Source organism: Tauraco erythrolophus, chromosome 8 (genome assembly GCF_009769465.1).
Source record: "Tauraco erythrolophus isolate bTauEry1 chromosome 8, bTauEry1.pri, whole genome shotgun sequence".
Taxonomy (NCBI): domain Eukaryota; kingdom Metazoa; phylum Chordata; class Aves; order Musophagiformes; family Musophagidae; genus Tauraco; species Tauraco erythrolophus.
The window spans coordinates 31,532,058-31,805,087 of record NC_141472.1 but is presented as its reverse complement, the minus strand read 5'-3'; the positions used below and the strand labels follow the sequence as shown (position 1 = coordinate 31,805,087).

The window sequence follows — 273,030 nt, the reverse complement described above, 5'->3', positions numbered from 1 at the left end:
AATACCAAGTGAATTACAGAGCCATCTTACCAAAAAGCCATTTATTGTAATGGTAATGGTCTCTGCCACTCACTGCAGTTGGAGTGGATAATGAACTCTCCCTTTGGAATATGTGATTTGCTGGATAATGGATTTTTTAAGTGAAAAGAGAGCCTGATGGAAGGTGCAGTCTTGCTGGAGGAATTCAAGTTGCTGGGTTATTTATTCCCAGCCCGGCAGCACAAATTCCCCTGCCTCACCACTGCCCTGATAAATAAAAATGCTTCTTCTTACTTTGTGCTTGTCACAGGAGAGCTCAGTCATCTCCATTTTAGAGACCAGGGAAACTGAGGCAAGAGAACCATAAGGGAACATGGCTATGGCCATATATAACCGTGTAATGTCATTTGTTCCTGTTGCTGTCCCGGGCAGAGCAAGCCAGGAAGGAGCTACTGCAGCATGCCAGAGTGGAGCTGGGAGATGCTCTCAGATACCAGTCGCTGTGGCCAGCTTGGAGTCTGGGCTCAGCAAAAGAGATGCCTGGAGCTGCCCCTCTTTGCTCACATGTGGGAGGGATTTGGCATAGCTTGGCTCATCCTCTTTTCAGGTCCTCGTGCACCACGCGCAGGACATGTTGGTAACTTATTTCCCTGCAGCTCCTTCTGGGATAAAGTAGTCCTGCCTGAGTAATGACAACAGGCCTAGGCAGCTGAGCAGAGGCCACCTCCAGCCTGCTTACCAGGTGAACTGTCCTATCTGGGTTATACAGTCACCCAAAATAACACTGTAGGAGAGGCTGTGAGCTGAGATGGGTCCAGTCCTGCTCCCACTTGTCTTCTTGCCACAGACCACAGGTATGCCCAGAAAACTGGGAGCTGGTACTCGAGCATAAACGTGCCACACAGGGTAAAAACGTGCTGGGTAGGTAAAAGGGCAGAATTTGGTCATGTCCAGCAGGTCTGGGCTCTGCCACTTCAGACAGCAAGCAGGCCTGCCCCAGCACGCTGAAGACAGACCCTGCTGGCAGCAGAGGAAGCACGGGTGTGCCTTCCCCCACCGGTGGAGCGATGAACCTGGGCTGTGACACGAGGAGGGGCAGAGGTGAAGCCAGAGCTGCGAAGGCAGCGGCACTCAAGTCATTAAATATTGACGCAGTCTAAGCTGGCCTGCGGGGGCGGTTTAGCTGAATTGCAGGTTTCTGTTGCTGTGATAAATTGGACCAATTTGTCATGTGGTTTTGTTTCTTCCCTCCCTGAAGTAAAGCTATACAGGAGCGTTGTCGCTACAGCTTCAGCAGCAGCAAACAATCTGGAAAACAAAATCCTTCCATGTATATACATAAAAAAGAAGGGACAGCAACTGTACTCCTGCCGAAGGTGCCACCAGAGTCATAGAGCGGGAAGAAGGCAGCAAAAAGAACAAAACTAAACAAAAAAAATCACTTGGCCCTTTCAGAGCTGGAGACAAAGCAGTGTCCTCTGCTGGCTCCTGCAATTGAGGAAAATTCCTGTTTATGCAGACAGATACTTTTTTTTTTCCCCAGCCTTAGCTGTAACTGGACTCTGTAAACAACAGGATGCTCATCTTCAGCAGAGACGCAGGCACGTGCTTGAGACTACACTGCTAAGTCCAAGGGCATCTCCTGGCCTTTCAGGCTAGCTGTAACGGGAGCTCTAAGATGAGGACAGGAGATAACTGTGATGCTATGTCATCTCTCACCTCCAAGTCTTCCACTGCTGATTTCCATGGGAGCAGAATCTGGTGAAAACATCTGCTCTCCACTGCAGAGTATCACGTACATCAAGTACAAGGAGAACGCTTTCTCCAAGTGGCGGAATTGGGGCTATTTATAAATGAGCACGCATCAGGAAAGGAGGCAGTTCTTTGCAGGGGGAGCTGCAAAGATCATCACCATCCGTCTCCAGGTTCTCCTTATCATCCCTCTGCATAGGATGGTAGCACTGGGTCATCCTCCAGGCATCCTTGCGCACAGTGAAAGACTCTTTAATAAAGAGATTGTTTACTGAATGAGCAAAGTATGGGACCAGATTTACTATGAGGAGCTAAAGGACCGGTGCCTGCTGTCCCCTCTCCCCTGCCCTCCCTGAAGGCAGGGCTGAGTTTTCTCCGACTGCCTTCCTAGGACAGAAGGTCGAAGTTTGGCAGGTGAGGACCAAGGTGAGGACACTGCGGCTTTTTGCAATTTTTCCCAGCTGTGCTGGAGAACTCCTCTGTGACCTTGAGCACATTCTGTCTCTGCCTCTGTCTTTTTCTCTCTCAGATGAGGCTTACTGAGGTTTTGTATGTTGCATTTGTAATTTAAGAGCCTTCAGTGGATGATGCTCTATGAGCCCAGCGCCACTGAAATCCCATTCTGCTAGGGTGAAATGGGAGTTTGACAGGCCCCAGAAAGAAAAAAACATTTGTATCATCAGATGTTGAACACACAGAAAGAGCTCAGGGTTGCCATGCTATTTATTTCTCTCTGAATTCAGCTTTTCTCCGCAGAATTTAGTCCTTCTTTATTCAATTATGTCTTCAAACAGAAAAACAATGTCTTTACTTATGCTTGATCACTTAATAAAACCCATGAAAGTGAGCAATTCTGATCAGAGAAGCTTCCTTTAACACGCCGCACCAATCCAGAACGTGCCCGTCCAGAACAAGACGAACATACGCATGAGACGGATAATAAGACCCAGCTCAATCCGGCGTTACATGGTAGAGCCAGTGGGCTGCGACACTTAATGCTAGAAATAACCCAAGCAACCAGTACGTTTGCCAAGTCCTTGCTGTCTGAAAGGGAAGAAGCGTTCAGGCTGGCACTGCCACCCCTAAAATGAACAGCAAATTAAAATAAAATAGTTGCAAAGGCAGGATACAGCTCATTTCAGTGTTCAGGAACGGGAAAACCGAGGCATTACCATTGCCTTGGCTTTATTCTCTGAGCAGCTCCCCTGGTTCCAGCGAGACTGCCCGTCACGTGTAGAAGCCTGTGAAGGCTGACAGGAGCCTGTGAAGATACTCAGGAAAGTCACCAGAGCCATGCCTGCTTTAGGGCAACAGAACGTGCCCTCTGTGACCAGATAGTAGGGATTTCCGAAGCGGCCAATCTAAAGAAGAGCTACTGGATATGGAAAATGAAGGATCCCAAGCACGGTAAGAGGAAGACGAGAGCTAACACACGCCCAGCTCGGAAACTGCCGGGCGCGCCAGGCAAGAAGGGGAGCAGGGGGGCGGGGGGCTGCCGAGCCGCGCCGCTTCCTGCCGTCCGCCCTGGCCGCGGCGGGTCGGGGAGCCGCCGGCCGTGCCCGCGGGAGCCGCCGCGGTGCCGCCGGGCCCGGCAGCGCTGTCACCCCCTCCCCTTCCAGCGGCGCCAGCGCTCGCCGAGCCCTCACCAAAGTGCCCATCAAGCCGAGGCCAAGGGGCCGCCTGCCGCCCGCCGCCCCGCGGGGACGTCCGGCTCCGTCCCCTCGGCCGCCACCCGCCCAGGCGCGCGGCGGGCGCGGCGCCGTGCCCGTTGCAGGGCGGCCGTTACCCCACCCGCGCCGCACGCGCCGCCGCGCGCCCGCCGTTGCCGTGGCGACGCGCTAAGCCGGGGCCTGGCTCCTGCTCGGCGGGCGCAGAGGGGGCGGACGGACGGACGGACGGGCGGGCGGGCGGCGGCGGGGCCGGCGGCTCGGCGCTGCCGGGGCATGCACAACAAAGGCGGGAGGCGACGCGTCCCGGGCGCGCTACGCAGGTAGGTAGGTGCGGGTGGCGGGCGAGCAGGTCCCTCTCGGCAGCCCCTCCCGCAGGATGTCTCCTCTCAGCCGCGCTGCGGGAGCCGTTCTCCGCAGGGGAGAGCGACCCCGGCCTCAGCCCCGGCCCGGCGCCGCACCTTGCGGGCGCGGGGCTGCAACAAAGGCAAATGGCTGCGCGCCGGGGAGGGCTGCGGGGCTGGCGCTGGCCTCCCTGCCGCTGCCTGGCTTCTGCCCCTCTCTCCGGGCGGCACACGGAGCGCAGCCGGGCGCAGCATTTCGTGTTTTTATTTGTTCGTCGGGTCTTATTCCCCAGGTCCTTCCGCCTGCCCCGGCGGGGCCCTCCGGTACAACCGTTAGCTCCGCGCCCAGCCCGGGCAGCGCTGCGGGAGCGGGCGGCGCTTCCCAAAGCCTTCCGCGCCTTTCCCGGCTGGCACCTGCTCGTTGCTGGGGGACCCGCACGCCCCCCACCCCGTGCCGCCGCTGTCTCCTCGCTCGCGGCGCTCGGCGATGGCTCCCGCTGGCGCAGAAGCGCGGGCTGAAGCGCTCTGCGCCGGGCGAATTGTCCGGGCGAGCCCCCGGCTCTTCCTCCGCGGGTCCCGAAACAGCAGCCGCGGAGGCAACTTTGTAAATTGGCACGTTACTACAGCCTTTTAGGTGCCATGGGGCTTTTGTCCTGTGCAAGGTGGGCTATTGTGTGCTCGTGCGGTGTTAGCCTGAGTTCGATTGCTGTAAGGGGTGGCCGAGCAGCACCTAGCTCTTTAAATCTGCGGGGTGCGAGTGAGTCATTTCTTCATTAGTTTCCATGTGATTCGTAACGTTTGCAACTCCAAGATGCGTTTTCCCAAATTCATAATAGGTTTTGATACCTGAGCTAGCAGCAAGGGCATGTTTGAATCCATAGAGGTACAAGTTTACTGCATTATTGAAAATAGTTCCCTGGAGGGAAATGTATAAAACCAGCTCCTACCATTTTTATTTACACTGCAGCAAGCAGCGCTGGGTGCATCTACACTTTGCTTTCCCTCATTTCCTAGTCATTGTGGCACTGAAGAGCATTATAAACAACTCTGCATTGTTTGTTGGTATTATAGTAAGGCCTGAGGGCTTGGTAATGGTTTCTTTCATTCATGGCTCTCAAAATGCTTCACAGACATCAATTAAGACTGGCAGCCCTGCTGCAAGTCGGGGAGGTTTTATTGATCCCATTTTACAGATGGAGGAGCAGATCAGAGACCTAGAAAGATTTCAGTCAAATCCAGAACCTAAGCCATCATCTCACAGATCCCAAATCCTTTGTTTAGGGTCCTCTTCCCTACCTCCTCTATACAAAATTCTCTCTTAATTTCACTGGCTGCTCCAGGAGCTGTTTTGGGCACTGTCAGGCCATGTATGCTTTGGTATTTTGAGACGCTGCTGTTGCATAGTGCCAAAAATGATGTGCCTTTAGTGCCATGCTGTTGAGAAGGATGGTTTCTGGTTAACACAAGTCTCCGATTGTTGTTTGGTTTGTACTGGGCTAGAACCCGAGAGCTCCATCATGGATGAGGGTGCATTGGGCAAGGCACGGTACAGCCAGACAGCAAAGCATGCACAGAGCTGATGAGCCAGGTACAGAAAGCCTAGATGTCTGCTATGACTTCTTTGACAGCCTGCCTCACAAAAGAGAGAGAGTCTCTCCTCACTAAGGCTCTCTTTGAAGGGCATATTTCCAAAAGCAAAATAAGTGGTTCCTATTGTGACTGTAACCCAGAAGACTCCTGATCCTCTCCTGTTTTTGAGAGTCTGTTCACTTGGTTTTGTCGCCCAGATAGGAGATGGGCTGTGTTTGAGATCTGCTTCCCATCCTTAGGCATTGCTTATGTTGATCTCCTTTAAGGCCTTTAACCAGAGAACCCCAGCTGCAGTCTCAGATTTAAGTCTCGCTGCCGTGTCTGTAGAGCACTGCACAAGACAACGGTAGCCCCAAAGCATTTACAAAGTTTTAAGCTTCTTAAGCTTCATCTGTGTAAGAAAAGCCTGCTGCAGACTAGATGATGTCGTAGAGCTCCCAGTAGTCACAGAGGGATGGGAAAAGAGCAGTTTGAATGCTTTTATGGCTTTTCTGGGTTTAATATCCATTGGATGCTTGCTGAGTCTGATCTAGTCTTATGAGGTGTTCTGGAAATCCCGATTTCTTAATATTTAAGTTTGTAGGAGATCAAGTTCCACTTTAAATACATTCCCTCTCAAAACAAACAATCCCTCCCCTCCCCTTCCCCACCCCTCCAACACCTCCGTGCTGCAGTTGCAAGAAGCATCATTCATTGCTGGCGGGCAAGATGTGGTATCACAGTTTGTCTCCTTTCCAGTGTTTCAGAGGACAACTCTTGTAGAGAAGAGAGAGCAAGTGGAGCTCCAGGGCCTCGATGGCTGGGCATCAGCCAATTACTGTCATATCAGATTAGCTCTATGGCACATTAGCCCTTGTTTATGTTAATACAAATGCAGCATGACTGTTCCATAGTATTGATGGAATTATTGTGTTTACAGCCCTATAATATCACTAATTGAAAGGGAGGTTCTGGTTACAAAACCAGGGACTTCCAAGGTGATTCCTTCTGCTACTTTTGTATGGGCCGGTTTTCAACTGTGAAGAAGAAATTAACTCACAGAAGACATAATCCAGTTTTTATTTACCATGGATGCAGTTACGCTTTTGGCAAACTCTAGGGAAAAAAACCCTGTATCACTAAAGAAATAGGAAGAACTTACAGGTTTTTTCCACCTTGCCATGATCCTGACTCAGTAATCTGTGCTACTGTAGCTACTTCTTGGCCTCTGAGAAGAGCTCTTACCTGCTTATGCTCTGCAGGAGTCTGGTCCTTGAGACCAGCTGCCACTGCAGCACACGAGCACGTTGTTGTCCAGAGCGCCTTGGCAGCAGCAGTCGTGGGTGTTCGCGAGATGAGGAGGCACCACATGCAGCACGCTGTAGCCAGGATCGTAAAGCTGTCCGCAGCTTGCTGACTTTCCTGCTCACATGTCACTTGCTGACATTCAAAGGATGTGCCCATTTGTCTCTGGAAATAAACTAGGTACCTCTGGCCAGAATCTCCACAAGTTTCACAGTGCCTGCTTCATAATTAGCTCAGCCTCAGCTTCCAGCTGCTTTGCAGTTGGCAGGAGCCCTCACAGCTGGTTCCTGGCAGCCATTATCACCTTCCAGCACAGGAACAGCTTTAGCTCTGAGTCTTGGGAGGATGGATGGGGCTGGTAGCATCAGTGATATTAGGAAAAATAATGAAGGTGCAGAAAACAGATGCATGGGCACCTTCTGGTAGACTGAGAATATACGTGACAAGGAGGGGAACATGAAGCGACAGGTGGGAGGCACTGCAAACCCCTTGACTTCGTGGGAGTCGCAGATGAGGTAGGATGCGGAAGGAGGCAGAGAGCTCTGCAGCTTTTAGGAACGTGATGAGGGATCTCCTCTGCTGCCAGAGAGACTGCATTACTGCTGCCTGCCAGGCTGCTGCCCAGGCTTCAGAGCTGTTCAGCCAGCCCTGTGCCACTGCAGAGCACCATGCAGCATTTGGTACTTTCGAAATACCCTGCTTAAGTTACAGCGACAAAGACTGAGCAGCTCCGGGAGCTGCACAGCAGAGCTGGGGTCAGGGGCCTTGTCCACAGTGCCATCCCTGCTCACGGAGGGCCTTGGGAAAACCTCTGTTGCTGCCACAGCAGGCACCAGCATTGGTTATATGAGAAGCAGCGATTTGCTGCTCAAGGACAGTGGAAAGTCCGTGATTTCAGGAATTAGTTATGGAAAGCTGGGACCCTCAGGCTGAGGTAATAAGAATAGCTGGAGCATTAGGCAATTCCCATATTCATGAGATGACAGACTGCAGTCCCTTTGCCAAGGCTGTATTAAATACACTGAGGAGCAGAGGAGTTTTCTGGCTTTGCTAATAGTTGCCTCAAGGTGAAGCATAAGGGGAAAAAGGAAAAAAAACCATCTCTGCTGTCTGGTAGTCGTTTTGCCATGTAGGGCCCTCTGCAGACTTTTTGGAACCTGGGTTTGGACAATCCCGTTGCCTTCTAGAAATAATCTGATGAGGAATTAAACAGAACCTGTCCTAAAGACTTCTTTCCAGGAAGGAACTGAAGCTTTTGAAATCCTCCATCTCCTGTCCTAGACAGGAAGTCAAGGAGCAGCAGTAAATTTTTTCGTACAAAGGAAAGACACAGCTTTGTGTTTTTTAGCTAGAGAGAGTGTCTACGCCCTTGCCTTCTCTGCTGCTGAAATGCTTAAAGATACGTGTAAGCAAAAATCTATTTTTCCTTTGGGATATGAAGCTTCAGCAGATGCTGGTGGGAGTTTACAGGCTTGGTTCTTTGTCAGTGCTTGCAGAAGCAGCCAGACACACAGCCATGCACTAGCTGTGGATGCAGTGCTAGAGCCGCTTGAGTCAGACACTGTGCAGCTCATCTTGTGGCTTCTCCGCCGTCTGGGAGCAGTGCTGGCAGTGTCCTGTCAAAACTCATTTGTTTGCCACACGGCAGTCTGACTGTTTCTGCAGGCATGTTTAGGAAGCCATTTAGCGACTGAAAGATGACAGTGGCTTTGACCACAAGTGAGTGATTAACAAGACTTGGAGTACACACAGCTGAACTTTTCATGAAGGTTCTTCCCCCAGGAAGACTCTTGGACACTGAGGAGAGACAGCTTCATTCAGACCAAGCACAGAAGTGATACACGTTGGTTCCTAGTGTCACAGCCAGTCAGAACTGCTGTGACAGTTTTATCTGCTGGCTTCATAGCTTGTCTCAAGGACAACTTGCCTACCACTCCCCATTCTCTCTAATCGAGTTCTTGCTCATCCTAAAGATCTTTGCATCTCAGGCACCTTGCTTAACAAACCCACTGTGCAGAGAAGTCTAGAGGCAAAGCAGTGGTTCAAAGTTTGACTGGCGCAGAATTAGCACCAGCCATGGCTGGTACTGGATTGAATCCGAGTCGTCTGGACTAACAGGATATCAGTGCCTGGGGATATCGATTGGCTCTGTGCTGAAGCACTCCTGTCATTCATGGTGGTGTGGCTGATCCTTCTAACCTGCTTCTAGGAGTAAACAGAAGCAACCCCTTTTAAGAGAAGATCCCTTTTGAAAGAGCCCTTTCAAGAAGATGCCTTTCAAGAGCCAGGGAGGTAACTGTTTCTCATAAAGGATCAATACAGTTTTACTGCTAATCTGTGCTGTGGTAGTTTAACGTGGAAAAACCTCAGGCCTGAACTGTATTGAGACTTCTCAATTACAAGAAGATGAGAGCACTCCCCTAGGAGTCCTGGTTTGCGGTGCTTAACCGTTTTGCGCTGATGTGCCTCATTTTTTACCACAGCTGTTGCAACAGCTCTGTTGTCTGTGGGCAATCAGGTCTCAGGTTTCCACAATACAAGATAACCTGTCTGTGAGCCCCAGTGCAGCAGTCCTTTTCCTAGTTTAAGGGCTAAACATGGTTTTGGAAATCAGTGCTTTATGCTTGCAGGAGCCATACCTGCACTGGGGAGACCTCACAAGTCATTAGTTCGGCTTCTCTGAAAGCTCAGTATCATTGAGAATAAACATCAGCCACAGTCACGGGAGAAAAAAGAAAGGAAAAGAAAATCTGTTTTTGGAAGAGGAAGGAGTAGGCCATGGAAATCTTCCTTACTGATAAGCAGCCCCTGAGCTGATCAGCTTTTTAAGATTAATGTGCGTTGTTTGATCTGCCACTTGAGTCTCAGGACACCTTCCAGCGGGTATGGGAAGAGCTGATAATCCCATTCCTGGCTCTGAGAACCAGGTCTGCTAATACAAAAGTGCCTCCACAGCCAGTTGTGTCTTTTAGGGTGAATCATCTGCCCTTTATTTCAGGTTCTGTCGTATCTGGTTGCCATATAGCCACATCCCCAAGGGACGCAGTCATTGCTCGTTGACACAGCACTGCGTTATTTCTGGTCACGTGCAAACAGCAGAGCAATAACTCTGCAACACTTTTTATTCTGGCTATCAGCACACTTCTCAGGCTCTTCTTCGTTACAGCAGTAGCATGAAGTAAATCCATAACACAGAGCTAGCCCAGCCCAGAAGCAACTGCAGGTGCTAGCGTAGCTGATGGTCACGTCAGCCATCCCCTCCACGCTTACGACAGTGCAGTATGTGTTAGTACATAGCTTGGATTTTTTTTGTATAGGATAGCTTTTGACATCTATGAGAAGGTGCTCCCTACTCCCACTGGCCTGTCCAGAGGGATAAGAATCAGTAACTTTACTTCCTCATTGCATTAGGATCCATGCTTTTACCTGTATCTCACCTCATATAAAGACTATGTCAAAACAGTCATTTTTGAGTAGAGTTTTATTCGGGACAGAACCCGGGTTATGCCTCACGCTAACACTACCATGAAGAGTAATCCCTTTGAGAGTGTCTAAATATTGCACAGATCAACTCAAAGTTGTTGTAATAGGAAAGGCAGATGATATATATATGCACTAAGTAGTACATCGTTAAAAATAATGTTCCTAGCCCACTGTAAAGAGAAAAATTTAGACATGCCTTCCCTTCTTAGTATCTGTGGAAGAAACGCTTCCCCTTACCTGGTCGTGCCTTCTGCTTTCCTCCCAGAACAAGACCCAGCCTCTCTCTCCCACAGTAGCCAAAGTGAATGCACCGGCTTGCATGACACAGCAGAAGCTCATGCTGCTCATTTTGAGCGGGCTAGCTAAAAAGGTGTCCTAGCAGAGAAGTCCTGGCCTTCTGGACCAGGAGGGGTGGTCTGCTATTTTCAGGTGGAAATTAGAGAAATGAAGGAGGTTGGCCCCTAGATAGGCACTTAGTTAAGGGGCAGATTTCCTGAGGGTCTCTGCAGTCCCTGCTGAATTGCTTTGAAAGATGTGAGCACTTGTTTTTGCTGAAATCACGTAGCACATTCTGTCATACTATGCCTATGAATATAGATGCTGAACGCTTTTAAGAACGAGGCTTTTGTGCTGTTCATTGGTGGATCTGAATGCGGTTACAGAGGTGGGTATGTGTTAGCAGAGTGACTGGACGTTTGAAAGGCACACTGAGGCAAAGCTAGGTCAAGTGAGACGTCCGCCTTTCCAGACAGTGAACAAGATCATGGTATGCCTGGAAATACAACTCTCAGTCCTTGGTTCCACCTGCAGGACCACACTACCTCAATTTGTAAAAGAGCGTTAACAATCCGCTTTGGATTATCTCTGTAGATTACCATAATTGTGGCATAGTAAATGTGTCCATGTGTAAAAGTCCTCAGCACTAACGTGTGCAGACTGGAGTTTGGCACACATGGTATTTAGCAGCTGCATGATCCCGCTGATGTCAGCAGAGATTCCATAGGTGGAAGCCATGCACAGGGTGTAGTATGAGGAGATACGAGGCTCATAAACTTGAAGGCTGCACAAAAATGCTGAGATGTAATCTTTTGCTAGACATGGGCAATAGGACTTCTCTAAACTGATTTCTTCTGTCCAGTGTCTCTCTCCTTTAATGGCTGTTTCCAACCTCTGAGCACTGTGAACCAAACTTTGGCATTCACATCCCCAGTCCTGCTGGCATCACCGTCAGCTCCCTCTCTGGGTGCCTGTGTGGTGACTGTGCTCTCACCTCACGCTGCAGTGCTGAGTAGTTGGACACAGTGCTGTGTGCGGTGATGAGGGATGTGCTTTCTGTCGATCACACATTCTTCTTCCACTCAAAGGGAATCAGCTGCTGGGCTGAGCACGTGGACAGAGCCACGTGGAGCAGTGAGTCCTCACAGAGGGGCAAGGTACCAAGGTGTGGGCAGCAGATGCTGCTTCAAGTTGAATTCCTGCTTCATAGCACAGCTCCAACTCAAAATTCATGCAAGGCTGGACTCAAGCTGTAATGGGAGTGCAAGTGGCTATGGCTTTGGGGCAGGTGATAGTCCTCCTTCAGCTTCTTCTTCAGGGGCGTGGGAGAGCCAAAGGATGAGGAGTTTATAGGAAATCACAGAAAGATGGGTTGAGAGCCTCATCAAGCAACAGGATGGCCAAGTGAGCTCTGTGGTAGGAAGGAATTTCTGTAGCAAGGAAGAGAGGGTGCAGCAGGGGTGGCTGTGCTGAGGAGTGGGGAGGAGAGTTGCTCAGAGAGAGCAGGATAAGGCAGTAGAGCAGGGAAGAGGCAGGACAGGAGTGTTAGCCAGGGCTGATGAATGGCAGTTGTGTATTGGCTTGGGAACACCTTGTAATCGGAATAAGAGCCCTACATACAACTGCCTGGACCTTTTGAGATTCAGCCCCATCAAGCACCAAAGCAGCAGGTGGGCAGTGTGACTCCAGGTGAGGAACAGCAAGAAGCAGAATGCCTGGCTTCTAAATGGGTTCCCCTCTTGCCCTGTCCTGTCCTCTCTGCCCATTTTGCCATTCCTACTGCTGTTTGAAACACAGCATCTGGAAAAAGTGGTGCCCTTGTACAGTGCCTTCAGCTTCAGGAGAGTTCTTCCAGTGTTAAATTTGGCCCATGGATTTTAATTACTCTCCACTGTGATAGTAATGAGAGCCAGTGGAATTGCACTGATTTTATTTCCTTTTAATTTGTTATGATGCTCTGGATGCAGATTAACTTTCCCAGCTCGATACGTATTATTGATTCATTCTGCCTCGTGATGTGGTAAATGGCTTGAAGAGGTGGCTGATTTCACAGTAGCTTCCTTTGGTGGCTCTGTGCCCCATGCAGTGTTCTCACTCTGGCAGTAGCCAAAATTGCATACCTTTGCTTGCTTGTGATTGGGTTGTTTACATCCATGTAGGCGAGGTTAAACTTGAGCCTATGGTACTGCTTCTTTATATGCAACAGTCCAGGTCTCGCAGCTTCCTTTCTGTTGATGTACTGAGTGTGAGGACAGGTTTGTGGTCATTTGATGGAGGTCAAGCTGCTTCTAGGCCCAGCACACAGGGGTAGTCCTTACTGAGAGGAATTGTCCTGCAAGGAGGGAGGACAGCTGGAGTCAGAGGTGTCTTCCAGCAGCGCTCCTCCAAGCACATGCTTGTCCAGCAAGCCTTTCACAAGGCAGTGACCAACCTCTTGACCCTGTCCTGATGTGCTGAGCTTGGCTGATGGGCACATGGTAGACTGCACCACTGCCCAGTTGTCCATGGGGTCGTGGAGCAGCAGGAAGACTCTTAGCCAGTGAGAGGACCTGGCAGGAAAGCTTGTGGTGTGAGACTACACCCTACTGAGGGATCCTCCCACACTTTCTTTAGAGAAAGACTCTGCATTCTTTGATGCAGAGTATTTCATGTCTTTTTTCCTCTGCTTTAAAAAGGAAAATTGAAGCTGTAGTGGCAACAGCAGACCGTCCCTGAGTTCTCTCAATACAACGCCCCACCAGAGGCTGAGATAAGGAGGCTGAGACAATGTCTTTCTGGTTGTAACAGAGGTGGCTACAAGATAACCTACAGCCACATTAGCAGGAATTTGCTCTACAAGCTCGGGACACCCGGGTGGAGCCAGGCTGGGTGTGTTGGTGGAAGTGCATGGCCAGCCCTCGCCTGGAACCATGTACTGGCTCTGCACCACACAGCCTGCTGCTCCTGGCTGCAAACCTCGTGCTCCACCTAGTCAAATTAGCTCACGGGGCAGCGCAGTGCTCAGAAGCAGTGGAGGTGTTTTCTGTCCCCCATGGTGTTCCTGTCCTACGTCATCTTGGATAGCAAAAAGCCAAAGAAGAAAGGGAAGAGAAAGGCTGCAGTTGGACTCAGCGTCCCTGCATCCCTCCGCATGCCAGCCCCTTGGCGTGGGGTGTAGTAGGAAGCCCAGTGTGCCAGGACCCATCTTAGAAAGCTACCTCTTCCTCAGCCATGCTTATAACCTCCCAGCTCAAAACACTGCTTTGTGGTAACTGATCCTCTAGCTCCATGTGTCATTACAGCGTGAGACCAGTGTGTCCCTCAGCAAGTCCAAAGTGACACTGGCTGCATTGCATGAGTGATGCAAGTGTCACATCGTCAGAGGCCATCGGGTACCCAAGTGCACTCCTTGTGCTGCCGATGAGCAGCCCTGCAGCTCGGTGATTATTATCTGTTTGCTGATGATGGTTATTGGTGCCTTGGAGGCATTCCTGGAGCAGAACCAGAACTCAGGCCAGAGTGGCTTTGCCTCAGCTCAGAGTCCAATCAGTAACTTTAGATGTAAAATGTTACTTGTTCGTCTTGCAAAAAAAAATCCATCAGCTCTGTGCACAATTCTAATGCTTGGGGACATGTATACCGACCATGCAGCAATGGGCAAGCCAAGATAAAGAAGATAAGAGGTAAATATCAGTTTGTCTTGTCACACATCTGACTTTAGAACTTAGAAGCCTATATCCATTTAGAGCAGCCTGACAATTAACATCAAAACAGTTGAGCCTGGTCTTCATGTAGTGTGTGTTAACATGGCTGCCGTAGCTGCCAGGAAGCCTCAGATTTAGCTAAGTGGGTCTGGCCCTGCCCCCTTATCTCCATCTCCCAGATGTTTTGTTTCCAAACCTTGCCCTGTGTGAGTTGTCCATAGCATCATGGTGGTAGCTGTCTTCTGTCCCTCTGTCTTCCTTCATCTGCAGAGCTATCTTGTGCACCTACCTGCCAACATCCCACTTGTGCTGGCCCCTGAACAGTGAGGAACTGCTGTCACCAGCTTCCAGAAAGATACTGGGCAACAGATTGGGAAAATGCTTTTTGGAAGATAGAAAACAGCGCTAGGCAGAAAAACTGAGGTAAATTGGGGCACAGTGAAAAGTCAGATACTGGGGATTAGATCCCAAATATCCTCATCCTAGGGAGCTTGCGGCAGAGTCCTGCAGACCCTCAGCCACGGACACCCATTGTACTTTAGCTCAGTGGTGTCACAGTGTCCTTGTACCTGGCAGCATTGCCCCAGGGTACCTGGCATTCGTTTAGGAGGAGCAAAAGCTTTGGGGACCAAGTGATTGACCAGAGAAGGTGCCTGTGCTGCCTCAGGCGAAGCACTACAAATACACACTTTTGGCCTAGTTCAGCCATATCCTTAGAGAAAATAAAAAAAAATTTAACATTTTTTTATTTCCTCCTGCTTAAACTAAGCGAAGTTTAACACTTAGCTGGGCTCACTCGTTAGCGGCACTGCACGTGCCTTCAGCACACCACCACGGAGCACACAACTTGGAGAACTGGGAGAAGGGCCCTTCTGTTCCCTCACCGTCATACCCCGGGGAAACAAATGTGTCTCTTCAAGCAACCTACAGACTGTTGTGTGATCCCAGCCCAGCCACACCAGCGTCCCCAAAGTCCTGGCCAGCTCAATTACATCCATTTTATATCTTTTAGGTTAAAAACCCCCAAAACCACACAAATTTAACAGAAGCATTAAATTGTGCTACTCTTGATTTACACCAAGTTTGCTTTCCTTTCTGCCTGCAATAAGAACTAGGCTGCTTTGTGCCCTTCTTTAACCTTTTTTTCACTGTTTACGCTGAGAAAGTGGGAACTAGGTGAATGTTTGAACAGGCTCCAGCCTCCACTCTTCCCCAAAATGGTTTGCATTGAAATGGACTTTTAATATCTTTATGAAAAAAATGGGATTGTATTGGAACTGGTGAAACTCGTGCTTCCCTACTTCCCTTACAGTCTGTACCTCACAGAATCATTTGGAAGGAAACAGCGTCTCCTCCAAGATTTCTCTGGGGTTTTGTGTTTTTTTTTTGTGGTGTGTTTTGTTGTTTGTTTTTTTTTTAATGATGAAATCCTTTACTCTCACCTTCCAGCCGCAATTCCCTGAAGCACTCACGAGAGCATATCTTGGGGATGATGCCTTGCTTAGAGAAAATGAGGAAGGAACAAAGCAAAGGGAGCCACATAGCAGCTGCTGTTGTCTGGCAAGTCAGAGGGGCACCATGTCTCCTAAACCAGCTCCCAGAGCCAGTGTACATCATCACTAGTCAGGAACCCTTTCCAGAAGATAACACATGGCTGGTTAAAAAAAAAAAAAAAAACAAAACCAAAGAGGGAGAAAGAGAAAGAAGGAAAAGGAGAAGAAAACAATGGTGAAAGGTCAAAAGCAGCTGCAAAGACGCAACCACACACAGAGTTACCCTCGAAGTGTGTAAAGAGAGGCATGTATGCTTCACCAACTGGTCCTTTCACAGTCTTGTCCTTGCCCACATGCCTGCATTTCCTTACAGCTTGAGAGGGGAAGGCACCCATGTCCGTTGACATAGCTAGAGCCTTGCCAGGGTGTGCTCAGACAGTGGCTTGGAGCTGTTGCACTTGGACACTGGTCTGAGAGTTCAGTTAGTTCCAAATAATTACACTTCAGTTTTAGGAAAGCTCCCAACTTTTCCTTGGTGCTCAAAGACTGGAAGTAGAGGGAAGATCTGGTTCTCACAGATGCTGGAAGGTAGTTTTATTATCTCCTCCTACAGATATAAGAGCTGAAACACAGGAATTGGAGTGTCTTGTCTGAGAGGACCCCAGGAGATCAGGGACCAGACTTTGGTCTCACACGTTACCAGGTTACAACCTGTTTACAGCATCTCCCACTCTGTGCAGCTGTGAGAGTTACAGTATTTGCTTCATTCACACACTTCAGAGTGAGAAGTCACGACGTCAGTTTGTGGTTTCTCCAAATGACCTTAACCTATGTCCACAAAAAGCTGAGGAGCGTAAAATCAATGTCCTGTGACCTCCCGCAGAGAGGCTATTAACAGAAAACAAGAGGAGAAAGTTCTGCCTCTGTTTCAAGGCAAGGGCAGTTGGCTTTAGTTTTTTAAAACACTCGGAAGTGATTGATGAAGCAGTATTTTTGGAGAGGAGAGGAAACTGGCAGTCTCCTTGGGCTAAGTCAAATGTTTCATAATGCCAATTGCCTACATCAGAGTACTCCTACCAAAATACTAAAGACACTGAGGCCTGGCCAAAATCATCTGCTCTGGCTGAAGCAAGCATGGCACCTGGAAATAAAATCTGGCTTGAGGCAATCAACAGGGCATCAGGATGTCTTCCTATTCACCAGGATCTTCAGTCAAAGGCTGTCTTTTCCAACTGTCTTAACGCGATGCAGAGCTGCTGTACCATCAGGGTATCACAAATTCCTAGGTGCTGGGTGGGGGACAGAGGAAGGCAATGCAAATCAGAGCTGGAGCTGAGAGCGGTACTGCCACTGGACATGGCACTGGCCTGTGGGGCCAGTTCCCATCATCACCAGTTGGAAGTAGAAAAAGTGATGGACTTCAGGGAGGGTCTTTAGGTGTGGCTAGTGGAGAGTTCTGTGATGGCATTAGGAGACCTCGTACCAGCAGCTGGGAGACAGGAGGGTGTTCATTGCATTTATCTAGTTTTCCTCTTTCTTTATTAACTACAATTCCTCTGACCTCTGCAGGAGGACATACAGGCAGAGGAGTATCAGCCATTTAATTACAGTGCCTGATTTTGCTGCTGCTTTTACACATTTACTAGAGGTTTTACCATTGACTTCAGCAGAGTTGAAAAAGAGCCCTTGTTTCATCACGTGGCACCAGATTAAGTTAGTGGGATTCTGTTCCAGGGTTTCTGACATGCTTCCAAAATCCAGTCCTGACACTTTCCAGGCTGTGGCTAATTTGATTCTGCTGGTGCTGACGAAAGCTCTGAGCAGCAGCAGCAGAGGATTGCACCTTAAGATTTGCATACTCAGAATGTAGTGCCTACTACTTTGCATGTCCAGCTGATTTATTTTCATACATAATGATGAGAAAAGCAAGCCAACACCCTCAGACATCCCTAGCTTGTGATAAATATCAAAAATCTAAACTTGATTTCAGTAAGAATCATGAAAAATGGAGCCATCATATTCTGCAGAAGTTGGTGGCTGAGGCAGAACGCTTCATGCCCTGGCAAAAATCAGTGATGTTAGCGGCTGGCTTCCATTTGAGAGATCTCGTCGATCTTCGCAGATGGCAGCTGAAGATGACCTCAGCGACAGGAATCAGGGCTGCCCACTTCACATGGAGAAAGCCCTTCAATCTTTAACTAGCCAATCTTTATTTAAAGATTTTAGGCGCTGTGCAGGGCTAAAGAGGATCTTGCTGAGCTCCTATTTCCTCAGCAGCAGCTGATATGTAATGAATTATTCAAGACTAGCCAGTTCCTTCATTGATTTTAATAAATCAAGTTTTCTACCATGCTCTCGGCAGCGCTGCCAGCTGGGATATGATGAGGTAAGCCCATTATTTCCTGGGGCCTTTTTAATTTGGTCCAGGTTTACATACCTGAGGGCTTTGATAGTTAACAAGAGATTAGTAGCAGACAGTGCTAATTTGGGGTAGATCTACAGTGGGTAGAAGAGGCAACAGAACTCCCCCATCTCTCAGGAGGTGGCAAAGCCCTGTCCTTTCACAGGGAAGATGGCTTTGCCTGTGCAGAAATGGACTCAGCTGCTACGCGCTAACCTCCAGGGTGAAGTGTGACCCTTCAGACAGATGGCCAGGACGCCACAGCAGCTGAGAGAGGCACTTCCCATCTTTCGCACAGACTCACTTTCATGAAATTGTTCCTAGGTCTCTAATGTTTCTCCAGAGCAGGCAGACTGTGGTGTTTATGAACCAGTCCCATTTAGTAAGCACCTACGTGGATCAATCCTACATGTAACGCGTGCGTGCCGTGCTGTGCACAACTGTTAATACGTGTGCGAGCAGCATCGCTTGTATACTGCATGCATCCTGTCCAGGCTGCTGATAAACTTCTTCACAGTGCAATAGCTGCCACAGCAAACGCAGAGTGATCTGATGACTCTTGTAACCTATCTTTTCCTGAGCTTCTGCTCAGACTGAAGAACAGAAAATACTTTCTGACGCTGAAGCACTACTAGCTGTTTTGGTACATCTCCTCAGTAGGCGGGAACACACTTGTCTCTCTTCATTTGCTATCAACCTCACGATTGCTCCGTCTGTTCTTTGCTTCTGCTCTCCTGGCCAAATAAGAAGAAATCTCATAGTGGAGTCAAAGGCAAAAAGAATGCTGTGTGACCGCCATAGAATTTATTTTTACCATATTGTGCTGTGTTGCATGAAGAAGTCAGATTGACCTATTTCCTCCTTTCTCTCCTTCTCTGTAACCTGCAAGTTACTCAGGTCAGGGGATTTCTCCAGCCCAGGTCTTGTAGAGGGTTTAGTGCTTATGGCCCTTATCCTTGCTGTACACAGGACATGCAGTTTTTACTGGAGGGAAGCAGAGCGTTCAGCCCAAACCCATTTCTATTGTGGCTGCATCCAGCCCTGACTATTCCTATCTTCAGAGAGTTTAAATTGCCATGAGGATAGGATCAGATATGGCATAGCTGCACTTCACAGCACATGCAAGAAAGGCAGAAATCTCTGTAGCTGCTTTTGTTATCATGTGTTTTAGGAGAGGGATGATGAACTACTAAGGAGAAGGGAGGCTGGACACCAGCAATGCTGAGCATGAATTGTTTACAGCCTTGGTGATAAATTCAGTCCATGGGTTAGCCTGTGAGTATCTAACCTGCCAGCATCTACGTGGTGCATACTCATGAATATGCTGCTAGTAAGGCATCCAAGTGCAGCAGCTTATCCACAGATCTGGCACCAAGGCTCAGTTTGATTGATAAATGAGAGACAGACCTTGCTGAAGGAAGGTCACAGTTATGGGAGATTTAATGATTTGATCTTTGGGGATGGAACATGAAAGAATAGCACCTAATTGTGAGAAATAAGCATGTGGCTCATCACAGTGTATTAAATAGCAATATCCATATATCTCTCTTTCAAGAAGTGAGAGGGACGTTCGCAAATCCCTGTAACCATTTCACCTGCTGGCTCTTCCAGCCTGCTTCACACAGACATAGGGCTGTTTCCCATGCCCAAGCCAGTCCCACTAATTATCACAGCCCCTTGAAAATTGTTCTAGAGGTTAAATATCTTCATTATGAAATCATGCATCTTTCTGTAGTCTGCTTTAATTTAGCTTCTTTTCCCAACCAACAGGAATGTGCTGCTCTTATGAAACATATTTTCCAAACTGACCTAAATCTAAGGCCACTCTTATCTCATGTTTTGACATTTGAACAACACAAAAATTTAATGAATCGCTTCGGATTAATGTTGCAAAGCTCCCAAGACAGTTATTGCTGAGCAGCTGACAGAGGTATAGCTTTCTATTCACTCTACATTTATGGCACTGCTACCGACTGTAGTTCAAGTTCACTTCTGGAATGACACTATACTGTTTTTAGGACCCAGTGTATTTCAACTCCTTCACACCATCATTAATCTTGAAGCTCTTTAATTCTCCCTGTGTCTTTTTTCCCTTATCAGTTTTGCGCAATTCTTAGCTTGTCATTTTTATTTACTACTTTCTGTTTTCCCAGTGTTTATACACATAGCACACTTGCTTTCACTTTCCCAATAAACAAGAATCTTATTTTTTTCCAAATCAATATATTTACTTTCCTCAGTCACAGGATTGTGGCTGTTTGAACATTTAGCAAAAAAAGTAGGCTCCCAATTATCACTTGTCTTTTTCTACTCAAATTTCCTTTATTATCTGGCTCACAGTTATTTTCAGCTCTCTGAAATTGACATGTTTAGAGTCGTAATGATGGATAATTGGTTTGCACTGGGCTCTGTTTGCACACAGCAAATATAACTGTGTAGTGATCATTGGTAACTAAGCAACCAGTTATGTTTTTAATTCTGTGATCAATTCCTTGCTATCTGTCAAGATTAAGTCTAACACAGCACGTGCGCACAAGAGATACAAGAATTTTTGGAGTTAAGAACCCATCATCTGTAAGATTGGGACTAATAGCAGCATGAGGCCCCTGATTTACCACTGACGGCAGTCTCTTGCAGGTAGGTAGCCTTTTTCTCTTTCAGTGGATATGCAAGTTTAATGGTCTTGTAGTCTTGATGGTTAAGGTAAGCATTATCCAGAAGTAGTTAATTGGGTGCCACATTTTTTTCTGATTTAGGCCGTGACAGCAAACACATTTCTACCCTTTTCCTGTTAAAGCAAATCGTTAACATTCAAAGGCTCTCATCTGGGTGGTTTGCCATTCAAAAGTCAGAAGGCCACTTGTGACAGACTTGAGTTGCTTTGCTCCTACATCCTGGACGGTTTCCTGGAAGTGGTTGCTGCATGGGACATTTGAAAACTCTGGATTTTCTACTCTCTTGTCCATGTGAACATTTCTTTCTTCTGTTTAACTTGAAGTAACACTTGCCAAACTCAAGGGCTTGGAAAACTCCTTGTCAAGGAGCAAGTAAGGGTGGATGTTTCTGGAAAGTAAGGTGAGATGGAAGCCAGGCAGGTTTGGACAGCCAGCAACCTTGGACAAGGGGTACAGTCCCACTGCACTCAAATAGGAAGAGCAGAACAGGCCCTATGACTATGTCTTGGTCCAGCCAACAAGCTCCAGAGAAAGCTGTAGTCCCAATACGCCTCTGATAGCACCCAAGAAGTGAAGTTGACCAGGCCAGAATCGGTAGACATGCAGCCTAGCTCAGGCAAGGACCAGGGCAAGGACTTAAATGCAGCTCCCAGGCCAATGAGTGGCAGCAGCAACAGTGGAGGTCCCAGATGAGGCTGGTCAGAGTAGTTACAGGTGCTTGTACTAGGGACTCTGGCACTCCTCAGCCTAGGCCTGGATCTGCTCTGCTACCCAACTTTGTTCCGGAGTGGTCACTAGTAGACACTTCATATAAAAGAAATCAATTTTAGCTTCATGCAAAAAGAAAACATGGCCTATTTGGAGCAGGTTGTAACAACTCTTCCATCACTGTCCATCTGCAATGAGTATTAACATGGCACTTGGAAAGAAATCTTTACAAGCTCCATCTCCAGACTGTCTTGCAACTCACCCTTCTTGCTACTACTGCTTGCTGAAAAGAGCCATATGGATTTTGTACTGAACGTTGCATAAATGCGCATATGCAAGTATACTTAGAGGTGGCATATGGGCAATAGGAAATGGAAACAAGTGCTTTTTTGGTTCGGATTACACAGGTAAATTCAGTGAAGCCAGATGCTGCAGTGAGTTAGTCAACAAGCTTCATTCACCTGGAGTCCCAGGTTCAGATCTCCATTGGGTTTATTTCTGGGCTTGGCTGTGCTGGCTGACTTTGTCAACAGTACTGATGTTTGCCAGCAGATGTAGAAAATCCTGAAGACATCAGCTGTTGTGAAAAAACCCCATAACATACTATCTGATCTGGGTGATACCGTGGACCAGTCAGAGAGAGAGAGCTCTGTTCTTTGGGGTGCTGTGGGCACAAAGGTACATGTTAGAGTTATTTGTGTCAGTTTAGAAAAGTCATGTTGTACTCTAGTAGCTGACAGAACAGTCTGCTTTAGCTTGTAGATGAAGGAAATTATTTTACTTTTGAGTCCTTGCCGAGCACCAGAAAGCCCTGGGATATGTGGCAGTCTGCAGGCTTCAGTGCCCTCTCTATCGGGGAGGGTAACGTGATGCATTCTGGTGCAGCACGTCACAGCTCCTGTTGTGCCGACCTGGTCAGGGAGCAGGAGTGTTCTCTGTGCTCAGGCAACGGGTATTTGAACTGGATCTGAAACTCTGGACTGAGTCCCATCTGGCATCAGGCGAGTTGATGTCTGCACAGTAACTGGTCATGTTAAGAAATCTCCTGCAAAATGGACTTTACTCTTTTCTATTTTTCAGTGTTTGGGGAATTTACTCATAGACCCCTAAGTGAAAAAAAAAAATAATCCAAGTTGAGCAGAGATGGAAATTTTTCATGAAACTGCAGATAGAACATCCCCTTTGACGATAATACCATAATTTTATCTGCTCTGATTAAAAGGTTAATTGGATTTAAAGCATTTGTACACAAAGGAAAAATGATAGTGTCCTGACAGATTTTTACCACTTCTCAGGGGCTGGCTTACAGCACCCACTGTGGTCACTACGTTCCTCGCTTCTGTCACAGCCTGGTGCCTCTTGTTTACAGCCTCGCCTGCAACATTAAATAGCAGCCATAAACCATTTAGCCACTGGTCCTGCCAGCTGATGAGTCCATTTTAACGCCTGCTCATTGCATTGCATGCAGTTCTCTCTGCATAGAGAAGTAGTTAGTTTTGAATGTCACCCAGTCGTGCGGAGGCAAGTGGGAAGATGGATTGTGCTGGCAGCGATCCATCCATCTGTTCATCTGCCAACACTAATGTTTAGCTTTTGAGGCTCCCAGTTGTCTTAAATAATGTTGACCTACAGGATCTGGGCTGGGAAAGGTCACGTAGCTCGTTTTGTCTTCCATTTCTTAAGTGGTAATTAAACTTTCCGAGGTGTTACAGCTACATGCAGGAATTGTTGATGGGCAGTATTTATGAAGTTGAGGTTAAATCCTTTTCTGAGATGCTGTGTTACATGAGAGTCTTACCCTCACATTGGCTGCAGCATCCCCACTGTATCTTCTCAGAGTATTCCTTAAAAAGGCTGTTGACAAAGGATTCGTATCTGTTTCCCATGAGTGACTGGGTGTCTGCATAGACAATATTTCCTCTCTTTCGATGGATGTTACCAAGTTGTATCTATAGAGTGGTTTTGTCTCTCCTTGCTGTTGAGTGTTTAGCTTTGGGTAGGTGTGGGTACTTTGAGACAACCACAAACGCTGCAAACTTTCAGTGCTGCGCAGGAGACAAGTTATTAGAAGAAAGCTGGTTGTTTGCCTGCAGCTCAGCCATGATGCTCTTGCTTCATCTCTTAGCACTGCCTTGGAAATAAAAATGTGCATGCAAGGTTTCTCGTCAGTTACTGTGATCTGTGTCTTATTTTTCTCAGTTACAAAAAAAAAAGGTTAACAAGAATGTAGCAACTTTCATGAGACACTTGGAATATTTTGCAAAATGGCATGAAAGTAATGATACCTAACTCTGACTGCAAGTGGAATACAGAGCCCAGAGCTGGTTGGGAGCAGCCAGCTTCACACCCTGCAGCAAGTTAGTGGCCTAGGAAGGGACATGGCCTATCTTGTAACTCTAGATCCAGGGTGGGTCTTCATGCTTGATGTCATGGGGGCTACGTGATGTAGCTAATCTCTGAGGTCCAGAGCACAGGGAGAGAGATCTGGTTTATTTTCCTTCTCTTCTCCCTCCCTCGCTTGGAAAGAGCTGCAGAACTGCTGCATTTATTCCTTTCTTCACAATCTTACATGTGCAATGGCTAACCTACACTGCAAGAAGATGCAGCTTACCTGCACAAAGTATCCAGTGCCTTTGAGCAGACAAAACCATTAGCTAGCTCTAAACAAAGGGCCATACCCTGCCTCATCCTCCATCACCTTTCACTACAGAGTAGGAACTGGTAGAGCACCAAAAAGAGAGTCCCTTGACAATACCGATAAGGTAAAATATATAGATGTGGTTAGGAGCATCCCAAGAGCACATCTTGGTATTAGTCAATCTTAGGATTTGTTTCTTAATGACAAGTTTAAAAACATTGCCAGTAAACCACACATGACATGACACATGTAGGGGCAGGTGAGGCCAGGTTGTGTGTGGTGAGAAATCCCATGGATCTGTATTGCCCCAGTCTGATCTCTCCAAATCTCATTCCTGTGAGGTCACCTGGGAGTTAATGCTCAGCTGGGGTCAAAGACATCCCAGAGCAATTCTCCTATCTTGAATGCTTCTGATATTGTTTAAATGTCTTGATATACAGGATCTACTCTGAGAAACCTTTGGTGACCAGCTGTTTAGGGCTGACCACACTTGGAAAGTTGCCCTCTGGAATATGTGCTCATCCCAGTGTGCTGGGATTTGTGCCGAAAGGCATTTACCCTGGTCTCTTCAAGTGGAGGAACCCAGAGCTCCAGCCCAGTCCAAACTGGCCACTTCTGCTCAGCACTGAGCTGCTCTGACTAGTTCACCTCCTGCCATGTCTCTGCAGTCACAGAGTCGTTAGCAGAAAAATAATAGTTGTGTAGACAGTCGGACAACAGCTCCCCACAGGCAGAGATCCTATTTCAAGAAGCTATTATATTTCTATAGCCTTCTCTGTCTCCCAGTGCAATAAACCAGTTCCTGCCTCTGTCTGGCCCCACCTGCTTGTGGTGATACCTCCTTTCTTCCACCCGTAGCACTCACAGCCCTGGCATCCCCTCGCTCCTAGCTGGGGGAAAGGCAGGACACTGCAGCTGGTTCTGTGCTCTCCACCCTGGCCAGCAGCAGGTCAAGCAGAGCAATTAGGCGTGCTAATTGCAAGCCATGACATTTCCTATGAGGAAGGCACCAACTGAAGTCTTCTCCAGCTGACGGTGTTCCTAAAGCTTTTAATACAGGCAGGCAGGCAAAAGGAGCTTGGAAAAAAACCCCACAAAACCAACACTAAACAATTCCCATAGCTAATTGAAATGGAGGGGAAGGGAAGACGTGCAAATCCAACTTTAAAGAGCAGCCTTTGTTTCTGATAGCCAACTGGGAAAAATAACTTACTGGAGCATTCTAGCACATGGAACACAAGCAAATAAATGATGCTGACAGTCTAATCAAAGGGTCTCTATATAAAAGAAAGCCTGTGTCAGTGCCGGTCCAGCCTCCGTGTGCTTGGGAACGTTGCCCAATAAATTTGATGAACAGCTACATGTAATGTAGGAGAAGCTCACTGAATTTTGCTCTTGGGATTTGTTCCTGATATAAAGTGCTTTCAGAGTCCATAGTCCAATAAAACTACATTTATCAAAAAAACGCAAATGAGAAGGGCAGGATGATTTTATCTCCAGTTCCTTAGTTCATGTGGAGGCAAAGGATATGAAAACACAAGTAGATGGAAAAGCTGGCACATTGACTGGATCTGATCTACACTGGGGCATTTCATAGAATCATAGAATGGTTTGGGTTGGAATGGACCTTAAAGATCATCTAATTCCAACCCCCCTGCCATGGGCAGGGACACCTTCCACTAGACCAGGTTACTCAAAGCCCCATCTGACCTGGCCTTGAACACTTCCAGGGATGGGGCATCCACAACTTCTCTGGGCAAAACTGGGAAAACTGTCTGTGTAATGATACTGCTATAGATACTGCTCCCCTGTGGATATACTTATTCTGTAATAACAGATCCAAACCAATAACAACTTTCTGGAGCAAGAGCGGTACCACTGTTTGGAGTAAAAAGTTCTCTGCTAAATTTGTATGTGTGTTGGGCAACTCCTAGGCATAAAACACAGCAGAAAAGTTAAGCGTCTTTGCTGGGACAAAATGCATACTCTGAAATTTACTAATTGTACTAAAATTCTCCCTAAAACAAAGCATCTTGCAGTTTGTACATGCCTTGGTGGGCTTATATAAATAGCATGTGCAGAGGAAGAGGGAGTTCCACTAGGACTTTATCACTTCTTCATTAATACGTCACCAACCTGAATTAGGAATGTTTTTCCCAGAAAAAAAGCAAGGCCTAAGAGAGAACTGGTATTCTTAGGAAGGTGTTTCCTGTTTCCAGAAATCCCTCAAACACTTGTGCAAGGGGAGAGGACCTAATTGGGACTGCAGTGCAGCCTGTCCTTGCCAGTGGTCATTACTCAGCTGGGATGAAGGGTAAAAATTTACTCTAAACTCCATATTGCAGAGTAGGAAGCTGTGAGAGAGCCCACAACACCGTCTTTGGAGAGCGCACAACGCTGAGCCTTAGGAAAATAGAGCAAAAAACTGTACAGCAGTGGCTTTTCCACGCTTGAAACAGCTCTGGAGAGACAGGGGACTCCCAGTGGCTATCGTGGCAGCTGAATGAAATTGTCACTTGTGATAAGGCATCCTGAGACCTGGGGAAGATCTTGGCTCTGAGCCCACTGGCACGGCTCCAAGCGATTTCACTGGAGCCAAGATTTTTACTCTGTATGTGAAATGGATTGCCAGGGTGAAGCTGCAAAAATAACGCCTGGTAATGAAATCCACTTGCAGCAGTCAGCCATGCGCCAGAGCCCTGCTGCGAGCCCGAGTGTTTGCACTGGCTCCTAAGAACACCATGTTGTTCTTGTAAGAGGGAGGATGAGTCAGGAAGTGTGAAGTGCTGCTGAATTCGTTGAGGATGTCACACAACTGCCCGTTTGTAGGCAAAACTCACATTTTCCTGGGGGATTTTTTTGACCCACTTTTTTTTTTTTTTTGCTAGCTTTCCCTGAATTCCCACCAACCCCAGGGACTATCCATCAATATCACCATAGCAACAAGAAGTCATTAATTGTATCCTGCCTATTGACAGTCAGAGTCTACACAGCGCTGAGCTGGGTAGCGAGCCGTAGCCATCAGCTTCAAGGAGAAAGGCAAGAGCTCAGAGTCTCTTTGGGATATGTCCGCTCGTTCTCCCTTCCCTACGTCTCCCTAGAGAGGTCCTGCTTTGCACAGTGGCAATAAGGGACGTATTTCTTCCCTTAGCAAGTCATGTGCAGTGTGTGTTGTAGGGAGCTGCTACCAGGAAAAGACAGGGCTTGATTTGCTGCACGAGTAAGGGTAAGTGTGCCTCTCTAGGGTTTGTTTGCACGGGGCTGTGGCACTGGGAGACACTTTACATTGCAAATAAGCAACTTATCCTGGAAAACTATGGGGAGTTCAGAGCAAGGCAGGAGGCTCTGGGGGCCGGGAAAGGGGAACAGCAGGCTAAGCTGTGAGGAGGGAGAAAAGACATGTCATAGAATTCTGCGAAATGGTGAAAGAAGGGAAATTCTTAGTGGGTGTAAATTAGCATTGACAAGTTATACTGATTTACACCCAGCTCATGATCTGGCCCACAGTCTAATCAGCTGAAAAGCATCAACATCTGAAAGGAAGGGGGCAAAAACAAAGAAAAGAAATTATCCTAGTTAGGTAGGGAAAATCTTGTGCTGTTCTCTGGGGCCAATGCAGAGAACATTGCCAGTTGCACCTGGCCAGTTGCACCAGTTCCCTGTCGAGGCTCCCACTGCCTGGTAGCACTGGACCTTCTGAAGACAAATCCCTTCACTGAGACAGCTGATGGGTACAGTCCTCCCAGATTTTCTGTAGAAGCACTGCTAAGTACCTCCACACTCAGAGGAGTGGGAAGAGTGACTGTCTGTGGCTATCCACACCCCATCAGGACTGCTGACATCATTGCCATCCAGATATCCTCATGCCGAACCTGCTTCTGCCAGCGATATGCCAAAGTGCCCGACAGCTTTAGGATGTGACTGAACGAGGCGCAGAATGAGATCATCCATCTCCCTCACCCTCCTGAACACCTCCTTCCTCCCGCAGGCCTCTCTGTGAGCTCACCGATGAGGCGTGTGTTGGTGGCTTGGAAAGACTCTGCGCATCCACCTTCCGTCGGCTTTGAAGGCTGCTGGACTAGGTCCCAGTGCAAAGCTATTGAACTGAAATCCAGAGTTCAGTTGGGAAATGTTTTCCCCACTAAGATGGGAGTCAGGGTTCATATCGCCTCGTGGAAAGACCAATGCAGTAAGGCACTAGTGTGCTCGAAGTTTGAGGTTTATGGCTGTACTGCAAAATACATCTTCCTGGTAAAAGGAATGGAGCCTAGACTTTTGACGTACACCTTATTGTTAGAATTAATGTCTGATTTCTTTCCTCTACCCTATGCATTTTAAGGATTGGGCTGGGACTCTTGGGGCAATGTTAGAAAAAGGAATTGGGAATCCCTTCAGCAACTCTGATGGATCCAACTGTATAGGACTGGTTTTCTGTTGTCGTCTTGGGACAGGTGGAGACAATGTAACAGGACATGGGAAAAGCTGTTGGTTTCCTGTTGGTCATGTATTGCTAGTCCAGCCAGGAGTCTTTCCACCTTGAAAAAATCTGGTACCATGACTCAGACCCTGCACATCATGAGATTAGGTGGTGCGTTAAATGATGATGTTAAAAAAAAGCCTGATTTTTTTTTTTTTTTCAGTTAGCGTGACTTGGCTTTTTACCTCTTTCTTGCAAGAGAGCAAGTGAAAACTGTGAGTTGAAAAGCCAGACTTCGGTGCTCAATGGAAGGAAACATTCACCTGAGTGTTTAGGTGCAGGCTCTGTTGATCTATCACATGCTGCAAGGGGAAGGGGGCGGCCCCCTTTTTCCTGCTGCTGCCTTGATTTACTTCTCTCTCTCAGTCCTCATGTTCACTAACCCAGCATGCTGCATGACTCATTGGCACTGTCCTCTCTGCCTTCATAAAACACATGGAGAGGATCAAGATAGTTTCAGATGATCTGAGATGTAGTTCCTCACCTCATTGGCTATCTGCTGCAGACATGCTCTGTCTGGGTCTGCTCTTTCCAAATTTTTCTGCCACTGGTCACAGCTGGAGACAGGCCTTTAGGCTAGCAGTCCTGAGCTGGCTCACAAAGGCATGTCTAGCAATTGACTGAGCATTGATGGGGTTGTGCTGGGGATGTGCCTCTGTCAGCTGGAAGCCAGAGGAGAAGCCAGTGGGATGGAGGAAGAGTTGAGGAAGCAGAAAAAAAACAAACCAAACCAAAACAACCAAAAAGAATGAGGAGAAGAGATGTGGACGGAGGGTAATGGTTAGACAGTATCATGTGACAAGGCCAGCAGCTCGTTTCACAGCTGACACTTAATGCCATTGCCTGTGCTCTCAGCAACCCCTTAGAGCCTGGGCTGCACTGGATCTTCAGAGGTTCAAGAGAGACTTTGATCCCCCTTGCCAAGCTCTCTCTGAGACTACATGGTCCGTGCTTATGATTAAGCTGAGAACACAAGGGCTATAAATACAGTGAGCAGACTAGAGGGGTTATGGTTTTCTCTATATTACTTAGTTTTGAAACCAAGGTGGCAGTTGTTCCTCTTGTTAGCGATCCTGATTTGTGCCATGGAGCAGACAATGAAAGCAGTGATAGTACTGTAAACTCAAGGAAAATTATGCTCAACTGTTTACCCTAGGAAGGAAAAGAAACTCAGGAAATTGTACTGGTTTAGATACTTCTGTGACTGTACCTCTCCTGCTGTGAATAGAAGACACCATATAAGCCCTGTTCCTGTTTCAGCTGCTAGAACAGACAAAAAAAACGCAAGAAATACAACTGCGGTCACCTAATCGTCCTTCTGCGTCAACTAGTTCCTGCAGCACAGCTCTGGTTAAGTGAACAGCTAAGAAAGCAAATACAGCCAAGGCACCTTCTTGTTAACCTTTAACTTGAAAAAATGAATGTATCTGGCATTCTTTCCCTTGAGATTGCTGGTGTTCTGCTAAGCAGCTGAAGCGATGACACGGTAGTAGACAAATCATGCTGTGTCCATGAGGTTTGCTATATCAGATAGCAAAAAACTCACAGCAGTATCATAGCTAGCTAAAATCCTTTGTACAGCTCTTTGAAATGTGCCTTTCGCATCCCTCTAGCTGGTTAGATTTCTGAAATAAAAGGGAGACTGTACTCCAGAATAAACCAGCCTCTGTTCAGCGATGCAATTTGCAAAACCCAGTGCAGAGAAATTAGAATAAAACCTGAAGGTTAGTTTAATCTCTTATTTCAAGATGGAGTAAGCTGACTCCAGTTACTCTCCTCCCCTGGAAACAGGAGTTTGGTGTCATGGCTGTGACTCAGAAGTTAATTTGCTTGTGACTGAGATGTTGTAAATGTGGAGAGTGGAGAATGTACCAGACTCACTTGATCTCTCTGATCAAGGCAGGAGAGGCCAGACAGTAGCAAACTGCTCTCCACCGTCTCAAGGAACAACCTTCCCTGTTTGACAAGTCCATCGAGCAAATCTTGCTATAGTGATCTCTGTGAAGCAGCACTGGCAAACCTACTCAACCCTGCCAGATTTGGTGGGCTCTTCTCCTGAGGCCTTGTGAGGCTCTGTGGTCCCCTGTCCTGATGTCCCTGGCGTCCTCGGACGTGACTGGTCCTCTCCACAGTGCTTTTCACCAGCACTGAACAACTTATCCTGTGCCTGTTTGCTTCATCCTCCTGGCACTTTGATGCTTTGCAGGGAAGGTCAGCCAGGCAGAACGGTTCTTATGTGTATGGGAAGGAATAATTTATCCTTCAAGCTTTAATCCTTAAGAAGTAAGTTCTTTGGGGGGATTTTGCAGGAAAATGAAGGTTAGTGGCAAGTCTCCAAGCAAGCACTTATCAGAGTAGTAGAGAAGTTGATTAAACAGAATCACATGGTAGAAAATAAGCTGAGCACACGATACCTTTAGTCTTAAGCTCACTTAAGGCGTGGGGCTCATAACCACCAGGAACTTTTCAGTCCCTGAGCCAGGGAGCAGGCAAGTGTTGCACAGACAACATTATCAAAGAGCAGTGATGTGCCATTCCCACAGCGTCAGCCAGCACTAAGCTCCTTCTTGCTATTCAGCGTGGAATAAGTCAGCATTGGCCTGGAGGATTGCTGGACTAGAGTAAAGCCCTAGCTTTGGGGAAGTCTGGACAGGACTGCCTGGAAGTACCCGGGTGGGTAAACGAAGGAGTGCGGTATCAACCCACAGTGCTCATGTATGCTGGGGAGCAACAAAGAAATGGCAAGTCGCTGCTTGGTTTAAGGGGAAGAGAAAACAGGTTGCGTTAGGAGTGCTGTGTACCTTTGGGAGAGGATGAGTTAGGACCCAGAGTTGGGTCACCATGTGAGATTCTTTCCATTGCATCACAACTTCTTTGGCATTTGCTAGTTTCTACACCTGGGATCACCTGCTGTAGATAGCGGCTGTAGTTGTAGGTCTGTGGTGGTGAGAGCACTAACGCTTTCATGTTGCTGTAGTTCCCAGTGTTTCTTCCACAGTGACCACGTAATACTGCAGCTAAATATCCTGTATGTACAGTGAACCCGTGAGGATGTGCTGAAAGATCATCTTCAGCATATCAGCTGTAACTCATACGTTTTTTTTCTGTCTCCATCTCATGCTCTCCTCCAGCAGAGTGCCTAGAACATGCTTGTGGTCATGTTGCTTCAGAGCTGAGTGTGTAGACACATGCTTTATATTATAGCAGTGTCACAGACCTGACAAACACAGGCATCTGAGCTGAAACTGTGATGCTGAGGAACAGAGCACAAGAACAGGGAAGGAGGAAGAAGGGCTCAGTGTTTCCTGGTTACAGGCCAGATCAGAATTATCTGACGTTTTAGTGAGACCTCTGCTTTCTTCCTGCTCCAGGCATCCCTGGGCAGTGGGGAAAGCAGGCTGTGCCTCAGCACAGCTGGTCCCCCTTCACAGGTCATGACTGGGGCAGCAGTTGGCCTGGGTGGTCAGTGAAATTAAGCTTACCTACCTGACATGCTCTGCACAGCCCTCAGGGTAGTGATGTGAGGGGATCGGGCAAGATTAGAGGACTTCAGTAGGAAAGAGGTGGTTGTTTCAAGGATAGAGTGACAGGGAAAGAAGGGTGCTCCTGTCCCAGCTGGCTGTTACGAGATCTCCACAGCTGCCTTGCAGGTGTGAGGTGAAACAGAGATCATGGATTTCTGAGGCTCCCCCTCACTCCAGCCAGGACATGGAACCCCCTTGCACATCCACCGGTGAGCCACATCCACGTGCACCTTTGCTCTGAGCTCTCTTGAAAGCATCAAAGGGACTTCCCATGTCTGAAGTGTTTACTTAGAGTAAAAAGTCACTTGTTAGAGAAAGAAAACTCAGTTCTGATGGATGCCAAAGATTAAAACAAATTATCTGGAAACAAAATTCCTCTCTTCCTGCACTTAATCCGGTAATTTTTGGTGCCTACCTACATGTCAGCAAACTCTACACAGCCTCCTCTGGAAAGTGTCCGTCTCCTGCTGTCTCTCAGCTGGCTCTGGCTGTTCTCTGTCTTCTCTGGGTCCTCCGCTCTGCAAACCTGCCTCTGCCGCCCCTTTGTCCCTCACTCTCTGCCTGCCCTACTCTGCCCGCAGGAGCTTCCTCCCAGCTGCTCCTTCCCTGAAATGAACTTTTGCTGCCCCATGCACATCTCCTTCTGGAAAATCCCACCCTGGCAAAGCAGCAGCAGGTCCCTGCTGCCTGGCAGCACTCATGAGCACTGGCACCTCCACACTTGCTGGGAAATGGGCCTCTGCTCTCCTGTGGGGCAAAGGGGTACCCTCTTCTGCCAGCAGGTTTGAGGCGTTCCTCCGCGTGATGGAGGGACACAAACCCCACTGCATGGTCTGTGCCACACACCCGAGCAGGCAGGGGTGGAGTGGCCCGTGGCCACCCACGCCTGGTGGCACCGCAGCTGTCCTGCAGCCCAAAGAGGGGTCAGCACTACAGGTCTCAGCAGTGGACTTCCACCTGAAGAGAGACCGTGAGGACACAAGTCTTATTTTATTTTCAGTGCTGCCTCGTCTGTTGGTGAACGGAGCAGCCACAGGCGGATCCCACTCCATCATTTTATGTGCCTCTGCTTCCTTGCTCTTCTTGTGACTGCTTCTCCCTGTGCCTGTGTGCTTTCTTCTCCATCTCCCTCGCTCTCACACACACACACAGAGCTTGCCAAGTGAGCGTGTAGCCCAGGAACCTGTCTCACGTGGGCCTTGGTTTCTCTTCAGGCCTTACTGTATGTAGCGCCTTGCCTTGGGCAAGGACTGCTTTATTCTCGGCTCTCACTATGGCAAGGGTTGTTTTCTCTTTCTACCTGGTCTGAAAGCAGAGTGCAGAAAGTACATGCTGCCTTTTAGTCCCGTGGCTGTGACCTGATCACAGACCAACCTGACAGGCCATGGCATCTCTCATTAACAGCACTTTCTCACAGGAGCCCTTCGGCATTACCAGGAGCCGTATTCCCTACTCAGCGACTGGCTCTCACATCATCTCATTCTCTCTTTCTTGACAGATCATGTTATAACCTATGATCACAGAAAGTCCTGATCCTCACGTTTCTCTGCTGTCACCTGTGGGCTCCTCCAGAGCCATGAAGAAGGGGGAACTCCAGCCCCACCACGAGAAGACTGGGTGAGAAGTGCCTGTGACATCTTGGGGAGCAGCTACACCTTGAGAACTAGTTTTAATTTTTATGTTTAGCAATTACAAAGGACGGAAATAATGTTCTCCGTTCAGTGGTGATCCATGGGAGCAGCTCTGCCTTCCCTCTCCGGGATTAGATTAGAGATAGTTTCATTAATGCGGGGAAAGTATACTAATTTGAACCACTCCAAGCAAGGGGTGAATCAGGCTACCAGCAAGCTACCAAGATTGGCTTCCAGGCATTACACTGCCTCAGACTTCTCCTCAGATGGAAGATGTCTGTTGATGCCTCAGATGGTTAGATCCCTGAGGTGTCTTATCCTTCAGGGAATAACAAGCCTCTTCATTCCCCTCCTGGTCAAGGTGACTGTGCTGCCTGAATGGTTGGCAGCGTGCAGAGAATCCAGCTGTACTACAAAGCAAACAGTCTGGGCTGTAACTTACATGGTCCTGTCTTGCTTTACCAAGAATGCTTCCTGAATGTTCAACCTGCTTGGTTCTTGCCTGGCTTATTATTAAAGACCAGTGCCTCACCATCCAGTTCTGTGTTGCCCTTAGAAATCTCAGGCTAACTCCATATCCCCTGCCCAGTCTTGTTCTCCTTTACATATGGCACTCACTCATTCCCTTTGCCTCTGGTTGCCAAGGGAGGGGGTGGACAGAGCTGTAGCCGGCGCTCATGTCTTGTGTGACTGTTGGCAAGTCCCTGAGGCCTGAATCCTTAAGAGAAATTTGGAGTCTCTCCATTCAATGTAAGGAGGCTCCTTCCACTTCCAAGGACGACTTAGACACTTAGCCTACATCCTGCTGGCCCAAACTGAAGTTTTGGGATTTAATTCTCCACATTGCTCTGAACATGTGATTTAATCACTTAGGTTCCCTGGGCCTTACAATGCTGAGCAAAGATCACAGGAGCAGCCTTGGAAACCACACCTTCTCTTTCTGGGCCTCTGCTGAGCTGTCATGGGGGCTGATCATTTGGGGCCTGTTGCTAAGGGGACATGAGGGTGCATTTGTGAAAGTCTGTGAGGTGCCTCTGTCTCTGCACTGGAAACGCTTGGCTAGCAGTCACTAAAGCATATACATCTTCCCTGTGAAGGGTACATCAGGGCACTAAGGGGCTGTGGTGTGATTTTCAGGGACAAAACCACCACCAGTCAGCCTCCGTCTTCCTCCTTGCTACTTAAGCCTTCCAGGAGACCACACTGTCATGTCATCCTTTCCCACTCCCAGCCTCCTCCTTAACCCATACACTCTTGTCTGCACCCGATTTGAGGGAAAGAACCTCACTATCTCTTGTAAACCTCCCATCTCTTTACTGGTGCTGTGTGAGTAAGCGGGCCGGCAGCAAGCACTTCTGAGTATTTGTCACTAGAGTTGAGCAGGGTTATTGTGAGGGAATTGCTGAAGGTAGGTAGGATAAACTTCTCCAAAATTCAGATGGGTAGTGGAAGGCCACTGTTGGCTTGGCTAGAAATGGAACAAATTCCCTGCCTCAAGCCCTGTGCCTTGTCTCCTAGTTATGCTGCTCTGTTTCTACCCAAGCTGTTGGTGTTTGGCTTCTGCATTCCCTGAAAGCAGACCTGCTATTGCATCCTGCAAGTCATCACCAGGCTGCTTCAGTAACTCATCTTTCCTTCCGTTCACAGGTCTTCTACGCATGGCGACTCAACCCATGTGAGAGCTCTCTTATGTGAGTACCCAGCAGCACACTTTGCTGTCTGTGGTCTGTGGACATTGACTGGCATCTAAGCAACACCCCAGCTCCCTCCTCTCCCCCTAGACGCCACTGTGTTAGAGCCTCCATGTGCATTTGCTATGACATACATCAGTGTTGATGAGAGACAGGAACACTGCCGGGTGATCTTGAGCTGCCAAAATAATCAGCTCTATGCACAACATGGCTTAAAGGATTTTTCGGTTAGCAGCATGCATCCACTAAAGAACCTAGATACTCATATTTTCTCTGGCGACTTCCACACACTAGACTCCTGCCACACAGGCAAGGCGCCTTTGGCCAGCCCTGTGGAAAACCGGATGTATCGGAGTGTGGAGAACCTTCACTGGGCAACAGTTGCTGACTCTGGGCTGCATTCTCACTGCCGGAGCCTGGATAATGAGATCATCTTTCGCTATAGAAGCACCAGTCAGTGGACAGAAGGCTGTGGGGACGTGGCCCCAGTACAGAGCACATCGGACTCTCTGAGAAATCTTTCTCTCCGTGCTAAACAGACATCTCAATCAGCACAGAATGTGCTCCTCCCTCCCTTTGCCAAAGTGCCTCAGTGGCTTTTCCCTTCTGCAGAGGAAAGAGCCCTACACAAGGATGCCAAAAAAGAGTTGAAAGAGAAGCTGAGGCTGCACAGCAGTAAGGTGGCAGAGCCCTGCAAGCCAGTGCGTCCACAGGCAGCCCTGCCTGACTTGATGGCCCGGGAGTTTTTTGAATGCCAGATGTGCCGGCAGTACAAGAACGGTTGTGCTGTCAACTGCTGCACGGTTTTGGTGGAACATACTGCTCTCAGGCAGAGCCTTGCAGGGAGGCAGAGACTGTGTTTTGCACACAGGGTCATCAGTCCAGAAGACATCAAGCAGGAGGCTCAGAGGAGGCTTCAGCTCCGAAGGCAGAATAGCTCCCCCAGTTTGCCCCTTCAGCACACTGGGCAAAGTCATGAGATGGCCAAATCCAGAACAGCAGAAACCCTGGAACAATATAGTGGGGAAACAGATGTCAAAGCCACATTGGGACAGAGTAAGAAAGGCCACCGCAAAGGGAGGCTCTACATACCCACCTTTGAGGAATTCAAGCAAATGAGAAGCAAGGAGGCAAATTCATCTGCCAGCAGCGGTGGGCCAACAGAGTGCTTGAATAAGGGTCTGCCTGCAAACCAGACCTTGGAGGAGGAGAACATTAAGAATGTCTGTCCAGAAGCTCTAGGAACCAAAGCTGTGAATGAAGCCATTGTCACAGCAGAGGATGACGACGAGGTGTTCCGTGAAAACCATGCCTCTGCTGGCTTTTTCCAATATACAGCCACATGGGATGGTTTCAGGATGAGCAGCCCTGAGGTGATGGACAGAACCTTCCAGATCTCCAGCCCGGATAAAACCCTCATCCCCATTTGCTCTAGCCCTATTCCACGATCACCCTTGCAGGCAGTAGCCATACACAGAGCTGGGCAGGAGGTCTTCAGTGATGAGCAGCAGAAAGGAGAGACAAGACAATTAAATGATGTCCTCCACCTTGCAGGGCAGTCGCTGGCTTCTGAAGCCCAGTCCTCTTGCTGTTCATCGCTGCTGTTAGAAGCCACAGACTTATCGAGTTATGGAGCTAAGCTGCAAAAAATGAAGGATGAATTCATAGGTTCAGCCCTGGAACTTATTAAGAAAAGGTAACATGTTCTGTGGGGTCACCTGAAAGCACTTCCCTTGTTAATGATCTAGTCTCTCACCTGATATGTATATTTAACTCCCGTAGCATAAATATGCTGTTGGCAGAGCCTTTCATCTTAGGCTCTCTGATAACCACATGGACCTGTCTTTAAGCTGTTGGGCTTAAACTCCCATCTTTGCGTGGGATTAAACATCAAGAAGCATTTTCATCTAGACTTTGCCTTTTTGTGTACCTTAATCCTATCCTGACAGCAGCCATCAGTAGTCCTGACACCCAATTTCCCACCCATTTTACTTCTGTAATAAATTCTTGAAAGGTCTTTTTTTTTTTTTTCCTTAACACCTGCTAAAAGTAGAGGACAGCAGAGAGATTCAAAGTGCTAATATGATTCGTTTGAAAAAAGATACAGGGTCTGTCCCATCACTGCAGGACATGAATTTAGGCAGTGTGACATACAGCAACAAGTGCTTTCACTTGCTGCCTGTATGCAGTGAACGGGCAAACAAATGAGAGCAAGGTGGCTGCTGCCAGTTGTTATCCTTATCCACCCTCTGGAGACCAGCATAGGCAGTGAAAGAACTTGCCAAATACTGTCCTCCTGCCAACTCAGACAGCATAAGCAGTGACACAAAATACTTGCATAAAGCCTTCCTCCCTCTTCTCCAGCCAGGGTTTTCCCCTTCTGTGGTAAGATTTTCACAAGGACTGCTTTCGCTATCCTGGTTTTGGACATTGCAGTCCTGTTACTTCCCCTCCTGCCAAAGAAATGGGGATCCCTTTCTGTGCAAGCAGGTGGGCCAACAGGAATCATCGAAGTTCTAGAAGCTAGGAATTTGAGGCAGCTACCACTAGATAAGGCTGATGGGAAAAGGAAGAGTAAGTGTTGCTGAAGTGGTTTGTTGGTGTTCAGGACTGGCTTTGCCAAGAATTACCTTTAACTTGGTTCCTGGCGTCTAATGTCGTCTGACGTCCACAGATGAGCTGTGTGAAATGCCAGGGCATCAGCCTTGTACACTGACTTGGTATTTCTGGAATGCTAGAGCTCTGAGACTGGACTCAGGTTTTAGAGGAGATGATAGTGACTTCTTCACAGGAATGACAGTCGTCTGAAAGAACTTCTGTGGAGCTGAAGCTCCCCATGTAGGCAGAGCTAGAGTGACAAGCAGAAATACTTCTGCAACTTTATAATCCACAGGGAAGTAGGTCATGTCAGAGCCCTAACTGCTTCCTTCAGCTGTCCAGCCCAGCCTTTATGCTTTTGTTCTAGAGTATGAAAACCCAGTGATGAAACAGATGAGAAAGTTATGGTATGCAGCCATCTTCATTGAGTAGGCTGTTTTATCATTGATGTGAAATGAAACACATAGAATGGCACGAGCTGTGAGTAAGAGCATGAGAACAGCTGTCTTTGGGCGGATGAAAGGTTCCACTAGTATCTGGAGCCGGAGGTGCATGCGTAGCAAAGCATGCAGGGACTAGGTAGTGCAGATGATCTTTCTTCCCACTACTCTCCCAGCCTCCACATACTTTCTGCCCAGGGCCTTTATGGTTTCGATGTGGTTTCTGTGCTTTTAATATCCGCAGTGGTTTTTGTTTCTGTGAATATGTTCAGTTTCTCCAGCGGGATTTGTTATTAACACCAAAATGATAATTGATCTGAAAATTAGAATGACAGTGGTTCCAGTATTAGGTTGTTTCATGTGAAGGAACCACCCTGGCCTGTTTATTTTCCATAGTCATAACAATTAATGGTAAAGATCGTAATTTCTTCAGGATAGCAGGAGGCAAAAAAATCTATTGGCAGTGCCAAAGTACTGGCTAGTGGGAAACTCCAGTTTCCTTTGTCTGGAAATGTCTCAATTTTCCATTATTCTCACCTGAGACTGTAATGTGCCCGGTTAGCCATTTATAACTCAAGCTGATTCTCACTGCAGAGGTGAGAGACTTTTTGTCTGGATGTTTTGGGTCCTAAATTATGATCACTGACATCCAGGCCACATTTTTTCTAAGTTTCAAATGAAATGAGCTGAAAGCTGAAGATTTGGTCCTATTTCCACAGATACTGAGCTCAGCAAGCCTTTGATAAAGATGTTGTGATGAAGCGTCACAGAATAAGATAGCTGAAATTGTCTTCTCTTTCTAGTGGTTCTGCGTAAGTGTTACAGTTTTACAGAGCAGTTTTGTCTGCTAAGTTAATTGCCTCCCTAGTAATTCATAGCTAATTACTTAAGACTCATTCAAATGACTCAATATTTCATCAGTGAAGATGAAATAGCTCACGTGATACCTTTAACTTAGGTTGTAGTCCTGGTGGGGAAGGGGTATTGAGATCTAGGTGGAAATCCTGGATGCATTTCAGTATCTAGTCCACTTTCTGAACTTGTTTAAGCAGTGAATTGTTCAGGATAAGGACATGCAAGGACCTGGGGTTCCTGTCTGTGAAACGGGGGACGAGGTGACAACAAAAACCTGCACAAGGAAGCAAAGGACATGACTAAGAAGGAAGGCTTCCTGAAAAGAACAAAGGGGTGTGTTTGGGATGACACCAGGATGGCGGGTACAATAACAGCATAGAGAGGGCACCAAGTCTGGAAGGCAGGTGCCAGCAGGGAAGGAGTGGACAAAAATATTTCTATTAGTCAGAAAGAGTCAGGAGCATGTGGAAAAGGGCTGAGAAGTGCTGGCCTGGACAATGATACAACCATGAAGAATCCCATACAGACCATGAAGGAAAGCAGTTGCACACCACACACCCGGTGTCTCTGCTTCCAAGAGATTCAGAGATGATGGCCCAGAGATTTAAAAGGACATTCATAAAGAAACTATCCTCCCTGTGGTGGCCCAAGCGTATCATCTGTCTTGGAATCATCATCTTGTATCATCAGGGAAAACTGATGTCAATCTCAGGCAGAAATCTCCTATCTTAATAAGTGATTTGATCCCACAGAAGGAAACATGCCGGAGTCCTCCCTTCTGCAGCTCTGCATGAGAGCAGAGGGGACTGCTTGACTAGGCATTGGTGTAGACCTCTTGGCAGCCCAGATCTCTGCCAGGGCAAGTGGAATGGAGGAAGGGGCAGTATCTCTTATTGGCAATGTCCCCTCCTCCTGCTAAGCCAGGGGTAAAAGTTAAAGGAGCAGCACAAAGTTTTGGTTCTACAAATCTGCTTGTATCCTCCCTGTTTTGCCTACATCCCTCTCATCACACTTGTGGTGCAGTGCACAGCGACTGCTCTGTGGAGCAGCACTTACCCTCACACATCATGGCCAGTACATCATGCAGGACGGATCTAATCACAGCTAGAAGTAGAGCTGTCAAACCAGGGATGAAGAAATCTTTCACATGATGTGGGCTCTACATCATTGCCTTACCTCTAGCTGAGCAGCCATGAAGTGGGTTGAATTTCTCAGTCTCCAGTCATGCTTCCTTAGCTCAGCTCTCCGGGTAGTATTGGCTCTTGCTCCCATTGTAGATGGGAGATTTTTTTTTTTTTTAAATGGAGATTTAAAAAAAAATATCCATTTTGAGTTATGGAAACCACAGTAAGTAATGGCATCTGGTCTGCAGACCCTATCAGCAGAGAGCTGCTGTCAGCTTCCCTTGGAGGAGCAGTAATATTCTGAAGTACTTTCCATGCTTAAATGTGGGATCTTGAAGCACTGTAAAAATGACAAATGAAAGCTCAGTTTCTCTCTGGGAATACGGTCTGTATGGTGGGAGGTGGTGTGATCAGGACGAGAAGATACTATTCCAGTTCTGAGCTCTGCTACTGACCTTGACACATCCCGTTGCCTCTCTGTGCCTCAGCATGGACTCTTCTTTCCTCATGTTTCAACCAGAAGCTGTTTGAGCAGGAGCAGCTTTTGGAAATGGTGGTTTTCCAGCAGTGGCAGGTTCTCTTTCTTGCTCCTTAACCTCTGCCTTCCCTCCTACATCTGTGCCCGGCTGAACTGTTCATACTTTACCCAACTCAATAAAACATTGATGAAATGATCTGGCTCAGAATACATGAGGGAAGATGTTTTTTTAAACCCAGATCATTTCAAGACTGATTTTAGATCATGACCACACAGACAGTTACACTGGACCAGCTGAAGGAGTGGTCCCCCAAACGTGGCTGGGGATGGGAGGGAGGACGGAGTCAGGAACCTCTGTCAGAGGCCAGGCCAGTACCATGGGGGGACCACTGCCTTGCTGTGTGCCTGTGCTGCTCTTACTGCAAGCCTAAGGGGCATAATATTTTTCTTTTTTCTTCCAAATCTGACAGATCTAGCTGCTATGGTAGTGAGGCTTTGAGCAACGTGGTGTGGTGGAGGGTGTCTGTGCCCATGGCAGGGGGGTTGGAACTAGATGATCTTTGAAGTCCCCTCCAACCCAAACCGTTCTGTGATTCTATGATTCTATAACGCAGTCTGTACTACAGACTGCTCCATGACAGCACTGATATTGCTGTCCCCTTTCTACAGGCTGGGGGGAAGAGGTCTGGAGAAGTGAAGTGATGCTTCCAAATCCACATGGCAGGGAGTTAGCACAGCAAAAAGCAAAAGTAAAAGCCAGGAGCCTGCTGTTAGCACCATGCCGTTGCTGCGCAGCCACGGCTACGCTCTTTTTAAGTTGGTGAATCCTCTGGTAGTGGCAGCTGGGACCTGGAAGCGCAAATGAAGGAAGATGAAAAGACATCAACTGGAAAGTTACAAACCAACTTTTCTGGCCTGACAACAGAGCCAGTTTGTATTCTGGGAGATTTATTCCCTCTTCAGTGATTTCAGTGTTGGCTGATGGTTTGTTATCAGAGCCAACTGTCATTCATTGTAAGGAAAATGCCCATCTGTCTCATGTGTTTGCTTGTAGCTCACAGTGTTGGAATTGCACATTAGCACTATGACCTACCAGCATAAGTTCACAAATGAAGCCTTTAAGAAGAAGCAGATTTTTGTCATGAGAGACTTTTGTTAAGCATAAAATATATACATAACCTGAAATATGTTCCAGACACCGGCTTCCTCTATGTATAATGATCCATATCCAGTCCTGACAACCTTTCTTTTTAAAGGAATCCAAGCCCATAAAAATGAAGTAAAAATTCAATAAGAAAATATTAATATTCTTCCAAGTAGGCTTCATTATGCATGAAGTGTCTTAGAGAGTCTGTTAAAAAAAAGTATCGCAAGTAGTATCACAAACTAGAGTGTATTAACTGCTCTGTGAAGTCAGTGGTTTTGCATCAGGCTGTGTCTGTCTGGAGAGGTGGTGTTGTCTACAGAGAGGGGGACATGGGGTTGGAACAGGGTGCCTGTATCAGCCAGGCCCTTGTTAGCACCAGACAGCCGTGAATAAGAGCATCCCAGAATTGCCAAGTGACAACAACAGACTCTGCCAATCTTTTCAAGACTCTTAAGTGCACCAAAAGGCCTCATCCTGAGTTAACTGAAAGCAGAGGGAATCTTTCCAGTGGTTTCAGCAGGCTTGGGATCATATGAGATGAAAACCTGAGGGAAAAGCTCCTTTAATCCTCTAATCTCTTGAAAGTATTACAATTTTTAGCAGGTGATTTTTTTTCCAGATGAGCAATATGGTTTCTGCGTTGACATCTCTTTAAATAGGAGCAAATATGGATATGGCCTACTTAGAAAGAGGTTTCCCTGGTCCCTGTGGGAGAACCTCATGTTTTATGGACACAAAAATGCCCTGTGAGCAGCTGAGACGTGATATCCCAGACTGATGCTGGCATGAGTGCAATTACCTGATTTGCACTGCTACAATTGAGCTGTGTTCAGAGCCCCTGAAACACCCACACAGCCATCCATGCCAGCCGGTCTAGATGCCTGCGTGCACTTTCCCTGAACTGTTGTGGCTGATTGTTCGAACCTGGGCTTGCTGCTTAGTCTCATCTGTGTCAGGAACAGCAGGTGAACCGCGTACGTGATGTTCATCAGAGTCTGCTTCTTCCCCTGCAGCTGCAATGCTGAGACTGCTGCCAAATCCCCGTCCAAGGGACAGTGTGATCTGAGGGAAGCTGATCTCCCACCTCCAGAGGACAGCCAGCAGCCCAAAGCGATGTCCATGGCAACAGACACCTGGGAGGACAAGCCAAGCAATGAGACATCCAGTGACACTCCACCTGCAGGGAATGTAAGGGAGAGGAGTTCCCCTCTCATCTTGGGCATGTGTTTGGATTTTTTTCTTGTCAGAAGCTCTGAAGGATCCCTTTGTTGTAGGAACTGGGCAGACTGGGAGCCTGGGATCTGAAATCACACTGACTCCCATGGGTGATTAAACTCTGTTAGAAGCATTTCCAGTGCGTTTTTTATTACAGTTAATGAAACAGGAGTAAGTTTTGTGCCCCTGCCTATCTGCTGCATCTCATGCAGGGAGTTCGGCAGTAACCCCTTCATACCACCTGCCCCTCATTGCTGTGCTGCCCGGGAGATCGGACAGACTCCCTCCTAGTCCCTACTTTGTCAAACTACTAATGTAGGTAAGGTATAGAGGCTGGAGCTCCTGACCCCGCAGCTCTGGAACATTCACAGAACAGAAGGAAGCTAGTTCAGATCCCTGGAGGACAGGCTTAGCCCCAGCTGTAGGCTCTTAGCCAGGGCTATGCTGTTGACTTCGTGGTTGACTTTGTTGACAACCATGATCCAGCCACCACAGAGCCACTGTACTCAAAGCTACACAACAGCAGAGAGAGAGGAGTCCTTGCTGTTAGGACTAAGCAGTCCTATGCTGTTAGGACCACCACTGGTGAGTTTCCTTTTCTCTCCTTTGCAACTAAAGTCCAGTGGCTGCAGACCAGGTGCTGCTTTGACCACCGCCTTGCTCCAAACCCACTTGCTTTCCTTGCAGATGCCCAGTCCTGTCTGCCGCCGATCCAGCTCTGACATCGTCCATGAGAACACGGATGGTGCTAAGGCGCAGCGGGAGTGCCGGCTGCGGCCACACTTCAGTGACCCTATGCCGACAGACTCGGTTAAGAGGAAGCAGCTGGAGCTGAAGATTGCAGCTGCACAACGGCAGCATGCACAGAAGCGCCGGCAGGAGCGAGACTACGGTACTCACATTCTGTACGCTCTAAGGGGACTGAAGGGCCAGATGCTGAGCCCTGCTATGCTGGTGTAAATATGGAGTATCTCTGCTGACCTGGGAGAGGGAAGCATTCTGGGTTTAACCCAGGTGTACAAGAAGTCAGGATCTGCTCTGCTCTGCTCTGTCTCTGTCCCTGCCTGGCAGATGGCAGGGGAAGAGAGAGCCCAAATGAGTTCCCAGGTGTGGGCACTACAGGGATGACAGGTTCCTCAGGCTTCACCTGGGAGCCGTTTACTTCTGACTCTTACCAGTCTCAGCAGCAAAACGGGAGAGGAGACAGCTAACAGCCCTGCTTTCACCAGATCTAGCCTGCCCCCTCAGGGTTCCTGCCCCTCATGGCTGTGCCAGCTTGAGCTCCTCAGGTGAGCTCTCTGCAGTGCTTGTAATGATTTGTGTCTGTTCTCAGGTCCAGTGGTAGCAAAAGCCAACCTTGGCCATGGTGGCAGCTTTGATGAGGCCCGCCGTGCCCCACGTGGCTCCCTTCGCTCCAGACATCATTGGAGCAACGTCAGCAGCCTGAGCACAGACAGCGGGATTGTTGGTGTGAATGATGTCCGGGATGACCTGGATCCTAGTGAGGCCACCCGGACCAAGTCAGCAGATATGGAGAGGGCAGATAGTGGCATTGGCCAGATGCCAGCCAGAAAGTGGAGGAACAGGGCAGCTGAAACACTGAGCTCCCTGCAGGCCTGGGAAGCCCACCGTCCTTGCACCGACTGTGGAGAAAGGGACCTTCCGGTGGAGACGGATGTGCAGAACCGCAATCAGAGGCGGGCTGACCTCTGCGAGAAGTGCCGCAAGCGCAGGACGGAGCGCAAGGAGTCTGTGCTGGAGTTTGTCAACACAGAGGCCAGCTATGGAGAGGACCTGCGCATCATCAAAGAGGAGTTCTACCTTCCTATGCAGGCAGCTGGGCTGCTGAGCCAGGAGCAGCTCCTGGGCATCTTCAGCAACATCCAGGAGCTCATCGACCTCAATGAGAACTTCCTGGAGATACTCCAGGAAGAGATCGATCAGGCCTTTGACCAGGTATGATACTGTGTGCTCTAAAGGGACCAGACGGGGCAGACAGGAATGGGTTTTGTATTAGTGAGGCAGTATAGGTGGAGCAGAGGATCAGGAGGTAGGACTCCTACATTCTGATCATCTACCTAGTCCCTTGCTCCCTCAGCTTTTGTAAACCAGTGATTTCAGTAGGCCTGTGCCAGGTCACAGTTGCTGGCCTCACTCTCTGCTGTGGCAATGTCACCGACATAGCAGGCCATCAGCAGTCAAGCTCGTTTATCCCATTAACAGGACCTAACTGTCCCATTACCAAAGTTAGCTTTAAGCCAGTTTGCTTGGACACTGGTAAGAGTGTGACCACAGGGACAAAGAGCTCGGCTCGGTCTGGCTCACAGTCCACACGCTTGTAACCCTGAGCTGGCTTGCTTCAGGCTGGCTTGGGTGTATTTGCCTTGGGTTGCAGTTTATGGCAGCTCGCCTCTAGGCTGGCTGTGGGGCCAGGCAGCACAGGCTGCTCCCTGCCCTGCTGACAGCTGGCACTTGGAGCTCTGTGTACCAGTTGCTTCTACCGATGCACCCTGCCTGGCACAAGAGACTTTCCTACCCTGTCAGAGGGCAGAGAAATAGAAATAAGACTCTAGAGCAGCAGGCAATCACTGCAAAGGACAGATAAACAGCTCCACACCCTCCTTTCTTTGAGAAACCAAAACCTGCTTCGTGCTGTATCAGCTTCAGCAGGATGTTTTGTTCTCTAGGAAACACATCCTCTCCCTCTCTGAAACCCTGCATGTCAGACTGAGTGACACGTTTCAAAAACTGGCAACTTTGACAACCGCTCTTGTGCGCCTGGCACGGTGAAGACAGATGTGCGCTGCAGGTGTCAAGTCCCTGTGAATAATTTATGGAGGCAATGGCTTCTACAAACAGCCGTGGGTTTCCCTATGTCTGCCTCCATGTTGCCCTTTGCAGTCAGAGCTCAGTACTGCAACAAAAAGCCGCCAGCAGCCAGAGAGCTGCTCCCTCTCTCCCTGCTTAAATGAGCAGCGATCATAGAGCATGTCAGCATACACCTCAGCACAGCTAAGAACATTATGTGGCACCAGATTCTTACTATTCCCTTGTTTTATTACACATCCAGAAATCACTTGGGCATCGAAGTAGCCAGTAAGAGCACAAGTGAAGGAGACTGCTTCCCAGCCAGGCCTGTTGCTGAGATCAGCTGCAGCAGTTGTTAAGTGCCATGTCTGTTGTCTGAGTTACACACTTTCCCTGCCCATTTGCACCTAAACACTCGCTGTTAAATTTGTGCACTGCTGCATTGTATGTCTGACCTGCTGGCAAGAAGGGCCCCAGTACACTCTCCTGACTAGCAGGCTCACTCTAGCCTCTGACCTTTGAGCTCCTGCTCTGGTGAGCTGGCTGAGCCTGCAGAAGCAGAGAAGACATCTCTGTTTGTGTAAAAGAGCAAGCGGTGAGTCCAGCTTTCCTTTCCCTTCCCATGCACTGCTTCCATCTGCACCTGCAGCAACTGCCTTTCCATGAGGAATGGTGAGCCCAGTTCCACCTTTGGTCTGGTGTTCACCAGATCCTGCCATAGGTTCTTGCTGATAGGACTCAGTGCAGGCTCTGTGCCTCTCCTGAGCTAACCCAGCAGGTGCTGTGTTGCATGCTTGCAGGGCGACGGCGACCTGATGACTGTGTGCATCGGCGAAATATTTCTAGAGTTCGTCAACATGTTGCCAGCCTTTCAGACTTACTGTCTCCAGCAGTCCTCCTCCGTGAATATGCTCAACGCTCTGGAGAAGGAGAAAGAGTTGCTCAGGTGAGAAAGGGATGAGCGTATTCTTCCAGGCTTTTGGGACAGGAAAGCGCTCAGCTGAGGGCAAAGCCTTTGTCAGCTCAGTTAGATCAAAGTTTTGATGCTAATGTTCTTCAGTGATGAGCTGCTTTCTCTTGGGGTGAGGAGAGTAATTTACTCTCCAAAATATATTAACCCCTTGATGTCTCCCCTGAGGCAGTCCCCTAGCTGTATACTCTATTTGTGGTACCAGTGTTTGCCCACTGGGCTGAACTGTCACCAAATAACACCCAGCTGAGAACAGCTCTCAGTCCCTGTGCCAAAGCATGGTTTGGACTTCCACTGGGGGAAGCCACTGTGAAGTATGCTTGACAAATTTGTTTCCCGTTCCTAGCCCTGGCCTATCGGGCAGCGTCAGGCGAGTCACTTCTCTTTCCACTGCAACAGCTTAAAGCGATGACGGTACCAAATTCTTGTTTAGAGTGCTTTGTAATCTAATGATGAAAGGAGCTACAAATTAAAGCAATCTGATATAATCTGATTATCTACCTCAGGCCTATGTCAGTGTGTACCAGAGAAAGATCACACCCTTGTCATTTTACAGTGATTTAATATAAGACTGCTGGAATGTTACGTGCTAGTGTCCCAGGCACTTCATCGCTGTTCTGCAGCTGAGCACAGCTGCAGAAGTTGTTAGTTTTTGAGAAGTCAGAATTCACAAGGCTGTTAAAAACCAAAGAGGGGGCTGCAGTGCCTAGCAGCTGTCAGCACCACGCTGTTCATTTGCGTTTAGGACTGCAGCATCTGCTGGCAGAACAGCCACCATTTAATTCCCTCTTCTTAAATCCCTGCAGAATATTCCTCAATGTCTCCCAGAACGACAACACAGCTCTACGGCGGATGAACTTGAGGTCCTTCCTGATGGCCCCTTTGCAAAGAGTCACCAAGTACCCATTGCTGCTCAGCAGAATCATCAAGGCCACCAACGAGTACCACCCAGATCATGGCAGCCTGCGGGAAGCCAAGAGCCGCATCGAGTCCCACCTGGAGCACATCAACATGAAAACCAAGCAGGAGGGGAACACATGGACCCTTCGCTCCTTTCGCCAAGACAGCAAGAAGAAGAGGGAAGTCATCAACATTGAGATGAGAGAAACTGCCCTCAAAACTGTAGGTTGGCTGCGGGAGGAAACGCGATTTGTGATGGAGGGTTCTCTGCAGCTGGCCCAGCCCCCTGACGGCCAGTGGGTGAAGAAAGGCAGCAAGACCTTGAAGTTCCAGAACATGCAGGTCCTCCTCCTGGTGAACATGAAGCGTGTGTCCGAGTCCAGCCTGGAGTCAGCCGAGCCAGGGCCTGTGAAGGACGCTGTGCTGGTACTCATCAGGGACAAAAATAACGGGAAGTTCCATTTGCTCAGGGAGCCCTTGAGGCTGAGTAATTGCATTGTCTCCACTGATCCTGACTGTGATGACACTTTTGAACTCATTGAGATCAGGCGGGAGGCGTTTGTGTTCCGGGACAGCGACCGAGCACGGACTCACCACTGGTTCAGGCAGATCAGGCGATACTCGAGGGAGCTGGGCTCCTGGAAGAAGCGGCGGAATGCACTGCCCAACATCATGATCAGCACCCCTCACACCAGGCCCTGAGTCCTGCATGGGCAGTGCTACATGCGAGGACCATCCAGAGCCTCGATGGCTCAACTTGGCTCTGCTCCATGGACAACACAGGGAGGAGTCTGACCCACAAAGACTCTTAGCAGCACTGGAACCAAGTGTTACAGTCTAATTCTGGTCTCCAGCCTCAGGACTCGCAACCTGTTTGCAGCTGATGTGCACACAGAGATGGGCTTCCCTCGAGGAGCAGATCTCTGGAGAAAAATACTGAGTTTAACTTGTTAATATTGCACTGCGGGAGAATGATGTATGATGCTTGCCATTGCATGGATTGTGTTGAAAACCAGTCTTGACAACAAGAGAGAGGTTTCCACCATTGACTGTATTTCATCAGCATTAGGTAAAGTCAGGGTCAAAATTAGGTGCAGTATAATGCTACAGGGGAGGAAAGTTGAAGAAAATTATGTTTTCCACTACTACCCGTAAGGACTATATTTCATTATTCACCTCTATACATTCAGTCGAAATACTTGTATAAAAAGAAAGGTCTTTCATCTTTAATCCAAATCAAGTAGGTATTAATTTGCTGAGATACAGCTGCATGCACACAAAAAAAAAAAGGCAAGCTAGAATAAGAGAAGTTCTTGCTTTCTGACACAAACACCTCAGATATGTGTAGAACCTGTGGAAGAGCAGTGTACCCCCACTGAAAGTCCATTATTTAACTGACGTAGGGACTGGAACATAGCGCTGCATCTGCAATATCTCAGAAGTGTATGTAAATACAGCTCCGCTACCACCAACAGTGAACTTAAAAGTTTGCGATTATTTAAATGATGTAATCTAGTGTATTTCAAAATTTAATTGAAAGGAACAATTTACGTTGTACTGTAGAGTAACATGAAAGGTTTTAATAATTATGTTTCAATGACTTTAGGTGGGTACTTTCTTTAATATTTGTTTTCTGGCGTAGATGCTTCATTTAGTATGGGTGGCATTCAGGTGAACAACATGCCTACGTCTGTTCTTTGGATCCCCTGAACAGAATTTAGGGGCTGCTCCTAATGAGACTGGGAGAAGGGCACAATGTGCTGCCCTAATTCTTACTAGACAACAGTAGACTGGCACAAAACATTATGCTCTGGCTGCAGCCCTGCCTGGGCAGGTCAGGCCCAGACGTGAGAGCCGAAACCGAGGCCACAGAGCGCTCCTCCATGAGGTCCAACCTCTCAGCTCCGCAGCAGGGAAATGACTCGAAGCTGAACCGTGGTAAAAAGGCAAACAGGGTTTAACCTTTTCAGCCTGACATTATCACCGACCACGGCCTTGAGATTACAAGACCAGCAGAATGTCACGCTGTGACTTGAACAGCAAAGGCCAGATTACAGCCCTGGAGACTAAATAAAAGGAGCCTGAAGTTTGGTCAGTGGATCTTGGCAGGTGACCTGTAAATGTTCTTTCAGACCCCAGGGTAGAGACAAAGCCAATCAGTATTATTCACTCTCAACAAAATATTTCTGTTACAGGAATTTATTTTACAGGAGGATTCACACGAGGAAGCATATTTGTATTTCTCCAGAGATCAGCCAGCATCAGTGAGCACACAAAAGGCAGCGGACAGAGGCTACCTTCATGTAGGTAACCCTAGTCTTGTAAGTCACCACTGACCCAAGGCCTGAGCAGACCTCCAAACCATGCCCAGTGCTTTGTCCTCCTGCCGCAGCTCCTGGGGTTTGTTACACTGTTCCGGGCACTAAGGCAGACACCGGCAGCAGGATGCATGCATACTACCTGTATTTTATCTCCATCTGCACCATCCAGCGTTTTAGTGCTTCATGTTGTCCTTGAGGAAATGGCAGTTGTTGCATCATCTGGAGGCTTTACAAACACATACCCAAGGCGTGAGGGCGGCAGCGCACAGCTGAGCGCCGCAGCGAGCGATAGCTGGCAAAATGCTTGTTGGGGCAGCAGCCTGACTCCCTCAAGTGAGTTGGAATTCCCTCCAGCTATTTCTAGTCATTAGACAATAAATTGTTTGTTCCCCTAAAAGACATACTGAACAGCCAGTGATGAGGATGAGGCATTGCTTTTGTAAGTTTGTTGCATGTTTTTCAAATAGACGGGTGCCTAAGCAGAGCAGCTGCTGGAGGAAGATTTCTCTGATGCTGTCATGACGGATCTGCATCCAGCAGCCTTCAAGCCCCATTCACCTAACGTGCAAAAGCAACAGCTTGTAGCACTTCGGTTTTCTCTCCCAAGATCAAAACGGTGCCACTGTCTTCTCTTCCTTACCTCCAGTGGCAGTTCTGATAACGGAAGGCATAAGTACAGTAAGCCTAGTAGCTTAATTTTTGCAAACAGTGAGTGGCTTTCACAGCCACAGAAAGCTGCTGCTTTCTGGAAAGTTTTCAATTCCTTGCCAGTACAGTGATTTTCTTCACACCAGTTCATGCTCAAAACCAGCCATGGACTGTTTGTACAGTCATATCTTTAAATCAAGATGCCCTCACTCGCCCTAGCTGTTCAAAAAGGTTAGAGAACAATCAGTGTATGTAAAAGGTCTGATATTTAGCATCAATCTTGTATTTGGGTGATTGTTCAATTTGTCAGATTCAGGGGTTTTCTAAGTATCAGAGGAAACACCTGCCTGCCAGGCTCCGAGTAATCGTGGCCCATTTCCTCTGAGCCAGGCAAACTCTCCCCAAAAGAAGGTCCGTACGTAACGGCTGGGTGTTGAGTTACGAGCAGGACGTGTACTTGGTGCTGCAGCCCTCTTCTGAAAAACCTGCGGCCAGGGACCAGTCCAGGCTCTTTGATCTGGGACAGCCTGGGATGGGGAGCGACAGCCCGACTGGTGAACCTGTCAGACTAGACGGGCTGTGCTTCCGATGTTATTATCTTTTATGTGTCCGGTGCGTGCTCAGCTGCTCGCCTGCCTTAGAATCACAAGTGCTGAAAGGGAACATGAGCACGGAACAGTCTCCGTGGCCCTGCGAGGGCTCGTGCTGTGGGGTCAACCTGCACAGGAAGGGCGAGGAGTGTCAGCACACTGACAAGACAGCAGGTTTCCATAGTCCTCGGGCACCTTTCTGAACTGGATGATCCCTCTCCTGGGAAGTTCCAGGTCTTTCAGTATCACATGTACACATCTTAATTGGCAGCCCTGGAGATTAGTTGTGCTGTACTTTTCCATTTCTGATTAACAACCTGACAAAATGCTATTATAACCCAGGGTACTTGGGAACAGGGTTGTCTGTAAGCCAAGAAAGCAATTATTTGTTCCAAACTGGCCGTCCTAGGGCTCTGTAATGTTTTTATGCCTCTCAGAAGTCACGACTGACAATACTAAGATTACTTTTCAAGACTCCTGCCCACTGAATTTACCACACTAGTACAAGCAGGCCTCTCTGGAAATACCCTGTTAGGGGAAAAGAAAGTCAGATTACTCTCTTGATTTATCAGAACTCATAAATGACTTTTAACAAGAATTTAGGATGAGTAATACTGGCCATTTACCAGGAAAACACCACCACCACCAGGCAGTCTTCACCATAGAGTCCATGTAGTTTTGAGCTCAGAAGGCAGACACACAAGAAGAAACAATACTGGATTAAGAGGCCTCTCTGACATCAGGTCCCAAGGAAAGAAGGAATAGCTACTTTAAGAGTCACCAGGCTGAGTGGGAAAGCCTGAAAAACCATAGGGAGATGAAGAGCAAATACTTTCAAGGGCAGAGACTTCTGCTTTAGTGAACAGAGGTCTTCTCTTTTATGGTGTTCTTGTACATTCCTGGTTGTCCTTAATAGAAGTGAGAGTCCGCAAGGGGCGTTCAGTGTGGGTCTCTGCTATGTGATCAAGAATACATCTGAAAGGGAGCACCAGCATTGGTCTGGCAGCAAGAAGCTATCGTAGCTGTCAGTGGAGACTGAGAGATTGACCTCAGCACATCCCAAATCCTGAAAAAAAGCTCTGAGATCATTCCAGATCTCCTGCCTTGGGGACCTTCAGTCATTCAATGCACATGAATCTATGGTGGAGCCAAAGTCCCAGGAAGGCAGATCTCCAGCAGGAGACTCTGGTGAATCTTGCACTCCCTTGCTTGTTTCTGACATCCTCAAAGGGAAGATCATTCAACTCTTCTAGCACCATGTCAAAGATATCCCTTTATGGCTCATGGATGAAGCAGCTGTAGTGACTTTCTTGTCATGACATCAGCCATGTCTCCTCTTAAATGTATGCTGGGGAGCCAGGTGACATTAAGCTGGAATTAGGCTGACATTCTCTGACTTGAAATTGGAAAAAAATGGAACTAAAAGCAATGGAGGAAGCTGTCCTCCTGACAGAGGTCAGATGAATGTTCAAAGATCTCACTGTCCCTGTTGAGTGACCTTCTGCCACTACAGTGGAGTATGACAAGAGCAGAAATTCTTACCGTTCAGGCAGACAAAGGAACTGCCTTATTTCTCACAGAGGCTGCTGCAGAATATCAATATGACTAGGGACAGGTACAAGCAATTAAAAAAAAATAAAGAATCAAAAGTTTTGACAATAACACTGCACAGTCCAAAAACTCCAGGCAAGCCCCAAGGGCACTCATTAGAAAAAAAGACATATCCCTCAGGAAGCTGCAGGTGGTCCCTTAAGGGAAGCCTTTCTACAATATGGATGGAAAAGTTGAGCAATAGGAAGACTGAAGGTCATCTTCAACAGAGAATGAGGAACCACAAGAAGGCATCAGAAGACAGCCAGTGTCCTTCAGCACTGGCCTCTGCTCAGGCTTGACTGGGAGCAGTAACACAGCCGGAAAAAGTTGAAAAGCTGGCAGTAGGCTCTAGGTCCATTCACAGGAATGAATGTAATGATAATTTGCAACCCTCCAGCTCAAATCCTGCCCTAGCAAGATCTCCACTAGCACAGGCTTTTCAGTTCTGAGAAATGATCTCAGCTTCAGGTGAGAAGACCCAGACTGCAAACAGCCCTCCAGGAAAGGTGCCCTGTCTAGGAGTAGGCAAAGGAACCCTTTGTTTCAGCCCCACGTGCTTTTGAACTCATCCCTCCTAGTGCAGGAACCTCCCTTGCAATGCCAGTCTTTCTCCTTGGGAGGACCCTCCTCGAACGTCTCTGAGTGTTGTGGGGAGGGCTGGCAGATGGGAGTGGGAAGCCTGGTCACAAGAAAGTCACAGAGCAGATCTCATGACTGATGCCCGGGGTAACTGAAACATGCAAAGAGCACAAGGCCTTTATAGCCCTGGACTGTTTCACAGGGGCTGAAATCTCAGGCTTTTTCTTCCCTTTAGGCTTTCTGCAGTCCCTGTTGGAGTCTCCAACAGGCTGTGGTGGTCGTCAGGGCTTCACAGAAGCCTGCAAGAGCTGCACGGGGCTGCAGTGCAGACCCAGAGGCAGGCGGACAGCTCTCCCTGCCAGGATGGGAGCCAGCAGGCCTCCTGGGGAGCAGGCAGCACCATTGCAGGGCTCAGGCACTTATCCCAACAGAAGCAGGTTAGATGTTTGTACACCCATACTGGGATCATGCGGATGAATGAGCATTCAGACAAGGAGCGTATTCCCCATTCTTTCGAGAAAGGACTGGTTTTAGGACAGCCATTTTCCCCTTGGGCACGGCAGTCCTCCAGTGACGGCTAACCAGCGCCAAGCCAGAAGTGCTGCAGTTTGAAGTGACAATGAACAGAGAGGCAGAGAAACCTGCAAGGAGATACCCAAGTAATTCATGCCTGACCCACAACACGTGTATGGGAGATACACACTATAAAGGACTATTCCTTTCAAAATCCAGCACTTGCTTAATGACACTCCATGAATTCAGTGGGCAGGCGTCTCTCTGAACAGCCCCTACACGCACTTGAGTACACTGCAGTATCCAGCAGCAGACTGCTTTAAAGAGGGAAGATGGACTGCTGACGAGTAACGCGTCAATATCCACACACAGACCCCAGGAGTCATCCATGGTCACTTTCCACTCTCCTTAATTGCCTTGGTGTGTAATGACCTTACCAGCTGCAAAACGTGAGTGAGGCTCTGTAGCACAGGAGTCATCACTTTGCAGTAAAATTAAGGCAAATTATCTACACAAACAGAAAATCCTTGGCAATCCTAGCAGAACTGGAAGCAGTTAAATTACTGCAAGAAAATCAGACCATTTACCACCTAGTGCTACAGCTCAGTGAACACTTAAAGCTGGCACTGCGGGGAGAGGAAGAAGCCTCCCTCTGCACGCTGGCACAGTGTGTGCAGGGCTGTGCGGTGAACCAGACTGGGAGCAAACACTGCTGAAAAATACAGCTTGTTTCAGCTACATCAGTTCCTGGATCCAGTTCACTGCACAAAGGCGTGTGCTGGCACCAGAAAAGGGCAGTCTGGAGCTGATAACGTGTCCTTTAACCAGTGCCAGTTTAAAGAAGTTGCTGGTCTCGGGCTGCAGTTAATCAATTCCAGCAGACAGAGCTCAGTTCAGCAGCCAGCCCCAAGGTCTGCTCCGCATCCTGTGCCGCAGAGCTCTGTTCACCCGTTTCCCAAACGGCTTCAGGTCAGCACTTTCAGTGATCTGCAGGGGTTGAACAGGCAGTGCTATAAATAAAGAGCAGTTTATCAACTAAGTGCCCTTTTTACTGAAATAAAGAAAACCCACAGAAATGACGTCAAGATGGGGAAAAAAACACAACAAACCAGTGAGTGAATACAAAGACAATCCCCGAGAACGCTCCCGAACACACTCCAGACTGAAGTGGCTCAGAGAAGAGCTGTGCCGGCTGTTGAGTCAGACCCTCCAGTGCTCTCGCGCTGACTCACTCCCCTCCCAGCTGCCAGCGCGCGCCGCACGGTCCATTCAGTACCAACAGGAGTTACTTGTTCCGAGTTCAAGAGCGTCTGATTCATCGTGGGCCATCAAGCTTCTGCAGTCCTCAGAGCTCTGACTCCCACTGCCGTTCCTCGCTGGCTAACCTGCTGCCACTAACCCTAGGAAAGGGAAGAGTGAGAGAAGAGAGACCCACCTACTCAAGTCCTTCTGGGTCTTCTCTTCTTCCCTCTGCTCCCAGCTCTGGGATGGAAACACAGCTCATCATTTAGGACCAGAGTAAGATGCAGATTCACAATCAAGGCCACCAGGTCCTACAGGCTACCTCTGCACAGAGGAAGCTACAAAAAGCCCGGCCCCGGCGTTCCCTGCTGCAGCCTAGGCAGAAAGTTTGCGGTTTCCTTTTCCCTTCCGCAGACCCAGCTTGGGAATGCACTATGCAGCCTGGCTATTGCAAATGACGCTTCTCCAGAGGAAGATGCTAGGCTCTTCAAAAACTAGGAGCAGGAAAGAACAAGGTGTTTGCTAAACATCCTCCAGGAACGCAACACTGGAGTGCCTTTCTCAGGCACTTGCTCTTCATAGGGCCTTAGACAGAAGGATCCCACACCTTGCAGACTTTGTAAGCCCTAAGTAAGAGACTTGCTCTTCCATTTAACCTTCCCACAGTATCTGCATCTCTGCACCTGTGGCACAGGGCTGTTGTATCTCCACCAGCTCTCAGAAACCAGGTAAGATGCAAGAGCTGGCAGATGGAGGATCTACTGAGAAGCTGCATTAGGCACATGGGATCCATGTCAGGAAGCAGACCTGTTGCATGACCAAATGCAATCAGAGCACCTGGGACACAAACCAGCACAAAGCCTTAACACCTGCCCTGCAAACAGAAACCTGCCACACCACATGGCCTCACACCCCAGTCTCGTGTGCCAGGAGTCCTCCAAGCCAAGAGACATCAGAATGATGCTCAGGAAACCTTCCTCCAATTCCTTTGCTCCCACGCATTTCCTGTGAGACCTTGGTCCGCATGGCTGTGTCTCGGAGCCATAGGGTGTTGTTTCATGAGTCTCTGGTTTTGGCAGTAGAACTGGCTTACGCTCCTTCCTTCCTCCCACCTCCACAGGGATCAAGTGAGAAAGAAGCAAACAGTGGCACAGGGCAAGAACAAAGAACTACTTTGAAAGCTGGTCTCATTGCCATGGGGCTCAGGAAGTTACACCCTCATTTTCTTCAGCTGTGAAAGAGGGATATCACCATCTCCTTGTGCTATGTGACATCAGATACAAAGGATGAGGACAAACATGAGATGTTCTGAAGATGAATCTTGCCACATCTTGCATTTGATAATGATGAACTCCTTTGTACCTCTCCTGTTTTACTTGGTGAAATCAGTCAAAATTAAAAAAAAACACATAACAAAACAGAAAGAAGCCTATGAAATCTGTTTGAATCTGTTTGCAGCTTGACTTAGGCTCCATTCACCAGCGGGTAAGAGTGTGCCACTGAACAGCATACAGCCAAAGTGAGGAATTCCGTTACTGTTCAAGTACAGCTGAAGGCTGAACTTCAAATATGGTGTTTCAGAGTAGGGTCCCAGGAAGGGAAGCAAATAACAACACATAATCAGGCAACAGGCAGTGTTACCAAATGGCCAAAATCAAAGAACAGCTTTTATTGGTCAAAATAACCAAGAAAACATTTTCTTCCAATAAACAAAACCAAGCCCTAACTGAAACGGTGGTAAATCTTTGCTAACAAACCCCACATAAACTCGACTGTTCTTGTTCATGCTGTGGAAACATTTCTCCTCCTAAAGAAGTCAGTTTTCCCCTTAACCCTCCTGCATCACCAGAAGCAGGAAAATGGCAAAACTCAAAGCCGTTTAGGACAAGAGAACAAACACCCTGGGAGGTACGAGGAGTCTGTCTGCTTACACAAATGAAAGAGGCAGTTGGTGTCCGCAAACATCTTACATGCAAAGTATCTGAAATTACTACTGTCCCCTTTTCTGAAGATACAAACATTTTACTACATGAACTATACTTGTGTGGGGTTTTTTTTTTAAATCCCAGGACAGAGGTACAGCTGTGGCCTCTATAGGTTGCTAAAACTCAGATGCTACCTGCAGTTTATCAGTTAACAGTTCTCTATTCAGAAACCTTGGTGGTTAAAAAAGAAAAGTTGATTATACCAAGTTCTCAAGGCAAACTATCATATTAAAACTCAGCATTTACTCATGTCAGCGAAAGAAACACCAGTCAGTGAAAGCTGATGTTTGAGAAAACTTTGCCCTCCCTGGTAACAGAAATCTTGGAGGAAAGGAAAAAACAAGAGAGAGAGAGAGAGGGAGAGGGAGAGGGAGAGGGAGAGGGAGAGGGAGAGGGAGAGGGAGAGGGAGAGGGAGAGGGAGAGGGAGAGGGAGAGGGAGAGGGAGAGGGAGAGGGAGAGGGAGAGGGAGAGGGAGAGGGAGAGGGAGAGGGAGAGGGAGAGGGAGAGGGAGAGGGAGAGGGAGAGGGAGAGGGAGAGGGAGAGGGAGAGGGAGAGGGAGAGGGAGAGGGAGAGGGAGAGGGAGAGGGAGAGGGAGAGAGGGAGGGAGAGAGGGAGGGAGGGAGAGAGATGCGTCTGGGTGCAATACACCAGTCCCAATGGAGAAATTCTCAGGAATATTGTCACTAATTTCTTAATTAAGGGGGATACATTAACAGAAGCCATTTGAAAACATCTGGTTAACAAACAGTTATGCGAATCTGTTCCACTTACTGACACAGGTGAAAATTTAAGAAACAAAAAGGCAAAAAAAAAATAATCAGTGTCTTAAAAAAACGTATTGATATTTACACGCTGTGTTTTCCAAAACATCCCATGTCTCTGCACTGAGCTGCGTGCTGCACGCACGTCTCTGAGGCGTGTAGGCAGGGACAGCTGCAGCACATCCCTGCCCAAGCAGTGAAGCAACACTACGGAACTAAGGAGAACTTCAGCTCATGGGAGTTACTGCTGCTGCTGTGCACAGAACAGCACCGTGTGTGACAGGAATTCCACAGGAAACAGAGAGCCTCCTGCCCTAATCTAGACACGATTTTACAAAACATTTTGTGATCTAACACCCGTACTACACCTTTTGTAAGAAAATAGAGAGCAGCTTTCAGCTGCAGTTCTGCTAAACTACGGTAGGAAGGCTTCGCTAGCATGCCTCCGAAATTGGCAACCATCTGAGGTAATCGATGATGCTGTTAAACGCGCAGCCTTCATTTCTCGCCACCCGCACCAACTGTTGTCTCCTTGTTGAGTCCTCTGATCGACAAGTCGTAAACCACTTCCTCAATTTTCTTGACATCGTATTTAAGGCCATCGTAACGTTTCCTCAGAGAGTCATTCTTCAGGTTGAGGAGACGGAAGCCAGAATCCAGCTCGTTGATAAAAGTGGAGATGCGGAGAGGGCGGGAATAGTCACCAGCTGTGACGCTGTTCACTGCCAGTCTGGCCTATGAGAGGAAGACACACAGGAGCACATCAGCAGAGGAACCCACCCAAATCACATGACTATTCCCATCAGTTACTTTACCAAATGAAGCAGTTTTTTTTCCAGACAGACAGATTATTTAAACTTAGCTCCACCTTTTTGTTGATCACAATCCTGCATTTTCAATCAAGTGATTAGTTTAAATCTTAAAACAGCAGTGAGGAACAACTCTAGCATCCAGAAAGGCAGTTTGCTATATTTTTGGCACAAAATAGCACTTTGCAATATTTTTGGCTTATCAAAATGACACCAGCTTGAAGTCATCTCCTTGGTACTCCAGACTTTCACCCCCAAGCACAAGTACTTGTACTTGCAACCCAGAAGGCCAACCATAACCTGGGCTGCATCAAAAGAAGCGTGGCCAGCAGGTCGAGGGAAGTGATTCTGCCCCTCTACTCTGCTCTCGTGAGACCCCACCTGGAATACTGTGTTCAGCTCTGGGGTCCCCAACAGAAAAAGGACATGGAGCTGTAGGAGCAGGTCCAGAGGAGGGCCACGAAGATGATCCGAGGCCTGGAGCACCTCTGCTATGAAGACAGGCTAAGAGAGTTGGGGCGGTTCAGCCTGGAGAAGAGAAGGCTCTGGGGAGACCTTCCAGCAGCCTTCCAGTACTTGAAGGGGACCTACAGGAAAGCTGGAGAGGGACTTTTTACAAGGGCATATAGTGACAGGACAAGGGGCAATGGCTTTAAACTGAAAGAGGGCAGATTTATATTAGATATAACGAAGAAATTCTTCACTGTAAGGATGGTGAGGCACTGGAACAGGTTGCCCAGAGAAGCTGTGGATGCCCCATCCCTGGAGGTGTTCAAGGCCAGGTTGGATCAGGCTTTGAGCAACGTGGTCTAGGGGAAGGTGTCCCTGCCCATGTCGGGGGGGTTGGAACTAGATGATCTTTAAGGTCCCTTCCAACTCAAGCCATTCTATGATTCTAAGTTCAGATCAAGGTGTTGTGTATCGTAACTTCCAGGAACAACTTGGGAAAGTTAGAAAACACATTACTTCCTCCCCTCCAAGTCAGTTTCAATCCAAATATATGCATGAGTATCTCCCTTACCAGCTCACTGGCGAGAGTTAATACACCAGAAAGATAGTCTTCAATGTCCAGGTGAAAGCCTCGCTCTCGATCGGCTTCAACTAAGATGGAAAACAAAGTGGTAATCTGGTGGCACAGAACATGAGCAAAACCAGCGAGCTGAAATTGCATTTGTTTACTGGAGCTAATCTGAAATATCAAATTTATGAGATATTATTATGAAATAAAAGTCAGCCTTTTCCTGTACGTGATGCGATTACTGCCTCTTCTCAGGGTTTCGATTTAGCATCTCGTACATCCTCAGCTGGGCGTGCAATAGGTTATAACTGATCCAACAGAATAACTGAATTTACATTAATACATGGGAGAGGGGTCTGTACTCCTTTTTAGAAAAGTATTTTCCTAATTTTTTTTTTCCCCAAAATACTTTGCTCTGGGAGGACAGAGTTCTCTTCTAGCATAAAAATTTAATGTTTTCCACACTTTTTAAACATCAGAAACAAAAAGTGAGAAAAATAAGCTCTCATCTTTGTATTACTTTTTTGGTAGATTTAGGCAATTTGAATGAATAATCTTCATTGATGAAGAACTTATTAATGAACAAATGCTTTTGTTCACATTAGGTTTTCTGATTTCCACCCTCTAAAAGAATTTGGGTTTTTTATATAATGAAATCAAACACCAGACATGTTTGGAAATCTGCTTCTTGGGAAGAAATGACTTCTGCTGTTTCCCTGTACCTCTGAAAGCTGCAACATCTAAAAACACCACAAGCTTTTTCTCTTCAGCTACAACATTAACTTACTCCCAAGTATTTCTGCCACAGCTTCTCGGGTCACTAACGTTTCTGACTCCAAGTAGACTACAAATGCTGCCAGAAACACCAACCGCTGAAGCACAAACCTCCAATGCTCATGAAATCTGTTGAAGAAAACACCAAGTCAAGGTATAAATAAGTAACATCTATTACTGGAGAGTCAGGCAACAAGCGAATGTTATGTTTTCCACCTTTACATGTAGCACTTTGCAATATTTTTGGCTTATCAAAATGACACCAGCTTGAAGTCATCTCCTTGGTACTCCAGACTTTCACCCCCAGGATGCCACACTGGACGCTGGCATTTGCTCACACCTCTCACACACCTACTCGGTTCATGGAGTTTTTCAGGCTGTCGTGCCCACGAGACAACCAAGGCTTTCCCTCCCATCTTCCCTCAGCAGATCTGAGCTGACAAGATTCTTGTTCTTTGAAATGTTCTTGCTAGACGCTGTCACCTTCTGGCAGCGACAAAGCACAAAGGTGACAACTTCATTTAGTATCTGCAGCATCAGACAGCCATTTCGTGACAGATTTAGAGCTCTGTTTCCAGAATGCCCCAAACCTAACAAGTTAACTGAAATTAATGGAGCAGCAAATGCTCTGCTCCCAGAAACAAGGGCAGCTCCAAAAGAACACCAATTTCTTAAACTTCCCTTTTTCTTTTTAAAAAAGGCTTTCTAGAAAAAGAATTAAATACTAGATATTTTTAGTGAACAGTTATAGAGTGTGTGAGCAAAAACATTTTTTACCTATGCTGAAAAACCTCACACTTCTCTATCATGATTTACTTTTCAAACAGAAAGAAACATTTGGCCCGTAAACCTTTAAATCATTCTTCCACAGTAACGATGCCAGAGGTGCCCAGACAATTCCCATATCCATGTCTGGTTGTGTGTGATCCTGCACACCTGTAATACTGATCAGCAGGAAACTTGGTCTTCAGAGATTCCAGCTGTGTTCTCACTGTACCAAAATGTTCACGAGCCTTCTGACATTTCTTTGGTACTGAAAAAGAAACAGCGCAACATTCAGTACTTGACAGAGAGCAGGGTTTTGGGAAGAGAGAGCTTTCTAACGCAGTCTGCTGTTTGTGCTGCTTTGCTGCCCAACAGAGGGTCCGACATTTGGAATCGATCTAAGAAACACTCATTGTCGCGCCATGACTCACACAGGTCGATGAGAAATACGCCTCAGTTCTGGGCTGTCTAATCTGCCCCAGCCCTTAGTTCCAACCTTGAGGCAAGATGCCCCAGTGTTATTTGAGAATCACTGCTAATCGTGACTAATGACTGCTGCTACAAAACTTCTGTCGTGGATGAAGAACCCGTTCTGTAATGGGCTCTGACAGAAGAATACACTGGAAAGGTCACATGGCCTGCAGACCAAGAGGCCACGGCGGATACAAATGGATGGAGGCAGGAACAGAGGAACACAGGGTCGATGTGGTGTCTCACTGCAGGACAGATGACAAGCAGCAATGGAGAAAGGCTGAAAAAGGCATCTAGCTAAGACCTCATCTAAGGTAGCAAAGCGGCAACTTCATTCGAGGTCTGTAAGTGCAGAAGAGCTAAGGCTATTGTAAGAGATACTGGGGGGCCAGGGAGGGAGCCAGCAAAAGCAGCGACATGGCTAAAGCCCCCTGCCATGAGCCCACCCGCGCAGCAGCACCCTGGAGTGGCGGGGCTGCAGCTGGCACTGCCCAAGGAAGGACGTGGCGGAGATCAGGCATGAGCTGGTAAAAGGACTTCTTGAGTTTTAGCTGTGTGGATGGAGTAAGAGAAAGGGGCGGCCAGCTGGGATGGACAGGTGTTACACAAAGAAACAAAATGTTCTGGAGAGTGCCCTCACACAGCAGTTGAGAAGAAAGAGCAACAGCCAGATGACAAGCAACAGAAGAGCACTGCGCACAGCAGCCGGCCCCCAGGAAAGCACACGCGCCAAGCAGCACTGCCCAGCACCTTGTACGGCCACAGGAAAAGCAGCTTTTCTTCCTCTCTTTAAATATTATGTTTTTTTTTTTTCTTATTGTTCAGAGTTAGGTTAGACGAGGCGCAGCACCCCTTCAGCAAACTGCATTTCCTGCTTTAAACAATGTATTTGAAGGAACCGGGGTTTAGCCTGCCCAGTGCATGTGTCACCTCTGCAGAGCAGAGAAATCGTCTCTTGTTTACGTACCACCTCCTGCCACCTCCTGGTTTTGACAGGAGTTACAGCCACGCTGCACCTGCAGTACCAGGGCCCGACGGAACGCATCAAAGCAGCTTCTCTTAACTGCAGCCTTCTCAGAAATCCTGGTCACGACCCAAGGAAGGCAGAAGATCCACCTGACAGGCTCTTCTGCATCTTGATATATCGATCTAGAATTTTTTTAAACAAGATCCATAGAAGCTAAATCTGAAAGCTGTGATGAATGATTTTTATCAAAAAAGCCCTACTAAGAGTCACTTCGGTGTGTTTAAAAAATTTATTTCAATTAATAAAACATAATTTGTTAAAAAAAAAGGGCACTTCAGAAGGTGAAAGTGCTCCATGTGGCAGCCAGAACAAAAGAAATGTGTGAAGCTCACTGACAGTTTGCCCTTTGAACACCATCCTCAAACTACGGTGCCTGCCTCAGCCCTGTAAGCTGCCACATGGCAGCTGGGGACAGAGTAAGGAATAAATTTGCATTTTGGCTTCTGTCAAAGGAACCTGTGACAAAAATAAACCATCTTTACTGTAAAGCTTCAGACAACGGTGCCCAACGATACACACATAACCTCCCAACTTCAGACTACCCTGTGCATCCTTGCCTATCACCACCGCTGTTTTGTAAACTTCACAGGACGTGTTTCCAGAGCAAAGATACATCAAGTTGGCTTTGGGCCTCTGAAGACCCTACCTGTCCCTCAGACTCACGTCACCGGACAGCAGGCTGCAGCACACACGCCCCGAACAGCGTTCTGAGCAGTTCCCACACTCCGTGTCAGACAGGGAGCTGAGGGAGTGGAAGGAGAGATCCTCTGACCCTGTTGTGGAGGCTGCTGGCCTGAGGCTCTGCTGGTTTTCCTTCCCCTCCCTACAGCTGAACACAGGCTGTGACCGAGAGCGCTTGTCCCACTGCTAAACACAGCTTCACTCTCAGCGCGGGGAGCAACCCCAGAGAAGCTGCTCTGTGAAAGAGCTGCTGCCTGTGCGTAGGTGGCTGCCCACAGTGGAAGAGGTTAGATGAAAAACTGAATGGAAACAGGTTTAGCCAAGAGGTATTTTAAGTCCCAGGAGAACAGAGGAAAGGAACTGTGCAAGATAACGTTTTAAACACCACTGACTGGTACAGGAAATTGCCCTCCGTTGAACTCCCAGCTGTCCTGTAGTTCTGTTAACAGAGCTCACGTAACCCCGTACCCTTCTCTTTGGTAGGATGGGTGGCTCAGCCTGGTGCAAATCCTTTCCCTGTTTTCACTGGCTCTCTGTTGTCTCCTTGAGTTTCCATCAATCTACCTCAATTGATGATGCAAGAATAACTACAAAAGATCAACCAGCAGGCTGCTGGAGCAAGAAAGTCATCTCCCACTTACGCTGGCACAAGGGAAGATGCACAATAAGCAATGGAGCTTCTGTTGGCAGCAGCGCCAGCTTACACCACCCACGGCAATACAGCTGCAGTCACCAAGCACCATTAGCTACTGTCACCTGTGAACTTGGAATAATTAATAGTATTTTCACTTTTTTATTAATTAGGGTGTAGTTTATGTAGTTTATTTATAATTTCATATTTTTATAGTAGAGTTAACAGTTTTTCTTACATCTGGGAATAAATAAATATAAGGCTAAAAATCTTGTTGCTACAAAGTCTAGCCAGAACTCTGTGGCAATGAATAATCCTCTTTCATAGTTACAAGTCCTTGTTTATCCCTTTTTAATCTGCTAAGGAAGACTCATTCTAGTTTCTTAGTCAGTAAAAACGTGGTACTGACTCAAACGACGAGATGCCGTAGTATGCCAAGCAGCCATTGAAGCCCACTACACTGCAGAACTACAACCATTATCAAATAAAACTGCAGTCTAAATGTGTGACATCTGACAAGCACTATTTTTCCCCGACAATCGTTACCTTAATTGGCATAATGTTACTCTGCTGCAAACCTTCACTAATCTAAACCTTTATTGGCTTTATTATGCTTATAATTGATGACTGACAGGTCTATTATCATGAGTTAACTCCTAACCTATTAAGTATTCATTATCTTTGGTATTACAAGAACAATAAGTTCAGCTTCTTTTTTTTCCCCTTCTCTCTCTCCAGCTCCAGCACAAGTGTGCTGGAGAACGTCATTAGGCTGAAAACAGCCAGTCAGCTCTGCAGGTGAATAAAACAGCACCCAGTGAGCTTTCTTCTTCTGTTCAACTTCAAAGGGTGGCCTGCCACATTCCTCCCCTTCCCAAATTCCTCTCAAGAGTTTCCAGGAAAGTCAGAATGGTTGCTTCTTCTCAGGAAGCATTTTGACTTGAAAAAATAGCTTTTTAAGTCACATATTTAAAGGAAAATTCTGTGTATTCCAGTAGCTTCACCAGTAAGTCTAAAAACAAGGATATGGCAGCAAGAAGAGCACTTTTGGCATCCAGGTCTGTAGTATTGTTCTCATGCCCTGGAGGAGAGGGGTTAGCTCAGGAACATCACGTTAAAGATCTTCAACACATATGGACTGAAAGCAAGCAATCAGGCTAGCTACAACCCAAATCTCAAAACCGTCAGAATGATTCCAGTTGTCGCTCCCCCATACATCAAGGACAGCTCCTGCTTTACAAGCCTTTGTGTCGCAGCTGGAAGGCTTCAGGCGGCTCCAAGCAGACCAATGTTCTAACGTGAAGGCTTTAGGCTCTACTCTAAGGAAGACCCACACTCCTCCAAGGCTCAGGAGGAAATGCCTCGCCCATAGGCGTAAACACCCTGCCTTAAATAGTCAGGAGTCACATAGTTTGCTAGATGGGTCAAGGCTATTGGTCACTTGACCATCCATCTCCCAGAGTGATTGGCTGAATACTACAGCACCTGTTTCAAGGTAACTTTCCCAGTGTAACGAGCTACAGGTGTTTCTTAGTTAGCCTGCATAGGGAAAGAACTTTCACAGGATGCTGCAGCAGCCAAAAGGTTTCTCCACACCTTTGCAATTCCCTTTAGATTTTAGAACATTAAGCAGATCTTACACACGTGCCCACATAGTCAGTCTTGTACAAACCAGACTAAAGTCCTTCCTTCCCACACCACCCTGAGCACCCCCTAGAGCACCACAGCTTTTCGGGGGGTGAGTGAAGAGGTGAGGAAGAACATACAGGTACAAAGCCTCAACAGGTCATGTTGGAATTAGCAGAATATAAAAATCTCCATACATGTCACGTAGTGGGGAGCGTATGAGCGAACTCGGCAACCCCGAAACAAGCAGCTGTAAAAACAACACGCTCTTCTGCGCTCAGGCAGCGAACGCCCTACTGGGGAGGGAGAGAGGGAAAGAACGGCATTTCCTGAGGATGAACGGCGGCTTTTCTAATTACCCGCCTCGAAGCCTGGCAGCTGCGCCCCCCACGACCCAGCAGCCTCCGAGAAGCCCGCGCAGAGCACTCCCGGAGCGCCCACGGGCGACAGAAACCTGGAAAAGGCGCGCCCGTGACGAAGGGACCCGCGCACCCCGGGGGTGCTTCCCGCTCCCTCGGGGCAGGCGGAGCGCGGGACTCACTGTCCTGGAAGCCGGCTCCCTGGTGCACGCCCTGCAGCAGCGTGAGCACCTCCCGCGCCGTCTGCTCCAGCGCCTGCACCACCTTCCGGATCTCCTGCGGACACAGCGCGCTGTCAGGCAGGGTGCGGCGCCGGGCCCCGCGCCTCCCTCCCGCCCGCCCCGGCCCCGCGCCCACCTCGCGGATGTCCTGGTCGGCGGTGAGGACGCCCTGCAGCGCGATGAACATGTCGCTCACCGACATGGTGTCCGCCGCCGCCTCTGGGGCCTCCCGCGCCCGCAGGGGGCCTTCCGTGCCGCTGGCGCGGGGGCTGCCCCGCGCAGTGCCTGGCCGCGCCACGCCGGCTTGCCCCGCGCAGTGCCTGAGCGGCCGAAGGAGCCGGGGGAAGGCGGAGGGGGCCGCGCGGGCCGGTGCCCGTGGGGAGCTGCTCGCCCGGGGGGGCCGCGTGCGTTTCAGAGCCCGGCTCCCGGTGCGGCGGGGCCGGGCCCGGGGACGGCGCCCCGTTGCTACGCTACGCGGCGCGAGGAGAGAGGGGGGAGCGGTTTGCCAGCAGCGCCGGGCCCCGTTGCTAGGAGACAGCTCCCCGCGGCTCTGCGCCTGCGCGCTCCCCTGCCGCGCGACGCCGCGCGACACCGCGCGCGAGAAGAGTGACGCGCTTCCGGCGGCGGCGCGAAGGGCAGCATGGCGGTAGCGGCGGAGGCTGTGTCGGCGGCGGCTGTACCCGCGTCTGCTCTGGCGGCGGCGTCGTTTCTGGCCTTGGAGCCGCAGCGGCAGCGCGAGTTCCAGCAGAAGGTGCAGCGGGCCCGCGGTAACCGGGCGGCCAAGGTGAGCGGGGCCCGTCGCGGGCGGGGGCGGCCCGGCCCGGCCTTTTGCTTCCCTTTTCTCCTTTTCCCTTTTTCCTCCTTCCTTTCGCCCCCCCCCCCCCCCCCCCCCCCCTTCCGCCCTTTTTCCCCCCCTTTCCCCCCGTGCTGACGCGGCTGCTGTGCCCCGCAGGAGAAGCTGACGCCGGGCGTGGTGTACGTGGGGCACCTCCCGCGGGGTCTCTGCGAGCCCCAGATCCACGAGTACTTCGGGCAGTTCGGGACGGTGACGCGGCTTCGCCTCTCCAGGAGCAAGAAGGTAACGAGCCCACCGCCCGGCCCCACCTGCGCCCCTCGGCCCCCGGCGGAGCCCCGGGCGCTCCGGAACCTCCCGGTTGCCGTCCGGCTGGTGCTGCTCGAGAGGTGCCCGAGCCGCCGCGGTGCGTTTAGAGCTGTCTGCCTTTTCCTGGGCCGGGCGGGCTTTTTGAGGCGCCGAGACTTCCTCCCTGCACGAGCCGCCGACTCGTGAACGAGCAGAATTAACTCCTCTTTGCGGTGTCTTCAGCAGCTCCGCGTGTCGTGCCCGGCTGTCCGGCGTGCTGCCTGCGATGCGCACCGCTGGAAAACCGTGCTGCAGTTTCACGAGTGGACAACGGGGCCACCATACGTCACGGCTTGTCCTAAAACCAGCACCTCCACAGCGAGTGCCGGGCTGACCGCAGCACATGAGGTGCTGCCTCGGGGGTTAACTGGATGATCTTTCAAGATCCCCTCCGACCCAAACCGTTCCATGATTCCGTGACTGCCAAAAAGCAGTTTGAACAACAGTTAATGTAGCCCTTTTTTTTTCCAGAAGTAAATACCTTATATGAGGAGTGTTGCCAGAATACAGTAATTCAAGGTAGAACGTGCAGTGTCATGGGAAAGGCTCCATTTTAGCTTTCTTGTTGCTCTGTGCTCACTGACTTTAACTTCTCCATTCTGGATTTACCATCCCACCGTAATATGGCTGTGTACTCTCGGTGACAGCAGCGCAGGAGCAGCAATGCAGGGCAGCTTTTTCTTTAACAAATATGTGTTGGTGAGCAGTGTGTTTCATATGCAAATATATATACACGAATAATGTCTTAGCAATTCAGGATTAAATCTGGAGCTTTTCCTTATTTCACTGGATTCTATGAAATTACTTATGTGTAGCTAAGAATGGACTATGACTTCAAAAACCTAAAGTAGTTTTAATTTGGTTCTTCAGGTGTTGAAGCATTGTTTCAGGTTCTTTCTGTCGTTGCTTGCAGACCGGAGCTAGCAAAGGCTATGGATTTATAGAGTTTGAGTCTGACGACGTGGCCAAGATCGTTGCAGACACAATGAACAACTACCTGTTTTGTGAAAGACTGCTGAAGTGTAAGTCCTCTCACATGCAAAGCATGTTTACAGTTCCTTTTGATATTTTTTTTACTTTTGGAGAATCTTGGTGTGGTTTTTTTTTTTTTACAGTGAAGTTTTGTTCCAAAAGAGTGTTCTGTGAGGCTGAGCTTTTCTTGTTTTTTTTCCATGTGTAAGGAACACCCCCAGCACCCTTGCGTTCACTGCTAAATTTTTTTTTTCCTTTAGGCTGATAGTGCTTGTTGTGTACTCTCAGGGAGCAGTGGGGTTTGCTGTGAAGACAGTTGCTTTAGTGTGGAAATTCTTTATTGTTTGTAACTGTTGCAGCTGGTGTCTTTAGTTAGATGTAAAGGGCTTTTTTGATTAGAAGATGAAAGAAATTAGCAAGTTTCTCAGACGTGGTGGTAGCAACACTTGCTTTGTAAAGGATTATGAACTATATATATGTGTCAGCTTTTGAAAAACAAGTTTCTCTGGCTGTTTCCTGGATGAAACTGAAAAAGTGTTCTTTTCTTCCATCCATCTGTCCATTATTAGTTCTCTTACTAGCAAGTACTTAATTATTTTCTATTTTCTCTTTTGGATAGTGTGGATAATGTGGATAACGTTATAGTAAGAACTGAGTAGTGTTATGGGAGTACATTTGATAAGAAGAGTAGGTCTGCTGTAACTCGATGTCATGTGTTTATGATACAGGTCAGTTCATGCCTCCTGAAAGGGTCCGTGAAAACCTCTTCAAAAACAGCAACAAAATATTTCTGAAGCCTTCTCAGCCCGCGGTGAGGCGGTACAATAAGATCCGTTCACTCGTTCAGAAGGCAAAGATGGCGAAGCGGCTGCTACGAAAGGAGAGACTTCTACGGAAGAGGCTGGCCGAGAAGGGGCTCGATTATGACTTCCCAGGATTTGTAAGTCTGGCGTGGTTTTGATGAGTGTTTTATGCAAAACATGTTTCTAAGGTTGTGCTAAATAAAAGAAAATAATGTGGATTTTGTGGAATTGGTAAAAGAGCTGGAGCATCAGGGGGACTTACTTGCATTAAGAACTGTATAGAAACTTCTGGAAATTGGTGTAGTGCTGTTGCTGGATCATACTATGTGTATGTGTGGATTTTCTTTTAGAGAAGTAAATAAGTAACAGCAAAGTGAAGACATTCCTTTTCTTGTGTTAGTGTGGGTGGTTGGATATTCTGTGGTTTTCGTATTTGTCTGTAGGTCACAGAAGAGCGACAGGGGCTCTCCCCAAGCCCATGGAAGGCTTTGGTAGCCTTATGTACCCTTGGTGGGCATATGACGGCAGGTGCCAAGACCAGAGCTTCCCTCCCTGGACCTTCCCTGAGCTAACCAAGCTTATCGCCCATTTGTGGAGTGCTTGGGTGAATATTTGGTTTTTACGCAATGCTGTTTAATATGGTATTCTTTTAAATGCGTAGTAGCAGCTTTTCTTACGTTGCTTTGAGTGGTTTTGTTCAAACTGAATCACCTCTGTGGCACTGTAAGTAATTTTATTAATTTAAACCTAATTGCCGGAGCGAAGGTTTTGTAGTTATGAAGCAAAGAAACATATAAACTTTTGAGTGACTGCGTCTTGACAGGGACGTTTATAGTGATCTGCCTGATCTCTCTTGCTTCCTAGGCTGCACAGGAGCTTTCCATGAAGAGAAGGAAAGTTAAAACATCCAAGAAGTCAAAACTGAATGCTTCTTTGAGCAGCCAGGTAAGACCGAACAGGCCTGGTAGAGCCCAGCGCCGTGGTCCACTGTTCACACTGGGGCATATGTTTCAAGTCTGCAGCTGGTTCTTTCATATTAATTTTGACAGTTAAAAACCTTGCCATTGTTTGCTTGAGAGATTTTTATGCCAAAAATAGGTCCTCTTTAATGGGGGAGAGTGGTCGGATCCTCTCAGTTCTTTCTCCTGTGGGAGTATTTAGCAGCAAAGGCTTCTGCTCAGCACGTTGTAACCAGCAGTACTGGTCCCAAGGTGCGTCCAGGCAGCAGTGTGTCTGCTGTCAGCCACTGCTGTTCAGCACTAACTTGAGACAGGAGAAATGCAGGACACTGGGGACCGTCACCTCTAAGTCACCTACATCTGTGCTTTAAACTGGTACGAAACGATCTCCTTGCTGGCATCCTTCTGTTGGCCTGAGCTACACTGTGATATCAGCCTGTTTTGACAAAAAGGAAGTCGAACTGTTAGTACAGTCTAGTGCTGTCTGTCCCCATTACATACCATACTGTCCCTCCTCCCTCATGCTCTCCAGGCGTGGTATTCCAGTATTTTGAAAACTAATGCTGGCTAAAACTAGCAGTAGGAGGAAAGGAAAGCTCAGGTCATCAGATTTGCGGCGCTGACAGTCTGAAAAGTCTGTCAGGTATTAACATATCTATTTTGTTTCATCACTGTTGAGAGTTTGGTTTTGTTTATTTTAATGTTGCTGGATTTAATTGTGATAAGTGGGACAGGGCTGGTTGTGAGAAAGACAAGGTAATGCATGCATGCAGTCAGCTGGGTTCTGAGAACTTACGAGATAACGAAACTGGGATGTTTCAGCTCTGCTACGGGCTTGGATGTGCATTTCTGTATGCCAGTCTCAAATATACTTTTTTTTCCCCTGATTCTTTTCCTCTTCACTTTCTTAGTGCTTTGAGACAGAAATACAAAGTTTAGGAAGCAAATCTGCATAATGACATGTTAGAAAATGTGAATTAACTTAAATTTGCTTTTCACATACACTTTTTTGAAGATGACACTTTTGTCTGAGGAAATGCTGTCTACAAAAAATAGCTAGTTATAAAAAGAAAGCAATTTTCCCTAATGTGGAATTTGTGAAGGAGAGCTGGAGCGAGGTGCCTTGTGGTGCCACAGAGGCAGTGACAACTTTCTCAGGCAGATGTTTTGCAATGAATCATGTTTTTCTGATCTCTTCAGGATCCTACTCCAGTCTGTACTCCAACAGTGCTCGAGCGCCGGAAAGCTTCTCAGGCGGATGATGACACAGAGGACAATGAAATAACTCTCAGACTGCCTCCTGCCAGCGTTCAGAATGCTGTGCAGAGACTGAAGAAGCAGCCAAGAAAAAGACCAAACCTGAAGAAACAGAAATAGACTTAAAATTTGGCTGTAGCCATGTTTTTCCTCAACTCAAAAACTGGCAAGGTGGAGCTTCTAGTGGCTCTACTGCCCTGGCTTGGTTCATCTTGACTGTTTCAGTCTTTCCTAGGCAGGGAATCTATTCACAAATCCTCCCCCTGCTGTTTAGCCATCAGAGGACCTATGGTCTCCTCTGTCTCTGAAGATACTCTTGACTGTGCTTACAAGTGCCCGTGCTGTGATGTTGTGACAGGCCTACAGCCGTGCCAGAACCTTCAGTTAATTCTGTAACTTGTCTCTAGCACTCACTGTTTTGAAAGAAAATGTGAGGCTGTCCATTCAGAGCTTGCTGGTGCAGGCTGTAGGTTACATTTCTAGTTAATGACAGGTTATTAAAAAAAATAATTAACCATGTTTCTACTATGTTGGCTCTTGGTAGTGGTTCTTCTGTTTAACTGAATGCCTGCGATTCTCCCATAGTTACACAAATAGAGGGTGAGGGATTTTTTCCCCAAGGAAGACACGCCTTGAATTTCATCTCCTGTTTGTGATCGGTCAAGATCTGCCTGTACCATCCAGGGCAGAGGCAAAGGCAGAATGCCACACTGCCTGAGCAAGCCAGTGCATCTCAACCCTGCTTTCAGTACCTGGGAAACTCAGGCTTTACTGGAACATGGAGTTGCAGAGGACTTGGGAAGGACTGGGATTAGGAAGGTGTTAAGAGACAGAAAAAGATGGCTGAAGTCACTGGCATTCAGGATGCCCATTCCTTTCCCTGTGCAGGCAAAGGTTTGTGTTTTGTGAGTACACACTCCTCCTGGGGAGGCTGTGTGTTCTGTCGGCTGGTGGCTCAGCCAGAGTCACAGCTGCGCGCTCATTCTCCGCACGCTTGTGTAAAAGGTCCCAGGCGTGCACGTGCTGACCTACTGCTTTGACTCTGGGCGGACCAAACAAAGGTGACTTGACCACTCTCCGGCTTTGTGTGCCATAAACGTGCTGTTCCCTGGTTTGGAAAACATTCAAGGACCTGCAAAGTGTGGCTGCCTTTAGAGGGGCTTCTCACTGAACTGTGGAGAGGAACAAATGGTGACAAGTATCTTACATACAGCAAAACATGAATCTTTTGGCTGCACGGGGAGAGGAATGGGCATCTTGTGTACTGAGCAAAGCTCTTTGAGATGCATCAATCACTGGAGCAGTCTAGGTGGTATTAGGAGTTCCGTCATCCTTTGGGCCCTGCAGCACCTTGTCCCTGTATTTTAGTTTCACTGTCTACATAAAACAGGGGTATCTTCTGCTTCAGGGGGTCATAAACACATCGCAACATCACAGTGAGCCTCTGGGCGGGTGAACCAGGGATGGGAAAGGAGGTTTTTGTTACCAGGAGTGTGAGTTCAGGCAATGGAGTGTAGCTTTTTGTTGTGCATCAAGATTTATTCTTGTTCCAACGTAACTTGTCATAGCTGACTGCAAATACCCGGTCCTGTTTGAAAATGCAGTTTGTGCAATTAAAATTTGGATTTCATTGCAAATCTGAGACCTGCAGAAATTCCAGTTTGGGTTTTGTGGCATGTACTTAGCCTTGATGTTTCGTTGTCTGAGATAAAATGCTCTCTGCTGCTGTTGGCTGTAGGTCAGGCTTGGCAGAAGATTTCAGAGGAAAGCCCAGGTGGTAATAGCCGTCTGCTCAGGTAGGTGGCTGGTGCTAATTCCTTGGCTATTTTAAAACTTGGACTCCTGGCAGAGATCTGAGCCATTGGCTTGGCTAATTCTGTCCTATCTGGCGTGATCACTTGAATAATCATGTGACCATAACGACATTTGCTCAGTGACTTGACTTGGATCATTCTCCTTTGTCACTGAACTAGGGGGGGAAGCCCCTGGGATGAGAGTGTCTCTATATCAAATGCTTGTCATCTTAGGTGTGCCAGGGAGACTGTTCACCAGCCCCGACAGTCACCAACAATCCTTGCCTTTTAGGAGCAGTGTTGCCACGTACATCTGCAGGGTTGCTTCGCTGTGAATAGTTTGATGTGAAACAGGCAGTGTTCACACCTCAAACCCATGGAAAGTACATCCTTAGCTGAGGTTTGGGATAAACGTCATCGGAGTGGTTGGCAGAAATTGCATGTCTGTTAGTAACTAACATGCAGCTCTGAGAAAAACTCTTCGACCTCAACATCATACTGCAGACAGCAGAAGAAGAGAAGCAAAATGTATCTGTCCAGGGTGGACAGTTTTCTTCTAAAATCTGTGTTCATAACCTCATGTTGTGAAAATGAAGATGGCTGTTGGGTCAAGATGAACTAGAACTGTGGCTGCACTTCGACCTGTCTGGAGCTGAATTTCTTGGGCGCAGTCTGACACTGGGAGGCAGCACACTTCCGTTGTGCGGATGCATGCTGCCCTCTGACAGGCACAAGGTTTCCTGGCAAATGACCTCCTGGATTTGTAAGGAAGCCGGTCTAGTCCAGGCAGTTCAGAGTGACTGGCTGCATTCATGTGACTAACGCATCTCTAACATGATTTAAGAATATGGGAGAAATCTTGTGTATGGATCTCAACCAAATAGCCCCATTTCTTTGGTGCTGCCACAAATACTTCTTCCAAGGCTGTAGGAGTTAAAGCTGCTCTTCAGAAAACTTACTTTGGAGTAACTTACCCAGTGCAGTTCCACGTTCACCGAGGCCTGAGCAGCTCTGTTCCTGTGCTTCCTGTTCTAACCCCTTGGCCTGCATTTTGAACCGAGTTGCTTTCTCCCTACTCTGCTTCTGGTACCGTGCTCCTCTGTGTCTGCCGTTCCGCCCCTGCCTGGAAGCCTGTGCTGCGTGCTGCTTTCTTCCGACTTTGGCTCTGTTGGCTTCTTTCCATGCTGCTTGCTGTGCCTGGGTTTTTCATACTGCTTCCTGTGCCTGGACTGTCCTGTCAAGCTGCACAAGGTTCCAGGGACTTAGCTTCTGCAGATCTCTTGGCAAGGTTTGTGCCTTGGAGCCAGCAGCCTGGTTGCTGCTCGCTCTCCATATTCATACAGGAGTGCGAGCCTTGATGGGAAGACGTTCAAGAAAGCTGTGCTCACAGTAAAGCTTGCTTCCTGCTGTACTTCTCCTTTTCCTTCCTTTTGTTTATTTGTATTCCTTCCACTGAGATCAGCTTAGATGGCAAATCTGAAAAGCAAGGAAAGAAAATTCTGTGCTGCCTTGAGTAAAGCGCAGCGATACCCAGGCTGCAGCAAGGAACTCTCGGCAGCAGGGCAGATTTTCTTGGTGATAGTTTCTGTTTTTAGGCTGCCTGTGTTATTAATACACTCCCGTCCTGGGAGATGTACATAAGCAGAAATTCGGACACCTGATACCGGCCAAACATAGTTTCTGTAGCAAATGGACAGACGTGCTGTGTCAGAGTTATGTCTCAGTTCTCCCGCTGATTTTTATTTCTCAGCTCTCCAGTCGTTCGTTCATTCATCTTGGACAAACACAAACCTCCTGGCCACTGATTTTCGGGCAGTCTGTGAGTTGTTTTTACTGGGATGCTAGGAGTGTTGGGGCTTTGGTTTCAAGGCCTGACTTGCAAGCTCCGTGCCTTTCTGTGATGAATGACTTTGTGGAGCCCGTTTACTGAACACCTATGTATGTAGAACCATTTTCCAGCTTCAGAAACACTTACATGCTAGCAAAGCCTGCAACTTTACACTCATTTATTCCGATTTCTCTGTTTTGCAAGAAGGGGAGCTGGGTTCAGGAGTGCACAGCATTTCAGCATTTTTCTGCACATGAAGCACTGGAAGTAAAAGAAGAATGGGGTGGGGTGGAGGAGAAAAGCAGAATTGACTGCAAAATAGAGGAGAGAGAGGAATGATGAAGCCCATGCTCACCTCTAGAGAAAAAGTGGTGAATTTGGCAGTGTTAGACTGCTTGAAATTAAAGATGCAGTTGGATGTTTTTCTTACTTGTTTTGCCTGTTGGATGTGCTGTGGAATGCCCAGGCTGTACCGTGTGTCAGAAGTGTGCTGCAAGCCGTGGTCCAAGGGCTAGTGCTTGCTCATGAGCCCTCAGTGGAAGAGGAGAGCAGGCTGGCCAAGCAACACTTGCGCTTGCCAGTAACACGCCTGTTGGCTTGCACACCTGGCTTTTACCACAGCTGCGTTCCTGAGGAACAAGGCTAAAACCTGTGTGCAGATAGCTCCTGGTGCAAGGGAGGATTTGTATGTGACGTCCTCTCCCCTCCAAGTAAAGCACCAGCGAGGCAGAGGGTAACTAGCCAATTCCTCCTCTCCCAGCTTTCCCTTCAGAGTGCTGGGGTGTCAGGTTCCCACTTTGCCTGTCATGCAGCCGGCCAGGATCAGGCTGTGCTGTGTGAGGTGCTGTGCACATCGCTGTGCTGGGCTGCGTGCTGCAGGTGAAAGCTGGGCCGGCAGGTAACAGGATACAGTGGATGTGATCTCCATTAGGTGTTTTCCAGGAATGCCCACGAGTCCTCCTCTTGAGCCAGCCTCCTTCATTGTCCAAGATGCTGTTCAAACACATTCTGTTTTCCAGAGTTTACAATCTAACCCACGAAGTCTTGAAACATCCAACTCCAGGCAGCAGTAATCTGTGCCTTCTTGGCCAGGAGTGTGTGGGGGACCACCCCGGGGTGCTGCTGGAACGGAGGTGGTGGAGAGGGCTGTTCTGTGCATCATACTGCTGCCTGGCACCGCTAATCCAGGCACATCCCTCCCTGCCCAAGGCCAGCAGCTGTCAGGGCAAGCCAAGGAAACGGTTAACTGCATGAGTGAGAATTGCTGAAGTGAAACATTTTCCCCCATGCCGGGTGCAGCAAAGCCTCTCATCACTTTTCCTACCCAGTGTTAATTAAGCATATGGCAGGGACAGAGACGCTGGCTGTCCTGAGAGGCCTGGACTACTTACACACCTGAGTGTCTGTGGCCAGTAACTATGTGGATCTCCTGTGTTGGGAAAGGATAACGTGGAGTTGAAGAGAGCAGGCAGGATTGTGAGGATGAGTACCGCAGGACTTGGAGACAGCGAGGCGGGTGTCTGCAGTGAGCCGCAGGCACTGGCATCTCCTCCTTTCCATGGCCACACATTTGACCCTGCACTTGCATCATGTGGAGTCTAGGGCCTGGCCTGGATTTGAAACTTGTTGTTTTAAAGAACAGGGAGGAGAAAAACAAATAAAACTGTTTTTTAGGATAGTGATTCTGGAAAGCCCTAGTTTTTCTGTGCATTTTTCCAGTGCTGACTGAGAGGAGGGTTTAGTGAGCAGGTACAGGCTTGGAGATCAGGTTGCTTGCTCTGTGGTGTGGCATTGCTGCCAGTTTCCCACAAGTGCTTGCACAAACCCCCAGCTTGCATGTGTTTTGGTTTCTCTAAAGTGAGCAGGGAAGCAGAGTTACTTCTGTCAGCGTGGCTTCACAAGGCTGAAAGCGTTGCTCCATTTTGAGCGTGAGGGCAGTGCCTTGCCTCCCTGTCGTGCTCGCTGGGTGTATTCGGAGTCACTGTTTCTCACAGAAGGCAGCCGTGCAGTGGGGAGTGAGCAGGGGTCTGTGCCAGTCACTTTGTTGCCTGCAGGTTTTTTGTTTCTGTTGATGTGAGAGCTGAAAGGGATCTGGTCTGACTCTCAGGTGGAGGGCTGTGTTTGCAGGTCTGCCTGTTAGAAGGGCTGGGTTCATCTGCCCAGAAGCGATGGGCAGAGTTAAACGTGAGACAAATCTGTAAGGCTTTGACAAATCTCTCAGCTGTCCCACACAAAGACGTCGTGTTTGTGCCTTATTAGCTGGGCAATGCTTAAGGTGTGTCCAATTGAATTGTATCCTGAAAAACAAATTCCAGGTTTGGAGCTGCTGGAGCTGCCAGAGCTTCGTGACTGGGCTGGCAGGAGCTGTGCAAGTGCAGAGGACTAGTTCCAGAGGCAGTGTGGATTCTCCTGAGGCAAACCTGTCTATTGGTGTAACGTCAGTGCAGCCGCATCAGATGAATCACAGCCAAAGTTTTTATCCTGAGAACTACTCGCTCAGCTTTTTTTCCCCATCAGCTCATAATTTTACAAGATGAAATCCTGCCATGTTAATACGTAGTATAGATTCCACCAGTTGGTTGTTAAGAATCATTTAGAGTCGGTGATTTGGACAATTGGTTTTGCGTGGGCTGCTGGTATATGTTTGCTGCGTTGCTGTTCTGTGTCAGCCCTCCCGTTGCGTTTTGTAAGAGCTTCCATTAATTTCAGTAGAAATCTGCATTTGGGGTGAAGGCTGACCTAATCTTTAAAAAGGATCTTAATCCACTTAGCCTCTCTTGCAAAGCTCAGCATTTTTTCCTTGTCAGGAGCAGACTGCATTCCTAACCTTGATGTGTCACTTTCCAGTTGGCTTAATATTTGAGTGAGGATAAAAAGGAAATGTTTTTCAAAGATTAAAAGAATCCATGCTGCTAAGGTATGTGCTTGTGTGGTGTGCAAATATAAAAAAGGAGATATGAGCATAATTGTAAGCATTTGAGTGGTGGAAAAAGATAAAATAACACCGGCAGATGACTATAGAGAACAAGCACAGGAAGAGGTAAATCCATTGGAAAGAGCATAAATGGGGAATTATGAGGGAAGAGGAAATGGGGCTGAAATGTTGTTTAATGTGAATTTAAGTGCGAGACAAAAATAGGACTCCTGTTAGTTTGACCTGTAAATGTCTCTTCCCAGAGGCCTGAGGGCAGGCAGGAAAAATATGGTCTCTGATGCAAATATGAGACGTAGTGCAGAGGCAGCCTTGTTCAGACTAGGGATCTTCTTCTAGGGTCCTGCATTAGACCTGGCGTGGGTCAGAAAGGGTGGAAAGCTGTTGCCAGCAGCCTGTGTTCAGTTTGGGGGAGGTTCAGCTCAGACTCCAGTCACAAGACAAAGGCGGCCACAATTAACACTAATTGGCGCCTTCCTTGATGTTTTGGCCAGGGACAATGAACTGTCCCCTGCCTCCTTGGAGGCAGTCGCTCCAGGTCAGAGGAAGAGGCCTGTGGGGACATCGTGTGGGTCCCAGGACCTTCATGCCAACAGGAAGTCTTGAATCAAACCCAGCTCACACTGCACGAGGACTACCTGCTTTGTCCGTGATGTTTCTCCCTGGGTGGCCAAATTTCTGCCAGGAGTGAACACGCGCAGGTGTGCCCGTGTGCACACAATGAGCCTTGAAGCCGTTTGCTTGCTTCCCTGTGATCAAAACCTTCTGCTCTCGCGTTTTCTTTTCTGTTTGGTGACTGAAGTGAAGCTTCATGTGCCTTCACGTGGGAGCTAAGTGGGTCAGCGAGCTGCTTTGTTTGTGGCAGCTCTCATGTGGAAAAAGCCCGATGTGAAACACTGGGGCTTGGCAGGAAAGTGCCGATTAAAGATAGCAGTGCAGGAGCACTTTGTCTGAGCTGAAAGTGCTCGCATCTGGGGCTGTGACAACTGTCATGTGCCAAGGAAAGAAGGAGGAATTATTAAATTTAATGCTGATCTGAAGTAGCTAGTGCTTTCCCTGTTTCAAGTGTTTGAAAGTATGGACAAGAATTTGTTCCCTGTTTCACCGGTGAGGTAAGTGAGAGGTAAAGGTGAGTCACATGGGGAGCCCATGACGGAGCAATGTTCACAGCACTCAAAAGCTGGGTCCTTGGACGTCACCTCTTGTTGGCCCATGTGTCCTGGTTTCACTGGGATAGAATCACGGAATCAATTTTCTGTTCAGAAAAGCTACATTTTTGAAGAAGACTGCAGCGCCCAACTGAGTGAGCTCAAAGTTGATAAGGCATTTTGGTTTAGTTTGGAGCCAGCTGCGGTGTGCAGGTATCTGTAGTGATCCAGGATTTTTCAGCTTGTTTTTGCTAACGACTCAGGTGTCCAAGAACCTGGGGGGAGTGTGGCCAGGGCGAATGACACCTGAATTGGCAAATGGGTATTCCATACCATGTAATGTCGTACTCACTATAAATGGGAAAGTTTGTTGGGGACAGTCTCTCTTTCTCAATGGTCGCCATCTCTGGAGGGTCTCACCCGTCCTTCTGCTTCCGAAGCCTGATCTCTGTTTTATGGGATTATGGTTTTGGGGGTTTTGTGCTCTGGGATCACTAGCTGGGAACGGGATGGATATTGGTCAAGGGGTGGTGAACAATTGCATTGTACATCACTTGTCTGTATATATTATTATTATAATTATTATTTTTAATTTTATTTTTTTAATTTGAATTGTTAAATAGTTTTTATCTCAACCCATGGATCTTCCTTTCTTTTCTTGATTCCTCTCCTTGAGTGGGGAGGGGTCATTGGGTAATAGAACTGCTGGCTAGTGTTTAGCCCTGGATACAGGCTAAACGTAGACACCGTGTTGTTTATCTTTGTGCCGGCAGCCATCCAGCCTTCTCCTCAGCGCTGCACGAGTGTGTGCAGGGGATGCCAGTGCCAGGAGATGGCAAAGGGAGAGACGCAGGAGAAGTTGTTCTCCCCCTTAGCCATGCAAGTAGCCGGCTGGGGACAGCACATAAAGGAAAAGTGGCTTTCTAAGTCTACACAGCAGAGTGCTCAGCTCTAGGGAGGCAACCCAGGGACAGCCAGGCTTTGATGCTGCTACCTCTGCCGTCACGGGCGACTACATCATCATACTGTCATCCATAAATTAATACGTTTCTCCTTGGAGGGCTCGGCCATCAGATTCCTGAGCAGACATTGTGCAAAAGGGCCCTGAAGGAAAGGGGAAGAGCAGGACACTCAGGTATAGTCAGCGTTTCTACTGAAATAGAGCCTCTTTCCCTCCCAGTCCATCCCTCTGCTTCCCACTTTGTTCTGTTTTATTGATGTGTGTGTGTTTGAAAGAGCAGCATGGTTAAATGAAAGCTGGAGTATCCATACATTCCTTTATTTTAAAAAAGCTTCCTGGCTTTACTTTGCCCTTCCTTACAGCTTTCTGTGCCCTTGCTGCAGATATCTACAAGCTGATCTCCTGTTTCATCTTGAAAGGGGACTGTGCTTTATTTTGCACGAATCAGACCTTCCTCAACAAGCGGGGAACGGTGTACTTTGCAGGTGGACTGATTAGAGAGATACGTGCTGCTTCACTGGGAACAATATCCTCTCAGGAGACAGATGTTCCAACCTTTCTGCTGCACTAGTCTTGCCTGTGCTGGAGATCCACGTGTGAGATAGGTAAGTAAATGCAGATCTTTCAGAAATGAGAGCATAGTAAGAAGTACCTTTATTTGGGTGTGTTATTTATAAGGGTTTTGCCAAATGCCTGCTGGTAGTGAAGTCCTTGGGAAGCACTCGAGCATGATGGTAGCAGCTCCTCCAGTTTCCTTCATTTAGAGAGTCCTTTCTGCACCCCAGGATGAATCCTCAAAGACTGGTTAGGAACACCATGGTTGTTACCTAACAATAACGTTGAAGAAGCTGAGGTGTCTGTGCAGATTTGATTCCATCTGGAAACTCAGATCTAGTTGCCCTTGGAGTATCTCAACGTGCCTTTGTGGTGGGTTTCCATTGTGAATGTTGCATTCAATGGATGCACAGGTCTGTCATCGTGCTGGAACTAACACGTATTGATGTACCTGTGACAGTTGAGATGTCTGTGCAGTATAATCAAGAGCCTCCTCTGAGCAGAGTTAAAGAATATTGAGATGCTGTGAGACTCTAAAAGAAAGCTAAAAAAAATGAATGGATGGAAGGACAGTGTTCTGTTAGAGAAAGCGGGATGAAGTGTGCCATATAGTGTGTGATACAGAGCGATGCTATATGCAGTAGCGATTGATTTTTAAGAAACTTAAAGGGCAAGAGTCAGAACAGTGCCTTCACTGCCTGCTTTTAACAAGTTTGAGGAAACCCTGCAGGTTACAATGTGTTTTAGACTTCTTTTCCTAATGAACATGAGGCTTATGAGATCAGTCTGTCTGTCTGTCTCTGTTCAGCTGTCAGGCTAGCCTCCGCCTTTTTCTTTCTCAACATTTAGGGAGGTGGAAAGAATCTCATGTTTCATGGGAGCTGGAGGAAAGAAATAATCATTGCCAGCCTCAGGGAAAGGCAGGAGGGAGCTCAGGCGTGCTGTGGTTCCTTCGGCAGCAGCCTGCCAGTCGATCTGCACATGGATAGAGCCCTGGACTAGACGCCCCTCATGCTGCCTGTGTCTCTTTGGAGGGGAGCGTCATAGGACACACAAAGGAAGGTAGAGCTGCTGAGATAGCAGTGCGGATTAGAGGGACAAAGAACACAGATCTGTAGGAAACCTGGCGTCATTAGTGCTGCTGCTCATGGAGCAATTTCGTTGTCTTAAAATAGGCATAAACAGCTCTACAAGTCTCTGCAGGGGGCCAAGGAAATGCCCATGTAATCACAGAAAAAATCAAAACATTAGAGCTGATTAAATGACAGATAAATTTGTTTCTGTGCAGACACTCTACCTGTTTTATAATAAAATGTGAAGAAAACACATAGAGAAAGACTGTGTCTGCAATCTGTTAATTTCACAGTGAGGAAGCTTCAAAGTTTCATGCAGTTGTCACCCGAAGTGTTGCAACAAAAGAGAAAAGAAAAACTGTATTTTCTGTGCAAGTTTTATCTAGGAGGAGGAAAAAAAGTACGTAAAACCCAAGTGAACTGCATCTCTCAGCATTTCTTGATGAAGCTTTAGACTGCCAAACCGGGACCCTAAATTGCCAGAAATAAGAATCGATGAAAAAAAGGGCAAACACCCGATTATATCAGAAGACAGTATTGGGAAATTTCCAAGGTAAGTGTATCTCTATTGTAACACTGAAGAGAATGAATTCACAGCAAACGTGTGATACACAAATATTGATTTCTTACTATAGCTAAATGAAATATTGCTTATATTGATTCAGCTAACTTAGAGCTATTTGGTCAATTTTTATCTCATTTTATTGCTCAAAATGGAATGCGTTGGTATTTTAGGTAGCAGAGAGGGAACTATCCAGAGTCTCCAAGAAAACTGCCTATAGTTCTAACAGATTCAGCTGAAATGGAATGATCGGTGCTTTATTAGTGTACTGATGATCCTACCCTGCCATCAGCTGCTGTAAGGAGACTGCGAAACAAGGGCAAATGACTGGAGTCCTGGATGCAGAACTGCCCAACTAGGGAGGGAGAGCACTCAGCACAGGGGCTCTCCCTCCTCTGAGCGCACATGGATCGTAATGTGGGGGCTGGAAAGCCACAGTAGGTGAAGCTTTCACAGAAGGTGAAGTACTACCGTGGGTAGTACTTAGCCAGTTAGGGCTCTCAGAAGATTAGCTCCTGCCTGGGGGGTGAGAACCACGCTAATTTCTAAAGCTGGTTTGTAATCATCTGCTTTCAGTTTACACAGAGCTGGCATCCTTTTAAGCACTAATATCCCCAGCTTTCTCTTGACATCTGTGCAGCCCGTTCCATTTTTTACTTATCCTGATTCCTTCACGCAAATCAGCAGTTACATATTGCTCTGAAACCTGATGGTGGAAAAGAACAAATTAGTAAACTTAGTATTATTTGGAGGGTCTTGCTAAAAGCCGTTCCTGTGCCAAAACCGTGAGCCACAAAAAAGGGTGTTATTGTTTCAAGAAGTTATGACTGAAAAGGAATTATTTCTTCCACGTACAGTTCTTCCATATGAACTGTTTTGGTGGATCAGAAACCGCAGCGTTATACCACCTTATGGGGGTCAGCTGCTTTCTGCCGCACAAAGGATGAGGAGGTGTTTGAGGAGAGATGAAGGTTCCCTACAACCAACATGAGACGAACAGTAATAAGCCCAGAGAAGGCAGCGGTCAAACACGTCTTGGTGTAGAGCCTATGCATAGGGAGCTTGTTTCCTATTTTCACCGCAGTCATATAGTAGGAGCTCTGCAACTTACTCTGTTTAGGAGAAAGAATGAGTTGCTTTTAAATGCAGCTTTTGAACTAAGACTGCACAAAACACAGTTTCCCTCAAAAAGGAATCGTTAAAAGGAGGGGCTCTGCACTGACCCGTAGCTTGAGGCTTTTTTCCACACAGCAGCGCGTGGCCCTTGCCCAGTATCGGGGATTCCTCTCAAAACGTTTAAGCTTCTCCTGACTTTGGCCCACCAGCTGGGAGCAACGCACTCCCTGACGCCTTCGGCTGAGGCACATCAGTCGGGACTAGGTTTTGAGCCTGCTCCTCCGGGAACACGTTTGTCCGCCTCCTCACAGCAAACGGCCCGGCGGCCCCGTCAGCCCGAACGGCTCCCGCCGCGCGCGCGGTGTCGCCATGGCGACCGAGCCCGCCCGTAACGGCCGCGCCGGGGAGGCCCCGCCCTCGCGCATGCGCGCCGCGCGCAGTGACCTCACCGCCGGCGTGCTGGGGGCTTCCCCCCACCTGCCATAGAGAATGGCGGGAGCTGCGTTATCTCCAGCCTCCGCTCCGCACTCTATGGTACCTGTCGTGGGGAGCAGGAGCGGGGGGGAGGGGGCGTGTGGCTGAACAACCGTGCGCGCATGCGCACTGCTGCTCCGGGAGCCTTCTGGAGGCGCGGGGCGGTGCCGCGCCGTCGCGGAGAGGGAGCGGGCGGCGCATGCGCGCTGGCTCCCATTCTTCCCGTGGCAGCGGGGCGGGCGCAGCCATGCAGCGCAGCGGGCGCCGCCGCCGGCACTGAGCGCCGTCCGGCCCCCGCCCCGCCACCACCGCCGCCGCCTCCTCCTTCCGCGCCCGACAGGTAACGCCTGCGCCGGCACCGCGCCGGGCGAGGAGGGCCCCTGCAGCGGGGCGGGGGAGAAGCGCGGCCGGGGGCTTTGTGTGGTGCCGCCGCTGGGTGACGGCGGGGAGCGCGGCGGGGAGGGTAGGGGAGAGGGGCGGGGCAGGGTGAGCGAGCACCGCCGGGGCCGTCCCGCCCGCGGCACCGGGCAGGAGCGCAGCCTTGGGTCGCGCAGCGGTGCGGTTTGTTGGGAGGGAGGGGGAGCGCGGTCCGGCGGCGTAACGGCTGCGGCGGGAGCCGGGGGGCGCGGGGGCTGCCGGGGCCTAACGGCTGGCGCGGAGGCGCCTCTCGGCCTTCCCGCCCCGGGGGCTGCGGGGGTCAGCGGGCCGCGGGCGCGGCCGGCCTCGCTTCCCTCGGGCGCAGCAGCGGTGCGGGCCCGGCTGGGGGCTGTGCCGCCCGGCGGGAGCGGGGTGGCGAGCACCGGCCGTGCGGGAGCGGCAGCGCGGGGCCAGCCCTGCCGGGGTCTCCGCGGGTACCGGCGCTTGGCGAGTGAGGGCAGGCGAAGTGCGGCCGTGTCGCGTTCCCTCGACGGTGCGGGGTTACGGTAATGTCTCGAGGCGGCCCCTTTTCAAAACCTTCTTGTACCTCGGGTGGATTCAGCTCTTGTATTTGGTCTTTTTGTGCACGTGCCGTGCTTTGCTTGCTTTATTTCTGTCAAAATTTTTAATGCAAGTTGGGTGAGGACTGGAAGTTTGTGCTTGCACAGAGAAGTGGATTGATCATTAGACGAATCCTGCAAAAACGCTTCAGAGAGATGCTGGGTCTGAGGAAATAAAACGTAGTTATTTGTCAGTGTGTTTACATAGGCCTGTGTGAGCTGTGCTTAAGGTATTTTCAACGTAGGTGTCTGTAAGGAAGGGACAAGCTGCCCCCTTCCCCATCCCTCTGTGCAGCTTATTGAGAGATGTGGAAAACTGAGGCAGGGTGACAAGCTCAAGGTTATATATGGGAAGCCTGTGGTGGAGCAGACCAGAGACTTCCCAGGTGTGAGCAGTGTTCTGGCCAGTAGATCTCTCTGTCCCTTGCAGACTTATTTCATAAGTCAGCGTTTAGGAAAGGAGACGAGTTAAGCAAAGAAGCGTGTGCTGAGCTGTTGTTGGGAGGGCAAAGATGTGGTCTCCACCCCAGTGCTTGTGCCAGCATCTCAGGCAATACCTTGGAGTCCATTTTGCTGCTGAGTAGTGCATTTCCCTGCATCTTTTGAGAAGTTGCATCTCTGTCGCATGCTCCTCTTGATGCTACCTGGGTGCTGTTGAAGACAAACCAAAGTGTTGTCATTTGACACTTTATTACACAAATCCACTATTTAGATCAGTAGTTCTCAAACTAGATCTTGCAAAGGCAGTGGAAGTGCAAGTGTTTGATTCTGTGTGGGATTCTGAGCTGAACTTAAAAAATGTTTGCAGCTGGATGTGTTTGAGAACTTCCAACAGTGGTGAGCTTTTACTAGAGCGAAGGACTACACCAAGTGCAGGGTGAGACTCAGCACCGTCATGTTCAGGGTCTTCCTTATCATGGCAGTGTAGCTCACTGTGTGGAACAAGCCTTTGTGCTGCGGTCCTGGGCTTGGCAAAGTCTAGCTTTTGCTTGTTTTCTCTGTTGAACTCAGTGGGACCAAAGCCTGGGAGGGATGAGAGGGACAGAGTAATGACTAACTGTGTCACCATGCGTGGTCCTTTCTGTATTTTGTAGTCATGCTTGTTTCATTTTTTTTAAAAAAATTGCAGTCAACATAAATGAATTTTTTTTTTCACACTGATGTCTGCAACATTCCTGTAAAGTCCTTGAAATTGATCAAACAGCTTCAAAAGTTTCTGTTTCAAGAAGAAAAATGCTGTGAAGTTAAACACTTTGGCCGTACTTCACTTGGCTGATAACATAGAGCGCTAAAAGTGAGACAGCAGCATGCTTGTGAGATGGAAATGTTTCTCTAGTTCATGTGACATTCCCTAGAGGGACAGTTGCTGAGAGTGCCTACAGTCAAGTGAGCTAGTCCTCCAGTCATCTTTGAAGTTCTGTAGGAATCTTAAATCTGAGCTACAACTTAAGTGTTACAGAAACCAGATATTTAAGCAGCATAACTCAAACTGAAATGATTTATCTGTTTCTCCCATGTGTTAGTCCTTCCCTATCCATCAGGCAGTTTGGTCAAGGCTGTTGGTTGGTAGAGGATGAGGGCTGACAGCAAGTCTAGCCACTTCTATAATGATGTACAACATGAGGAGCTAGATCTTGCCCTCAACAACCTTTGTGGGAGGTCATGCTACATTTTAAGAAGTGTGAAAGAAATGGATATGAAATGTTCAGATGGATAAAGTAATGAGTTCCCTTGCAGGTACCTCCCCGTTTCAACATATATGTAGATTTTTGCGAGAGTAATGTGGCTTTGAAGCTTGTGGACTGCCATTACAGGTACCCTTCTGGCCTCAGATGACTTCAGATCAGACTGTGTCTCCCTGAGTCTCTCATTATCTCGGGCCTTGCCTAGACTGGGGCTGGAAGTCTCATTGGCATGCCCCTGGGTCGGGCTTGCTGCTGTTAATGCTGCCTCAGCTGGCAGTTGTAATCCAAGCGTCCTCCTGGATTCTGACAGCGCGCCTTTGAACGGCACTTAACAATGCATTAAAAAAAATGCTGGCAAGTGTATAAAGATCTCTTAGCTGAGTGAATAAAATAGACTGTTTCTGTCTATTAATTTCTTCTGTGACTTTAGTACATTGTAAGCAGTTTGACAGTGAGGAGAGGGATTCACTTCCTTCCTGGATGAGGGGCTGATGTTTGTGGCAGCCTTGTGCAGAACAGCTTTAGCTTCACCTTACTGTTTAATGGCCTGCGCTTCGTGTTGCTCCTTGCTCAGTTTCTTCATTCTCATCTACCTATACAGTGTGGAAGTTTGTTTTGCCTGTTTCTTTAGAGCTCACTCAGTGTTTTGGATATTGTCTATTGGACCAACTTGTTATCAGTCCCAAAGCCATCTGAAAGTCTGATGTGAGCTAGTTAAGAGCTTTGTGCAGCAGGATACTGAGAGCTAAACACACGCAAGTTCCTTGGCATTCTGTGCTGCAGTGGTGTCTGGCTCTGCCATAAACATGAGAGATCACTTTCTCCTCTCTTTGGCAGCACTAGGGCTCTTGTACAAAAAAAATCCAGCCAAAACCCAAACGAACTGGATGGAGTTGTAACTGTTCAAGTTATATGAGAGCAACAAATGGGTTTTGTGGTCTGAGAGGCTACAGGTGCTCTCCAAGAGATTTGATCTCAATTCATGGTTAGTGTTTGAGTTCATCTGGTTTCCTGTTCTGTCACTTAATCAAATCTCTGTGTGCTTGGCTCTGCAAGGAGGGAGATGTCCATTCTGCTTCTAGAGACAGCATGCCAAGTAGGAGCAGCAAAATTAATTGTTAGAAAAGCGTCATCATCATTAGTTTATTGGAAGTGAGTGGGTGGATTTAAAAATCTCTAATTTGTTTCCCCTGCCAGCAAAATAATAGACTATACAGCCCAAGCAGGCCAGTCCCTGGTGCAGCATTTCTGTGTTTCAGGTTTAAGCTGCGACCTTCTCTTTACACTTTGCTTGTAGATGCTTTAGATTCCAAGATATTTCAGAAGGCTAAATTGAACGAACAATGATTTACTGAGGCAAAGATCTGATCAAAATGGAGTCAGATTCTGACCTGTGTTTCAGAGTGATGCTGAGCAAAAGGGAGGAATCTCAGGTATGTCTCTGCCTGTTGCAGGTTGTTTCTTAGCCCAGCAGTCTCTTAACTGCCGCTAGAGTTCAGCCCAATTCATGGAATTGTCAAACAAAACCCCCTTCTGCTCCTCATTGTCCCGTGCTCCATCCACTCGCTGGTTTATAAATTTTTAAGTGTGCTGGTGGCTTTCTGCAATCGTTTGCTGCCTGTGTTGGGGTATTTCTTTGGCCATCCGCTTATGCGTGGTTGCAAGTGCCAGGCTGAACAGAATCTGCTTGTGCCTGAGCGTAGAGGGTAACCCTCCTTTCCCTGCCTGGAGCTGAACTGGTCATAGGTGCTGGTTTCTGCTGGCTCCTGTCACCAGCTGAAATCCAGCTGCTGCTGAGAGTTCTCCTGTCCTTGGCCAACATGAGGGCTCTTCTCTGGAGAACAGGGGCAGGACAAAAGAGCCCTATTTTGTCATGCAGACAAGTTTGTGTTTAGAGTCACAGAGGAAGAGATGGACGTTAGCTGGGAAGCCTGAAGACAGACCAAGAGAACAAACTTTTTCTCACGAACTGCTGCTATTGCATCCCACAGCCGGTCTGTTATAGGCTCCTGCCTGGGTTCCTGTCTGCTTGGTTTCGTATCAGCAGCACTTTGGCATGACTTGTCACAAGTATGTAAGTCATTGTCTTAGAGCTGGAAGTGCTTTTGTCTATGGCTGTAGTAGTATCTCCTTACCTGCCTGAGGTTCTCTGTGAGTGAACTTGAAGTGTAGATTGCATGGAGTGGGGTGGGTTTTTTTGTTTTCCTCCCTTCTTTACTCCCACATGACACACGTTTTAAGATTGTCTAAGATACACATGTATGTTTTGAGAAGACGATGTGGGGTGCAGAGGGAAGAAATCATAGTGAAAGGTGCTTAGTTGGATGCTCTTTCCCTTGAGGGCTTGTAGCCAAGATATGATCTTGGTATTACTTTTCCATTCCAATCTGTCATTTTACTAGTAGCACTTGTCTCTCAAGTACTTCCTTCCAGGGTAGTACTGGCTTGGGCTTGTACACAAAAACTTACCTACTTGTTGTATGTCACTAACCAGTTATACATCAGTAGGGATAACAAGGTCCTGGAGGATTTGTTGAATATGGAATTTATATCAAATCCACTGATCTCTTTAATACTAGATTATCGTGATCTTGTACCAGCATGTTGTGGTAAGAGTTTTTTCTTTCCCCAAGGTGTTATCTTGCCCTCAGTTCCTGCTGTCACTGGAGACTTCCTTTGCAGTGGCTCTAGGAAAAGCACTGAATTTCTACCTTGCTTCTGCCTGTAAAATAGGAGGTTCTCCCACCTTTTTCTTCAACTAATGTGCATTAAGAGATGCTTTCTATCTTAAGGACTGGCTAAATTAGTAATCTTAGCCTAAGGGACTTCGTCTATTGCAATACAAATAGAGATTACAGGATTCAGAGGTGTGCTGTGAAGCCACTTGTCCTGCTAGCAATCTAGCAAGTGATGGGCCACCCTGCTCATATTCTCAGTAGTGTTCTACTTCCAAACATTGCTAAGCATTTTACCCACGCAAGGGTACAGGTGAAAGCGTCTTGTTCTCCTTTTTTTTTTTGTGTGTTTTTCTAGGTAATACAATATTGTAGCTGAACTGTGGAGGAGAGGGTTAGGATGTGACTGAAAAGTTTTCTCCTGCACTCATAGTTGCAGTAGGAAGGGGGCTGGGTGCCACTTCCATTCTTCTGGGATGCATCACCACAGCCCCTCGGGGGACCTTGTGCACCCTTGTCTCTGACACCTTGCAGAGCAGAGCTGGAAGCCATAGGGAGCCAGTACTACATGGTTTGTTGGCCAGGGTTCCACAGGTGTCAGAGCTGGAGTCTGCAGGCTCTAAGATAAGGTTAGATCTCTAGAATGAGGGAGAGAAAGGGTATTTTCGTACAAGCAAACAAAAAAATTGGATACTACTCACAATGTCTTGAGGATAGTTTTTTTGGTTTTTTTTTCCCCCCTGTGGTCCAGTAGGCCGGAATAAATTGCTTGTAGTGTGATACCTTGGAACGATAAACTGAGATGCCTACAAGAGGGAATCACACAGAGCAGCTCCTAACATTATAGGATTTTGATTTCCATCTCAGCGCTTGAACTGTTAAAAGGCAAGGAGACCTTGAAAGCTCATTCTGGGCTTGTCCTTGGTCTCAGACAAAGTTAAAACCAAACTAATTTCAGAGAGAGGTTGTATCAGGAGAACAAAAGATGTTAAAGCTCATCTAATTTTCTACTCTACTGTTGAAGGGTTACTCGTGTTCTGCAAAGTGGCTCCATTAGTGTAGGGTGTTGGGTCACATTGAGGTGACCTGCTAGTCGTCTTGATTTGCTGCTTCATTACTGTGGAGAGTTTTTGAAGATTGATGCCTTGCTGAAGTCGGTAGCTCTGTATGAGATGTTCGATTACTGAGGCAGCAATGCAAACCTTTAGCAGAGGCGTAAGAATTCCTGTTATCTGAAGCTTATCTCTCATCTTACCCAGGGTAGGGCAGTGCAACTTTGACAGTTAGCATCTGTCCTAGAAGGATTGTGTGGGGGCTAGGAGGCCTTACTTAGCTTAAGTCCTGGAAATCTCTCAGCCGTCATCATTCTGGAAATCTGCATCAGTTTTCCTCATGGCAGTGAAGTTGTGCCCCGTTGTAGATTGGTTACTGTCTGTACCTCAGATATGGACCACTCAATAGACTCCAGGCAAGTTTGAAGAACAGTTAGTGTTTAGCCGAGTCCTAGCAAGCCTTCAGCCAGATGTGGTTCTTCTGAGGGTGAAATGCCCACAACAGTAGGAAGTTTTACAAATGATTCCTTGGTGTGGCCAGTGCTGTGGGAGGAGGAAGAAACCCTCCATTGAACACTTAATAACACTTCCAGCAAGGAAGCTGCGTCTACATGGGCAGTGTTTTGCTTATAAGCAAGGCTGTACTGGTGAGTACTAGAGGTGTGGTGGCTACTTTGCCTGAAGACAGTTAGTTACTGCATAGGGGCTGTGGAAAAAGTCTCTGCATGAAACGCAGTCAGAGACACTTAGTAGGTTGAGATAAGCGTTGAGGTAAGCAGGGGGCTGTCCCGTCAGCTAATGAGAAAAGCATGCATTCAGGCTGGAAATCTAAGATACTATCTTTGTATTAGGAGGAGGCTCAGCTACAAGGCAACATTAATTATTGATTTAAAACAATCACAGTAATGGTGCAGTATTTCCAGGCACTAAAGAAACCTTATTGCCTAGTTATGAAGATAGGTGAGCAAAAAGGAGAGCCCATCTGTGAGTTGCTGGGTGGGTGTCTCCTGCAAACTGCCTTTGCCTCCAGAAAAAGATTGCTTTCTTCTTCAAGTAGGACACTTGATGTTTTACTTGCCACCTCATTCTCTCAGAGGGTTTGAACAACTAAGAATACTTAGAGCTGCTTTGTCCACTGCTGCTTGCACATGGTGGGAAGAGAAGGTTGATGGAGTGCTTAGTGTCATACTTTGTAAAGGCCTGATACCGAATCCCCTCTGGGCAGGGGATAGCTGTAGTAGTTGGGAAAAAAAAATAGAGGAGAACAAGTGGACAGAGGGCTGAGACCTTCCACCCTTGTGCAGAGCTGCAGTTTGGCACTGCCTAGCTGATGAGGTCTCCATCTAGTCTTTGCAATACGGATTTCTAGGTGCTGTTCTAATTGCTCTGAACTTCTTGCCCAAGGGGGCTTGGCTGACAAACCCGATAGTTAAGTACTTACACTGCCCGCCCTCCGGTAGTGGTGAACTGCTGCAGGTTTGATGCCTAGTAGCTCTTATACTTGAAAAATTACTGCATTTGGCTAGGGTGGAGATCTTCTGAAGGAGGAGAGTTCTCTGTTGTGCAAAGTCAAGGTTCAAGGAAATGCCTGTCTAGTGTACCTTGAACACATTTTAAGTTGAGGATTGCATGCAGTTAGGTCCTGAGGCCTGTGAAGAAAGACTTGTTGGTACAACTGTGTTGCTGTGTTATTTCTACAACTGCTGGGCTACAGCTAGCCATGTAAAAAAAAAAAAAGAAGACACCATGGAAGTGTTGTCATGTTTGCAGGTCGTTTACAAGTTAAGCTTACTGCCTGGAAGCAGATACAGAGCTGCCTTCAGGACGGTGACTAGAAAAGCCTGGTATTGAGTGGCACTGGCTCTTACCTGTAGTGAAGTGAGTGGCAGCAGTATTTTGTCTCTCTGCAAGCTTGTGTCTTGAGTTAGCTGTATTAGAGCAGCTGCCTAGGGAGATTGTGGGCTGCACTGGTTTGTTGGCAAATGAAGATGACAGTGAAACATGACAAAGATGATAACGTGATGACTAGAGCAGAAGAGGGTGGGGCATAGTTTTTAAAGTCAAATGGCTGTTTTGGAAGAGCTCCCAAGAACAGACAAGCCCCCAGGAGAGCAGTATTGCATTCTTTACACACTTCAGGTTTCATTTAAACTTTCTTGTAAAGTTATCCTAAGATAAAGTTGTACTTGAGAATTGCAAATGATGGAGTTTCACTTTGTCTGAAGTCAGTGGGGTTCTCATAAGCACTGAAAAAAGTTCATTGACTTATGTACCCGGTTCAATGTTGCCACAGCTTCTTAGGTGACAAGTATTTCCTTATTACTATATGGGTTGACATGCTGAGCCTGTTACTTTGCTGTGAATTATACCAGCTTTTATTGTGTTATGGTGGTAGTATCTAGGCTGAGTAACATTAGACTGTTCCATCTTTTTCATCTTTCTCCTTTAAATTCATGGTTTTTAGCTCCAAGCTAGCTTAAACTTAAACATGTCTGGTGACTTTCTATCAGATAGCTCTTGATGGAAAATTTAGGTGTTACTGGCAGAGGCTTTGACTAAGCAAGTAGTTTTTGTGGCTTATTAGTGAAAGAGGGAGCTTTATTTTTGCAGTGACAGAGTTGGAGTGGTGGGGAGAATATTTTTTTTCTCTTGGATTATCTTGTCTATGTGTTGACATTATGTCAGATGTAGCCTAGCCTGTTTCCTTGAGCGCAAATCGCAAGCCTAAGTAGGAGGATTGGAGAAGACCCTTACTTTGGAGCCTATATTCGCAGCCCTTCTCAAAACTTAGAGGAGCTCCAAACACAGGACCTGTGCCACTGAGTCGTTAGTTTTGACTTTTTTGTGACTGCGCTTCTGTGGGAAGAAGTTGTACTCAAAATCCTAGTTCTACAATTGTATCTTGTAACATTGGCTACCTGAAAACCTTGGCATTTAAATTCTGCAGGAACAGAAGTGGACCACTAGGGCTGAGACTGTGTTTTCCGAAACTTGTTATGTGGGGAACATCTGCCCAGTTGATTTCAAACTTCATGGGATATAGCAGCCATATGCTTCATTGCCCGAGATGTTAGTTTTTGTCAGCTTGGGTCTTGGTTTTCTCAGGTGGTAGTTTTTCCACTTCCTCCTGTGAGGAAGAGGGGGAGTCAACAGACTTCCTAACATGTGTGGAAAAGCTTTTTTTCTAGTTAAAAAAAGTGCAACTTCAACACCTGTTGGCTAGTAGATTCAAGGCCGTTTGAGCCTTTCCTCTTTGCTTACTACTGTTTTTTCCAGGATTTGAAGGTATTTCTGGCTTCTCTCCTCTGTATGCGTTTGGTGGTGATGCCATAAAGTATAATGGATCTTCTTTAGACTACAATCCTCAAGATTAGGACACAAATCTGTTCTTCTATAGTGCACTGTAATTTTTTTCCTATTCCTTCCTTCATGTGTTTTGAAAATGAGAAACTCTGAGAGAAATTTGTTTATGTTAGTTTGCTTAAAAGGTTGTTACTGTGCTTGTAGGCAGACTTACAAACTGTTTAATGAAAACCACATAGAAGAAAGACTTGAAACTTTAAATGTTCGCTTCTTATGGCAGTATGGTCAGCTAATGGTTTCTTGGATGTGTTGGGACATGTCTATGTGTGAAGTTAATAAAAAGTCGCTATTCTGTGGTAACTAATAGTCATTCACACCCTCTTCTAATCTGAATTTTCAAGTTTAAGCAAGTCCCACATTTCCATTTTAAAAGCAATTAGGGGACTTTCTTCACCGTGTTCTATCCAGTTTAACAGAAGAGTCTCCTTTTGAACATGTTATGTGTGCTGCTTCTGGAGTCCAGAAGCAAACCACACAGCCAACTTGAAAGGTTTCAGCTAGAACACGGTAGCTGCTAAGTATCACTTACCTGCCCCTTCTCCAGTAGAAGTGGAGTGCTGTCCTACTGTGTGAAAACTCTTCTATTAGATGCTTGCAGACTCCTGTGTGTAACACTTGCATAACTGGAGTGCCTGCAGCAAGGAGCAAGACCAGCCTGTGCCAGAGGGCAGGGCAGGGGCCAATATTCAAAGGTGCAGACAGGGAGACTCGGAGGAAAAATTCTGCTGCACTTCTGCGATTGCTTGAAGCAGCCCTGCTTTTTTGCCTGTGCTGCCATGGGTAGTCATGAACCATGCCCTCAACCATTTTGATTGAGGATGGGAAAGCTCAGAGCTCTGCTTTCAGAGTTGGTGCTAAACTGAGACAAGTGAGAAACTAGCTTCAGCAAGAAGAAAAGGTGTGGCTTTTCTCGTGTTTGGAACCAATGTCTCTCTGTTGGAAAGAAAAAAGTAATTGCTCAAAGAATTGATTTGGGAAGAGTGTTGACAATTTTAGAATTGCTCAATCACTCCTGAAGTGACTTGAAGCAATATGGTGAGAGTTTGGTATGTTCTTTCGACAGTTCAGGTTGGGGTAGCGGTCACGAGCAGTAAGCTGTCACGGTGCTCACTTACAGCCCTGGGTGCTGTGTGCAGTTGCACCTAACGCTTCCTTGCTGCTCTGGGGGTGAGGTTTTGCTGGTAAGGAGTGAGTTTAGTTTACAGGTGCAAACAATCTGTTCTGGCTGATGGTAGGATTTGCCAGGCGGTTGGCTGAGGTGAGTCCCTGGCTGTACAGAACCAGTTTTGTTCGCTAGCAGTCAGCTGGGGTTGGAACTGGCTGCCTGGAACGAAGGAACCTGCTCTCTGGTGACTCCTGCCTGATGAAGCAGCACATCCAGCGTGGGCAGCTGGGACATGTCTGGCAGCACTTGAGGGGTTAGGGCAGCTCAAGACCACAAGCCTCTGCTGCCTCTGGATGCTGTGTTTGGTGTTGGTGAGATGTGGCAGTTTGTAAGTCTGGCCAAGGAGGATGGAGGTGAGATAATGAGCTGAAATAGTCTGCTGTGCGAGGTGTGCTTTCGTTTGCAGGATAGGGTTCTCGTGCGCATCCCGTCTGCTGTCAGATTAACTTCGTTTTATTAAGACTTTTGTGAAGGTCTTATTTGCTCAAACAAAAGGCATTTAGATTTGCCATCCCAGTGCTTCTAATTAGTGAACTTGTGCCTCCAGCTTCCTTCCAGTTGTTTGTTGAACCAGGTGTCTGCTCCATGGCCTCTTCCCTTGCTCTGAGCTTGACCTGCTTTCCTCATGCTGACGGAAAAAGTAGGGCAGATTTCTAGCTTTAGTTATTATTAGACAGGAAACAAAAAGACACTCTGGATTTTCATCACCCCCTCCTAAAAGAGCTAACCTGTGTCGATGGAGTGCTTCGAGAAGCAGTATGGTGATGCTGGGAGCCTTGGTCTGTGGGAGGGTGGAGGACAGACAGGCTGGGGGTCTGTTCTTTGGCTGCCTGGAGGGATTTGTTTGGCTGCAGATGGAGGGACAAAAAAGCTGCAGCTGAGTCCCTAATGAAGTCCTTGAACAGGAGAGTTTCTCGAGTTGAGGACCATAACCAAACCCCAGACATATAGCCACTTTTTGTTTTCCTCTCCACACGTAAGCCAAGCTTACCTCACAGATGATGCTGTGTCTCTGGCAGCAAAATTTACCCTGGCCTGCTTTGTGTGCAGCCTGGGTTCTCAGGACACCACAGGCACTGTTGTTTGAACTGTGTTTATACTATTGCACTAGGCCAGTGCTGTTTCCTGGGCATGTGTAGTTGGGATATAGCAGGATTCAGCCTGGAAACAGCTTAAGCACCTAGTTTTTGAAAACTGCTCATTTTACTTTCCTGGAGCCCAGTGTTAGTGCTGTATCTTGCTGGCCAGCTGATGGCATTGATTGCTGAAGGCCAACAGTCAAAACAGGATCCAGACCTCTTCCTGCTTTCACTTCTTGAAGCAGATGCATTTTTCTGGTGACCTGCTTAAGGATTTTGTCTCTACCTTTGTGGGTGGGTAGTGATGGTGATAGTTGCAGTAATATTGATTACTAGTCAGCTCTTACTTAAGCCCCAGATTTACTGTCTGTCACTAAAACTTCCAGGGAACTAATGGGTAACTGCTGTTGTAAAGAATAACCAAAGGTTTTTGTGCTGACCTACCTTGTCTGATTCCTTAAAATAGAACAATGCTGCTCGTATCCAGCTTATCGCAGCTTTGCAGCTGTATATGAATAACCTATTTTGTGACATGCTTTCAATCTTTTTTTTCCTCCAGTCTTAATTTAACCTATAATACTGTTTTTTTATTTCTTTCAGAATGGACTGCTGAATTGGGATTTATTGCAGACTCAACAGTACAGCACAGCTCATTGCTTCGTCTATTACTAGTTATTTAAATTGGACTTTTAATATCCTGCCAGCTGCCGTTCACACACACATGGTGCATTGTTGCCATTCTCAGAATTGCATCTTTGAAACCCAGACCCTCAGTAACCTTCCTCAAACAAAGAGGCGACCTCCTGTGTATGTTTATAGAGGGATTTTTCGGACCTGCTGCCCTCTAGCTTTCTTACTGGTGCTGTATTTCTAAGACACTATGGAGCCCAGTATGGAGTACTGCTTAGCGCAGGTGCTGCAGAAGGATGTTGGAAAGAGACTTCAGATTGGCCAGGAATTGATAGATTACTTCTCAGATAAACAGAAGTCAGCTGATCTTGAACATGATCAGACTATGCTGGATAAAATGGTTGACGGACTGGCCACTTCCTGGGTGAATTCCAGCAATTATAAGGTAAGACTTGTCGGATGGAATGTGATTACAATCAGAAGTTTCAATGTCAAGTGCTACTTGATGTAAGTGAAAGTTGTACAGTAGACTTTCTAATGTACTGTTCTGTAAGCTGATAATTATGCTGAATCAACCATTCTTGTCCTGTTTCTTGGTAGCTGATAGCCGATACAATGTTGAGGACTCAAGGCAGTAAGAATTCAGTAAATGCGATTTTAATAAATTGATTTGCATTTGGTGTTCATACTTTGTGATACCCTGGTTTCTTTGTGTACCTTGTTAGATGGTGGCATGCTTTGATCATCCCAATAGTTAGCGGTGTTGATGATTTCCTGCCATATTAAAAAAGTTTATAAAACTGCAAAAGCATATATAAACAACAGTATTTTTCACTGTCATTAAATCTTACTGGACTGTTTCTTCCTGTTTTATCTAAGCAATTTAAGTACAATTGATCTATTGCACTTAGCTTAGGAAAGGTAGTGTGTGTATATGTTCTGTTGAATTCAAGTGTCGCATCCACAGGAATGAGTGGTAGCACATGGAACTCCACTGCCTTGTTATCCCTGTCATGCCACTGCTTTGTCTCCCAACAGGTTTTGGTGAGAAAGTCCTACCACTCCCATGTGCTGTGGGAGTGGGGAGAGGTTCTCGGCTGTAGCTTGGAAAACTCCTGTCCTTGTCCCTTCACAAGGCAATGTAATGAATCTGATAGGGTACTTAAGCTATTCTATGGGCTGTAATAGGAGACTTTGTTCCTTTCTGATAAGTCCAGAAAAATCTGAGGGCTGAAGTTCCTACAGAGCTGAGCCTGAAGATAATTAACTGAGAGTTGTACTGGAGTTCTTTCCTGTAGAAGTGAAGGAGAGACTAGCTATATAGGTTGCAAGTGCTCTGAAGCTCAACATCTCAACTATTTTAAACGAAATTTTGATTGAGAGATTGAGGTGTATTGGTCAACGTATTCTTCACAGCTGCATTTTTGTCTCTTCATTTTTGTCAACAAGTAGCTGTGGTAGAAGCTGTTTGGCATGTAAGAACAAAAAAAAACCCTACCAACAAACCACCAAAGCCAATAGAGTCTCAGTAGAGGATCCATTCTGGCAGAACACATGAAGAAGTCTTAGTTTGCTGTCATCAAGAAGCCGCGTACATGCAATTTTCTGAGAGCATTGCATGTTGTTATTCCCCCTTTTCTTACTAACTGGCTTTCTCTTACAGACTTCCGTGATTCTCAGTGGAAAGGTAACCCAAGCACAGTAAACTTAAAATTGTTATGAAATGTGCTGTTTGCATGGATTTTATGAAGCGATGTGGATTGCAGAACTATGCAGTACTTTGCAGTTCTAGCATCGCACTTAGTTTGCAGAATTTCTTTTAGGATAACTTATTCTGTCTCTCTTTCACCCCCTTCCCAGTCTTTTGTCTGTTAAACTACGTACACACTTACAATGTTCACTGTGGTATTCATTCTCCAGTAACAAACTCATGGCAGTTCTGTACTGCAGTGACTCTGTTCCACAGCCGTGCTGCTGAGCTGGCTGTTCATTAACGTGAGTGTTCTATAGATAGCATTTGCTGTGTTTAATAAGTTTTAGTAAACACGAGACACATCTCAGATGTCTGGAGGGTGCTTTCAGTGAATGAGTATAGTAGAGGATGTGAAAGCTTTGAGTGGGGCAAGCTGGTTACCTGGATGTTGACGATGTACGACGGTCTGCTTCAGTATCCAGCTGAGGCTTAGTGCATCATTGTATGCCAATCTCTTCCTTTTGTTTTAGTGCCTGTATCTGCGTTACTGTTGCCTTTCTTCTTGGCTGCTGGTGGAGTGGGGGTTTGGAAGCTCAGCTCTGTCTGGTGTGAGGGAGAACAGAGTAGCTGGTGTCATCTGATCCACTTCGTGGATTAGTGCAACAACCCCGAGAGTGAAAGGCCAAGCATCGCTGCCCTAGAATAGCCATCTGGAGAGCTAAACTGCAGTTGTTTGGTCATGGTTGAAAAAGTCTGTTTCTCTGCTCACCTCACTCCCTCCACTTGTAAAAGTATCATCTTAAAACAAAGATTGAGATCATCTGCATGATCTGAAATTTCCTAACACTTCAGTGAAAAAGTCTGTGCTCTCAGAATTAGACTGGATTTGGATAACAGACCAATTATCTTGGAAAAGTGTCCAGTTGATTCATGGCTCCTGCCTGTCTAGACTCTTCTAACTAAATACTTGTACTTACATGTTATCACTGAGGAAACATCAGCAAACCAAAGAGAAGTGGCATTTCTGAGGCAATCCAGTTCAGTTTGGAATAAAAGGAACTTCAACTGATGACGCAATTACTATGTCTTTCCAGGGAGGGCTCAAACTGGAGCCAACTCCTTCATTGGCATGCAAGTTTGAACTATGTAAGTCATGACCATCACTGCTATTTTTAGTCTTTAGTGTTTTTTTGTACACTATTTTAACCTGGCACTGTTCTATGAAGTCCTTGACCTCAGCACCAGGACTGGAGTCAATGCAATCTTCTCTTTCAAGTGATGCAGCAAAAAACCAATGATGGAGGGGGAAGAGATGCTTCACTTTCCTTGGTGCTGTCCAAGTCTGTAAAAGCATCATGTGTGAAACAGTGAGACCTAACACACTTCTGATAGCACTCTGCACTCTGAAACTCTTCTAACAAATGGCTTGTGACCTGGTCACTGATCCCTGTTTTGTAACAGGCAGTTGCTGTAGGTGCAGAAGGCACCCAGATAGTTCAGGATGCTTTTCAAGTTAAGGAAACATGAGGGTTGTTACATGAAGCAAGGCACTGAGGTCCAGTGCAAGGCCATTTGCATATCTATGCTTGCCAGGAGCGTGCTTGGACTGTGCTCAGCAGGCATTGCCTGCCCTGCATTTTCCCAGCACTACTTACGGATAGGCAGAAGACAGAAGAACGATGCAGAGTGAAAAGATGGTTTCTCTGTGAGAGCTCTTGCTCTTCTCTGGAGTTCAGTTACTTAGAGCAGACAGCCTATGTTTGCATGGGCACTAGGAGTGAGGTTGGGCTGGAGAAAGTATCCTAAGCTGCTGCAGACCAAAGAGGAACCTTGCCTCCGCTGCGTTTCTTCACGTGCTTCGTTTGCTTGGTCTTTGCTGTTTCAGGATGGTGGTTCTGCTGGACTCCGTTTCCTCCTCTGCTACACAAAAAAAGAGAGAGTTATTTTGCAGAGCTTTGAATCCCTGAAAAATAAGTACGTCCTGCACTGAGCTGTCTGTCTTGAAACATTCAGCAAAACAACCCATCAGTGTTAAGGGCTTCAGCAGGTCCTCTCAGCTTCACAATCTTACAGCAATGGGAGAGCACTGAAATAATCAGTAATTCCTCAGTGAGCAACCTAAGTTTGAGATGCTTGTGGCAGTATTTGGTAATGCTGTTGTTAAGTAGACAGAATCTCCTGACTCATCTGTGGCTGATGTGCCTTTCACAGTACTCAGGCTATAATGTGCCATCGATGTTTCATTTTGAGGTGTAGCATAAAGGAATATATCCAGGATCTTAGAGTAGTTTTTTCTACCAGCTGATATTCCTAGAGGTGAACTGAGGGTGTTTGGCAGTGACCTTCTCTTGCCTGCTTCCTCGCAACAGCAGAGTATTGTACTGTTGCCTCCATCTAGCAATGGGAATGAGTTCTCTTGCACCATTCTCTTCCCTGTGATGTGTGGTCTGTGTTGTTGGAGTTGAGGTTTGGAAATGCCCTTGGTATTGCTGTAGCGACACTCAAGGGTGAACTCAGCTTTGAGATTTGGTGGTGACAGAGCCTTCAAGTAGGTCAGGATCCATCAGATTGAAGAGAGGTCCTACTCAGTGTTTTCTCATGTTGTAGAGTGGTGGGAGAGGCTGGTTTGAAATAAAACTGGATAGAGATTTGCAATAAGGAATCGGATTAAACTTTTTTTTTCCTGTACTTCGGCAGATAATGATTTGTTGGTGCCGCTCTACTCTTGCTGTACAGGCTATGCTTGCCAAGGAGAGTATCTCACCCTTACATGGGGTGGTCCCTTCGCCCCAGTGCAGCTTGATCTGTGTGAGGCTCTGTGCCCAGCAGCTCGCAGGACTGGGCTTTGCCTATAAAAGAGGAGTTAGGAACCGACATAGTTAACAGACCCTGGTGGCTGAGGACACTTCCACTTTCAAAGGCCTCCTGGCTCAACTATGGACCTCATCTGTCAGGGTGGGCACTGTGCAGGGCTGAGTCCTGAGCTTTGGTTGTGTTCATGTGTGCAGGACTCAGATTTGATTCGTTTAGCTCCTAGTTGATTTTGTTACTTAGAGACATTACACTCACCATACATTTTATTTTAAAGAGAAAATTTTTTTTGGTGAAATATTTCAGGGAAATTTTATTTCCCCTGACAAAACTCCTAATTGTGTTAGAGAAAGCAGCCTTCCATTCTGATCTGTGTCTGAGTATCAAGCATTGCAAGAGCGTGCTTCACTGAGCTGAAGAGAAGTAAAACTTGCATACATATATTAGCTGCCTTTCTTAAACTGTGTATTGAATAATTTTTTTTGCTTCTCTAATTGAGGGGTAGAACAGATGGTGCAGGCTTAGTTTAAAGTGGCATCCATTAGAGTTACTTAAGCTGATGAATGGTTGTTCACTATAAGCATACATTTCTTCTCTATACTGTGTTTATTTTGGTTGAAATTCAGTGGAAGAAATCCTGATTTAAGAAAAAATTATCATACATGGTTATGGGTTGATATGATAATTTGGTATGTGCGTTTTGTTGAGCAGTTAATGCACAGGGGAAAAAAAAGACTTCACCATCTGGGGAAGAAAAAAAAGAAAAAGAATTGTAAAGGGTTTCCAAGCAGCTGCTGTTAGCTTGTGAGTTTTGGGGTGCTGAGGGGTACATGAAGATCAGTAATATGTATGTTCATTTAGTAGTTTCATCACTGAAAACCTCTACCATGAAGCTGTAATTCCTAATAAAATGAATTTAATTAAATTTGATGCCCAAAAGATGAGAGAAATGGACTGTGGAGGAACAGTGATCTCGTGAGTGGAGCCTATTCCTTGAGTATGCCTGTGTTGCAAAAGGTATCTTGGCAAAAGTGGCCTCTGACAATGCCTCTTGTGAGGAGAAAAGCTACCTTGGGAAGGGCTAAAGACTCATTGGGCTTGAACTGCATTTGCAGTGTGCCCAGCTCCTTGATTTTTAGGCTCCTGTGTGGGCATCTTCCTAATATGTGCGTTTTCCTACCTTATAAACTTACAAAAGAGCAGAGTTTTGGCTCCAGGATATCCAGTTTCCTGTAGACATTGATGGTAATGCCCAGTCCAGCAGATCATTTCTTTTTCTGTGGCATTGGTAGCTGGTCCTGCCTTTCCAACACTTACCATTCTATATGGGAATTTGATCAGGTTATGATGGAGCTCTTATCTATTTGATATCAGCAGTATGGGGAGTGCAGTTCAAAATAAGAGAGATCTGTAGCAGCTGGGCTAGATCAAATTTAATACTGTCTTCAGTCCTCCTTATTCAGGACAGGAAAAAATGAACTGCTGTAGCAAGTTAGCGTTTAGAGTTTTCCTGTGGCTTATTCTTAACAGTTAAAAGGTAATAATGACTGGTTGTAGCAGGAAGATTGTCCTCTTCCAGCTAGGGTGGGTAGAACTGTAGAGGAGTTTGTTTTACATACAATGTGGATGTGCTACTGGTGACATAAAACAAACAAAAAGTTTGTGTGCCTGAGTATACCAGGTAACAGCATCTTTCAGCTGTTTACCAAGGTATTATGAAATCAAATATAAATAGTGAGAACCTGCAGGATCCCAAGGGAGTGTGAAGAGCAAAGACCCAGTATTGAAGTAAATAGGATGGAAGTTTGTTTCCACAGTGGCACCTGCAAGGTCTGTCTAACTTGGTGTCCTGTCTCTCGGGGGCTGGTAGTGGATGGTGAGAGATGAATAGAAAAATAGGATACAGTAAGTGTCTCCCTTGTGTATCCTGGTTTGTAGAGATTTGAGCCCCTGGTTTCTCTTCCTGACCAAATTTATTTTACATTCCCATAGGATTTCAGTGCTGGAAACTGGCTGAGGACAAGAGTATTGTTTATGGCTTACTTTAGAGCTGTTTTCTCTTGGGTTCTTGGTAGCGTGGCCACCTTAGCATAGGCATGGCCGAACAGGCTCTGTCTGGGACAGTCTGGTCAACACTCAGCAGATGGAACCATTGTGGTTTCTAAATTGAGAGGTTAAAGCTATTCCTTTAATGCTGGTGTAGAGTTTCAGTTGCAGTGCTTCCGTGCTTGTCACTAGGGTTTATTCATGGGTCTAACACAGTTCACCAGCTCTCAAGAAACCTCGGGTGTATTAATTGATTTCAGACCGAGGGTCACAGCTGATGCATCGCTGGAAAAGGCAGATTATTGGGGATTTATTTCCGTGGGGATATGGGTGTACTAATGCTATTGTGCATTGCCTTCTTGGGCCCTTCTGTGACGTGTGTTATACAGTTCTAGTTGCCTGTCTGCAAGGAAGGAATTCAAGCTGGAACAGGTGCAGGGAAGGGCTAGTGTGGTCTTTAGGGGATTGGAGAGCCTGCCTAACCAGAGGAGACTAAAAGTTTGGCTTGCTTAGTTTACATTATGAAGGCTGAGAGGGAATACGTCTGCTGTCTATAAATACATCAGAGGGGTGAGCATCAGGGAGGGGAGAGAACTGTTACATCTAAAGGGCAAGGTTAGCACAAGAACGAACTGGTATAAACTGGCTGCGAGTAAATTTAGGCTGGATGTGAGATGAAAGTTGCTTGCAGCAAGAACAGTGGAAAACTCTTGGAGAGGAATAGATAAGGACAAGACATTTATTAAGGATAGATCTTATGATGATTTTGAATAGTTTATGTACAACATAGAATAACAGGATTATGCACAGTGATAGGGAAAGTTCGTTTTGGTCCTTTGTGTGGTAGAACAGGTACAATACTGTGTCTGAAACTGCTGTAACTCTTGGAATAAACACAAATGTTTTTAAAAGTGTACTGGTTTTGGTCTTCAGAAGTCCTAAAGTGAGCTACAGAGACTGTTCATGCTGTGCCTGAGGATCATGTGCTTGTTACCTCTGGATTGGAATTAGCAGTTGATCATATGCATGTGTGATCCAGCTGCTTGTGTGTTTATTAGGTAGCAGGATGAGTAGGGGAGAATCCTCATTTTCCCTGACATGGTGACTCCTGCCTGGGGATCGTGTCCCCAGCTGGAGGTTAGTTGCAGTTGTGGATTTACAGGCATCTTGTGGTGTGGTGGTTGTTTGGGATTTTTGTTGTGTTGTGTTGTCTTGTGTGGGGTTTTTTTTGGCTAGTCTCTAGATGGCTCAGGGGAGTTCTGATCTCCTCTTGATGCTGAAAGAAAATAGCCATCAGCCCCCAGGGTTCTCCAACAACACCAGCCTATTAGCTTCTCAGGTAGGAGTATGCATGCTCTTCCAGGCCATCTTTGTGGAATATTCCTTGAAGTCATTTGGAAAGCTGTTCTTGTCTCATCCTTTGAACGTCAACATGAAAAATCACCTACTGACAATCCCACTGGCAGTGGGATCTGGTTAACTCTGACTTTGTCTGCTTTTAAGTAATTTTCTAAGCAGAGAAGTTTTATGAAGCCTCATTTCCTTTGTCTTTTTCTGTATAGTTTTGATGGTGTCTAATGCTGTCTTTTAATGGATCTTCTTTTGGTTGGTTACTGTATTTGTAAGAGCATAATATCTTTGGGATCTTTATTTTCTCTACCATGTTAGGTTGAAGTTTGCCAAAATTGGTTCAAGAATGGAGAAGTTATGGGGAGAGGGAGGAATATGTGAATGACAGAGAAACAATTTAACCATCTCTTCATTAAAAGTAAGACTGAAAAAAATGGTATATAGTAACTCTTGAAATGCTTGTAGTAAAAATACTTTTTTTATATAACCTTCCAATGTGGTCTTAGCATTAAGTGCACCTGTGTTATTTTTTTGAAGAACGAGCCCACTAGACTAGGCAGTCTGGTGCAGGAATACTTGTTTCAGATATGTAATTCTGGTCTGGCAGCCCTCCTTTTGCAGCAGTTGCATTTTGAGATTGAAAGGTAAGATTTCCTATATGGTAGTAGGATAGCTCATAGGATCACAGGGTGATTCAGGTTGCAAGGGCCCTTGGGCTCATCTAGTTCCATCCGCCGTATCATTGTTTACAGTCAAGGCCTTAAAACTTGTTTCCTGAGTGCCAATAAATTTTGTTAGAAAACAAGTGAGTGGTAAGTGTCCCAGTGTCAGAAGTGCCCACGTGAATCAACTCTCATATAAAAGCTTTTGAGATGCCAGTGATGACAGTGTAGCAATTTGGGTTTGTCTTAAAGATAAGTATATGAGCTGACTCTGAGATGAGCCACCCAAAGTAACAGTCGCCATCCAGCTGAGGCTTAGCGCAGTTGGATTTGTCCTGCTGCTTGGCTTGCTCAGAGCTCCAGGTTTCTGATGGCCAGACCGTGCTATGTGTGAGTTTGTATAAAGCTACCTCAGGTATTTGTATCCCATGTGTCATCTGCTCTGTGGCCATACCATTAAATGCAGGAGGGAAAGTGTGGAACATAGTGGAGACACATAATCTCTTAATTTTTCTCCAAGTGAACATTACTTTCCACAAATTGTTCACTACTTTCTTCCTAGATCAAATCTCTTTTATTTTTTTTTAGCTGAACAAAACCTGCTGTGTTCCTCATTTGGTATTGCTTTTGTGCCAAATATGAAACTTTAAAACAAAGCAACAGTTGAGTATTCAAGAATCGGAGCAAAGAGTCCCAGTTATCGGAGTGTGGAAAGCAAGATAATTTTTTTTATAGCGTGGCTGAGAGTTTAGCCAGAGGAAAGAATGTGTAGGATTGGGCCCTGCATTAAGTATTAGAAAATATTCATGCCTAGTAATGTTTTTTCATCTCCAAAAGTAGCTTTCTGGAGAGAAGCTTGTGGAAACAATGAAAAATTAGGTTGTAGAGCCCCATGCTGCCATACCTTTCTTGTGGCTGACTCTGCTCTTACAGACAGGACGTGCGCACAAGTGCGAAGGCTGGCAGGATCTCTTGGGATGTGGAAGCATTGTGAGGTTAACTGTGGTGTTCCACTTTGCCAGGGTAAGAGTGTTAATGCCAGTCGGCTGGTGGTTGAGAACCTGATAATAGCAAATGGAAAACCTAAAGTTGCTTCTACTCAGTGTATTTTGAAATGATACTGTTTAAGTAATATGTGCGTTTACTGTGAATTGTATGTTAGAAATCAGCTCTTTCTGCTGATTGTCTTAGTTCTTTATGTGTCTGTTAGAACTGTATTCCGTTAAAAGACAGCATTTTTGCCTTGTATTGTCGTGACTCTCCGTTTGACTAATATGAAGTGACATAGTCATGTTGGGTCTAATTGGAAATCTTACTGCAAATGGAGGCATCACTGCTTATGGAGTAATGTAGAACAAATGTCTGCTTTTAACAGTTTAGGAGGGCTTCATGTCTCGCTATTGGGAGCTTAAATAAAGGGGATGTCACTTCAGTGCTGTTTAAAGCGGAATGTTACAGGCTTTTACTGATGTATGCCCATCACTAAAGTCTGATGGAGCCAGACCTGTTAAGAATGATTTCTGCAACAACTGTATAAACAACTCTAGCTTTCACATTGGAATAAAGTGTACCTGAATTTTGGAGAGAATCCCGTTTGCTCATAGGTGATGAAGTTGGTCCTATTGCACCAACTCACTTAAACCAGTACTCCTCAATAGACAATGTATCTGTGTGTGTTATCTGTTTAATTAGAGTGTTGTGGCCAACCATATCCTGAGCTGCATCAAAAGAGGCATAACCAGCAGGTTAAGGGAGGTGATTCTCCCCCTCTATTCTGCTCTTGTGAGAGCCCACCTACAGTACTGCATTCAGCTCTGGGGCCCCTGACATAAGACAGACATGGACTTGTTGGAGTGGGCCCAGAGGAGGGCCATGAAGAGTATCTGAGGGCTGGAGCACCTCTACTATGAAGACAGGCTGAGAGAGTTGGGGTTGTTCAGCCTGGAGATGAGAAGGCTCTGGGCAGACCTTAGAGCAGCCTCGCAGTAGTTAAAGGGGGCCTACAGGAAAGCTGGAGAGGGACTTTTTATAAGGGCATGTGCTGATAGGACAAGGGGCAATGGCTTTAAGCTGAAAGAGGGGAGATTCTGGTTAGGTCTAAGGAAGAAATTTTTCACTCGGAGGGTGGTGAGGCACTGGAAGAGGTTGCCCAGAGTACTTGTGATGCCCCATCCCTGGAAGTGTTCAAGGCCAGGTTGGATGAGTCTTTGAGCAACCTGGTGTAGTGGAGGATATCCCTGCCCATGGCAGGGGAGTTGGAACTAGCTAATCTTTAAGGTCTCTTTCAACTCAAACCATTCTATGATCCTATAATGATCCTTGGGCAGAGGCAGGGATACACTCCTAGCTTTTTAAAAGAAGATCCTGGAGAAGATACCTTGTTTAACTGTGAGACATTCAGAGGAGCACTGCAGTGTTGTATTTTGAGGAATGAAGGGTGCCATTGGTGCGCTGCTGTTAACGTGCGTGGCTGAACTGCTTGACCTCCAAAAGGGATTTCTCTTGCAATGATTGGATGTTGTATGGAAAGCTGAAACTGCACACAGGTTTTAGAAGCTACCTGCTCTTACAGATGGGAATATTTGTTTTTCTTTTGTCTATCTGGCTAAAGCTTTTCTTCCAGACCTGCATAGGTGACTTTCCTGGTAGTCTACTGTCCACCTCTTCTACCTTTTGTCCTTTTAGGTCTTTGGAAAGTTATTACCTGTATAATGTTGCCTTACTGTGAATTAAGTTATGTGAATAAGTCTGCTTGTGAAGGTTGCTGCCAGCTCCAGTCCTTGTCAAGATCTGAGCTTTCTCATTGCTTTTAAAGAGCTCTGCTTTTTCCTTCATGTTACTTGAGTCCCATTCTCTCCATGCAATTTCATCTGTTTCCTTGTGGAATTTCCTGTTCTAGCAAACTAGCTTACAATTAATGAGAAACTTTTCCCAGCCAGGAGGGCACATGCTGAGAAAAGTGCAGTGGTTCTTGTTTGCAAACTTGTACCTAGAGGTGGTGTGATGGAAACTGGCACTACAGATGAATGGGAGCTGACATCTCAGGCAAAATGACAGTGCTTTTAAGGTGGAGAGATGAAAGCTTCCATGTACAGAACTGCCAGAGAGGGATGGGAGTGTGAAAAGAAGGATCATGCCAGCCAAGGTACCAGGGTAAGACAATTCCCTCTTCAGCAGTAGTGTTATAAATGGGGCAAAACTGAAATATTGGAAAGCTGGAAGGGAAAGGATATGTATAAAAGCAGAAGGGTGAAACACATGAGAACTTCTAGCTGTTTAGGACAAATGGAAAAGGCTGGATTTTAGGTCTGCATGAAATACTGGAAGGTTAGAGACTTAAGAAACGTGAAAAGTGTCCTTCAAGTTCCTAGGCAGAGAGAGGTCTTAATTGAGTATTAGGTACTAACATGGTCTTTCCTCTGCTGTTTACCCTTCGTTGTGCTATCACTGAGGTATCCATGGCTGATGGTAATAGATGGCTACCTCAAGGGCAACTTTCAAAGACTTTTCTGGTGGCCGTTTTCAGGAGGAATTAGTGGATGAGAATTGAAGCAGAAGAGTGTGCTGTAGCTGGACAAAGACTTAGGAACAAGAGTTGGTTACTCTTCTAGGTGGTAGCTCTGTTACAAAACTAAGTCGTGTGGGAGGTGGTGTGAGGCTGGCTTGCTGACTTTTGGTCTATGGAAAGCAGGTTTCTCATGATGTGGCAGTGAAGTCATCTAGGTGATGTGAGTCTCATGTTTTTCCCAATCCTTTCAGCTAATATAAAGCAGGGAAATGAGATGAAGAGAAAGTTGATTTAGAGAGGAGAGCCAGGATGAACTGCTTGAATATATACTAGATACTCTGTGCGGATACTCCAAACTTCCATGGGTTATGCGTTTTCTGTTTTTAACTATATTCCAAATTTATCACAGTGGTTTTGCAGGAGTGTGTCTTATGATGATCCCAAGATTGTTGGTCCAACGTCAATATAATTCTGTTGGACTAGGCACAAATTGGTGGCTGAGGTGGTCCTGCTGTATTCATGCTCCCAGCCCAAGGAACTCATTTGGTGCAGCTGCAGCCCTCAGACCCTGCTGAGCAAAGGCTGTGCTTTGGATGTATGAGACACTTAGAGAGAAAGGGTGGGGAGTTGTGTAAGTGGCCATGTCTCAAAGAACTAGTGCAGATAGGGTAACGTGGGCAGTTCAAAAAGCCTGGATAAAGCCCTCCGGGGAATCTGAGTGGGTGTGCGTGAGCCAGGAGCTTGGAGAAGGGAGCTGGTGATCTGAGGAAAGATGGGACTGTGGGGAAGAATGAGAGGGTGGGATAGACTCTGCTTTCCCTGTGGGGACATGTCCAGTGGTGACTGTCATGAGGCAATCAACGGAGAGGAACAGAGCAGGAGGACAGGTTCTGGTGTGCCCCTTAATTGGGTTGAGGTAAGCACAGACAAAGAGAAGAGGCTGAGGGCAGGGCTTTGATGAGATGATGTTCATCAGGCCAGGAGATGAGCCAGGAAAAACTTCTGGGAGGTCAAGGAGATGACTTCAGCCTGTTTATCTTCCTTCTGTTTACTTCATGGCTATCAGCAGTTGTAGGTGACTGGCATCTTCAAGCTGAGAGGATGGAAATGAAACATGTTATTGGGGGTTGCTTTCCAGGGATCAGGAGGGTGAATGTATGCCAGAAAATGGCTCTGCAGCCAAACTTGGCTGAGCAGCAACTAAAAAAAAAAAATGCCTTTTTTTAATCAGGAAAGGTGTGGTAGGGTTAGGACAATGGGAAATCTGGTACTTAATTAACAGCCAAATCCTGCTGCCATTAAAGCCAGTCACACTCAAATTGACCCCACCTGCTGCAAAGTGCTGCTTAAAGCATGCCCGTGTGCAGGCTTTCTGGAGATGGGATGTAATTTTGGATGAACACTACAGCTAGTGTGGGAAAGATCTGTCTTATTTTTTAGCTTTAACTCTTGAAATGCTTGTAAAAACATACATACCTGTGTTACTTGTGTGCATACTAATAAGGATTAATTTACACTTGAACTTTGTATCTTATGGAAAATATTTTCTGGGAGACGTTCCTTTGAGGCTAACCTTTAGTTACCCCCCAATTGCCTACTATTAATCTTGTTTACTGTCTTGTTAGAGAAGTCAGTATGTGATTGAGATGTCTTTTCCCACTGCTCCTATTTGAAGCTTTTGAATCTGTATTTTCTTGTGATAGTTTTGTTAGTTTTAAAGTAAAAACACATTGGTAGTCTTTTATAGTCAATTAAATGTGAATTTGTATCAAATTTTGGCTTCCATGCCAGTTACTGTGACTTTGTGTGAATGTGACATCTTTGAAAGAATGCTGTTTTGTATAAAGATTTTACAAAATTAAAAAAAAAATCTTAGGCTATTACTGTTTGTTTTTTTTTTGTACTGCCAGAGGAATTGATATGAGAACAACCCAAGACCTCTCGGGTTGTTTGCAGCCTGGCTGGAGTTTCTCACCTGTGATCTCTGGGCTACGTAGAACTGAAATTATCATTTAGGGAGCTATAAAGGATAACTGGAAGGAGGTGAGGCTGTTGCCTATGGGCTTACATTTGCTCTCTAGAGATCCACATCTCTATTGTGCCTGTACATTTCAGAAGCTTTAAAACTATTGCATGTGAATCTTGGGGTGGAGAGGGTCCTTTTTTGGCAGATAAGAAAAATGCTTATGTGTTTCTGCATTTTACTGTGGTGTATGCAATGTTTGTATCTGCAACAAAAAATAAATTGTTGGTCAGATTTCTTAGGTCTGATCTTCTTCCTTTATTTGATTGGAACATCTTAGATCAGATTAAACCCCCATGCTGTTCCAGAAAAAAATGCTTTATTCACAGAAAATAATTAGTTTCAGTGCAGGAGGAATTGGCTGGGATTTCATGAACTGTATTACATAGGATATCAGATTAATTGACCTAATGAGTCCCTTCTGCCTCTTGAAATCTGTTATTGGTGCAAATAATGTAGGGTAAAGAGATCAGGGTCTTTGCTGACCGTGTTCTTTAATGTAGCTTGATGATAGACAGATAATGCTGTTTTCAGTCAGATTTTTTTAGTTCTCTGGTCCTTACTGTTTCCTTTGCCCTTCCCAGATCAGTGGTGTGAGAAGGATGTTCCCTCTGCTTCTAGACAGTGCTTGTTTTGACATCCTGTATTCTGCTCTTGGTAATTTTGGAGGAAATTTAGAATCTCATTTGACTTGAATAGAATTATTATGGGTATAAATGTATCTGAGGAGAGCAGCTGACTAACCAACATTGCAAGATGGATTGTGATTTGGAATTAAGGCTACAGTCATGAAGGGGTGTCCTTGTGCAGAATGTTATTTGCTTGGGTCAATGCTGAGTGATCAGTTGGGGGTTGTGTTGTTGTATTTGAAAGGGTTACAGTTCTGTAGCAAACAGAAGAGCTGAGAAGGAGGTGTTTGGAAGAGCCCATCAGCAGATACTTTGTTGTCCCAGGGCCTGCAGTAGGATCTAGTGTCTTGCAAGAACTTGAGGTGCATCCTGTTGCTTTGAATTGAGGGTTGAGGCTTGGCAGGGAGGGAGATAGGGATTGAACCCAGGTAAGGCTGAGAGGGGTCCTTTGCCACAAGATCATCTTCTCTTTCTCACTGACAGGTTCAGTGCTTGTGGATGACACACTTAAGCTGTGTATGGATATTGTTTTCATCTTTGTGCCTGTCTCTTTTGAATCGCTGCTGTTCAGTGCTCATTTTGGGAACAACTGCATACCTGTGAGATGGATCTTGTTTTTTCCTTTTATCTGACATCAATAGATTAAAAGGAAACTTGAAAAGAAGCATATGCTCTTTGTTTGACTTGCGCAGCTAATTTTCTCCTTAATGCAGTGAGCTCCAACTTTCTGCTGAAAGCAAGTTTGTGCACATGTACCAGGAGTCTGCAAGGGGAGAGTCGGGGGAGATAAATGTTCTGTTCCAGGGAAGCTGTAGATCTCCTATTTTTTGATGCTCTTTGTTAGTAATGAGCAGTAAGTGATCTGTCTGCACTGTGGATGGTTGTCTCACATGTTAATCTTTATGTAGTTTTCTAGGCCTGATGGATCTTGGACTGTGGTGATGGCTCATGCCTTGTGTAGTGTCTTCTTTCAGTAGAGGCTGTGTTTGTCTAGAATATTTGGGTCGGAGCATTTAATGAACATTGTAAATGCAGGTAATTCTATTTGATGGCCGATGTCTAAAGCCTTTGCTATAACTAATCTGTGTATAAAAATTTCTGGAAGTCCTGCTTGTTAAGAGGAACCCCCTGCTTCTCACCTGATCTTGCAAGATCTGATTTAGAAATATTTAACGCATGTTTTTCCCTACATATACTGTAAATAGTTGGTTTGGAGATTCGCTGCTCTTCTGATTGGCGTAGTTAATGATACACATCCTGAAAGTCTTTGATGCTTGATCAAAAGAAAATAAAATTATTTTGAAAGGATGAGATTAATATAAATTTTTAAATTCTGTAGCACTTATGCAAAAGGATCTGGAATTACTGTTCAGACCGACGAAATGGCTAAACCCATTATTGAAGCATGCTGCTTTTTGCTGCTTGAACAATAAATTTGGCACAAATGTGTTGCCTTCTGTCAAGGGAATTGGATTGCTTTAAATATTGATGCTATGTTCTTTAGTCACCAGGCATTAAGGCAGAGGTTGTATCTAGTTCCTAGTTCACAGATGGACTAGCAACGCAGTCCTACGGGGAAAATTTGGCAGTGGGCTAGTGAATTTTAGCACACTCTGTCCTCTGAACTCGTCACTGGGCCACCAGCGAAGTGCAGAGCAGGTCTGGAAGCACAGCTTACAGCACATTGAATGGTGCTTCTAACAGAGGGGTGGGAGAATGGCTTTCCTCCCTGCCAGCTCTTACCTCCTGGCTGAGGGTAGGACCCGCTGCACTGTACACCCTGCTGAGCCCTACTGAGCTGCGTCCTTGTTTCAGTTGTGCTGGTCCCAGTGGCTGTGTGTTCCTGAGGCAGGCAGGTGCCACAAGCCCATGGGAGCTAGATTCCTGATGGATATCCTTTCTCCCTTTACAAGCAGGAGCTTGTTCTGATTCTTGCTGGTAGCTGGACAGTCTTTTGCTCTCGGATATGATGTTCTCCAAACCTTGGTAGCAGGTCTCTGGCTAGACAGGAGGTAAGACTGCCTCTCTTCTGCCTCCTTTGACTTGAATGAATAAGTTTTCTCTTTTCCACTCAGTCTTTCTGGAGCTACAGAAATTAGGCCTTGTGGGACTTGGATTAGAAAGTGGTTCAGGGTGCTCGTAGTGTACCCTGCCTCCCTTCTGCACTCTCAATGAAGAGAAACTGCCCTGAAGATACAAGAGTGTTTGCCAAAACAGTAGTAGCAGAGGTGTTCTCTCACTGTCTTCTGCTTTATGTGGAGAAGTTCTGCCTTCTTTTTTCTTCCCGTTTGCTTCACCACCAGTTGCGTTAGGTATCTTGGCTGCCAGGGCTCACTGCTGTTGCTCTGCTTGCGGTCTCTGCCCACCACAGCTCTGGCAGCCTGAAGCTTTCGCTTACTAGGCTGGTTTGGAGCTTCCTTGGCCTGCTGAGATGTGACTGAACACAAGAGCCTGCTGTGCAGTGTTGTCTGCTCCATTTGGATGAAGAGGTACTGAACCAGTGTTAGGAAAATGCTTGCACCAGACACGGTGGGAGAGAGCCCTCCTCTGTCTGCATGACTGAAGTAGGCTGGCAGGCAAGGTGACTTGTTAGTGGAGAGGAAATCCCTGATTATTTTTCACACTCTTCTTTTTCTGCCTTATGTTTGTCTGAAGCTGTCACTCTCAAAAGAATGGAGGGTGCTCCACAAATTCCTGTCGGGAAAAAGGATTCTTCACTGTGTGGAAGAAAGACTGGTTGGGTTTCTTGCTAGCCTTGCCCCTTTAGATATAAGAAGGTGATTAAACTACTGTAGATGGGTGTTGTGTGTGTCTGAAGATTACAATTCCAAGTCAGAGACCATCTGCCTGGGTTGCTGAACAACTATGAGCAACTGAGTGGGAACTAGATTTCTGCTGGTGTAAAGACTTGCTGGGAAAGCAGGTGCCCTTGCACGGATTAGCTCCAGGGGAAAAGGTGTTTTCTCTCTTGCTTGTATATGCAGGTGCTCTAGCTAATGCCACATGCAGATGCTTCTCATTCCAGGTTAATGATACCTTGTTCCCCCTGATCTCGAGGAAGATATTTAAAGAAGGGAGAAATGTATTGGTAGGATTCAGTTGCTGAGTCTGGTCTGTTCAGTGGTTCCTCAAACCACCACAGTGAATTCACTCAGGAGCCACAGGAAGGGCTTAGCTGCTGCTGAGCTGGCGGCCTTAGCAGCAGTTAATTGCTATTACGCCTCCAGTATTTTGGGCTCTTGGGAAATGACTAGAGGGCAGAGCCTTGCCATTTCCCCCTTCCCAAATGTATTGCACAGTCTAGATTTGAAAGAAGAAAACTTCCCTTGCAGATCCTTGTTAGCCAACTAGTACTGCACCCGGTCTGGCCTGTGAAGGAGATGTGTGGATTTTATTTAATGTAAACAAGAGGAGAGTGGTAGTGAAGAGTGGTTAATACTGAAGAGCCTGCCATTGGCCTTTAGGTTGCAGCAAACCCTTCTCCCTCCTGTGATTGCTGAGGCTGTGGAAGAGAGGTGGTAATGACAAAATCCAGCTTTGCAAGCCACAGGTCTGCACCACAAGCAAGCTGTCCTGTGTTGGTGGTCAGAACAGCAGTCCAGCGTATTTGCAGCGTGGCTTATGAGCTGAAGTTTTGGGTACCCTGCAGACACCAGCAGGCTTTTTTCGGTATTTCTGTCCTGCTTGTGGTGTTTGCAGGCAAAAAGGAGACGCAGCCCCTGCCTGTAGGAGGTTGTGCTCTGCGTTAGAGGAAGCAAGAGGAGATGCCATTCCAGCAGCAGTGCCGAGTGGCCTCCTTGGAAGTTTCTTGCCCGTTTTGTTCATCTGTGTGCAGGGGCAAGCTCTGGAGAAAATCTATTGGAGCATTCAGAGACTTTTTAGGAAACTTTAACCAGGAGCTGCACTGACTTTTTTCCCTGTGGTTTTAAGATGAATAGGCATTGCAATAATGTGATACAAGTACTCCATGTTAATATGTATAAGTAGCCTGTGGTAACTAATGTGTTTTGGTGGTCTCTGCCTGTATGGTATTCAGGCTATCCACAGAAGAAAAGTATCTCCTGAGATAAGGTTTTAAAATGAAGTTTCTCTTTCCAGATAACTCGAGCTGTTTAATATCCTCACTTGTATGAGGAGCAGTGAGTCTGCTTGCAAGGCCTGAGAGCACAGGTTGTGAACCTCACAGCTTGAGTTAGGAGAGCTACAAAGCTTGTGCTTCATGCAGGAGCTGGGCTCTAACAGACGCGGGTTCAGCTGGCAGCTCTGCCACTGACTGACAGTATACGAAGTCCAAATGTGTAATGTCTTGGCCTCCTCCTGAGTCTCTTCTCTGTTCTTTTGGGAAAATATTGTGCTTATTAAATTGAGGATACTGGTTGTGTAAGAAGCCCATTGTAGTGATTTGACACTGGGGGCTGATGTCAAGACCACTGTAGTTGAGGGAGGATGTCTAACTTAAGATCAGCTTGTTTCTTGCCTCTTCCAGAGCCAGCAGCTAAGGATCGTGTGTGAGTGCTTCCTAGTGTAGATCTTGCCTTGGGGTTTCATTCAATGGTGGATCTTAACCACATAGAGGGAAGACATTTCTCATATCATAAGGTTTGGGAAATTTTGCAAATTCCTTTTTTTGGCACACTTTCATAGAATTTAAATTAAACTTGTTGGTAATGAGCTCAAGCACTACAAGCCTAAAGTGAATTTTACATTGATTTGAGTGGCCTGGGGACTTTTTTACAAGGTGTAGCTCACTTAGGGTTACGTAAATGGTTTCAATTTAATTGGAAAAGAGCTGGTCTGTGTGTTTTTTCTTGCTTTAGTAGTAGGTCTTGCAGTGGCAAAGCAGCATGACAGAGTCACACTGAGATGGAAACCAGGACAGAGCATGCTGAGTATGCTAATGTTGATTCTCTTTCATGTGGTGTCCAGTATGTGTGGTCTGTGAAGTTAGATGTATGGGTGATTAGAAAGCTGTTCTAAATAGCCAAAAGTTTATTAAGACCTATTGTTTGCTGTTGAATAATGAATGTCACAAGTATGAGGAGTTTTATTTGGTCTTGGAGCAGTTCAGCGTGATAGAATCCAAATGCCTCCTTGCAGCATGGAGGAAGGGCTTTCATATTCTCTGTGAGCAAGTGCTTCCCTAGATTGTTCTTCCAAGAAATGCATGTTTCATCCTTCTCAAAGCTGGACCCAAAAGAAGTTTTGTCAAGAAGAAAGTTCTAGTTGTGTTTGTGTTTAAGTCAGGGTCATTGGTGTAGAGTTAGTTAAGGATCCTGCAGGGGAAGAGAGGATGGATGTAGTTTGGGTTTCAAACAAGGGAGAGGAAGTCTAAGGTTCACCTTAGCCTTTATATATTTCATGGTTGTACATTAATTTTGAGTTAAGCCAGTGTTGGAAAGTTTTGTTAATCAGGATGTCAGCCTTACCCTGGGGAGTAACTTCTATTTGCCAATGTAATTTATGTCTACCGTGGATTGCTAATAAGAGTCTATTGTCACTTTGCCTTCTATTGTTCATAAAGGATGTTTACCAACTAGTAACATAACTTAGTTTGCTGATACTACATATATAATGGCAGGGAGGAAACTTTGAGGCTTTGTAGGTATCGCAATATAAGGGACTTCAGGAAATAGTAAAATCCAGTTTCTTGTTTACAGAAGACAACCAAATGTACCCAGATGCCTTCTGTCAGATGTTTATCCAACCTATGCTTAAAATACATCCTTCGAAGATTTCACAGCCTCCTGAATTAGTCTGTTCCACTGCCCCTCTGCTCTTCATGCTTAATTTCCTTTCTAGCTAATCTAAGAGGATTTCTCTTTATCCTTCTCCTGGAGGATATGGGAAAAGTTGATCACCATCCTTGTTCAAGTCCACACTAGCAAAATCTCTTCAATGCTGTTTCCACTACAACTATTTACCTGTCTGCCAAGTGAGGCTGCTAGTTTGAGCTTCGCCTGTGCTATGGCATCCTCTAAGTGCTAGATCTGGTGTGTTTGTGGGATAAGGGCACATCATCAGTCTCTTTTCATCCTAGAAAGGTGATAAGTAATTGAAGGGTGGGGAAGAACCTCACCAGCCTGCAGGTAGATCTGCTCAAAGGCAGAGGCCTTGCCTATGCCTCCCTTTCTGAGGGATCACGTGCCCTTGGAGGTGTAACATCTTCATTCTTTAATGAAGATCTCCTGAAGAATTCTTTAGCCGTTTTATGCTAGCTGCTCTGGTTTCCAGCTCCAGTTCTGTAGCAATGTCGTTAACAAAGAGGAGGCGGGGGGAGATGTGGGATGCAGCTTTAAAGGCATTGTCGTGGGCAGAGATACTTTTTGTAATCTCTAGAAGGGCACAGCATGTGGCAGGGAAAAGAGCATGCTGGCAGATGGGGTGAGTGCAGCTACAGTCATACCAAGGAGACAGCATTGTGAAGCTCTCATGCTGTGGCAGACATGTGGGTCACAATGTTGATTTGTCACCCTGGATAGGAACTTCTGCTGCGATCAAGAATGTGGTGATATGAATTAAAGGCATTTCTGGGGAGAGGACCAGTAGAAGATGGTAGGATAGATCTGTGTACACAGAGAATTTTGCCCTTGGAGACAGAGGGTTCAAGTCAGTCTCCTCTGGGTGAACAACTTGCCTGTACAGCCTGGAAAGCAACAGTAGAGAAGAGAAATGGTCTTGGAAGCTTGTTCTTTTGGCTGCAGCAGAAGTGTCCTGGACAAGTCAGCGGGGCTGTAGTTTCCCTTGGTGGTCTTTGTGCTTATAGAGTGTCTTATAGTCATCTGAGATATGTGGCAGAAATGACTGGCGGTGTTAACAGGGCTTTGGCTTTGGGTTTTGACTGTGTCCGTTTAGTGGCCATAGTCTTTCCTAACCGTTCCTTGGTGGAGCCGTGTTTTTGGTATTCCTGGTTAGCTTTGCAGCCTGAGGAAGAGCACGCCTTGCATGTGCACTGAGGCTGAACTGCAGCACGCTGCTACATTGAGAGAGGCCAAATGAATATAGTGAGGGCTTGAGAGGAGCAAATGATGGCTTTTAGGCCTGCCTCAGAAGAAGTTCCTGAACCGCAGTTATGCGAGCAGAAAACTGGTTTGATTTGTGCTCTTCTGCTTTATCTTGGTGGGATGGGAGAGCTTCAGCATGTCTGTCAGCTGCCTCCTGAGTGTGGCATGTGCTGGGCTTGCTCTTTGCTTGGTGTTCCTGTGGGGCAGCTATGTCCAGGGAGCAGGGTCTGCAGAGGTGAAATTTCAAAATCCTCCAGCCATGATCTGTCAGTTAACTACCACCAGGCTTTTCTGTGGGACCTTTATCACATAGACCTACCTTTCCTTAGACTTAATCAAAACCCAGAAAACTGAATGCACTGTTGTGATAGGACCCCGATGGCAGGTGCAAGTATTGGATCCACTTGAACTGACCTTCAGGCTTGTAGTGGGTGAGCAAAGTGGTGAAATCGTTCTCAAGGCTGTTTAGGCAAGACATAATTTGTAGCAGAAATGAGCTACTAGTTATGATGTAACAGTTTCTAGCAGTCAGTTTTCTGTGGGCTAGGTGATGGGCTCTCCACCCGAGGGCTGAATTAAAGGTCTCTTCTGATGTTGCTGCTTGCCCTGCTCCCAGGCTTAGTGCAGTTTGCCCACTGCTGTGGGCTCCAGTTGCAGGAGCAGTGGGTAGAGATGGTTCAGACCTGCATCTCCTGTGCAGGGGATGAAGCTGACCAAAGGCTTGAGGCAGACTTGGGAGCCTTGTCCTGGCTCTGCTGCAAGTCTGTTTTGTTAGTGCCCAGAGTCAGCTGGGAGTGCGCTGTTTCCTCTCTGCAAAGTCAGAACAAAATCTCTTCATATCCTTGCAGAGACAGTGTAGGCTGGAAGGGTGCAATTTGCCTGTGTGCTGCTTTACACGGGTGAAAGGAACAATAAAATCAGTGCTGGTGTAGATTAGTATTATATCCCTTCTCAAACCCTCCTAAGAAGGGATTTCAGACTAAGCTCTGAGGAGCAGGGAGCGAGATTGATTTCCATGGCTGTTTTGCCTGGAACCTTGTGTTTCTTTCTGGGGACAAGGGATAAGAGGGAGACATTGATGCTGCCATATTGTTATCCTGACTTATCTAGTGATCAAGAAGAATTTTATGAAAAATAATGCAACTGAATTCATCTGTCTTACAAAAAAAAAATTCCACTCTCTTGGATTATTTGATGAGTCACTTAAAGAAACCATGAAGACATATGTAAGGACAGCACATAATTGGTCAACTCTTTAAAGAGCATATGATCTACCTAGTAGACTGAAGTAGCTTAGTAGCTAAAAAGCTGTTACTGGAGTTGTTTTGTCCCTACCTAACGCAATTTAGGTGATCTTTAAGGTCTGAATTGAGTCATCAAAAGGTAAGAAATGTGCAGTGACTGCTGATTCCTGTGTTCTGTTTCTGGGGAGAATGATGTGAATACGGACAGCTGGCTTCAGATTCTGGATTTATGCTAGTCCAATGGGTGAGAATCTGACCCGTAGCAGCAAATCTGAACCCCTTACCTTTGATTTTAGAAAGTCAAAATACATAAGAAAAGTGCAGGACCTGCGTATCTCTTGCAGTTCTTTTCTTTAAAGAAAGAGTTAATGAAGAATCTGTGCTTTGCTTCCATGTTGCTTTGTGTTTGTGGCATCTTCTTTGATGTATGAATTCGAAGACAAGGAACAGAACGTGTATGTGTGCTCTCAAAAAATGTCAAGTCCTTTGAAGGAGGGAGGAAAAATCTCTTTAAATGGTGATGTGAGCGTACAAGTAGCTCTGCACGGGTTACTTTTTTTTCCTGCATGCATAGATCTTAGGCTGAACTTCATTTGTAGCTGGACTGCATGCTGGCACAGTCCCAACACTGCAGGCAGATGTATATGAAGTAGTCAAATAATATTTCTTTCCTACATACAGACGGTACTGCTAGACATCAGTGTGACAAGTTTACGATAGTAATAACGCTCTGTAGTTCCAGATGAGGATATGAAAGCTCTTGAAAAACACTAGTCTGTATTTCCTAACTTGCCAGGGTGCAGGAAGGTGCTATTAGCCTACAAGAGGAAAAAGATGAAAGGCAAGAAGAATTGTAACTGTAGCTGGATCCTCTTCCTTATCAGTTGGTGGTGTTCATTCTGTGGGAGATTTAGCAACTAAACTGCTTGACTTTCCTTACAACGTGTGTGCTGAAGAAAAAGCAGCCACTTGACCTCTAACTTGTGCCACAAGCGGTGTTGTCAGGAAAGCGTGTTATGTTTCTTGATGTTATCCTTGGGCATTGCCATATCTTAACTTCTCTTTCTCTAAATGATGTTTTCTAGTCTGACATGGTTACTATCTGTGAAACTCAGTCTGCTGCTGTTCTGAAATAGTCTCTGTGCGGTAGACTGCAAGAGACTTGCCAGCAGCAATCCCTCCTCCTTCCTGAACAAAGTTGCTGTTGACACAGACTGATAGAGAGAGGAATAGTAATTGGAACCTATCACTCTGTGTGACTTTGAACTTTTTACTTTTATCAGATGATGTCAAGTTAAACAAAAACTCAAAGATGAATGAACCAAAAGCCCAATGCCATTTCTTTGCTGAAAAGAATGTACCAATTCCTGCTATGCCGGCAATATTTGAACTTGGCTTGTGTGTGTGCTGGTCTTGCTGCCTGATCCATGTCTCAGGTCCTTTACACCTGCATGAAACCCTGTTGAAGTCCAAGATTGTCATGTATCAGTTCATGTAACCTTTGGAGGCTAGAAATTGTTGCCTGGTTTATACTACTGTACCTAGAGGATTAAAAAAATAAAATCAGTTTTACTGTTTCACAGTCTGCCAGCGAGGTCTTATTGTGGTGACACAGAAGCTCATTAAATCAATTCATTAATTGACAGGGCTACTTCTAGCTAAATATATAAAACTATTTCAGTTTTAATGAACATTTGAAGTAAATGACAACTGAAGGGCTATATGTTAAGAATCAAAATGCTTTGTAGAAATGTCACCAACCTGATCTAATTTTTGAGCACTGGGGTGAGGATGTTGTTGAAGGAGTTGGCCTTTAGAGGCCCCTTCTAAACCAGTTGTATTGGTGACCCCTATTTTGATGCTAAGGGTTAAAGAGCTATTGTGTATTTTGACTGAGTAAGGCATGTGCAGTAGGGATGGATGGGATGGGAGGAAACAATCTGGCATCCTTTTCACACCAGGTTAACAATTGTTCATGAGGTTAATGGCATAGTATCTTGTCCTACATTGTGTCTGCCTAGTTTCAGAGCTCACAAGACATCAGGCTTTGGTCCTGGGACTTCTTAGAATGACCGTGCTTTCCCTTCTGTGTAAAAGATGTAGCTTTATTTAAGACAAAAACTAATACTGATGGGGCACTTTAGTTAGGAATAGGTGCCTCAAAGTCAAGAAACAACTTTTGAAGTTACAGGAGTAACAGGAGACTGCTGAGTCTCTTGAGTTTTTTCCCTTGGAAAATGAGAAATATTTCTGTTTCTGTAACAAAACCTGTTGATTTTGGATAGAAGCAACAATTTGGAAAAATTTAGAAGATTGTTACTCCCTTTCTCCTCTGAGGTGAAATGTAACTTAAATTCAGCAGGTCACATTTATTCTTCAAAGTTGCTTTTCAGTGTTGCTTCAAGTTTCTGCAATGTTGGGGTGAAAAAAACTTTCCCTCTCTCCAAAGCATGACACAGCCTTTTACTGACCTATATTCAGGTTCTTAAGTTTTTGCATTTTTATAAAGATATGCTGTGCTTTTAACCATACCCTGTTCAGCAGAAAGTTAGAAGACTCTTCTTCTTAACAAGTGTCCAGTGAGAGCAGAGCTCTTTGACAAAAGTAATGAACTGCAAAATAAAGGGAACTGATAATCTAAAATCACTATCAAAATGATTATATAAACACTTGATTCAGCTTACCCTTTGTTGTGTTGAAAATAGTGATGGAAGTTGTGAAGGAGAGAAGAACGTGGTGAAAAACATTGTGAAAGGTCAGCACAGCCTGTCCAGGAGGTACCTGTGTCATCTCATTGCGCTTTTCCAGGGTGTCAGCTGTTTGTACAGCCTGCGCTGAACTGGGTGGCTTCTTGTATTACGTTTATAGCTTGTGTTCTTCTGATGTACTTCAGTTTCTTAGGAGTTCCATTTAAGATAATTAATCTAAGAGCTAATGATTTAGTTGAACATTTAATTAATTCTGCTCTTGTATTAATCCACAAGAGTTTGTGGAAGCCTCTAACATGAGGGATGCTTGTTTGTGTAGCTGCAGCACTAGAACTGATAGGAGCTATTTGGCTGACTTGTTCAAATGTGTTTCTAGAGGTGGATATAGAAGCCAAAATGTATGTGGTTTGTCCCTATAATTTTCCAGTTGTTTTTTTTCGCTTGTGCTGTCAGCTGCTCAGATAGTTTGTTCTTTTCCCTTAAGAAAATGCTGTCTCCTTCAAGCAATGCAGGATGAAGAATTCCCTTCTCTCCCTTGAGGTGTTTGCATATTGGTTTTTGGTGTTGTTTTTTCTTCTTCTTTTCCTCAGTAAAGTGTCTCACCAGTTTAACAGCCCTGGAGACTGGGCTTCTGCCACAGGTGGAACAGGCATGGCATGGGTACTGATTGAGCTGAGCCTTACTGGTGTCAGGCCACCCTTGTGTCTCAAGTTAGATCTTGAACCAGCTATTGTTTGCTTCGGTCTAAGAAGCCTGTGGCTGGGCTTCCTGGACTGCTAATTGTGTGAAGTTTTTTTTGTAGCAGTGGGTTTCTAGCAGGAGTACAATAGCCAGTATAACTCTTCCCAGGCAGATTTTGTTGAACAACTGTCCTGTGGTGATGACTGTCACCTGTTGCAGACCTAGAATATCTGGTGAGTAGGATGATACAAAGTGTTATATGTATGCAGTTGAGTTTTCCAGACTGCTTGCTAGAAAAGCCACAAGAACACAGCTGAACTGCAGTGCAAGCACATAGTGCTTGGTGCACGTGTTCTTCTCTGTAGCAGTTCTGTAGGCATCGGCAGGCTCTAAGTGCCCAGGTGAGAAATCTACCCTTGCCCACATGTGGGTGTCTCAGACCTTAGATACTTGTGGATAGGTCTCTTGCCCGAGATTGCTAAACCTTTTCGCGTTTCTGACCTCATGCCATTCACAAATGTGGCCCGAGGGTGTGCCCTAATTTAGATTCATTGTGCTTCACTAAGCTGTCATATAATTGAGTATCTGTTGGAAACAACTAAAAAGGCATCTGTTTTCAGTCTGAGGGAGGAAAACAGATGTTTTATTCTCTTGTGAGAGCTCAGTAGAGTGATGCTTCAGCTGTTGCTCCAGATCTCAGTGATGACAGCCAAAAAGGCAAAGGGACAGACACATAGGTCGAAAGGAGTTGAGGAGAGGAACACATGTAGGAAAGAGAAGAATGCTTATTTCCTGTGTGTTAAGTGGCATGTGGGGTTTAGTTCTGGAGCATGTGGAAAGCATTGCCATCAAAGTTAGCATTAGTTTTCACATTGAGAGGGTCAGAATCTTTCTTCATAATGATTGCTGATTCCTAGACTAGATAGTTCAAATTCTTGGAAGATGTCTACTTGCCAGAAGTTAAAAGATACTAAAAATGATGCCCGAATTAAGAACTGTGCTAAGAGCTGGATGTAAGAGAGCCATAGCTGCAAGAAGCTCGCATGGGTTACAGGCTGGTTGGAGCTGCAGAGCCAGAAGCTGTGTTAAGAGGTCTGCAGGGTGCTAGGCCTGGGCCAGTTGTGTCACTTCTCAGTCGAATATTCCTGGCCCCTTGCAGGGTGACACAGTGGCTCAAGCAGAGTGCACATGGTGACAGCTGCCCAGCTTGCAGATGGGCACTGGTGCATATTTGTTGATATGAGGTCTGGTTCTATCTGCACAGGCACACTCAGGTGGGCAGGCAGGCAGGTCCCAGGATTGGGACTGTCCCCTTCTGTGTTTCTGTGGCACTTCGTTTTCTGGGCTCCTGGTTTCAGCTGGAGTCACTGGTATAGCACTGATAGTAAACCTCTGGAAGCTTTCCCTTTAAGTTGTGAGACATGCATTGAAAAATAGCATTTAATTGTACCTTGAGGGGATTAAGAGAGAGAATGATAAAAGAAGAAACTGATACAGGCATCAGCTCAAACCAGTAGCTCTCAGTCTTCACTGACCTGTCTTGATAATACTGAATAGTGAGCTGTGGGAAGCGTCACATTAGCTGTGTGGGCTGTGCTAGGTCTTGTGGCTGCTGGGTTAGATCAATTTCGGGTGCACCCCTCACTAGGGTAAGAGGGACTGAGAAATATTTCACCCCCTGCCTAAGAGTCATCCTCTGAGCTTTCCTGAATGGGGCAGAAAGATGTTTGAAATGCGCTGTCTCCTCTCTGAGACTTGTTTGTGAAGGAAGGCCTTGTGACGTACTGCTGAAGACTTCCCTTGAGAGCAGTGCTTGGCAATACCACGTGGGTCACTGCAGCTTCGCCAGCCCTAAGGGAATGGGAGCAGAAGATGTAAGTCTAGCTGAGAAAGGGTGGCATGTGTTGAGAGATTCTCTATACTGAAAATGATGCTGCCTACTCCCAGAGGCTGGTTTCTTTGTGCTTCTCAGCACATTTGGCTCTTTCCTTCGTATGTCAGGGTCCATTTGGTTCTGAAATCTCTTGAAACCCTGAATTTTAGTTTTGTCTCACAAGATTTTGAAATCATCTCTTCTTGTGATGCTGGGCACTAGAAGAGCTGTCCCTGAATTATGAACAGCACTCGTTGAGCCTGTCATCTGTAAAACTTACTGGAAGATCTGCAGGACATGCTGCAAGACTATGTTGGTTTTGTTTGTTTGGAGGTTTTTTTTATGGAAAGCTCTACTTGGATTCTCTTGTTGGTGAGCTGCTGTGTGTGCTGCTGGGACAGCCAGCTCTGTCCTAGCTTCACCCTATGGGTTGTGTTTGTCTGCATTGAGAGGTGATTTTCTTCAGCTGCAAATTTTTATTGTCTTATGGCTGCAGGTGAGAAGAACATAAGGGCCTCTTTGTTTCATTTTCTGTGGTTAAGTGTAGTCTCACTTTCACCTTTTCTTCCAACCTCACTCTCCAGCATAGTGCTGCTCTTCCTAAATAGTCAAACCTTTTGGGCTCTTGGAGAGCTTTAAAATCAGATGCTTGTTTACCTGACTGTTAAAATCGGATGCTTGTTTACCTAAGCACCACAGTGCTAGCAGCACTTTCCAGCAGTTCTTAGCAATGGAAAGCGAAGAAAGGACTCTTCAGACAGAAACTGAGAGGGAATTTCAGGTAGGGATTTTGTAATTACTGAAGCTGGAATTTAGGCAGGACATAGAAGCTATTGTCCTTGTGTTAAGAGGTTGTTAAAGGCTTTCTTTGTGGCCAGTTGGTCAGAGCTTCAGCTCCTACAGTCTTCTTTGGGTGAAAAAACTTCAGTGGGCTAAAAGAGAAGCTTGGCAGGAGTAGGATTCCTGCTGAAGTAATGCCTCCTTCCACTGAGGCCCCTTTCTCTACCAGTCATCCATCCCTTCGCCTTCTTGGGCTATCGTCTGTCTTTCTGCAGCTAAAAGAGGCATCTTGAACCTTTCTTCTCCTTTTCTCAGTGGATTTTTTTGTCGTTGTACTATTAGACTGTTGTGTGTTGTGCCTGGAGACTCTTCTCAAGGATGCTGAGCGGGCAGTCTGACTGCACAGGGCTGGGAGCTGTTGTGGAAGCTTCAGGTCTTAGGGTGTTTCCAGAGTTTTGCAAAGGCTGTGGCTACTGCAAATGCTATTGCACTCCTAATTGCATGTGTTCTTTTCTTCCCACACAAGGTGTGAGAAAAGCTTTGTTAGCTGTGATCTAGCAAGAGATGTCAGCATCTGGTAGCTATCCTCTACCCTACCCAAGCCAGCTTCTGTTGACTCCTCATCACAGTGGCTGCTCGGCTCCCTGGAGAGATGTCCAGCTTTTTTTCACGTTAGTGGCAGCTAGTGGGTGCTGGCTGTGTTTGCACCTATTTGGTGTCCCCCTCATGAGGCTGTCCAAGCATCTTGTCGATGCTTCACAGGATCACTCTTCCTCATAAAAACTTTTATTGAATGGTGTAATCTGGAAGTGCAGGTGTTCAGAAGTGTGGGTACTAGAGGTCAAAGGGAGATAGCTGGATACTTGAGCATCCTCACAGTTCTCACTACTCTTCTTGAGTCCTCAGGGAGCAGAGAGGACTGTGGGTGATTATCTGCTAGGTTGTGCACTTACCTTGTTTTTTCCAGATGCTGTCTAAACCCTCAGAAGCACTTCTCTTTCAGTTTTAAAATGTGCTAAGCACTTTCTATTCTTGTAGGTGTTAAGAGATGGCGTTGGGGTCAGTGCTGCTGTGCTGGGAGCTTTGAGGTGCCCCAGCTACTATGGTTCTGCCTAAAGGTGGATTACCAGTGTGATTTCTTGCTTTCTCTGTGTACTGTAGCAGGCTTTTGCCTCTAATGGAGGGGAAAACACTTTTATTAAGTAAACCAACCTGGTATGTTAATAAGACACATAGCTATGCTAGCAATTTACTAGTTGCCATAATAAAGGCTTTGAGTTTTCCCATGGAAAAACAAAGCCGGGCATTGAAATGGCTCTTTTCCTTTCCCTGATGTATACTTCTTGCTCTTCTGTAAGTGAGATCCTACCTGGCGCTTGTTGTGTGATGCTTCATTTTGCCTTGAGATCCTGAGATGCAGCTTGTCACCAAAGCTACAAGCTCCTTCGAGGATGCGGTGGGCCTGATCCCCAGCTGACGCACACAGGCGTGATCTCATCGATGCTTACAGAGCTACATCCATTTTTCCTTACTGGAGGACCTGGCTGTAAGTGTAAGTGCTCAGCTGGGGGCAATGGAAATGTACAGAATAGTGGCTGTGTTTGTGACTAAGATATTTAACTGCTTTGTGGTGAGGAACAAAAGGCAATAGCAGTTGGTAGTGCGAGCGTTTTGTTTTGATATTGTTTTATGTGAAAACACTAAGCATTGAGTATTGCCATGCAGATATCCATACCTGTAAGGTGCTGCAAAACCAGGACTACTTTCCTGAAACAATATTCGCTCCTGCTGGATTTCAGCAGTTTTGGGGGTAATTAAGCTAGGAAAGTGTGATTTAAATTGGGACTCTGCCTTCAGCTGCAAGGTCTCCTGATGTATCACAATGAGTGCTGCTTCCGTGGAGACTGAGCACAGTCTATAAGTTGTGTCAGTAGAGATTTACCAGCTGTGCTGTCTGGAGCTTTGACCTTGCTCAGGATAGAAAAGCCACCTATGCTCGACAGCAGTGACTCTGCAAATTGTGATTCCCTCTGTGTCCTTTGGACAGAGCCCGGTGGTTGCATGCTGCTGCTTCTCGTTCTGGTTGTGTGCAACCACTCAAGGACCAATGCAGCATCTTTGCAAAAGAGAGTGAATTTGTTACTCTTGGGAACTCACCCCTTCAGTTCCACTGAGCAGAGGCATTTCAGGGAGCAGTCCGGGCTGGGGGCTGACTTGCTCCAGTGGTGTCACCTAGGATATACTTGTCAGTTCTCCTGGAAGCAGATGTCCATGTTTCATAAGGATCATGTTCTTTTAAGTATCCCCCCATTTTTCTTTGTGGAATTTCTGTAGTGATAATTTCTTGCTCTGTGGTGCATTTTCTTGAATTGCTTTGAATTTTTCATGTGTCTACCAAGTCTCTAGCACTTACATCAGGAGACAACTAGATTTTTGTTGTCTTTTTTTATTGGATCCAGAAAACAGTTCTTGGGTGGTGTGGTGGGGTTTTTTTTGGCTTTTGCATAAGAAAGGTACCCTTGTGTCCTAAGAGTAGATGTAAAAAATACGTCCCTGTAGTGACCATTTCTGACAACTTTTTTCTAATACCTCCGAACATTTAAATGACCTTAGTCCTTCTGGGGTTTATTTCACTCTAGAGCTATGCATTATTTACTGAGTTGCTCATCTGTTCCCAGTTCTGTAAAAGAAGGAGAACTTTCAGTAACCAGGTTTTTGTGCATTCTACAAGTGCTGATGGTTTCATTGGATGTTTTGGTTCGACTATTTCCATTAGTCCAGCAGTGAGCCCTGGCAAGCAGTTACTTGTCACATGGACTTTACAGTCCTTGATCACTGTCCCACAGTTCTGCATTATTGTAGGTTGGGTGAGTTGGCATCAAATAAGCTGATCCCCTGAATTTTGGGGTGAGCAGTGGTCCTTAGTTCATGGATACTTCTTCTTGATAGTTTTTTTTACAAGGAGTAGTTTAAAAGTGCTGAGATGTGCTTTGAGGTCTACATTATGTTAGAGCAGCGGGGAGATTAAGGAGACGGGCTGATTGCAGTTCTCCCTGCTCTTCCAGTCCCAGAAGACCAGTGGGAAGTTGTGTCGCTCCTTAAGCTGTACAAGTGAGGTGCTTGCCAGAGGCTCAAATGGTTGGGACTGTAGTGTGGGGACTCTGTGATAGTACTGGCTGTCATTGCAGTGAGGAAAGGAGACTCAGTTGACCTGCAGGGTGACAGGAGCACAGGGTGGTGTTGGCATGGAGGTGTAGGGAAGATAAACTTGCAGGATGATGTTGAACAGAGCCTAGGACTGAGGAAGAGACGACAAGTAGTAGAGATTCAGGAACCTGTCTGGGTGCAGACACACAGGGCAGTCAATACCTCCTGGGTTTTCCTTTGAGTTGTACTGCCAGGAGAGAAGAAAAGGCCTTCAAATGTGAGGTAGGAGAGACCAGGAAAAGGGATATAGACATGACAGCTGTTGTGTGGTTTAAATCCTGCCGGGTCTGTTAAGTGTGCTGCTAGTCTGATTTGCTGAACAGTTGTGTGCTGTGCTGTAAGGAGTGCCTCAGTGCTGATATTTTCTAGTGTATGGGATCTGGCCTCCCTGCTAGGGAAGGAAGGAGTACCAGGGATGTTCCTGACCTGCTGTGACTGTTGTCAGCCATAGTTACTGTCTTTGTTTGATCCAGTATTGCCTGGTACAATTCCTTGTTCTGGGCAGAATAATTCTGATTAGCTGTATAGGAGCGCAGAAAAACATTCTGAAAGGTTTCTGTAGCTCACTTTTCCATTCTTCTAAATCCAAACCAGATGCCTGGACTCTCATCAGTATCTTAAAAGAAAAGTCTCTGAGATTAAATTTCCAAACAGCAAATTCCCACATTAATTAGTTAATTTTAGTAAATCTCACAAATTTAGAAATCTGTTTTAAAAAATCTGTCTGTAGATGATGAGAAATAAAAGGGGCACTTTTTCTTTGGAAAGTCATTCCAAGAGATTGTGTTCCATGTTTCAATGGAGAAGCTGATATATTCAAACCAAGCCGCTGCTGTCTTGAGGCATTGCTGTATTGAATGGCAAAACAGTAGCCCGGCATCCAAAATTGTTTGTGGATTTTGAAGGTGTTGCCTGTGACAGAATGGATGGTATCTCATGGATCTAGAGAATGAACCCAGGAATAACTATTTCGAATCTTCTCCCTTGTCAGCTCTTTAACCATGTCTTGTAGTCATGCCAGTAAAACCAGTTGTGCTGCTGTTGCTGCTGCCTTGTTTGCTAGTGTTGATTTTGCAAATTGTGTTGTACAGAATAGCTCATATGACCTATGTCTATAGTAGGATCATTGGGCTGGGGAGATGCACTCAGGTTGCCAGGGCAGATGTGATCCTGCCTTGGAACATGAAATGTTAACTGCTGGAATGGCAGAAGATGGACTCCTCCAGGGTGGACATAGTTATACTCGTGTGCAGGCGGAATACAGCAGTCGGCATTTCGTGAGCTAGTTTGATGTTTCTCTGTCTGCCAGGAGTTTTCTTACTGCTGTGCTGACCCAAAATATGTACCTGACTTCAAAACTAAATTTGCAAATGTCAGTTAAATTTAACTCTTGCTTGGTCTTGGGTGCTCAGTACAGTTGTGGTGGATGTTTCTTGTCTTGCGGAATTAGAACTGCTCTCTCTGGCTGATTAGCTCTAGTCATCAGGCAGACAGCAATGTGGGGCATCGGTGCTTGTCTCAGACTTTTCAGTGTGTAATCTGAACCATTCTCCTTTTTCACAAATACATGAAGTTTACCTAAAGTATGCAAGTGCTTCTCTATGTCTTTGTTTATGAATCCAAAAGCTTATCTAAGCAGGTGTTAAAAAAAAAAACACCTGGTTGAATTCTCTTACAATTTTTTTTAACATGTTATGATTTAGAAGTCTGTCTTCCACCTCCCATCCCTCCTCCAAGAAGGACCTCATGGACAGACTCCAAAGTGAAATAGCCGAGCTGTGTCACCATGGTGTTGGAGATGAGGAAGTTGAGCACGAAGCAAGCTGGTGACACAGCTGGGATAGAAGCTGTATCTCCAGCATTTCTACTTGGGTTGCCTGCTGCCAGGTGTGGAAGGTCCAGCAGGAAGACAGCAGAGTGAAGCCAGCCTGTGGGAATGTGCTGGTCAGCCTGTCACTGGCTCCCTGCAAGAGACATGGGATAAAGGTTCATGCGGCAGCCACCACATCTCTGCCGCATTTGGCGTGGTACGGAGAGTGGAGGAAAGGGCTCATCTCTTCCCCGCTGCAGTCCGGAGCTGCTGTGTTAGCGTGGGCTGTCGGGTAGCCCGAGGCTCTGATCAGTCTGGTGGCTTTGTGCTAGATCAGCTGGTGCTGGATCATGCAGCTTGCTTTCTTGCCCTTTTATGGGAGCGCATTTAGGTGTGTCTTGTTTTAAGCTGTGTTGGGCACATTTGTTTGTCTGCCATGCTTGGTGAGCATTACTGTTCGAGCAGACATTGGAGGCTGTCTGCTCTCTGATACGTGGAGCTGCCTGCAGGCCTTTCAACACTGCCCAGGTATTAAAGGACAGATGCTTTGAGTCATTTGAAGTAAGTTTTTGATGATCTCTCTTAAAAAAAATAATACAGGAAATCTGCTGGGAAAGGTTGTGTTGCATCCCGGGAACTAACAAGAGTCTTGTTTACTGGGAATGACGGTGCCTTGAGACCTGGCAGTTGGAGGGAGGCAGGAGAAGGGTTTGCTGACAGCCCGTAGCGCCTACGGAAAGTACTCCGAGACATTACAAAGCAGCAGCAGATGCCAACTGAGGTGAATGCTGGATGGCACAAATTGCTTTATTGACTGTCTTGGCGAACTCTTGTTTGGAGACAAATCAGCAAAGCGGCAGAGCCGCACGTGTAGGCTGTGCCGCTGTGTGTTTCCGCAGCGGGTTTGAGAGACCTGAGATCACTCCTTCTGGGGCCTGTTTAAAGCAGGGACTAAAAGCAGTGGCTGCTGACCTAGTGTTTTCTTGGTCGAGGGCTGGGGGCCCCTGTGCTGCTAGAGATATACTGGTGAGTTGAGTCAGCCCTTGCTTGGAGCATGAAGCAAGACCTGTGATGATGTAAAGGTCTGGAATAGCTCTGTAGTTATCAGCACTGCAGTCTTATCTGGTATTTCGGATGGAGAGCTGCCCTTCCTGTGCCGCCTTGGCACGGAGCAGTGCCTGCTGGCGCTCTTCCCTGCAGAGAGGTGTGCTGCAAGATTATGGCAACAGGGTGGCTGCTGACAGGGCTCGTCGCTGCTCTGGCGCTGCCTGACAGTCTCGCTGTCCCTGAGGTTCTTCCTGGTCATTGGTGTGTGTTAATTCACGCAGAGCTTGGGTGACCGCTTCAGTGGTAAACTGGGGTGGGCTCGTCAGTGCAATGCAACAAGGACTGAAATTCAGTTAATTCTTTGTTTGTTTGCCAATAATGTCCTGGGTTTTCTGTTCTCTAACTGATCCATTGGATCTCAATCCACACATGATTTCAACTTCCCACCCTGGACCTTCAGCAGTTTTAGAGGCAGGTGGCACATCAGGGTTGATAATGAATTCCACACGGAAGAGAATAACACTTGGTTACCCCCAGTGGTTGTTTCCTCAATAACCATCCAAGCCACCACTGTCATCATTGTGGTAGTTAATTAGGTCTCCATTTCTATATGCACAAGAGCAAAAAGTCTTGGGAGGCTTAGCTCATCCTCCTCATCTGATCCTGGGGGCGAACCGCAGGGTAGCTGGCTATGTTTGCACTGTGTGTGTGTCTGCTTTAATGTTTGAGTGAGGAGCTCCCCTCGCTCTTCCTGGCTTGCAGGCAGTTTGAAGAAGAGATGGATCCCTTCCTTTCCTGGGATCAGATTTATCCCCAGGGCACACCTCGGTAATTGCCTGTGACGCACTTAACTCTTCTGCGCCGGATGCTGCTGTGATGTGACTCTGATCAGACGGCTGTAAGTGATGGTGGCATTCAGAGTCCCAGGGACTTCTCTTAAAAGCATCTCTCAGCTACTGAGGATCCTCAGCCCATCCTCTTGCTGGGGCTCTGCTGCCATAGCCCAGCCAGGAGGGGCAGAGAATGGGGCAGCGATAGGGTTTAAGGCAGCTGGTGCTGGAGCTGGCTGAGCATTTGTCAGTGGTAGGTTAAATCCAGTGTGAAAGATGAATGTGGAAACAAAACACAGCTTATAAAAGCATGAGGAAAATTCTCTCTTGGCATGTGAATAGATTCTAGGTCTTGTCAGCATGCTGCAAATGGTGTTGAATTAGAAAAATGGCACGGTTGAAGGGTCTTTTACTGTGGTGGAGAAAACTGCAGGAGCTGGTTGGAGAAGGTAAAGTGGTATGTTGGGAGAAGTTAGGATCCAGGTGCTTGTATTAGGAAGCTTCTTTTTAGGAGACTTGAGATGGAGAAGGCTGTTTCCTCTGCACGCCTTTCAGAGCTCCCTTGCTGCTGTAGGGCTGGATGTGGAATGAACTACGCCAAGCTGAGGGTGGAAAGCTTGGGGTATGGACCGACCGCTGTGTGCAAAGCAGGTGCAGCAGCCACGGTAGCTCCAGCAGGAGGGTTAGAAGGGGCTGGTTGAGTGATGCAAGGTGAGGGTTTTAGCACAGGCAGCGGCAAAACGGACACTGCTGGTAACGCTGCGCGTCAACGTGTGTCAGCTTGTGCCCTTCTGCCGGGCACGTGTTCGTGCCGACTATCGCTCCCACGCAGTGATGGTGGGAGGGAGGGAGGGGGATGAGCGCTGGCGCCCCCGCGCAGCGGTGACAGTCGGTAGCAGCACCGGCCGCCGGTTCCCCGCGCTGCCCCGGTCTGCGGCGGTGCCGAGCGCTGAGGGGCGGCTGGGACGGGACAGTCAGAGCAGGCGCAGGAAACGACCGTGTTTGTGAACGCGCCGGGCACGCGCCCCGGTGCGAGGTTCCAAAAATTGCGCCGCGTGCGAGACGGGCGCCGGTGTGTTGCTGCAGGCGTTAGCAGGGCTGCCCTCACCACGCGTTCATCGAGCAGCCGCGCAACCCCGAGATAAGGACGGTTGCTGGGTGCTCTGCGCGCCGCCGCTAGGGGATCGCTGACAGCGCCCGAGGTGCGGGCGAGGGGCGGCGCGCCCCCGGGCCCGCTACCCGGCTGCCCGGCTCGGGGGCGCGCTCCGCTGGGGCCCGGCGTGGCGAGCGGCGTTTCCGTCTCCTCTCCGGCTCCGGTTTAAGCCTTTTTGTCGGCAGTGGCGGCGCTACCCAGAGTGCTCTGCGCCATCCGGGAGGTTATTTGCATAGGGGGCTGGCCGGCCGCGCCGCGCCGCAGCGGTGACGGAGCGCGCCCCCTGCCGCCCGCCCACGGCGCTGCCCGGCGCGGCCGCCCCGCCAGCAGCCGCCTTCCTGCACGTGCATACCTTTGGATATATGGGTATGTGTATGTATGGAAATGTATGGAAGTTCACCGTTCGCAGGCAGCCGGGCGGCGCTGCGACAGCCCTGGTGACATCGGCTCAGCCCGGCTGTCTGTAACACTTCCAGGGGTTAACAATGTCTAAAAACTTAGAGAGCTGTCTCATAACAGAGCTGTCATGATCTATAGGGTCTTGCCAAGTATTTTGTGTATAAACTACACAGTGTATTCAGGATGTGATGCATTTTTTTGTACTGTTATTATATGGAGTTAATCAGAGTGTGTTTTCTGATCTGCAGCCTGTCCTGAAGCTTCTCTCCAACAAAGTGCCTTTTCCCAGGTTTCAGTTATGTCATGAAAGTGTTGGGTTTAATTTCTGCAAATGAATAATAAAGCACCTGTTAGTACACACCATTTCCTAATTATAAGTTTAATAATTGCAATTAATTAGAAATGTTAGTTACAGCAAATACTGAAATTGTTATGCATTTGGTATGTATGCATTGCACATAAATATGTATGACTTTACCACTGAGTAGCAATTAAGTTGTTGGTTCTGCCAAATTCTTGGCAGTGAATTTTGGTTTGTAAATGTCACAGGGAGCAATAATTTGGGAGCTTTTCTGTTTGTAAACCACTCAGCTTGTCTGTCAGAAGCCACGCAAGGCAGAGTTGCATGTATCTGTGCAACCCTGTTACGTGGTCGAGCGCGGCCCCGGAGCAGGTGGACACAGTGCCGACGGCGTGGGTGGAAGGGGGCCCTTCTCCCAAGGGAGTGCGTGCTGGCGCTCCCACCTTGTGGGTACATTGGCCTAGGCTGTAGGTAAAGGCCTGGGCATTAAAATGCCGTCTGTCCTGTGCTTGCAGGTGGTTCTCCTGGGGATTGACATCATTTCCGCGCTAGTGTCCCGCTTGCAAGATCGCTTCAAGGCCCAGATTGGCACAGGTAAGTGTGGGTGGCGGGCATATTGCCATTGCTCTGGTGGGATCCACTTTGGCTGCTGTACACAGAGCCTTTTGATCTTGTACACAAAGCCTTTTTTCTCCCCAGGAGAGCACTCGGGAGGCTTTTGGTGGTTTCAGGCTCCGCTGAAGGGCGGGAGGGCTGACCCTTCCATCAGGTGGGGGGAGAGCCGAGAGGCTGTGCCACTGTCCTAGTTTCCTTCTGAGGGATTTGGATGTTCCTGTTTTGTTTCCTCAGTGCTGCCAAGTTTACTTGATAGGCTGGGAGACTCTAAGGACTCGGTGAGGGAGCAGGATCAGACCTTGCTGCTAAAAATCATGGAACAAGCTGCTAACCCTCAGGTATGCTCGACAGCTCTTTGCAGTGTGACTGACTGACTGCTTAAAAAGGAGAACTTGTCTCTGTCAGAGGGTTTTCTCTCGTGGCTCTGTCTGAAATGGTTTCATCTCCCTACAGCTTGTTGTGAGATATTTGCTTCACTTGAGAATGCTGTTGTGTGTCAGGGTACGCATGGGAGTGTGAGTGTCAGTGGATTTCCCAGGGAGGGGATGGGATGGGTGGATGTCAGAGTAGTTGTTCTGGGTCTTTGGAAGGAGCTTGCTTTCTGTGAGTATAAGTATTGTTTTACCTAGTGGGGAGTTACTGTGAAGTCAGCACAGAACAAAGGATTAGTCAGATCTAAAAGCGTCTTCCTACTTCTTGTCCGGTTCTGCTTGGATGGATGTAAAGCTTGTATTTAAGCTCCAGAAATGTTATGGTGTATGTCTGCTGGAAGAAGGAATCTGTGCCTTCCCCTGCCTCTCTTTTTTTCCTGTCTCACTTTCTTTTCTGTCTTCCACAGTACGTGTGGGACAGGATGCTAGGAGGATTCAAACACAAGAATTTCCGGACAAGAGAAGGGATTTGCCTCTGCCTTATTGCAACACTCAATGTGTAAGTCAGAATCTCCTGCAAACCTATGCTAGGAACACAAACCTGCTCTGTGATTCACACCGGTGCTCTTTTGTTCTTTATTCCCAGATCTGGAGCTCAGAGTTTAACACTGAGTAAGATAGTGCCACATATATGTAACTTACTTGGAGATCCAAACAGCCAGGTAAGCTTTTGCTGTGAGTCATGTCTAAAGGTTGTGCTGATTGCCCTGTTGGTGAACGAGGCTCTGCATTCTGGCTGGTAAATTAGCTAATCGTGCTGCTGGTGGTGAACTCTGAACAATGCTGTTCAAGAGCCCTTAGTTGGTTTTTGAACTATGCCTAAACCAGCACATCAATTACTCCAAGAGTTCAACAGAACAACATGAATCTGCAAGTGAGACATGAGGTGAACAGAGCAGGAAACCGTTGTGGGAAGGGAGCTCCTGTGACTGATGGGAAGCTGCAGGGATCCCTCTGGGCTCAGCACAGCACCTTTCTACCTTCAGAGAAGAACCAGTCTGAGCAGGGAGGGAAAACGGAACCAGTCAGACAGCCTGGCGACATGCACTGCCAGAATTTACACAGGAAGATTCTGAACGAGGGCTGGAAGCTGTACAGGATCCTTAAATCAGTGATGCAAAACAAATTAAAGTACATGTTGAAACAGAAAATCTGTCACTTCTGCGTGCTTTTTGTCCTGCCCTGGACAGGACCTAATCTGCAATTGGATGCAAGTATGTGAGGTTAGTGAGAAGAGGGATGGGGAAGCAGGGTTCAAACTGATGTCATGTAACATGGGTATTAGCAATTTTTTAATATTCCTGTTGTCCACCTGGCATGGGTGATGCATACACATGATCCAGGTCTGGAGCGTTTATCTGGAAGGAGGTATGGGGCAGCCAACTGAAGAATGGTTTAATGCTGACTCTGAAGCTGGCCATATCCTCATGGCTGTCAGGGCCTCCCCTTGCTGAAGAGGAGGACAGTGTGAAGCAGCCTTCCCTTGCTGGTTGTGCCAACACAGGAGGATAAACCTGTCACCCCAAGAAGTTTTGAAGGAAGTTTAATGTTCAGGATCCTTTGTAGTTCTCAGCCGTGTCTGAGCAAGCTGTTACTCTTTGAGGGGGATGCTGGGTTTAGGACTGGACTTGTTGCACAAGTGTCTGCCTCATCTTGGCCCTGCCATTGGTGAGCTGTTGAATGAATCAGAATTTTGGTGAGGGGACTAAGGCCTGAGGCATGTTTTTTCCTCTGCACTCCCTCTTCCATGTGCCTGGCACTGCTTGTTATCCCAGTTCCCACATGCAACAGGAAATAAGGCTGATCTCTTGCCCCTTATCCGGGGTCTAGTGTCTCATCCCAACGGTTACGTGGCTCATGCCCGAACCGACGAGACAGCCATCTCTGTCAAAGTGGCTGTGGGTGAACACTGCCTGTCCTGGGCTCCGGGAGCCCCGATGCTTGGTCGGTGCTGCCCTCTCTTGGCGAGAGGTGATGGAGAAACACAGATCCGGGTCAAGCGCAGTGGTTTTCCCTTTTGTTGTGGACGTAGAAGCTGTTCCGTTACTGCCCTTTTCAGAACGAGTGGTGGTGGTGTTTTCAGCTAATGCAATTGCATAACCCAGTGAGCATCTGCTATGACAACAGTATTTAAACTACGACTATTTTCTCAAAAATAAAATGGAACATTAAAGCTTTGTTATTGCTGTGGTAGATTAAAGCAAGTATTGCTAGCAGGAGCTCCCTGCCTTGCCCAATATGGGGTTAACCCAGTCCTGCAACCATACCTCTGATTAACTTGACACACAGAGGTAGTCCTTCCAGATCATGCTGTGAGCATCTCCGCGGTCGGCTGCGCTGCATGCCGTGGCTGGAGAGGGCACAGGGGCAGGCTGGGGGTATGGCAGAGCTTATTGGCATGCCCTGGCTGCCATGCCCCTGCGACTGGTGTCTGGGCCCTGGGACTGGTGAACTCACTGCAGGCAGAGGTGTGGGTGCTGCGACCTCCCCTCCCTGGCTGTTGTAGGCAGAGAGTGAGGCTGGGTTAAGGTCTGCGTACCCAGAAACTGGGGACACCAAAGAGTCCCTCCTGAGCTGTGCCCACATGTCCTGCCTAGTGGTGTGTGGGGCTGACGGGCAGAGAGAGGAGAGGCAAAATCGCTGAGTAAGGGCTGGCATGAGTGAAGGCAGCAGTTTGGAAACTGGCAGCGACCTGCTAAACGGGAAGGCTGTGGAGCAGGAGAATGGGGCAAGATGAGCATGAGTCAAGCTTTAGAGGTTTTTTTTGGCCAGGAAGCAGGGCATGTGTGCTTGCCCTTTGGCTCCCACCTATAGATGAATCTAGCTTGTGCCTGCAAAACATCCTGTGTCCAGTCCTGATGTGTGTGGGTGCTTGAGTAGCTGCCAGGCCATCTTCTGAGAAGCAGAAGTGCATGGCTCCATGGGTATTTCTGTAGACTGAGGAGATAGTTTACCTTTTCTGCCTGCTGTATCTGATGGAGGAAGGGAGTTCAGTACAGAAATGTGAGACTTTGATCGAATTTGTGGCTCTTCTGTTGGGTGGAGGGAAGATGTTTCTTGCAAATCAGTTTGGAAAGCATGCAAAATTCATGGTGACTCAGGTGATTGAGCACTCCTCCCTCCATCCACATCTTGTTATCAACACAGAAACGTAAGTTTGTAAGATGGCACTAAAAATCAATTTGTTTTATAATGTACTAACAATAGAAGGTCTATTCATGTCCCTTTCCTTCCTTTTTTTGATCCAGTAAATATACCTGTTGCACACAATGGGTGGAGTTTGGCAAAGGCAGCCAAGCTCCCTGTGCGTGTCCCTATGTACAAAACCTTTCATCGCGTGTCTTGACTGCATTGTCAATTAAATTAGATCTGCTGATACTGTTAATATCTGAAATGAAGGGATGGGAGCTCCTTCATGAACTCTGTGGTAACGTGTATAGTGGCAACTGTTGTTGCTGAGGAATATGCAAATTCCTTTCTCCAAGATAGGGCAGGGATTTGTTTATTTAAATTATAAAGATGATTGATTTCTCTCATATCTCACATTCAGGTTCGAGATGCAGCAATAAACAGCCTTGTGGAAATTTACAGACATGTTGGTGAACGTGTAAGGGCTGATCTCAGTAAAAAAGGGTTACCCCAATCTCGGTAAGTTGAGAACATCCTTATGTCTTCACTATTTTTGGACTGCTTTTTATTCCCTTCCTTCCTTTAGAAAGCTTAGGGAGCTGCATGACTGAACCTTTTCCTGGGATCAGGGTTTACTTTTTTTTATCCTACAAACACTTCCTTAGATTTCACTTAATGTAGATCCTGTACCTTTGCCCACCCAAATATGCCACTGTGTCATTGCAAAATCAATAAAATTATTACAGATGTGTAATTAACTGATTTAAGGTTTAATGTTTTTCTTTTATGTTCCGCATGTGTAGAGAGAACACCTCAGAGTAGCATGTGTTTATGCAACTTAGAAGGCTGTCATAAAGAAAAAAAACCCCACAGTCAGTATCATCTGTTCAAGGCTTTATTTAAAAAAAACCCCAAAAAAACCCAAAACCCAAACCCCCACCAAAAACAAAGCCCTGTCCCTCTGCTTCTGCCGCTTCAGGTGCGGTAAGAAAGCTGCTCTGCACCTTGCTGTAACCTCCCGTGTGCAGGGTGGAGGAGCATGGTTAGACCTGAGGGTGGGGTAGATGGCAGCGTGTCAATGCACAGAGGGAGGAGGTTGCTGCAGAGGTGGAGTGCGTGCAGGGGGAGGCAGTTCTGTGGCATCTTGTTCTCCAGTGAAAACATCTGCTGCTGCGATGTGGCTTAAAGTAATAAACTCTGCGGGAAGGAATAACAAGATGTCATAGGATCTTCTGCTCTACCAGGCCTGTGACATGAATATGAGAGAAGTGACAGGGCCAAAGACAAATGTCGTGTGAAGTTATTTTTTAGAGGTGTTTTTTGTTTTATTTCTGCAAGTAGTTGAGATGGGCGAAGTGGTAGTGAATTGGAAATGCATCTATGATTGGGCACGTCACATCTTCAGTAATGTAGTGTTTACAATTGTATCTCTTACCCCTCAATGGTATCCGTTGTTTCTCAGTTTTTCTTATCAGCTGTTGCATGTTGTGATTTTTTTTTAAATTTTAAAATAACTTCCTTCCACACTGACGTTTTTGACAGTGCTCCCAATGACCTGAGTAAAGCAAAACTTGTTCTATAACATCTTACATTAGAAGATTCCTAAAAATTAAATTCAGCTGTTCATTGTGTATTTCTTTGACTTTCAAACAGGTTGAATGTTATTTTTACAAAATTCGATGAGGTCCAGAAATCTGGAAACATGATCCAGAGTTCAGGTGGTGAGTAGAAGTGCTTGTATTCTTCTTGGTGTTTTTAGCAATTTTCAGTTGGTGAGGACACAGAAGCACGCATTCTGTTAGGGAAAACAAGTGTGGGTGGTGGTTCAGAAATACACACGTAGCTTTTGCAGCAAATAAAATTGACGTTTAGTTAGTCTGCTGTGTCCTCTTAGTAATATCAGAAGGAGAATGGAGCATAAGTTTCGAGAACAGAAGGTGGTGTTAGAGCTGTCCTTTTCCTTTTGAGTTTCGTTAGGGAAATATATCTTCTATTTTCAAGTCCATGTGCATCTTTGTTTAAATTGTTCATATGGTAAATTCAATAGTGATTTAAGAGAAGAAGCCTTTTCAGTTTAATGCCCTAAAGAGCACAGAATGTGTACATATTAATGTAGTTGTGTTCCATTTAAAGCTCATTTTGTTTAGGGATTGTGTTTTGCAGTTCCTAGGTTTGCATACTTCCTATGTTTATGACTGATAGGGAAAGCCCTTATCAAAGCCTTAATTCTGTTTTTTCCTTAATTCTGTGTTTTCTTGTCTGAGACTAGTATTTTTCTTGCTTTAAAAACAAATGTCTATTACTGCTTTTATTCTAGATAAGCTTATGAGCTAGAAAGTATTTTTAATAAGTATCACTCATTTTTAGGGATAGATTCTTGAGAGAATTATTGGTGAAGGAATTCATCTTTCTGCTAACAGCCAAGCAGAGCAGAGATGAAGAACATGGGTTCAGTGCTGTGGGTTCCTATCAAGCTCACACTCTCTGCAAGGCTGAGAGCAGGAGAGATGATGTCCCCGGTCTTTCCCACTATGCTGTTAGGAGCCAAGAGAGCAGAGACCTCTCTACTCTTAAGTTGGAAAAAAAATTTTTTTCAATTCTAGGCACCATTCTTCTTGCCATATCTATTTTAAAATATGGTAAACTTCATTCCTACAGGAAGTAATAAAATGGATTTATTTGAAAATTCTGAAGTTGTATTTTGGTTTATTCTGAAATGTGATGTGATTCTCTTGTTTGTTTGGGAATGCTGAAGACCTAGTGTGGGTTCTTCTGTGATGAAATGGGTTAAGACTATACTTTTGCATAATGTGGGAAAATATTTACTGTATGAGTATATGAGGCTTACAGTGGCAAAAAAGTGCAGTTGAGAAACAAATATCCTTGTACTTCTTTAAAAGGGGGGAAGCAAATATGTAATCCCTTAGCAAACATCTTAAGGTTTACAACCTCAGGGTGTTCTGGAATCCTCGCTCAAACTGAAACAAGCTTACTGCTGATTCTGTTCTTCTGCTTTCCACTTGGCTAGGCTAAGGTATGGGTTTTTTTTGTTTGTTTGGGTGTTTTTTGTGGTTTTTTTTTTGTTTGTTTTGCTAGTAGTGGAATGAAATGGGGTTTTCAAAAAAGAAAAAGTTAGTTTGATGCATTGTTGTACTATGCAGGTTGGTACTGTCTGGAGTTTGAGGAGACATACTTGTGCTCTGTGGTGAGATGTGTTGCTACATGGACTTTTAAAACAAAAACTGTGGTGGAAAGATGGCTGTAGGTGGGATTTCTGTTGGGTTTCTTCTTTAATAGGAGGGGGGAAGATTTTGAAGCTCAATGTGCCCCTAGTTAAATTTAAGCCAAGTTTACGGAGGGTTTTTCTAATCCAAAAATGAAGATGATCTTAGTAAAGAATCAATGTATCACAACCGATCAGAAGAGTATTTAGTGTGAAATAGATCAGATGTTTGTTCTTATACGTCAATTAAGAGCAAGAAACTAGAGTTCAGTTAGCTTTGCAACGTGAATTTTAGCTATGCAATCATTTTTACATTCATACCAGACAGTACCAGAGACATTGCTTGCTCAATTGTTGGCTTTTGAGAGGTAGTTCTGATCTCTAGACTGAGCATCCCAGTGCATGCTGTGATGTGATTCAAGGCTGCTGGCACCACTGAAGATATCAAAAGGAGTAAGATGGGACAATGGGGGTGACCTCTTCTGGGCTGACAATTCTTAGAGTGCTATTTCTTTCCAAGAAAGCAAATGATCTGTTTTAAAGCTCTGAAGGAAGGATTCCATAGGAACGTTTTGACTTTTTTTCCCTTAAGTGCAAGTAAAGCATCTATGTGTATCAGATCAGCTAGTTTTAGGCTTCATTGAGAATTATTTTTTTTTCTTTTAATAACCCTTCCTCTGTCACTGTTTAGATGAATTTGAAGATTTAACTTCCTTGCACATACAGTGCCTGAGACCTTACACATCTTATGTCCTTGACTTCACTGACAGTTTTTTTTGTGCATCCAGACACAAGTACTCCTGTCTTCCTCGCTCAGCTTAACCTGATCAGCCGAAGTCTCGCTATCTGTGCTCACGCTGTGGCTGGATGCAGTCTCTAGAGCGTTTCTCCTCTGCTGGAGCTCCTGTGTGGGCATTGAGACTGAAAAGCAGCCTGGGGGAAAGGGAGTTGGGGAGAGTGGAGGAGTGTTATGGGGTCACAGATGAAGGCATAGAAAGGATAAGATCTCCCACTGCTCTACCAGGACCTTTTCATCTCCCCTAACAATAGAAAAAAAAAAAGTCTGTAGTTGCATGAGTTCATTTTTAAATAATTCTCATTTGTGAAGCGAAGAATGAAAAGTAAGTTATTAGTAACTTTTTGTGTATTTAAGGGAGGATTCAGTTTCCCACAGTGCTGTAGGCTGGTTTGCTTCTTCCTCGCCCTCCAAGCACAGCACAAATACACCGTACATGCTCGCCATATCTAATATGTCAGCAGCTCTGCGCGGCTTCCAGTTTATCTTTTTGATGTTGTATAATCTGGTGGAGGAGACTTATCTTCACTGATGGTCGCAAGTTTATTATGGCCTGAAAAGCTAAATTTGTCAGCGTTCTTGTGTCCCTGACGCCTCCTGCAACTTTGGAACAACGATGACACTTTCAGCAGCTGTCAAAGTCACCAGGAAAGATGATGATAAATATTGCACATCCAGATGATTTGCCGTTCTTGGGAAGTAGCTGTCTCCAGTCTTCTAATCCTTTGAGTCTGGCAGAGTACAGTATTGATTATAGGGGATGTCTGTCTGTTATCGTTAGTACCACTGCTTTTAGGTTGTAACTCTGCCAGGTGCTGACTGTAGTGGTGGTGAGGTGTGTGGACACAACACTAACACTTTAACCTTCAGGTTATATGGCCTGGGTCAGATGACTTCAGGCAGTATGGTGGAGTTTTGCTGTGTCTTAAAAGCTCATGTTAGTCCCTCTCTGTAGCCAGCGTGGACTTCCTCAGCCTACTAGAAAGGGTGCTTAAAATAATATGGCATTTTCTGATCCATTGAATAAATCTAATCAATCAGCTCTAATCAGAATGTGAATTTTAAGTCTATGAAAATAATTGTTTTATATTTACTTATATAAATATAAGCGTGGTTCATTAGTGCTTCTTTGAGTTTATCTTGAATCGCTTCATGATTTTTTTGCCTAGGCTTTGTTTTTATCACTTAGTAATAAAAGAATCAAATGTGTTGTGGGATGGGGGATGTTTGCATAGTAATCTGAGGTGTTTCATTAAGTCAGGGGGAGGTTTTGGCATGCTGAAGTAGGCTGCTTGTTGCTAGGCTACCAGCAGCCCTTATAGCTAGAATATGAAGTTAAAATCCATGTTGAATTTCTCGATGATTCTCGGGGCATATCTGTTTTGTTATTTGGCATATAATTAGTCAGCCTCTTGAAGCAAAAATTATAGTTTTTACCCCTTTGGGCTTTCAACAAGCTAATTATTTTTTGTGTAACTGCTTTTGCTAATTATGCAGATGCCTTATTCCCCTGGGACAAATACATTTTCAGCATGAAAGAGCCAATAATTGCCAGCTAGTCAGCTGCTGTCTTTGTGTGGCATTGTGCGATGCTCTTCAGTTGGATATGATAACAGAGAGAGGCTATTGGACATAACCAGAGACTCCTAGGAAATTCGTGCTGCATGGATTTCCTTGGTGTTATGTCTGGAAGGACTTGAACATAATCCGTGGAAAAACTATACACATTTGAATTGATTTTGGATCAGACCTGGACTCTGGAAGACTTTATAATCAAGTTTCAGGACAGATTAAGAATGAAATAAGTGATCTACTGAGAGATACAGCCTGTTAAGAAATGATGACCCAGACCAAAGCTATTAGTAACCAAAACATTTCGGTGTGTTCTTTACGCTCTTGGTCATTGTGATATCATAATACAATGTTCTCTGGTGTAAACCTTCCCTTTTTTACGTGTTACACAATTTTTGGGAGATGCTTCTACATTGGTGCTGAAGGCGTGTTGCAGGGGTGTGCTAGTACAGTTCCTGTGGGTAGGGAGAGGGTTGAGCTTTCTTGGCTACGCTGAATTTTTGCTTAGTTCAGGAGAGCAACATTTAGGGATAGTGGAGGTGGCAGTGGTCTTGGGCTGCGAAGAAATTGAAGCAGAAGATCTTAAAGCCAGGAGTCTGGAGCTGAGATCTCTCCCCCACAGGTACTTGCACAGAGTAAGATGAGGTGAGGGGGCAATTTCAGTAGTTGCCTGTGTGAGTTAGTGTTCTAAGAGTGAGCAGGTTAATTAAAATAGTGCTAAAGTAGCAGATGTGATAATTCCAGTTACTGAAAGCCTATGAAGGAGGAGCAGTGTTACTCTCGAATAGACCTACTTCTGTATTTGAGATATTGCTTAAGGTAAACATGCTACTCATTGAATTAATTCTGTTTATGATGAGGGTGACAACTTGGAGACCATTAGATAGAAACTAGAACTGTTCTAGATTCTTGTGTTTTGCTGGTAATAAAGCAGAGTCATTGAAATGCTATTTTGATATTTAATAAAGAGGAAAAATCATCCACATTTGCCAAGCATTGCCGTGCATCTGTGGGTGGGATATTGTTTGTCAACACACATCCAAGCACTGGAATTACAGACTGGAAGGAGGGGTGACTGTGATAACACAGAGAAATTTTGAACTGACAAAGGCTGCATTGCGCTTTTCTGCATTCATTTCTCCTTCTGCAATTTAATTTCCATTATGGCTTGTTCTTTATGAATGGTGTTTTCCAGTTGAAGTAGAAAATTCATTTTATTGATTCGCCATTCCTGCGGCATACAAAAAAGTGAGGAAATACCCCTTCACCTGCATGCGGGGGCTGAGAGAGCAGAGCGGGGATGTCTGAGTGATATTTACACGAGTACTACTAACTGATGGTACGTCCTTGTGGAAGGTATAAATGGGCAAGACGAGCACTGCTCCCTTTCTGTTACACAACTTTGCAAATAAGCATACTATTACTGCCTCCTGGATTGTAAACTCTCAAATTTAGGAGGGAGGGATGGGAGCAAGCAGGCATAGGAGGACACATGGTGCTCAGCTGAAGGCTGAGTAGGCTTTTATTTTGGAGGAGAGGTGGCAATCGTCTTCTCTGTGCAACGGAGCAGAGAAGTCATTTAGGAGGGTGGAGAGTTTGCTGGTGGTGAAGTTGCTGAGAGACATGTACTGCAGGGCTGCTCCCGGAGCACAGTGCTCTTCCTCGGCATCTCAGGAGCGCTGCGGATAATGACCACGGGGAAAGGTAGGCGCTAATGAATGTGCCGTAGGAATGAACGGGTTTATTTGTTGGTGTCTGACGTTTGCCTGTTAAATTTCTTTTTAACGGTGCGAAGAGACTGAAGCGATCTCGCAGTAAAAGCAGAACTTTAAAAAACAGCCTGTAAGCATCTGTAGCCTGGTAGCATCAAGCTCAGTTTAAGCTTCTATAAAATATGATAAACAATCTGTTTGGGGTACAGGGAGAGGATGTATATACAAGGGAACAGAACAGGTTGTGAGAGGTGAAGGACAGGTATTTTCAGACACCCTTCCTGGTCTGTGATGTTTTTGGGTGATCACTGAGGCTTTCGTTTCTTAACTGCTTCCTTTTGCAGCATCAGCTGGGAACATTATTTAAGTAGGTTATAAGTCCTTCTGAATCAGCATTGAATCACAATTCCAAGAATGTGCCAAATAGAGACATCACGGGCTTTTCTGCATTTTTGTGTTTTAACTGCATTTCTGTAACAGAAAGGATGTCTGTGAAAGTTGGAGGGACTGGAGGGGACTAGGTGAAATGGAAAGGCAGAGGAGCTCTGCATCTATTCGCTTGTGAAGAATTATTTTACAGGGTGGATTCACGTATTGCATTTATTTTTGGTACATCAGAAGCCTGTGCCTTTCGTCTTAGCTTTCAGAGGAAACGATTTCTGTTAGCCATCTTTGCAAAAGCTGCATCTTTTTTCTTCCCCCTCTTCTCTCCATTCAGTGTATCTGTTGTCCTGGTGAGATCTTACTACACTAAGGATGTAGTAGACTAAATTTAGGAAGTCTGAGATTTTCAATATGAGTGGTATAGACCTTGGTTCTGTATTGATATTTACTGTCTCTAGGTGTGAGTTAATTGGCAGCTCTTTTTGTGATGGATTAGAAGGTGGAAATCATCTGAGCAAATTGAATGCTGTGGAATTGATACTATATGTGACAGTATGTGCCATTTTTGCAGGCAATTCATAATTTTAGGAGCTTGGATCCTTTTGGAATATTACAGTTTCACAATGCTCTTCCCAAGCAATTATTACATGTATTTTCGGAGGAAGCAGGGGATGCAGGTGTGTGGTGTTACTTGTGAACAGTCAGTAAATGTCTCCCAGCTCCAGGAACAAACCACCAAAACCTGTCTAGGCTAGTTCTAGTTCTCCTCATCCTGAACTACATCACCTGTCACTGGACAGTGTCACCGTCTACAGCTGAGAGACCTTTTCACTCTGGCTGCTTCTGTCCAGGTCAGCAGAGGAGTTGAGAATAATATGTTGTTTTTGCAAAGTCAGAATTGCGTTGAATAATTAATGTACTTAACTGCTTATTAAAGAAAACAAGCACATATTTGTTGTTGTTAATGAAGCATGATAATTTTGTCATGCTGGGAACTTCTCAGCTTTGAAAGACCAGCTGGTTGAATGAAAAGCCTGGAGCCATAGTCCAGCTGGTCTTATCTGCTGGGAAATATCTGACCTCCAGGTCACCATTGGTTGTCTGAACGGTGGTAGTAGCAAGTGTCAGAAGAAAAATGTGTAAATTGTTAGTGCTTTTGTGTCTTCTGGATTGAATCCGAAGTACCTTGACCCTAAGATTCCCTTGCAAAGAAGCAGAAGACTAGAGTTACTTTGGTTGAGTGTGTATCATCACTTCCCTACCGCCTCGTGGTTTTATAGGAACACAGAAATGCTCTTTTGGCAAAACTTTGGTGTAACCAGACAGAGCTCTACCACTGTATTTCATGGTATTTCCAGCAGACGTGCATAACATGTAGGCTAAAGCAGTGGGCAGCTAAATGGTGACATGATGCTATTTAGTGTGAACCTCATGAGCAAAAGATTAACATGCATGGTTCCATTAACACTGAAGGAAGTTTAAATGCATGAACATCCTGCACGTTTGGAGATGAGCTTTTTATATAAAGCCTGTTCTCTTCTTCTTTGGTAAAAGTACCATGTGGATCTGAGGGACCTCAACAGTTGCCTTAGAGAACACATGAAACCTGCAGCATGTTACAAGGATGAACGTATAGTCCAGTGTCCATAACAAGAATTAAAATGAATTGGAAAAGATCCTACACCCTTCCCATGGGAACTGCAGTAACATCTGGTAAAACTGTGGAGGTGATCACATTTCAGAAAAGCTTAGTAGTCTTGCTGTTTTCTCTGTTGTGGTCTTTTCCTCCAATTTCTTTCACGTCTTTCTCTGTCAGGTTGGTTTCATCTGTAAAACAAAGCCTCAAGTCTGCAATGGTCATTGCCTTTAAAATCTCTGGACTGGTTTCCTGCTATATTCTGTGCTGCTTTGCTCAACTGTCTCTCCTTTGTAGATCTTCTGTGATAAAGAGTTTAGGGCTCAAGGCTGGAGCAATATTAACTCCAGTGACATTTTCACATGAAAGGACTAACTCTAAATATCATGTTTTTGATCTGTTAGCGTTGTCATTTATTATAGACAGTATTTTCCAGGGGCAAATTCATCAATAGGATGGTTCATACACATGCGTGCGCACGCATATGGATCATTGTGAACATAGCAGTGATTTTAAGTCAACCTTTTAATTCTCAACGCTTCTCTGAGATAGGAGTACAGATTACTCAAATATCCTAAAGGAAGGCTGTCATACTAAGAGCAACCTGTTGTAAGTAAAAAGTATCCTATGGTTGTAAATTTGTGAAGCTTATTTGGGTCAAGTTTGTTTACGTATTTCACACGCTCTGCCTTTAGCGCTTGTTGGGAAAGCACAGTAAAATACTTCAGTGAGCACAAGTGAAGGTATCACATGCTTCCTGCTGCTGTGGAAAAAACTACAAAAGTGTTTTTGGTGTAGGAGGCTGCCTGAGGCTTACAAATAGTTCAGTCTCCATAAAAAGTGGTGGAGGTGTGGGGGTCTTCCTTCCCCATTTTTATATGTTGGCTGGGTGCTGGCTTCTTGATAGTAGTCTCCTGATACTTCTAATAAGTGAATGCTCTGAGCTGTTTTTATATAGAATCGCTGTCCCAGTTAGAATTAAATTGCTGTCCTTAATCAGTAGCCTCAGCAATGGCCAAAGACTGCTTGGGGGAGAAATGGAATTTCTTGGACCTCTTGTGGACCACTTTGAGAATTTCTGTGCTGGTGCTCTCATCTATTTGATGAGATATGTTTTCAGGTTGAGCATGTAACAAGTGAACTGAATTTATCTGCTGTCATTAGCAGTCTCTGAGGACCACAGTCACCCTAAGGTAACTGGTGAACTACAGGATAGAGTTTTATGGGCAATAAGAGTACATGAGACATATGTGTTTCTCCAGCTGGTGATGAAGAGTGTCCCTGCCCTTGCAGAACAGGGTATGTATAGTATAACCACGGTAGCCACAGCTTCCATAACCATGAGATTTTATTCAAGTGTCTAGACTGGAAAGCACCTGACTGATTTCTAAAGAACCTCAGAACAAATGCTTGCAGGCTTGAAGGTCTTCTCATATCTGGTCACTTTTCATATTCAAATCATTGACCTTAGGCTGGATGAAATTAGACTACCAAGTCCACTTCTGAGAAGGACATACTAATACAGATGGTGTATCTAATTGTAACATACAGTGGTAGAACAATAACTGCAGTTACAGCCATGTGAGCTGAGGGCATGAAGAGGTCCTTTTTTCTAAACGCAGGAGTGGACAAGTGCTGATTTGTTACTCCAATGGGAAGTACAGTTAATGCATTGTCTGTACTTGGCCCTGGTCTGGCCAAGTTGCCCTCCTCTTTCATTATGTTTGACTGAAGTGTTTTGTTTGTAACTTAGATATAGTGATGTGAAATAGAGCAAAACCAAGCTATAATAAGTAAAAGCGTCCTATTTTTGTAGTATTAAGACAGCAAATACTGTATAATGACTGGGTTTCTTCTGCCTGCTGAAGGAATTAATTCTGCCCTGCTGCTCTGTCAAAGGAATCCTTTTGTTGCCTTGTACAAAGCAGTTTTGAGTCTCTTTCTTGTTTATTCCCCTGAAGCCCAAAACTGCAGACAGCCCTGAATAATCCTGACTTGGTTTACACCCTACGTGTAGCCTGCAGGGAGCTCACTGCAGCCAGATCTTCATGAGAAAAACTGCTCGTGGCTGCTACTTTGCAGTCGGCCTTCCGAGTCAAGCCAGCTGAATTTTAGCACCAACAATGCGCTACAGGGGAAGAGAGAAATGCCTTCAGTCACGGTACGGTGTCACCTGAGCTGCTTTTCTCAAGAGTGTCAAAACCTTATAGGAACTACGTTTCCAGACGTGCTCCTTTTCCAGTCGCAGACCTGGCCCACCTTCCTTCAGAGCTTGTCAGGGCACCACGAAAGTCCTTTAGATGCTTGACATGGAAGTTTCTGGTATTAGATGCAGATGCTGAAGTCCCATGAATATGAAACATAGTTGGACTTCATTGGAGACCATGACGAATAGTGGTTTGATGCATAGTTTTTGACTCTTATATGCAGAGGTAGAAAAGATAAATCTACACTATTATTTTAGTCCAAATCTACTCCCTCTGATGTTAATGGACTCTTTCTAATGATTTCAATGGGAAATGAACAAGGCTCTTTGTAAACTGCTGGTTGACTATGTTGTAAGAGCCTTGTATGGGTGTGTTAGACATGATTGCTCCTAGTCTTTCAGAGGGAAGGGGGAGTATGAAACTGTTGGCACTGCTTCTCCCACTGTTCCCTTTGTGCAGTGGGCATTGGCTCTTACAGAGTTGGTGCTGCCTCCACCCCCACGTAATGAGAATGTTCCCTTTGGGTGTGGTGTGGGTAGAGGAGAGATGTTTAAGAAATGATGCATGTCTTCCACAGACTCCTATCTAGTGGAGCTCTGGTTCATAATGAGACCTGACGTTTCTAATTAGATCTGCTTTATGAAGAACGGGTCTAACTTTGTTCTCGATTATTTATGTTTCTCCCCCTGAGCCCCTCCAGCTCTCACTTGTGAGCAGGAGGGAGCGGGGGCCATGCCGGAGCCAGTCCTGGCGAGGCAGGGCTGGGCAGGCTGCTCTGCCAGTGCGCTTCAGCTCCCATTTATGCTCCTGCTGTTTGAGCTCTGTGCCGGGCAGGAGCTGAGTCTGCAGAGACTTTTAATCACAGGGAGCTTCTATGATGTGGAGAGACAATCACGCTTCTTTTCACTGGAGACTTTAATAAGATCTGATCCCAAGCTTCCATAGGCAAAATGTTTATGCACCAGCTCACTGAAACTTATTCTCTGTCCCCTCCCCCTTAAGATGCTTCATACTCGTCTCTAGTGCTTTCCTCAGATGTCTGTCTGATTGGGGTTTTTTTTGGGGTGATATGCTGGATCTTCTCTTGCTACAGTGGGCTTTCTCCAAGGGTCTGAGTCTAGGGTGGGTGTTGCATGTGCACGTCATGCTCCTTGCTTTCTGCTTCCCGTCATGTTGCTCCCTGAAGCCTACTTATTATCATGGGCTGTAAAGCAATCTTGTCCTTATTTTCGTCCAAACTATTTTTTGTTTATAACAGTGTGCTATAAGCAGCTCTGTGCACTCTGTTGCTTGAGAGCATGGGAGACGCGGTAGTGTACTGGGGCACCGGGCAGTTTTGTGACAGAGGTGGACTGTGCAAGGTCCTGTGAAGTAGTTTGAAATAAACATGAAGCCTGTATTTTATCTAGCTAGTCAGCATTAAAAATAGGATTAAAAACTTAATATTTTATTTGAAACTGTTGGTGGGGAAGGATGATTGGCAGCCGTGAGGAACAATGCCTTTTGTATAAACCAGGCAGGCTGCTCCATCAGCTACAACAGGACATTCCCTCTGGGCCTCCAGCATGTGCATGAGGAAATGTTTTGGTCCTTTCCACTGCCTTTCTCCTAGGAAGGCTGGGTCACAGAGCTGTCGAAACCAGCACATTTTACATGTCCTAGGAAATACTGTATGTGCCAGTTTGAGGTGAGAAGATATCTGAGCAATATTTGATGGTGCTCTTCATGCTTGGTCAGTAATGACCCTACCAGCTATTTTTGAAAGCAGGTGGTCTCTGCTCCCTTATGGCATGGAGGTGACTTCTGTAAAACAACAGAGTACAGACACCAATAAAAGACTGTGATAAGCAGCTCATCTTTTGATTTTTGGGCTAGAGTCTTGACTTCTCTGTACCTATAATGTATTGACCATTAAGTCCATAAAACCTCCAAATTGGAAATAAGACCTTTTCCAGCAAGAGATTTTAATTTGGTTTTATGCAAGTTCCAGTAGTTCTTGTACTACAGGAACTGAGGGGACAGCCCTGTGCTCAATTTTTCCATGAGCTGATAGTTTTTCACTTTGAGGATGGTGAGTAAAACACTGGAACGTGTTGCCCAGAGGATCTCCATGCATGGAGACTTTTAAAGCTTGGCTGGATGAGGCTATGAGCAAGCTGATAGAACTTCGTCAGCCCTGCTTTAAAGAGGAGGTTGAATCACTTGACCTCCACAGATCCCTTCCAACCTAAATTATTCTATGATTTTATTTTTCCTTTAATAGGAGGCAGTAGTTATCTAAGATCTCCGAATTCATAAAATGTTGTGGTGTTTTTTTTTTACTCAGTACTTTTATAGCTGTGCATTTAGTAAGCTAAAGACAAAGATTGCCAGTGTCATTTGGGGTGGTGTTTGTCTGTTACTGAACACTTCAGTTTATCAAGAGTGGCAACAGTGCTAAAGGCAGAAGAAACTATGACCTCAGCTAACAGCACAACCTGATGTCAGCACGAAATGCCGGCAAGCCACAACAGAGGCACCTCTGTAAATGCAGGGTGTATCATTTAATGTACATCCTCAGTGGATTTGACGTTATACTGGAATTGATGAGAATACTTTATTCTGGTTTATTGGTCTGTAATCAGTGTGACCGTCAAGTTGCACATTGGCATATTTAATGAAGAATTAAGATGCAGATTACTCTTTGATTTTAATATTTAGAACTTAAAGCTTGATATTTAAACATGCATATATTCTAATTGTTTACCTGAGGAGCAGCTTGCTACAAATTAGTAGGTGAGACTATATTTCGTTCCATTTAACCTTCATGCCATTCTTCAAAATACTCTTTTTAGAAGTCTTCTGAACCTTTACTTGTAAGGGTAAGCTTTATTTTGCTGGCTGAGCTCTGTGTTCCAGCTCTCCATATAGAAAAACTAAATGTTTCTTTTAGCTCATGATGTTTTAATGCATTTTTTTATCTCTGTGACAAAGTAAAGGTTTTAACCCTCTTCTCTCATAATGTTTGCGAAAGGAAGCCAAGTAAGCCTGGTTTAAATGTAATCTAGGTGACTAAGAACCACTCATTCCACACTCACACTCCCCCCCAACAAACCAAATCCTGTCTAGGCAGTAATTCAGTGGTTCTTTGTGTCAGTGGGAGGGGGCTTTCAGGTCCTAGTAGGAATTAATAGGAATTTGTAGGATCCTGGTTCTAATGTTTAAACTATAAAACAAAAAGAGAATGGAAGTTCTCTGGCCCGTTTCCTCTGTTCTGCTTTTCAGTGAAGACTTCATCAGTTCAGTCTCTAGGGTGTAAAGCAGAGGGAGCAAAGCTTTGCATGGGAAAGAAGGCAAGGCAAACAAATCAAAATGAGGCTAATTGGAGTGTTGAGTTCTTATGAATGCCAGTGTGTAAAGGTGGCATTGAAACTCACGTTTCCCAGTTAAAATACCTGATCTTACTTGCTTTCAATCTCTGGAGTGAAGCTGAAAGTGAATCTAAATATAGCTGGCTGTCACGTGCTGTGCTTCACGTGTGCCAATTCCTCTGTTTTCTAATTCTTCTTTAAGTGAAGGCGAGCACAGATGGTTGCTAAAGAGAACCAGATGATTTGCCAGCATGGCGGTGTGCTTGCAGGAGTGAGACTTGGAAAGGCTTGAGGCTGCTTTGTTGTCATTGCTTTTAGTTCAAAATTTTCATTTAAAAAGTTGAAATTTCCTCACTTTTGTCCCCTTTTTTAGTTTGTGGGGGCTTTTTCCATTCTAGCAAGGTGCTTGTTGACCTTTCCGTCACTTATTATTAAGGAGCCGTTCTCATTAGGCGTGGAGTCTAAATGAGAATGGGACATGCATGGAGAAGTTCAAATATAGGACATACCTGAATTCCATGAGAGACTTGTGGATTCCTCTCTCCATAGTGCCAGCAGGCAAAGGTGGTCTCATCCCTTCACAGACCCTTTACTTCAAACAAAATAATGCCAAGAAGAGACCCTCACCAGAGGGGCAGCGTGAGTGTAACTTCATCTTTTTGGCTCAGTTGAGTCAGCTTAGCTGGACGGAAAGCTGGTTGCTATGCAGGCTGATGGTTCAAAGCTCATGGCCCTGGACTTCGGTTCTCATGCTTGCCAAAGGAACAAAGTGGTCCAGCACACTCCTTAGGCTGTCACTGGTACTTGCTTTCTCCAAAAATGCTGAAGGTTTATCTACACATTAAGCATAGAATTTGAGGTTAGAGTTTTGATAAGATGTTATTTTCCTGCAAATTTTATTCCCGTTTCTTCTGAGTTTTGGCTGCTTCTGGGGACAGGGTGCTGCTAACTGCTCGCTTGTCCCCTGTGTTCAGTTTTCAGTAACAGCTGTCGGCAGACGGCAGCGCCCTGTGAGCGCTCAGTGTTGTTTGTGGTTTAACAACAAGGTACCAGCAGCCTATATCGCACACTGGAAATTACTGAATTGGGGGGAGGGAGATTTATATGGCTTTCTTCTGCAATGCATTCTGCTGACATTTTCTGATAGGCTACTACGGATACACTTTTCTGTTTTCCTTCAGTTCGCATCTTTATAGACTGTAGTCAGTTGTTCATGCTAATTTTTTTAATGTTAGTTCTTTATACCGATTCTTCAGATAGTCTAAGCGATGCCTGGAAACAGCTGCTAATAATAAAAAAATAGCTAATTTGGTACTGATCTCTGCCTACACTTTCACACCTCCTCTGTGCTATTACCACTTCCATACCTGATAGTGTTTGAGTCATGGAGTTTGTGAGCATTTTTTAACATGCCAACAGATAGTAATCCTGCCTGTCAAAGTGAGTATTAACACATAGTTACATGTAGCATAACACTGACACGGTCACGCCTTCTGCTTCTAATTTGTGAAGGTGTAAAGCAAATGCATAAGTCTGGAGTCTGACTGTTGCTCCTAAGCAATATTATAATTTAAAAATAACTTTCTTGTCAAGCTCCTTTTACTTGGTGAATGAGTAAATGGAAACAGCGAGTCTCTGCTGTCAAACAGTTTTTACAACTGGCTGAAGTTGTGTGTGCTTTGAGACAGAAATACGTGCAGGGCTGTGGGTCACTATGAAAACCTCAGATAAATAAGCCCAGAAGTTGAAGGTTCAGAAATGAAACTCTCAGATAAAGTCTGGCTAATCATCATAATTTGAAGATTGGCTTCAGTGTCTCTTTCAGCTAGTAGAAGGGAGGTCTTGGTGTCACCTGGATTCTTGATGTTGCTACATCAAGTAGTACAAATAATAAATACAAACCACCAAATATATATATACACACACTTGTATATAATACAATTAATTATGTATTATATACATATATAAAGTGTATAGCTTTACATGTCCGAGTGAGAGGCTACTGTGAAATGAATGATATACAGAGACCACTGCTTCCCTCATTAAATTTTATTCTGTCAAACATATTTCATTTTGAACAACTTACTCTCATTTTTTTAATTCTCCCCAACTCATGTACTTTTTGATACGTGTAAAAAGTGCAATCATATTTCAAAAGGTCTTTCATGTGAACTTTTAAATATTAATGCTAGAAAGCAGACCCAAGCCATCTTAGTCTTGGTGTATCCTTGTAATGTTTGTACCTCTGACTCAAGGCATGTTCCTGTATCTGAAATGAAACATGTTTAAAATCAAATATTTTAATTCTTTGACTTGTGTAATTCTCTTTTGTTCCTGCTCTGGAATGTAAATCCTATGTGTGTTTGGATGCCTTACAGCACATGAGGCACAAAGTGCCTTTAATAACCTTGAACTTAGGCTTTTTTTGCCATATAGTACAGAGGTGTATTACAGAGCATCGTGTATTTGAGTGAGGACCTGCAGGGGCCTCACTGGATGAGCTCATCCTTCTGAAGAAAATAATGTGTTTTGCCTCTTGCAAAACAGATGATGCACTTCTGCAGCTCCTCTGCTTCGAGTCATGCCTTTTCTCCTGTGTACGAATGTGAAGTGAGAGGAAGATGACAACAAAATAATCTGAAAATAAAGACTCAGTAAAAATGAGGCTATAGGAAATGATGCAAACCTGAGGGAACATCTTCCTCCTGTCTTTGCTTTCAAAGGTGCTTGAAAGACCTTTCCTTCCCTTAGCTCTTGCCTGTCTTCTCTGTGGCCTGATGGCTGCAGATACTTACCTTGGGGTGATTAACTTCACAGTGAACTTGGAAAACAAATCTCTTTTTCCGCGTCATCATTTATGGTAAACTGGCTTCTGGGAAAGATTTCATCAGGTGGATTTCATCAGTGCTACTGCAATGAAATAAGTAGTTGAAGACCATTATCTCAACCTGGGAACCTGTTACGGAGTTTCCAAGATAGAAATGTTTCAGGCTTCAGACTTATTTATTTTAATTTGCTGAACAACTTTGAAAGTAGTCTGTTTAGGATTAAAGCAATCTATTAGTTTCTACTGTTACTCCTAATTAAGGACTTATGCTCAATTTGTAGTTGGTCACTCATCTGTTCTCTTCTGTACCTAACTGGTAGGACATTACAATATTATGAATCCACTTTATGTTAATTTCTCTGCCTGTTCTCCCACACCACCACCCCCACCAAATACAAAGATGTGTAAGTCTTGTAAATCCCAGAGAGCAGCAGGCTTAAAGTTTTGGAGACTTGTCTAGAAGGTCTTCATGCATTGAAGTACATGCCATAACATGTCTGAACAGGAGGAAAGTTTAAACTGGTCATCCTTGATTCATCCTAGATAGTTATCCTAGGATTTGAATCTGTGCCCAGCAACTTACAAAATATCAACCAAGAAGCATTCTTAGTGGGAATATTAGACATCTGAATTATCTCTCTTGGGTATGATATTGTTTAAGTCATTTTTTTACTTTTAACATCAAACTGTATGAAGTGACTTTATAATAATGGAGGATAAGGAATCATGACCTCAGTCACTAGGAAGTATTTAATTGAATTGCTGGACTCAGAGATGCCTGCCTCTTTCTTTTTGAGCATGATATGAGTTGATCTGACAAATAAGGAAGCACATATGGGCCAGTTCCCAGGATGGCTCACAAAGCACACAGCTCATGAAATCCCAATGTGTGTTTTGCAGTGACTTCTGTCTTCCCTTCTCTACTCCCTATCCCAGGTTCCCTGTGTGTTGTAAAAACTTAATCTCTCTGCCTCTCCTTGGTATGTTCCAGAGCCAGTTTTCATCTCCGAAAACTTTAACTCGGGCGATGTATATCAAGTATTATATTAAGCTTTGGGCTGGTTATCTAGTCCTGTGCATTGCTGGACCACAGTGAGACCAAAGATAACTGCTGTGTTGCCAGTAAGAATCACTTAGTTGAGTATCTTGCCTTTATCCGATAACTTTTTCCCCCTTTCTCAAAAAAATATCCCCCTGGACTCCAAATTAGCCAGCAAAATCTAGAACACGGATGGATGGTGCCTGGTGGCAGCCAAATGGAGGGAATAACCTCAGAAGCTTAATTTCCTGGTAGACTCCTTATGGTTGGCAGGAAAAGTTGCAACGGTGTGGGGTCTGCGTAGGTGATGCTAGAACAAGTTGGCACTTGAAAATAAAGATTTCATTTTATTGAGTAATCTCTGTGTTTCAGGCTAGGTAGTAAAAATCCATGTACGTTTTAAAGTTTATGAGCCAAAGCTTTAGGGTACATCCTAGAGCTGGAATAAAAGTAGGAACCATCCATTCGTCTTAACATGTATATTTATGATTTTCTTTACTGTCTGACACAGTATTTAACTAAACAGAAACACAGTGGTGTAATGGAGTTATGGTTCTCTTAGTGACTTCTGCTTATAGCACGAGCAGCCTGCTGAAAAGGGGACAGCTTGTTTCTGGGAGCTAACTCTTTATATGGACTACACTTTACAGCTTGCAATTTATGAACAAAGTGTAAACATCATGTACAAAGGGAAGTAGCAATCTACAGGGCTGACAAATCAGTGCAAGAGGGAAGAAGCTGCTATCCATTTGAATTACCAATGCAGTGATCCTTCAGGGTCACGGTTGTATAAAACGCCTGTGGCAGCCAGACATGCCTGAAGGAGAGGAGAGATCTCAAGCTGTTCAGAAAATGGTTCCTTATATTAATCAAGTGTTGTTTTCTTTTTGTTTTTGACTTACTGATTCCTTTCAATTTTTTCATGGAGGCAGCGTGCTTGTGTGAAACCAGAAATCTATATAGATGGACATCAGTAGTGTTTAGTTAACCTGTGAGACCGAGATGGATGTTTCCTTTGCATCTGCCTAGGTTTGAGATTCCTTATAGCTGTTCAGATCTAGGGTGTTTAGTTTCACAAATGCAAACATTTGCTGTTGGTGTTGCCTCACCTAATGATTTCAGTGTCTTTTCTGAATCAGGAAGGACGGTAGGACTTAAACCAGTGTTCATCACTTTGTCTGAATCTTGTACATCAGCTACTTTTAAGTTGGCAGAATCACCTGTGAAAAGGTGTCACTGTCAAAGGAAAATGAGTAATTTTTTTTTTTCCAGTAGTGGTGAAAACGGCTAAGGCAGGCTCTGCAATCAATTTGCCCAGCTTTTGCATGGGAACCTCTTTGTATTTTAATGTTTCCAATTCCGTTTAGGTCAGTATTTGTTTCATGAGGTCTATAATGGCTGTATCCAGAGTAAAATGTTTAACTGGGTTGTGATTAATGTTTGTTGTGGTTTAACCCCAGCCAGCAACTAAGCCCCAGCCAGCTGCTCACTCACTTGGCCCCCAGTGGGATGGAGCAGAGAATCGGAAAGGTAAAAGTGAGAAAACTTGTGGGGCAGTTAAATAGGTAACTTAAAACTTAAAGACAGTTAAATAGGTAAAGCAAAAGGCGTGTGTGCAAGCAAAGCAAGAAATTAATTCGCTACTTCCCATCGGCAGGCAGGTGTTCAGCCATCTTCAGGAAAGCAGGGCTCCATCATGCATAACGGTGACTTGGGAAGACAAACACAATCACTCCAAACATTTCCCCCTTCCTCCTTCTTCCCCCAGCTTTATATGCTGAGCGTGACATCATATGGTGTGGAATATTCCTTTGGTTGGGGTCAGCTGTCCCAGCTGTGTCCCCTCCGAACTCCTTGTGCGCCCTTATCCCACTTGTTGGTGGGATGAGAAGCAGAAAAGGCCTTGATGCTGTGCAAGCACTGCTCAGCAACAGTGAAAACATCTCTATATTATCAACACTGTTTCCAGCACAAATCCAACAAAAACATAGGCCCGTACTAGCTACTATGAAGAAAATTAACTCTATCCCATCCGAAACTGGCATGTTTGTATTCTTTGTGGTAGATGTGAATGATTCTACTTAGCTTCATATTCTTTCTTTAGGGCTAAGTTAAATTGCATTACCTTGTATTTGCTGGAGCTTAAGAGCAGCACAAGGGCTTTGACCGTGTCTCAGCTGGTGTCTCGTAACTTGTTAAGCAGCAATAATTTGATCATGAGTCTGAGTCTTGAGGCAAATTCATCCTTTGTTTTACTTGACAGACTTTGTCCTTGTAGCAGAGGAGATCTTTTGCTGGCTTGTAAATATATTTATTCATAGCTTCCACCACCTGCTTCCACCACCTCTTAAGTTCTGAATGTTGATTTAAGTGAAGTGACTAAGGTCAAAACTAGCCTGTCCTTAGTCCCCTTGGTCCCTTTGTTTAGCTTTTTTGTGAGTAAGGTGGTCTTGAGGTTAGGGTCAACTGGAATAGGAGACACAGCAGAGGAACTGAATTCAGATCAGATGAATTTGAGATTTTACTGGTCTGTCACAACACGTTTTTCCAGTGCTGATTTTCTAATTGATCCTAACCAGTTGTTTTTTGGGTCTTTTTTGAGGCAGTAAGTAGATTTGTGTGGGGAAACTAATTTCTTTCATCGTTCTTTCATGGATGTAACAGCTGTGGGAAAGTCTTCTGCTGTGCATATAATATATGGGAGGACAATTACCAAAGAACTCAAATGACCAGCTGTGGGATCAAAGTTAGTTATTGAATATCATTTGGGACCAACCTTCAATTGTGGCAGAAAATTTGGCATGGTTGGGGAACAGGCTTAGGTTTTGGCTAAGCAAGGTGCAGAGACCCGAGGGCCATTGCAAAAGGGTGCTTGAGCCATGGGGAGAAAGTGAAGAGCATCATTGATGGACACCAAATAAGACTGGGTTAGGCAGGATTACGTTAAACAGGCTGATTAGGATGCAAGTACTTTGATTTCTTTAACTGCCTTTTTTTTCCTTTTTAAAGAAAGGGAGAAGGATCTTCGTGCTTATTCTTCCTGTATATAAAGTCTGAATAAGAGTAATTATTTTTAACTGTACTTTGACTGCATTATTTATGTTGTAAGCTCGTTGGGAAAGATGCTTTTTTTTTTTCTATGTGGCACATTAGAGTCCTCCTGCTTGCTCAGGGTTTCACATTGCCTCTGAAATACAAATATTATTTTTAGTAGTCTAAAGTCATTAATGACAAAAGGAGCAAAAGTTTCAGCAGTGTCTTGACTCCACTTTTGTATTTTCTTTTCTCCCCTGAATAGGACTACTTTATTTACTGTACTTAATGATGTCTATTTATGGGGAGGAGTGTGGAGGGAAGGAGCTTAGATACATCTTTTGTTTTAAAGGAGTTCCAGTGGGGGGGAAACAAGCTTCAGGAAAGCCATGCTATTAATATTTTATAAGCTGTGACACATTTTTGGCTTTAAAACGTTTTTCCCCATGACTTTTTTCCTTGAGGCAATGGTTCGCTTAAAACGCAGCTTTGAAGGGGTGGGTGATGAAGGCCTGAGAAACTGATGCGTCTCAGGAATTGGAGCTTTCCACTTGTAGTTCAGGAATTCAGGCTGTGCTTATGTTTGAAGCCATATTAAATATGAATTTGAGTCTTTTAGATTCTGTTATCGTTGGAAACAGTGTACTGGACTGAAGTGTCTGTTGGATAGGCTACTACTTAGTTCACTAAAACCTTTCCATGCTTATTTGAAATCACATAGAAGGAAAGCTGAAATATTCACATCTAAAAAATAATCAGGTCAAGTTCTGCACTCCTTTGTGTTCACCTCCATTCCCAGTGCATAGAGCTGGAAGATTAGCTGGAAGCAGAATTTAGCCTAATGTGATGGTGATTAAATAAAGGAAATCCTATACTTGCATGCATCTTCTGGCATTTGCTTCCATTCTGACTTTTCTGGATGATCTGGAGTCAGCCTGTTCATGAGGGGGTTTTTTTTGCTTCCATTTCCACTATGTGTCAAAAAATGAAAATAATCCTATCCAGAGCATGCACAAAGAAAACTGCACAAAGTATTAATAGAAGTAACCATTATTGAAAATCCATAGTAACTTCTAAAAGTTACTGAACAAGCATTTTTCAGTAAAAGTAAGCATGCCGCCTTGTTCTGAGATTGGGTGCTTTTTTTTCAAACCAGTCATTAAAGTCCAAAATGTTTTTATAGTCTCTGTTATCTACTGGTTTCTACTTTTGCTTTTAAAAAAAGGAACTCTTTCAAGGTTATTGTTGAAGTTGCTGATACTCTTGTGTGGCTTCACAGCTTTTTCTACAATGCTCCTGGGAAATGCAAAATGCTGATTATTTAGTTGCTGGTTTTTTTATCTCTACTGTCTCAAAAGAGAATAAACAAAGATGACTTGAAGGCAAACCATTGCTGCTTTTCTGCCAATATCTACCAAAATGAGTGTGATGCAGGTGGGTGGGAATAGATGTTTCTCGCCAGCTCTAGCAGGGTGCTGATCTGGTTGTAGTTGAATTCAAAAAAGCTGATGTGGACTGCAGACTTCAGCACTGGCTTAATGGCTTGCTTGTATGGAGGTGAATTGAGGTAGTGGTGGGGCAAGAATCCTCCTCCTTGTGCTAGTTTTATTAGTTAAGAGTAGGCAGAAACTTCTGGTTTTTAGTGCATCAGGAGAATGGTGATGCAGCCAGTCAGTGCTACTGAATGCTCCAGAGCAAGAGTCAGCATCAAGGCAGGTTCCCCATCCTTTTCCCTTGCTGACAGCTGCAGTGGATGCTCTGGAGAACATACAGCTGACTCTTTAGCCTAGTAGCAATTGTCCCAGGAGCTCCTGAAGCCATTGTCAGGCATGTTTTCTGTCAGCAGAGGCATCTTAAACCACTGCTTGGTAACTGCTTCTAGATACAGAGCATAGCCTTGGTTGTGAAATCCAACTTTCAATTATTTTTAAATAAACAGAACTTGTCTGGACACTTTGGTGTTTGCGTAAGTGCCTTCACAGGCTGTAGTGATACGCATCTTTGTAAAGGAGCAGCATTTCCTTATGGTAGAAATTCCTGGTCATCTTGTTGATCATAACTGTTGTAGTAGTTGATAATCTTTAAGATGCACGTAGGGTGTGGAGTCACCGCCTGTTGCTCCTTAGTCTTGCTTTTAAGGTGGGTCTTTTTTCTCAACCACCTGCAGGTTTAGATGTTCTTCCCTCATGGTTATTGCCTCACTGAGCATTTTACAACATTTTAAATGGTTATCTAATTAAAGTGTATTAATTATGCATCAGGCCAGGCATTCTGGGTGAGAGTCATTGGTGCGTAATGTGCAGAACAACATAGTTTTTGCAGCTGTGGTACCTGTGTTCTTGCATTAGCCTTTAACCAGGCAGGGGAATGTCTTGGGACAGAAGCCCTGGCTCCTCTTTTCTGTGGCTGTTCAGGAGACATAGACCGACAGCCTTGTTTTTTTTTTTCCTTTATTGTTCAGGAATAACTGCACACGTGTTTCTTGACTCGGAGGGGGCTGCTTGGAAAGTTTAGGATGCCCCACCATCTTGTAGGGTGGTCATCCCCTGGCAAACGCAAAGTGTTGGACAGCATGTTGCCCATGTTACTGATTGTAAATACATCTAAACAAAGGTCTTGGGCAGGGCCGGTGCTACAACTTCCCCAGGTCCCTCCAAGCATATCTTAACTGGTGTAACTTGACTGACCCAACTATCCTTCGAGACCTATCCCAAAAGGAAACAAAGCAGCAGTTGGGGGCATTTTTATCTCCTTGTAGGTATTTCTAGAAAGCTTTCTGCTGCAGGACTTGTGTGTAGAAGCAGGCTTTGCACCAGGGAGCATGCTCTGTGATGACTGGAAGTGGGATCTCCTGTAGCACTTCTGCCTCCCAAAACGTGCTCTTGGTAACTTGAGGCAGTTAAGATGCTTTTGGGCTTTTTGTAACAGTGCTTGTCCTAAAAATGTCAGGATGCTCTTTCTTTCCTAATGCAGCTCTGCTTACTAGTTGTCAGTGCTTTACACCTCAATGTGATGCACATATAGAAAATGAGCAGCCTTTCAGGAAGCGATGATAGCAATATGAAATGCAATTTCCATTTCCTTTTGTTGACGATGATGCGTGTTAGCGCAGTCGGCATCTAGGTGAGCTACCCTGTGATAATTACCGGAGCAGGCAGAGGGATTTGCGCAGGGAATGCCAGTTGGGGAGTACAGGCTGGAGAAGATGCCTTTTCCTATGATGTCATGGCAACAGATGGTGTTAGTAGCTGGAAACCTGAACCTGGTCTGTGGGGCTGGAGGCACCTGATTGCTTTGCACATGGCGCTCCTGTCCTTTGCAGGTGAAAAGCATCTGTTCACTTAAAGGCTTCAGGTTCCTGGTGTGCCTCTTAATTCACTTTATTTATATAGGGTATAGGCAGTCCAGGTAAGACAGAACTTTTACCTATTGATGCCCCAGATATCTGCTTTTTCATGTGGGTTTTGGCAAATAAAAGCCAAGCTGTTGCCAGCGGATGTCTCCCTGGGAGCTCGGTTTAGCACCATCTTTGGTAGTTGTTTTCCTGTAGCATTGCAGGATACCAACCCTGTGAAATACAGAGAACTCCATTTCAAGTGTACCTAAGCTTCAAACAACCTGTCAAGAAGAACTAAATTAAAACATTTTTTTCTAATACCCTGTGATGTGATTTCTACTTTCTCTGAGCCACTTGCAAATGTTCCTTTTGAATATGCATAAACCAATTTTGAAGATAAATAAGCAAATATTTGGGACGCTACTCATTCTTAATGAGAGACAAAATGATTTAGGAAAAATACATGTGTAGGAATGGAGTTTAATCCAGATTCTGGCAATGCCCTAAAGTTTTCACAGGTTTCAGAGAATGTCTGTTAGCAACTTTGTTTCAATTTACTCACATGTTAAAATAGTAACAAATACTTCTCCCTGCTGTGGAATGACTGTGCCTTTTAATGCCATTTATATCACTTTTAGAACAAGTACTGTGCAAGGCTGACCACAGACCCAGGCAGAGCAAGTTGTTGCCTGGGATAACAAGTGTAGTGTGGGAGACCGATAGCTGGATGATGCCACTGCCCATTTTGCCCTCTGCCTGAATTTCAGACAGAGTAGAAGCTCCCTGCAAGCACAGGGAGACAGGCTGTTGCCTGAAGTTTTCCAGTGAGTGCCAAGAGCTGGATAAAACCTGGAGGTGAGGGCGAGGAGGGGAAAGTTTTGTTGCTTGCTCTTCAACCTAACGCATCCCTGCCATGTGCGTGTATGTAGATGGGGCCTGAGGGAGCTCCTGTGCTTCTGCAGAATTGAATTTTGCTGTCTTGTGAATGAAGGCAGAAGAATTCACTTCCTTTTATATAATTATTTGCCTAAATAATTAAATTTCACTAAGGCTGAGGGGAAACCTTAACATTGGCACTGTGCAGCACAGAGAATAGCTTTATCTGCTCTTCAGGAATGAAGGAATGCTTTCCTGCAGCTATACCAGTCCTATATTAAGGCTGCTAATTCCTGTAATTCCGGAAAAAGTTATTTTCTGACTGTAAAAGATCCCCTCTAAAAGATGTATAAATAGCCTTTGTCATCGATATGTATGTCTGGGGCTCAGACTATAGGACCCATTTTGCATGTTTATCTGTGAAGATCATGCGAAGGAGAGCGCTCTGAGGAGGGATAATGTCTGTGCTCGGGGCTGCCGCTGGCACGTTTCCACCCGGTGCAACGTAAAGAATGTTTTCAAGGGTCCAGAGCAAAAAAGGGACAGCACCTCCAAGTGCAGTCAGCAGGGAAAGCTGCGGCAGTGAAACACAGGCATGACACCCTGCTGTGGAGCGTTTAATAGGCTCTGAAGTAGGTGGTGTGTCCGTGGAAGGCTGCATTCGGAGATATCCGTACGGTACAGCCGGCCGGGCTGTGGACAGCCAGAAAACACCCTGCCAGGCCTAATAGCGAACCTCTGGGTGACAGGAGGGGTGAGCACAGGGTAGGGAAAGGCTGGTTTTGCTCTGTAAATTGCAGCTTTGTGTGAACATGTGGGGATTTGGGGTAGGTGTGTGTTTGGTGGTGGTGGTTTTTCCCAGGATGTGCATTGTGGATTTCCTGATGCTCTTGAGGTCTAGGGGAAAGCTGTGTGGCTGGCTGGAAAGGGGACTCTGGGAATATTGTATTTCCAAGGATGACTTTGAGGAGAACAGATCCTTATCTATTTCTTTTCTCACTTTTTTTTTTTTTTCCTTATGTGCATGTCGGTGCCTGTCTCTTTATTATTATTTGTTTTTTAATCAGCGTGGGGTGAAGGCTGTGTCTGTGCGGCTCCTAGCACATGGGTTTGTGATTCTCGTTCCAGTGTCTGTCTGAACTCTACTAATGTAATTAGCAAAACTAATAAATCCTGGCTATATGTATGGATTTATCTCAGCTTTTGGTGCTTTTGTGAATTCTTTTGGCAGTTTGAGCCATTGCTCCTTCACTCAGTATCATAGCTTTTTGTTGTCTCTTATTGCTACTTATTTTTACAAAGCTTGTAGGAATGTGAAACCTTTCTACCACCTTTCTTCCAAATCTACTTATAGCTAATGGAAACTTTCATATTGCTGAAAACTTTGAGTGACAGTTTCACTAATTCTTAAAAATTCCCATTTCCTGCTGTGTTAGTTTCATAAACAGAAGTTTCTGAAAAGCACTCTGGCTGTTGTTTTCGTAGGTGTATTCATGTTTGTGTACTATTATAGAGGGCATGCTGTGTCTTGTTAACATGACAATAATATTGTTGACCTTATAGTTTTAAAACTCATGTTTTGAAGCAAATAGACTCATAAATATTGAACTCTTTTTATTTGTCTTATTTTCAAGTCTTTAAGGCTACTTTTCTCAAGCTTCCCTACAGCCATCATGGATACAGCTTAAATTGAAACTGTTTCTGATTCCGGGATTGAAATTATAAAACCCCTCAGAAAAGTGATTTGAATCAATTATGAGTTGCATAATTTGAGATTAGTGTTCTGCAGGAAGATTGTCTGATTTATCAGGCCAGTCCCAGAGAGCAGATTTTGAATGTTGCCAGGGCTATCGCTTTTTCCCTTGGGTAGAAGGTAGAACTTTCCGTATGCAGGTTGTGCCTGCCTAGTCTGGTGTTGGATGTGGTCAGGTCAGGGTGTACATCAATTTCCTCAGTTAAATTTATTATACTGGAATTGGTATAACAAATGTAGGATTCCTCACTAACAGAAATGTGCTTTGTTTGTTATTGCTACTACTGCCCGATTGGTTTTGTGCTTACAGAGGGATGGCAGACATCAATACTCTGAAATTGCTGTAGCTGTGTGCTTGGGACTGAGCAGGATGTGTATCCGAACAACTGCCTGTGTAAATATGATGTATTTGGAGCAGAAAACAACTACTTCTTTCAGGAATCTTCTTTCCCTTTGTGATAGCAGTTGAAGACCTGTTAAGTTATGAGCAGCGCCATTAACTCGTAATTAGACAGAATGAGGCAGCAGCCAAGATGATGTGTCATTTTTCCTAGCTAAGGAAGGAAAACGGAAACACTTTGGATTAAAGAAAAACACGTGGGTGTTAGAAGGATTGTTAAAATAAAAAGCACTTGTCCACTTACCTGGCATGACATTCTTGGGGTGGGTCTCTCAGTACCTCCTTACCTGGGGCGACGGAAGCTGCATTGCTTATCGTGTGTATTATGGCCATAAATAGATTGTCTAGATTTACCCTGTAGAAACCTTATTCAGAAGACAAACTCCCACCCACAATTATACATGTTCCAGTTCCAGCAGGGCAATGTATGTGAGATAAGAGACAGAAGCCCAGGTAATGGTGACATGCATATCCTTGCAGACACGGTCATTACCGTGGCTGGCTTGGTCCCGGTGAGCCCTTGGAAGGATCCCCACTGAGGTTGGGTTTTTGGGAATTCACTTGAAAACCAGTCGTGAAGGGTGATGAGGTGGTTCACTGAATTGTGCTAGAAGGCAACAGTGTGGGGTGGGCTGGGACTGGACTGGGTCAACCTGGGAGAAGTGGGCCCAAGGGGAGAGGAGTGGCGGGTGGCACTGGAGGGGCTGAGCGGTGTCACTGAGCTCAAGCGGGCAGTGTTTTAAAGGCTCAGAATACTGTGCCTGATGTGGAGGGTGGGTAAGGAGGGGCCATGGCTGGGGCCAGGAGGAGAGAGCAGCTGGGAAACCGTGGGAGATGGCTGAGCAAGAAACCATAATGATGTGCTGTGCCTGCGTACTGCTGCTTGTGACTGCAACTCCTTTGTTTTTAAGTGTTTAGTCCTGCTGAGGAGCATCTATGTGTCCCTTTCTTGTTTTCCTAGAGAAATGTATGCAATACCTGTGAATGTTGGAGCTGAGCAGGCTTGCAGCTAGGTCATACGTGAGCTGGTGTGTGCTAATGGGAAGAGGCATTTAACCTCAGCTGAAGCGGTCGTGTTTGGAGGCTGGTGGTACACCCACAGAGGAGCGAGCTGTGCCTTGGGTCCTTTGGGAGGTATAGCTGGAGATTGGGGTGCCAGACACTGGCCTTGGGGAGGACATGGTCTGAGGTGCCCAGGGGGTGTCTGTCTGAAAAACAGTGGCCGATGCACTTTGGGTTGTGTCTGGCGAAAATGAGCAGGTAGAACATCTATGGCTGTGGTGCTTCAGTGTATTTTGGACATGAAACTAGAGATTTAACCACTTAAATTTAAATGTAAAATTGAAGTGGGGAATGTGGTGTTCTGGAAAAGGAAATTCTTGCCAGTTGCTTGCCCGCTTTGGCGGCACTGGTGCTTGAACATGGTGCAATGATAAATGGGCACAGCAGGGCCAGAGCAGGCTTAGTGCCTTGCAGAATCAGAGGCATCCTCCTTAGGAACGGGCATGGCGTAAGCTGCTGGTCACACTCTGTTGTCACCACAGAGCAACTCTCTTCTCTAAAGCTTGCAGATAAATAAATAAAAGATTTGAATCTGATGTCTTGTGTTTTTTTTTTAAATTTGAGACTCAATTACTTTGCTTTAAAAGGTCCCAGGCTGGTGGTTCAGTCAGGGGAAACTCTGGCCTGTATTTACTCTGATTCCTGAGCAACCAGCACAGTCTCTTCTCCCCGTTTTACACCTTGCCCAGACCTGAAGGGGTTACGTTTTAAAATGAATAATGACTAAATTTATTCGTCATGGACAAACGATGACAGCTGTTGAGATGCTCCTGTTAGCGCTTCCCAGGGGATAAAGTCAGGCTGGTTCCTAGTGCAAGCCAGCCCAGCCAGGCAGTCAGCTCCCCTTCATCCTGGATTATTTGTCCTGGGTTCCCCTCGCTAGAGGGAATTTTCCTTCCTAGAAGTGAACCAAAGTTTCCTGGGCTGAAATGGGTGTTGATGAGAATCCGGCAGAGCTGCAGTCGTAGAGAGAGGACTGAAGCTGTAGCTGTTTAAATCCACGTGCGAAGACAGCATGCTTAATGAATACGAGGGGCAATGATTGATTATGTTCTGGACTGAAAGCTGCGGCGCTCTGTGAAGCACTGTTACATCTGGGCACGCTATGGAAAATATGAAGGAATGTTGAGGAAGCTTATTTGCAGAAGGATATGTACTTGTAAGCATTTTTTTTTCTTCTTAAATAATGTAAAGGTATTGAAAAATGTAAAGCAAATTGTGCTCTCTTTCTCTAAGACAGCAGAATGGTGAGCAGACAAAGGCCTCTTTTTATAAGAGCATGTCTCTGATGGAGGGTACTATGTGGACCTTATAATCGAGCACAGAGGGGGTCTTGGGATGGGAGAACATCAATGGTTATTTAATGTTAGAACGTGGCACCGATTCCGCTTCAGTGCACCTCTGCTGGAGTCATGAGAGTTACACCCATGCTGAATTTACCACTTCATGATTTGCAGATAGGCTGCAAAAAATATGATCCTGGTTCAAATGATTGTGAACAGGAGTCAAGAAATGAGGGGGGAAAAAAGGCTTTTTAATGATAATGTGTAGTAGCTTGTTTTTCTCTTGTTTTCTGTACTCCTGTGTTCAGGTTTCTTTCTGTTCTTTGTTTCTCTTTCTGTCCTGCACACGTGCTGCTGGAAGACTTGATGTGCAGTTCTGAATGTGGCACTGTCATTCTGCACTGCTCAGATGAGAAAATGCTGCTGAGTTATTGAAGGGATATTCTGATTTGATAAATACGTAATGCTTAGTTTGTAGACTTAATGAACAGGAAGATGTGATTGTAATCCAAACAGCCCCAAAACTGTGGGCTGACTGGTTGGATTTTTGGAGTCTTGTTTTTTAGCTAATGCTCAGAAAAGCCTGTTTTGCACTGAAACAATAGTTGATGTAATTGCTGAAATGCCATAGGAGTGTGATTCTTCTAATATATGTTTTTCTGAATTTTTATTTATTATATGAAATAGCAAAACAACCCTCTTCTCCTGCATATAGATAAGACTATATCTAAGTCTGCATATAGATAGCCTGAAATGCAGCTGGTGGAGAATTTTATTACCAGATGAAAGTGATTTTTGAAGTAGTAAAGTATTTTTTGTTTTGAGTATGACTGAGTATCTCTTGGCTGGCAATATATATGACAGATAATAATTTCCTTAATATCTATACATGAGCTTTTGCAATAAATGCAATTGGGGCAAATTTTGCTCAGAAGTTTTTGTATTGAAGGTCTGTGTATCACTTAAACCCCTTCTTAGAGGCTTCAGAGATTACATGTTTTAAAGTCTATTTTGATCTGCCGTGACCTTCTGTGCAACTCTCACCGAATAATGTTTTTGATGTAATTTCTCTTTGAACTAGACTATATCTTTCAGGGAAAAAAAAAAAAAGTCAATCTTGCTTTTTAAAAACTACCTGTAGTAGAATTTGCTGGGTGATACACCTCATAACCTTGCAGGGAGTCAGTCCTGTGATTATTACAAAAAATGGAGGTGGGGGGAAGGAGGAAAGGGAAGAAAAAAAAGGCAATTCAGAATTTAGTTTGTTTTTAACCTCCAGCCAATGGCCTTGTTGTATATTTTTGTTAGGTGAGAAACAATATTAATAAATCACACTGGAAAACGGTGTTAATGAATCTTGAGTTAGTGTGTTAACAGAGAATATAATCAAGCAACTTGTTAAGAATCTGGCAAGGTAAAAGTCCCCTGTAGTGAATTTTCATTTATTTAATTAACAGCATATTTTCCAGCCTTTAATCATTCTCATGGTTCTTCTGTGAGCTCTTTTCAAATTATTTTTAAATTACATGTGTCAGAACATGATTAGTGTCAACAGGGAGGTAGCACAGTCTCTGTGGCCACCTTAGGACACTGAGTTAGAGAGCCTACATCCTAAATGTGGCTTTTGTTTTTCTCCTTAGCTGTATGACCTTAAATTTCTTGATGTTAAAGTTCATACGTTCACTGTTTTGTTTGCTTTTGCCTGAAAAACAGTCCAGTTATTATAATACCTCTTTCCTTTAGATGTTACTTTCTTCTAGCCTGTTCTGATTTTCCAAGACTTCTTGAATGTCAAAATTAAGGGGGAGAGGTGTCCTTGTCTATCTGTCTTAACTTGTTGGATAGAATCATAGAATCATGTAGGTTGGAAAAGACCTACATGATCATCGAGTCCAACTGCTGTCTACCTGTCGTTTCAGTGTTGTGCTGTGACTGGAGTATGGTATTGTGCACAGATGTGTATCAGAAATATGATTTTTAGATAATTTGTGACAGTTCTCTTGTGTCCAGCTGCTAATGATCCACTATCACTTAGGGCAGGGAAAACTCCTTCAGGCTGTCAGGCTGACCGTTGGGCATGACAATACAGCCTTACCTATCATAGAATGGTTTGGGTTGGAAGGGACCTTAAAGATCACCTAGTTTCAACTCCCCTGCCATGGGCAGGGACATCTTCCACTCAATCAGGTTGCTCAAAGCCTCATCCAACCTGGGTAACCTGTTCCAGTGCTTCACCACCCTTGTAGTGAAGAATTTTTTCCTTAGATTTAATCTAAATTTTCTGTCTTTCAGTTTAAATCCATTGCCCCTTATCCTATCACTACTTCTGTTCTTTTGCCTTCCCTACATTATGTCTGTACTGTTATCACTTTATTTTGTTACTTTTAGAAAGCTCAACCTGTATCGAATTGCACTCATTAGTGTCTAACTAGGAGTCTGTATTTGTTACTAGATATTCCCAGGTGCTTTCCTGAGTAGGGATGGATTAAAGCACCTGCTTGAGTTTTTGCCAAGTGAAATTTATCGAAGGCAATATTCCTGAAATGGTGGAGAGTGGATGCGTACCTTGGACTGTTGGAGAGGGATGGACATGAAGCAGGTCTCAAATCTTGAATGAAGTGTTAGGATGGAGAAGCTAAGTGTTGGGGACTGAGGTGGCTTTCTGGCCTCAATAAATAATATGCACCGTCTATGTCAACTGTCCAAACGCTTTGTCACCTTTCAACCTAAGGCTGGTTTTCAAAGTGGATTAGTTAATCTGTGTAAAACTGCAATATAAGCACTCCTTTGGAATTGAAGTGACCTTCACTGAGAATCAAAGTGACTGTAATTCATTCTAAGTTAATTTATGTTCATGTTTGGAGGTAGAGGCTGCAGCTCCCTTTGGATGTACACAGAAGGTTCAATAAGTTCTAATACACCTTATATTTATGGTTTTTATGAATTTGAGGTAACTTTTTCTATTTCCTTGTAAAGAATCTCTGGTGATAATTTAAAAAGTTAAAGTGGATTTGTAGCTCTGGATGGGTCTGTGATCTTTCCTGGGTTACCCTGTTTGTTCTTGGTCTGGTGCCGGCAGTTAGCAGGGTGTGACAGGGCAGCCTGTGCTGCCTGATCCCCACCACGCTTGGGTCTTGGATTTGCTCATGGTGTTGGTTTCACTACAGCCCATGGCAAAATAGCTCTCAGAGGCATAACCATCAGAGATACAAACTGTAGACACCCCGAGTATTATCTGTGGCTTGCATCTTTCTGCTGTAGATTTGAAGTTTATTCTTTTTATCTGAATAGTGTTCACTGAAAGTGTTTATAACGCAGTGTGTGCAACAGCAAAGGATTGGGTTCAGTGGCCCGGTGGTCATTGTGAATAACCAGATTTCTAGCATGAAGGCACTGCTGAGATGGGAGCTGGCAGAGCAGACCTGAACATGCAGCAGGTTTGCCTTTGCATGGGTGTGTTCCTTGGGACATCTCTTTGCTTCATTGGACTTACAACTGAGTGTGCTTTTTCTGGCAGATAAAATTTTTGATGATGAAGACTCTGTGGATGGGAACAGACCTTCCTCAGCTAGCTCCTCTACATCTTCAAAGGCCCCTTCAAACTCGCGCAGAGTTGGGATGGGGACTACCCGCAGACTTGGGTCTGCAGCTCTGGGCTCCAAGTCTTCAAGTAAGCCAATAGTATATATATGAATTGACCTTTATGTGAAGTATGTGTAGTGTTTATGCCTGGCTTATTGCAAAAACTTTCAGACTGACCCCGAGGATCTGGTAGCAAATTTTTCCCTATGAAATCATTGCATGTACCTTGCCTGTGTTCCACAACTGAACTTTGGTAGGATGAATCTCCAAGTGGTCCCCGTGTCCCTATAATGCGTTTTGTATTTGTAGAAAGTTGGACCTGTGGGGTTGCACACTGAGAGCTACGAGTAAATCGTGTCAGTGTTGCAGTGTGTAGATTTTTGCCTTTATAGCTGCAACTCTTTAGCTGAACTGAGGCAGGCTGCTTACAGCCACATGTTTAAACTTCAGCCCATGAATTCTAAAACTGATACATCGGCTTTCTTCTAAGACCTTTCTGCGTTTACTGGTAATGAAGGTGCAGAAAGAAAATTGAGCAGTAATTCTGAATGTGAGCAATAATTCTACATGTGACCTAGAGAAATGGAGAAAGTTCCCTATATCAGATAGTCTCTACTCTGATTAGTATTCCAGAGACTATTTATCTGCCTTATCATTTGTGTTTGTGCACCTGTCAGATCTGCACCTTCATCTATTATAGATACGATTAAATCCTTTAAAATAAAATCTGCCATATAACTAAAGTAAATATTCCCTTTCATCTTTCAGACTGTGTCCCCTAACTGTTGAGTGACTACTGTAATGACTTCCCTAATGTGCCCTCTGTGCCTAGCAGTTGAAGGATGCTGTGAACGTCTAGTCTGTGCCTGACATTGAATTTCCCTGTCTCTGCTTTCATAATATCTGCAGCACTCTGAGGCTGCATGGATAGTGAACTTTCTCCTGGCTAGGTGCCTTGGTAACTGGTGGTTTCTTAATTGATTCTCTTGTTGATAAGAAGATTGAAAAGGCTTTTTTATTTATATGTCAGCAGCCAAAGAGGGAGCAGGTGCTGTGGATGAAGAAGACTTCATTAAGGCATTTGAAGATGTCCCAACGGTTCAGGTAAGTAGAATTACATGTTAAAATACTCAATAATGAAAAGCAGAAGATGGATATAGGATCTAGTCCTAATCACTGGCAAGTTGTGCTTCATTGTGATGTTGGTGAATCTTCTTTAAGGGGAAGGCAAGTTGGAAGTTGGAGGGAGGAGTCAAGTTTTAAATGATGGTATCTGCCAGTAGTTTGTATGAAACCTTTGGAAGTGGAGGAAATAGAGGTGGGAGGGTTGATAAAGATATTGCAGGAGCAGAAATGGGGCTGGAACTGGACATGTGTGCTGCACAGTGCAGTCTGGTCGAACAAAAACCTCAGTCAGCAGAAGCCTCTCTACATTACATCTGTACCACCTGGGAACTGAAAGCAATAAAGGTGACTTGTGTCTCTGGGATCCTTTGTGAGTGCGACAACTGGACAGTGCATGTTTGCTGATAGATTTAGCTTGATAGCTGAAGTGTGTCATGTATCCCCTCTCCTTCACCTGAGTTTTATTTCTGGAACAGCTCACCAGCACATGTATCCACTCAATGATCTGGATGATTAGGTCTTCCCTAATATAACCACTAGTAGCTATGGTAATGCTGCTTAAAATTGTGAAAATAGAGTAAAAAAATAAAAGATGATCTTTTAATCATCTTGTCATTTACTAATTTTTGATTGCAGGAAATGGATGTAAATTCTTTGCATTATGCAAAGCCAGCTGTGTCCATGACACATGACATTTTAAGCGTTGAGTAGCAAAGGATGTGAGAATGTATTTAGGAAGTGATCTGATTTTCTGGAGTAAATCTTGCCTTATAGTGCTACCTTGTATTTCAATTTGCAGATCTATTCCAGCCGGGATCTTGAGGAATCGATAAACAAAATACGAGAGATACTGTCAGATGATAAGCATGACTGGGAACAGAGAGTTTCCGCGGTAAGTAGTGAACTTGGGTATGAACTCTATTAACACAAGATTTTCCTGCAATGAGCTTAATCCCATGAAGAGGGTACAGGGAGAACCTCAAAATAAGGCTAGAGTATAGTTTAAGTGGTGAACATCTGTTTTGTTCACTCAAGCTTGAGGACTGCTTTTCCTTATGAGACCTAATTTAAACCATATCTGTGAAGGAAAGTGCTATTCGATATACAAGAATCCATTGAGACAGCATCAGGTTGAAGTAGAAGTCATGCAGCAAATCCAGATGTAAAGCTAGAAATTTACTATCAGGTGCTGAAATCAAAATGTCAGAAGTGGTATTCTGAATATCTTAAAACTTCCTGATGAGGCAGAAAGTCACTTTGCTTACAGAGAACTTATTTATACTTTTGCAAAAGGAGGTGTAAAACAGTTCAGGAGGAATTTACACACTTAGGTTTTGAATAAATAAATGATTGTGGGAAATGTGGAAGTGGAAAATCATGTTATATGCATGCCAAGATAGAGTTTTATTTGTTGAGGTGAGCTATATTTTCATGGTATAAATAGATGCATGATCATGTCTACGCTGTAGTCTTTCATTGCTGGTGTAGTAACTTTGACATGTCTGTCAAATCCTGTATTACAGATCTGAGTGGCAAACTGCTGATTCAGCTTGCTTCAGTGTTTTTTGTTTGCTGTACTGAGTAACAGTGAGCTTAAATTGAGACACTATACGGATGCATCAGTATACACGAAGGCCTGTGAAAGTGTCCAAAAGAATGTCTGCAGGATGAAATGGTGGTCCCTGTAATATTAACAGAAAATTGCCCATTTTGATAGGGTCAGAGTTCCACTTCTAGTAGAGCCAGATAATTATTTTAATGAAGTCAATGGACATATTTTAGATATAAGTCAGTATTACTCAGATCTGAGTATAAGCCCTATGCCCTTCCAGTCTAGACATCTTTTTAATACACCAGGCAGCTGTGAGAGAACCTAAGCGTTGAAGGCTTTTTTAAGTAGATGGTTCGTAAGGAGTATAGAGGAGAACCTTCCAGATGTCTTTTGGCTTACAAAGAAATGTTTGGGTTATTAACAAACACAGGTTGAACAGCTGTATGCGCTTCTAGATTCCTGTAACAGTTAGCTAGTGTGTTTGTTATCATACTTAGTATGTTAAGCTGTGAGTTGAATATAAGATCTGAAGTAATAAAGTTGCTTGGATTTAAGTAACAAGTTCCTCAATGCATGCTGAGAAACAGTTGTCCAAGTACGCTAGAAACCAAGTACCAGCACTGAACATAACTGTCCTTGTGTTTATTGCTCATTAACAGTCACTGCTTTCTTTTGTGAAGTCACACACAGTCACAACTTTCTTTCACAGTTGAAAAAGATCCGCTCCTTACTTTTGGCTGGAGCTGCAGAATACGATAACTTCTTCCAACACTTAAGACTTTTGGATGGAGCATTTAAATTATCTGCTAAAGACCTGCGGTCTCAAGTAGTGCGAGAGGCGTGTATCACATTGGGGTAAGTTTACTTTCTAAATGCCCTTGGAACGTGATGTAGAAAAAAGGAACAGGCACTGGTAAAAACACTTTAGGATGTAAATTGTGCTGCTAGTACTACATAGTTACAGGTAGAACATGATTTTACTACAGCTGTTTAAAACCACGTCCATGTAGGCCACTAATTGTAGTTGTGCCAACTGTGTTCTTGAGTTTTAAACGATGCTGATTTGAGATATGCTGAGGGAATGAGCAAGCCATGCATTCGTGCACTGAGTAGGAAAAGGTTGAACAATAAAGCTGAAAATGAGTATGTTTTGTGCTGGTTTGCATTGAGCTAGTTTTTATTTTTGATGGTTTATCCTTTGTGAAATGCTTCAAGAAAAAGGTCACTGAAATGTTTTTAGCTGCTTTTTTGAAATTTGTTCGTATAAGGTAAAATAGATTCAGAGAAACTGTGATACAAACTAACAAGTTCAGGAAAATACATTCTTTCAGCATTGTCTCATTTGTTTGATAATAAATTTTCAGCTGTGCTAGTTTATTTACTTTATGCTAAACTTACTGTTTATCAGAGTTCAGATGAACATAAAACATAAGTTTGAAATGAAAGTAAATGAACTAGTTTTTGAAACATGATGTTCTTGATCCTTTGGTGTTGGAGAGGAGGTTACAATTGGGAAGAGTGAGATGTCAGATGTGCTTATGTAAGATGTTCTGTAGAAGTCTGACTGGCTTCATCCTCAGCACACTTACCAGCATGACTTCATTCTGTTTTTCAGACATTTGTCATCAGTTCTAGGAAACAAGTTTGACCATGGGGCAGAAGCCATCATGCCAACGATTTTTAATCTAATTCCTAATAGTGCCAAAGTCATGGCCACTTCTGGTGTCGTAGCAGTTAGGTTGATCATTCGAGTAAGTATACATCAAAAGAGAGCAAAATGTTATGGCTTCCAAATACTGTGGTGTTTCTGAAAAAATATGAATGTTACTGCAATGAAAATTAGCTTAAGTGCTTAATCTACTTTTCTGATTGTGCTGGGCTTGGCTTTCTCAGATGTCATGCAGCCTTGTGTAGACGATGATAGTTAAAGCCTTGTCAAAATAGTAGGAAAATGTTTCTTTGCAGAGTAGTGTATTTCCAAACTTCTAAGAGCTGAGCAAACTTTTTTCTTTGAATGGGTTTAAACCTGCCCTTTAGGACAGACTCATCCTCTTAATTATGCTCTAAAACTCCTCACACTGCGTATTTCCTAAAACTATTAGGTCACAGAGGTGACTTCTGCCTAGAGATTCATTGGAGAAGCTGTAATAGCCTGGTATCTCTCAAGCTGTCACCACTGCCAGTTTAGATCCTATTGCAGTGACTTCAGCTCCTTGACTTACTGGAGCCTGTCATTATTGAAGACAATAAAATATCTTTAACAAATAAAATGTAAAACATTTTAAATAATAAAAATATCTGTCCATATCTGTTAGTGTTCCTTTATTTTGCAGTTCTATATTTAAGAATTGAAAAAAAAAAAAAAATCTACATACTGGACTCAAGTGGCTGAAGGAGATAGCCTTTCATTCCATGAAACTGTGATGTAAATATTTTTTCCTGTTTTTGTTGTTTGTTTTTCTTCTAGCATACGCACATCCCTCGATTAATACCCATCATAACCAGTAATTGTACCTCCAAGTCTGTTGCAGTTAGAAGGTGAGCATTCAGTTTGAATTTATTCTCTTTTTTACCGGTAAATAGGTTCACATCTACTTTCTGGTAACATTCATGTTTGGTTTTATTCATGAAATTGGTCGATAGACACGCTAAAGAATGCATCCCTTTTTCCCTGAAGAATTGGGATCAAATTCAAAGTCAGCTACCTTGTATAAGCTGCAGCACTTCAGAGAAAAAAAAAAAAACCACTTTTCCTCAAAGAAAAAAGTTCTTTAAATCCATCTTTGTGCTTACATGTCATTATAATAACATCATATTATTTTGACTTTTTTACAGACATGTTCCTGTTCCCCCACTACTAGCCAATATAGTGACACGTTTTCTTTGAGCCAGTCAGCAGAAGTAGTGTTCTGTGGTAGTGTCATCTGGAAGTTGGTGTGGATGTGCTAATGGTCCGCTCTGTGCTTAAAATAGGGGTTGTTAGTGAATGCTAGTGTCTCAGAAAGCTTGATAACGAAAGATGGCAGTTGTTCAGAGGCAGGGATGGCAAAGTCAGTGTGTCTCTGTGGTTCAGCCCAGCCGGCAGCTGAGCTACCACCAGTCATGGCCCTGGGCAAAACAGACTTTGCTTGGGGACAGCTAGATCTTAAAAACACCTTCCCTCCCACCTCTCCCTTCTTCCCAGCTCTACTTCCTCCCACCAGTGGTGCAGGAGGATGGGGAATGGGAGTTGCATGTCAGTTCGTCACATGCTGTTTCTGCGGCTCCTTCCTTCAGGGGAGAGGGCTCCTCGCGCTCTTCCACTGCTCCAATGTGAGGTTCCTCCTCACGGGAAGCAGTCCTCCATGAACTTCAACATCAGTTCTTCCCCCAGGACGTAGTCCTAACCCATCAGGTTGGTCCAGTGTGGGCTTTTCCCACAGTCATGACTTTTTAGGGTGCTGCTGCCCGCTCCAGCATGGAGTCCCTTCCCATGGACTGCAGATGCATCTCTACTCCATTGTCAGTCTCCACCAGTGTGGGGTCCTTTCGCACTGAGACAGTCCTCTACAAACTCCTTTGAGTGTAGACATCTCTGCCCTAGCGTGGGCATTCTGCGGGCTGCGGGTGGATCTCTGCTCTGCAGAAGAGCCACTTGCCATCTCACCACAGGCTGCAGTGGAATCTCAGCTCCCGCACACCTCCTCCCACCCCATCTTCACTGACCTGGTGTCTGTGTAGGTGTTCTCTCAGGTCTCGGTCCTCTCTCTGCTGACCAACCCAGTGAACCTCAGCAGTCCCAGCAGGAGCAGCTCTGCCCGGCGGGTGCCCTGGCACCGGGGCTCTTTGGAGCCCCTGGCTGTGCTGCCATGGCCATCTCCAGCTGGGCGGTGGTGGCCCGGCTGGGGGTGCAGTACACACCGCACCGCCCCTTCGCTGCAAGTCCTGCCGTGACCTCTTCTTAAACATGTTACTCAGAGGCACTCGTTGGCTCGGCCCTGGCCAGAGGTGGGTCCGACTGGTTTTGGATCCAGGGAAAGTTCTCACAGCTCCTTACAGGAGCTGTCTCTGCAGCCCCTCCTCTGCTACGGAAACCCCGTCCCATAAACCCAGCGCAATCTGTTAACTTCAAGAACTCAGCGTTTCTCTCTCTCTTCTCTCAGGCGCTGTTTTGAATTTTTGGACTTGCTGTTGCAGGAGTGGCAAACGCACTCCCTAGAAAGGTAAGGTCTCAAAATAAGTGCAGTAATTCTCTTCTACTGATGTCTGGAGAGGTTAATTCTGGAGAAAGGATAATCTAAGAGGTGAGATTATATCAGGTAGTTCTAGTAGAGATATTTTTGCCACAAAAAAGCATGTACGTATGTGCACACACACCATTCATCCCTGGGATTCTGTCAATCAGTTTCGTGAGTCTGTCTCCTATGCCAGCCCTGGAAAAACTGTCTGATTGAATTGCTGAACTCAATAGATTTTTTTTTTTTTCCCTTTTACACCCTCAAGTGAGATGATGTGAAGGCCACTACACACCTATCAGGAGCTCTGAGGCTTCTATAGTGCTTCAGACTAATAAACAGTGAAAGTAATTGTGAGAGAAGAGACAGGGACACAATTTCCTTAGTCCTAGACTGCACGACGCTATTTAAGGGTTAAGAAAGTGTTTTTGCATCCAGGCAGTTTCAGTAGCTGGCTGAAGACTGACCTATGAAGAATGCTGCTTGCCTTTTCCTAGTCAGCAATGTGGGTGAAATAAAACTGATTTGCAAGAGTTAATAAATAAAGGGTCCAAAGGATGTTACATGGAAATGGGAAGATGCGATGAACTGTTTGTTTTTGGAGACGAAGGCAAAATCAAGTTAGTCATTTGTTTATAAGTGTAGCGCACCTTTCTGGATGGCTGGATAATGTTTTCCTTCTTATTTCAGACACATATCAGTGTTAGCTGAAACGATAAAGAAGGGAATTCACGATGCAGATTCTGAAGCCAGGATAGAGGCAAGAAAGTAAGTGGAAGCTGTTATTGATGTTTTTTTTCTCTCCCCTTCTATACCCCTGTTGTGTTGTGACTCAGTGGCACTGCATGTTGGAGACTGAAGTTCAGACAAGTTATCTTCCCCTGGCAGTTGATGCCAGCTTTCCCTTGGTTTCAATGGGAGCGTGAACTTCAGCAGATGTCATACAAGGTGGTCGCAGGCTGAGTTGTATATGTATCGATTCTTTTAATGGTGCTTACTTCACTTTGTTCTTATAATATTTTATTGTCTTTCTATCTGTCCAAGCAGGTAAAATGCTTATGCTTACCTGAGTTCAAGAGTCTAGAGTTGAGAACTAGTAACCTTGTCTGTCTTTTTGATGTTTGAGTTGCTTGCAGTTTTCTGAGGCTTCTTCTGTTCAGTACAAAACCACTATTTCTAATATGTTTTTTTCTTTGCTTTTTGGCCTATATGCAAGACTGAGTTATTTGCTACTCTTGAAACAAAAGTCCTTGTGGTTATACACTGCTAAATGGTATCCTAAATTAAGGAAATATTTTGTGACACTGAAGTAATATCTTTGTGTATGTCCATAGGAAACTTTAATATTGGCAATTAATTTTCTTCTGTTGAAGATTGCTTGCCTTTCCATTAGTGTGTTTGTACTTGCGATGGTGTGCTGATGTACTATGATCATGCTCTTCTGAACAGAACAGTACAGGAACATTTTTCTTCAGAAAGAGGATGCTGTAAAACATGAGATCAATGAACAGTAAATTTTATTAATCTGAATGCTATGTTATAAGCAGAGGTGTTTCACAGTAGGACTGTTTAAATCCTTTCGAAAGGGAACATGTCCATCACTGAAAAATACAGCAGGCACTGAGACTTCACAGCAGGTGACTAGTTAAGCTCAATAGACAGCAAGGAGAATGGCATGAGACTTCAGAGGGCATGCTTAATTCTCTCTTCCCATGTTTCTTAATAGTGTGGCTGATTGTAAGACAGAAATGTAATTCCTTCTAATGATGTGAGAATGCATGTGACTTCTGAGGGTCTGAAGACTGGCTGTCAGACTCAAACAATTCTTGATTCATTTGAGTGAACAATCTTACTCTTCAACTGCCCATTAGTTGCCCCCTGAAAAGTGCCGAGAGTCTTCATCTCCTTTGTGATGAGAATGAATGGTGTTTAGCCATCAGCCAGGAGATGTGCACCAGAGAGGAATTCTTCCCTCATCTTAAAATGCTCTTTTATTTTCAGCATGGTACTGATTGGAAATCTATCGGAGCATATTTCCTTTTTCTTGTTATTTTTTCCCAAAAAGACAGTCAACAGTCTCAAGTCAGTACAGAAGATTGATCTTTGTAGCATGGTAGAAGAGCTGTTTGTTAAACTTAAGGAAGAAAACAACTCTAGCTGGTTCTTTCCTGAATCAGGCCCATGCACGTGTATTCTGCTTTTGGCATTATTTTGAAGTAGCTTTTGAGCACCTAGTCCCAAATTAGTATCAGTCTGTGGGTCTGCCATCTCCCATGAATGGTAGACAGCCAGAGGGATGAGGGTTTCTTCTGTAATAAAGCTTTTTTGACTACTTGTGGTGCATTCCTCCCTTCTTATTTTAATTTTTTGTCTTCTGTGTAGCCGTTTGAGCAATACAATGAGTTAGAGTGATATGTCTTGAGTGTGTCACAGGGGCAGTATATAGTTGAAATGACTGGACTAATGAGCCCACTAATCCCAGTAGTGAAAAGTGCTCTGGCTATACCTGTGCTCCACTGCCCCCTAAAACATGACAAGGAAATGTTCACAGTGTTTTGGCTTGCTTCCAGATGTTACTGGGGTTTCCACAGTCACTTCAGCAGAGAGGCAGAGCATTTGTACCACACCTTGGAGTCTTCCTACCAGAAGGCCTTGCAGTCACATTTGAAGAACTCTGACAGCATCGTGTCCTTGCCCCAGTCGGATCGCTCCTCCTCCAGCTCCCAGGAGAGTCTCAAGTAAGTCCTTTGATGTCATTACCTCTCAATTTAAACAATTACAGACAGCTGCATTGGATTGGAGGAAGCCATCACGTTGCTTTGTCTCATATCATCATCACTTGGCCTCAATACTTGATTTCTTCAAAATTATTATTTTTAACTAACATTGTGTTAAAATAAAAAGTCAGCAAAACCCATTACTAGCTTTAAAAAAAAAATATCATTATCTTGACTCCATAAATAATTTTCTAAGAAGCTTTGTGCTCAGCAGATACTGTTAGTCATTTCTTCCAAATATGCTTACAACAATACTTGGATTCAAATTCTGTGTTTAGCATTAATTCTAGAGCTGTAAGACTCCCTCTTTCCATATAAGAGGAAAAAAAACCTGACTAAATTAAATTTGAGTTGTAACTGCAAAATCAATATGTAACTCTTCTGTTGAACGCATATATTTTAGATTATCTTGGAGATACAGTCAACTTAGACTTCAAATGTCTGCAATTTAAGTATTAGACCTATATGAAAGATATATGCATAACTTATTGATATAACTTCTTAAAATCTACAAACAAAAAATCTACAAAAAAGTGGCCTTAAAAATCTCTTCTTGCTCAAATAATGTGCATGCTAATTATTTTCTTAGTGCTTTTGTAAAGATTTTCATGATGGTGCTGTGTTTGTTCTTAAACAACAGGCTTTGTTAGTCTCTCCCTGTATATGAATAACTTCCTATTAACTCAATTGTGTACTGAAGAAACAGAGTAGCACTGTTACTGATGACTATGAAATACCAGTTTTCTTTTAATAAATATTTATATTAACTTCTAGCCGTCCGTTGTCTGCCAAAAGAAGTCCTACTGGAAGTACAACATCTAGAGGTGAGAACAGGAGCTGAAAAATGTGCTCAGGTGTTGCTGAGGAAGCGTGATGAATTCAAATAAGAATTTCAGACACTATAATACGCAAGGAACAACTTTGATCACTGTTTACTGCTCCTTAAAATGGCAACTTATTATGTAAAAATATTAATTAGTTTCGGGTTATACATCACATTCTGTGCATCAACTGCTGATACAATGATGCTTTTGAAAGTTAGCAAATCTGTTATTGCTTGCACCTGAAGGTAAGGCTAAAAAGCCTTGAATATTGCAGCAAATATGTTTAGCTGTGCAATAGCTGGAATAAACTACTGCTAATGCTGAGACGTACAGCTACATAGTCTAAGGGGGCTTTCAGCTTTACAATTTTCTGTCATTTATTCTCTGTGCTTTCAGCACTTACTGGAGACATCGCCTGCACACGAGTCCTACAGTGTTAAATTCCATCTCATTGCTAATCTGTTTTTAGTGTCAGATGGAATATTTAGGTGCAGCTTTCCTGTCCTAAGTAAATGCATACAATAATCTAAATAATAAATTTTAATACAGAATATAACAGACAAAACTTTGTTGATAGAAGATAAGCTGCCTTCTACACCTGACCAAGATCGGGTTCTGGCTGGTTTGTGTGTACAGTACACCCTACTGTGACCTTTACTTCAAGGAGATATTGTTGTGTAACTTACTTGATTGTGCACACAAATGCATATTTGTTTGCAGCTGAATAGACAAGCTTCATGCTTAAGAGGGTGAGCATCAACAAATGATGGGAACAGCAGTCCTCATGAGAAGATGAGGTACTGAGAAAGAAGTTAGTAGAACCTGGACTGAAGGACCTGCAGGTCTGTTTTGGCCAGCACCTCACAAGCTGGTGATGGGTATACCCTGGTTGAACTTTCCCATCTAGATTCTGTTAGGAATTTCTTTATTACTGGCCTGGCAGCCTTTTTGATCTCAGCATTTAGGTTAGTGTCTGATAAAGTTCTTAGAGGTAGCATCAGGTCAGCGTTGAAGTATCTTTGCAGGCAGTGTGGGGAAGCCCACATTGCCCTGATAAAGCATTCTTAGTTGAGGTATTTCAGTGCCATCAGGGAGCGTTAAAAATAGTACATTAAACTGCTTGCCAGGCTCTTTGAAGCACACAGCTCAAAAAATTAATCTTCTTTATTCTGGATCTCCCACTCCCATCTGCAGCATCTACAGTAAGTACAAAATCTGTGTCAACACCAGGATCTCTGCAGCGATCCCGCAGTGACGTCGATGTGAATGCAGCAGCTAGTGCCAAGTCAAAAGTGACGTCTTCTGGAGCATCCACCCCCTTCAGTTCTGCTGCAGCCTTGCCCCCAGGCTCATACGCATCACTAGGTAAATCTACATGTTCTTCTACTCTTGCAGTTAGCTTTCTTTACTAGCAGAAAGTGCCTCGTAGTTTTATTTGAATATTAAACTCTAAGTAGAAGAACATATCTCTGAGATAGTTACCTGCTCTCCAGGATCAGCGTGCAATCTCTTGCCTTTGGGATTAAGGAAAAAATTTGCAACAGAACTGACTTGAAGCAACTTCTTAGGTTTTGAATTGTTTAATAGTCTGCGTCTCGCTCTTCTTTCTGGGGAAGAGCAGCTCTTATTCTGATTCTGGGACGTTGTTGAGGAAAGTAACTTACTGCTCAATTCCTTTTGACGTATCTTCCTGTCTCTTTCCCTTCTCTTCCTTCCCTCCGTTCCTGAAACTGGTTTTCCATTAATCATTTTATGCTTTGAATAGTACATCTTAGTTGAGTTTGATCGCTTTCAGTTTTACAAAAGACAGAGAAGTCGTCTTTCCTGTTTCACCACACAGGGTATAAGTATCTGTTCCGTATGCTGACTCTTTTTGGGTTATAGCCACATGTCACGTTTTTCTCTCAAAGCGTCGTATGTCGCTTTCGGGTGCCCCCAGGCTTCTTAACAACAAAGTTTGCCTTTGTTCTTTCTCTCCTGGAGATGCCATTGAAGAAGGCATGGAGGAGGAAATGCAAGGTGGTGACTGACACCATATTTGCAGAGCTTCAACTCAGTGATGAACAGAGCTGATCATCTGAGCTAGTTTCTTGTTCTACTGGTTTCATGCTAATCTAATTCTAGACTTTTCATTGATTTACCTTTACAAGAGGAGGAAAAATCAGAAATTGGTGATCTTGATTTAAGCAGTGTAGATTGTCTTCTCCGAGTCAGTTGAAAACTTGCTTCTCCTTACTATGGGGGAATTGGTCTTTATTCTGATAAAATAGGCTTGGTGAATTATATAGGGATGGTTTCTGTAGATTCCTTTTGTAGGCAGGTTTCCTTCATATGTGAAATATTTATCTTGACTTAAATGTGTTGGCTGTATTTGGTTCAGAAGTTGAGTTCTTACTCTGATTTAAAATGTTCGTACTTGGTTCAAGATTTAGATACACTGTAGTGAAAACCTAACAGAGAATATGAAGCTGATCGTATAATAGAGTGCTTTCGAGCTCACAGATGCAACCATCTTTCAGTCACGCTGCACACTGGCTTCAGTGGAAAACTACTTTCGAACAATCCTATGTCATGATTCCTTAACAGAAGAGGAGAGGGAAGTATCTGCTAAAGTTGGCTTTGTCCTTGAAGCCGGGAGACTGAATACAGTGTTTAGTCTTGCTCTTAAAACAGACTGTAGGAGGAAAGCAGCAAATGCACGAAGTGGTGTGAACATGGCTGCTCCTGAAGGAGCCTGCTTCCCTTTGAGCTAGAAGGGACGTTTGTCACCTGCACCTTCCAATGAGAGAAATGGTGAGGCAAAGAACGAAAATGGAGTTTGGCAAAGGTTGGTTATTGCAGGAAGGAAAGCCTGCAAGCATGTTCTTCAGATACATCAAGCTTTGATTTGCTGCTCAAACTTTTTTCATTTCTTTAACTGTGTTAATTTTTTTTTTGCATATTTCTGTAGCTAATATATAGTGCCCACTTCTGTTGATGTTACTAATATCACCCTATTAACCCTCTCCTTATTTTTTTTTTTAATTTGCCTAAAGATGGTACTACCACTAAAACTGAGGGTAAGCAGTCTATCTGTGTAAATGAGGTGTGTCCACAGTCGTACCACCCTACCCGGTCTCTGTTCTCAAAGTGTTATCTGGTTCTCATCCATGTTCACTGGTGACCTGCATGAAGTGTTGCATGGTTGTCCTGCTCATTTTGATGCCATGGGGTATTCTTCACTTTCTCTTCAAGCTCCTTCCCCCTGATAGGCACTAGTCTACTTTTGTGACTTGACTTCTGATGGCAAAGCTGTTTGTGGGTCTCTATTTAAAGCACTGCTTTTGGTTGAAGGTGACCTGTGCAAAGATTTAAAAAAAAAAAAACAAAAACCAAACCAACAACAAACAAACAAAAAAAACCCACCCAAAAAAAACCAACACAGGGCTTGTGTTTTCTTGCTCCATGATGTGTAAAGGTTTGTTGTGTTTTTCCATTCAAAGCTCAGGTCGCAACTGCCAAATGCTTTCGGGAAGAGACTGGGCAGCGAGAGAATTGAATGAGACGATCACATGGCAGAAAAATGAGGACAGTAAACAATGATCTCTAGGGAAGGAATATTTAGTCAACCTCTTTAAACTTGAGCTCTCTCTTTTGATGTTGTTAACTCTGAGCGAGATGGCTTACATCTAAGACAGTTGGAGGAAAGGCTTTTTTCAAGAATACTGAGCCTGCTAGTTTGGGAAGGCTCCGAGTCTGCTTCTCTGGCTTGTTCTCAAAGCTTGTTCTTTATTGCTCTCAAGCAGAAAAGATCACTGGGAAATCACTTTTTCTGAGGTAGACAGGAGTTGAAAACAAGAATGCCTGCTACACATAATGAAGACACCACACCTCCCAACAAACCCATTTTTTCCTGATGCAAGTCTCTTTTCAAGGGATCTATTACTGTCTTGTGGGACTGTGCTCGTATCCTTGATGGCTGCTTGTATTTGGATGTGGTGTTCTCGGAAGTGCCACTGTGCCATTGTGACGTCTGTGTTTTTTTCCTTACTATTATTGATGCATTGATTTATTATTTAGAGGGAAAGGGAACTGGCACTTAATCTTAGTGTTGAGAGATGAACTGGCTCTGCATCATGGGCAAGTGTTTGTGCTTTGTGATCTGTCAGTGATAAGGAGTACAAAGTTGGCCTAAACACCTGTATTTCTAAATCAATGGCAAATTAGATGAAAGTTCCAGATTGTTGTGATCCTAAGCCTTTTTTTATTCATTGCTGACCTTTCTTTTTCTCTTCTTCCTTTCTCACCAGTTTTGAAACCTTTCCATTTTGGCCTAACTTTGAAACATTGAAAGCTTAATAGTCTTTGAAATAACCTGTGCGGGTCTCAATCCTCTCGTAGGCTGTAATTAGCATTTGTGGAGACCTGTTCCGATACCTGTCCTCTGGAATACCTTTATTTTTAGTTTAATAAATACTTTATTGTCATCATGCAAAAGGGTGGGGTTTTGTATTTGATTAGATTTGGGTTTTTATCAATTCAGCTATGTTGGAAGCAGATTGGATTTGGTAAAACTCTGTAATAGAAACGAGCAAGTCACTTAAGGAGAAAGACTGTGAGGTGAACTTTCAGAAATGTAGTTTGCCATCCCCCTCGTGTTAAATACCAGATCTCATCTCTTCCTTTTACTGTAGGATTCTCTTTTTTGGAGGGAGTGAGGATCAGGGAGGATTATAACAAGATGGCACACTACAGCCAGAGCACTCGAGGATGAGTTTAATCACTGTTTGAGACTCTTCATCTTTATTTTCCTTTGTTGAGACAGTTAAGGGAAAATCAGCCTTTGTTCAGGATTCGATGCATCCTGTAGAAGAGAGCTGAGAAAGATCTTCTGCCAACTCTCTGATCTTAGAGTTTGCCAGGAACTACAGGGAAGGCAAAGCTTTATATTCTTGACATAAATGTAAAAAATATTGGAGCGGAGGCAGGGAAAGAGAAAAACATCCTCTTGCTCTGGAAATACCTGTGTGTGCAAGAGACACTCTTTGAACATGAAGCAGAAATTCCATCCACACCTGTGCCCCTTTTTTTTGCAGGTCACCAGTAAGTAATTTAAGAGCAAATCTCTGTGGGTTTTTGTGTGGTTCAGCTTGATATTAAATCTGCAGTCTGATTCTCATCATGGTTTTCTGTAGCTACAGTGTAAAAGTTCTGCACCTTCCCCTCAGCCCCGAGCCAGCATTGTGTGAACTTGGCAGTTCCCATCTGCTTTGCCCTCAGTTCTCCTCACCGTTTTGTTTTTGAGCCAGACATCTCAAAACAGGAGCAAGTTAGAATGAGTTATGCCGGTGGCAAGAATACAAGTTAAAAGCCCAGTATCTCTCCTTTGGTTTTAAGTAGTGTCATCTCATTTGACAAATGCTGTGGAAATGCACTTCCTTATGGAAAGGTAGTGTGAGTTTGTATAACACTTAAATCTGTGCAGGTCTTCTGCTGTTTCTGTGCTGTGAGGCTGTGTCTTCATGCAGTGCACAATTATGTCTTGATTGCCCAGACCCTTCATGTATGAGGATCTCTTGAACTTCATTAAGAGCTTTACAGTGAGAAAGCTTGTAAGATCTAAACCTTTATAGTCTTGATCAGGACTTCATAGCTAGTGCTATGCAAGTATATGCTGTGCCCTAAATCCATGTTTGTTATACCTGATTGAAAGGAAACCTCAGAAAAGTTTCTGCATGTTTTTCATAAAATAGCTTTTCAAGGAATGCTTAAAAAAGTGCATGATGCTGACTTTCAGTACAGAATAATGGTTCAGAGCGTTTCTGTTATCTGGCTGCCTTTTTTTCAAAGTGAGCATAGAGACAAGCCTTTCTCAAAAGGGGGAAGCATAAATCCTGGTCTGTCCTGAAACTGGCAATTTTAAAACAAAATCAGCCATTTCCAGAGTCAGTGGCACCATTTTTAATAGTTTTTATTATTCACCAGAAAGGAAATAATAAAATCTGGTTTATTACAGTTTTCAGAGGACTTAGGCTCAAAAAGAGTGGTCTGCTCAGTTGGACATCTTGAGCCTTATTGAAGGCTTTGAGAGTAACACAAGTTTTAAGAAATTACCATTCCTGTTTTCTACTTTGCCTTAAAGCTCTCACTTGTCCTCAAGGGCCAGGGTTGATTCAAAGGTGTGACTGAATGTGGTATCTTAAATGGAAACGCTCAGGTAATAGGTTTCTTTGTTCTCTTGGTCCATCCCTTTGCAAGTGCTGACTTGATTTGCCTGTGCTTGTTGGTGTAGGGCAAAGCGGTGCCTCTATTGTTCCTTCAACTCTCTGCTTAGTTCTCGTGTAAAACCCAGAGGCACCATATGCTGAAGGTTTCTGATAGGGGTCAAGTGATTCTTGGGGGAAATTATGATGCAGAGTCAGATGTTATACTAGTATAATGTTGGACATGTGCTACATATGCATGGAAACCATTCCAATGGTGGTTGAAAAATGTTGTTTTCAGATTTATATGTAAAGCGTGGTTTTAATTGATATGTGCATGTCTCACCGGATATCCATGTGTCATTTAGCAGTGACACAGCTAGAGGGGTCCTACAGGCTCTTTCAGGAACGTTTTTCTCCAAGCAGGGAAAAAAACAGTGCTGAGTAACCTAAATGCATTAACGTGATCCAGGAGAGACCAGTTACCATCCCAGTGCTTCCTTATATAACTTGTGTGGTTGTAGGTATCATTATTCATAGCATGGAACTGATTAAACTCAATTGCGGAGCTATTATATACCATTTCTAGACTATTTGAGGGCCATTTTCTTCAGGGTAATGTACAGGCTGAGTCTCGCAAAGCCTATGTCTGCTGTGAGCACTGGGGATGGAAATGCTGTAGTATCCTCCCAGAGGAGCTCTGAACAGTGCTGCTGGGGGAAGTCTCTTGTAACGCAAAAACATTATCATAGAATTTTCCTTTGCTTGTTTGTTTTTAAAAAGACAAAACAAAACAGCCTTCCTAGGTTTAGACATTTGTTAGACATTTCAATGTCGATTTTGATCCACTGATGATTGTAAAAACTGACGATAGCTTTAAAAAATAAAACTAAAACCTCCTAAAAAAACCCACAAATCTTTTCTTAACTGAAAGCGTTTATATACAGTCTTACAAAATACTTTCTCTACCAACAGTCATGTGTCACATGTACAGTTTAGATCAAGGGCTGGTTTATGGAAATACTTTATGGTTTTTGGAAACTGGTTGGGGCAGTCTTTATCTTTTCCTTGGTGCTGCTGTTGTCAGGATGCAGTAACTCTTTTAAGAGGAGCAGAAAAATAATGGTTTTGAAATATGAATTGCTACATCTGCAGTTTTAGCTAGATATGGAAACAAACTCACTTGAAAGGAAAGAAGCTTTGGGAGGGGAGGTGTTTGCTTGAGTTTAATAACAAAAGAGTAGTCTGGATAACTAACTTGATATGTTATTTACAGTCTTGCTTGAAATTAGTTTTTTCTATCTGGGGTAGAATGATAGAGATAAGCTACACATCCTATGTGCAAATAACTCTTGGATGAGAATGCAGACTTCTGTTTGCAGATTAAATCCTTAAGGGAATGTAGTAGACACATTTGTGTTGTATAGATGAACTTTTATATACACATGCTGTACTTAATATAATATATATTAAAAACCTTGAGATTTTCAAGCCAGACAAATATTGATTCATCTTACATTACTGTAAAGCAAATAGATTTTTGGGTGTCATAAGACTAATATGAAATCTGAATTTTGTTCCTGGGCATTAATTTATTCAGAAACTAATGAAGTTGGTAGAAGTCTGTCTATTGACTCTCAGGGGTTTCAAAACAGGACTGAGCTCTCTATTTCTGATCTTGCTGATAATCACGTGTTAATTAAGTGTTCTTTCTTAAAGCTCTCAGATTTGACATCAGAAGCTAATCTTACTTTCTCTTTATATGTTATTTTAGGATTTGTATTTCCTAAGGTAGGAGTGTCACTTATTACATATTGTCTCAGTTTTATGCTTCTTAGTCACTTGCTGATAAGATGTTAAAAAAAAAAAAGATGATGTAGATGAAGAAAGAACAGAAAATTTTGAGGATTTTGAGTGGCCTGTGCATAAGAAGGGGAGACAGTCCCTTCTCACCTGTTCTTGGCCCATACACATCACTAAGTGTGTTCCTGATGGTGTTTGTTACTGTGCGTAATGTTGAATTTCAGCTTGAGTTTACCCCCAGGACTTTCTGCAATGCCAAGGCTTTCTGTGTGAGTTAATTCCATTACTGGTTTCTAAGACTGGTCAGGTTTAACTTCTCGTCTTACTGTTTTGTACCCCTGCTGCCACCAGTGATGCCTTCCTGATGTGAGAAATGAAAAGAAGCCTTGAGGCTTCTGACGAGAGTGTGAGGTCCTGCAGCCCCCTTCCCCATGCATGCCTGCTTTGAAGCCTGCCGTGGGGTTTGGGGTACTCTGCTCCTCTTTGTGTACTTGCACATGTGCCAAAGCTGTGAGGAATGGGAATGAGCCAGCAGAAAGCTATAGAGCTGCCTCTGGTTGTGTATCAGAATGACCATTTGTAAAGGGCAGATAATGTCCTAAGGCACAAGACATGTGCAGCCTTGCTGGTGATAAGAAGAGCTTAGCAGCCAGTTTCATGACTGTTGGACCCATGTGGAGATCCTTGGAGCTTGTTTAGTTGAGCCAGTGGTTAAAAAAGTGGTTTGCTCGCATTTTCCTGGTTTTGTGCTAATGATTTTTATGTCACTTCTACAAACAACTGTTTGAATATAGATACCTATATCTTGTCTTCTGAGCTATTTTAAAACTAGATGCTGGTGAAGAGGTGTGAAATACACTTGTCTTCTAGGCTTTTCCCCTGCAAACAAGTCTAGGCTTTCTTCTCACAGTTAAACATCTTGTCACTTTGTTGTCTATCAGAAACTTACAGACCACATTATGAGTATTTTGAGAGCTCAGAGAAGAAGAGAGCTCTCAATGTGTTCAGCCTGAGCTACTTGCCATTGTCTTGTCCTGCATGTATTCCTTAATGTGAAGTGACTTTTTTATTTTTGGTGGGAAGCATAAAAATAAATGTTCATATTTGTCTGTATGCTTATGATGGAGACAAAGGGCAGGAGATGAATATCTATAACCGGTGGGTGCGGTTGTCTAAACTCTTCTCTTACCAGTTGTGGTTTTTTTCCTTTTATTATTGTGCCTGAAACTTGAAGTCATCCTCTGAATACAGGATACCACTGGCATTAGTCCTGAGAAACAGCTTCAGATTTGGCTGAGAACCGAGTTGTTGAAAAGTACTGATGGAGGCTTTCTTTGTGTTGCTCTTAATTATCATTTCTTTCCCATTAACTAGAGACAGATAATTGAAGCTTAGCACTGGGAAGAACATTCTGTAGGAAAAAGCCCTGCCCCAGGAATGGGATGAACTGATGACCGTGTAAGCTTTTCTAGCTCAAATTTCTGTCCCTTTTTCATGAGGAAAGGACAGAAAAAGGACCAAGAACACTTTGAGACTTTGTATCCATTCTCTGCTTAAATAAAGAGCAGACACACAAAATCATTTTTCCACAACGTTGATTGTGTTAAGTGGAACTCTCCATTACAAGTAAAGTTACACTCATCTTGGGATAAATACAAGGGATCTGTAAACAGCAGGGAAAATTGAATGAGCCTGAAATAAAAGCGCAGTCAGGCTGCGTTGACAGACTTTCGCAGGAGTGCGCGCCAGCCTGCGCATGCAGAGCAGGATATAAAGCACCGAACTGCTAATTGGAAATCCCAGGGATGGAATTTGTGGGGGCATCTGTCACGCCTGTCTCCGAAAGGGTGATCGCCTTGTCAGAAAGTAATAATTTGATATAGGAAGCAGCATTTAGGAGACTGACGTTTTCGTTGTTGATCCTATCTAGAGAAGCTAGTACAGAACAGAAGCAAAGGCTGAGGAGAGGTAGTATTTTTTTCATGAAACTGGCTGATAGCATTACAGAAAGCAAGGAAGTTTTCAGACTCGTGGACCGTGACTGTTTCCACTCCTTTCCCTGTGTCTCAGCCAGTCTAATGAAAGATGTTACCTCTCCTTGTAAAGTTTTTCTTTTTACCCTGGTTAATTGTGTGTATAGTAGCCCTGCAAGCGTAGAACAGCATGTTAGATACTGCTGCTGCCTTTGGAAGAAACCCATTAACAGTCTGATTGTCTTTGCCTTCCTCCAGGTCGGATTCGTACAAGGAGACAGAGCTCTGGCAGTGCCACAAGCGTCACCTCAACACCTGCTGATACCCGAGGCCGCAGCCGGGCTAAAGTAGTTTCCCAGTCCCAGCGTAAGAAGTGTTTTATTTCTGGGGGAGGAGAACAAATAGCTATTCATACATTTCTCTTGACTTGTGGTAGCATCAGCGGAGGATTGGGCTCACTTCTGCCAAATAACGTTTGAACATGTAATAAAATGAATCCCCACTCAGGCAGCGTGTGCTCTTGCTGACAAATAGGGGCTCCAAATCTGAGAGCTTCCATGCTGCTCTTTTTAACCAGTTATGCAGCAGAATTTCACATTGCTGTGATGTGTAGGACTAAACTTGCACTGAGTCCCACTAGACACATTCTGTGTCTGTAGCTGACTGCTGTCCTGGGTTCTGGCCTGCTTATGTGGCTGTATTTCTGTATGTGTAACATGTGAGCCGTCTAAGTTAATGTGATTCGGCATCAATTTAAAATAGGACATTATCTATTTTCTGTAGATAAGGGGAAGAAAGTTCTGCTCTTTGATTCATATGACACATTTGCACGCTCTGGCTTCCTGGCAAGGCATGGTTTTCCCCTAGGAGTCATACGTACAATGCTGTTGCATATTTGTCATGTGTATCTAAGGAGAATTTTGTCACTCAAACTTTGAAAGGAATTGGAGGGGGAGAGAAAAGCACCTGTGTTTTGAGCACCTTCAAGCTTGTGGGTAAGAGGAGATGAGGTTTGTGGAAAGACACGTTTGTTCTGAGGACTTATCTTGCTTTGCACCTTTATTTAAAAGCCCTTCTCTGTTCATGCTCTCATTGCTTTGCTCTGTCATGCTGAAGGAATGGGGAAGCAGTTTATAGCATTGTTTTAGGCTGGGAGAGCTGAAGAGAGAAGTTTTATGCTCAGGATGAGGCCAAATGGAAATCTTTACGTTGTGGGCATGAAGGAATTTGGGCTACGGTGTGCTGATCTAGATTAATTTCTTCAGTTTTCAATCTAAAACTGATCCAAAGCCAGAAATGACCTTTTTTCCTAAACTTAGTTTGGTGAACAATGATCAGACCAGATGAGGCAAGTCTCAGAAGTGTTTAAAGAATAGTTGAGTGTAAGAAGGTTTCAAAGGTTATGGCTTAATTTTTTTATAGGATGTCTTATGAAGCATTAGGATGGTCACATCTGAACCTGCTCCCTTGGGTCTAGTTTGCTGAATCCCAATTCCAGCTTAGCCCAACCGGATGTGATCTTTATCCTTAAGCTGAACATTGCATGAAATAACATATGAATTCAAATAGAATACAGTCACAGGACCAAATTCTCCATGCCCACCCAGTGGATAACCCTGCTGCAATTTTGCAGACTGGGCTGGGTTATAATTTAGAGCGGAACTTGAGTGTCGGTGTGTTGGTTGATATTTAGCTGAGAAGCTGATCAACCTTGGGAAATTTAGTTGCATCTGCATGTTAACTCACTGTGTTATGCAGAAGCTTTAGGAGTGACATGTTTGTGAATAAATCTGTCTGTATTGTGCATAGCATAAACCGCATGCTGAACGCTGTATTGTCTTGCTGTCTTTTAATCCACTTTTTGCCTGTCCTTTGGTCTGCCCTCATAATCAAGGATCCAGATCAGCTAATCCTGCTGGTGGTAAGAAATATTTTCCCTTTCTTGCTTTCTCATGTTATTTCCTTCACATTTTTTAACTGCTAAGCTTCCCTTGCTCTCTCCTAACAATGAGACTTAAAAAGCATTTTCTTAAGGTCATAAATCCAAGTGTGTATGGCAAGTGATTTTGCTTTTTCATAGTAATCAAACATGCTAAACATACATTCTGCATATTGAAGCTGGCTCACTGCTCCATCTGTAAACCCCAGGTGCTAAATTCTTCCAGTTACTTCAGTGCAACCCTGCTGACATCAGTGAGATTGCAGCAGTGTAACTGAGAGGAGTGTTGAATTTCAGAGTGTGGATGCTGTGTGTGAGACAGACATCTGTCACAAGTATTCTCACTTTTTGAGGGGGAGCCAGCACCACATACAGTATTGGAGTGTAAGATTTGATTGCTTTGGCTTTGGTCGAGAAATTGGGGGGGCAAGTAAGTTAAAATAATACATGTGTTATGGTATTGTCCAGCAGATTATAAGAATTGCATATCTTCTTAAGACAGAACAGCAGTCTTTAACTCTTGCTAGTTGTAAAGTATCTGAAACTGAAATTTTTGTGAGATGAGAAGGTATTTGTCAGAAAGAAACCAACATGAATATTAGTTCAGAATGTGAGCTTGCCCAAGCATATTCTTGCAACCTTTTCAAATATACTTTTCCTGGCTCTTTTAACAAACAAATTGAATATCAGGAGTGGTAATATCAGCGGCAAATTTTCAGTGACTGTTACACACCTGAAGAAGCAAAAAAGAGCTTTGAGTCTATTACTCTCACAGTTCTTTGTGATTACCTTTAAGGTTGTATTACTTCATTCAGTAAGTTGTTTGAAAATTAAGATCCACAGGAGGAAAAAAAAAAAAAAGAATTATTCAGCTCATTGAGTTAGACAGCAAGACTATTTCAGATAGAAATATCTGCTGCAACTGGAATGCAAATATGTAAATAAACCATGATTACTAGTAGAGTGTCTTGCAGATAACATGGCTTAGAAGAAATGTAAACTTGCCATGGACTAGTCAAACAGACAAGGAAAAGTAAAGCAGGCCAACTACTCAACTTGCTAAAAATTTTTTCCAGCTGAAAACTAAATAGCTTAGGTTTAACCAGTCAGACCTAAGTAAGCCAGCATCTTTACAAATGCAACAGGCTTGCTTGGTTTACTCTTTATTGTGCTGATCTGTTACTGTTGAGATGATTTTTTTTTTTTTTTTAATTTTCCTTCACTGAATTATTGCAGAAAGGTAATGCCACCACTGCAGTGTAGCATGAAGATACCTAAGCTGCCTTGCAGCAGTTTAGCTGTGCCAGAAGCCAACTTGCTGTACTACAACTCAGGCTAATTTGTGTTGCTTTGCAAGGAGATGAGCAGCCTGTGAAGTTCCATGCTGCTGCAGCAAGGCTGCTCCTAGCACCCCTGCAAGCTTGTGTAAAGCCAACTAGGGTATTCATACACTGCAGTGTCTGCTGCAGTCTTGATCCCAGCTGGGCAGTGTGGTTCATATAGGCAGGGTTGCTGATGTGTTTTTTGTCCTTGGACTTCCCTTAACCTTCTTCAGAAGCCTGTGGGGAACATTCCCATTAGTTTTCTGAGTGATTTGGATCAAATTCTTAGAGCTGATTATGTTCCAGTTTCGGTGTCGGAGTATTTAAAACCTTGGGGATTTTTAATTGTTGTGTAGGGTTTTTTTTTAACCTTACTTCTGGTTCTCTTCTAGCTGGTAGCCGGTCTAGTTCACCCGGTAAGCTGTTAGGAAGCGCCTATGGTGGCCTGAGCGGTGGAACATCCAGAGTCCAGCCAGTGCCATCATCTTCAGAGAAGCGCAGCAAGATCCCTCGGAGTCAGGGATGCAGCCGAGAAACAAGTCCCAACAGAATAGGACTAGGTAAGAACAGTCACTGCAGTGACATGCTGACCAGCGTGCTTGAAAGAGGGACTTTCCTGTTGACTAGGAAACTGTTTACGTGTTACTTTTGTTCTTTTTGGCTGTCAAGTTAATGTTATTGTGGTTTGTAGGAGAGAAATTTTAATTTTCCAGGTTGAGCTATAGTTTCAAAGTAGGCCTAAAGATGTCATGAGATGTCTTCTGTTTGAAATTCAACATGAGCGATGTTATTAGATCAGGCAGCAAAAACAGTTGTCACGAATAACCATCACAGCAAAAATACCTCATTTGGCATCAACTGCTTAGTCCTGAAATGAGTTGAGCAATCTTTGCAGTCAGTTGGAAACAAGGGAAAAGAGCACCTCCTTGGATTATTTTAGAAATTTTGCAGCTTAAATAGTTCGCCTCTTTCATCCTCAATATCTTTGAGTCGCTTTCTTAGATGGCATTTTACACTTATGCTTTAATTACTCTGCTTCCAATATTCTTCTCTCAGTAATTGTTATGTAAATATTGTATAATAGTTTTTATTTTCAAATTTATCAGCAGACTCATTTTTTTAAGTCAGGTGAGTAAGCATCATTATATATAAACTTTTGTGTATCTGAATTGGGGTGAAAAGGTATTCAGTGTGCTGTCTGAACAAGTAAATATTGTTTCCTTTTTATGAATGGAAATGTTTTCAGAAGTTTGAAGCTTATGTAGAGGAAGAACACTTTAAATAATACAGTTAGTAAATTATTTTATGCCTCCAAAGAATTTACTAGTAGGCTGAAATTGATTGAAATATCTTTACTGTTGTCAATTAAATTTTTATCTATTACCTTAGCAATTGTATTTTAAATTTAAGCTACTTTTCTATTTAGAGTATGTTGTTAATAGAGAAGTATCTTATACATTCTTCAAGTATATTGAAATGAATTTAAAGCGCTTGAGTGCATATGCTGTTGTGGTTCATAAAAATATTGCATGTTTATTGTGATTATTTTTCCAAATTCAGTGTTCTTCTTGTGTCTGATCTATTTTATGATCTCTGTATGAATACATTGTGCTTTTCTGTTCGTTGCTTTTAAAATGTAAAGTGCCTCGTAAGTATTAGAGGTGATTGTTCTGCTGTCACTGTGGAGAACAACATTGTTTTTAGGAGAGAACAAAAGATGATGGATAGTACCATCACATATGCTTAAGCTGATTATCACATTGTGTGGTCTGATTTGAAACAGCCTTGAGCATCTGAAGGGAGATTGTCGTGTGTAAAATCCTCGCTCTTGGGTTGCCTGCTGTATGTTATGGGAGCCTTGAATTCTTTTCAAAGTGTAATTTGTTACCTTGTTGCTCTGATGTGCTCCCTGTGAACACAGTACTTGTTCTTTGGGAGTGGGAGAGAGCTCTGATGGATCTGTCAGATGGGTGGCTTCAACCCACAGCAGGCCACAGCCTGTTCTTTTAGGCTGTCACGGGAGTAAGAGAGTCTGACGCTTATGGTGCCTTTAGCACTCAGTTGCAGAAATTGTCTTTATTGGATCTTGAAAATGGTAATATTGGCTTGGATGGAGATAGCTTTTGAGCTGTCATCTTTATGCCATTATTCCATTGTATTTATTACTTTAACATAGTAGCTAACAGTATTTTATGCTTTCTCATTGTGCTGCTTCAGTCCCTGTCTTTCCTTGACGTTTTTTTTTGTTTGGTGGTTTGTTTTTTTTTTTTCATTTCATTAAATACTCTCACTCACCTTGGTCCTGAGTATGTTGATAGACTTTTTCAGAGTTTGATTCAGGAAGGTGCTTGAAAACACATATGACATCAAATCTACCTGCAGTGCTTTGGGGGATTATTTATGTATTTGATACACATGTGCTTCTCCCATGGGTTGAAACATCTCAAGTCTGTGGTCACATTGCAGTGCAGTGGGTGTTGAACCATCGTGCAGATGAGACTGTGAGAAATGGGTAATTCCTGGACCCTGTTCCTAACTCATCCATTGACTTGTGTAGTTTTTGCAGGAGTGACTGGGAGTTGCAGCCAGACCAATGCTGTGTGCGCGAGAGTAGGTACACAGAGCTCTCCTGGGTCCCTGCGTGCCGTTGGGCTTTATACAGCAACCATCCACGGCAGTTTTTTAGGCCCTGCTGGGGCAGTGGCAAGCTAATAGAGCCTCTGCATGTGGATGCCCGTTAATAGCAGTGCTTTGCTGCTAGCTGAGATTTCCATGATGACCACAGGTATCCATGAAGTACGTTCCTTCTGCATGCTGTAAACCTTGAAGTACGTTGCTTTCCTAGAGGCAGCACAGTGAGACACACTTGGCATGCTGAGGTTCTGCGCAGTCACCTATATGGCCCTACTCTGTGATGCTTTTCAATTTTAAGCTTGCCTTTGCTCAGTGAAGATGTACTAGTGGTGATACCCCGTTGTGAAAGGCAAAATATAGTGCTCCTAATCTCAAGCTTTTCTTTGGGTCCCTTGAAGGAGATCTCCTCAAAAAAGGTGGTGTTCATTTCTCATGCATTGGAAATTTATCTGCTTGAAGTTAATTCTGTTGGATACTCGGAAGATCGTGTGGCATGGTTGGGTCTGAAAGAAATGAGAGATTTGAGAGTGTCATTCTCCAAAAAGTGGAGCAGACACAGCTGGTTATCCATTTCATGCAGCAGTGCATTTTCTGGGGGGGTTATGCTGTGTGTGTTTATTGGAAAGCTGAAGGCAGTTCTTGACTTGCCTCTGTTGGGTGTACCTAACTTCTGAGCTTTCCTTTGACTGTTCTGGTAGCGTTTACAGGCTCTTTAAAATGCTTATATTGCTGTAAAGGAAGCATCTGCTGATTTTTTTAGTCTCCACTTAAGATTCATTAAAAATCACACCCTAATGAAATGTAGATTTCTTTCCAAGTGGTAGATTGGTAAACAGGACACTATCCAGTTCTGCTGGAGATATTTGCATCTGTTGGGTTCCACTGGTGTAAGACAGCCTAATAATGTGTTTTAATAATGGTGTGTACTGTATCCAACTGCTCTGCCTTTCCAGATGAAATTGGTAAAACTTAGATTTATAGGACACATCTAAAAAGTTGGGAATTTATTGGAAGCAACACACCTCTGTTCTGTCCTAGGCTGTCAGGCCAGAGCTGGTTGTGGGCATGCTGTCCACTTTCATCCTGCCTACTCCTTTTCATCAATTTTGCTCCTCATTTACTAAATTTCTGACTTCTGGGAGCTGGGAATTCTGAAATTGAGACATGCCTGTCTTCTCTGCAAAGACAGGATATAACAGTACGAGAGACTTGTCTAAATGACAACGATGCTGGCCCTTACTGCTGGCAGTGCCCAAAGAAAATACTCTGAACAGCTGATATTCAATCCTCCTTACACAACACAGTAGTAAAAATGTGAGGCAGGTGCTTGGGAGTCCACAACAGCCTCATCATTCAGTTCTTTTCAATTCATTCTTTTTTTCCTTGCTTTTGTGTTTGTATCCAGTAACGTGCAAATCTTTTGTTTGACCATTACTCATGAAGTACCCAGCGTTTGGTTTGAGGTGCTCTGTTTGTGCAGTCAATATTGTGCTTCATCTGTGACATTGTCCTACAAGTCTGTTATCATGCAGTTAAAGTGCATTTTCTTCATACTTCATGCAGCTGCTGTTAGCTGTTATGGAAGGAGAATGTATTGTTTGCATCCATTAAACTTTTTTAAATTGTTCACATCTCTCCCTCTCTAAAGAGCCTTTGCTAGTTTTAGTAGGGTTGCATTATAGAAATGGTTGACAGATCTTCTCTACTTAAGGGAATGCCTGCTTGTGCAAACTTGATGTGAAGGCTGCCATTATTTTACATATAAGCATGAGACCCAAGAATGAGAAGTTTGCTTCTAGAGTCTTCAATTTCAAACAAGTATTTGTGTGGAAGACTTTAGAGTGTTACTTTCACCTGGAGTTCACCTGTCAGCTTTTTTCCTTGTACATCTGAGGTGGGACTGTTGTACTCATGGACCCTAATTTCATCCAGTTCATGTTATTTAGTCTGTCTCACTATCGCACTACTCGCTCAGAAGTTTTGGACATTATGGTGATCCTAATCAAATTGGTCAATAGCTCATCTTGTATTGTCTGACATCAAAGTTCAACCATCAGAACCATTAATTCATCTTGAGAGATATGAGCTGGATTTTGCAAAACTGGGACAGGTTTGACAAACGAAGAATCTGGCAGTAGTCTATATTTGAATTTTAAAGACTAAATATGAAGGTTTCTGTTTTGTTCTGTACTGTTTTGCTTGAAAGGTTACTAATAGATCCAGTGTGTATGAACCAACAGAAGCACTGTAGAGAAACTTTATTAGCTTGAGTCTAGGCATTTAAGTTCTATATACAAACCAATAGAGCTTTATAAGAATGTATATATTCTGAAGCGTGCAAATGGTGCTGTTTTTATAAATATGAGGATAGTGTTATAGTATGAAGCAGGTTCATGTTATGTGTATGTGCTTCTGCTCCAATGTCATCAAAGCTGGTAGGTAAAAAAACTTTTCCTAAACACTTAAAAACATGCTACTGCCTTTTCAAAACAGTAAAGGAAATCCCTCTTTAGTTATTAAATTCTTCAGGGTAAATTAATGCCAATTAACTGCTATTCTTTTACCTAAGAAAACATTGTATTCTCTGCTGGGCATAAAGCTTTTTAAATAACTTTCTGCAAACATATTTTGTATCAAAATGACACAGAATTTGCAGAGGAATAATCCAGTTTTAAATACCTAAAATGCTCATTTTATAAAATCATAAAATTAATATCCTTGATGTTAAGCAACCTTCGAAGGACCTAGCTCTGTGTTTCCTACTTGGACAAAACTTCAGGTAAAGGCAGTGGGATTGCTTTTTACTATGAAAGCAGCTTAATCTTTTATCTTCTACTTTGCATTTGACCAAATGAAGAGTGTGTGTATGAGTTCCCATGACATGGCTGACAGGCAGGAGCCTTATTATTAGACTGTGGGAAATTGAGCACTTGATAGCTGCCAGACCACAGAGAAGAGTCTTCTTGATGTAGGTTTTTGTCAAAGTATAGAGTTTAAAGCTCCCCATAAGTGTGCGTATATCTCAATCTGTGTGCATATGAATCATAAATAAAAGGTTTTAGAAATGTTTGAGGAGCAGAAGTTAGATAGCTTTAAAGATCTGAAGCTGCTGCTATCTTAAAACTCAAACCACTTTTTAACCTGTCTTTCAGGTATTCAGGTTCTAAATGCTTTTTCCCAGTGGCTTTCATTGGAGAAAAATATCTCTGCAAGTCTGTGCAATACACCTTTTTTTTCTTAGGATATTTGTTCCTGGCAAAACTATCCTTGTGAAAGACAAATCTATGTAAAATTGCATATTGGTATTGTGACCACTTTTAAAAACTTTGACCTGGTTAAAACACTGCTGTTTTGTTCCAGAAGGGTGTTTATCTTATAAGTAAGGAAAAAAATACTCCAGAAGGGTTTCTTCTAGCCTCATTTGTTTTGCATGTTTTGTAACAGTAGAGCTCCCCTAAATGATTGAAGATTCCTGCTCTACTTGAATAACAAACCTTGACTTGCTTAAGAAAAAAGCAGACTGTCAACCAGACATTTAATGCTGCTGAAACTTCACACCCCAAACAAAGCTCAGCGTGTAAGGTAGTTGGTTTGTAAAGAGCCTGAGCAGGCTGCTACAAATTATAATTACTAATGTAATAATTACCGTAACTAACAGAAATGTGACTTGACTTTGAGCTTTCTGTCCTCATTAAACTTGTTCACCTTCTCTGAAACTCTCCATGCTGCATGCTAGCACGGAGCAGTCGTATCCCCCGACCCAGCATGAGTCAGGGGTGCAGCCGTGATACCAGCCGTGAGAGCAGTCGAGATACAAGCCCTGCTCGGGGCTTTCCTCCACTTGGTGAGTACATGTAGGCATTGGAGCTTTAAGGGTCGTATTTTTTTATTTTCTCCTTTTCCTTTATTCTGATTGCCCTTTCAAGACACTGCCAGGTGGAATGAGCTTGTTTCCTCTCCTCTGTTGGATTCCTGACACGCTCCCCGTTTCCAACCCCGTTTCCTTTCTGTTTTCTTCTGCATGCTTCAATTCTGGTTCTCAGCATTTCACTGTTAGCAAGAAAATAGTTTAGTTTTTGAACTTTTGTAATTTTTAGTTTTATTAAATCAGCTTGTATGGGGCTGCTGTGCTTCACTTTACAGCGGTGGTGGAAATCTACGGAAGAGCAAGCCTCTATTTTCTAGGTCACAGTGAAGTAGTCTGTAGCATCGTAGACTGCTGAATGACTCTAATTATTCATGATCTGATTTTTCTTCCAGCTAGGTACAGTAACAGTATATAATTTCTATACTAAATCCTCCAACAGAGATAGAAGCTCTTTTTCATAGAGGTTTATACGATATTGTCAATCACCAGTTAACAAGTCGTACATGCCATTTTGTAGGAAACTTTTTCAAGCAGCCTAAAATCATGGAAAGTTTGCGGTTTTAAAGGAGTATCATGAACATGCAGCCTAAGTGTACAGTACAAATAGGAAATCTCATTACACTTGGCACACGCAGAAGTTTGTCTGTGTGATGAGGTGAGCAGCGGGATAGTTAATGTTTCTGATCAAATACCATGTCATATATTCAACCAGATGCATTACTTGTTTTATGAGAGATTTGTTTGTCACCTCAGACATAATCAAAATAGTTGATCTCCAGGTCCTCTTCATTTATGTAGTAATTTCATAGCTGTGCATGTGGTATTAAAAGTGAGAAAGAAGCTCTTACAAATTTCATCAAGGGTGAAGAATGGTATTATGGGATCTATTTTGCACAATGACGAAATACAGGTGTACGTCATAGTAAGTGGAACATAGCATTTTGGGCTTAATTCTGCAACTTTAATCCAATAGTGAGAAAAGGTTATGAAAAATATAGACAGGTGGGCAAAATTTTCCTATTTGGTTCTCATACTTGATTAATATATTGTACTTTAAATGATCTTTTAAACTTACATAGATATCATTATTGTTTTGGCTGTCAGTGCAGAGGCTGGTTATCTTCATCCGTATGAAATCACTGGCAAAAATCCCATTGATTTTAGTGATGTAGAGTGGAATCTTCGAGTTTGGGTTCAAAACTTCATTATTTTGATCTATATTGAGCTATAAAAGAATCTATTTGCATTATCTGTAATATCTGAATTTTTGCTGAAAAATGAGAAGAGTTCAACTTAGCATTCAGAACTTGGTTCATAGCTCTTTAAGGCAAATAAATTAAATTTTTATTGATTAAACAAAGCTGATTGAATACCAGAGCCATAAGGAGATAGCAGATACATAACTGTAGCTTATTTTTATAGTTGCCTGCCTAGCTTCAATTTTGGATGACGCTTTTTTTGTCCAGCAAAAGTGTTTAAGCAGGCTGGTTTTCAGGGTTAGCTTGTCAGTGTTCTATGTCATTGTGCTATGTTTTATTCTAGTGAAAATACTTGAAATTAAATACTGTCTTGAGCCCTTGTTCTGAAAAAACATATGCAGTGTACCAGAATCACAGTCAGTGTGAGTTTGATACACCACCACCGCTACTGAATCTGACTCGTACACTGACTGTAAAATTTCAGTTACAGATGTCTGTTACACTGATTGTAACAAACTTTGTTATGGGGAGAGGGTGATTTCATTTTAGCTCATTATTTAAATACCTGAAGATTAAGACATTTCTAGAAATACGTTGTTATTAAAAGTCTTTAAGATGAGAAATATCATTGTAAGAGTAACACAATATAGTTGTTACCCTATTGTCTGTTTTCCTTGTGTTTTCACTGAAATGCTTTAAGCTTGAACATGTTCATGAACTTGTTAATTATCTAGTGTATAATTCATCTGAAAGAAATTTCTAGATGCCAATTTAAGCAAAACCAATATGATTCCATTTCCGTATTTCTAGAACCCAAGTAATCTTACATTAATGCTAAAAAAAGAAAGTAATATTGCTGTGCATGGTCTGGTTTTGTTCATAAAGATTAACTTGTATATTAGTGAATTCTACTTAGGCTAGCTATATGTAAACAACAAGATTCTTACATTTAATCATATTGTTGTCAGTGTCAACACTGACATCCTGACCTTGCAAATTGCTTTGCTTTGTTTCGGGGCTGCCGTGCAGGTATGCATGTCTGTGCACCAAAAGTCTTGCTTCCGAGTTAGAAAAACCAGTGAAGAGTCACTCTACATTCAGCCTCCTTGCAGAGATGTGATTTTTTTTGTTTGTTTGTTTTTGCTTTTGGTTTGTTATTCCTCTTTCTTCATGGGCCTTGATCTTGCAGTGCCGTCCACAGGGGCACAACGGATGGCTCAGGAGAAAGCAATTGCGAGGTCAAAATCTTAATTGTGATGTTCAGTCAATAATCCTGCACTGATCCTGCAAGTTTCGTGAGTTGTGGTGTCAGTGGGTTTGTTCTCTTGAATACATGCATGTGTTCTCTGTAGTTAAAGACCACATTGCATATTCTGTATAGCTTTTAGTCAAGCTCTCACAGCTGGAAAAAAACTTTAAGTTTTATTTTTCTCACTTTGCTGATTTCTATGTTATAATAGTAGCATTTGTGTTTATGAATGCTTTGCCTCGAACAGAAGAGTTAGAATTTTTCTGCTGCATATGTATATGCATAATTGACAAAGCTTATTTGTATTAGAAGATGATTCTGCTTTATTTTGTCAGTTTCTTGACAGTACTAGTAATGATGTTAAAGCAACAAGGCCTTCAGTGAGTCTGTGGTGATGAATTGCTCAAATGAGCAATCAGTTTCTTGGGTCAGTTGCTTTGAGCTAGATGAGCATGTTGCTAGACACAGGAAAAACCTCTTTAGAAAAACTGAATTTCTGTAATTTAGAAATGGCTGGACCAGCTTTCCATTTGCTTTCACAAAGAACTCACCTTCATGTTGAATTTAAGAACTGAAAACCTCTCCAAAGGCATTTTTTGTGCTGCTGACAACTGAGAATTGAAGTGGGAGCAATATGTGGCTCCAGCTCTTCTGCTGTAGTGTGTGCTCTGTTGCTATTAACAATTTGTATACATGTGGTGTAATTCTTCATAGGTTATGATGTGCATATTCAGATAATCTGTGCATGTACATACTTAGATTCAAGAAACATGTATGCAAAATTTGTTAAAAGCAAGAGCCTTTTGGTAGTAGCATCAGCTACAGTATGTGTGTATGTCTGTTTACTTGGGGGGTGGGGAAGAAAATCTAACCTGAAGACCTATGTGCAGTGGTTGGCTGACCTCCCTGTATGACTCTTTCTACTTCTGTGGTTACTCATTCTCTTTGTTAATGTTGTTTTTTTATGCATAGGCTAGAATGTTGTGGAAAAACACCTGCAAGCGCAATTCCTAACCATTCCTCATGGCTTCACTTTGGGGTTTAGATCAGACACATCTAAATCCTGCTCTGTAGCTATGTGCTCCACGTTCTCATGGTGGCCGTCTTCCAGATCTGTGGGTCTGGAATGTGACTGATGTGCACTGGGTTTTCTTGCTGAAGTGCACTGGGTTTGGGACTGTTACGAATGAGTTTTGTCATGCATCGTGTTTACGGTCACGGGGGAAGGAGGGGGGAAGCTGCAGGCGGAGGCGTCGCTGTGGGGCTTGCACTGTATCCGTTACGCATTCATACACAGCGTCATCTCCCCGTCACTATGAAACACCTTTACTGGTAGCGGTCACACACATCCCCTTTGGATTGTGGCATTTTCTGTCTCGGGTTAAATGTGTGTTAATCCTGTGGGTGTTGCCATTCCTTCTACTTGCAGCTTCTCGACGTCATTCCAGGTCCACTAGTGCTCTCTCCACTGCTGATTCTGTTGGGCAGTCAGGTGAACAAGCGCTAACTGCATGAATCCGCTTCTTATACGTAGTCTTGTTTTACACCATCTTAACATTTGCTGTCATGTGCATCAGCCAGCACTTGGCATGTGCTTCTCACCGCTTTGGGGCTTTCTGTTCTGCTTTGTTCAGTGTGCCTTTTTGTTTTGAATATTATTTATTGGATGTTTTTAATTTTGTGTATTTTAGGAACATTGTGAGCAGTGTTTAAACAAAGGGTGATCCAGGGCTTTCTCAATTCTCCTGTAAATTTAATCAGTTGTGCAGCATGGGCTAAATCCTGACGGATGCAGAGTACTTGCAACATCTGTTTATATTTCATCTTTAGCAGTGTAGCAGTTCCTGATGCCTAGGACCAGATTCCAAGGGCTTTCACCCCATTTAATACTAAATATTCTGGACTCCCGTGTCTGTTAATGAAAGCACTTTGAGGGATCCTCTCCAAAATACACAAGGGCAGCAAGAATTAAGCACTTAAAGAGCTTTCAGAACGAACTTTGGAGGATAACACATGCTGATCCATCCTTCATATAATTCTGAAGGCCTTGTCCAGAGTACTAGGAAGTTGTTGAAAAATGATTCCCTTAATTTTACTGGACTTTGCATCAGGAGGTTAATGCAGAAAAATATGCAGATTCCAGTGGCTTCTTCCCCACCCTTGTGCTGGATTTGCAGTTGTGGAGAACCTTTGGAATCAGAATATTTCACTGAGAGTCTTCAAAAGAACTGAACGAGGGCTGCTAGCCTTGGGTCAATAGAAACTTAGTTGTGAGGACAAAGGTGATGTCAAAGATGAATGAGGGCTTCAGTGTTTGTTCGGAGGCTAAAATTGCAGAAGGAATTAGTGATACTGAAATCTGTTATTAACCTCCTTCAGGTAGGGAGTGAAAAACACTGTTTCTCTTAAGTGTAGTTAAATGGCTGTCACTGACCTAAAACTCTCCAAACATTTCCCTTGTCAGGTTACTTGGCAGAAATGCTGTGAGCTGATTTGATTATTTGGCATTTTTCAAAGTAACGATTTGAATTTGTATTTAACAAAAGAAAGTGAAAAGATTTAAAAAAAAAAACTCAGTTGTAGTACAGATTTAAGCTTTGTTTGCATTCAACTTCCTGTGATAGTCACTTCATGCTTGGCTCCAGTGGTTTGGTACAAAGCATGGTCAAACTGTGTATGGTTACCTGTGTCTTAAGGCCAAAACCTCCCTAAAAATGGCAAAATCAGGCCAAAAAAAGTGGTTGGGAGTTTTCACCAAGTTTGTAACAAGTATAATGAATCTAGCCAGAGAGACAAGGGAATGTGGCCAGAGTATACTGTGCTGATTTCTTGCCCAGTAACATTAGCCTTGCCTGTACTGGTTATTCCTGGAGCCAAATGTTTTCACAGCTCCGCGTTAGAGATACACAGAGATCTTCCTAAGATTTAACGTCTGCACTCAGATATGGCAACAGTCTTGGGGAGAAGCCCAGAGTGACTTGGATGTTATGAATGTAAAGATCACTGAAAGAAATACTTCAGAAAATTCCTGATAGCCGTGGAGACAGATAAAAGCGAGCATGCCACACTATACTTTAAAAAAAGCTCCATTTTGTTTCTTTATGCTGGGTATTTAAACTGATCTACAACTGAATTACTTTGTCATTCCGTTCTTCATTTTAAAAAACCCCAAACTATCTTCCCTTTTCTAATGTAATACTAAATTAACCTGAAAACAAAATGACAATGGCATTTTGGGATGCTATGTTATTTCAAAATTTAAAGCCAAATTCTGATCTCAGTAACGCTTGAGTAATGCCATTGAGCTGAGTTTAAGTATAAAACTGAGTCCAGAACTTGTCTCAACGTTTTCTGCCCTTGTACTGTACCAGATATCATTTATACTTAGGAAAATACTGGCCTTCTCTATGTATTTGTAGTGTATATCTCTGCAGTAGTGACTTCAGCTTCAGTCAGACCTAATGCATTATCATCTTCTCTGTGCCTCCATTAAGAGCATACAGATCTTTCTATTTTAGGGATGAGGTACTGTTTCACCTAAATATTTAAAATCATTTTTCAACACAAGTGCATTAAAAAAGGGGATAGTAATAACACATACAACTTTTATTTCTTTGTGAAATGTCATTATTTGATTACTTTTTGGCAGTAGTTCTAAGAAGTTTGGTTGGTTTTGTTTTTTTTTTCCCTTGTAACGTGTTTTGTAGAAAATGTGCTTTTGTTTTAAATCAGAAATGTCTTGTCTGGGTACGTAACTCTGAGAAACAGTAAATTTTGATAGATAACACTTTATTTGTAATAAATACTAGTCCTCAGGGTTGTTTGTTTTGTTTTTGTTTTTTTTTTCTTAAAATACTTCAGATTTAAAAAATCTTCCCTATTTGCCCTCAGTAGCTTAATCTCTGACACACTTGGCTAAAGCTTTGGAATTAGGACAGTACACTGGTAAACTTCAGTCTCTGATTTAAATTGCGCATGTCAGTGTGAGCTAATTAATTAAAAGATATTTTAGTGCAGTAGATTTTTTAAAGAAAAAAGCAATTAAGTTTTGTGATAAGCACAGTGTTTTTCCACCAAAAAATATAGTAAGCCGCTGGATATCATGTTTGCCTTCAGTTTTGTGGAGATCCACGATACAGTTACACATTTTTATAAACAGTATTTTTCCTTTGTTAAATTAAATATAGATGAACTAATAAAAGAGCTGCGTGATTTGATCCTTCTCTCTCGCTGGTTGATGACTGCCTCCAATGTGGATCAGCTGAAGGTCTATTAAATGGGTTCATGCAGCTTGGTTCTTGCACCACTGAATTTGCTGGCAAAACTCTTATTGGCATGTGTGGGTGCAGGGGGACAGACGTGTAAGGTGTGTCCCAACAGGGATATTCCCAGTCCTTCTTGAGTAAAGACAAGCCCACATAGAAACAAAAACTTGAAATGCTCAAACCAGTCTCTTTCTGCTTATAGACCAGAGCCAGGATCCCGGTAATACGGTATCTAATCTACCCCCATCTAGATGGACAGTGCTGCCAGAGCCTGGCCTGTGATACTCAAGTCACTGATTCTGTCATATCCCTGCTGACATGCCTTTCTGAATTTGGCTTTTACCCAAAAAACCTAATTTCAGTAACTTTTTTGGCAGACTGGACAAATGCTAAAGTAAGCTAATTAGTATTAGGAGCATTTTGGACTCAACCCTGTTTCTTTGGATGCCACCGAGAGTTTTACTATCAAATTTAAGGGGAGGATGATATTGTTTGATCAAAAATACCAGTTTTGATATCAGAGCTTTTAAATGGTATTTCAGTCCAGTGTATGTTTCAACTGCTTCATAAGGCCAGTAATAAAGCGAAAATTGGAGTCACTCCACAAGCAGATAAATTTTATTTTTATACTGTAGGGTGTAGGGAGACTTTCTGGTGGTTAATCAAGCCTTGAGACATAAAGTGGGCTAATCCGGTTCTGCTAGTCTCACATCCTTGCCTGAGAAAAAGCTCAGGATGGATGAGTGCTCGGGTATTAACATGTTCTGACACTGGGCACGGTTCTGTCTCTGAAGTTAATGAGAAACTTTCTCTTGATTTCTGAGTGTGCCAGATTGGGACTGATATGTCTGCCCCTGACATTAAACTAAAACTTTGAAACAACTTCTGCTTAAAAAGAAATGCAAAATAAATACTCTGCTTCCCAGCTTAAAAAAAAATAAAAAAATAAATAAAATGCCCTGAAGATCTAAAATTCTCTCTGAGACCCAGCAAACAATAGTTTATTTCTTACTGTAATGGCAAATTCTCTAGAGCTGTGGATAAAAGAGTGTTTAATGGAAAAGCACTGCGAGTTCCCAGAGCCCGTGGGGAAAACTGCTCGGGCACCTGATTAGGATTCCAAGTGAATGTGAATTCATTTAACAATCCCTTTCAATGTTGTCTTTTGTGCAGACCGGTTTGGACTCGGACAGCCAGGCAGGATGCCTGCTTCTGTGAATGCCATGCGAGTCCTGAGCACAAGCACAGATCTGGAGGCTGCTGTGGCCGATGCACTGGTAAGAGGAAAAATACAAAATGCTTCCAACACCGGAAAGTGGCTTAAAGTTACCTGTACGTACGTTCTCCTCTTTCTAAATAGCTTTGTTCTGATTGTGCCAGTGTCTGATGCTGTAGAGTTAGTTACCTTTTGCTGTTTTGTCTTTGGGTATATTGACAGCAATATTGGTTTCCTTATTCCATGTTAATTCTTCACAGCTGTTATCAAACAGACCGCTGTGGCTTGATGCTAGAGCTGCAGGATGGGTCGAATCAGCTGTTTGTCTTCCACTTGGCTGTCAGAGGATGAATGTGACACTGTGGGGTTGCTTGGCGCCCGCGGGGTCAGGGATTTCTATCAGTCCTATTACCTGCGTGAAGACTGTCAGAAGAACAGTGTTCTCTTAGTGCCGATTCCTGATCAGGTTTCAACAAGAACTGAGAATTTCACACGTTTCTGCCCTGTGTTGTTTGCACCTGGCTAGATACTCAGATCAGCTAGTAACTTGGCTTGCCTGTAATTGGTGCCATCTCATGCATTTAAATTGAAGTGTATTTGTCTATTTGCTGCTAGTACTTTCAAACATTCAGTGCATTTCCAAGTAAATTTACTGTCATTTTTAAAATTTTATTGTCCTGTACAGTCATGCTGTGTTATAATATCTCTCAGTTAGAGCCCAGAAAATGTTTTCTGCTCTTTTGAAGACAAGTGTTAAGATAAGTCTTTGGATTTACCTTGAGTATTTGGGAAAGAGAGGATGAGTATAGACAGGAGCAATTATTGTACAGCATTAGCTGGGTACCAGTGTACCTTGGGTCTTCTCCAGCTTCTAGACCTGAGCTGAGGGGAGGATTTCCTGATGTATCTTGAGACAGATATCTCAGGTCTTTCTTTATGGAGAATTAGCCATGTCCCTAGAGTTTGACAGATGTCCTTTCTCCATTTCCTAGTTCACTTTCCCTAAGTATGGCTAACATTTTCCTTTTTATATTTCTTTATTACCCAGCTTATGTCACCTCCGTTTCTATATGATTATTAGAGTACCCCTAGAGAAATGCTGCTTTTTACAAAATCTACCTTTATGTAAAAAAAAAAGAAAAGCGTATTTGTGAATAATATAAAGTTAGGACAGTATATAATAGATGGCACTGTTGCATTTAGTGGGCTGAATCATTAGTCAACATTGTCATTACCAAATACAACAGCTTGTGAACCAGTTTCTGCTCTCAGCACCTCGAATTCGCTACCAGAGCAGTTCAGGACATAATTACAGGCAGTGGTTTGCCCCTGTAAATGAAATCAGACTGTATCCTTGAATATGAGCCATTGCTGAATACAGATTAATACAGGTTTCTTGAGGGAGGAGAGGGTTACAGTGTTTCAATTCACTGTGGATGACCGAGATCTCTTTGGGTGTGACTTAATCTTCAGCTAGACTTAGAGTTCCCTTTTAAATATTCCACTCTTCTAAACTAAATAATATTTTACTGGAACGTTAAAATCTTAAAGGATTGAACACTTCAAAAGGAAATCCTTAAGTCTAGCTGGAAACCAAGTGATGCTGATGACTTAGTTGATCAATCTGAATTTGTATAACTTTAGGTGATGCAACATGATCATCTTGTCCCCTTTTTTCCCACCACCCCAATTTGCTCTTTCTTGTTTGTCTTTTCACAACAGGCAATTTACAAACTATTCAGTCTCCTTTTGAGAGAGTAATCTGATGCCAGCTTTTACCCAGCAGCCTTGTTTTCAGAGGAGTATTCTTTTCCCTGTAGTTGGAAATGGAAAGAACTTCTCCAAAGATGGCTTCAGCCAAATACTCAGTTTAAACAAAATACAGTGGGTCATTTTGTGACCTCTACTCCCTCTGTACAATTCCCACTGGATCCACTGCTTCTGTTTGAGAACTGAACTTGGCCTAGATCCACAGTGTATACACTGGAATCAGTGCTCGGATCTGTCACAAGAGCTCAAAGGGTGATGGAAACTTTGGTGTTAAGTAAGGCCTTTAAGCCAAGGGTGCCAGCCAGGGGGGTCTTAAAAGAAGCTAAGCTTCAAAAAAAGTGTGGTGTAAGAACTGCGGGTTGAAAGAGAACTTGGTTAAGTGAAGTTGATTAAATGTGCTGTACTGTAGATAACGGTTTCCTGACATCAGAATTTCTTTCCAAGACTCTAAAATCAAATACTACTAATGATGTGTGAGGAAATAAATCATTACCAAAAACTCTGTTATCTTCCAGAGCAGCATTTCTGAAAAGTAAGCAAAGAGGCAAAGAGGTGCTGTATATATATCTGTCATTAAAAAACTTATTAAGAGATAATCTCACCTCCAGGGTCCCTAATGAAAAATCTAGGCTGTATGAGCAGTGCAACAGTTAGGAGATAAAGCCAGGCGTTATTATACCCACTTTTATTTTGCGTAAACTGTATTTTTTTTTTAATTTGCTAAGACACATTTGCTATACGTTTTTGTTGCAAAAACAAACCCTACATAAGCTTCTGACATAATTCTCTATGCTTTTTCCCACCCTTCAATATTTTCCTGCCTACAGCTGTTAGGAGACTCCAGGAGCAAGGTACTAGTGCTTTCTTGACTTTTTATTTCTACTTTCCAACTTTCCCCACCCTGTTGCTAACACCCATGATACTGCACTTGAGTTAATTTCTACAATTCAATCCTGCAGTCCTAGTGGAAGCAAAACTCTGCTGGCTTCACAAGTCCAAGAACTGCAGGACTGGACCCCGGAAGGAATTCTGTAGCAAACACTTCAGAATATAGGCAGTCTTTTTCTGAGACATTGTCTTATCAATGCTGTTCTGTTCAGATTTATTTAAGAGTTTGTTTTATAACATAGCATACAATTGCTATCCTAATTATTCTAATATCCCTCTAAGGATCAAGGTTGTCAAAGATGTACCTAAGAGGATCAGGTCCTTTAATGCCATGCTATGGAAATGAGTGAGATTTGAATACTCCTTTAGCAGCCTCTGGAAAATCCTAGCCCAAACTAACAGAGAAATTGTCATCTCCTATATCCCAGTGCATTTCTAGAGTCACTTCTTTATCAATATCAAAGTGACTGTGCATGCCAGCACAGGTTCCTTCAGCTCTTTCTTTCTTATCTTTTTTTCTTTTTTCCTTGAAGTAGAGGTTGTATCATCATAGAATCTGTAACAATGGAACTGACTGTAATTGACGATAAAACAACCTATGAGTTCGTTATTAGTAGCTAATTTCACTAAGCCTAAGTATCCAGCTTTCATGCTGGGGAAGGCAGGCCCTGCCCCCTTTAGTCACTCGAATAGTCTCACTGAAATCCATGGTATCTGTCTTGCTCTACTGTGAGAGGTAAGCAGGCAGTGCTTGGTGATGTCTTTAAAACGCTTATGTCACTGTAGCAATAGCATTAGTCTTCATTTTGATGATTACAAATGGAATGTTTTTCTTTTGGCATTGATGTAACGATATGTAATTTACTAAGTCAAGGTTACCCCTTTTCCAGAAAAAGCCAGTGAGAAGAAGATATGAACCCTATGGGATGTACTCCGATGATGATGCTAACAGTGATGCATCAAGTGCTTGCTCGGAGCGCTCTTATGGTTCCAGGAATGGGGGCATTCCACACTACCTGCGGCAGACTGAAGATGTGGCTGAGGTCCTGAACCACTGTGCCAGCTCCAACTGGTCTGAAAGGAAAGAGGGACTCATAGGTCTTCAGAACTTACTGAAAAGCCAGCGGACACTGAGGTGACCTTGGTAGTTTTATAACGTCAGTCATTCGTGAGAGATGGCTATAGTCAGAAGTCAGTAATATTTACCTGTCTTATGTAGGCAGATAGTATCTTTCACAGCTGTGAAGTCTTTGTCCCCACAATGTGGGACTTGAATTACTTGTGGAAAAATCTCTGTCATTAGTATAATTTGTGTTAAATTTGTAGCAGTAATGTAGATGAGACTCAGGTAAGCATGCCATCTTCTTAGTCGTCTCTGTCTCATGAAGACCTCCAATGATACGTATTTGTTGCAGCACAGTGAGATTTCCCACAATGATGGTAATGTAAATGCACTCAAAGGGTGGTACTGTTTCTACATTAGTCTGTTTGAACCTGCAATTATTTTTTTTCCCCGGCGACTTAATTGGTGAAGCAAACACTGCACTTACTCTAAAACAACTCAGGGTGTGTGTGTCTCAAAGGTGAGATCAGATGGTGCTTTCAGTATGAGTATACTTTGACTCTGAAGGCTGTGTTAGGTATAATTATAGATATTATTTCTAACTCATGAAAAATCTTATATAAGAAAGAGTCTCCTATAAATTCTGTTGTTTATGATGTAGAGGGATGTTTCTTAAGGCAATAAAACAGATGTTCCAACTCTGAAACTTTGCTTATGGTAGGAAAGGCAGACCTTTTTCCCTTGTTGAAAGCCGCATAAACCTTCAAACACCTTTGGCATGTCACACATTAAAACAGATCTTAGAATTACCCAGTAGTCATGTGGAAGCTTCATATGGCCACAGGCCTCATTAGCTAAAGTCAACTGGCTCCTGGGCCTGAGGCTTTTCAGCCTTGGTTTATGGTGACGGTATCTGAAAACAAGCTGTTGATCTTTTTGCTCCTTTGAAGATAACATTCACAAGTAGCTGCGACGTTTTTATTTTCCTGTTACGAATATTATGTATTTAAATGATGACCAAGCTTATAAGTGGTTGCTGTGTGGTTTATAGCCAACCTACTTGGATTTGTGCAATTGTTTCCGTTTTAAAAGGCCTTCACACTGACTGAAAATATTTGACAGTTCATGTTAACATGCTGAGTGAAAATATACTGAGAACAGGCCTGGAAAGGTTATTCTCTTGCCATCATAAGAATATTCTAGCACTTCACATAATGTGGTGCAGTCCTTAAGTAGGAAGTGCTACAGGTTTTTAGTATGGGTGGTTAGAGTCTCTAGATCAGAGATGCTTTTTGATGTGTTTGAGTCTTTTCAAAGATACTTCCCACATGTGTGCTGTCTTTTTTTCTTTTTCTTTATTTTAACAAACTGTCTGGAAAGACTCTGAACACCTCATACGCTTGCATGAAAAAGTTGAGTGAGACTTTGTTGTTTTTTTTTTTTGCCACAAAGGTGTGTGAGGATTATAACCAAGGTTTTGAGTGCTGTTGGGCATAGTTCAAGGGAGGAAATGCCAAGAAGGTTGGGTGATGAGCTATTTATCCAGATCAGTAGCTCTTAGTAGAAACGACAATTGAATTCAACTATTGTTTTCAACCCTGCAGGTTGGAGTGTTTGAACTGTACTGCTGTCACTAGTCCCTCAAGCTAGCACGTTTACTTAGCTTTGATCCTGAATAGTTTATAGACCTGTCCCAGAAACTATACCCCTGCAGAGTTATTTTTTTAATTTGATAGTGGTTTTAGTTCTCTAGATGATATTTCGTTTTGGTTTGCTTTTGGTCTACTTCCTCCGTAGTTCAGGGTTGATCTGGTGCCTGTTCTAATGATTAGATTTTATCATCCTGTTTGTTCCCACGACATCTTGCAGAACATCATCAAGGTCATTAGTCCAAGGGGCAAGTCTGTCTGTCTTCTAATTAAGCCTGCTATCTTCTGTTGTGGTATAACAAATTTAATAAAAGGCAGTGATGTGGCTAGGTTTTCTTTAGTACTCTGAACTGAAAGGTAGGTCCTGAGGGAACTGGTGGATGAAGTTGCTAAGCCATGTTTGAGAAGTCGTGGCAGTCCGGTGAAGTTCCCACTGACTGGAAAAGGAGAAATGTAGCCCCTGTATTTATAAAGGGAAAAAAGGAAGACCTGGGGAACTACAGGTCAGTAACCTCTGTGTCCAGCAAGATCATGGAGCAAATCCTCCTGGCAACTATGCTAAGGCACATGGAAAATAAGGAGGTGATTGGTGACAGCCAACATGGCTTCACTAAGGGCAAGTCATGCCTGACTAATTTGGTGGCCTTCTACAATGGAGTTACAACCTTGGTGCATAACGGAAGAGCAACTGATGTCATCTGCTTGGAATTGTGCAAAGCATTTCACACTGTCCGACATGACATCCTTGTCTCTAAATTGGAGAGCCATGGATTTGACAGATGGAACACTCGATGGATAAGGAATTGGCTGAATGGCCGCACTCAGGGAGTTGCAGTCAACGGCTTGATGTCCAAGTGGAAACCAGTGCTGAGTGGTGTTCCTCAGGGGTCGGCATTGGGGCTGGCACTGTTTAACATCTTTGTCGGTGACATGGACAGTGATCGAGTGCACCCTCAGCAAGTTTGCTGACAACACCAAACTGTGGTGTGGTTGAGACAACAGAGGGAAGAGATGCCACCCAGAGGGACCTTGACAGGCTGGAGAGGTGGGCCTGTGAGAACTTCATGAAGATCAGCAAGGCCAAGTATAAGGTCTTGCCTGTGGTTTGGGGCAATCCCAAACACAAGTACAGGCTGAGTGGAGAATGGATTGAGAGCAGCCCTGAGAAGAAGGACTTGGGGCTGTTGGTTGATGGGAAGCTCAATATGAGCCAGCAGTGCGCGCTTGCAGCCCAGAAAGCCAGTTGTATCCTGGGCTGCATCAAAAGAACTGTGGTCAGCAGGTCAAGGGAGTCAATTCTACCTTTCTACTCTGTTCTCGTGAGACCCCACCTGGAGTACAGCATTCAGCTTTGGGGCCTCTGACATAAGAAGGACATGGAACTGTTGGAGTGGGTCCAGAGGAGGGCCACAAAGATGATCTGAGGGCTGGAGCATCTCTCCTGTGAATACAGGCTGAGAGAGTTGGGGGCTGTTCAGCCTGGAGAAGAGAAGGCTCCAGGGAGACCTTATTGCAGCCTTCCAGTACTTAAAGGGGGCCTACAGGAAAGCTGGAGAGGGACTTTTTACAAGGGCATGTTGTGATAGGACAAGGGGCAATGGCTTTAAACTGAAAGAGGGGAGATTTAGATTAGATTTAAGGAAGAAATTCTTCACTCTGAGGGTGGCGAGGCACTGGAAGACATTGCCCAGAGGGGTTGTGGATGCCTCATCCCTAGAGATGTTGAAGGCTAGGTTGGATGAGATTTTGAGCAACCTGATGTAGTGGAAGGTATCTCTGCCCATGGCAGAGGGGTTGGAACTAGATGATAGATTATATTTAAGGTTCCTTCCAACCCAAACCCCATTCTATGATTCTATGGCTGATCCTGTGTTAGCTGGGATTTGCATATCCAGAAAGATGTGCATGCAAAGTGGTGTAGCACTTACCTATCCTCTGTCTCATACAGCTTCATACGGCCTAGTTCTGTCAGGGCTCCCCATGAGGTCTTCTAAATAAAGCAAGGCCAACGAATCCCTTAAGGAAATCTTCTGCCACTGCCTGTTTTAATTTAGTACTTGCATTGTTGCCTCCGATCCATGAGCTTTTAGATAGAGGCACGCTTATACTTGCTGTCTCTATGTGACCTTTATCCAGAAAGAAAATTCATTAGGGTAATAAATAGGAGCTCATTTAGAGAGCTGCAATCTGCATGAAGTCAATAGAGTGTTGTAGAGTAGTCATTTTGAAACTGTGCATTCTCATCCTAAATGAGGCGTGACAGCTTGCTGTGGTGTCGTTACAAAGACTTTTTGCTTTACATCATATTGCTCAACCGCATCCTGGGCTGCATCAAGAGGAGCGTGGCCAGCAGGTCGAGAGAGGTGATTCTTCCCCTCTACTCTGCCCTCGTGAGACCTCACCTGGAGTACTGCGTCCAGTTCTGGAGCCCCCAACATAAGAAGGACATGGACCAGTTGGAGAGGGTCCAGAGGAGGGCCACGAAGATGATAAGAGGGCTGGAGCACCTTTCCTATGAGGACAGGCTGAAAGAGTTGGGGCTGTTCAGCCTGGAGAAGAGGAGGCTCCGGGGTGACCTTATAGCAGTCTTCCAGTACCTCAAGGGGGCCTACAGGAAAGATGGGGAGAGGCTGTTCAGGAGGGCCTGTTGTGATAGGACAAGGGGTAATGGTTTTAAAATAGAGGGAGGTAGATTCAGGTTGGATATTAGGAAAAAATTTTTTACCATGAGAGTTGTAGAACACTGGAACAGGTTGCCCAGAGAGGTGGTGGATGCTCCATCCCTGGAGACGTTCAAGGCCCAGTTGGATGAGGCCCTGAGCAACCTGATCTAGTTGGAGATATCCCTGTTTGTTGCAGGGGGGTTGGACTAGATGACCTTTGAAGGTCCCTTCCAGCCCTAACCATTCTATGATTCTATGATATTCTTAAGACCATTGGTTTTGTGCCTTTTTAAAATTTAATCAGCCTTTCATGCATAGGTCTATTTGAAAAAAAAAAAGGCCATGTTACTTATAAACTAACATAAAATAATCACAGACTACTAGCATATTCTGGTCTGTTCTTTGAAGCTTATTTTGAGACAGAGGGAGATATGTTGGTGGATTGTAGAATTAAAGCCTTTCTGGAAAGAGGGTACCTGTAGTCAAGACCCGAATGGTTGCTCTCTGAGCAATCCATGTACATTTCACTAATTGCTCTGGTTTCATCATGATTGTCAAAAATATGTGATTGCATCCCTAGTATGCAGGAAATATTACCTAACTGTAATACTCTGTTGTTGGTGTTTGTTTTTTTTTCCACAGTAGACAAGCAAAACTTCTGCGTTCTTTGGCACTTTGCTTGGCAGGAAAACTAAGACTTGTATTTTCAGTACGTTGCAAATCAGAGCTTTGGCACCAAACAGTTCTGCATTGGACTCAAACTCAATGTCTTATGAAAGGAACTCGTACATCATTCTTTTTTCCCCTGGCATAAAGAGAGCATTACTGAGCATCTAATAATCTCTTGCTAGTAGGAGCTTAGACTTAGATTCTGCCTTGATTTAATTATCTTCTGATTTACTAGGTTGCCCGCTTGTTAATCTGTCTTCCAGTTATATACATTTGTCTTATCAATGTGTCTGCTGTCAAGCTTCAGAGTCAGTTCCAGTATCTGTTAATACTGTGCAATTCTAGACTGATTTTGCTGAAGCTACTGAGAATTTAGACTAAAATATTTATGATTAGTATATAACCAAACAGCATAAAAGTTCTGGTTTTACTTGAAAATTCAAATTCCCTGAAGCAAAGGAGACTTGAGAAACCTATTCCTACGCTGCAAAAGACCCTTGTTTCAGCGAGTCAGTGACCTTGATGCAGGCAGAAATTAAATACGTCCCAAACTTGCACATTTCAAGCTGTCTTCTGCAATCTAGAATATCAAAGAAAATAGAAGCAGCAGAAAATGCAAGTGTCTGGCTTTGATTTTGAAAAACATTTATTAGATTTCTTAATGTAAGGCTGGTGATCCCAGCAGCTAAACTAGAATGCCTGTTAAGGCTTTGCCTCGATACAGTTTCCAAAGTGTGACTTAAGTAGCGTTTAAATAAAGAAGGTCAAATTTTTCAGCTGTTAATATTAACTAGCTTTTTTGCTGCAACTAGAGCTTTAGCATTAATACCATCTTTTCTTTATACATTTTAGCCGAGTCGAGTTGAAAAGGCTGTGTGAAATATTTACACGCATGTTTGCAGACCCTCACAGCAAGGTAAGATGACAAAGACTTGGCACCCTCCCTTGCGTTACCGTTACCGTGTGTGCACATCTGATACTGTTCCGAGAGGAATGTTTTGTATTTCTCCCCCTGCCATCTGCTGGGGACAACTGGCATTTATAAATTGCCCTGATTTTTATCTCTTTTACGATGAAGGGATGTGTCTCAGTCTCTCTTACGTTGCTAGGAACTGGTTACTCCGTGCTTCCCAAGGAGCATCCTAATGCCTTCGAGATGTCAGCTCCTGGAGCGAGAGGTTCAGTTTTACCTGTTCTTCTCTAGGGACTGTCTTGGCGATATGCAGTAGAGTGAGGTCCGTGAAGGGCAATAAGCCGTAGTCTGGCATCACGATCACTGGGGTTTGTGTATTATACAGACCTGGGAGCAGTGTGGAGTTTCACCAAAATACTGTCTGGGATCTCATAAATAAATAAAATCTTTAATATAGCCACTTTGCCTTGTTTATAACACTGACCTTTGAAGTTAAAAGCCGTGGCATGAATTTACAGACATCTCTTAAAAAGCAGCAGGCTAGGGAATGGGCAGGTTGTGCCACAGCACATTCAGACCCAGTGGTCGTCTGCTGACAGGTAAGTGGGAGCAGGGAGAGGGGAAAAGGGAGTTTCATGCCCTTGCCAGAGGAGGTTTGCTGTTTGAGAGCAACCAGTAACGGCTGTGTAAAAACTGCTGTTGAGTTAAATACCGTTTGAGAAAAAATAGATTGTATAAATATTTGTACTTCAGACCACTTGGTAAACTGGTTTTAATAAACAGTTCTCAGGTGGAAATCTCCTGGGCAGGCATAGTCACAGGGCTTACTCAAAGTGTGCATTTTTGGCCGTAATTATAGTCTGGATCAGCTGTCCTGCAGTCCCCACAGAGTGTGGCAGTTCCTACCTGTAAGGTCTTAATGCTTTGGCTCTCAAAGGTTCAGTATGTGTTGTGGGAAGAGTGAAGGTGTAGCTATTTGTTTGCAAAATATTTCCAATTTCTGAGTAAGGTGAGGGCTTATTGCATGCTGGACTCAAGTATGTTCTCTGTGGCAGCAGCGATCTGTCATCTGCACTGCTTTTGTAGCATTAGTTGTGGTGTTAAACATACGTAAACTTTGTTACATATAAACATATGTTACTTTCATGAGTGAGGAGACTGGATCTGATCCAAGGTATATAATTTTTAAGTAGCTCCACCGAGAAGAGATTGTGTTTTAAGAAAATGTAAACTTTGAATGAATGCATCTTTTATCTGTTGACAAACTGCATCTGAACAACCAGCCTTGATCACGATGTGTGCTAACGAGTGGTTTGTTTTGTTGCATGGCCTGCTTTGCCGTGGAATTCACAACAGAGAGTAAGTGTATTCTACCCCCTTCCTTCATTCGTTTCATGTGGTACTTTAATATGACACATTTTAGATGTGTCTTGTCTTTTTTTCGGAGCAATGTAGTCACTAAAATCATTCATGAAACTGTCTATAACAAAATCATCCTGAAACTCAGATTGTAACCCCCACCCCTTTGATTATTTTTATTTAAAGCACAGTATTCCTTTTTGTGACATTAGTTTTGTTTATAGGTCTTCAGCATGTTTCTGGAAACGCTGGTTGATTTCATCATCATTCATAAAGACGACTTGCAGGACTGGCTTTTTGTTCTCCTGACCCAGTTGCTGAAGAAAATGGGAGCAGATTTGCTGGGGTCTGTGCAGGCAAAAGTTCAAAAAGCTCTGGATGTCACCAGGTAGAGTACTCAGGTGGCAAATGTTGCAGAGATTTTTGCAGGATTACAGGAAGGCATCTGATGAACATTATAAAAACCCAGTAGTGCTGTATATTTTGAGGGCTCAATCTTAATGAATACCAGAATAAAGGAGAACAAAGTTACGTCACAATATTTCAAGCATTGACTTAAAAAGGCCTGTCTCTTTTCTAAATAGATAACTTTGAAGCATAACATTAAAAATGCATAACTGATGAATTTTAATTGATTTGGGTTTTTTTTGGGGTGTACGTGCTTTGATATAAATTCGCTTAGTGCAGTATTCAGAGTATGAATGGTGCTTTACCACAAAGTTCAGAGCAGCTTTCATGCGTCCAAACAGCAAGTAACGGTAATGTCAGGATTGTCAGACCTGGAATGCTACTGCGATGTGCACACCAATTCTGTAGTCCATGTCCTTTTCTAAGGATGTCCAGCACAGGACACTGTTACAATGAAGTTCAACTCATCCTGGAAATGGGTTAATTAGACAGAAGTAGTAGTAATCCAGGACAAAATAGGATAGAGGAGGAAAAAAGAGGAGAGAAATCAAAACCAGGTATGAACTCTGAGGAAAAAATGAAGCAGTCTGCTACTAGAGATAAGGGAACAAAGCACAACCTGAAATGAAGAAGGAATGGATAGGTGTGCCTAAAGCTGGATAATGTATAGAGAGCAGGTAGAGTAACAGTGTATAAAGGTATTGATTTAACAGGTTTTGATAATATTAAATCAGTAATCAGCTAATCCTTAGACTTGAAGTTTCTCTGGTTGATGGTAAAGTTAAGAAGAAGAAAAGGATGATAGGTGCTGAACTCTGTTGAGTAAGCTTTAATGTATCAAGTTAATTTAATCCTGAAAATATATATTGCATTACATTTTTGCCTTTATTTTCTTTGGACAGGGATTCTTTTCCATTCGATCAACAATTTAACATTTTGATGAGGTTTATTGTAGATCAGACTCAAACACCAAACCTGAAGGTCAGTATCAAAAGTCTTTTCGCTAAAGAGTCAACATGGTTGTCTTAGCTTGCCATGTCAGGCATACCGTAAAGCACAGACCTCATGACAAGAATAACTAATTGTACAGAAAATGTACAGAAATGATGTTGGCAACTTTGATTAACTCTCGTTCTCCATTTATAATAAATCTAAATATCTTTAAAATAGGACCCTATGACTCATCACAAATCTGTAGGAGTCGGGCTTTAGGCACGCTGCAACGTAACAGAGTAAAGTTTAGACATGGAAGATTCCTCTTCACCCCGGTCTTGGTGGGAAGGAAACCTGGCTGTGCAAGACAGAAGGGACCAGACTCAGTTGGAACAGCTGGGAAGCTGGAATCCAAGGCACACCTTAAGTGCTTGTTGCACACACAAGTGCTTTTTCAAACTCACAAGCAGACATATGTATTTCTAGCCAATTCTGATATACTATTCCAGAATCTTCCTACGCAAAATTATCCTGGATAGAAAGTTACTCTTGATTTTTTTTGAAACATGACAGAGCCATGTGACAGGGATGTTTATTTCCCCAGGGTGACATAGGTCTTGTCAATCTGTATCTGTTTATTATGGGATAAACCCATATTTGCTAACTCACGAGATTAACAAATCTTTTTGCTTCTCAGGTGAAAGTTGCTATCCTGAAGTATATTGAGTCCTTGGCAAGACAGATGGATCCAACAGACTTTGTGAACTCCAGTGAGACAAGACTTGCTGTATCTAGAATTATAACTTGGACAACAGAACCAAAGAGCTCAGATGTGAGAAAGGTAAGCCAGGATGATGAAGTATTTGCAGTAATTATTATTCTTAAAAAAAAGAACAAAAAACCCCAGCCACCAAGAAAGAAAACCCCAACAAAAAATGGTCATAAAGCTAATGGAAAATTCAACAGTTAGATTCTAATTTTAAAAAGTGTTGTGGGTTGTTTTTTTTTTTTTGGACCTTACTGTCCAAACTAAATTGCCAATTCAGTAAAGACACGTTTCCGAAGCATGTCGTCTTATACTTTTTTTTCTGGTAGGTACTTACCCATGTGACTTTTAACTACTATTACTGTACAAAAAGAGGTCATAGTTTGAAAATGTGCTTTTTCTTGAGCTGTCTGGAAATATCTTTAGGTTTTTGTTTATTTAGGTGAAGGCTCTCTGCTTTGTAGGCTCAAATGAAATGTAGCACAACTTTTGTCTTATAATATTGTTAAAAGAAAGTAAACAAATCAGTAAGCTGCCAGGAGCTCTCAACTTTTTTCTTTTAAGAGCTGTGTGTTTATCTCAACCTGGAAAAAATTGACGCATTTAGGTCAGGCCTGGGTAATACAGTTACCTTGTTCTTTATCTTGCTGTAGATGCAAGCAGCAGGCAAGCTAAAATAGGCAGGTAGTGATACTCATCTCTCCCAAGAGAAAAGTAAGACTTAGTTTTGTGTACCTGGCATCTGTAATACAGTTATAAAATTACCTTCTTTCCCAGCCTAGATGTAGAAATAGATTCCAGTGGGAGTTAAAGGCTTTAAGGTGTACTTGGAATTTAAAAAAAACCCAAAACTTTAAGCATTTCAAAATGTAAAAATTATGTGATTTTTATGCTCTACATGCACTTAAAGTGTTGAACTAATACTAGAATAACGTATTATTTTATAACTTTGGAATTAAGAAAATTATTTTTGTTGTGATTTCTTGATTCTGATGAAAAGATCACTGGGTATCAAAGGTGCTGCAACTGCAGCATTATCTGATAGCTGACACGAGGCTTCGAAAAGGCTTTTTGGGTGCATGCTGTTTGCTTTCTGGCATACAGCTGATTGGATCTAGAGAAAAATGTCTCATCCTCTTTTCTGAAGACTTTCTGCAGGGATTGTTCACACCAGTGTGAATGAAATTTGATTCTGCAAGATAGTCTGTCTCAGAAAAAAAGATGACTTTAAATCGTGGACTTATATCTGGAACATACATTTCCATTTTCAGGTTTCCCTGTAGAAAGTGAGAAGGAATTATACAGGCGAAGAAGCTGCTTCTCTGTTACAATTGAAGTAAACCTCGCGCAGTTTGCTCTGCTGGTGATCTGTGAGAGGGAGTTGTAATTAATTTAAGTAGAAATATACATCAAAAAGCAAAATCTCTGTGTATTGCTCAGCAGAAGAAATATTCCACCATTAGGGGTCATCATTGCTGCATGTAAAATTGAATGAAGAGTATCTGCAGCAGCCGAAAAAATTCGCTGTGAAGCTGTGGGATGTGGGGAGCTGGTATTCAGTGTGGTGTCCATCCTTCTATCTATTTCAAAGACTTGCAGAGCTCTAGCAAAACTTAGAGCAAGCTCCCCCTGAGCAGTACCTGGGCAAGTGCCTTGGGGTTTGATAAGATTAGTGAATCTAAATTCTTTTTATTAAACCTGCGTATGACTCGAATTTACCTCTGATGCCTGTAGCTTTCAAATAAATTATTACACAGTTAAGCTAACTTAGGCTACTAAAAATGAATGCCCAGGTGATCTTTATTTCATCGTACCGTTGCTGTACTATGATTTTATTAAGAACATAGTACAAACCACACGCTTTAGAAGAAACGCTGCAGCAAAGGATTTATAAGCAATCATCGGCCATTATCTCTGTCAGGACTGTAGTTAACAGACTAATAAATTCATTATGCAGTAACGAACTGGATTATCAAGGGCCAGCCCAGACAGGTGAAATGTTCTGAAGAACACCATTAAAAAATTGTCCTCCTTTTTTGAAGACTATAACCTGGGAAAAAAAGTACCTTTTTTTGTATAAAGATGATTTATTGAAGGATCAGAAGATTCTGTCCTCATGGGAGGTATTATGGCAGCCTTCAAGATCTGAGGTTTTCCAAGTGCAGAGCAGACATGCATTGTACACATTATCACAACCTAAAAATGGAGAGAGCAGTTGAGGTTAATAGGGTAGAGGGAGAACCACCAATTCAGTCTTCAAATGATCAAAGTACTACAAGAGGCTTATAAAAAGTGTAAAATAAGGTAATTGTTCAATAGAATATGGATTTGAGACCACCAGTGCAATCAGCTCTACTGTTGCAAGCTGACAAGAGCAAACTTGATTTTTGATACTGAGGAGTCTTGGCTGGCATATGCCAGTCCACGTATTCATAGATTCATAGATTTCTAGGTTTGAAAAGACCTTATAGATCATTGAGTCCAACCGTCCCTAATCCCCATTAAACCATATCGCTAAGTAGATTTCATAGATTTCATAGATTTCTAGGTTGGAAAAGACCTTAGAGATCATCGAGTCCAACCATCCCTAATCCCCATTAAACCATATCCTCAAGTAGCTCATCCACCCTATTCTTAAACACATCCAGGGATGGGGACTCAACCACTTCCCTGGGCAGCTTATTCCAGTGGCTGACAACCCTTTCAGAGAAGAAATACTTCCTAACATCCAACCTGAATCTCCCCTGACTAAGCTTATGCCCATTTCCTCTTGTTCTATCTCCCATCACTAATGTAAAGAGCCCTTCCCCTAACTCCCCACCATCTTTTCTCAAGTATTTATAGGCCGTAATCAGGTCTCCCCTCAGCCTCCTCTTCTCCAGGCTAAACAGCCCCAACTCCCTCAGCCGCTCCTCATAAGTTTTATTTTCCAGCCCCTTGACCAGTTTAGTCGCCCTTCTTTGGACTCGCTCCAGGAGCTCAATATCTCTCTTAAAGCGAGGGGCCCAAAACTGGACACAATATTCCAGGTGCGGCCTCACCAGTGCCGAGTACAGGGGCAGGATCACTTCCCTGCTCCTGCTGGTCACACTATTCTTGATACACGCCAGTATCCCATTGGCCTTTTTGGCCACCTGGGCACACTGCTGGCTCATATCAAGCCGGTAGTCAACCAACACCCCCAGGTCCTTCTCCGCCAGGCAGCTCTCCAGCCATTCCTCCCCGAGCCTATAGCGATGCTTGGGGTTTTTATACCCCAAGTGAAGGACTCTGCACTTGGCCTTATTAAAGCTCATGCCATTGGCCTCAGCCCAACTATCCAGTCTGTTCTGTATACTGCTGTGGCTGACCTGGTGGAACAGCAATGCCAGAGCTCAACTGCTCGCGGACACAGGACTCTCAAGAAATGTAGTTCTATTGCCAATGTGGTTCTCACCCAAACTCGAGTTACTGAATGCTGCCTTAACGCAAGTAGCATCTGTGTGCGCGCTGGCCGTGCTGTTCTGTCTGGGTTTTACTTTTGAGCAGGTAAAACAAGCTTGCTCGTGCTGGTGGTGAAGTATATACATGACCTCTGTCAGTGGGGAAAGCATGTGGCTGCTGTGTGCACATGGCAATTAGCCATGCAGATCTGATCCTATAGTAGCAATCAAGGAGTCTGTTCAAGAAATGAGTTATATTTTCAGTCAATGGTGGGATTATCCTTTTATTAGTGATCATCTGTCCATTACTGCTCTTCACTCTGTGTGGTAGTCATGGAGGTCCCAGCCCCGTAGTGTTGGAAAAAAACAGAACAAAAAGTGACATTTAGCCCAAGAACCTTTTTCAAACTGAATGACACAGCTGTATTAATAAGCTTTGCACATTCTTATGATGGCTAATTGAGCACACTTAATGAGCACACTTTGCTTGTCTGACACTTCACTTGAACTACAGATTGTGTTTTATAGCTAGTGAGATCAGAAAGAAACTTAGTCGAAGGAAATGCTGTCATGCATAAAACAATTTGTCTTCGTATGGAGTGGTGTCTGTAGCTAAACATAAACTCTTATCACAACAAAAACATGATGTACTTTGAGGAACATACAGTTGATGTTACAGAGGGTCATTGACGAAACGTCGTGATTCCCTCTCAGGGCAGAAGCCATTCAAGCTGCTGATAGTAGCCATGAACTATGCACAGTCAAAATTATTGTCAAGCTTTATGTTTAAAAGCAGGTGATCCACAGTGTGTTACATGTAAATATTTGTCTTGTTTTAAAGATTGTTAGTACTTACGGGTGTTTACCCTGCATTCAAGTTAGGATTTACTTCCTGCAACCAGTGCTAGAAGAAAGGTGAAAGACATTTGTCCTCCATGCTGAACAAAAGCCGTTGGATAGGAACAGATCATGCAGCATTGCGTGGAGACCTGGACGAGAGTGCAAGGAGAGCACCCGTTGGTACTTTCCCTACATCCAGCTGTCTTGCTGCTTCTTTCCCCAAGCAGAACATATGGATGGGCAGGGCACAGATCAGGATTTCAGATAACTGAGCTCTAATTTTGATTGTGCGATGCGCTTGGCTTTTCTCTGCCTTGGTTTATTCCTCTCTATAACAGCGTGTTAATTCTGATTTTTCTCTGGGAAACATTTAAGATTTGATGAAATCATTTTACAAAAGCGAGTAAATTACCACGCAGAAAAGTAACACAAAATGGCAATGCAAATATGATGACTGGTCTGAGGACATTAAGTCAGTAACTCCACCGTGTTATCACTAATATTGCCAGCAGAGTTTTTATGCAATCCTTACGTAGGTAAAGCGCTTATTGAATTTGGATGACAGGCTTGGGCTCTGCATGGGAAAATACTTTGATCTTGGAAAAGAGCCATCGCTTTGAGAATGGAAATTAAAATGAGGCTTCTGATTTGACTCTGGCAAAAGCCTTAAGAAGCCTCGTGTCCAATGCTTGGGTGAATGGAAATTTTTATTAAACATGAGTGCTCACCATTTGAGGGGGTGGAGTCACCTGTGAGGATCTTAGTGTTTCACAGGAGGTTGTACAAGGCTCAAGGAGAGCAAGGCCTTTCAAGGTGAAGGGCCACTGAAATTGCCTGACAGCTTGTTAATCAGCCAAGCTCTGGTCTTAACGATAAAAAACAAGATCTGTATTGCCTGATCGTCATTTGGACTGCTAATCTCAGGGAAGAAGAAATTTTTCCTGTGTGCCAGATATCCTTCCTGGCTTCTCTGTTGATGTAGCATTCCTACATTAGTTTTATTTTACAAGCCTGAATACGATTCTGCTTGTCATGGGCAGCCTTGTGTCATGTCTACATCATGTTCTGCCTTTGTTTTATGTAACTGGAAAAACTTATTTCAACTGTCTCAGCTGTTACTGAATTTGGCCAAGCTGCCCTTGAATACAGACAGTGGATGGGACTTGGTAAGAAACTAGAACCATTGCAAGGAATCAAAAAGTCCAGGAAAGTGCTTGTGTTACTGTGGTTTGCATTAAGATGAAGTCCCCCTCAGGCTACCCAGGGGTAGAGCCCTCCTTGGATTGCCACCGCTGGTTTGCAGGTAAAGTCTAGATGTGTCCAAAGAAAACAATTTTGGGATCAGATTTTTTCCTAAAACTGATTGAGAAACTGTTTCTAAATTATACCAGAAGATGAGAAAGATTTCAGAGAGAAAGCTGCAAGTCAACAAATTCTTCATATGCTCAAACAGGCAATGGAGACATATTTACTTTAACTAGTAGCCCTAGTTGTCATTTCTTGAGAAATATTCATGTCGTCACTTTAAGGGAATCATATCTATTAATAAAGCCCAGAGTAAGTTTGGATGGAATATTGCCACAATATCTGTAGGAGAAACAGGGTTAGACAGGAAAGCAAACACTGCTAAGGAAATGAAATTGAGCTCCTTTACAATGTAATGCCATGAGACCTCTAAAATCTCTCCTGGCGCTTTGATTTCCTATCTTGCATCAGGCTGATTTGAGCAACTCTGAGACAGAAGCTTCACAGCTGAAATGGCATCGTTCATCTTTACTGGGGTTGGGCAATAAACTGTTGATCATGGCCTGTTACAGCAGCAGCAGCAAAGGGGATGTTTGCAGAAATGCTTTTGAATGGCAAATTGCTTTAATATTCCTCAGTCGCAGATCCCCTTGCCTTCCTGGCTTGGAGATTTCTCTAGTACTCTTAAAATATTCCTACACCAGATTTGTGTGTCTTATGAACTCCATGAAGAGCCAAGTTACCAGAGAACCAGGCCTTAGGATTTCATTTCAGGCTTATGGAGTCTTAAGTAGGACTATGTTCATACTGCTGAGGTCAGCCTTTTAGCCAAAGGATATTCCTAAAGAAGTCAAACTCAACCTAAACGCACAGAGGAACTCCTCTCAGGCATTTAAACCTAGTCAGTGTTAGAAAAAAAAAAATCATGTAATGCATTAAAAATGGCACATGCTGGACTTCAGTGTTTACTTGATTTAATGCTATTAGAACAAAAAGGATCTCTGTGTCCTAGCTGTGTTTCCAAAATAGTAGCTGTCATTTTCTGTTTGTTATTGAATTTGATCCTAGAGAGCTATGAAAGCCCAAATGTTTTTAGTGTACGCAGCATAAGGAAAACGGCTTTTCCCAACACGAGTGGCTAGAAAATCATCACGTTTGTTGGAAGCATGGTGCTGGGATACATTTTCTTAAAATGAATCTCTCTGTCTTATAACGCCTTCTAGTATCCTTTGAGTTTAAAGCAGTTTGTAATATAAGCACGTTTCTTCATTTCGTAGATTTCTAGGTTGGAAAAGACCTTAGAGATCATCGAGTCCAACCGTCCCTAATCTCCCATTAAACCATATCCCTAAGTAGTTCATCCACCCTTTTCTTAAACACATCCAGGGATGGGGACTCAACCACCTCCCTGGGCAGCCTTGGTTTGCTTGAAACAGTAAGAGCTAGTGCATGACAATGAGATAAGAAGAATTTTTTTCATGGAATGTATATACTTATGTTTATATTATGTGTCTGTGCATAACGTGTTTATGTGTACATGTCATTTATATAAATATACACACACTTACATAGGTATAGGTGGTGTATCTATTTTGCAAATTGGGACTAGAGGTGATATGTACATGACACATTGTAGAAGCATCCAGTGGGTAGACTATAGGCAGTTTTCTCTGCTCTGTGATGGATAAGTCTGCTGTGCTTATTCTAACCCTTCAAAACTCTGTGCAGATTAAAGTGCGTTTTCATTGCAAACTGTCTTACTCAGCTTTTTTCTTTCTTCGCTTACATGGGGCAATCTACTCCTCAGAATTCAGACTCATATCATGTCAGTAAAAGTTTCTCAGTTGTTAATGAAATGTAAACTTTCTCTGCAGTCCTGAAACCTGTTTTTTGCAACAAATGCCGTTTTGTAAGGAGCAAAGTTACTCAGAGTAGCCTTCATCAGCTTGACTGCTGGGATATCGTCTACCTCTCCTGAAATAATGAACATTTTTTGCAATGGTCTTTGTTCTGCCCAGAACACAAAATAATAACCTGCATACCGTGTTGTAATCTGTTGTAGAGCAGTAATCTGAATATGTGATGATTCAGTGATGCATATTTTTGCTGGCACTTGTTTGAGATGCCTTTGGTACATGTAATGCAACCATCCATGACTTATAAAATCATTTCATTATATATTAAGTGTGTGCTGTCTAAAACAATAGCAATGTGGATTTAATCTGTATGTGAATTCTGTATATAAATCTGTTAAACAAATTCTTCCTTTTCAGGATGTGGATGTAAGCAGCATATTCTAACAGAAGTCTGTTGGAAAAACTGTATATTTAAAATTTGAGCTCAGGCTAGCATACTTGGGTTATGTACGAACTGATGAAGCCATTATGCTTCATATTACCATATCAGTAACGTGGATGACCATACTCATCTGATTCTAGACCTGAAAAGAGAACAAGCAGGACGTTTGGTTTGGTAGATAGTATGTTAGCTTAGTGCCAGCTAACGCTTCATTGTCTACTGGAAAGTACACTTAAATAATACTCATTTAGAGCCTGCAGATGCTCTCAGTAGATGTGAATTAACTCACTTAACATAAGCTACACTCATCAGAGAACCGAAGCGTTACCATGTGCCGGTGTGTGCTAATACAAGCTGCCTAATGTGTCATTGCTGCCGCTCCATCTCAGTGGATCTGTTTGATCTGCAGCCTAGTGTGATTCAAAGTGATGTGAGAGAGTAGGCTGCTCTGTTCCAGTGTGTCTTAAGTTATTAAAACCACATGTGTCTTAGACTGGGTGGTGAATCAAATGATGCATACAGAGTATGATTATATTTGTCAAAAGCGAGTAGATGTTAGTGTGAATCTTCCCCAGACCGCTGACCTGATAAAAGGTGTTTATAGGCAATGTTGGTTTATCAGACTGATGCCCAGACTAGAGGCAGAAGTTTGCAAGTTCTTAACTGCTTCTTCCTCTGAACTTAGAGGCATGTCTGAAGGATAGGTGTGGGCAGATGCAAGCATCTATTCCCCTGCTCCTGGCTGGGCAGATGCAACCCCTGGTGCCATCTCAATGCTGCACAGCCAAACCTCTCTGCATCTTAGCAGAGAGTTTCAGGTGGTTATGGAGACCCATCAGGAGGTTGCCAAAGCTCTGTAAGCCTGAGAGTTGTGGCTGAATTTACTTTTGAGCCAGTGCTGCCCTCTGCTGAAAAGAATGCTCTCCTGGTTAAGTCAAATATTAATGCTTTTTCTTGCTTGAAATTAAGCAAGGAATGGATTAAAACTCTTCTGCAAAAGGTAGCATGTGTATTGTTTAGGTGATTTAGTTGAAATCTATGCTTTCTCTAAATAATATCAACTTTCCTGTTTGTCAAACCCAGACTATGCATAGTTGGGTGGGTGAGGATTTACCAGCTAGGACAACTACAGCTTCCTCAGGGCCCGGTGAAGGAAACTTGGAAGAGAAATGTAAACAGGTAGACTAAAAGCCGTGTGCACTAATCGCACTAATCTTGTTTGCAGTCTCAACTCAACTGTCTAGCTGTGTAAAGAGGCCTTGACTGGGAGAATGAAAAAAGCGTGTGTGTCTGAAGTAATTTTTGGCTTTGATGTGTTGTTCTGTTAACTCTCTTGTAGTCCCTCAAACACTTGGGGTCTTCCCCTTTTATGAGGCTGACACTGTTGTGAGCACGTCGCCAACAGAAGTTTGAGTAATTTGAAAACTGCTTTCATATAGCTCAGGCAACTAGCTGCTTATTCTGCTGGGTCTGTTGGACCAGTGACAGCAGCAATCATAAGGCACTTGTATTAAGCTTAGGTCACTGACCGCGTTTCCTCTCTGAAATCCATTGATTTTTCCAGTTAGCCTTGATCTTTTTGCTTAATGAGCCCAAACCATTTCAAGGAGACTTTATTATAATTCAGCCAAGCTACAGAGATTACAGATTTTGATAAATCTGGCTAACACTCACTATCTAGGTGAAAACAAAAAAAAACACCCAAAAGTTGCTGAAGCATTTGTGTCCCTTTAGCAGCTGACACTGTTGAACAGTATGAATTGTATTGACCTAAGTGTGAAACCTTGGGAGCTTGTGGAACCTGATCCCTCACTGCATTGTTGTAAGGAAAATAGTGAAGTTATATAAGCGATCCTTTGCAAATGATTTGAGAACCTGATGTGGAGCCAGACCCCCTCACTAGAATAGTCAGGCCCTGAAGTCACTGGAGTTTCTCCAGCTCAAGCCAGCAGAGAGCTGCTTCATTAAGATTAGATAATCTGTAGGGTCTACGTTGTGTGTCACTGAAAGGAGATGGATTAGCGTTCCGCACTAATGGTACAGGGACACAAAGGCAATGGAAAATTCAGATATTACTCTTTCTTCAAACTATATATCATCAAGCATGAGTGTTGCATGGAGAATGTTTGTACATTGTGTACAGAAACAAGTGGGGTGTTTTTATTGCTTGTTTTAAGTTTGTTTACTCCTTGAGTAATCTAATGAAACAAGAGCCAAGATTTTCAGAAATGACCAGTGATTCTGAGATTATGAAAATGTCCTCTGGTTTGTCAGAAGCTGAAAATCCACAGATTTAAAGCTCTTAGAAACATTATATTAAAATACGTCCTTTGACTACATAAATGTATGCTAGATAAATGAAATTTGGAGGATTACCAAGTGTGTCCAGATCTAACTGTTAGACAGGTGTAGAAATGCTGCTGCTGATGCTCTTCATTACTGAAATAAAATTAACTGTATTAGAACTGGAAGTATTGCAAGTGTGAAACTTGGAGCATGTTAGAAATGTGATTTCAAGCTAGCAGGGATGTTCCAGCTTTTAGGTCAGTGGTAACAGTGTTCTTGATTTTATGGTAGCAGGGACCAAGGCCTTTGTGTTAAATCTTAAGCAGGGAATCATGGCTGAACTTTCAAATAATGGCTTTTGCCTGAAATAAAGCTAGAGGTGCAGTTGGGTAACTGAGGATATTTAAAAAGAACACAGCTAAGGTTTTCCCATGTAGCTCCAGTGTTGCTTTTGAGAGCTTTACTGGAGCACCACTCCCAGGCTATAGTAGTACCTGGCTTTATTTCAAAAAGCATGGACTATAGGTCCGCTTCCTTTCAGGCCACATGAGATTGTAAGCGTTGTGAGTGACAGTTCAGTGCTCTGTTCAAAGCCCAGTGACCTATTTGCAGGCAACAGCAAAGCTACTGAAGAGCACTGTGTACACAGAATACTGGCAGATGCTCCTAAAAAGCTGTATTTTGTGCAAAAAGGGAGGGTGGGCACAGTCTTGTTTTCATTAAAGCCAAAACAAAAAAATGGAACAAAATTGAAGTGACTCCTGGGAGCTGAAACTTCCCTCAGATACTCCTGTAGCACGACGTCTGCGCTATCAGTGTTTGAGTGTCAGGGTTAAACTGTACCAGTTAGATAACTGTGCTTCAAAGTGAAGCCGTGGGATCACAAAGTCCTTGGAGAAGCTGTGGTGAAGATTTTGCTCAGATCTGAGAGATGCATCTTAGACCTCTCTGCCACACAGAAAGGTACCTCCAGAACATCACATTATAGAGTGTGTGTGCCCTTGCTCCTGTTTTGCTCTGGTTACTTAGGAGGTCTCCAAGGATGACCTTATTTCTAACCCATCAATGGTAATCTGAAATCCTTTCACACCTCACTATACCTTGGGCAGCTCCTGATTTACCAGTTGATATCTCCAGATACTCTGGTCTCTGAGCAATCTCTCAACGTGGGAACCTTCTTGATCAATTTTCCTGTTTGATTTTTTTATCTCAATGAATCTGAGATCTGCTTGTTCTGCACAGATGATCTGCATGTCCGCTTCCTAACCAGCCGGGATATGCATGCCATTCACGAACGGGAATGAACTTTGGCATGACTTGTCACTTTGCATTCAGCTCAACATACTGCTTGTTGTTCCGAGACCTCTTGTTTGCGGTAATATTTTTATTACAGAAAATACTATGCTGGTGAAAACTTAAAAGTTCTTGGATCAAAATGGACAGAAATACACATACTTGTTGGATACCTGACAGGCTTCATGGCAGAGTTGCCCAAAACTTCAGGTCAGAGGAGCGTAGAGTATGAAGTTAAGAAAGCCATGGGGAAAATCACCTCCCCACTTCTTTCATCCTTAGGTCTTTAGTGTGAAGTGAATAATGACATACTGTGTTTCTGTTCAAGTCAGTGAGAGCTTTGGCAGGAGGCAGCATGATCCATCTGGAATGAAGAGTCTGAAGACCTGTTGTTCACTGCAGTCCTTGGAAGCTCGTTGAGTGTTGTGTGCCTCAGTTTCTTTGTTGGCCATATGAAAAGGATGTTACTTGCCAAACTTTCATGGATGGAAAATGTTTTTATATACAAAGCTGTGTTACTGCAAATTGGGGCTGATAGCAGCAGGAAGAATATAGCTTGAATTGCAATTTGCACACTGAAACAATGAGGTGCTTTCATTCCCCTCCACTATGAAAGGGTTTTGTGTACCCAAGTTCATCATCTGCTAAAGGATTCCACTTCACAGGGAACTGCAGATTCACTTAATTATTGCAACTTTACAAACACATTACTTACTAAAAATTCCTCCTTTGAATTGCTGAGAATTCAATGAATGTACAGTTATTGCCACAGCAATGAATTATATTTTTACCCTCTTTAAAGTCTGCATTTCGTAAGCCTGTATAAATGCTGTTTCAAAATAAGAGCACTCGTAGCTTTGCTTCTTACTTTGTGAGCCTAAGTCCCTGCTCTGTGTCCAGATGTATATTCTGGAGGTTGATGTGTCAGTAGCTACAACACTGCTGGAGAAGGTAGTGCTGCAGACAATCAGAAGTCCTTCATTTTTTTTGCTTCATTTTTATTGTTCTTTTAATAATTTTTTATATTTTTGTATATTTTCAAGGCAAAGGCAGGGGAAAAAAAAACAACAGAATTTGTGCAATCCGCCTGGGTTATATGCTAGTTAGGAACACGTGGTGTTAGTTACTCTTGCAGATCTGCACTCTGTGATTTATTCTGCTTCCATTCCCATTTGATTTCATTATCTTAGTTCAGGATACACAGAGCTGTATAGTTGCTAATGGAGTTAGTGAAGATCCTGTTCTGGCAGCTGTTCTTCCAGGCAGATAGGGCAAACCCTGTCCAGTGAAACTAATGGTAAAATTCTCAATTGTTTCAGTGGTACCCTGGTTTCACTTATTAAATTTAGGTTATCTGGTGAGGTTTAGCCTGTCCATGGATGAGAGAAAGGTAGTTCTCACCATCCCAGTAGATCTTCCACTTGGATTCTGTTGCTGTAACAGCCTCAATGGTGAGACTTGCAAAGAGAGGTGGGAAAATGGAAGCAGGAATTGTCTGTCTGATGGAACAAACTTCTCAGATCCTCAGGAAGAGGAGAGGTTGGGTGAGAAAAGAACTAGTCCCATTCACACTTTAAATAGAAAGCATAGAAGTGACAAATTGCAGTCCTACATTCTTCATACTTATCTGCGCTTCTGGTTTTATTTTTCCTGTAAATTTTTGCAATAACTTGTTCAATTGAAATGTGTGCTGAATGGGACAATGGTAAGATTTTCTCGCTAGCTGTGAATAGCTTCGCATCTGAGAAATTAGTGGTATAAGCGCAGAAGTATATTGTAAGGTCTAAGAACTAAAAAGTTAGTAATTCCTTACGACACATCACAAGGAATGTGTCAAAAATTTGTCTAGTATGAGTCGTCTTTTTGAGTGAAACACGCATTGTTTACTGTAAGGTTCATTAGCAACAGAATGCGTACTCTTGTCAAAGAATAAAAACTGATGATCTTTTCTTTCTTCTTTTCAGGCAGCACAAATAGTCCTGATTTCTCTTTTTGAACTGAACACTCCTGAGTTTACCATGTTACTTGGTGCCTTGCCAAAAACATTCCAGGATGGTGCTACCAAGCTCCTGCACAACCACCTCAAGAACTCCAGTAACACCAGTGTGGTGAGAGGCCCTTGTCCTTTCAAACAGCAGAGCCCTAAAGACAGCAGCTCATTGATAAGCTGTTACAGATGTTCAGTAGCATGAATTATCTGCAGCTGTTTTCTTGAAGCAATATGGCAACAGAGGCTTCTCTTCAATGTTGTTTTTATAGGGACCACTGAAACAAAAAACTCAGTCATTTTTAAATTTCATATAGTTATAACCAATATAGATTAAAAAAAACACAGGCATTACTGAGAAGCACATGAAAGTTGGTGGAGTTTGTGCTTTCAAGTTGGTGCTTTTGAAAATCCTGCCAGTAACTGACTTTTGGCTAAAACAGAGATCCTGATACTGCTGTCCCAATGGGACAACAATACCACAAATTTTCTGGGCTTACCAGTACTATTAAAATCAATTTAATAATAGATATATTGTCCACTAAGAAGCTTGCAGGATCTTTGATATCACTTGCAAGGTTTCCTCAGTTTACACCTATTATCTTATGTTTTGGTTTTACATGAAGCTCTTGCATATTTTTATTTCTATGAAGGAATATGTTAATAGAGGATTTAAGTGTGCTTCTAAACTTTCCCCCAGAGCAGCAAGGATTAGGATTTTTTTTGCCTTTTTTATGTGGAAATCTTGTGAAACTTGCTAGAATTTGAACCCTCCTATCTTTGCACTTCCATAGGGACAAGTAGACCTTCGTGTAAGCTAGAACTGCAACATTAGGCTTCCAGGCAAACCAACTGGATTCTCTAGTACCTTTGACTGTGTGAAGAGAGTCAGAATTAGGAGCAGTTTCTGCCCATTTTGCTGTGATATAAATGATTGTGCAGGCTAGTGGAAAAATGATAAGTTAGATTGCTTGCTTATGCTTGTAACAAGCGTGATCAGAATGCTTTAGACAATGATGAAAATAACTGCATAATTAAATTGCTATGTTGCCAGAGTAATGGTCTGCATACTTGGGAGCCTAGCAAATCGTATCTGCCAAGCTGGCTAGCCTGGTGGGTTGATAAACAATTTCTCTGGCAACATTGCCAGTCTGTATGTGTTGTGTAGTTAAAATTGCAGGTGCTGTGGCTTGTAGAAAAGCGCATATGTGCTTGCTTTGTCCTTAGAGCAGTACCTTCAAGAACATATGACTGCATGAGCCATAGCTGCAGATTTTTAGGTCAAGAGCCAGAACCAAAACTGCATTAAGCTTGTCTAGCACGAACAAAGGCACTATTTGGACCTGTTATTGTGTACTCCTGTCTGTGCATTGCAACACGTTGCTAATCCCCGTCTTCCTGCTTCTGTGCCAGGGTTCCCCCAGCAATACCCTTGGTCGGACTCCTTCCCGGCACTCCAGCAGCAGAACCAGCCCCTTAACTTCACCTACCAACTGTTCCCATGGTGGACTGTCTCCAAGGTAATGTGGCAGGCTAATTAAATCACTTGCAAAATGAAGGATTTCAACACGGAGTGTGCGTTTGCAGAGTATGACTCACTTTGAAAGCAAAAACAAGACCAGAAAGTTTACAGTAGATTGCTCCAAAGAAACAGAGTTTGAACATGATAATACATGGTTGGTGATTGACTTCAGTGTTCCAGTCCTCATGTTATCTGTGTAATCTTAATGTCTTGTCTTATAATATTAATTTTCTTTCATAACTAGGCCTTCTCCAGAATCACACTTGTGGGTTCGGTAAAGGAAATATTAAAGGGCAACATTAGAAATGAGATCTTGTTGAGGTTGCAGATATCACAAAGTGTATGGTCAAGGATTTCAGATTGTGTCTTTTTTAGATGTACCCTTGTGATCAGTAATTCCTCTGACTGTAGTACAGTGCTTGCGCTGCTGAGAGAAGTACTGACTCTCCGGTTCCCCTCTTAGGCTGTGTGAGGATGCAGAACAAGCAGAGGTGGTGACTGTGTTTCAGTGCTGAACATCTCTCAAATCACTCTCCTGGCTGCTTGCCAGCAGAATCGTGGCCTGATCCTTTGGACAGCAGGTCTATTGCAACCAGGTGTTTTGGTGAAGCTGCAGATGCTACCTTAGAATATATTGGTCCACTCCAAAACCTTTTATTGAGCAAACATGGACTCTTGGATATTGGGAATGTACCTGGTTTGCACCATAAAAACTTTGAGTAGAGGAGACAGGAATTTGAACAGTAAGTTCTGGGACCGTAGAAATACTGGAGGAAAGTATTAGGTTGTTACCTGGACAAGCTTTGATTCATGCTGGGAAAGCTTAAAAGCGTCTGCCTGCCCCCTCCACGGGAGGTCACTTCCCTTTGTCGTGGAAGAATCAGAAGGAAACACATTGGGTGAGGAGTGCAGTTTGTAGCAATTTACACTGAAATCTGTTCATCAGGCCTGTCATGACTTGCTGATCTGGAGGGATGCTTAGACATGTGAGTTCCCATGTGTCAGGAAAAACACAGGCTTTTAACCTTAAATGAGTAGTTATACTAATTCCAGCAGCATGTGAGGAGCACGTGGGGTTTTCTGAGAAAATTTTTGATATCTAAATACATCTTTGTGACCCCTAAATCTGCTGTAATCCAAAACTAGACTGAGAGGTTGCAAGCCAAGGTCAAGTTGCCTATTATGAGTTTTTTCAACAAAGGTTTCATTAAGAAATTAAGTGATAGTATTTCAGAGGAATGGTTCCAACTATGTTGTTTCCTTTTTGACTAGTCTGAGCATTGTTCCTCTGCTGATTTCTGTCATGGGAAATTATAAACTGAGATATGTCTCCCTGTGGTTGCATTGGGGCTTTGCTGGCCACGTTTGCATGTGGCACATATTTTATAAATCCGTGAACTTTTACCATGCTTTTTGGGTTTTGCCATTGGGACACAACTGTGTTTTGCCACTTCAGTTGCTGCTTTTCAATTTGTCTTTGTATTCTTCTCACCTCTTGATGTCAGGTTGCACGTATCAAAATACTGGTTAAAGCATTCAGTGTACGCTGAATGCTTTGTCGTTGCTGTTGTTTTCTAGCGTTTTGGGTTTAGGAACTGGAGTTTTTTTTCCCCTGTGATATGTTCTTAAGGAATAATTAGAGAGGGCATGTTATTCCAGAGTGTTCTGCCATTAAGTTGTCAAGACAAAAACTGCCACTGGTGCAATGGTCCAGGAATTTCCTTTAGGAAACAATCATTCCTTCAATTTTCTATGGAGTTCTTGTAGATATTGATCCAAAAATGTAGGTTTCTTTTCCAGAAGTATGTCCTGCTTCCTTGCTGGATTTAGTTATTCAAGAGTGGTGTGTAAAATTTACTGGTCGATGGTAGATGAAGGTAGAAACTGCTGTAAAAGCCCTTTAGAATATTCAGGGTAGAAGTTAAGCTTTTTTGGTGAGTGACTTCTAAGCAATAACAGTAGCTGCAGATTTTTAACCATTTGTAGAAAAGGCAGTGACAAGTATTGCAAATCAGTGGCAATAGCTTCTGATGCTCTGCTGGACTGCATCCTCCTTGAAAATGTCTTGTGTAGCACAGTTTGAGCATGGTCCTGACTTACAGAGCAAGGGAGAATTTAGCTCTATTTCTGAAGAGTGTGTTTCTTTCAGAAAAAGGCTTTGGAAGACATGCTAACAGATTATGGGAAGTAGGGTACACTGCAGTATTGCAGTTGTTGGTATAGATGCTCCTGTGTCATGTTTCCATTACAAATGCTTGTCTTTTGCTATTCATGAGTGGTTTAAAATGTCACTTTTCTCTCTGCAAACTTGGAAAATGAGCACACCCATGTCATTCTGATAGCAGTGTAAAAGGATAAAGATTCCCATGGTTTCTGTGTGTAGCCCTCCCCTGAAACTAGGCTTGGCTTCACGTTTTTATGGGACCGTTTGCCAAAGGGTTGTACTGAGGTTGTATATGCCCATTGCTTCCTGGGGCACTCCATGTGCGGGCTCTGCTTACCTTGTCCATGCTTAAGTCTTGTACAGGCAGCCTGAGTGCAGTCAGTTGAAGGATTATCTCCAGTTCTTAATGCCAGCTTTGATTTTGAAGATTATACTTTCCTTTGAATTTTTTCTTGATGCATAGATTGGAGGAGTCATATCTAGAGACATATATGTCTTTGGGGCTGGGATGTGTGTAGAAAGTATAGTTTGGGTCCTGTAGTAATATAAAAATGCTGATAAGCATAGCTGCTCTCCTATATTACTAATGGTTTGTGGACAATATCCTCAATATTAATCAGCAGGCTTCATCAATACAGACTTTCTATAGTATGTATGTATGCCATTACCCTTAGATCGCATTACTTCTCCCATATTATGGCCATCACAACTGAATTCCAGATGACTGATTTTTTTATTATTATTATTTTTAATTTTTGTGTGTGTTTATTTGTGTGTATGTGTATTTGAGCTCTCTGGATAGATTTTGAAAGTTTTAGTTGAACTGGACTTTGCTGATGCAAACAGCTAATTTGCCTTTCCAGATGATAACATCTGCTTAGATATCCCCTGATGTTAGTGCCTTCAGAAAGAAAACGTGCTTTCAGGGCCTTGGGCAGAGTCCTTCCTTCTCCTGCTTTTATTTGCTCCATCCAGTTCTACTTCCCAATCACTAGAACATATCCACTGCATCTGTGAGTTACTTCTGCATTTGTACCTGCCTCTTTTTGTCTTGACAGTTTTAACTTTTGAGGAGAGGAGTTACGGAGGACAGAGGTGTTTTCTGAAGAAGAAAAGCAGGGGAGGGCACTTGGGAAGAATGAAAATAGTAGGAAAAAAACTAGGTTTTTGACTGAGAAGACAGAATGTTTCCCGGGCAATGCTCAGATGAATAGCTTGAGTTTGTGTTGGACAGAGAAAATCTTCAGGGAATTAGTAAATGATGTAGTATGACAAAAAGAAAAATACTAAGTTGTGAAGTTCTCCAGTGTAGGAATACCGTTCTGAATGGTAAATGAACTTCTGTAAACTCAAATGTTACATTCAGGTTGTGAATTTTCACTTAGAATTCTGTAGGAATATTTGAAGGAATATCAAATTAATAGGCTTCTCCTACTGTTTCTGCCTTTATTAGTAGCCTAGAAACCTGTGCGTAGTTCCGATTATTAAAAAACCAATTTAGTCCTTCAAAGATCTCTAGAGGAAATGCATCAAAATAAAAGGCTAACAATTTTATTTGGCTATGTAAGTTTATGTGCTTGATTTTTCACTGACAAGAGAAAATACCATTAAAAATAGAATTTGACAGTTTTGGTATTAAGTTGAGCAAGGCAGGACATGGAAAAATAATTAAAATAAGCTGTCCACCTTCTACAATAATGACAAGCCTGTATTGTTTGGTGCCCCGTTTGCAGGTAGGTGAGACCTGAGCTGTGAGAATTCTGATCAGCAGTCTGGGTGTCAGATGTATTTCCGTAATAGTTGCATGAAATAGCTGCGGTTTTTGATTGCTGGTTAATGAGTGAATTTCTTGACACTGCTCTTCAGAGGAGTTTTCAACTGGCTTTGCTGTTTGCACTGAAGCAATTCATGACTTGTTTGCTGCTTCTCATCTTGCAATATCGTTCACTTGCATATAGACAAATGTGACTTTCCAAGACAGTGTACTTAATAGAAACAAAGTGGTGTCCTGAATACTCCACCAGCTCAAGCATCTATATTCTCATTGAGAAGATGATTTTGAATATCTGTGTACCCTAAAGGGAACAGGACAATGCAAAGGTGTTAGACAAATTGGCACGGAGATGGATGCCTTGACTCAAAGGCACAGGATCAAACAGTAACCAGCAGGGGCTTGTGGAAGGCTGAGGAGAGATCTGAATTGTCTTAGAGGCTGGTTTCATCCAGTCTTTCCAGATTTGTCTGCTGAGACCTGGGCCAAATCCCCAATTCGCATGGTATGTTTATGCTCTAGACTGACTTTTGCTTGCTGCATATTTGGGATCAGTTTGAATCTGGTGAAATAGGATCAGACCTTAAGCCCTCCAAAGGTTTTCTAATTGTGTAGCGAGCCAGACTTGACAAGCTACCCTTTGGGTGTCTGATAAAAAAACCCCAACTTTCCTTTCTTCCAGGGAAATCCTGTTGCTCACAAATACCTGCTTAGAGTTTAATACAGATGCGTGGTCAGGGATTTTTCACTTGGAGCATTTTAAGTGTTGTTCGTAGAGGCTATATCCATTTGTAAAATTTACTGGTTAGTACAAGCAGGGACTATTTTTCTGTGAACTGTATGATTATGTTAGGAGTAAAGGTGGAAATGGATAATAAAGGCCAAATCAATGACTGACTTATGGGACTCAGTGGAGTATTCTTGTTTAATTTTGTTTCTATTAATTTTTTTCTCTCTCTCCAAGGCAGCATGACAGCACTAAACCACTCAGATTATAGTTTCTTTTTTTCCCCCCCTCCCTCTTTCTCTGTTTTTTCTCTCTTTTGTTTCTGCTCTGATCACGGCAGTCGATTCTGGGGTTGGAGTGCAGATGGGCTGTCGAAGCACCCCCCTCCCCTTTCTCAGCCTAACTCCATCCCCACTGCTCCTTCCCACAAGACTTTCAGACGCTCTTACTCTCCCAGGTAACAAGCTGCCTGTTAAACCAACTTGTCTGAGGTGTCACAGTATTATTTACCTTTCACACTGTGGGATTTGTTCAAATGGAGGGAATGATTTGCAGAGGCTTTGGTTGGAAAAGGAAGAGAGATGATGATTGCTTTCAGAGAGCAGAAGTGGCAGGCAGGTGCTTGCTCACTGCTTGGGGAAGATGCGACATGCAAGTGGGAAAAAAAAAAGTGGATTTTTCCAGACTCTTCCTCCCTGCCAGGTTCCTGAATGGGTGTATGTTTCACAGTTGGTTTCTAATGCAGAACACAGTTGTTGAGCACTTTCAGCAGGCACTGGCTGCATTATGATAGCACAGGCAGGGTTTTCAACTTGGCTACACTGTGCAGGCAGCACAGGAGCACCTTCAAGCAGGCAGATACAGCTCAGTAATGATATCATATCTGCAGTAGTGAATATCCATAGGACAATGAGGATAAAGTTTGCGTATAGGATTTTACCAGCTGCTTGCACAGTGTGACTGTGGAACATCTTAGAAATTTGTAGTATTGAAATTAAAATTGTCCTTACCACAAGATTTAGAAGTTGTTGATCACTAATTTTGACATCTCCTCTTCCTCCTGTGCTCTCACATTTTGTTCCAATCTGCATACAGATCTTTAATTGGTATACTGGTCTAAAGCTTTGTACTGGTTTTAATCAAAAAAACTTTCTGAATACAAATTTAATTTGTCAGACCTCTATGCTAAATTCCTTGTGTTTTAAGTTTATACCCTGAGAACAGATTTTCTGTATATTTTGTTTCTTCTCACTTAAATATACCTGATACCTGAGGAAGGACTATATATAGTCTTTCCTTGAAGTGAGAAATTCCTAATGAAAAACTATTGGAAGAAAAGCAAACAAATTGTTCTTTGAGGACTCAAAATCTGGGAATCTGTGACATCTGAGAGAGAAAATAGAATCCCATAGCCTGTACCTCTGTGAATACCTACAGAATTAAAACCTTAAATCAATGTTCTGACTCTTGAAGGAAACTAAGATATAAGGTTAAGTTATCAGGGCTCATTGATAGGGCTTTAAACTAGATTCGAAGGGGGAAGGGGATACAGTCTGGCTTGCTGGGACTAAACCTAAGACCTGCACAACATTGTTAATCGGACAATGTCCCAGAGAGTTACGTGGGTATGCTGCACCAGCAGAGGTTGAGTGCGCTATGTTCGGAGATAGGTCAAACACAATGGTCACTGGCCTGCCAGGAGTCGAGGCGGTGACAGGGAGAGGTCAAGCAGGAATCAGGCCTTCTCCCTTCAAGGAAAAGGCAAAGAGATCACTAGCCCAGTTAAAGGGCTCTATACCAATGCACGCAGCATGGGCAACAAACAGGAAGAGCTGGAAGCCATTGTGCAAAAGGAAAGCTATGATATAATTGCCATCACGGAGACATGGTGGGATGATACACACAACTGGAGTGCTGTGTTGGATCGCTACAAGCTCTTCAGGAGAGATAGCCCAGGCAGAAGAGGAGGGGGAGTGGCGCTGTACATTAGGGAGGGTTTTAAATGTCTGGAGATCAGCAATGGTGATGGAAGGGTAGAATGCTTGTGGATCAAAATAAGGGGGAAGGCCAATAGGGCTGGCGTCACAGTGGGAGGCTGCTATAGACCACCCACCCAGGAAGATGATGTAGATGAAATATTCTACAAACAATTAGGGGAAGTCTCGCGATCACAGCCACTAGTTCTTGTGGGTGACTTCAACCTACCAGATATTTGCTGGAATTTTAATACAGCAGTGAGGAAACAGTCCAGGAGGTTCCTAGAGTGTCTGGAAGACAACTTCCTGATACAGCTGGTGAGGGAACCAACCAGGGAAGGCTCCCTGCTAGACCTGCTGTTTACCAACAGAGAAGAACTCATTGACGGTGTCAAGGTTGGAGGCTGTCTTGGACATAGTGACCATGAAATAATAGAATTTTCAGTCATAGAAGCAGTAGGGTGAGGGGTCAGTAGAACTGCTGCCTTGGACTTATGGTGGGCAGACTTCAACCTTCTTAGGAGACTGGTTGTAAGGGCTCCTTGGGAGTTAGTCCTGAAAGGCAAAGGGGTCCAGGAAGCCTGGACAATGCTCAAGAGGGAAATCTTCAGAGCCCAGGAGCAGGCTGTCCCAGTGAACCACAAGATGAGCCGGAAGGGCAGAAGACCAGCCTGGCTGAACAGAGAGCTCTGGCTAGTGCTCAAGAAGAAAAAGAAAGACTATGACCTATGGAAGAAGGGACAAGTCACTCATGAAAACTACAAGGATTCTGTGAGACGATGCAGGGAGAAAATTAGAAAGGCAAAAGCCCAGCTGGAGCTTAATCTGGCAGCTAACATAAAAGACAATAAGAAAGGTTTCTACAAATACCTTAACAGTAAAAGGAGGATTAGGGAGAATCTCCACCCCTTGCTAAATGCAATGGGAGAAATAGTGACTGGGGACGAAGAAAAGGCTGAGGTACTCAATACCTTCTTTGCTTCAGTCTTTAATGGTCAGACTAACTCACTGGGTGATATGCCTCTAGAACCAAATGGTGAAGATGGAGAACTTTATCAAGGTTTCTTTCAAGAGGAAATGGTAAGCGAACTGCTGCACAGCTTAAATGTGCAGAAGTCTATGGGGCCAAATGAGATCCACTCAAGAGTTCTGAGGGAGCTGGCGGAAGTGCTCATCAAGCCACTTTCCATCATTTACCAACAATCCTAGCTAACAGGGGAGGTACCAGCTGACTGGAGGTTGGCAAACGTGACACTGATCTACAGGAAAGGTAAGAGGGAAGACCCAGGGAACTACAGGCCTGTCAGTCTGACCTCAGTGCCAGGTAAACTCATGGAGCAGATCATCCTTAGTGTTATCATGCGTCATGTACAGGACAGTCAGATGATGAGGCCCAGTCAACATGGATTTATGAAAGGCAGGTCTTGTTTGACCAACCTGATCTCCTTCTATGATAAAATGACCCGTTTAGTGAACGAAGGAAGAACTGTGGATGTTGTTTACCTCAATTTTAGCAAAGCCTTTGACACTGTTTCCCATAACATTCTTCTGCAGAAGCTGGCTGCCTATGGCTTGGACGGGTGTATGCTTCGCTGGATCGAAAACTGGCTGAATGGCCAGGCCCAGAGAGTGGTGGTGAATGGAGTTAAATCCAGCTGGCGGCCGGTCACCAGTGGTGTTCCGCAGGGCTCCGTGTTGGGGCCTGTTCTCTTTAACATCTTTATCATTGATCTGGATGAGGGATCGAGTGCACCCTCAGCAAGTTTGCAGATGACACTAAATTGGGAGGTAGTGTTGATCTGCCTGAGGGTCAGGAGGCTTTACAGAGGGACCTGGACAGACTGGATGGATGGGCCGAGGCCAACGGTATGAAATTCAACAAGACCAAGTGCCGGGTCCTGCACTTGGGCCACAACAACCCCCGGCAGCGTTACAGGCTTGGGGAAGTGCGGCTGGAAAGCTGCACAGCAGAGAAGGACCTGGGGGTGCTGGTCGACAGCCGATTGAACATGAGGCAGCAGTGTGTGCGCAAGCAGCCAAGCAAGCCAATGGAATCCCGGCATGTATCAGAAACAGTGTGGCCAGCAGGAGCAGGGAAGTGATCGTCCCCCTGTACTCAGCACTGGTGAGGCCACACCTTGAGTACTGTGTCCAGTTTTGGGCCCCTCACTTCAAGAAGGACGTTGAGGTGCTGGAGAGGGTTCAGAGAAGAGCAATGAAACTAGTGAAGGGTTTAGAGAACTTGTCCTATGAGGAGCGGCTGAGGGAGCTGGGACTGTTCAGTCTGGAGAAGAGGAGGCTCAGGGGGGACCTTATCGCTCTCTACAATTACCTGAAAGGAAGTTGTAGGGAGATGGGGATCGGTCTCTTCTTCCATGTTATGAATGACAGGACGAGAGGGAATGGCCTCAATTTACGCCAGGGGAAATTTAGGTTAGATGTCAGGAAAAATTTCTTTACAGAGAGGGTTGTGAAGTATTGGAACAGGCTGCCCAGGGAGATGGTAGAGTCCCCATCCCTGGAGGTGTTTAAAAACCGTGTGGATTTGGTGTCGAGCAACATGGTTTAGGGACCCTGACAGTGCAGGGTGAATTGTTGGACTCGATGATCCTGAGGGTGTCTGCCAACCAGATGATTCTATGATATCTGTGGAAGAGATCTGTTTTGATTTTTGGAGTTAAACTAGTTCAGAATTTTTTTCCTCCTTTCATTAGCTGACACCAAGGTTTGGAATAATTTGACGTATTTTCCAACCTAGAGCCTGAAAGTGCAAGGAAGTGGGTTACTGTGTACTGCTTGAGGATGCTAAACTGTTGCTTGATTACACATAGTTTGGATTGGAAACTGAATAATAGTTTATGGAAGTAAAACGTGTTTCATGTCAGACTGGAAAACTGCCAAATTGTATCTTGATAAATTCGGAGAGCTGCATTGTTTTAGTGCAGCAGAAGATGGAAAATAATGTTGTGACATCCCTAAACTCTGCTCATCTCTACTCACTTCTTATGCATCCCGTGACTTTCCTCTAGTTTTCTGCATGGGTCTTTTTTTTTTTCCTTTTGTACCTTTTTTCTCCTGAAAGGTGGGTGTAGTTCCATTTTATTTTTATTCCCCCCATCATGTTGTCTGTGAAGTATTCCAGCACACATACTGTCAATAGACGTGTATGTTCACATGTAGAGTTTTCATTCATGTAGAACATAGCCATAATGTGATCTCCTACACAGACTTTCTCTTGACATATGAAATAACTTAGTTCTTTACATTTTTTTTTATTAAAACGTGGTTTTGTGCTTTGAAAAATGCATCAGATTGGTGACTCTGAGGAATTGCCTTAGTCCTTTAACATTGCAGAGTCTTCTGCACTTAGATCTATTCTTTGGTAGCAGTGTAGGGCAAAATTCATCCCTGAGGAAAGAACCGATTTTAGTAGAAGATTTAGTGTCAGTATATCTGTGATTATTTCTTTTTGTGTGACCTTTGGTAAGTCATGTCATCTCTTGGTGTGGATACAATCACATATGTACCACCTTGAGTGACGTTTTCATTGCTCGCTTAAATATTGTATGAAGAACCCCTGAAGATCTATGAATGATACGTGCTCGAGCTCAAAATTAATATTTTCAAGATCATATGAAACAAAGGCTGTCCGATCCCTGCCTGATGCTTATAAAGAATCTAAGAACTGCCTCCACTTTTATCTGGAAAGCCAACACAGTGCATTAGTGTCATTCAGCTGTTTGAGTCCTAAATACTTTTGACTTCTGTAGGTTTATCAACAGCTTTTGTTTTCCGGTCTTGATCTGTTCTTTAAGCTGTTTCTCTTTCTTCCTAGCCTGACAGACGCTGTCTAAAATTGGGGAGTTTTTCTTTGGTTTCTTTGCCAGAATACGTGATGCTGATGCTTGTGTGATCGTAGAGTGAGCGTGTTGCTTGGGAGCCAGGGATTATGGTTATTTTCAGTGTGTTAATCCTGAAGGAATCAGTCAGCACCAATCTTATCCTCTGTATGAAGTTCCTGAGTTTCTTCCAGAAAAAAAAAGTAGTGGTTCTAGATATTTAACATCCTACTTTCAGTTCTAGTGAAAATCATAGCTGTGTACCCAGGATTCAGAGGGATTTTGTTTTTTATTTTTTCCCCACCCACCTCACAGGGAATCTTTCTTTTGTGGAAAAGGAACACAGCGCTCTGTTCAGCCATTGTCTTCCAAGCCCATCCTGTCATCCTTCCCCAGCTATTAAGAAGTAGTAATTTACCCCTGTAGGGAGCCACTTCTTGCCATTTATTGACAAACAACTTCATGTAAATGTCTCGAATTCTTTTGGTTTATTTGCTTCTACTAAGATCTGAGACCCCCCAAAGAAATTGTTCTCAGTTACTGGGTCTCTTCATTAAATTTTTCTTGGAAAACTGATTGTCATGTAAAATGAACTTCTCCTAGATAGAGCAAGACCCTGCCAATAATGCCTTTTCATTTTCTTCAAGCATGTAGGAGCTCGTCATCTTAGCCACTTCTTTGCATGTCATCTGCCCTTGTATGCCAGGTATTTTTTCATGGAACTTAATTTTAGATAACTCAAGGAATCTCAAAACTTGTGTGGTTTTATGCTACTGAGGAACAGACAGACTGCAAGAAAGCATCAGATTTGAGTGAAAGAATTCCCAAAGTTAGGCTCAATACCGAAATGCATCTTTTATCAAGGCATCACATGAGTGGTTTTTGTTTTAGTAATTTGTAAATGAAAATGGGGCATGTTAGACTAAGGTTTAAGTTAAGATGCATTTTCCTTTCCGTCACGTTTGAATCCATTGATAGAATATATTTGATATATTATGAAACTTAAAAGTCATTAATTTCATTTCCACCAGCTGTCACAACCCTTCGAATTCTCATTGTGATTGATTTTTCTTTATTTTCCTTTTTAAATAACACCATTACCATGCTGGGGATAGGGTTTTTTGGTTTACAGAAGCTAGCACACTCAGTGCTGTGGAACGTAACAGTGAAACTGATTTCCCCTCACTTACAGCAATGTAACACCACTGATTTCAGTGGAGCTTCTAGATTTAGCACTGTTTGAGGGGAGAGTTAGACCCAAAGTTTGCTTTGATCCCATCCATGTTTTGTTACAAGTCACTGTTAGAAAGAGTATACCAAATCATCTGTCTCTGACTTCACATTTTTTTTGTTGACATTCAAAAGCGGATTCCAATTTCATATGTAACATTTCATATACGTTTGGTCTTCAGTATGCTGGATTATGACACGGAGAACCTAAATTCTGATGAAATCTACAGCTCTCTTCGTGGAGTCACAGAAGCGATTGAAAAATTTAGTTTCCGTAGTCAAGAGGACCTGAATGAGCCAATCAAACGTGATGGAAAGAAAGACTGTGACATTGTAAGTATTCAGTTGATTAATGTCCCCACATAGATGAAACTTAAAAACAATTATGTTCAAACCTGGCTTTGGATCGTTAGTGTACAAAATTCAGTTATTTCTCCTACGTTCTTACAAGTGTCTTTGGCTTATTGATTGCTAACTTCTTATGACTAAATTTGCTAACTACTTATGACTAAATTACGATGTCACACTAAGGTAGTCCCTTGCTTCCTTCGCAATGTAACCTCTTGTGAAATGTGTTCTCTGGGTTTCTGATGGAGTCTCATGTATGAAGGAAGTGCTAGTGTTCCTCAAGCTCAACATGGCTCAATGATGGCTTTTTCATGGAGTCTGTGTATGTATCAGGTCTGTAACGGGAGATGTTAGTTCTTAAAATTTCCTCACAGGCTTTTATTACTTCATATATAGGAAGGACCTGTAATCACATCGAGCACACAACTCATGATGGTACCTTATGCTGCATGAATGGTTACAGAATTATCTATCATGTGAGGTGCCATTTGTTTTAATTGAATACATGGACTTCAAAATTTACAGGAATCTTAAATGATGATCCTTATGGGTCCCTTTCAAATTGAGATAGTTATGATTCTACGACAGTTTTGGTTCCTATTGGGACAGACAAGTTTAGGTTAGTAGATTAAGTTAACCTTCAAAGATAAAAATTCTTGATCCGATATTTTTCTTCGGGACCCTTGTATTGTTGTTTCACGTTAGCCTGCTAAGCATCCTCCAGGCTCCTCTATTAGTGGATCGTGAAGTTTCGTGAGGAGGGTGTTGCTTTTGCTTCCTTTCCCTTTCTTAGCAAAACAGTCCTGTTCTAGGCTTACAATAATCTTTGCCAGCTTGTACAGTTTTAGCAATATTAACTTTAATTTAGGAATGATAGCATAGCTTTTTGTCCTATCATCATGAGCTATTTTTGGAACAGTTGTAGTTATATAAGAGAAAGAGGTGGTAATCTAAGTGTTACTCAAGCATTACATGTGCGTAAACAATTCAATGCATCTTCATGTTGGTGAGTGAACTCCAAAAAAGCAACAGCTTCCAGAATTTGAGTAGTCTCATGTTTTTTCTGTCTGTTTGATCCCCCAGGTGTCTCGAGATGGTGGCCTCGCTGTGCCTTCCAGCGACATCCGTGGAAGCAGTGACATTGTGGAAGGCGGAAGGATGGCTCTAGATAACAAAACCTCCCTACTTAACACCCAGCCTCCCCGCGCCTTTTCAGGGCCACGTGCTCGAGAATATAACCCCTATCCTTACGTCGACACAATTAACACTTATGACAAGACTGCCCTGAAGGAAGCAGTGTTTGATGATGACATGGATCAGCTTCGGGATGGTTTGTATCTGCATGTCTTGTAAAACTGCAGACAACTTGCTCTGTTCCTGGTATATTTGTATGTGGATAGTGCTCTCAGATACATGCCTGCCCATGCATATGTTATATATTACTTTGCACCTGAGTTGAGGCTTGGAATGAAAATACTCTGTGTTCATGTACCAGCAGATCCTCAATTCATTCTCGATCTGTGGCTATTGAGAAAATGTTATACTGCAGTTTTAACTTTGGTTTGCCTAGAGTTTCCCTCAAACTAGTCCTTAAGCATCTAAATGCATCTGTAGGGACACTGCTTTGGGGACCTTCTACTCTTTATGACTGAAACATCTCGCTCAATTGCTTGTTGTTACTGAGCATTTCACTTCATTTAAGTGATGCTGCACCTTAGCTTTATTCTTTTGCAGCACCCTGCTGAGTCACTGTACTTTGATCTAAAGGTCATACATGTGATCGCTGGTTTGGGTGTGTGTGTCTGGAGAAACTGTGGCGATTCTCATCTTGCAGAAGTAATTATTGGAATTGGATTAAATTCAATAGTCATCTCTTCCTGGTTCATTAGAAGCCATGTGCAGATTCATGAACTGTGTTGTGGACTCAGATGGAACTGTGGACTAGTCGGATTCTCTTGCCTGCTTGATTGAGGCCACCTGAGATTTGATGCATTTTGGGGGGGGCCCCTTGTTAGAGAATTAATAATCTTGGCATCTTTGATCTTTTTTTCCATGTTTCCCCAAATGATTTGCTGCTATTTGTCCTAGAAGTACCCATTGACCATTCAGATTTGGTGGCTGATCTTCTGAAAGAGCTCTCCAACCATAATGAGAGGGTGGAGGAGCGGAAAGGAGCTCTCCTGGAACTGCTAAAGATCACAAGGGAAGATAATCTCGGAGTTTGGGAGGAACATTTCAAAACCATTCTACTCTTGCTACTGGAAACGCTTGGAGACAAAGATGTGAGATACAGATTATTTTTTTTTTTTTTTTTTATCTTAACTCTCCTGTACATTACTTCATGTAGGGTGATAGTTCCTCCACACTAGTTTAAATGAAACCTGCTGCATTTGTACGGCATCTCATCAGTGATGCTGCACTACTTGGTTTTTCTTTTGAAGGTTGGTGACTCTGCTTTTGTTTTCAGTGTGCTCAGTGATTAATTTTAAGCTACTCTGAAGTGTTCCAGTTTTTCCCCCTCCCTCTGGAGTGTTAGTAACAAATAACTATGAAATTGAACTAGAATCAGAAAACATATTATCCTCTAATCTTGTACAATAACTATCAAGATTTCAAAAGTTGTTGTCTTCCGAGTTAGGATGAAGTTAAAGCTCTTAAATATATCATACTCATTCCCCAAAAAAAGAAGACTAAAGGAACCCTAGACTTTTTTTTTTCTCTGTGTGTTAAACATCCAGGCTATTGGATCTTGTGGGATGGGTCTCTGTCTCTTGCAAAAATGTCATCAAGAACAAACTGCTTTTATAGGGGATCTTGTTTTGAAGTATTAAAAAAAAAGCTGCATTATTATCACAGCTTTATATTTGATAGCTGATCAAAGTGGTAATTTACAGGCTAGACTTTTTCCACTTGAGGCTATTTGTTCAGCTTGCAGCACAATGATACTCGGTAAAGGCTCAGCACCCTGCTGTACTTTGACTTCAGAGCCAAGCTCCATCTGAATGTTACAATATTTAGGCTTCAAAGTTCCAAAGCACTCACAGTTCTTCTTTTTCATTTCATCTGATTCAAAATCCGTTGTATTTCTTATGCTCTTTGTAAAACGTGTGATGCACTTTCAGAAATTTTAATCCTGAAGCAGTGTAGGTGGCTGTCATTCTCGGTCATTTGTAGTATAAGCATGAGCTGCTCTAGTCCTGTGTGTAGGATCCTCGTAGCATCATTGCACACATACCAGAAGATATGGGGGCTTTATCTAATATATGTGAATTGTGAGTACTACATGAATTTTGCAGATGAATAGCAAAGGACATGTTTTAAAGGCTGAGTATAGAGTACAGTAAGTATTTCTCTACTGAAATGATAGCATCTATTTGGAGTGGCCACGAGCCAAAAACTTAATATAACAGTTATGAAATTGAAGCAGGTGTTATAAATCCCTTCTGCTAATGATCTTTTGGTATAAAGGATTAACACATAGGTCAGTGACTACAACGACTGACTGTTCTTGAAAGTAATTTCCATAGAGTTACAGGAAGTGTGTCGATTTTACTGCATTAGAACATGAGGAAACAACTGCATTGCATGGATGGAACTCAGTTTGATATCCGCAAAGCTAAGCAAAAGAGGAAGGGCAAAACAAATATCATCTGAGCTTCTTTGTAGATCCATGTAATGCAGGTGTGCTGCTTTGGGTACAAATTTGTACTTCATTGCCAAAACAGTATGAAATTTAACAAAGTAGAGTAATTCACATTCTTTATTGTATGTGTGACAGCAGTCATTTTATGTGAATTTTTGTGCAAAAGCAAGCAAGGAGACCAATTCTGAGTTTTAGTTACATTAATTCCACTGCTTGCTCCACTGGAGCTGGTAGAGTGATACAAGATTTCTGGTGGCATAGAGAGTCATGAGAATTTACTTCAAACTGCAATTTTGAGAGTCAACTTTCTAACGTGGATTTCTCTTGACACAGCATTCAATAAGAGCTCTGGCGCTGCGAGTCCTAAGAGAGATCTTGCGGAACCAGCCAGCAAGATTTAAGAACTATGCGGAGTTGACCATCATGAAAACACTGGAAGCACATAAGGATTCCCACAAAGAGGTGAGTGAGCCTTTTAGTGTTGCTAGTGGGAAAGCAATAGGGACCTTCTGAAGAAATGTAGGAACCGTGAGATTTAGCTGGCAGACACATTGTCCCATCTTGACAGTAGAACAAACTGATATTAAATCTCCCTAATATGAAGAGAGAGGATTTTTATGTGCTGAAGCAGGGAGGAAAAAAGTTGAGTCTGACAGAGCTGTGTAAGTGGATTTGGAGCTATCTGGAATTGTAGGCCACTGTTTAACAACTTCCCAGGATTTCCTTGTTCATTCTGGGAGAAACCAAGACCCTGTAGTAGAAGAGTGCACGTTTAATTATTTTGCACAGCACATTGCACAGGCACTGTGCTCCCTCCGTCTGTATGGGTAAGGATAGGAAATGTCCTGGAGAATACAAAGCCCGTGTTCAAGCAGAATTGTGTGTGAAAACTGAATGGTGAAATTGGGCCACGCTGGAGAACTGGGAACTGATGAGTAACAGGAGGAAATGGACAAAGAGGCTGTGCTGCTGAAAAGAAGCTAGGGCAGAGGAAGAGGCAAAGGGAAGGGTGAATTGCATTTTCCTTTTGCATTAGAGCTCGTATGTAAAACAAAGTATCTTCTGGAGTAAAACAAAAATAAAGGGACATGATGAGAACATTTGAAGTAGCTCAATTCAAATTGCATTTAAAGTCAATCTTTGTAGAATGAATTCCAAGCTGTATCTTTTAATCTACCTTGTGCATGTTGCAAGTTTGAACTAATCCTTGGAAAGTGCTAGGTTAATTTCTCTGTATGTCTGTGATGACTTTGTTACCAAAGTCCTTGCTTTGAAGTCTAAGACACTTATTCTTCTCTGCAACAGGCTTGTCCCAAAGAAGCAATTTTAAGCATTTACATCTGGAGAGCTTTGGCCATGAAAAAGATCTTTGTATACATCAGACTGCTCTAGAGCATTGCTTTACTGGTACAAGGTTATGTTAGCTGAGTGTAGCAGAAACTGTACTGTTTAAAAATCAAAACAGCAAAACAAAATAAAACACACCCTCAGAGAAAGAAACTAACAGGCAGGATTTCTCTAAAATACAAGAGTAGAAAACGTTTAGTCCTTTAGTGAATGAGGACTGCCGTACTCTGCTTACCTTCCTCTCCTTGATTTAGAGCCTTTGCACTCCTGTCATTTTCAGTTCAGAGTAATAAGAAGCAGTTGTAAATTGATTTCCTGATAAAGCAGTCAGACAAAACATAGTGTTCTGAAGGAGTGCCTTTTATTGGCAAGTTTTCCTGGTTGCATACTTCTCAGCTCACCTTGACTCAGTGCCCTTTGTATTTTTTTTCTGAGAGTACTCCAAAACTGCTGTTTCTAGCAGGACCTTTCCAGATTGTCTCTGGCATTGTTTTAAATGCCTCTTAGAACTCGCTATCCTCATGGGAATGGTGGGTTTTAGAAATAAAGCACAGTGTTGAAAACGTGACACTTTATGCCTCTGTACTCCCCACACTGTGTTCTTCATGCGTGTGGTATGGAAAGGTTCTTCAGGATTTGCATGAAGTCTCTCCTGAGGAAAAGCAGAGAAGAAGTCATCTTTTCTACAGAGACACCAAAGCTCAAGCCAGGAATGAAGAGATGTGAGTTTTGGCACTTCTTTTCAGAAGAATAATTCAGAGCTGTATTGCTATCAGCAGGTGGCTGCTGTGCTGTACATAGCATGCCTTTGATTTACCATGGTTTTGCATAGCCTCTTCGTAATTAAAAAAAGATCATATTTGCAACTGCTGCAGTGAGACCTTTGAGTGACAGCTGTTGTTGCAGAATGCTGCAGGTATATTCCTATTTTACTGTCTGGTGCTGAACAATTGTGTATACACAGCTGTATTAAGTGGTGGCATGGTGCTGGATTTTTCGTTCCATGTACGTGTATTTTCTGATCCCTGTGTAAATGGGACTCTCAGAACCACGATGCAGCCCGTGAAAGGCGTTGTCTGTCTGTCAGTAGTTTGAGAATATCAGCATTCATGAAGTTAAAGGTTTCCCAGCCTGCACTTGGGTCCCTACCTGAATTAGACTAAAGATATACCTGGGAATATGCTTTAGGTATTTTTACCTGTAGTTGAGGCTTGCTGATTCAGTTAAGTCTGTGAAAAATTAACTGGGAGTGCATTGGGACATGGCTTAATTCATCAAAATCATAGCCCTGGGCCACAAGGTCTCAAATTCCCATCCTGTGATGGCTCTCCAGCTTGCTCTCACTGCTGATTTCACAGCACTGCTCCCTCCAGGAGAGGTGCAGGAGCTGCTCTTTCACTTAATCTCCCTCTCAGTGGGATCAAGTGAAGATTCACCAGTTTGTGATTGAAGGGCACTTTCAAACAATAGCTAAAGAAGTGAAGATCTCAGCGGTCTGTTCTACAGTTTTGTTTTTCACTAAATCAGAGCGGTGTACTGTCCTTAGACTATGTTAAAAAAAAAAACAAAAAACAAAAAACAAAAAACACACAAACAAAAAAGACCCATCACCCACCAACATCAAAACAAAACAAAACAAAAAACACCAAAAAACAACAAACAACAAAATCTTCCTCTGTACTGTAAAAACTATTTTGAGGAAAGCTGTTCTGTAATTTGGTTAGGAAAGTGTTAATTCTTATGCCAGTGATACCTCAATAAGATGTCACTCTAGGGTTTATTATGTTTCTGAGCTGCTTTTGCCTCGTAGTAGAAGACAGGAGTGATCCTGGTTTTATAGTTTGAGATCCTTTGGCATGCAACAGGCTGCAAAAGTCAGCAGAAGGTGACTGTTCTGAGCAAGCTGTATCTATTTCAATCTTTCTTACCTGATTTTCCCCTTCAGCACAGGGCACTGCTAATTGCCCAAGTTATTGTTCCCATTTTCTGTTATGTATGGTCTGTGGACAACCAGTCTAAAGTGACCAAGCAAAGAGGAAAGAGTTTGAAGAGAAGCGTGGTACAGAATCCTTAATCTCAGGTACTGTCTCCAAGAAGTCGTCGTATTAAGAGGCAGTTTTTTGGAAATCAAGAAGGAGGTTCATTTGTCTTCCTGAATTCCAGTATTGCTGCTGTTCAGCACGGCCAGGAGAGATCAAATAACAAGTTATAACCAATATATTCACTACCCACCAAGTACCACTCCCTCCTCCATTTGAGTGCTGATAACTAGTTAGATTGTCTGAAACAAAAGGATCTGTAGTTTTAGTCCAGATTATATAATTCAAAGTATCAAAGCAGCATTAGCATATTTGGGTATCTTGAGATGCTTGGATTGGCTGTGTCCAAGCTGATGTCTTTAGACAGTTGAATCCTAGTCATGGCTAGAACTTCTCTGCCTTCTGTTGCTGAAGACAAGGTCTAGGATCAGCAGAGCAGCACAGCTAAGAGCACCACTTCTTTTTCCAGGGACACAGGAGAGAGAAACTTGGTACATGGAGTTGAGTGCTGATTCATACCTTGTGAGCGCAATGTAGGAGATTGGCAAAGCACAGACCTCAGTGGAAGTTCAAAATTAATGTAACCTTAGGCTATAGACTAGGAGACTCTGTGTTGGAATCTCTGTTTAGTTTGCAATTTTTAACTTCAGCCTGGTTTTATACTGTTTTTAGAATAACAGTCTGTTCAGTGCTGTTGATTTAATGGAGAGATGTGAAGAGTCAAGCCTGCCTCAGTCGTAACTGTAAATATTTATGGGGGTTGACATGTAAATGCCTTTCACTTACTTTAGGAGCATTAGAACGTAATTGAAGTTGTGGACGGTATTAAATCTTGTTGATTTTTATCACTCTTTGTTTGGAGTTATTTGGAAGAGAACCATCTTTCTGTTACCAGTTAGTTAATATTAACTCATTTGTTCCAGTGTAGTTACTCACCCATAACTAAGGAGAGATGCTGCCTGCTGACCCAATACCATTGATATGACATTGCTTCTCATTCATACCAGCAGAATGAGAATAAGTCCTCATTATTAAGTATATTAGAACAGAAATAGTTCATTATCTTGGGAAATGGTTACAAAGTGAAAATCATAGGATAGCTAATTCCCTGTTTCTGTCTCTGCCACTCTTTTTCTCTTCAAGTAAGCCTGTAGACCTAGCTGATGAGTGTTTTCTATGTGTAAGGAAAGAATATTGTGCCATGTCTTAGATATCCATTTTAGGTCTTTTATCATCCAGAAGGTCTTCAAGCTTAATTGGGATGTAATGTTCTTTGTTGTAACCCTCTAAAAAAGGATGAAAAAGAAGAAATTCACAGCTATGCATTAACTGTTGATAATTGTTACTATCTTGCTGAGGTGCTTTTAGGCTGGCCTCTGACATTTTTAAGATGATTTGCAACTGTCCTCTGATGATGGCATGATCTGTGTAGGTTTCTGAAAAATGCAGCTTACTAAAGAAGAAAAGCACTAAATGATCAGTCTTTAAGGTTAATTGATATGTAGTCCATGCTGGAATGGACTGTTGGTTTTGGTATATGTTTATGTGCTTTTTCTGATTCCCAACACATTTCAAATACTTAGTGCACAGGAGAAGCAGTCTAATCTACTTCATCTTCTCTGAATTCCTTATAAAGGTCACATTGTTTTTTCATCTACTTAGCACTCTTCATTGTTGAAGCCACTTCCTGCTTTGAAACCAAGTTCTTAATTGTTTGTTCCTGTCTGGATCAGACTGTAAAGCCTTCAGGGATGGGAGTTTGCCTGGCTAGGTATTGGTAAGCCTCCATCCCCTCCAGCTTAGATTATGCAGGCTTTAAGTAACCACCTCTAGATGGCAAAAATTGGCTCAAAACCAGCTGCTTGCGTTGTAAGCCTGAAAGCAAAACCTTGTTCTTCTGCTTAATAAACTTCTCTGGTGCTCTGCATGTTTCACAATAGCATACAAAGCCTCTAAGTTTTCAGCAGGGTCTTACCTACCCTGCCTCATCCTCTATGACTTTCTGCAGAGATGGTGCAGCTAGCAATCGTGGCAAAGTACTCCAGCTTATGATCCTACATAGAGGTCTCAGCTAGGTGTACAGTGCTGCTCTGCTGAGATCCCAGCATGTGACACTGCCCTGTGTAGCCTGCAGACCTGACATGTTCTGTCTTAGGCGAGTCAGGACATAGATTTTTCTTTTTTTATTTGCTGGTAGTTTGTGTCACTTCAAAGCAGAAATTAAACTCTCAAAACACTTTAGTAAGCTGCTGCATATTAACCAAGAGCAGATTACCACAGACAAGCTGCTTGCTGCAACCGTCAGGCAGAAGCAACATCTGTAAAACACTGAGTAATAGCTGAGCAGAAGAAATTCTGCGGAAGAGATAGTCTTGGTTCTGGCTGTCTTAAGCGAACAGGATCCCATGGCTGCGGTGCAACCAGGTAAACCAGTGGGAATTGTCATCCGAAGTATGTCCAGCAAATTTTGTAGAAGGTCGATGATGCCAGTGTGTTTTTTCTATTAAAAGAAAGGGATCTGTGACAGGTTGCTGTCTTGATCACGCTGTTCCTAATACTGCACATCAGCATATCCCCTCCCATTGAAATCGGAGTGTGTTTCACGTGCATGTTCCTGGGGCTGTATAACCTGTTTCTATGAAGCTCACTCCTTTATAGCATTAAGGAAGACATTGTTGGAGGTGAACAGCCTGTCTGTGTGCTACACCTCTCAGGGTTTATACATGTGAAGATGGTCCCTTCCCTAAAGCAAACTGGATGGAAGTATAACCATCTCTCTCTTTTTGGGAGACTCACTGGAAAGGTCTTCATACACCACCTATGTCTTTCAAGGAACCCACCCAGCAAACACAGCTTATGTTACGCCAGCAGAAGTCAGGCTGAATCTAGTCTCTAGCGTGTAGAGCATAAGGTAAGCATTTGAAAAGGAGAAAAACCTGCTTCTTTAAGGCAAAGTGCTATCTTTTAGATCTGCATTCCTGGGCTACTTGCCCTGTGTTGAATGGTATCAAACTATCCAGTTCAAGCCATGGTTTGCTCTGAGCTTTTACTGGAAGGTAAAATCATGTTTGTGACATACCTTACACACAGCTTAGTGTCTGTGTTTTATTAAAAACTCTGCAGGCTCTCTCTAGTCTTGCACATATTGCTTCATAGCCACCCTTTTGAACTGGCTTCTTCCAGCTGCCATCGTCATTTGATCACTTTGCTAGTTTTGTTTCATATTTCTGAGATCACTGAGAATAATTACATTAGGTCAGACAAAAAGTTTGGTTTACTTGATACGCTACCTGACAGTAGCTAGCAAGAAACATGCATACAATGAAGCTTCCCTGAGGATATTCTCCGTCTTTCCAGCAGTCTGAAGCCTTCCCATGATAATGGTTCTGCCTGCCCCTCTGTATATTTTGATCTTTGTTTTTTTTTTTCTTCAGTAAACTTGTCTAATTTTTAATCTTCTTGTGACAATGAGCTCCTCAGTCTGAGCATGTAGCAAACAGCACCATTTCTTTTTCTCAAACCCAATGGATGCATTTCATAGCCACTACTTCTTGTGGTGTCTGTGGTTAGTATGAGCCATTCCTGTCACTTCCCGGTGTGTATGTTGATCTTGCCTCCGAAGATGGGAGGGCAACCTGTTGCTTAATGCTCTTTACTCGTTTCTCCCACTCTTTTTAAGGTTATTTCACTCTGCTGCTCAGGTTAAAGTTCTGATTAAAAAAGATACTTGTTTTTTTGATATTGTATGTTAATATATAATTTGCAAGACGCAAGTGTTGTTCCTCGCAGCAAAATATCTTTGCTAAACTGCTATAATTGCATGTTCTTGTTGCCAAATGTCCTGGAAGTTTGTATCTTTTGATAATGCACTTCCTTCTATATGGGAATGCTACTGCTTTCTCTGGCGTTACCAGGTGAGAAGGAGTCAGAGTGCTGTGTAAGTGTTCAGAGATGTGCTTTCCCTTGTGGGATGCGGAGTTGGTCTGAGTGGCTGAATGTTTTGTTCTGCCAAAGCCAGAAGGAAAGACTTTTTGGCACTTGCATTGCAGAATGGTGGCATTCAGCTTTCTATGCTGGCAGGGATGAGGTTGTCTCTTTGGCCTCACTCTCAGCTGATACTGCCCTGCCTCTTCCTACACCCTGTGCCCTGCCAGCCCTTTCCAAGGGAGCTGGGAGCTAGCTACCTGCAGAGGCTCTGATTCAAGCAAGCGTGTAAGCACACGCTTGAAATCCCATTGACGTCAGTGAGACACCAGCACGTTATTAAAGTTCAACACGCGCTTAAGGGGTTTGCTGAAGTGTGGCTTAGAGGCAGATGCTGTCTGCCAGATGTGCTCTCGGAAGACTTGGAAGTCTCCCTGGTGTTGTCACATTTACAAGCTAATATCAGCAGGACGCCTACTGGACACGTGTAATATGTCCTTCTGTATTCAGAGGGAAGGCACTTCAGGGAGAAGTGATGTGAAATACTCAACTGCTGTGTAAATGCAGCCAGATCCTTGCTAGAAATGGGCAGCTTTGCTGAAAGGAAGACTTGCAGGGGTGTAAATAGATCCTGCACCTCTGTGACTCTTCTTGCTGACCTTATGACGTGCAAAATATGTATGACTTTTGTTGCTATTTGAGCCCTGGTTTGTTTAGTGAAAAATTACAGCTGTGTTTTAATCCCTTGTGCTTGGAATTGATTAACAGGCTTTTAAAAAAGATTTTGGTTTGTGTACTTGCCTTATACCTGCAACTTAATGTGCATGGTAAACTGTATGCAGGGAAGATGTGGAGCTGAATCCCAGATAGAATTGCACATTGACATTTTTACCTACTCCAGTACTGTTTGGAGTTTACAGTAGTGTATTTGATATCAGAGTCTGACTCTAGGTGCATACTAAAATACCTTCGTTTTCTTATCAAGTAGGATACCAGGAGGATTTAAGGTTAAAAAAACAACCAAACAAAAAAACCCACCCAAAATAATTTAATTTTTTTGTTGTTGTTGTTAGTTGTGATATATATGCAAGCTTTTCTTTCTGAAGGCATCTGAAAACATTTACTAACACTATTTGGAATTGTTGCAAAGCAAAATCCCAAGTGGCCTGTGTCCAAATAGTTATAGTTGGTGGGGTGTTTTTTTTAGCCAAAGTGACTTGCTTGTGAGTGTTGTTACAACTGATTGCAAGATAACTGGGCTCTCTCTAAGTCTGCTGCATTGTTTGTGGAAAGCTTGATGGTAGCGATGTTTCAGCACTGGAAAACCAATGTCAAAAGCTGGGGTTCCAAGTAGTGAATTCCTTTAAAGGAGACCTCCTGGGAGCTCCTGACTTCATTCACTCCAGTAGTTCAACGCTGTGGTATCAAAGCGTGGTAGTAGGTTTCCCTTAAGGACTCAGGTGTTTCTCTCCTTTCTCAACAAAATCACATAGGGCTTCTTTCTAAGCTAGTGCTGGCTTATGAGGAAAAACATTAACTTTCATGCTTCTCATGTGTGAAATGGAAGAGGAATTCACAAAGGAATAGCTGGAAGCGGGAAAACAAGCATGCTTTTCTGTTTGGTTACTCATTCACAGATCTTTGAGGATGAAATTTTTTGAATACTGACCACATTGTGGATTGACATTCTTTTTGGAATATGTTTTAATATTATGATTAATTGCTGAGAAAGGCCTGAAGTAAATAAAGCAGTTTGACAGCTTTTGTTCTGTATATAGGGCACTGATACAGAAGCAGTCAAGGTCTCGGGTCTGCTTCACCATCCTGCCTGTGCCTTGCCTGCATGCAACATTTGTACTGTGTGAAGTATCTGAGATCACTTTCACTGTTGGGTTTACTGTAGAGGACGCCAAGAGCCAAGTGGATGAGTTTTGTTATTTCCTGGGTATACAAGTATCCTGTGGCCATTTCTGTTTCAGGGAGGTAGCTTTCAGCATGACTGGAAGATTAATAATAGTGGTGTGGCCATGATGCTAAGACTGTGGGTGAAGCGGTCTTTGTAGATGGAGGCGATCTCTTCTGGTCACTGTTCACTGCTGCTATCTTAAAATCAATTAAACCTTTGTAGGTTTTATAGTCCAGGCAGGGAGACATTCTTGTCCTAGTAAGGACTGAGGTAAGCTTCCAAATATGCCTATTTCATGCGTTATCCACAGTAGTTACTTAAAAATAATGAAAGCTTACCTTCTTTTGAGGCTTTGAGAGAGTTATGTCTGTCCATCGGTTGCCTTAGTAAAATAGAAATCCCAGAGTTTGATACCATGACAGTGTGTGGAAGGGGCGAGTGAGGAGAATCCAGCAGCTATGGCTTCAGTCTAGGTTTGATTTATTTGATTTCCTAGTGCTGGTTTGAAAGTATTGACTTCAGATAATCCCAGGTAGTTCGGCTTAGCAGGAGCTAGAGAACTGGTGCTAGGCATCCGAGCTGCTCTCAGTCAGGAAAGAGGGGATGCCTTCAAAGGCTTAGTGCTACTAGGCTTGGAGCTCGGGACTGCCTGGGTCTAGCTGGGAGATCCTAAGCATGAAGACTTGTGAATTATTCTTTCTTCCTAGAGTTGTGGTGTTGGATTTGAGTCTGTCCACTCAGGATCTACCCTCCCTTAAAAGTAAGCCCTGAGAAGAAGGGAGTGAGAAAAGATGAGCAAAAGCCTTCTCCATCTTTTGTACCAAAACAAGAACATGGGAGCAAAGAGTGTGTGATTTGTGGCCAGGAAGAGTGCAACCAAGGGAAGCTTTGCTTTGTTGCCTGGTAATTAGCAAAGACACTTGAAAAAAGAAAACCTTCCTTCCCATCCTGTCTGTTTTTTTTTTTATCCAATTACTGCAGAATGTAAAATGAATAAACTCTCATGGGAGGTGAGACCAGAATCGGGTCTTTCCTTTTTCAGCTAGCTGTCTTACCCGCTGGGGAAGAGTATGAAAGTTGTGGATTTGCCTTCCCTCAGGCTAAGAGTGGAATTGAATTTGGGATCTCCCTTGCCTTGCGTGACTGCTTTACAGTGTGGGCTAGTTGCAAAAGGTGGTTGCTACCACTGTTTCCACTTGTTCTGCCTCCCATGTTTTATAGTGATCCCAAGTGCTGCCTTAACGAGTTAGATGTGCTGAGGGCACAGCTACCTGGTCAGGGACACCCTGAAGCCTGTTTGTGTCTGTAGCCTGGGTTTGATTACAGGATAGTTTAGCTGGGAAATGGCAGGGCACATCTGTGTAGGCATGGCTGTCCCAGCTTGGCACCCAAGCACTCAGCAGGTGAGATGCATACTAAAATGTGCGACGGTGTCATTCATTATAATATTCAAGGAGATAAATTTTGTGTGAAGTCTAAGCTGGTGAATTTAGGTTCTTGGACAGTGACTGGAGAGATGTCGTCCTCTTGCTTCTCCTAGGATGAGGGTGACTATCTGTCTTGGGTGACAGATGACTTTTTCAAACTAGCCACAACTTTGACAGTTACATTAGGCAGGATGGACTTCTTTAGCACTGGCTGGAATGAAGATGTTACTGGAGGTGAAGGATGTGAATTCTCAGAGTCAACCATCTCTCAATAGAGCCTCCTGCGGATTTGTTAATTAACATCCCCAAGCGTTTCCTGGCAGTCATTCCTAGTACACACTGGTGGTTTTGGCTGTGATGTGTGACCTCATTAACGTAAGGTTTTGCTCTGCTTTCATTCCAGGTCGTCAGAGCTGCTGAAGAAGCTGCTTCCACCCTGGCGAGTTCCATCCACCCCGAGCAATGCATCAAAGTACTTTGCCCCATCATTCAGACTGCAGATTATCCAATTAATTTAGCTGCCATCAAAATGCAGACAAAAGTCATTGAGAGGATTTCCAAGGAATCATTGCATCAGCTTCTTCCTGATATCATTCCTGGGTTGTTACAGGTACAGATGTCACACATGCTCCTGAGCACAAACCATGATTGAGTAATTTGTAAGGTCTGTGATGTAAGAGAATGATGGACCCTCTGGGGCCAGGTTTTAGTAAATTAAAGTTTTAATCCTTCTAAGTTTTTATATTTGAGCTTTTGATGTTTTTAATGTTAAGGAAAAGAAAACTCAGATTTCTGTGTGTATGTTCCATAATTAGATGCCTTGGCCTGACTCCTAAATAGTCCAGTAATAGCCATGTAATAAATTTGAGATTAGGAGTTAGCCACATCTTACGCTGTCTCGGTTCCTCCCGAGTAATGCATCTTGTAGTCTGCTTTAATTCTGCCGAGCTGTTCGGCGCTTTGGTTGTACTTTGCACTTGAATTTTGAGTCCAAGCAGGCAGGCTCGTCCTTTCCTCTTTCATTTCCAAAATCAGAACTGAACTACTTCCTGACTTCATTCAGCCTCTTTCAAAGCCTTCTCAGGCTGGGTGGGGAGGTGTGTTTTTGCCAGTGCTTGGCCTTACCTTGCGAATTTAGGTTTCAGCGCCGACTGTAGCGGTGTTGTCTTATATTCCCCAGCAGAAGCAGCTGGCAGTGCCAGCGGCTGGGATGAGGCTGCAAGCAAGAAGTAAACAAGGGAAGGTAGCAGCAAGAGAGGAGAGGGAGTGCGTGTGTTTACTGGGGAGGGATTGTGACAGGAACAAATCAGTTAATGTGAAAGAGGAGACATGTTTGGGTGGGTAAGACTTCAGTGGAGAAATGGGATAAAGAAGCCTCCTTATTGTGAGCATAAAAAGTTGAAAGGAAAAGAGTAAAGTCAGAAATTTCCCTTGTGCATCCCAGTATTCATCTCAACTTTGTAGTGTCAGCTTTTGCAATTCTTTTCTTAAATTTCAACTTCTGGGAATCAGACAATTCTGTATTGATCTGAACTTTTGTTGTAAAAAGTCATACTTGTTGGAGGCAACAATCTGAACAGTGGAGCTTCAGTGCACTGGAAAAGTTTGGGAGCAGCATGCCTTTAAAAATACAGTTATATTTGTTTTATTAAATTGCTTCCGTGTCTTAAAATGGATCTAGTTTCGGAGCCTAGTTTGCCATTTTTCGTCTTGGAGCTGCCAGCGATATTTCCTTATCTTAGAAACTCATAGTAATCTAAGGAATCTACACCTCACATTTGGGAAATATTTTGGGATCCTTCTGGCCAAAGAACTCTGCATGAAGGAATCATCTGTGTGCTTGTTTACCATGCCAAGGGTACTGGCAGAGTGATGAAGAGGCCCGAAGTGTTGGACAGCAGCAGTGTGAGCAAAAGTGTGCAGCTCAACAGCCTGGAGTGGGATCCCCATGACCCCCTTGAACAGATGGGGATCCCCATGCAAGAATAGAGCTTCGCTGGGGAGAGTCATGGTGCTTGCCCTGGTCCTGATGTGGAGCCTTGGCTCCCTTGGAGCTGGGGGAATAGAGCTGGACCACAAGGCACTCTCCCATGCGCTAAATCTCAATACCCTCAGGCTGAAGAGAACTTTGAGCCCGTATGATCTCCTGAGCAAGTGCAGTAACTGTTGGGCTGTGTTATTAAATGCCAGGAGAAGCAGCAGCCACTGCCTTGCAGTCGAGTTGGCAGATGGAGAGGTGGGGCGATGCTTCTGTTGGCACATATGGGGCAGGCTCTACCAGCCCAGCACGCACTGGGATGCAGCCCTCTCAGACCTCAACACTGCACAGATCTGCCGGCCCCCATGGGAGCAGTTTGGGATGCACACAGAAGCAAAATGCCAGGCCCATAGGGAAACTTGAGGTCAAGCAAAGGCATCTGATGAGTTCAGGAGCCACAGAGAGTTGTTGGGACCCACAGAGTGTGCCCTGTGTCCCATCTGTCCTCCCAGCAGTGGCTTGTGTCTCTGTGTATGTTCCTCTGCTGTCGGCCTGGTCTCGGCCTTTTTTCCACCTGTCCTCTATAGCTTGATATTTCTCCCAGCTCACCTAGATCTCCTGCTTTTCTAGTTCAGCACTCTTTGGGATGACAGTTGGCAATCCCAGGCTGTATTTTGGTCCCGCAGCTAGAACAGCCCCAGCTGTGCTACATCCCTCCTCCTGGTGTTCCCGGCAGAGGTCACCCTGCATCTGGAGGAGCCAGCATCCCGCAGGCTGAAGCGATGTCTGTGTTTCTCATGGGATGGCTACTTAGTGATGAATCACTGCCTGAGTACAGGACTGGTATCACCAGCTGCTGAGTGACCTGGTGGCTAGCTTGAGCTCTCCTGAAGCTGCCAGAGATCTGCACACCTACAGAGATCTTTCAAAGTGTTCTTTTTGGTGGTACTTCTTACCTCATAAGTAATGGAAAAGCTCCAGGTTACAGATTTCATCTGATGGACTAGCATATGCATGTAGCACTGTTATACACAGTGTTTAAGCCCAGTGCTTTTAAAGAGTTGGAAAACATCCATGGTGACTGATTTTTGCAGTTTCTAATGCCTGAATAGAGCTATTCTTGGGTTAGATTTGGGTCAGGAAAGACTTTTCTGAAGGCAAGCTGGAAGCACAAGGGCTCTCCTCCAAGAAGTGCTGGCCATCCAGGATAGCATATGGTCGTCTCAACTGAACACAGGAATATGTGTATTTTATAGAGTCCTAAGCTCATGTTGGGAAACTGCATGTTGTTGCTTAATGCTAAAATAACAAAATACTAATAACTTACAATATGATAGTAATAACTAACAATGTAAGGAACGAATAAGATGTACTGAGTGATTGTATTCTCTTGCTCCTTGAGTATTCAGGTTGCAAACTGTTACGTTAAGCAGGGACTTTATTGATCTGTTAGGTCAGCCATATGTGCAAAACGTTTATCAGCTCTTTTATATATTGCTATGGAAGGATGTTGGTCAGTGCTGTTTGACTTCAGACCTTTTCTTTTTCTTGTTTCCTAGGGTTATGATAATACGGAGAGCAGCGTCCGTAAAGCTAGTGTATTTTGCCTGGTGGCAATTTATTCAGTAATTGGAGAAGAACTGAAACCTCATCTCGCACAACTCACAGGAAGCAAGGTACAAGAGTAATGCGTCTCTGGTGTTGTGGTAACAGCCAGCTGAAGAGCTCACACTACTAGCAGCAAGACCACAGCTTCACAGTAGCTCTGGATTGAGTTCCCTGTACTCTGTTAAATCCTATCTCACCTTGCCGAAAAATACTAGAGCAGCACAGCACTTGCTCAGTAGTGTGAGCATTTGAAATCTCACTGAGCAAGTTTTGATGGGGTTCAGGGATTGGTTTCATGACACGTTTGATCCTGTGTAACTGCAAGCTGCCACAGAGCGGGTCCTTCCCACTACAGCCATGTTTACCCTGCCCCTTCGGCATGGCATCCAGGGGTGACTGTGCAGCGGGTTGGATCAGCTGACTGTTCTGGCTGAAAAACAGATCTGCAATAGAAATTAATTAGCTTTCAGTCTGCTGTGAGGCTGCACGGGTAATCTAGTGCAAAGAGTGGTGGGAATGCATGGCTGGGATGGATGGGAGAGCAGGTCCTTTCAGCAGCACGTTCTGATTAGGGCTGGTGGAAACGCAAGTAAAGCTTCACTCTTAACAGGATGGCAGATGTGTCCCTTTCCTCCTGGGACACCAGCAAGCTCCAGTGACCTTTTGAAGGATTTGTGCCTTGAAGTCAGGTTAGCAACAAAACTCAAATTCTGACCTGATGCTGCAAGGGAAATCAAGTCCTTAATTCAGCTCTGTCCTTCAGACAGGAGCTGGTATCTTATGTTGAGGCAGGTGGTGTTTGGTTGCTTTTCAGTGCTGCTCAGGAAGGTGTCACAAGATTTCTTCTCCTGCAATTTTAAGATGAATCCTTCAGTTTTGTTTCTGAAATAGATCTCTGCATGTGAATAGCTGCTTTGTTCAGAGGGCTTCATTCTGTTATTTTGAAGCAACAATTTCTTTCATGAGTAGGAAGTGTGGTGTACGCCAAAATAACCCAAGACTGAGGACACTTGGATTTTATTTCTGAATTGAGTTGCCTTGTCCTTAAACAGATTACTTGTGCCTCTGAATTGCTCTGGAAAGACAGCTATGGGTGCTGAGGTTTACCTCATTATATTCGGGCAGTTTGGAAATCCCCCTATAAAACATTGTAGACACTTTATTATCACAGTATCCTAGGTGCCATGGACTTATTCCACCACATAACTAACTATAAACATGTGAGTAATTCTTCTGGGTTTATGCAGACTGCCTACATGTTTAAAGTTAAAACGTGTGCATGAGTCATTGCAGGATCTAGAGCTAAGGTGGTAAGGCAGAAAAACAAAACAAACCCATGAAAAGGAAGTATATAGTCATAACAGCTGCAGTTTCGCTAGATGTACCAAGTTAGTGAAGATATTTGAATGTCATTGAAAATGAACATTTTATAAAGCACGGAGAGTTCAGGGTGTTTCCTAGAAGGGACTGTGGCTCTCAGATCGCTAGTGTGCCTGCAGCCCCACTGACCCCTGTGGGAATGCTGCTTCCCCTGAGCATGCTGCAGGTCTGTGAACTGATGGCTGCTGAAGTGAAATGCAAGAGGTTTTTCTAAATCACATTAAATCTGTCTGTAACTTCAGTGGGACTAGGCATACTCTCCTGCCTCTGTTCTGAGATAGCGCTCAGCTTTGCTTCTCCTGTTCCTCCAGAGAGCCTGGTGTCAGCTCACTCTTCACTGCAGAACGCGAAGTTTATGATTTGCAGTCGACTTTTGGGCACCTGTTTTTCCTGGCATCTTCTGATGTTTGTTTGTTTCTTTCAGATGAAGCTACTAAACTTGTACATAAAGAGGGCCCAGACCACCAACAGCAACAGCAGTTCCTCTTCAGATGTTTCAACGCACAGTTAATGGAGATACGTGGACATATGTGTAGACTTAGAAGCAATCAACGGTGCCTCTCAGAGACCTTTCTGCTACTCTTCACTGGCGCGCTCCATCAGCTCAAGGAGGCCATGCAGATATTTATTGCAATCAGTATTTTAGTCCCTTAAATGCTTTTATGTAGAATCTTACTGGTATTGAATGTAAAGGAAGCAAGGTCTGTGTTGCAGTCTTCATTAAAAGTGAACAACAGAAAGCCATACTTAAACATATTTGTATAGCCTGCTGAAATCTCGGAAATATGTTTAGGTTAAGCGTTCTAAAACTGAGCCTCAAACCCTGGACACACATAAAGGTCAAACAAATCGTGTTGGTTTTGTTCATACTCAATTTGGATTTCTGTGTGCTAGTTACCTGCTCTCTCCCCGCGGCCACAGCCGTTCTGGCTAGGTTCTCCTTCTTACAAGTCTTGTGCTCCTGTTTTGTACTCCCTGTTGCAGCTTGCCTACCATGCAGGGCCCTCCGTGGGGAGATCTGTGCAGATGTGGCTGTGATTCCAGCCTTGGATGCTTTAATACCAAGAGATATCAAGTGAGTAATGAAAACATAGGTTCTTTCTCAATCTGAGGTTTTGTACATAGTTCTTCTGACAGACCTCTGATGAGCTGGTTTCTCTGTAACTGCTCTTCAGTCAGCTGTGCAGTGCAAAACAGCTGGGCTCTTGCTCATTTCATTGAGTGTGTAAGTATTTCTCCCCTCCCAACCTATTTGGCTGTTTCCTATGCTCAGAAGACCCTTCAGGTTACTTGTTACTCCCCAAAGGGAACCCGAGACCCAATTCTGGGAGCGATGCCTGCAATGGGACACTGGAGTTAGGTGGGTGGGTGTTGGATTAGGCTCTGAGTGTGTCCGTGGTGGGCAGTGGGAGCTGGCAGGGCTGTGTCTCAGTGCTGCCTTGTGAGACTAGCTGCATTTTTCTTGAAGTCTGTAGTGTCAAAGGGCTGATCTGCTGCTCTGACCTGACCCACTGGTGTTGGGTGTGAATGGCTTTGTCCCCACAGCTCCTTTGTGCTTTGGGCAAAATGCTCATCCCAGAGGACAGAAAGAGCATCTGAAACTGAACAAGACCCTGTGGAAGCACCTGCTGAACCAGCTGGGACAGTGCTGGTCACCTGCCACTGCTCCCTTCCTGTGCCTGAAAAGCCTGCAGTGCTGTTAGCTGCCTTTGGAAACCTCCTTCCTGGCCCGCCCCATGCACAGCCCTGCTGGGTGCTTTATGTTTCAGAGGGGTGCAGAGGGCCCTCACAGGGAGCTACTCCCTGCAGGGTGCTCTGGGTGAGGTTGCAGCAGGGCAAATCCTTGTGTCATCAGGCTGCAGAGACCAAGTCAGAGCCAAACCAGCAGCGGTCGAATACCCCATGGCACCACCCTTCCCCAATGGGACACCCTTCTGTTTGCGAAGGGTGAGCTCCCTCACAGAGCCTCTGCCTCTGACCGGGGGAAGCAGGAGGATGCTAGCGCTGTGTTTGGCCCTGGGCTGGATCCGGCTGACCAGGCATGCTCATCCCAAACCTGCAATGGATCAGAACTGGGTTTTTGCCCCTAGTGCTGGTGATGCAAGAGGATGGTGGACCCACAGCTTACGACTGCAGCTATGGTGATGGATGTGTGCTCCCTGGCTGCTCTCGGTGCCTTGGTCTCTCTCCAGTCCCCTCCGTTTCCCTTTTGGGGAGCTGAAGAGACACCTTGGTAGCGTACTGAGAACATGAGTTTCCAGTACCGCAGCGAGGAGGGTGAAGCCCCACTGCCCTCCCTTTCCATCAGTTCATCCCTGTGTGTCTCAGCCCTGGCCCTGGGGGTCTATGCTGGGAGGTGATGCTTGGTGCCAGCTCTTCTCCCAGTGCCTGGCTCAGGAGGGGTTGAGGCTGGTGGGGACTGTGTGGGATTGGGCTGCAAAGCTTGTTGGTCCCTTCCCTTGCTACCTTGAGAGTGGGGGAGATGACCCGCTCTTGAGTTTGTCAGGATACGTCCAGGCTTTTGCTGGCTGCAGAGCTAGTTCCCTTGTCTTTCCCAATGAGCAATGCCATGACAGGAGAAACCATGTGATCCTGGTGGGTGGGATTCCCCCAAGGTCTTTCCACAGGCTCAGAAAAGCCATCCTCACTAGAGGGAGGATTGGCTGCTCCATGGTTGGTGTCTCCCTTTCCGTGGACCATTCCTTTTCAACATCTTTCAGTATGCTTGTTAGAATATTCTTTTTTAATTTTTGAATGATTCAAATTATTTTAGTTTAACGAATTTATTTTCCCTTTTGAGGAAATATTCAACTGACTTGTTGGCAGCAGTTAGCTGTCTTGTTTGAATTTTTAGTAGTGGGCTTGTTTTTTTGTTGGTTGTGGTTTTGTTTAGGTTTTGTTTTTGTTGTTGTTTTTTTTTTTTAATTTGTACTCTAACTGCTTAGTATTTATGCCTCT

At 44.0% G+C, this 273,030-nt stretch overlaps 4 protein-coding genes and 1 non-coding gene across 14 annotated transcripts; 3 read left to right on the top strand and 2 right to left on the bottom strand.

Moving 5' to 3' along the window:
- The first annotated feature begins 35,421 nt into the window (after nt 1-35,421).
- Nucleotides 35,422-48,533, top strand: LOC104379060 (uncharacterized). Its single transcript, XM_009986240.2, has 6 exons — nt 35,422-36,992; nt 42,952-43,126; nt 43,841-44,045; nt 44,487-45,109; nt 46,762-46,907; nt 47,738-48,533. The coding sequence occupies exons 1-6, from the start codon at nt 35,422-35,424 to the stop codon at nt 48,531-48,533; spliced, it is 3,516 nt and encodes a 1,171-aa protein (XP_009984542.2).
- Nucleotides 48,534-57,921: 9,388 nt separating this feature from the next.
- On the bottom strand, nt 57,922-66,664 carry TSN (translin). Its single transcript, XM_086615819.1, has 6 exons — nt 66,583-66,664; nt 66,408-66,501; nt 61,602-61,698; nt 60,679-60,794; nt 59,895-59,974; nt 57,922-58,799 (listed from the first exon to the last, which is right to left on the bottom strand). The coding sequence occupies exons 1-6, from the start codon at nt 66,646-66,648 to the stop codon at nt 58,563-58,565; spliced, it is 690 nt and encodes a 229-aa protein (XP_086471945.1). The 5' UTR covers nt 66,649-66,664; the 3' UTR covers nt 57,922-58,562.
- A 422-nt stretch (nt 66,665-67,086) lies between these two features.
- Nucleotides 67,087-72,152, top strand: NIFK (nucleolar protein interacting with the FHA domain of MKI67). The gene is made up of 6 exons (XM_086616162.1): nt 67,087-67,230; nt 67,399-67,524; nt 68,501-68,609; nt 69,288-69,499; nt 70,227-70,307; nt 71,522-72,152. Exons 1-6 carry the CDS (start codon nt 67,087-67,089, stop codon nt 71,696-71,698), a joined length of 849 nt encoding a protein of 282 aa, XP_086472288.1. The 3' UTR covers nt 71,699-72,152.
- A 24,476-nt stretch (nt 72,153-96,628) lies between these two features.
- On the top strand, nt 96,629-270,941 carry CLASP1 (cytoplasmic linker associated protein 1). 10 transcript variants are annotated; one of them, XM_086615262.1, is made up of 42 exons: nt 96,629-97,091; nt 134,918-134,996; nt 135,252-135,355; nt 135,856-135,947; nt 136,035-136,110; nt 138,999-139,096; nt 140,231-140,298; nt 172,585-172,737; nt 173,680-173,753; nt 174,574-174,666; nt 176,036-176,181; nt 176,942-177,077; nt 177,794-177,864; nt 179,469-179,528; nt 180,231-180,308; nt 182,111-182,278; nt 183,092-183,141; nt 184,336-184,506; nt 186,177-186,200; nt 193,358-193,465; nt 194,994-195,020; nt 196,753-196,920; nt 202,731-202,838; nt 206,740-206,802; nt 210,749-210,852; nt 213,389-213,412; nt 214,340-214,584; nt 220,346-220,409; nt 221,990-222,153; nt 223,076-223,154; nt 223,804-223,947; nt 232,761-232,856; nt 237,221-237,364; nt 238,657-238,763; nt 243,768-243,884; nt 250,655-250,805; nt 251,904-252,150; nt 252,909-253,102; nt 254,797-254,925; nt 265,510-265,716; nt 268,644-268,760; nt 270,497-270,941. In XM_086615262.1, exons 1-42 carry the CDS (start codon nt 96,897-96,899, stop codon nt 270,581-270,583), a joined length of 4,830 nt encoding a protein of 1,609 aa, XP_086471388.1. In that variant the 5' UTR covers nt 96,629-96,896; the 3' UTR covers nt 270,584-270,941. The 10 variants fall into 10 exon arrangements, with proteins under 10 accessions (XP_086471388.1, XP_086471387.1, XP_086471389.1 ...); XM_086615261.1 differs by lacking the exon at nt 186,177-186,200; XM_086615263.1 differs by lacking the exons at nt 186,177-186,200; nt 213,389-213,412; nt 232,761-232,856 and adding an exon at nt 221,763-221,765 and having other exon boundaries at nt 252,912-253,102.
- LOC147528380 (U4atac minor spliceosomal RNA) lies at nt 133,585-133,701 on the bottom strand. Its single transcript, XR_015222316.1, has one exon. It is a non-coding gene; the product is annotated as a U4atac minor spliceosomal RNA (small nuclear RNA).
- Nucleotides 270,942-273,030: the final 2,089 nt, after the last annotated feature.

Excerpts from the sequence above, each read along its gene's own strand:
- LOC104379060 (XM_009986240.2), top strand. The coding sequence starts at position 35,422 with ATGACATACATCAGTGTTGATGAGAGACAGGAACACTGCCGGGTGATC. Across the intron at positions 44,046-44,486 it reads CCGGCAGGAGCGAGACTACG|GTCCAGTGGTAGCAAAAGCC; the intron begins GTACTCACATTC and ends GTCTGTTCTCAG. Across the intron at positions 45,110-46,761 it reads TCGATCAGGCCTTTGACCAG|GGCGACGGCGACCTGATGAC; the intron begins GTATGATACTGT and ends GCATGCTTGCAG.
- TSN (XM_086615819.1), bottom strand. The coding sequence starts at position 66,648 with ATGTCGGTGAGCGACATGTTCATCGCGCTGCAGGGCGTCCTCACCGCC. Across the intron at positions 66,502-66,582 it reads CCGACCAGGACATCCGCGAG|GAGATCCGGAAGGTGGTGCA; the intron begins GTGGGCGCGGGG and ends CTGTGTCCGCAG. Across the intron at positions 59,975-60,678 it reads TGTGGCAGAAATACTTGGGA|TTGAAGCCGATCGAGAGCGA; the intron begins GTAAGTTAATGT and ends TTTCCATCTTAG.
- NIFK (XM_086616162.1), top strand. The coding sequence starts at position 67,087 with ATGGCGGTAGCGGCGGAGGCTGTGTCGGCGGCGGCTGTACCCGCGTCT. Across the intron at positions 68,610-69,287 it reads TTGTGAAAGACTGCTGAAGT|GTCAGTTCATGCCTCCTGAA; the intron begins GTAAGTCCTCTC and ends TTTATGATACAG. Across the intron at positions 70,308-71,521 it reads ATGCTTCTTTGAGCAGCCAG|GATCCTACTCCAGTCTGTAC; the intron begins GTAAGACCGAAC and ends TGATCTCTTCAG.
- CLASP1 (XM_086615262.1), top strand. The coding sequence starts at position 96,897 with ATGGAGCCCAGTATGGAGTACTGCTTAGCGCAGGTGCTGCAGAAGGAT. Across the intron at positions 210,853-213,388 it reads CTGCTGTGGCCGATGCACTG|CTGTTAGGAGACTCCAGGAG; the intron begins GTAAGAGGAAAA and ends TCCTGCCTACAG. Across the intron at positions 268,761-270,496 it reads CACAACTCACAGGAAGCAAG|ATGAAGCTACTAAACTTGTA; the intron begins GTACAAGAGTAA and ends TGTTTCTTTCAG.